At 30.3% G+C, this 260,675-nt stretch overlaps 1 protein-coding gene across 1 annotated transcript; it reads left to right on the forward strand.

Moving 5' to 3' along the window:
- Nucleotides 1-92,434: 92,434 nt before the first annotated feature.
- On the forward strand, nucleotides 92,435-239,740 carry LOC142318097 (pyrokinin-1 receptor-like). The gene is made up of 7 exons (XM_075354626.1): nucleotides 92,435-92,608; nucleotides 144,424-144,530; nucleotides 172,663-172,896; nucleotides 203,755-203,971; nucleotides 207,925-208,228; nucleotides 229,433-229,647; nucleotides 239,055-239,740. The coding sequence occupies exons 2-7, from the start codon at nucleotides 144,463-144,465 to the stop codon at nucleotides 239,700-239,702; spliced, it is 1,686 nt and encodes a 561-aa protein (XP_075210741.1). The 5' UTR covers nucleotides 92,435-92,608; nucleotides 144,424-144,462; the 3' UTR covers nucleotides 239,703-239,740.
- Nucleotides 239,741-260,675: the final 20,935 nt, after the last annotated feature.

Below are 260,675 nucleotides of genomic sequence, written 5' to 3' on the forward strand. Positions count from 1 at the left end.
TACTCGTGAAAATAATGGAAAAAGTTTATACATACATATGTACTAAAATGCATTCGTTTGCGAGTTAAGGCTAGTGAAAGTTAATTAAGGGACAAACTTAATTCTTATGGATTTTAATCATAAAAGTCGAATAAAAAGGTCCTAAAAAACTGTTGTCTACAGTAGCTTTTGTGAAATCTGTAGTGAAAAACAATAAATTGGGATGAAAACCCCTGTGTTTTATGTTTGAAATACAATTACTTTGTTAAATGGTAAATAAACACAAAACTTTAAAATAATTTTTGTAATAATTTTTTTTTGTAATTTTTCAAAAATGAGCCCGCCATTTGCTACAAATTTCTTAGCATATTTCTTTCGCCATTTTTAGTTCTTCAGGGCTTCCTTAAGTTGCTCAGCTGGATCCGTAATGCGGACAACTAATTTCTCGAGAGAATGTATTTTTGTTTTGTGTGAAATATTTTACATTCATCCCAGACACAAAAATCTAATAGTCTTAGATCAGGCGATCTTGTGGCCAGGAATATGGATGGAAAGGTTATGAAAGTCCCACGAGAACTCCGATGCACTCAGTATTTTAATATAATATTTGATTAAAATTTTAACAAATACAGTCATCGTGTTTTAATTTTAGTTGTTTTTAATTTGTTAGCAGGGTTTTACCAAATTTTTCGATAAATGAGTTTCAACTAAATTTTATAATGAAAATGTTGAAGTAATTAGGAATTTTATTAGAAATCTGATTATTTTGTGAAATAATTTTCTACTACAAAATGGTATTAAGCTTAACACACGGTATTTATGACGCCGTCGCTTCGGTAGCTCTGTATTGAGATTTAAGTAACTAATAGTGTGTCAAATAATCTAGAATTAATTTTTAATAAACGACATTTAAATTGTTCTTTCATAGAACAATTTATAGTTATTTATTTCATTTTATAGTTAACTTATAAACGAACAAAACTATTTCTTGATGACAAGTAGGAGTTTGTATTACAATAATAATAACTTCCGGATTTTTTTTTTCATCAGCGAAGTGATGAAAAAAATAAAAAATAAAAGTGATGAACAAATAAAAATATGCAATGACAAACATTTTTAGAATTAGATGTATAACAGTAATAACTTACTAAAAATATTTGGCTTATCCAAAGTCGTCCTCTACTACTCTAACAGAGTAAAATGTAAGGAGTAAAATGCAACTTCAAGCTTTCTTTCATTGAAATCATTTTTTAACTTGGATCCAATCCAAATTCTTCCGTATTTTATTTCTTAAACATCCTCTTCCTTCTGCGCCATCACTTACTTTTACCTTTTTCTTGTTCTTCCTCTTGTCTTGGTCTTTCCTCTTAGAAAAGGCTTCCCTTACTCTATAGAGATACTTTTCACTCTCCAATTCTACGATTTGACTGTGTTTCTAGATTCCTTTATAAGCATTCTTATTAAATCATTCTAAATAGATTTAGACATAATATTTTATTATATATTAATACATTTTTCAAAGTTTGGTAACAATTGACAACGTATGGTAATTAACATTTTAAGATCGCTAACTGTAATACAACAAATAAGTAGAAATAATATACAGTTTAGATGATTTCTTTCTCAAAGAAAATATGAAACGATAAAAAACAATTAACACAAAAAAAAGAAAGGTTTTCATGTTTTCATTACCTGAATATTTTCAATTCCATTTCTTCCAAAATGTTTATAATAAGAAGTCGATAGCATAAAAATTTTAACGTTAATTATTTTTTTTAATTTAAATATTTCCTACATTAGGAATTGGCAATAATTTAATGTATATATATATATATATATATATATGATTATATCACGATTTTCTCCCATGACTTTCATAACCTATTCTACACATGAAAATAATGGAAAAAGTTCATATAAACTTATATCCTAAATGCATCGTATGCACAGATCTCAGCTACCCCGGGGAAATGAGGTCTTATTCAAATTTTTACGACGTTGATTGAAGGACAAAATTCGCATTTTCTAACGGTATTTACCTGGAAAAACGAATAAAATAGGTCCAAGAACCATAGCTGCAGTAGTTTGAGAAATCTGGGATGAAAATTTATAGATTATTTGACTGTTTATTTTAATGTTCAAAAACTTAATGTGTAAGAAACCCACAAAACCTTTTTTAAACAAGAGTTTTTAATTTTGAACAAAGTGGTGTAAGATAAATTGAATAATTCAAAGAAAATTTAGAAAAATTAAAAATGTTATTTAAAAATAGCCCTAGACCTAAAGTAAATTGTATACATACTAGATTATAATAAATATTAAAAATAAGACCAACTTTCCACATTTCTTAGCATGCATCTGTACTGCTATATTAATTTTTTGTAGTTCTTCAGGGCAATCCTTAAGTTGCTCAGACGCATCCAATATGCGGACAATTAATTTCTCACGAGAGCATATTTTTGTATTGCATATAATATTTTTTATCCATTTTCTGACATAAAAATCTAAAGGTGTTAGATCAGACAATCTTGATGGGCAGGAATGTGGACATCCACAACAGATCCATTTCTCAGGGAAAGATGATTTAAGTGAGTAGATAAGAGAATTGGGGGAGGTGCGTCATCCTGATGGAAATTTACTTGGCGTATCGGCGCTAGAGGAATGTCTTCAAAAACTGCAGCAATTCTTGAAGAAAATGCAACTAGATTTCAGCAGTTAAGCGGCTAAGTAATATGAACTGTCCAAACAGCTGATTGTGAAGAAGGCACTCCGTACATTGACACTAGTAGTAGTAGTGTTGGAAAATTTCCTTCCACTACTCAAGAAGATTCACTTTTGCCCATGTACGTTCATTGCGTATGTTGACGCCATATCAAGTGAAATTTTCCCCATCGATAAACAAAGCATACTAGAGTTTTTGATTTGTAGTCCACCAGCTACACAACTCCAAACGAATCGGATCGTCTCCTGGGTGTAAATGTTCAACTGGCTGTTTATGATAAGAATAAGAGGCACTTTTCTTAAGTGCCCTCTTAACCATCCTAACCAATGCGAAACTCCGATCCGCTTAGAAAGATGTCAAATCCTGACGCCTGGACTGCGCTGCCTTAGCTGCATCGTTAAGAATTTCTGCAATAATAGCGTCGTGTTGGACAGATCGTTTGTAGCTGTTACCAATACTTGGTAGTGAACCAGTTTTTCGAAGATTTCAAAAAGTCACGCTAATTTTTATGGGATCTGCAATCTTTCGATTAGGAAAGCTTTATTTTATTCTACTGCAGCAGCTGCAGCATTAAAATTACATACACCCAAAATGAATACCAAATCAGCGTATTCCTCTGTTGTAAATAAGTATGACATTATTTCAGTGGCAAACTTCACGATAAAACCAAAATTCAGAGAAAACTTCGTTAAAGACAGTACAGTTATGTACACGATATACTTAACGTACATTACAGAATGATTTAAACACAATATACGCATTGCTGGTAATTTTTCAAACAATCTATTGTCTTTATATCATTAATAAAAAAAATAAGTATACCTTAAATAAGTACTTTCTACAAATGTAGTCTGTACTTTTTCTAAATAGAATTGGAATTTTTCTAACTTTTCTTTGTTTCAACTTATCTTACCATTTTCTTCAAAATTAAATTCTCTACACGTTTTTGTAAACGTTTGTTTATCACCTATTTAACTACGTTATTGTATGTCAAACAGAAATAGGGTTTTTTACCACAATTTATTGATTTTCACTCCAGATTTCTCAAAACCTACTGCAGATACGGTTCTGGGATACATTTTAAACAATTTTTCAGGTAAAAAACCGTAAGAAATTTTTATTTCTGTCCTTTAATTAAACTCACAAAAACTTTAGTACGACCTCATTTGACTGGGGTAGCTGAATTCCGAGCGAAAGTTTTCATTAACTTATCTCGCAAACAAAATATTTTAGAATATATGTTTATCTGAACTTTTTCTATTATTTTCGCGCGTAGAATGGATTATGAAAGTCCCGGGAGAACTTCGTGATACACGGACTAATAATGATAATTGATGTACAAATAAAAAAATATAAAATAGCTTCTACATATAAAATCAAATGCTTGAGTGTGTGCGTGCGCGCGTGTGTATTTATAACAACTACAAAGTATTATCTCTGTAAAGATTTTAATATTGGTAGAGTTAAACTCAAAAATTAAATTACTACACCCCACAGTTAAAACTGAAGACTTTTTTCTATGTAACTAGAACCAACAGTAAAATCGCATTATCGTTTTTTTTTTTTTTTTGCAATGTATTCACTTAAATTTATAGTGGAATTAACTTAGTAACTTTAGACTATTAAATAACTTTCTCAACATAATAAAATATTTTTTTTTTTTTTTTTTAGAAAGCCATAAATAACAAAACTTTACGAACAATATGGATATTACTCTAATAGATAAAATTATTCTTTTGCTTCAGTTTAGGATTTTGGCTTTCATGAGTTAATAAATTAATACAAAACTCCTTTTTTTAATGTTAAGTAAAACCAACAGCAATATAAACAATATCACGTAACGATTATCAATATTCCTATTGATCATGTCCTTAACGTTTTCTTTAGAATATTTTTCCAAAAGCTCTTCACATTCTAATCTACAGGCTTTAACATTATTTTTCTAGATACTCTCACATTGACATTATTCGCCTAAACATTTAATAATCGATTTTATGTAACATGAATTTTTGTTTGTTATAATTTAAAAATAAATAATAAACAACGAATTAAAACAGGTTCTTTGATCTTTCCAATAACTTACAGTTACTGCATGCTCAAATTTACCCTTCCGCTTCCGCTTAAGATTAGTATACTCTGTACAATAATTATTTTTTTCATTCAATTTATCAAAATAAATTCTTTAGTAGATTTTTTTTTCAACAAACTTTCAAGACACAGGAAAATAGTTTAAGAAAAATTTCTGATAATAGTGTAAAAAAAAATTGACTAAAAGCAATATGAGTTTTTAATAAATTGTTAATGAGAGAGGAGACTGAATTTTTTCATTATTATTGTTATTCGTCCATCAAATATAAGAACTATTAATAGATTACTCACACACTTAAATAAAATTAAAAATTTCATATATATATATATAAGATATATTTTAAATTGAAAAAAAACCTCATTTTAAAAATATAGTGTTTCAAGAATTGAGTAGAAACTGATAGGCCTTCAGAAATAATAATTTGTCTCAGTTTGGTTAAGAATTAACTAATTTAGGAGGGGATTTTGCTGTAATGTGGTATCGTATATGGTGGTAAAGTCTTATGTGGTCTCTGTTTTACGATTATATTACAGCAGCAAAGGAAATTGAGTCCAAAATTTGGTGCGATTGTAAGCTTTAAGGATTAGAGGAAGTTTGTTAACCAGGTGGAGTAATAATTACTTTTTTCCATAATAATGATGCGTTACATTAGCATGTACATTAATGCAATAAAAGTCATCTAGCAATATTTTTTTCAAAAAAAATACAATTTTATTTTAGACAACTGCTTACAACGTTCAAAATACTTCTGTATAAAAACTAAGAGTATATTTCTAGAATATATATTTAAATTTTCTTTACATCGTATTTCTTTTAATATATCTCTTGTCGATATAATATCACTATTAATTTGAATTCACTTGCAGCAATCATACTAATAAGAATTAAATATAATGTGAATGTGAATGACAGACAATATGCAATAACTCTTCGGATACATTCAACTACTTGTTCTACCCAAAAAAGAACGATGAATACCACGCATATTATAAAAAGTGAGGAATAGATTTTTTGGTATTAATGTAATAGGCCATCTAACGCTGTAATTAGTTCTAAGATAGCGCCACTGAAACGCTATATTGAAATAAGAAAATAAATAAATAAAATTATAAATATAATCTAACCACACTTAACCTACGCCCGCTTCGCTCGCTAACCGTGACTCCCAAGTGAAGGTTAGCGGTGTATAGAGGGTAGGTTAATTTTGGTTAGCTTATTTTGAATTTGATTTATTTATTTTTCTATTTCAATAGAGCAATTCAGTGGGGCCATCTAAGAACTAACTTTTTTTCATCCTTCTGCTCGCTGGGAAGGATCCGAATCCAATCTACTAATACTTAGTCCCAGAGGTTGTCCCTTCGACTCTAACGGGCCTCCCCGCGTATCGGCTGTAAGTCCGGCAAGACAGATCGGTCCGCCGGTTCCAGATTTTTTCTCCTTCTCCCTTTGCCTCAAACTGAGCCCAGCTATGCTGTTCCCAAGAAATATCATTAGGAACCGGTACTACCCTTGTGTTTTTTTCATATTTCTCTTTTGTGGTACTTTAACTTCTGCCGATGTAATGGCTCATTCTTATCTAATCCTCGGTAGGGAGTGCCAGGCTCGGCTGTGCCGTTCCTGGGATCCCTATCTCGAACCAGAGCGATCGTCGCTTTCTATTCCAGATTGCAGGTATCTATATAGTTAGTCGTCGTGTCTTTCACTTCTAATCGACGCTCCTCATATTCTCAGTCAGGTATTCAATAACGGCTCTGCGGACCAGAGTCTATAATCCTCCTCCTTTGTGTTACTTAGTTCCGTAGCGTTAATTAACTTATTCGTTGTTAATTTGTTATTTGTTTTAAACTGTTTATGGTGTTTTATATTTGTAAAATCCTTTATTAGCCTTTATTATCAAGGCTTGTTGATTGGAAACGTGGAGGACTGAAAGATGTTTCGGATAAGTCCCTAAGGATCAGCCGCTCAAGGTCAACATCAGCGACTCCATCTTCGAACGCCCGCCGAAGCTCCTCCAGCTACCAAGTCGTGAGATTTAAACGAAATAACACGGAAACTAGCTGTGTATTGCTAGCTAGCTGTGTTATGAGCTAGTTTCCGTGGAGGAGCTTCGGCGGGCGTTCGAAGATGGAGTCGCTGATGTTGACCTTGAGCGGCTGATCCTTAGGGACTTACCCGAAAACATGTTTTAGTCCTCCACTTTTGTGGAGGGTATTGACGGATTGGATGAGAGTTGAATCCTTCGCAGTTCTTCTTCGTTCGGTGAGTGGAGCGGTTTCATCGGTGGAAACTGGGATTCTCTCTGTCAGGCACAGCCAACTGGAGGAGCTTTGCCTCCGGGTTTGGGTGATAAGTGATGATAGTGATGAGGCCGATCAACTAAGCAAAGAAATCACTGAAATGGTGGAGGGTACTACCAAGGCCCTAGCTGGTAAAAGTGGTAGGAGGGTCCACGTCCTGGTAAGGGACATGGATACCCTCACGTCGCAAGACAAGTTTATTCAAGAGCTTTGCAAAACAATAGGTGAGTCGGTCACTATTGACGTCTTATCAATGCGCCCGGCTTACGGCTTCACACAGATGGTCTAGATGGTGGTGGTACCCATCTTGGTTGACAGTGGCCACTGTTTTTTTATGTGGGGTAAAGCCGGCCATTTACGCAAGGATTGGAAGTAGGAACCTATCTTGGTTCTTACTTGCAATACTTACGCTCCTGCGCCTGAGTTCGGGGATGTGAGATGGGCTTCGTCTGTATCTGGAATTGTGTCTTCATAGGAACGCCATGGTATCTTTGAAGGGATAGCCTCACGTGGAAGGGGTAGAGGGCTTCGGTTTTCTACCTACGATCGGGTGGAAACTTCCTTGAGATGCCATTGTGAGAAAAATAAGACCGGTAGAGGATCCCCTCTGGGAGTTTCCCACAAGAGGCGAGGCTTTAAGTCCGAATTTCCGGTGGAAAGTTCCCTTCTGGGAACTCTTCACTTGAAGCAAGGCAAGAAAAAAGACCGAGTTCCGGGTACCTGGGCCGGGCCTTGCATCCTTTCGAGGTATTTTGAGGCGAGGACATCCCTGGAGCTGAGTTTATGCTTAGTTGAGAATCATGGGGTGGCGGGGAAACAAAAGATGACAAAAAAAAATTTAACTACAGCGGTAGATCGCCTACTACACCGATTTTTTTCTTTTCTTCTTCACTATGTTGTACATGATATTTCACGTTGCCGTGCCAGCTTATGAGATAGGGTCAAATTTAGATTGAGAAGTAACACTTCACAGTGTTATTAGGTCTGTATAGTAATCATGTTATGGTCACTCTTCACCATAGGGATGCCACCTGATAAACAACATATTGCCAACTAATGTATGAACATGGTGATTGAGGATGTGACTCCGGTCACAGAGCTACCTGTTAAACCTGGAATTTTATTATTTCTTTTTTACTTTCAATTAATTTAAAAATAAAACTTCTATTTTTTTACTTTCTATTTTTTTACTTTCTTTTTTTTTCAATGCCCCATTATTATTATTATTATTATTATTAAAAATACTATTACTTAATACAAAATAAAAATGTTTAATTTTACACCGGGTGATTCAAAAAGGACTTCATAATGTTTAAAGCATATAAAAATGTATTGAGGTAACTTACAGATTTGGTTGAGGTCTCATTTCTCCAAAAACCACATCTTTGTCATTGTCACTCTAAATTCACTTTCGGTTGATATGGCTTCCATTTGTAATTCGACATACATCCTACCTCAATTCGATTTCATTTCAAACTGTAGCCAGCAGCAATTAGGGCGTTACCTTTGCAGCTGCGGCGTTAATTCACTGTATTAGCTTAACATGATCAGCAGGCAAAGGTAAAATTAGGCAGGCAAAGGGATTATTAGAGGACCAGACCTCTAATAATCCCGAACTCTAATGAAACCCCTACAAAAAAAATAACCTAGCGGGGTGAATTCTGGGGAGCGAGGTGGGCATGCAATTGCTCCTTTACGACTAATTTACAGACTTGGGAATCGAATATCAAGAATATCTCGAACTTCTATGCAACAGCAGGTGGTACCCCGTCTTGTTTATAGTAATGGCATCCATCTTGGTCATCAACGTCTAACTGAGGAATTAGAAATTTTTGAAGAATGTTCAGAAAAACGATACCAATTAAGGTTGTCTCATGAAAGAAGAGCGGGCCGTATAGTGACACAAGACATTAGCCTTAGGGCTATCAAAAATCTGTTGAAAAGCTTCATGCTTTAATTTAATATTCATCCCATAACCTCTAAAATGTGTAATATACCATACCTCTGAAAAATTTAATTAATAAAATAACGGTAAAGTTTTTACACAATTTGAAATCAGTTTATTTTTTATCTGTGCACAATGACCAATATTACGAATTTGAAATCTCTGAACATTATTTATATATTAAAATTAGTAATCAACCCTCAAAATTTCTGACCCCTAGCTCGGTTCTGCCCACGAAACTGCATTGAACCTTTATATGATAATAGTAGAAATAACGTTGAAAAAATATTGTGTATGTTAGCTTCAAATACTTAGAAAATAAAAGTAGAAAAAGTTTTTAGCAGGATATAGATTGGAAGTAATCAGGATCCAGTGGAGTGCATAGAAGGAGTTGCTGAAACAATTGAAAAATAATGTAATTAAAAATATAACAGCTATTTTTAACTGTTTATAAGAAATATCGCTGAATAGTGGCTTCAGTCAAGATTCATGTCTACTGTAAAGAAACAGCATGTTAAATTCTGTGGTAATTATCTAATCATCTCGCGAGTCATTCACAGAAGTTTATTCTCAAGATAATTCATAATCACAAAGAGAAATGTTGGCAACCGATATCCAAAACCCAATTTTATTTCAGAAATATATTGGGAACTTAGAAGCCTTTGCCTTTTTCTGTATTTGGAATTTTCAGCTCTGTAGTGATTTTTGAATAAATTTCATAAATAACCAAAATACTGTTGAACAATCTGAGGCTATTGGCATTTTTTGTGAAAGTTAGGTGACAAGGATTATCTTTATGGTAAATTTTGGATGTGGGTTCCAATAGTGTCATGATTCGGGTGTATCTGTCACTCATTGTTGAAAATGTACATAAAGGCTGTATTTAGAAAGGTTTTGTCTTACTGCGATCATGAATTTTGGTTGACGGTGAGAGTCCAAATAATCAGGAATACAAGTGACCGGTTATGATGGAAATTTCGTAAATGGCTCGCAGATACTTACAGATGTTAGTGTAACGAATATCTTCCAGTTGAATCCAAATTCATTGTAGAAAAGAGAAACGAGAAGTCAGTTCATACTTTGTTTCTGAAAATTATTCTGGTTCGAAAAGTTGATCGTTGCAGTTACCTTGGCGTGATTGATAAGGCCGTAACAGCATTTATCAAAATCAGTTCGATGCTGCAAAACCAGTGCTTTGATATGACTATAAAATTAAGAGTTGTTAACCATGATATCCTTTATGTTTTACTGAGTAGTGTTTTATCGTGGACTTCCAAGTGTCTTGCAAGAAACTTGTAACCTTTGAGATGTGATTATATAGTTGTATTCTCAGAAACTCTTAGAAGGATTATGTGACGAATGCCGATATTATACTAGGGTGATGGTGTTCCACCAATGCTTCTTTCCACCATTAAAGTGAGTAAGATATGAAATTTTGCACGTAGTCCGCGCAAGGTAAGATTAACTTTCTGAGAAAACCAGAAAGAAGAGGTTATTGTAGCTTAAAAATAACGATCCTTGTATAACACAATAACTTAAGGGCTGCTTCAAAGAAAAAATAAAATTCCGATTTTCTAATGGGTTATCAACATCCAAGAAAGACACTTGAAAAAGCTACATTAGAAGAAAGACAAATTACTTTTTTAAGAAAAAAAATATTTACTCTCAAAACCTTGTCAAGATCCGTAAATCAGATCGAAGTATTATATAAGTAACTTATATAAAATATTTCTTTTAGTTTATTGAAATTACAACATTTATTTCTGTTCTCAGGTATAATAAAACGAAAAAGGCCTGCTTTTGAGCAAATCAGCAAATAATATTAAAAAATGTATTTTTGTTCTTCTTATGCAAGTTCAGTTTGGTAACTGAAAATAGGTTACGCTAACCTATGAGAAAATCTGATGTGGACAGTACTTCCTTCTACGCCTGTAAAATTACATACATATTTTTTTATATGAAAAGTACAAAAAAATTATTCCATTAATAACTTCTGATATTAATTGTTATTATTAAATTAATATTAATATTAATTGATATATTTAATTATTATTGAATTATTATTGATTGTAATTTTTCTTTAGAATGAGAGGTAATAATTATTAATAAATCAACATTTAAATTTTAAAAAAAAGTTAAAAAAGGATATGAAATCTGATTCGAACCGATGTGCCTTCCCCTTATAAGATCAAAATATTTCATTAATTTTAAGTTTTATTTGACTATAACTCTGGAACCAATGAAAGTGAATATCACTAATGATATCGTTGAAAATCTCGACGTGAGAGCTTATTACTGCAGTAAAGAAAAGTCCAAAATTTTTGGTTTTTGGACTTTTTTGGACACTTTTGGTTCAGTCGATTGCAATCAAAACGGGAGGTGCATAACTAGATGTTACAACAGTCTTAAATCCAAAATTTCAACATCCTACGGCTAATCGTTTGAGTTATGCGAGATATACATACGTACGTACACTCATGCCGAAACTAATCAAAATGGATTTAGGAATGGTCAAAATGGATATTTCCGTTCAAATCTGAAAACCGCTATCACAATACTTTCTTCACTTCGTACAAGGAAGTAAAAATTCATGTTTTTATTTATATCATTTTTTTTTACTGCAAATTATGTTTTCAAAACTATTTTGAATGTTGATTTATGACAGTTGAAGATTTAAAATAAAATTGAGTAATAAACTACGTATTTTAAACGACCTACAAGTTATAGATTATCTCTCCAAAAACGAAATTTTTTCATATCAGTACTTAGAAAATATACTTGAAATTTTCAAGTGTAATAAATATGATTAACCCTACAGCGGTGACTAAAGCTGTACGTCACACCGCTCTACGTCGCAGGTTTTGTCTGAAAGACTGAACAAATCTGTTTTTCCTTGTAGTTGTGGGAAGGTAAGTTTCCCCCCACGACGCCTATGGTACCTTCCTATCTCCCATAACTGAAAGTCAGTCGGTAGTTAGTTATAAATTCATCTAGTGCATAACTAGTGTTGCAAACTAGATTCTTAATCGATCTCTCACACCAACGTCATTGACTACGTTTTGTTATTTGAAGAACTTGGTTCCTGTGTAGTATACAACTCGTTTTAGACTGGTTTCTTGGTGTAATATATAATATATATATAATATATATATATATATATATTATATATATAATTCGCTACGAATTTTATTTCATATTCAGAAGAGGCAATTTTTTTAAATTTTTGGGATAAATTTTAACCTTGATAAGGATCACCAAAGAGTGAAACAAATTCTAGAACCCGATGCGTTATCATCAGTGAAGGTGAATATGATGACAAAGAATCTGACAAAGAAAATGTTACTCAAACAGAACAAAGGATAATGGAGATTCCAGTAGCTGAACAAGACTTGGAACCCGACGATTACTCAGGTGGTAATAAGATACTGTAATACGGAGTCATATTTGTTGAAAAAGAAAAAGAAACGCTTTGGCGGAAACATGTCGCTTTACTCAACTGTAGAACCTGATTCTATAATACAGTAAAGATACTGCCGGGAAATAATTTCAATTATTAGTGAAAACATGAATAAGCATATTGATAACACTTCTTCCCAGTATTCTCATGAAACACAAAACATACCGATGAAATTGAAATAGAAGCCATTTTGGGTATTTTGCTCTTCTGCGGAGTTAAAAAAATTAATCGAGTCAACGCTTAAGATATTTTCAAATCAGATGGTAGCACTGTAGAAATATTTCATCTCACAATGTCAGCTCAGCGATTATTGTTTTTACTTCTACATATAAGATTTGATGACAAGGCGACTCGAGCAAAACGAAAACTAGTTGATAAGCTAGCAGCTATTAGAAGTATTTTTGACATATTTCTTGCCAATTGTAAAAATATTATTCTTTGTCTGAATTAGCGACAATAGATGAAATGCTACCAGGATTTCGAGGCCAATGCTCATTTTGGCAGTACATACCATCGAAGCCAAAAGAAACTGTTTATAATGTTTTTTTTTGTGGTATGCAAAAATCTAATATACACTAAATTTAGAAGTGTACGTTGGCGAGCAACCTAAGGGGGCGTACTTTGTAGATATCAGCCAATTGAAAGTAATAGAAAGATTGTGCCAACCAGTTTACGGAACAGAAAGAAATGTTACGCTTGATAAAATTGATTTTCAAGCATTCCACTGGCAAAATTACTTACAAAAACGTGTAACAACAGTGGATACTATAAGAAGCAACAAAAAGGAACTTCCTCCACAGTTCGTGCAAGGTAAAGATTGTCCTGCAGGATCTTGGAAAGTTCGGTGAACCTGTAATGTTGGTCTCCGACACCCACGTTGCTGATTTCGTCAGCATACGTTAATGACAAAGTTGATGACGAATCTGGGAAACCTGATATGATACATACAATGACACAAAGGCCGGTGTGAATGTCGTAGATCACCTATGTGCGAATTCCGACTGTCCCCGAAATACTTGTCGCTGGCTTATTGTAATATTTTATCGGATTGTAAATATAGCTGACATTAATTCACTTGAATATTTTAGGTAAACTGTCCGGAACAAAAGATATTGCAACGCAATTTTATAAAGGCCACGGACAATGCGACTTCGGATAACAGAAATATTCAATATCAAAGAAACAAAAGAAGAAAAGTCGCGACGGAAGGGATACCAGGAAAATGTGTACGCTACGACTCACAAAAGAATAGAAAAACCAAATACTTTTGTGATAAATGCAAATCGTATCTGTCTACAACAAGTAACTGTACTATGTGAAAACTGTTTTGCTAGTCGTAAATAGAAATTGTAATTGTAAATTAGATTGCATTACTAGTAAGTTTATTAAAGTAATTGTTCAGATTTATTTGTTTTCTTTGTTCTCTTGCTTAATGTAAAGATCTCCTGTCATTTTCTTTCTTATTTGTTAATGAACCAGCTGTTCTTAATTATTGTTAGATTTATTAATGGTATGAAGTTTACTTTCCTTTATAATGTGAACTAATTAACATGAAAATTTAAATGTAAATTAAAAAGTAAATGAAGGAAGTGATTATTAATAATTGGTTATCCGGCATTATGTATACAGTTTACACAACCAACGAATTATTTCGCGGCTGGAATTGTTGTACATTATTTTTGATCCAGTAATCGTAATAGAAAAAAATGTAAAAATTATGAAAAGGAAATTTTTAATTGTAAAAAGATGTTTGTAAAAATTTCAAATAAAAATCTTGCATCGTTTATATACAACATCAAAAATACAAAAATGTAAAACAGCATAATATAACAAAATAAATAAATATTTTTATTACAAAAGGTGGCACAATAAAACTTGCATTCTTGAACCGCAAGAGACGTCACCAACGTCACTGAACACGCAACCGCTGGTCACGTCACTGTCGTAGGGTTAAAGAAATTTATTACTTGTTATAGGTAACAAATTGGAGCGATATCCGAGAGTAATGAAATCTTTAATATCACCGATAAAATATATGTTTATTTTAAGATAATTATTTAAGTAAAGAAATAGAGACAGAATAATGACTGATTAACAACGCAGAAACTTTTAAAGTAGTTGAAACCACTAATAAATTTATAAGAGATGATATGGGAAATCAAATTAAAAAGTGTTACAATTGTGTCATCTAATCTTCCAGTTTTACCCATTCTGCAAGTAATTAGATTTTTATTTTATCTGAAGAAATGATTCGTTATATATGTTTCTCTTAACTTTTTACCTGAATTTTTGTGAGTAACAAAACGTGGCTGAAAACTTGTAACAGAAAATATTTGTTTGGGATTAATCTCTACAAACTTTAAACTGCATTTCAAAAGGTCAAGCATTTATTAGTGTTCAATCTATAATTTCCAATAAAAAATGAAATTTTTTGTTGTTTCAAAAACCAAAAATATTAGAGTGATTCATCCGTCGGGTGGATAATAAATAATGTGCGGAATTGCCCAAAATCGTATTATTGTTCATTGAAAACCATTAATAGCTTAATGTTAACTTACGCGGAAGTGTAATCTTACAAATCGTGAAATTTAAATATCGGCATGAATTCTCTTGATTTATGAAGCATACGATTGTAAAGAAGAAATCAAAACATAATAGTTAAAAGAAATTTTATATTACCTTAGATTCACATATTAAAACATAACATAAGACATTAGATTTACATAACACAAGACATTTCAGTATTAGTTGACACATATTAAATTTTCAACAAGCAGTTATAGAGAGAGAGTTTTACATTTGTAGTGTCTTACGCATTACATTGAGGTGAACTAACAAAACATGGTTTTAATATCTTTAAAGAAAACAATACAACAATTCAAAAGATGATTTTCTTTTGTTTTTAAATTAAAGTTCTTCTTATTACTATAAACACATGAAATCATATAGTTAAATCTTGATAAATAATACAAAACTGATTATATTGCTAATACACAGCTACATAAATCCGAACGCCTATCGTTCGAGTAGCGGACTGATGCGAGCACATCCCCCAGCAGAGAGTAGAACTAATTAACCATCAAGACGCAAACCATATGTTCGGCATAAACACACTAAACATTTTTTTTTATCTTTGTAAAATGAAACAAAAATCACTTTCTAAATACAAAGCCTGTAATACTTACAAAAGATTTTTAGGATTTTCTTATTACTATTAAACTTCCTGTTTATGATTTTAGTTGTTAGGTTCCTTGAAGTCAAATATATATTAATTAATTTTATGTTGTGTGTTTTCCCATTTGGTATATTATTGTTGTAGTTGATATCTTTCCAAGTGTGACCTATTATTATGAGTTGAATAAAGGTTTCTTCGGTCGGGTGCTGTATATGTTGTGCATCAGTGTGTTTTTGTTAGTTTACTGAATGATTTTTTATCCTGTTTGTGCTACTATCACTTTACTGAAATATTTTATTATTTTTGGTTAACATAGGACTCACTGTTACTTTTTATAATGTAAACTATATATATATATATATATATACACACGTGGTTGGTGTATATATATATATATATATATACACACGTTGGTGTTTTCTATATCAATCTTCCTGCTGGGAGAATACTATTCATTTTTAATTTGATAAATTCTAGAAGAGATCATTGCTAATAAATATGATTTGATTAAATGTATGTTATTTTTAAATTAAAAAAAAATTATTTATAGAAATTGTGTTCTGATCGCGCCCTTAGATACTCTGCGTGATTTTTACATTTTTTCTCCTATTTTATATAAGTACTAAACCATCTATTACTTTTGTATTAAATTGCTTATTATTAGAAAGAAATTTATGTGATTGATGAATTTAGATCCGTGGTAAATTTCAAGACGAAAAGAGTAAAACGGAAAGCAGATCGGACTCATTCTTCTATAAGTGTTACTACTTCCTTCTTATAATATTGTAGTTACTGTAGTAGAAGTGGTAATGCTGCAAAAGAAAATAAAAAACGATCCACTCATTTTTACAATGCAATGAATTTTAAACATTAGAAATTTAAAATTCCTAAGATTAATAAAAGAATTTCAAATTCTTAATAATTAGAAGTAAATTATATCAAAAACTTTTTTTTTTAATAAAACTTGTCCTTACTATAAATAATAAAAGTATGATTTCAAAAACATCTAAGATAATTTCCTACTTTGGGCCTCATTCAGTTTAGTCACACTCATCCCGTTTTATTTCCTTTTTAAGAATATGAAAAAGGAAGATATGTGAAAGGTATGCTCATAAAAGAAAAATAATTTTTCTGTGATTTTTGATTTTGGATATTGCTCTTGTTTTATTTATTTTATTGTAAATCACCACCACGGAGAAAAATTCCTTTTCGGATTCATGGCAATAGTAATTTAGTGCGCTAACACTAATTTTACACGGCAGACATATATTTTACAAACTTTGCACAGCAGACATATTTAACAATTTAAAATACCGGGTTTTTGTCATTTCCTAATCAGTGTAAATGTAACTTTTTAGCTCTTATTAGCTGCTTTTCTACACAAATCTTCCTATTCACTTATTATTCACTTCCTATTTATCTTATTATTCACTTTCAATTTGATAACTTATTGAATAAATAATTTGCTAATAATTATGATCTGATTTATATGTATATTACTTTTACAGAAAGTTTCTTTTTATTGTAGAAAATTGGAGTACCGATTCCGCTTACAACTCCACAAGCATAGAAGGAGCGTATAGCAAGGAGCAGCATACTACCCGACTTCCAAATATTTATTCTGGTATATCACGAAAGGCGTACGTGAAAATAACGCAAAATAAAATTATTTTTATAACTAACGCAAAATATTTCGAACAATTAAATTTAATTTAATAAAATTTCAAACCAAATATATTTATAAAATGTATTCACATCATTTTTAATGATGTGTTAATTTAGTAATGAAAAAATCCTTGAGTAGTTCTGTGCAAAAAGACGGACTTTTGACTTTCCTATTTTGTTTCCTTTTGAAAACGTATTAAACACTGTAATCTAAAGATTTAAAAAAAAAATTGATCCCTGAAAACATTAGTACGTCAAAAAAAGTACTATGTGATACTGGTGTATTTTTCATAAGCGCTTATGAAATATACAGTCAACATAACCTTACAGTTTTCGATTTTTAAACCGAGCATAACTCAAGACGACTCAACCAATCTTCATCAAATTTTCACGTCCATAACTTCAGTTAAACTACTACAGCATAATCTGAATTTTAGTGAAATTCTTTTAGTGGATTTGGATATTTTTGAGCAACAAACATAGGACTATGTATATAAGGAAACCCGATTTTAAGTAAATGGTCTTTTGTATTCCTCACACCTCAAAACAAAAAGAAAATTAATTTTCATCCCCAATGCCACCAAACGACCAAAAGTAATAGCGTATTTTTCTTCGAAAAGTTATTAAAAAGGTTAATAAATGAAAAAACTAAATATCTTAAAAGTTCATTTTAATATAAAGTTGATTTCTTTAATGAATTAATTTGATTAGATAAATATTCTATTAAAATTTAAATTAAACAAATAAATAAATGACGTACTGGATTTACTAGCATGCTGCAGGTCAGTTAAAAATCGTAAGAGATTTTTATTTTTATTTTTTTAACGCAAAGGAATCCATTTTTTGACTCCTGATAATCGGACCAAGGAACTTCATCTTCAGTACCGTTCGCTATTTCATCAGTACTTTCATCAATCAGGGGAATAATCAGTTGGTCAATTTGAATATTCCTTTGCACATTCTTTTACTCCAGAAGACGTTTTCAATTTCACTTAGTGCTGACAACTACCCGGGCATGTTTTTTATAGGGGAGGTGTTTTAGTGAGTCCTCGCTTAGTGAGTTTTTAGCGGAAAACCTCACACACCCATTACTACTGGCTGCTGGGCGGCTGGTAGGCAGTCGTAGCAGATTTTGTTTTCTCCCGGGGAAGGGAAAAATAAAAACGTGCTGGCAGCATTTTGATCGTACATCATAAACATCTGTATAAGCAACTTTTCTTCAATTGATATTACCTTTTCCACCTTATCTACATTATTTTTCGATCGATCTCACAACTACTACTATTCTCTAAATGAACTCAACCAGATTCAAGTCTGGGTGACAAGGTGACAATCAAAGAACAGAATGATCGTTTCTTGCAAAATGCTCTAAGAAACAGGATTTCCGTGCTCGTATCAACTGAAGTAACGCTGTATTAAACATGGATTTTTTGAAGAAAATATCCCGAGTTTTTTTAAACACTTCTGCGTTTCTACTTAACGGCTCGCCAAAAATAAAAATTTCTTCCACTTTGACTTAACGGTATGGCTCATTGACAACTAATACGAGTAGTATGCTGTTTGATTGAAATTTTTTCAATTAATTGTTTTGTAACCTATCACAGCTGTATTGATTCATATCTTCATAGTCGTCAACCTTTTTTTAGATATAGGGCTTGCAAAGATTACAATAACTCTTTCACCTTTGTAAAATGGTGGATAGACTAACTTACTTCTTCCCTCCACCGGTAATTTTTTGGTGATTGTGAGGATAAAATGTAAATTTCATTGATATAAAACCATAGTAAATAAAATTCATTTAATAAATCATAGTACAGGTCTCTCTTCATCTTATATTTTTTATGGGTTTCGAAACCATCACTTTCAAGTAAGAAATTCTTTCAATGAAAAGATCTCCGTGGTGGAGTGGTAGGTCAGCCTTTCATTCCTGGGTTTCCGGGTTCGAATACCTGCAAGGAATGGGATTTTTCATACGCTTCAAAATTCCACTTTCATTTACGTACGAAGCTTCAAAGCTTCTGTGGTGAATTAACTAATTGATTCATCATCAATCAAAAAATTAAAAAAAAATTAACTTTTCTTTCATGCAACAATTTTTTTATTTTTGACTTTATAACATCACCCATTTAAAAATCGAATCGTTTACTGTATTCCTTATACTTATTTTTCCCCTTGTCTGTTGGACTATTTTATTTCGTAACTTTTTTAAAGTTGAGACTGTTTTCTCAATCAAGTAAATATAATGTACGATTCTCCTAATAGCTAATGAATTAAATTTGTTAAATGTTTTTATGAGTTTCTCTTTCTTGCTTGCAACATTTATTTGGAATATTGAAGTTAGAATAACCTTCTTTATCTAAACATATACCTACAGCCTCTTTGTGTTTATGCTTGCTTCATACTAGCAGCTTTAATAAAAAGAAGCTGAACTTGCTAAAATAGAATGAGAAAAATATCTTCGAATTTCTTTGCCTTGGCTATGGAATTTAATTATTTACTTTACTTTTAATTGCTAGATTCATAGTAGGCAAAAAATGTCCCTGATTTATTCAACGGGAATTCACAAACACTATAACTACATAAAACTATGAAAAATCCTTTTAAAAATATAAGAAGAAAAATATGTAAAGTCCAACAACATAAGTTTAATCCTGAAAACGTTTTTCAGAATATTTTACTTTGAAAAATTATCCAACATTCATTTCTATAACTTAAATTTCGTATTGTAGTGGAAAAACGTTTACAAAAATATAAAGTAATTTTTAGAACTGCTACAAAAATTATGGATGGCTTTAATGGTCTACTGCAGAACAAACAATTAAATGCCTCTTATATCCGATACTTTCAAAATGATAAGAACTACAAAGAAAAATCTTGTTTAATGCTTTACTTATTTACTTATACCATTTCTTCTGATCTTCGATTTTATATTCCTGTGAACAGTAATATATAAAAACTTATACAGTAGATGAAAGTGTCAAAATCTCACCCGATTTAATTGTCTATTCTAAATTATAAAATTTGCTAACCTGTGTCTGAGTAGACCTTAAAAAATAATTCTTTTTTCACCGTTAACGTGTATGTTTTCCATTCATAACCACTCAGTAATATCATTGATTAACAATAGAGACAATGTCAATATGGATGTCGGTTATCGTTGGGTAACCTTTTAAAAGTTTATATATATTTTTATTTTTATAACATCGGTTGTGTTATTTATTTCTGGAGATTTGATATATGAAAGCTCTTTGTGTCCTTATATATTCTTTATTTGTTTTAAGAAATTAATGATTTAAGGGTTTGTTTTTGTATCGTATAAATTTATAACTTTTTATTTTGTTTTATATTTTTGTCCGAATCGCTGTCAATTATCCCACATTGTCGCTCAGTTTTATGTTATATTATTTCTTTTTCATTTCTTATTTTATTTTCAGTTAATTATATACCACTATGATAATCCTATGGTACTTTTCCAACAAAATACATAAAAAAATGAAACCACACGAAATAAATCTTAATTTATTTATCAGATAGTGATGATTTATGGTGATATATTGCGGTGAAGAATTATTTAGTATTTAAGGTTTGTTTGTGACATTATATATACATATTACGTAAAATAACAGAAACGGTTTAATAAATCTCAATAAATCTACTATTTTGCTTTTAATATCAGTTCCTCAGTGCCTTCAGGTGGGATTATTTTTTGAAGATTCTGTTTACATGTTTATGTTAAATATTTCTCGATCAGATATTTTATCATTGCATCTATAATATAGCAAGCTATATTATATTTCCTTCTCAGTTATCCTTTCAACAATAGAAGATGACGAATTTCGTATCTTTAAAAATAATCAACATATATTCTGCATTTTTGTTCAGCGCATATTCAGGAGGCTTCTGGATTGTCACTTATTTACTATTTATTACCACTTTTTTCTGATTAGCCCTCTAACCCAATTATTAACTTCCAAACACTGTACCGTAAATTTTCTACTCATCTAGTAAACTAATCTAACATGCATTTTGGACTAAATAGTTAGTGTATTAGAAAATAATTCAGCAGGTTATTGAAACCGTCAGTGTTTAATCTATATTATGGAATTCAGTTGTGGGCTACAGTTTCAGGTTTCCGTGATTTCATCTCCACGAAAGTGAAATAACTTAAACTAATTTTAATTCCTTTCTTTAATTTAAAAAAAAAAAAAAAAAAAAATACTTATATGAATGAAAACAATAGTCCGATTAATATTTATAATTAATTACTAAGACCAATTAATTTTTTTTTTGTAGCGTATCATATCTGGCAAAAGCTATAAACAATCAGTCATTCAGAGTCGGAAATAGTATTCGTTGGTATTATTATTCGACTTTTTGAACTTTTATTCAACAGAGAAACCATTAATACAAATGATTCACTGCCTTCTTTAATCAAATATTGTTTACATCACATTTAAATGCATCCAACTTGTATAAACACTATGAAGGCGTATCGAAAAAAAATTTACGATTAAGGCACGAAGCTCTGGTACATGATGTAGCTGAGTTACATTCTTGGATCGCCGCCAAACTAGGCTGTATTTTTAACCCATTTCGTCTAAAAACACGGCTGAAAATGCAACATGGAGATGCCGTTATAAAAAATGACTAGGATGTTCATAATATAATCTTCGAATTGAAGAAACGACTTTGCGACGTCAAAGAAATCAGTGAGTTAAGTGACGATCCAAAAGTTCATAATTATTATCATTAACTATTTTACTTCAAAATCTAAATCCATACTGTAGTGCAATTACTTAACCCAAATTATTCGAACTGCTCAGTGCTCATTTTCATTGTGTTTAATATAACCTTTCAAATTATTTCGACAATTTCAGTATTTCATAGACTTATTTACGTACCGTAAATTTATTTATTCTTGTCTACGTAGATTTACTCGCGTATTGTATTTATCTTACCAAAAATACCAATAAAATATGTACGTACTGCAATGATTTTATGATGTTGAATCATGTATTATCCAACAAAATAAATGTTTGTTAGTTGTTTAGTGTCCACCATGTGTTAAATGACATTTATATTCACAATTGTATATTGCACTCGTATTATTGGAAGTAGAACAGTGAACAGCCAATATTACATAATTATCACTCATCACGATATATCATGGAATTAACGAGATACCATGTATCACATATAACTTTTCTCTTTATGAGAAATTTTAAAATAAGTTTAGGTTTCTAAATAACATTTTGAAGAAATTACTCGTGATTAAAAAAATTAAATATATATTTTATAAATCAACTAATTTAAAAATGAAATAAATGGTTAGATTTATATAAGTAATTAATCAATACATTTGACAGTATTAGTTATATAGCTTTAACAGATCGTTTGAGATTCCCTAAAGCAAAGTAAGGTAAGAAACTATCAAAGCATAACTTCTAATTATTAGAAATTCTATAATTTCAATATCATAAAATCTCATCATACATATTACGTAATGATTTGATGTGATTGAAGGTATTATAATTGTTTTTCAATATAGTAGAACCCTAGTTAAAATCCAACTGAAAATATGTTTACTGATAACTGGATTTATTTGCTTTTGTTACTGACGTACAGTGATCGTTGATTTTCAGTTACCAGAATTTTCTAAGACATAATCCTCTAAAACTGAAGAAGTTCAATTCCGGAATTAATTTAAGCTTGAAAAGCATATGCTGTTTTAAAATAATACATTCAAAAAAGTTCAACATTAAGTTTTAAATATCTTTAATACATAACCAAAATATATATTTTAACTTATTTACGTGTATAAGTAGTAGAACGTCTGGATATTTAATACAACTGTGTTTAAATGGTTTTTCAAAAATTAATTACTTAAATAACACAATTTAAATAACAAAATTAACTAACTTGAATAGACAATTAAAAAAACCTAACTTGACTGTAAAGACATAAAAAATTACATTTCATTTATCATTTACGACAATTGTAATAAAATTAGATGTCTACTGACTGGTAAAAAAAAACTTCTTTGAGACGCCAGTGATTACTTTGAAATGAAAAATGTACTTAAGTGGAAATTCTAAAAACCAAAAGCGGTAAACCAGAAAAAATAAAAGGAGGAAGATTCTTTATTTATCATTTTTTTGCTCTCTTAATGATCACAGTGTAGATAAAGAAATAAACTATATTTTCAAGCTATAAAGAACTTTTCTTTTTAGTCGGATACGTAGGTTTAAAACTTTTCAATAAAATAAAGTTTATTTTTTTATGGTTATTTAAAATTAAATAGTAACATTAGTATTCTTCGATTTTTCACAAAATTACGTAATAAATACTGAGTATAATATATTTTATTGTTTCTTTTATTTATTTTATTTACACTTCGAATTTGTTCCTGTGTATTTAGATTTAACGGTTTTCCGTAATTTATTTTTTATGCTGACTGACACTACATTGGGTTTATACGAATTATTCGTAATCCGATAAGTGGACCAGATACTCTGGCATACAGAAATAAATTAATAAAGAAAATCCAATATTTAGACACTCTAAAGTAGTGAAGGTAACGTATTTTGCTTGGTATTCCTTCACAAATTTTTCACTAACTCAATGTAGAGCTTTTTGTTTAAAAATACTCCATTGAATTTAGAGAGATACTACCAGTTTTTTTTAAGCTTAAAATGCATTATTCTTTTTAAAAATTGTTTAAAAATCTGTAATAGAATTTTAATGTAGGTATACAATATTTTTAATGTTTAATTTTACAATATATATTAAAAAATGTTCATTAAAGATTTCAATTGTCAGAAAAGTTTTTCTCAATAAGATATAAGTAATTGAAAATGTTTTTTATACTTAAATTACAAATAGTGTTTTGATGATTTTTGGATGTTCTTTTATTTTCTTTTGCAAGAAATTATATTTAATTGCAGATTCTTTAATCAGATTTGTATCATTATCAGACCAAAATAATAACCTAAACTAAGGTGCTAAGCGTACAATCGGAGTTATCATTTTTTTAATCTATTCTTGCATCCTTCTCAAATTCCTTATTATAATGTGTGGGTACCACCTTCAACTAGAAAAATGCAATAAAAATTTGTATATACATTTACCTCTGGAATATCCTTCTTTGATTTATGTCACCAGTGTTTATCTAATATTATTATGAGACAAGAAAAACTAAAAAAAAAATTATAATCGTTTTAAACAAGTTCACTTTTCTACTTAATTTCTTTGTTAACAGTTGAGTTCCCGTAAAAGCAGTGAGTATGTAATTGTATTTCATTACATACCAAGAAATCTGTTTATTATCACCCTAGATTGTTTACATTACAAGAAAAAAAAAATTGTTTTAGGAAAATAGGCCTTAATTCCAGTAAACAGTTAATACCGTAAGGAAGATGATGAGATAGGTTGGAACTATCTTCCTACAGTGAAGGTCGTCCACACCAGATTACAGATTCTTCAGTATCTTATAATAGATTGACGTTAAATACGATGTGCTATATTTGGTGATACGATTTAATATATATTTATATAAAATATGAAAAATTTTTATTATGTTTCTGCAACCAAAACTGTGTTTTATCTGTTTGGCCAAAATAACTTTTAATAGCTAAACTATTATATACAACTTTGCATTTATTTACTGTTGTTCTGCAAGGAATATACACTACTGATTCTCTTGAATACGTAAAAAATATCTTTGTTAACAAGCCCAAGTATTTATATAAGGTACCTGCGGCCATTTAAATCATTCAATCTCTTAATAATAGGACAAAACTCAGCGTACAGATTTATTTATTGTTTAGTTCTGGTATCTAGATCAACTAGTGAAAGATTTATTTCAATCTACAATCAAATTTAGAAAAATTTAAGATAACTAATCAAACGATTATTAACGTTTCAGCAAACAAGTTTTCAAATTTAGTGGTGCTTAGAAGTGACCCTTCACCTTCTTCTCTGATGAACTGGGATAAACATCATTACCACTGAATCTGTTGAAGTATATACAGATAGATTTTTAATTTTTCAGATATTAAACGTTGTTATAGAACGTATGGAAACCATATAAGTGTTATAAAAGAGAAAGTTATCAAACGAAGTAGATCTTAAAAGTATCACCATTGTGTTAATGATTTTTTTTTAAATATTACTTTTATATTAATTACTTATTTTTGAAATTATAACTTGTTTTTCTTTTGTGAACTGTGTTTATTTCGCTTATGTATTATTTATTTTACTCATAAACATTGTATTTTCTAAAACTTGTTTTTCCTATAAAACGATATATTTTTAATGACAAGTTTTTGATTATTTTATAACGAATATACAGCTTTTCTGTTATTTTAATATTATAATTATTACTTCATTTATCTACTGATAAATTTAAAAAATCAATAGATCTTGATACTTCTTAGACATTAAAACTGAAACAATCACGTTTTAGATTAGTTACTAATTTATTCAGTAAGGTTAAATTCTTTAGATCAAAGAGACGATTCTTATGAAACTCTTTGTCCACTATAATGCTTAATTTGTAGTAATTGTATTTTGACAGAATGGCTTGTCCTTCAGACAACAATAACAGGTAATAAAAAATGCTGTTTTCTTTCCTTATAAAAACTATAAAATTTTCAATAATTTCCATACAAATACTTTCAAAAAACACCAGTGCACAATGAAAATTTCCAACTTCTTCATTTGTAAGTCTTTTTATTACAAAATTTATTTAACCTGTTAATTTATTTATTCATCATTCGTTCATTTCAAAAGAATGTTTACTCAACATTTTTCTTCCATATACTGAAGATGAAAATTAATATTTTTAGCCAATGACATATAAGGCTGTCCTGAATTAAAACCATGAATCTTCTTAGTAAAAAGCAGAGACGCTATCGTTCCAGTACGAAGGTTGACCGAATTGTGATAATCATAAAAAAATAATTTAAGTCTAATAATAATAACTTATGGAAATCATTATAATTAATTTTAAATAGTGAGATACGTTTCCCTTAATTTAAGTTTTTATTATTGGATTTGTTTATTGTTGAAATATCTATTCAACTCGAATGGGTATAAAGGTCTCTTAAAAATTCGTCCTCGCTTACAACTTGTAAATAATTTATTATTTTAATATAGTTATTAAATAGTCACAAAATGAATAATTATATCTGATATAATTTTGAAAATTACTAAAAATTCAAGTCATGCATGTTAGCAATATAAATTGAAAAAAAACCTTAATATAAATTGAAAAAAAAAAATTATATCACAACATAAATTGAGGAATGTTACATGTGTTCACTCTAGCATTAAATTTAATGTAAAAATTTCTATGTTGAAGAGTAGCGTTCCAACTATATCAGTAAACTTTTCATATACTGTATAATATTGGTTGTTAAAAGAGATGTCAACTGTAATGATTATAGACTGCGTGAAGCAACTCAAATATATGCTTATATCTGTGATATACATTATTTATTTTTTCAATTAAATTTAATCTTTCTTATTGTTACCATCATTAATTTAAAAAATAACCAATTTATAACAATTTTATAATGAAATGATATATATATTATTGCTATTATTAACTTTTATTTAAAAAGTTTAGAGTCATAAACAAGTCAAAGCAAAGTTCACGTTAGTGGAGGACCGCAGGACTGTTGCTTTGTTTGGCTATAGACAGAGATGAAGATATAACCCAACAGTACAGTCAGGACTTAGTTCTATCGAACAAAGTGACATGCTTGTCAATCCGTTCTAAAGAAGGAAGTTTGTCCGTTTAAAATAGGTCATTGCATTTTTTGGAAACGATAATTTCTTTCTGATTACGGCAATAACATAGAAATATTAATTTACATTACTATAATCATAAATGAAATAAATTTAACCTGCAATTACAATAATTTAATTAAGTAACTTTTTTCACTAAAACGGTAACATAGTTCGCAGCATTATATTCAAAGCTGATAGTAATAATTTGGACATATTGGCCTACGGAGAAATGCAACAAGTTGGATGTAACTGACGAATAAAAAATAAAATATTTTTTATTAATTTACTAAATAATTAAACGATCAATACCATCTTAATACAATACTTAAACAGTTTCGTTCGCAGCTTCCGTAGAGCTGTCTTCTGTGATAGGCCAACAACCCTCGATTTCTGAGCAGATTTCTGATTCAGTTTCACTTCCATCGGATTTAATTTCCAATTCGTCTTCACTGTCTGATATCTCATCATCGTCCATCCCTATATTTATAATTATGCTTTCAATTGCATCTTCCATTAATGCATCTGTTTTCCACTAAGAATCTATTACCTCCTGAAATTTCGACACAGATTTTTTCCAGTCTTCTACGGCAATTGACGAATGCATCTAATGTAACAAGTCTCAGTTCTATTAATAACATTTGGGATGACTTGCGGTCTTGATTATTTTTTTAAAAATTCAATTGGGTCAAAATCTGAGTGGTAAGGTGGCGATCTAAGCACTGCAATTCCTTTGTTGTTTAGTATTTGTCTGATTCATATTGCGGTTTTGGGCGGTGTAGTTTGACAATTTCTAAAAGTTTTTTTTTGTTAGATCTGGGTCGTAGATAATTTTATTTTTTTGAAGCATATTGAATATATTCTTTCAATGAACTGGATGACGGTGGTTTATTTTTTGTTTACTATGCTAAGGTGCGTTATCTGTGACTCAAATACAATTTGTATGGAAGAAATTTCTTTTTAATATATTTAAAAAAATTGTCATTGTTCATCTCTTTGTGATAACATTTTGTTTTACTTTTGGAATCACACATTAATAAAACACCATCTATGAATTCCATGTCCCCACCCGCATGAGCCACAATTAAACGGTCCACGGCACTATTATTATCAAAAACACTTGTACATCGTCACTTTGCCAGCTTTTTTTCATCGTATAACGTGTGTGCACTCAAGTTTCATCTAAGTATACGACCGGTCTCTTTTGGTCTTTTTGGTCTCTTTGTTCTCAGACACGTAAGAAAAAATGCACGTTTCGCGATTACATCATCTCATTCACTCAAAATCAGTCTATTGTTTTTACACTTCCTGAATTAAAATCCCATAAATTTTGTAATTTTTCTTAGTGTTTCCCTACTAGCGGTAAAATTTAGTTCCTCGCGATAAAGATTGTGTAATTTTCGTGTAGTAGGTATCTCCTACAGAATTCGAAATATTTAAGAACTTCTCTTCTAATAACACACCTGTAGAAATCATCAATTATATATTTATTATGTGGAGTATATTTATTTTTTTCTTTGGCGTTTGGATTGGAGAACCACTAGACTTTGTTTCCAATTTTCTGATGTCAATTATTGTAGAACAGATTAAGTTTAGCATTCTACAAGTACGTTGCACCGGTTTCTTAAGAAGCAGCAATAGTCCATTTTTTCTTTGTCTATTAACTTAATAACGTTAAACACGAGTCGACGGTCTTACTGAAGAACAGCTTTTACGCGTTTATCTGACATCTTAACACAAATACGTTTAAGTAACAACTAATCCAATTTCCATTGCAAGGTACAGAGGATAATTTTACTTTATGAGTAATAACACGTCTAACAATTACGTAATACTTAAGACTATACTCCTATTTTAAACTTTTAACCTATAATTCTACACTCACGCGTCTCTATTCATCATAATTTATTACTTAAACCAAAACAACTGATGAAAGAAATTTTTGCTTTTTTTTAGTACGATATATTTTCATCATGCTTGCGTTTTAAAGTATCTTGACTAAGAAAACAATCGCTCAGCAATCGCAACAATCTAATCTCACGGCAGAAGTTGCAATTTCTTTACTAATACCACTGGAAGAACTGTTTACAGAAGTAGTTCGTAAACTCTCTAAATATTCATCTCGCCTTGTCGACTAGTACAAAAGAGGAATATTGTTAACAGTAAACACACATTTTTTGAAAGCCTGTATAAAAAATTAAAAGAATTCATAGTTAACAAATTATTGTAAAGATAGAATCATTACTGTCTACTCATAGACACTTATTTTAAAATTACACTGTCTAAAATACCAACAAAATAAATATTAACATAATTACAAATAAAGTTAACATGTGATGTTTCCTAACATTTACTGTTTAGAAACGGAAGAATGTCATCAAAAAACCTCTGACTTTCAAACTCATTTTTTTATGAAATGATATCAATAGTGGTAATTTTATTATTGTAGCAATAATAATTTATTATGTGGTTTGTTGGTATGGACAAATATTAATTTTTATTGAGTAATTTAGTAAATAATATCCTTGAGAAGGTTATAAATTATTAATTGTCTTTTCAACGAGTAGGCATAAAACAATGTTTTCATCTGTTGCCAATTCACTGAACCTTTTTTTGAAAGCTCTATTCATAAATGTTTTCAATATTATACTAATTACCACACTAAGCTCTATGCTATTCATTAGGTTTTACAAACATTACTTATATTTTTCTCATTATGTTACTTATTATGTTTTATTCAGAGAGAACTGAATCATCCAACTTAAAAATCTTTAAGAAATATTTTTTTTCTATAGGCTTAAATTATTTTTTCGCCTTAAACAAAAATTATTTTACTAATGATGTAAAAGCAAACTTAATTAGATTTAGAAAATAGTTCCACACGCTTAGTTTGTGTGTGAATTTTTTCTGGTTGATGCCTTTAAATATAATTAACTTTCCAAAAAGAAAGTGACAATACCTCTTAACTCTCAACAACCTACGTAATAGATTCTACTGCGAGAAGGTAGTGTTACTGTATTAATGAATAATTTTGTTCCTTACCTTAGGTAAAACGTTAAAATTAGATTTTATAATTTTCTTTTGCTAATTAAATTTTTAAAAACGTTTCCTCGCTAACAAATCATTAAATCAAGAACTCAAAGCTTGTTAAAATAAGGTAAATTTATTCATGGATATTTTAAATGTAAATTATGCTAATGTTACGTAGTGTAAGATTATTTATTAAAAACAAAATTTGATATACGTATAATGTAATATAATTGAAATCAAAACGCTTACCTGTGTTATAATCACTTTTTCTGTAATGCTCTCTATTTTAATAAAATATATAAAGTGAAAAATAATTCAAAAATACACATCATGCTGTATACATAATGTGTAAATAATATAAGTATTAATATAAGAGTAAATTTATTATATTATTTATTATTATATTTATTATATAATTTATTATATTATATTATTGTATTGAGTGATATCGTCTGAGTGATATCATGCAAGAGTATGTATATATTCTTACATCACACCAAAAAAAATTATTTCCAACCACTTGCTCACTTTGTCCATCAGGAACTAAATAAAATTTGTGTAAAAGATTATAAAAAATTAGGTGTAATTTTTTTCAGAAAATATCGGTTTAATTCCATATTTCTTAGTGAGGCCAACATATAGAGTAATTTCCTGCTACATATGTAATATACAACCAACTTAAAAGACTATAATTTTGTAATTAATGTAATCAATAAATTTGTTTGTAGAGTGATGAACGTTTTTATTACAGCATTATTTTTTCTAAAAATATGAATATTTCAACTAACTGGATTTTTTTTTTTACAATCTACAAAATTCCTACAGTTTATTTCTGCGCACACTTTTACACTTGGCTGAAACTTCTACAAAAAAATTAAATAAATACAATCGCCAGTTCTTATTTATGTAGCATATTGTGGCTTCATCACAAGCAGTCTAAAAAAAATCATTATTGTCAAGAAATATCAGAAGAAACGGAAATGTTTAGATTAGCTAGAAAGTTGTAATAAACAACTACCAGTATCCGGGATTTCTGGTAACTGTCCATTCTCAACGATCGGTTAGTTAGAAGTTGTAGCATTAATGAGTGCTACAACTTCTAACTCTCCTGATTGATCAGTTCACCAATCTTGTCTTTGGGATTTCAGTGCCTCTTTTCTTTTGGTTCCCGATCTGTTCAAAAATATTTTTTGGCTTTAACTGTTCCCTACTATTAATGGAGCGCAATTCTTTACATCGGAAATCAGGCGAGACGATATCACTCAGATTGCAGCAAAGCATTCTCCTAGTGATACGTTAACTGAGATGTAGTTTTTCCTCCACGAAAATCTTCCTACTGGATTGGCTAAGCTCTATCAACAACTGAGGCAATCCTATCGAAGACAAGATATTTGAACAGATTTAAACACGCAGTGAACAGTACAACAGGCCTGTAACTCTACCAAAGAGTAAATAATATTTGATGATCTCCAATAAATAAAATGTCGTTAACTGATGAGCAATCTTTTTGAGTTTTCTTAAGCAGCAACATTTATAGAATATGTTAATCGCTCCGGCAACACAGCTATTTTTTGTTTTGGAAAGTTTGGTTTTCAATTTTTCAGTTCTAAATAACTTCTACAACAGTGTAATTCACTGTGCGTATTTAAGTTCCAAGAATTCAGTAATTATCAAGCTCTCATAGAATTTTAACAGTAATATTAAGTGCTGTTCAACAATTTCATTCCATTCCAAGTTATGGAGCTCCTGAGATGATTATCAAGAGCTTAAAGTTCCCGAACTTTACTGCTATAACCTGAATATAATACGTTAGATACTCACTTGAGATGTAATTCTTAATTAACTAATTAAAACGTGTAAATTCTTTTGTAGTTTGCTAGGTATGAACTGATCCATAAATATTTAATTAGGCTTACTCCTTCAAGTTGGCTTATCCCTTGAAGTTGGTAATACAGAACATTTTTAAAATTTCATTTTGATTTTATGTAAGAGTTTACAAGCGTAATAGTCCTTCGCTGGTTGCGGAGAACGCAACCTACCTTGTAAATAACAGGAATTGAACTTCCTGAGAGGAATCCGATATCAGATTTGCTGTTATCATTAAGATTATATCTTTACTTTCAAAAGAAATACTGTAATCATGTTCTTCCTGTCTCTTGGTTTATAAAAATGCGTTCCTCCTTTCTTCTAGAAAACTATTCTGAAAGTACCTCACGCGAGAAGAATCTTTCAATAATTATTAAAATAATTGTAACTTCAATAAGTCTGACAAAAGTCAAACAAAAATAAAAGGTGCTGGAAAGTTGAAAGTGTCAGGTTTTATCATGAAAAGATTGCAGGTTTATCAAGGTTTATCAAATTAACCAATTAATTAATAAATCGCTATTTCTGTACTTCGAAAGAATGTATAAATTTTAATGTAAAACGTGTTCTGTTTCTGTGAGTGGACTGCTTGTATACGTTTTTCAATCACTTTTTCTTATAATTTAGGATACCTGCAACTATAAAGTGGTGTGAAACCTTGCAGGGGTTCATCTCTTACATATATAGCATGGAATATCTTAAAAGAATTTTAGACCTATTTTATAGTTTTGTTTATTTTTAAGTTTCAATAAATTTGTCACTTTTATATTTATTAACCCTTCAACTTTTGTAGAAGTTGAAGGGCATCCAAGACCTATAAAAGTCAGTCAGAAGTCATGGTCTTATATCCAGTGCAGGTAATCTTTAAAAGAAAATTACACATTTTCCAACTACGCATTCTGTACTTCGCAAACAGACTGGATGTTTACCTTATCACACAAATAGATTAGTAGCCAACTATTTAGTTCCTTTGGAAAAAGGAACCCAGAGGTTATGTATAAATTAGAACATCATAAGTGTAGATAAGTATTTTCCGGTTATTACATCCTATGTTTATATATATATTTCTTGTGTGCGTGTGTATGTCACTAAACTCCTCCTAAACGGCTAGACCGATTTTGATGAAATTTTTTGTGTGCGTTCAAGGTGATTCGAGAATGGTTTAGATTCACAATTTGATCCGATAGAAAATGTTTTTTTCTTTTAATTGATTTATTTATATGTTTTGTTGATCTTGAGATGATTAAGGTTTGCAATTGAATCCGGTAGGCAGCGCTGCGATTGCGTTTTAGAATTTTTTTAATTTTTGGCATATCAGTGAGACCCGGTAGCTGGTGCTGCGATCGGATTCTAGGAATTTTTTTTATTTTGTTGCTTTTTTGAATATCAGTTACTTGTGTCGTAGCTTAGTGTTGTTATTACATTAAAGTTCGTATTTTTAACGGACTACTGTGTTTAGAGAGTAGTTTGATTTAAATCCGATTGTGAAAGGTTACATTTTATGAAGTTCTGTAATGTTTTGTAAGTTTCTTAATGTTCAGTATTAATTGTAATGATTTTGCAACCACAACACCTTTTTGTTTTTAAAAAATTTTTTTCCACCGAAACTGTGATTAGAGAGTGGTATGAATTAAATCCGATAGGTAGTGCTGTTGTTTTGCCATTTGGATTTATTTACATTCTGACTTTTTTAAAGTAAAAGGTTAAATTTTGTGAAGTTCCTAATTTTCAGTTTTTTAAGGTTTTATGAAAATTTCAATTGTGTTCATTTAATCTGTATGTATACTCAAATCTATCAATAGCGAAACATTGTCGAGTCTGCTAGAATAGCGCGCTCATTGAGAATATTATATTATATTATTATTTATTGAAATAACGTTTTAAAGTGTAATTAAAAAATATACATTGTGCAAATTTGTAAGGTGCAGTATTGAGGTTAGTATTTTACATGATTTTTAATGAATTTTAATGATGTATACAAGTGTATTCAATAACAATCAACTTAACCTACAAATTTAAATTGTCAGTTCTCATTTGATTCTGTGCAACTTATGAAGTACTGAACGGCTCTTTGAAAATAAAAATGTAAGTTTGTAAATAAATTATAACATTTATAAAATTAAAATATAAGTTACTTATAATAATTATAGTTTAAAGTATATTTAAAAAATTGAAGTTATAATTTTTGTAGGTGATAAATTTTGTAAAAAATTTTCTAAAAATGTTTTTAATTTACAATTATCTAAAATTTGCAAAAATAGATGTTGAAATAAAGAATGAGAAAATAAATAAAGGATAAGAAAAATGATAAAAATTTGTACTAAAATTTACTACGTTGCTTTTTTTTACAGTGCTTTAAGTTTTTTTTTATTAATGGATTAATTAAGCTATCACATGGTTATGAAAATTCAAAATTATTAAATTAAAAAAAATTCAGGCAGTACTTTTTTTAGAATAAGTGAAAGTTAGCAGTTATGTGGATGAAAATTTATTAATTACACTAATTATTAATTTTATGACGTTTCAATTTTTTAATTCAATTTTCATCAGACATCTCAATATTTAGTGAAAATAAATATTAATTAATCAATAATTCCATTACAATAATACAACAATCACAAACTGATAATAGTCATATTAATGAGATTTCGTCCACATTCCTGCTAATGTTAATAGATTATAAATCTATTCGTATAAATCGCGAAATCCATTAAACTAGACAAAAATGTAGTTTTGCTCTTATATTGCTCACAATGTATCGCGGATCATGACAACGGATTCGTAAAATGGGTCTCAATTTGAATAGAAATCGATTTATTGAATACTTAAAATTAAAATTAATTTTCTCTCCAGCCTCCAACTAATGGTTATTTTATTGAAGTATCATATAAATTATTTGATTAAAAATGATTTGGTCTTTTCCAATTTAGTATCGTTGAATTTTTAAAGTTTTGTCAGTAGATTTAAAAAGTTTTAAAGAATCCGCATATTTACTTTTGTAGCAAAATTTGTAAAGATATAAAGATTTTTTTTTAAATCTTTGTACTTAAGTTTATCTTTTATTTACTTTTGAGTTCAGTTTGTAATGACTTTTCTTTATGTAATTATTTGAAAGATTACGGACTTTAAACACAATATTCTCACGCACAAATGTTGAGATCGTAGCAAATTAAATCATCTGTTTTAACTGTATAGTGTACAGTTAAATAAGAATTATAATTACCTTGATATTTTGTAAATGAAACTTTAATTCAAATGTAGAGTATTACATAAAATCTCTATTTAATCTCATAAAAATGTTAAATCCATAAAATATATTTTATACTATTTTCAACTAACAGTATATATTAATACGATTTCCATGCACTTACGTAGGTAGAAGGACGAAGCAAATAAATATACGACAGAACTCAAAACTCATTAACGATACGAACTCAAAACTCATATTGGTAACGATACGTTGTGCTTAGTAATCGCAGTTGTGGGAAAAATTCCATATTTTTACAAATTTTGCTACAAAAGTAAATTAGAACTTTTGAAATGTGGTGCTACAGAAGAATGTTAAAAATGAGATGGGTGGATAAAGTGACAATTGAAGGGGAGTTAAGGCAAATCGATGAAGAAAGAAACATTTGGAAAAATATAGTTAAAAGAAGGACAGACTTACAGGCCACATATTAAGGTATCCTGGAATAGTCGCTTTGATAATGGATAGACAGGTAGAAAGAAAATATTGTGCAGGCAGGCAACGTTGGGAATATGTAAAACAAATTTTTAGGGATGTAGGATGTAGGATGTAGGTGGTAAACCGAAATGAAACGACTGACACTAGATAGGGAATTTTGGCGAGCTGCATCAAACCAGTCAAATGACTGAGACAAAAAAATATAGTAAATTTCATTGCTACTCAAACTCAAAATTTCAAAAAATCCTTTCTTAGTATGCACTTACACCGTAAGAAGAACATGTCTACAAATTTTCATCAATTTATTTTCAGTAATTTTTCTGGACGTTAATGAATCAATCAGTCAGTTAAGACAAGTTCTTTATATATATATGTTTTATTTAGACTAGCAGACCCATCGCGACTTCACCCACGCTATAAGGTTACTTGGGGTTTCCGATTGCGGTCAGGGGATGTTTATTAGGTCAGGGCTCGCTTCACTCGCCCTTCCCGTCTAGCCAGGAGGCTATGCCCTCTGGGACCCCCTATATTCATTAAACTCGTGCTTGGGAGAATAATAATAATGCCTGGTCGATTTACAAAAAAAAAAAAACAATCAGTGTATTGTAATTTCTTCACAGCAACAATTTAGTCTGTACAGACCTTAACTTTGATGTAAAAATGTGAGTTTCAAAACAGACAGCCTTCATCTTTAAAATGTTAGTACCTGTAGGAAGTACGGGTAAAAATGTATTTTGCCCAGTTCTTATTGTTACCTAGCAAACACTATTATGAAGTGACCGTACTTTGTTGTTTTTTGTTTTTGTTTTTTTTTTATGTTTTTAGTCAAATAACTGGAGGCGGAGTAGTCAGTCGTGTCGCATATTCAATAACAGTGGCTGTGTTGGTTAAGCCACAGCGCCGTACACCATCAGATCCTTTAAAAAATTGAAATTAAAAAAATCGCAAGTCCCAATCTAGTGAATATCTCGTTTGGTATAGTCGGAAATGGGGTAAATTTTCAATTGTGTTCAAATTTGTTTTATCTAGAAATTGGTTTTTAGATATTTACATGAAAATTACACTCGACAAAAATCAGTTTATATCTTCATTTGTTATCGAGTTAGAAAAAAATAGTAAATTCCATTGTTACTCCATTTAATGCTTTAAACATGGGATTTAAAAAAATCCTTTCTTACTGACTTACACCGTAAGAAGAACATGTACACAAATTTTAATCAATTTATGTTCAGTAGTTTTTGCTCAGCGTTGATTAATCTGTCAGTCAGTTAGGACAAGTTTTGTGCCTATAAAGTATAAAGACACAGAAGATATACATTTATTATATTAATTTTATAGTTCGAAGTTTCGTGTGTGTGTGCGTGCGCACGTGATAAGAGATAATGTATTTAATACTAGCATTAAATACATATATTAAACCTTACTTAGGCTAAAATATTTGGTAATAAAAATGTTAATCAGAGATGACAATATTCAATTAAGTGCATAGTAGTCTGTATTACGTAGGTATGACTTAGAAACGACATCCTTGCTTTTTCTGCTGCGCCTTTGCGTAGACGTGACTTACAGTTTTAATATGCAATAAAGTTACCTCACTCACTGTAATATTCTGCACTGCATTGCCGTTTTCCCACGAGAGAAATTATGTGGCGGCTTTGCTAAAATCATAAATTTCACAGCTAAGTAAGAATTATATTATAAAGCCCTCTTTTATAGTTGGATGGATAAATAGGATTTCGTAACTATCACCTCTATATGATCATCGTACTTTGGAACAGTATTTACAATACTAATATTAATCTTATTACAGAAGAACAAAGTTTAATAAAGATATAAAATAATAGAATATTTGACCTACTATATTCAAATAAGCTTTCGAAAAGATTTTATTATATAATGATGGATGTAATTACTTTACTTAAGATAAAATTATGCAAAGTGATTTGAGAGTTGTTATGTAGACGTACATAGAGCACAGAAAAGAAATTAAGGTAAATAAATATTTTCATACGTCATATCCATGCAGTAAAACAGTAGATACTGTTTTATTTGGGAGGATACCTTTGGATTATACTCCTTTACAGTTGTGAATACTAAGAAAAAGAGAAAATTAAACTGGAGGAATTTGAAATGTGGGAATGGAGGTAATTGAAGATTGAGTACTCAAAGTGTAAAATGAGGAAACCATAAGGAAAGTTAATTAGAACAGAAGCTTAATCAGAAAAATTCAAAATAGCATTCAAAATGGCTTGGATATATATCATGAGAGGAGTACGATCCAATAAAATTCATAGAAAGTAAACAAATAAGAAACCGGAAGAGAGCATAGATTATAGATTAACTAAAAGAAAATGGTAGCTATTAAGATGTTAAAGGTTTAGCTTGGAGTGGAGGAGAACGGAGATGGACTTTGCAAACTCCTTTGCAAAGTCTCATGTCTTAATGGCAGATGACCATATTATGATGAATTCATTTCGTGCGTATACTTTTCATCCAGAAGGTTTTGAATTCGAATCTCAGATCAGAATTAGCATTTTTTACATCCTAAAAAGTTTATTTCATTTATCACATCATTCTATATATATATATATATATAGAAAAATAAGTCAAAATTAGATTAAGAAAAATTAGAATACGTAAAAAACAATTTTGAAGAATGGAGTAGGTTCAATTATACAATACATCAAACTTTATAAGTATTGTGTTACAATCAATAAATGTAGATAGATTTGTGTTTCGAAATAAATTTATGTTAGAATTAAATTTTTACACTTGCTTTACTTGTATAGTTTTTACTAAACCAATCTATTAATTTAATTTTCTTCGCGTGCCATTTTAATGTAGAATTTTTTTAGTGACAGAAATAAATTCTGCTTAGAGATTGTTCTTAATTTCTGAATAACAGCTGCAAACATATCTCATGTTCAAAATTTTAATGCGTTTCGTAACCTTTTTTCCATGACTTATTATTTCTCTTCTATTAAATTTATTCACACCAAACTGTAAAATTCCGAATCTTACTTCATTATTTTTTTTCAGTTTGTATTATCTGTTCTGTACAAAATTATTGCATATCCATTCGGTTTCAGCTAATTGATGTATCAATTCTTTGGTCTCTTTACCATAGCCTAAGTTTAATTTCATTCTAACGAGTACAACAGTAATGATTAATTTTCACAGCACCCAATTCTTCAGGACGTACTCGTCTGTAGTCGGTTTAGCAAATATCTCATCAATAAAAACTTCTGCAGAACATGAGTGAGCAATAGTATTAATATCACTTTTATTCTCTTAGAAAGTTACTTTAATTTCAGTTGCAGTGGTAAATCAAGTATTAAATTTGATGTTTCCGGTTAACTTTGATTAAATAGGAAAGAGATCTCAAGTATTAATACGGTGAGTTTGTCGAATACTTACTTTTTTATAAAGTATTATTTGCATTAATTTGGATTTTTTACATATCTTATTCAAGGGTAGTTCTTCCAGCTAAACAAAGTTTTCTATACTATAAAAATGAATTTATTAAATCTTTTTTTATCCTATCAATTTCATTTAAAATAATCAAACGGTTCTACAACCTGTTTTATTTACTACAGGAATTTTGCGAAACTTTCATGTCAATCTATGGTCTTGTACGAGAATTTTTTCTCACACAACGTCATGCATCACATCACATTATATAAATAGTTTGTTATATTAACCAAAACAGAATGTACAGGTTTTGGGTGGTAGGGTAGTAAACAAAGAACAATTTAGATATTTTTTAAAAATTATTAAACAAATTATTTTTCATAACTGCGATATTATTCATACTTAATTCTATTAGTCACAAGATTAGTATTATTTATTAAAATAAATATGGCAGAAATTATATTTTGATGTAAACAGTTAATGAATTTTGATCAGATTTATGGAAATAAAAATTTAAAAGTTCTTTAAATGTAAATCTTATTCACTGAAAAAAAATTAAATAAAGATATTAAACGTTTTTTTTCAAAAATTGTCCAATTTTAAAATATTGATTTTTTGTGATTTGGTGTCAATGTAATTTATTAAAGAATGAAGTTAACGTCATTGCCGACAAGTTTAATAATTTCAGAAAGTATAAGTAAAGATCAACATGAATGAAAATTTTCAACGCTTCACTGCTCTTTTCCATTTTATTTTATTTTTATTTCGAGACAACTTTAGGTTTGCGATTTGTAAATTACGGTAAGAAAACATAATTATGAAACAAGATTTAATTATGTTTTGCAATAAGATAAGCACTATCATACTTATATTGAAAATAATGGGAATACTAGTAGGAAGTTAGTGCTTTAGAATCCTTTTTTCGAACAAAAGTTGAACAAGGTGATTTCATTTCAAAATATTTAAAAACCTTTTTTTCCCTACTTCTTGGTTAAATTTTTAATCTTTGTAAACTATTTAAGGTATTTATTCATTTAAAATCACGGCACTTGAACGACTGAGAGCAATCTGGCTTTGGAACACGTTGATATAATTTGATTAGACCTCTTATTTCTTGGTTATATGACAACTTATTAATCTGTAAAATAAAATTAAGAAAGTAATTATAATTAATATGAAATAAACTAATTCAATAAATTAATAATAACTCATTCGTTTACAAAAACTGACTTTTGAAGCAAACGAAATAAATTTTAGTGCAAAAAAATTTCATAATTAACCCTACATTAAATATACAGTATTCCCGGGAAGTCACCGTACCCATAAAGTTGACGAAAAATTTGAGTTAGGATATGTGTTTAGAACATACGGTATTTTCGTTGGAGTCGGTTGGCAACAATTTTTTACAACGTCATACACTCTGAGTAAAAGACAATTGTGCTAAAATTGCTGACATGAGTAGTTATAGCGTCGAGGAACGGTTACTGATAAGTGTATGGGTTCATGAATGACATTATACGTATCAAACAATGAAGTTAATTAGTGACATGTTTCGGCATAGCTGTAATAAGCCATCACCACGAAAAGCAACAATGTTGGGTTGAGAAAAACGTCTGCTTGAATTACGCAGTGTTAAAGGTAGGTCGCGGTGTGTTTTTAATGCGGTTAGAAACATGTGTTGCTGTTGCAGTTTCCATTGAACAATCCCCAATAAAATCAACTACGCGCGTTTCTGAATGAAAAATTTCCAGAACGATGGGTCGTCCGTGGCACTCCAGCGTCACCAGTTCCGTTATCATGGCCACCACGAAGTACTGATCCAACACACTAGACAATTCATTACTAGGAATTATCAAGGCACGCGTGTCTACGCGTCACTACACCACAAATGAAGAACTGTGTGATGCTATGAGGGTCGCCTTCCGCAACGTAACACCAGAAATGCTTTGTCGCATATCACAGAGAACATAGCGACTTATAGAATTGTGCAAGAAATATGAGGACGAACACACAGACCCGCTGATCCATTAAAATCAATATTATGTATATATCATGTGAGAAAATAATTCATTACTATATTGCATTTTTCATTTATAACTCATTACAAGTTTTTAGTTCTAACTGTAGGGGTTACGACGATTTCTCGGCCACTTTATAGTATTAATTATGTAGAAATTAGAAACTCACTTTGCTAAAAGTATCAATAATGTAACACATGAAGCTAATCAATTGTAAAAACCATTAAAAACATTAAAACTAATTCTGCAGAAAGTTAATCGATTTTTAATATGTACAAAATAAATATCGTTTTTCCTTCCACATCCTGCTATTGTTTTCTCCTTACAATAACTCTTACTTGGCGGCTGGGATCTTTAGTTCAGTCATATAACTCTTCAATATTTTACTTAATTTCTCATCAGATCAACAATTTGTATGTATATACCTTAATAATCAAATTCCTTTTATTAATTTGTTTTTAAAAACGCATCTTACATTTTTAATTTATCACTTTTTTACTTCTTCTGGGACTTCTTGTTGTGATTCATAATATTCCCTAGTTCCATTGGTGAGGGATAAAAACACCAGGTTTAATAAAACATAGAACTATTATTTAATTGACGAGAACCAAAAAGAAAATAATATATATTAGGATTCTATTTATTTGTAAAGAATATTAAGCTACTTTTTGAACATCCTGACTTTTATATGGGGCAAATGAACCGGCATCTGGCTGACTCATTAACGTAAAAAAGACAGGTATGTAATAAGATGAACTTCGGTTCACTCTTTTCAAACCTTGATGTAATATTCTGATTCCGAAAAATCAGTGAAATGAAGTTTTCGTAGCAATTACCAACCACTAATTATCTAAATTATTTTTGTGGAGGGTTTTGCAACAAATAAAAATTACTTTGAATTCTATTATCTGAATACAAAAAAATATTTTGCCTTATTCCTTACTATTACTATTCAGGTAAAATTGTTAAGATAGAATAATTTTAAAATAGTTATCCAGTTATTTTCCACAAAACTTTTCAGCCATTTCAATCAAATGGCTGTTTGATTGAAATGGCTGAAAATACATATTTAATGCAAATCCATGTTAAAGTGCAATATTATTTTTTTAAAAAGCAAAAAGAAAATGTTTTCTGTAAAATGACGACTCTTTATTTTTAATTTAGCAATATAGATTTTTAAATATTTCATTTTTCATGGAATATATATTTTTATTCTTTATTTTTCATCGAAATAGGTAATAGCGTCACTTGGAAAAAAGTAACGAAGTTCATAGATATGTTAGAATTTTATGAAACAATAATTTATAAAATTTCTTTAATTGGAAATTTCCTTTCTGTCATTTTTAAATAAATTATTTATCAAGAAGAATTTCTTATATTTTTAAAGTAAAATGCTAATGCTTTTATTCAAGTCTAGAGAAATGACATATCTTACTTTTATTAGTTTTACCAAAATATTATTTGTAAATAACTTGCTGGCAATTTTTTATTTTTATTTTTAGATGGTAATAAAGCGTTTGAAATGCGCCCATGTTTTATGTATACAATATTGACAGGAGCCAACCTAAACAATAATCGAAGAACTCTGATACCGATACGAGGGAGCAAATTGGCTTTTCACGTAATACGGACTTCTGCCTTGGGGGCAACAAATGATAAGGAACGGTGACACTTCCATCCCGCGGGAATTAGGATATCCTCAATTCCAGGACTCGTTGTTACCGGGATGGAGGGTGAAACTCGCTATACACGATGCCCCTTTCAGTTTCATAAATTACTCCACGTTTAGATAAAAATAGAACGAAATGAATTCCGCTTACAAAGACAGAATACCTAATGGGATACATTAGGTTTGTCATTTGTACCTAAATTAGTGTTAGTATTACATATGTATTAACTTGGCTGCGCCAAATTTTCAATATGTAACTACCCATTGTTAAGTCAGCCTATTCTTAAAAACAATTATTCGTTAATTTAAAAGGCTTTTAATCTTTTAAAACACTTACAGCACTATCAGAAAATTTATAAATCCTTTTTAAATTTTAATTAAAGAACAAAAATTAACTGACCGTTGGTTAGTGGTAGCGTCTCGGCTTTTCATTTGGAGGTCCCGGGTTCGAATCCTGGTCAGGTATTGCATTTTTCATACGTGACAAATTTCAATTTCATATTCCCATGCACAAGCTTTGAGCTTATATTAATTATCCAATAAATAAATAAATAAATGTGAAACCGTTTCTTAGATAACCACTAATAAAAAATAAAAAGCTTATTACAAGTTTCATTTTAAAACTACATTATAAATGACCACTGCTTTTGAAAAGAGAAAACTAAGTTTTTTCTGAACTTAAATATGTTTATAATTTCTTTACTTGATTTCTTCAAAACTTTGTTAATATAACATAAGTAATGTCAAGACTTGTTGCATTATATTTACGTGCAAAAGAATTTATTATGAAAGAAGCTAGCCGTTTTAATAAATCGTAATAAATAAATATAAATGCACTATGTTTAAATGGTTTGTTTTTATTAAAATATAAATTTTATTATCACTTTTAGTTTTAATTCCTTAAGGATAATCAAGTGATGAAAAGGAACAATACGAGAATCAAGAAGGAATTTAAACAAATGATAAAGCTGTTATTAAAAATGAAAAGAATTAGAAAAACGTTCGTAGAAAGCTAAGTCATTCAATGCAAAATAACGGAGGGAGTTGTATTTTGAGAGAAATATGCTCGTAATTTAAACTTTGAAAGAATTTTTCTTTTAGAAATTTAAAAAAAACTTCATTCATTAACAATTTTTCCATTAACTAATCATTAGTGTCAGTATAAAATCAATATTTTAGTTTACCATTATTGTTGTTTTTAATATTCTAATATTAGTAGTAGTAGAAGTATAAATTAATTGAAACCCAAAATATTCTATTCATTATAATGGTGGTTAAAAAATTAATTCCTTCATGGCCTTGTTAAAAAGACGAAAAATAAAAACCACCAAGTGTCTAAGACTAGAGATGCAGCTAATATTGGTAGTTATCCACCACTTATTATCCAAAATCTGAAAGAAATGTTTAAAGCTTATTAAATTTTATGATATGAATAATAAAAGTTTCCACATCGCTGTGGAAATGTGAATTTGTAAATTCTTTTAAAGATTAATTAATGAACAAAAAATTAACTAAAAGAGATTTTTATATCTCACTATTAATTAGATACTTAGCGATGCAGACTATTATAAAGTTAATGAGATATACTACTGCAGACTATCCTATTATTTACTTAAAGTAATATAAATAAATAGTGCATTTAGAGATTTAAATAAATATATCAATTATTAATTAAATAAATAAGATATTTATTGCTTATCTTCCAAATAAATAAATAAATGTTCAAAGGGCTGGTATTAAATAAAGTAAACATTGTTAAAAAGTAACAATTGATATTTAAATTAAATTTATTTTACAGTTTCAAATAAAAAAAAAAAGTCTGTTTCAAAGCATTTGAAATTGTATACTGTTTCTAAGTTGTTTAATAGTGTTACTTACATTTGAATTATTTTACTACAATAACTTTTATAAGTACAGAACTGAATATAAACGAAAAGAGAAACAATAAAATTTTAACAAGTGTTTACTTTTTCTTAGGTAAAAAGTTCTTTTCTTAATTTTGTTTGTTGATATTTCAAAAAACAAAAATTGTTCATCTCTGTTTTTCAACAAATTTTACATAAAAATCATGGATCACACCATCTTACTATTTAAAAAATTAAATTCCATTTAAGATGGCAGATCCAGATGGTGTCGAGAATGGTTAACCAAATTATGATTTAGAATTTTCATCTAAATTTGTATTTTAGTCTAGTTAAGCTCATTTTGTATTATTATTCCCTTTTGCAGACTTTTCTTACTGCGCGTGAGCGTGTGTGGGTGTGTGTGTGGGGGGGGGTGTCGTATCTACGAACTTTATATATATATATATATATATGTTAAAACCGCTTTTAGTTATAACACCGTTCATGATGAATAGTTTAACCAATAGAGGAAGATTAAACCAACAGCTAGGTACATGCATTATGTATGAGTTGTTTACGTCTCATTTGCCAAGTTAAGTGATAAAAGTGCTCCATAATAAAGTAATTTTTCATTAAATTAATGAATGCATTTTCTCATGATTCAAAGGGTTGAGATAAATGATTATGTTAGGGATTTGCATTTCCGTTATTCTGCTTCATTTCAATATATCATCATTTGATTCAAAAACAAATCTATGAAAGTGACACAGAAAATAATGCTTCAGAAAAAAAGTTTGTTTTTGTTCTATTTTAATGGCTACTGTTATTCATACGAGATATCAGTTTTAGTTATTTGGTATACTGGAAGGAAAAGATAATACGTGTTTTTTTTCTTTTAAACTAAATAATAGAAAAATTAGCTCAGGTAGGCCAACAAATAAGTTCATGAGATTAGGAGAATGTTAATATGAAATTTTAAACTACCTACTAAATTACTTTTTATTAATATTATTCAGCATAATTAATGTTATTAAGTCAATTCAAAAAAAATTAATATCAAATAATGCCAAATTATATTTTCATTCTCTAAATTTTTTGTTTCTATACAATTAACAAACTTACTTTGCTTCCTTTTTAAAAAAAAACGTGAAGGATCGTGGATGTTCCTATTAAACGGATCATCTACTAAGACCGAAGACACTGCATGCAAAGGTTTAAATATTTAAATATATAACTGTAAAATAATTTCAAAACTAAAGGTACCCAAAGTCAGACTGGTGAGATTTTGGTTCAGAGTTTGGTGTCTCGAATGGATTTCACATTCAAAAAAATTGAATTATCATATATTAAAATAAGTGTATTATATAATAAACAACAAACAAATGTTTAATAAACTAAATAATAAACAAAAAAAAAGTTTATTTATAAACAAATGTCTCGCTTGTTTCGTTTACCAGCTATCCGCCATTTTGTGATTAAATCTCGATAACAGAATTAATTATTTCAAAAAATTGGTGGGTAGGTATTTAAGCGTACATTTTATTAAGAAAAATAATTAATTGGAAATTTTTCCTTGTAAAATTACAAAATGGCGGACATTTAAATATTTTATTCCTTAATATTTTTGTAAGCGTATGATTTTTTAAATGTTGGTTTATTATTAAAATTTTTATAACATTTTTGTGAAAGAATACAGTTCAATTGTTTAAATACATATTTAAAAGACCAAGAAATAAAAAAAGTGTTTTTCAAGTATTTTTAACTTTATAATTTCAATAAAAATTATTTGAAAAAATGTCATGTCATTTTTCATTTCATTTGTAATTAATTAATTTAATATAGAAATACCAAAATGAAAACAACTTTTTTCATTTCTTTTACAGAAAATAAATATAACAAGATTCCCATTTAATTAATTATCTATATTTTATAACAACAATTAACTATGAACGAAAATAACAAAAAACAACTTAGGAGAATATGAATTAAGAAGTATTTAGAGTTTTTTTTTTTAACTTACTATAACATTTCAATTTTTTCTCCATTCATTTCCAAGCGTCTTCAAAAATATAACCGTTTTCAAAAATATAACCTCCCTCTTTCAAAAATACCAGGAGTTTATCTAAGTGAACACAGACAATTCAAATCCTTTGTTTGAGCTTTTCTACGTTTTTAATGTGGCTTCTGCAAACTAGCCTTCAAACAACCTGACAAAAAGAAACCTAAAGGGTTATTAGTGGCCGTGCTACTCATACACATGAACCTAAAGTACTTCATGAGTAAAATTCGTATTCTTAAATTTTATAATACATTGAATAGTTTAATTTCCACTCGATTACCTGAAAATAGTACTTTTAAAATTAGTTATTCTACAATTGTTCAACTAATGCTTGCCTTGGTTTAGTACCATGGTTTGGATTAATTATTCTAAATATTTAGTTATTCGCTAGTTCATTGAAATAAACGAAATTCCTTATTTAGTTTATAATCCAAATTATTTTTATTATAATCTTTGTACTTATACCTCACATATGTGATATTGTTGTAAATTAATTAGTTATGCATTAGTGTTATGAACATATTGAGTCTCTGACGAGTGGAGTTAAACTGAACAATATAAAACTAGACCCATTGTTATATAAGTAATATAAAATATCAACTGTTAACAAGGCCGGCCGAATATAGACAACTTTATTTAATTTAAAACGAGTACGAAGAACTAGACAGTTACAATTTTATTTATTTTTACAAATAAAATGGAGAAAAGGAAACACGAATCTTAACATAACTGGCCGCCAAAAAATCAGATGATTGTTTTCTTTTTTATAATATTGTAAATGAACTATTACAAACAATAATATGAATAAACATTGATTTGCAATTACAGTAAATAACATACATGGCTACAAATAAAAGAATCATACTATAGTGAATAAATACATAATATAATCCATAATGTTGATCTTAATAGAATAACAAAAAAAAAAAAAAGAAATGATCGTGTAGATTGAATAATTAAACAATAACATAGTTAATTATAAATATTTATAATTAGTTGAAATGGTGTTTGCATTCATTTGTGATATATTGTTAATAGTACTCGTAAAATTGTATAATGAAGTAATTAAAAAACTCATAATAAATATATCTTGTTTAGTATCTCAAATAATAACAATTATCCATATTTTTAAATAAATAATAATATAATTAATAGAATATTGTAACATATAACAGTTTGAAATTACATTCACATTAATCTTAAAAAATAGATTAAATATAAATAATAAATAAATCATATAATGCACATGAATATGTTGCATCCATGAATGTATTACTTTTTTGAACACGGCACTGTTTGGTACAATAACTATTATATATAATTTTAAAAAACAGCTTACCAAATTCCAGTTTAATTTCCTCGAACGCTTTCGGCTATTCTGCCATCTTCAAGAGGAATGTAATTATGATTAAAATTTAACTTTAGACGAATAATAAAATAACGATCAATTGTTTTATATATATATATATATATATATATATATATATATATATATATATATATAATTTAATTATGGTAGTTTTATAATTTTAATCATAATTATATTCCTCTTGAAGATGGCAGAATAGCCGAAAGCGATCGAGGAAATTACACTGGAATTTAGTAAGCTGTTTTTTAAAATTATAAATAATAATTAGTCTCTAAGGTTGTTTTGGAATGTAAGAACAATATACTCGTATAATGAAATTATAATTAAAATTAATATGAGCATGCAATTAGGTTATAGCAAGTAATAAAATATTTATGAACGTATTATAGTCATATTATGAAAATGCAAATCAAATGAAATTACAAGAACAATAGTATACAAATAATTAAATCAATAAAAAATATTATTTAAATCAATCATTAGAGATTGGTAACAAACATAATTTATGAACAGGTCTTCCTAGTTTATCATTAGCAGTATATAAATCAGCAACCTTACTAAGTTGTCAGAACCCGGATATAGGTGTGTGATAATTCCATGTTTCCAACGCACAGGTGAAGAATTTTTGTTTGTGATTAATATAAATCTCCGACACAAAGTTTACGAGAAGGAAACACCATTTATTGCGTTGCTGAAGGTACTGTAGGTAGTCTTTAGACCATCGTCTCCAAATAGATTGCACAAACTTTTGGAGTAGTTGCCAGCGGCCTAAGCGATTAATTTCAAGTTTTTGTAATCGGGTTCAAGCAAAGACGTGAGTGAACATCCAATGAGAAAGTGACCCGGGGATAGAGGTTCTGGATCTCTATGGTCTGTTGAAATAGCGAAGACAAGAAGGACATTGAGACAGGCTTTAATTTATGTTAACACAGTATGTAAATCCTCAACATTAAGGATTGTTTTTCCTATTACGCGACGCATGTGATATTTGACGGTCTTAATTGCGCTCTTCCATAAACCACCAAAATGAGGAGAAAAAGGAGGAACAAATTATCAGGTAATACGTTGTATAGATTGGAATGCTTGAATGTCTGACTCATGTTTTTCTGAATGTAAAAGTTAAATAGATTATAAAGAATATTTTTGGCCCAACGGAAGTTGGAACCGTTATCAGAAAAGACTTGAGTAGGAATACCCCTACGTGATATAAATATTTTAAATGCTGCAATGAAGAACTTTGAATTCAAGTGAATAGCAAAGTTAATAGCTTTGGAAGTGATGCATATAAAAAGTGCGATATAAGATTTAATCAAAGTTTTAGACCTCTGCCCGCCATGATGAATCATAAGTGGACCGTCATAATCTACTGCGTAAATTAATAATTGTCGGGAAGGTATTACTTTGGAAGGTGGTAGCTGACCAAGCAGTTGAACCTGGGCGTTTGCATTAAATCAAAATGTTGATTATACAATATACTAATATTGTATAGCCTATATAAATTATTTTACATAGCACTATTGTGAATAGTGTTTTAAATTAATTTAATTTTCTTGAATTGATTTAATAGGAAGTATTAACTTTTAAATTAAATTTTATTTTAATATTTAATTTTTAATTCCAATTTAGGTTGCAAATTCATATTTTTAATTTGATTTAATTTAAGTCTTTTCTTTCTGGAAGTTTTACATTTTAATAATCTTTTTTAAGTATATTATAATTTAATTTAATTTGTGTTTCTTCCAGTGGAAGGAAATAGAGTAAGACCTCTTCCACCCCGTTCTCCTTCGTCGGATTTGTTCGACGGAGGAGAGAACAGCGGGGTTGGCGCTAGAAAAAGCTTAAGCGTAGGGAAGATCTGCCGCCCATGGAGACAGAGACCGCAAGGGGGCTGCAGCGAGGCTGCGGCTGCCACCGCGCAGGCTGGTGATGGTGGTCCATCACAGCCTGCGAATATCAGGCGGGAGAAAATCCCGCTGATAATGTTGGACTGCCCGAAGGAGTGGCCAACATTATCCAAGAGATACAGTCAAGGATAAGGGGGCGCCTGGCGGCTAAACGCACCGGGCTCTCGATAAGGCTGCAGGTAGGCAGCGAGGAGGACTTCCGGACGGTGCAGAGTTTCCTGTACTCGAAGGGAGTCGCGTTCCACTTCTTTCAACTCCCGAAGGACAGGGAGCTGAAAGTGGTTATACGGGCCATCCCCTATGGGGCCACCCCGGATGAAATAAAAGAGGAATTGACCTCGCTTGGCTTCGAGGGGGCTTCTGTTAAGAAGCTCCTCACAAGGGACGATCGGGAAACCGCCTAGTGGCTCTTAAGAAGACCCCGACATCCAGGTGAATTTATGACCTTGGCAGTCTTTTTTACTGCAGGGTCAAGGTGACGGGTTTTGTGTCACGAGGGGGGCCGCCCCAGTGCCACAGATGCCAAAAGTTTGGGCACTCATCCAATTACTGCCGCAGAGCTCAGCAATGCGTGAAGTGTGGTGGTGACCACGACACAGCTACATGTGTAAAGCCGCATGAGCAACCTGCCTATGCGTAAATTGCAAGGGGCCCCACCCGGTAAATTACAGGGGCTATTATAAGGAACAGGTTAACAGTCTCAAGGGCATTATTAAAAAGCCTGCAACGGTTGACGGCCGCAGCTGGGCGCGTGTTGCCAGTGGGGGCAAACCAAACCCCAAACCGGAGGTGCCGGCACCTGTGGCGAAGGCGGTGGTGAAAAAAGGGGACGTACCCTCCCCAACAGCCGCTAAGCCAAAACCGGCGGCCACCACCAAAAAGGTCGTGAAAAAACAGCCGATAAAAGGCTGCGGCGAAGACTGCTCAAACGGGGAAACCCCAGAGGGCTAGTGCAAATACCGCGGCACCCAAGGCCCCACGCCCTACCAAAAGGGCGTCCACATCAAACGGCGCCTCCAGCGCCATTTCGATTTTGTAAAACAAAATCGGCCGCTATCCCGAAGGAGAGTCCTGGCTCGGACTTCCTGTCACAGATGACTGTGAAGGATATCCTGCCGGATATCCTAGTGGTCTTTCCACGCCTGCTCCAGGCCAAATCTCTAAAGGACTGCATCCATTCCTTAATAGAGTGCCTCATGGCTGTACTGTCTAGGTATAGTTAGGCCCACGCTCAGGCTATTACAGTGGAACGCCAACTCAGTGATAGGCAGGACGGCAGAATTCTGCCGTCTGGCTGAGGATCTACTGGTGGACGTGATACTGTTGTCTGAGACGTGCTTGAACCCTAACAAGCAACTGACCCTTCGGAACTATTTTACATATAGGACGGATAGGCCAGTATGACCCGGACACCATTCCACCGGCGGAACCGCGATTTTAGTCCAAAGACGCCACATGCATACACGGGTCGACCTTCTTACCAACGTGTTGGAACAGACGTGTGTACATGTGGAGCATCTAGGCACGGTGTATCGGCTGGTTTCGGCTTATAACAAGCCGAATCAGACCGGTGCAGATCTGGATGCCGTGCTGGAAAATTGGGATGGGCCCATGATACTCATGGGCGACCTCAATGCCAAACACGTGTATTGGAACAGCAATCGGACAAGCACAAGTGGCAGATTGCTGCATGAAAGGGCGCGAGCCCGCCGATTAGTCGTCGTATGTTCTGGATTAAGCCTGATGTTCTGGATATCGCAGTCATGAATGCAGTAACACTCCCGTTCATGATTGAAACGATAGAAGACCTCAGCTCGGACCACTCCCCTTGTTAGAACTGGACCAAATAGTGGGTGGCCGAGACCCCCCCGCCTGTACCCCGAAGGTCAGTTAACTGGAGAAGGTTCTTCGAAACTCTCCAACGGGACTACAGGCCGGCGCATCCTGAACTCCTGACCACCCCGGAGGGGATCGATGGCACTGTCGAGCGCGTAAATTCGTCAATGACTGAGGCCTTATCAGGCAGCACTACGGTGAAAACCACCAGGTTTATCCGTAACGATCTCCCGCTTCATATCTCTGACGCCATAGGAGAAACGGTGACTGAGGAGGAGATATCGAATTATCTTGTCCCCCGATGATAAACGGGCTTTTTATAATCAAACGGACAGGGTGAAACAACTGCTGTCAAGACACCGAGAGGATTCGTGGAACAAATACCTCTCCTCGGTCTCTGACGACATCTCCTCCTCGGTGTTCAGGCTGAATAGGAGACTACAAGAAGGGAAGAAGCCCCGCCACCCGGTTGTGGGGCAACGAGGCTTCCTGGTGTACTCGGCGGCGGAGAGGGCTGAGGTTTTCACCGACAACTTGGAGGATCAATTTACTCCAAACCCCCCTCCCACCGCGAACGACGAGCACACAACCGAGGTGGAGTCCTTCCTTGTATATTATTTCGCACAAGTGGAGGACACCCTACTGGAAATAAACCAAGTCACTGAAGCGGAAGTCTCCGCAGCAATTAAGTCCACAAGCCCCGACAAGGCTCCGGGTGTCGACGGAGTCAGTGCCCGCGCATTCCGGAAAATACCTCCGGCCGTAATAACAACTATTTCGGTGATATTCACGTCGAATTTGTAGGTTGGATATTTCCTGAATTGGTGGAAAACGGCAAAGGTGGTATGTCTACCCAAACCTGAGAAAAGTTTGTTCTTTCCTCAGAATTACAGGGCAATTTCCTTGTAACCAGTGTTGTCTAAGTTGTTCGAAAGGATTTTCCTGGAGAAACTGAGGCGATACATGGGGGAAGAAGTGCGGCCGGAGCAATTTGGGTTCAGGGAGGGTCACTCGACGACCCTCTGACTGGTAAAGATAATAGACGGTCTTGTCGGAGGCCTGAATAGGAAAGCGGTAACTGCAGCCGTTTTACTGGATGTGGCCAAATCCTTTGACAAAGTTTGGCATAGCGGCTTGCTATATAAACCAGCGCATTCGGTGACTCCTTGCCGCTATGTCAGACTGATATTCATATTTATTAGACCGACGGTCATATTTATTAGACCGACGATTTATCGTGCGTGTGGGGTAGACAATTTCCTCCACCAGACAAATAGCCGCTGGAGTTCCCCAAGGAGCAGTGCTTTCTCCTTTCCTGTACACTCTTCTTTGTTTAAATAATGTGCAATGCTTTGATTTATTTTATCAATTTTTTTCTTTGTTTGTTTTCTTAATTACAATTTTTAGCTCACACTTTGATATTGATTGTTGAAGAGTTATTTCTGAAAATGTTTTTTTGGAATGTAGGCACATTTGTACTTACTTTTTCTTTTTCTAGAAGTTGTCTTAGAAGGAGGTTTTTCCCTTCAGTTCTGTCTTGAGATATCTAACATCACATTTTCGATTTTCAAAGTTTCACATTCAGTATGATCTTCATATATCACTTCGTTATGACCTTTTATTGACCCGTTTATGATCTCATCTAATATTTGTTCTTTTACCTTTACTCTTATCGTAGCTTTCACCTGTGCAATAATTATTCTTGCTTCTTTACCCAGTGTAGTTTCACTAATTTTGAAAGTTAGGTTGTCATTCACATGTTCTGGTAAGATTACAAATGTCTCGCTTATAAAGTTTACATTTTTATTTATATAAAATCACTTATATGATAAGCATTCTCACATATAACACAAACTTCTACCAACACTTTTTGCTTTGGATGGCATATATAATATTATGTACTAAATCAATAATATATTAAAATCATGCTGCCACTCTAATACATTATCTCTAAATAAAGTTATATTAATGGTTTATAGTTGTGTTTAATTAAATGTTGTACTTCAACTAAATTCTTGAGTAAATGATTTTTGACCATTACTTATTAAATTTGCAATTTGGACTCTACCATACATAAGTCTTCCTTGACTTGTATACAATTGGATGATAAAACATCATTATCAAATTCCATTTCAATTTTTGATTGTATGATGTCATATTTACTTTGCAACTCAAGAAGATTCATAATTTTAATTTGTAAGTTGGAAATATCACCTTGTGAAGGATCAAAATTGTGAATAAATGTGCCAATCGTAGTTATAGGGGGCTTTACTAATCCTCTTTGTCTAATTAATTGATCCTTTTCCATAATAATATTAATAACTTAAATTAATGTAAACTATTAATAATGTAAATTAAATTAAATGATATTAAAATAATGATGAAACAATGTAAATTATAAGCAAAATAGATTAAAAATATATTACAATAATAATGTTGCAGATATAATTGTTGCGATCCCTGGTTGTATGAAGTTTATTAGTTATGCAGATTCTTTACATTTCAGATCATATATCCACAGTTGGAGGACCAAAAAACTATGTTCAAGCAGTTTCTGCCTTGGTTTAGTACCTTCCTTTGGATTACTTATTCTAAATATTTAGTTATTCGCTTGTACATTGGAATAAATAAAAGTCCTTAGACCTTTAGTTTACATTCCAAATTATTTTTCCTATATGTAACATTGTTGTAAATCAATTAGTTATGTATTAATGATATGAACATGTTGAGTTTCTGAAGAGTGAAATTAAACTGAACAGTACAGAACTAGACACATTGTTACATTAGTAATATAAGATATCGGCTGTTAACAAGGCCAGCTGAATATAGCCAACTTTATTTAATTTACAATTAGTAAGAAGAACTTGACAGTTATAATTTTATTTATGTTTACAAATAAAAAACATGAATGTTCACAATGTTCTAATTGCTTTAGAATATATGTTGCAAACTTTTTACTCTTAAAAGTTTCAACACGTGTATTTGTGTAGTATATAACTATGTATTCTGATACTCAAAAATTTAATTGGGTTTACCTTACACTGATGTTTGCACAGTTCAACAGGCATGTTTATACTTTTTTTATTTATAATTGTTGCCAGTTAAGGAATAAGAACAGAACTATATAATATTAAGTGTCACTTAATTTTACATCCTTATAATCTGTTGGAGATAGAGAAACAAATTCAGTACTTAGAAGAATTTCAGAGACAGACTGAAAAAACAGAGCAACTGACATAAAATATTCAGTTTTCTTTGTGACATGTTTATTTTGGAAAACACTACACAAGTAGAATGTAATACCATTTTCATATTAAAAATATCTGCATATACTGAAAATTTATGTAAGAATATTTATATTTTAAAATAGAACAACCAAAGACAATGATGATTATCTAAGAATCAAACAGAAAATATAAAATTCAATTAATGAAATTTAACTCACCAGAAAACTAATGAAAATTAAAGCAATCATTCTACAAACAATAGTCTAATGATAAATCTACAGTTAATCAAGAAGACAAATAAAGAGGTGTAAGAGGACCACATCAAATTAACTAAAATGAAGTAAATTTATGTAAAATAAAATCAGAAATTAGTAAATTTTCGTGAAAATGTAAATAAGTCCATTCAAAGACATAGAGATAAAACAATTAATGATAATTAAATAAATTATATAAAAACATCATATAATGATCAGCCTAGAAAGAAATAAGATAGTAGGTGCAATAAATGATATTTTCAGTCTGTATAATATTCAGGAATCAACAAAAAGCTATGAAAAGGAAGTTGCTGAATGTAATGAATTTTTGATTTTTTAATTGCTGACAGAAAAAGCAACAATTGAACTAAGAAATTATTTTAGACTGAAATGACTGTAATAAGACTAGAAATCACTAAAAATTAAAGTAAACAGTTGTAATGATGTTGATAGAATACAAGTACATTCTTTCTTATATGATATTTGGTGATAAATCACTTCTGAATTTTTTCAATCAGATATCAAAGTATAAAAAAATAACAGTCTGTAGGCTTTTATCTATATTTTCCATAACTTTAAAAATTATGATTTTTTTGATAAATTTATTAATAATTCTGTATTATAATATTATAATAATAATATTATTATTATTAGTAACTTACCTAGTAGACGTGGCCATCCCATCAAGTAAAAACCTCAACATTAAACACAATGAGACGCTGCAGAAATATACAGATTTTGCTTTTGAAGTTAAGGAAATGTGGAATCATAAAGAGGTTTATTAAATCCCAATACTTATTACTTTACATAACAATCTTGAAAAACTGAGGATCCAGTGCAAGAGCCACGTACTAACGCAAAGGAGCATGATAATTGACACCTGCCATGTTGCCTGGAAGGCACTTAGTCAACAATAGCAAGCTTAATCTTGCTGGTATAAATTACTCCAAGTTTAGAGGATGTCACCGGCAAAAAGCTGTGAAAATGTGGAATAATAATAATTGTCAACATTTCACAAAAAAAAAATGTTTTAAATATCAATTTAGGCGTTACGTAAAAAAGTACCTATTATATGTAATTTATTTTTACAAGCAATTTTTCAAATACTTTTTTAATGTATGAATGCCATTTCTCAGACACCTTATTAAAATTTTTCATAGAATTACATTAAACAATAGGTAAGGAATGTTTTTGATCATATAAGGTGTAATTTTTATTAATTTCCATCCCAATATTTTTAAAGCATAGTTTATTCAATTTGCTGTAGAGTGGACTAATTTCCTTTTTCATCGCTTTTATTGCTGCTCTTTTCCAATTTATATGCAATTTATGGTCACTATTTTTGTAAAGTCTGATTGTTCATGATAGCTTTTAAAATAATCAAACAGACTTTAAGAAAGAATTGTAGCTATCAGCTCACTGGGAAAGAAAATTATATATTTTAAAAGTTTTACTAGTAACTAGACAAAATTAATTTTTCTTTGGTCGTAGAATTACAATTGTAATTAATTTTTATTATTATATTAGCCAATCGGTTTCCTTTTAAATGGTGTATTGAACTCTGACCTTTCATTCGATATAACTTTATTACTTTTCTCTGTGTATTAAATTATGAGATTTTTTAATATATATTTCTAGTAACCAAAATTAGATCTTAATCTCTTCTATTTCATTTTATTGTCTTTTTTTTGTCAGAAAAAGGTCCGAATTAAAATTGGTACTCTAAAGAATATTACCTTCATACTGGAGGGGAAATCTTAATTCAATGCTTTTCATTATCGAATAATTCTTAGTATTTTTCTTTTATTGGATATGTTTAATAATTTACTGTAAGCAAATGTTTTAGCAAACTTTTTACCTCTTTTTTATCTGAATAACAAGCAATTGTATTATTAATTAATAAAATTAGTGATTTTAATTTATATTAATTTTAACAATAAAACAAATCTGAATAAATAAAAGTGAATCATTTATTTAAAATAAAACAATAATAAAATCTGATACGATACAATTTATTTTACACGTAATAAGAAGTTTACATGTTCTTGTAATACTTTCACTTTATGGTAACCTTCTCCTGAAACAACATCTTAAACGTAAAGCTAACATTTATCATCTGATCAATAAATGACACAAATGTAATAAATTTACAATGAAATTTAAGTTTGAAAGGTAAATTTTTAAAACTTTTATAATTAAAAAAAAAGTACTGCAGTTTTCTTTTAAATTGATAAAAATAAATTTTCCTTTTGTTTCATTATTTTTTTTTTATTTTTTAATTTTTTGTTATATGGGCATCAACTTCTACAGTCATTTGCCCTCGTCACATCCTTTAAAATAAGATTTGAATCACCATCAGGTTCGTCATATATAAGGGTGTAAAGAGCCCTTACATTTTATTTAAAAACACCAAAATAAACAAGACAGAAGATTTAAACATAAACACTAAAAACACTTATGGGTGTAAAGGGCCCAATACTAAAAAATAAATAAATAAAACACAAACTAAAAATGGAAAGAATATTTTCACAATGCCAAGTTTATTTTTTCTTTAAGCACCTTCGTGGCAACTGGAACCGTCGCTAAGCATTACATCAGTTACCCCAGTATGCAGTTGACTACCCCCTATAAATTGTCCTGTAGGACATCAGGGTCCTTCCCGGGTAATTGGAGCAATTCGACCACCTGTTTAGGACGGCCAAAAAACCCATGGTGTTTAGCCTCGGTGGGGAGGCTGCCTTTCCTGTCCTGACCTATCTGATCAGGACAGGTGTGACCTTGCGCACACCCTTTGCCCTGCGCCTTCTATTCACCCTTGGGGGTCTCCTATGCTGTCATCGGATACGCCCCGACACCCCCACTCTAGTATGTAGGCGATCCCGGGCTCCCTAGGCAAAAGAGCTACTTCTCGGCCTGACTGGCTTCCCACTTATCACGTACTACCTCCGCATAGCGCCTGGGCCGTTTTCTGATCCAGTTTGATCTTTTTGGGCTTAGAGGCCAAAGTCTCATACCCTTCTGCAACAGCAGAGAGGGCTTCTTTAATTCTCGCTAAGCGAGGAGCATCGTCTTCCTCGCACCTGAGCCCACGCTGCCGGGGAGATCTAAGAATTCGATGAGGTAGTCCAGGTCTCGCTGGACTGCCTTAACCAGCGGGGCAGAACTGCCTGGTCTGCCCGTCGCTTTTTTGAACGCCTCCACTACATGATTTGGTTTACTCCGGGTGGTAACCCTGTATCCATATCTGAGTCCTTCTACTCCAACGAGATCGAAGGAACAGGTTCCGGCTACCTTTTCCGTCTGAACTCCTTTACTTCGATGAACTCTGTCATGGCTGGAGATTCCCTAGCTTGTGCTGACATTAACGAGACGCTCGCTATCTTCCTCCTACTTGGAAAGTTTGGTAAGCCCACTGATGTGACGACTGCCCGCAGTGAGCCACGGGCAGTTGGAGACAAGTATTGTCCTGTCACTCTTCGTACCTCTTAGCCGCTTCTGGATCAGTTATAAAACTACGGATTACGGCCCTCGTTCTTAAAAGAACGTGAGTAAGAATAAAGGGAGTATTCCCTTACTCGTAACGGGGACTTACGACTGGAAGTCGTTGCCACCTCTTCGCCGTGGTGAGGCGGGTACACGTTGGTAGAAATTTGAGCCTTTTACATCACAAATAAGGGCAAATAGAAAGTATAATTAAAATGATGCTAAATAGAAGCCGCAGTATGCAGTCAGAAACGCCTCGAACTGTAGGAAGTACACACACTACCGACAGTCAAAACTCCAACAGCAAAACAAATAGGTCCATGGGACCAGAGAATGGCGTTAGTTACAGCATCGACATCGCCTTTAACAATCCTTGTTGTTTCAGGGAGTATCGTACCAGCTGTGAAGCTCGTCCAGTCTTTCTTATCAAACAGCCATCTTTTGGAGAAATGATATGTTTTACTTGTAATGTCAGTTACAATTTGCACCGGGAAATGATCGCTTCCATGCAGATATTCTGAAACTTGGAAAGAGAACCTCGGTGCTATCGATGCACTTATAAGTGCTAAATCTACACAAGACGTCGACCCATCTCTGGCATTGAAAAACGTTCCTGAACCATTATTTAAAATAATAAAGTCGGAAGTCAATAGGAACTTTTCCAATTCTCTGTCACGGGGATCTACGCGGGCCGACCCTCAAAGAGAATTGTGCGCATTAAAGTCACCCACCAATAGTATGGGTGGTGGAAGCTGAGCAATTAATTGTGATATGACATTTTCCTTCCAATCAAAATTCGGCAAGTATATGGTGCAAACAGTTATCTACAGCGGATGCTCCATTCTGATTGCGACCGCTTGCAGATTTGTGTTTATTTCAACCGTTTCGGTGGTAGCTCTAGTCGATGTTAATATGGCTACTCTACCTCTAATACTTATATTTGGCGGCTGATCTCGCCGAAATATATTGCATCTTCTTAATTGAAAATTTTAATTTCGGCAGAAATGTGTTTCTTGCAGCCATATACAAATTGGGTCTACATCATGTACCAAGTGTTGGAGCTCATGGATGTTTGAAAATCATCCATTGATGTTCCATTTGAATTTCTTTTCCTCTTCTTTTGTTCCATTGTTCCTTTAATCATATTGCTATAAAAAATGCTATCCAAATCAAAAAATAACAAGATTATTTAGATATTCTTAGATATTTTTTTTTTTTTTTTTTAGATAATATTGACTAAAATAAATTAAAATTTAAAATAAATTTTTTTTAACAAAATCAAATTAGTGATTGTGCGTTGTCAATGTTATCTTGCAGTCTCAAACGACACTAAAAAACTTGAATCTTATAAAAAAAGGAAGTGCACCCACCCCCCTGCTTACAACGCAGTATTATGAATTTTACCAAATTAGGGTCTGAGTTTGAATTTTTTTATGAGAAAAATGTACAATTTGGATCTTGGTTTGTGTTCGGGGCCCCCTTTTGCTTGGGGCCCAGGGCATTTGTCCTGTTGCCCATAGGGTAACACGCCACTGATAATTATTATTATTGAAAAATCATATGTTAAAAAAGCTAGAATAGCTAAATGAAATAAAATATACATCTTCTTGGTCTGAACTTTACTAACTTAAATAATTTATAACTTGGCGTACTGCAACAGCTGGATTCTGTTTTACAATAAAGTGTTTTCCTTCAATGTTTAACAGTAATTTTTTTTTTTCCAATACCGTAAATAAGACGTCTTTTATTCGCTACCCAGACTTCCAGAAAGGCGTACGTTGAATATTTATTTACTTTTACTTCCACTTATTTACTTTTTTATTTCATGAAAATAGTTTATAAACATACAACGTCTTCAAACATTCAACAAAAATAATTTACGGTAAATTTTACGCATTCATTTCCATCCAAAACGAATTTTTAAAACGATCTCGTTTATTGCTCTTTTCCATCTATTTATAAGAAAAATTGTTGAGATAGTCACTCCATAGAATAAAAATATATATAAAAATGGTTTTAATGTTTGGTGGTTTCAAGAATTGACAGTCATTGCTATCTCTTGAATCCAGTGTTGTTGCCTTGAAATGTCAGACCTCCTTCCAACTCTTTCATTGATTTTTATTTGTACGTAAGCCTCATATATGTCTACACTTTAATCTTACTTGACTTACAGCGGTTTACCTCTAATCTCTCATCAGTTACTAATTTAATTAAACCAAGAAAGTAAGAAACGACTGAAAGTAAGAAAGGATTGTAGCTTAGGTTTTACCTTGATATGATCATTAACCTTTTTTTTTTACGGAAAATAATGTCAGAGATCCGTACCAAGTCAAAAATTAAATACTTGGTAAATTTTTTTTTACTATCGCTGTAAGTTAAAAGTTCAATCAGTAATGCTTAACGTTCTGTATATTATGTAACTTTGGTTACGTAAAATTCGTTAACATGCATCGTACCCGTCTAGCGGATTTACATCGCAATTCCTCATCCTTCATTTTCATGTATTTTATCTTAATTTTTGTTTTTTTTTCTTTTTCTATTATTTTATATACATTATAAAAACTTCCCTTCGAAAGAACTGCAGATCAAGTCGAGCAATTCTACCTAATTCTAAGTGGTAGCTTCAAGGAATCTTTTCTACATCAGAGAATATTTATTATAATTATTTATATTTTATTAAAATTGTTTTTCATCAGATCTATTTTTATTTATTACAATTTCAATTTGTTTAAACTGAAATTGCAAAAATGCAAAAAAATTAAATAAAATATGTTTATTGTTAAAATAATACTATTATTATATATATGTCTATATTTAATACATTATAAAAAAATAAGCATTAATATATAAAAAATTCTTGGAAAAATATGATAAACCTATGAGCTAACAAATACCCATTATTTTAACATTGACTACAATTACTTTTAAACTTACACCATGAAATTATTAAATTATTTAATTAACGCGGTAATAGGTAATATGATATTGTTCTTAAAATATCTTATGTACCGTAAATATATATATATATATATGGATGTTTATGTAAACCTTATAAATATTATTTTTGCGAATCTTAACAATTAATTTATTTATTTTTAAAAATCTGCAAAACCCTATATAACAGTAACTTATCTGTAATCATCGTGACCTAATGTTCTTCATCGATTTATGAAGAGATTACTGAAAACTCAGTTGTCAGAAATAAGTATATCGGGATAAATAAGAAAAGTTTTTATCAGGAAAAGATCTAATCTGTATTATATAAATCTGGGTCTAATTTACAGAGTATGATTTAAAGAGGTTTTAAAGTCTAATCAAAGTTATTTTTTTAAATAAAAATATTGTAGAAATGTGGTTCAAAAATATTTTTATTTATATTGTTGTTTATTTAATAAACTTAATATTACCTATTTCCTATTGAAACTAGTAAAACTAATAGGTAAGAATCACGATTAAGATGTGAATTATTTTCCAGTATTATTAAATAAAACAGGTCTTTCTTTGATTAATATTTTTAAGTATCTATTACAAATATCTCAAATTTAAATCGCAGTTAAATTGTTAAAAAACCTTAATCGGTGTTATTTTAAGCACAGAGTTTCTTAGTGTCAGTTGTGGCATTTACTTATTATCACAATATTTTTCATCTCACAACTCACGTATTTAATATTTCTTATCTCGGTATATTCCTTCGGACCATATCAAAAGTTCATTAGCAGATGAATTTTACATGAACATAATTAATTAAAAGATATACACACTATGAACTTATTGTTCACAAATGAGGAAAGAGTATCCGAATAAGTACGGCACGGGTTCACGAATAATCCCGCTAACTGAACACATTAAGCACTGATAGATTCCAGCATAATTTCATCACGGACCCAGCATCGGGTTGTCTTACACTTATAGAATTCAAAAGAAGTGATCGAGGTTAATGGAAATAAATGGATGATGGGAACAGACAACTTACCACTGAAAGAACTGCCGAGCGAGTCGAGCAATTCTACCGACGTTTATTATTATTATTATTTATATTTTACTAATTTTATTTTTCATCAGATCTACGTATTTTAATTCCTTCCGCAATCTGTCGGGAATCTGAAACTTTTACTTTGAAACGAGCAGAAAATTACCGAAAAAAAAAATTGTAGTAAATTTTTTTTGAGATTTATTAAGAACTGTTATTTATTCAGAACTGTGAGGTGTATGATAATAACCAAATAAAAACCGTTCAACTTGATTCTCTCTCTTCCGGAGAGTAATCTCTGGAATAGAGATTATCAACCAATATAAACAAGATTAAGAAATAAAATAAAAAGTGCTATTTACTTGTTATAAAAACTATTAAGTATAAAAAGTAATAGTTTAGAAATGAATTTTTAAATAATATACATTATTAAATAAGATCACATACGCAAATAGAAACTAATAAATGCTTTATAATCAAGCTTTGCTGTAGATTTAACTTGAAAATTTGTCCAAGACCGATTTTCAAGTTGAGAAGTCGGGTAATATTCTGATTTATAAATTTATTCATTTTTTCGATATATATTTACATTTATATAAAAAATGCTGTTGTAAATCTGAAAGGATGAATTTATTGTTGCTCCTGTTATTAGAGGAAAACAGTGAATAATTTTTGCCATAATTGATAATAGGTAGTGAAAGTCTGCAACTACTTAACAAGTAACGTGTGAAATTACGTCAGTTGATGATTTTACTAGAATTACTCCTGTTGATCCCCCTACTGTGAATAAAAATATGAATCCTATTGATCAAATTATTTGTGGTGACTGTTTTTTGTTACTCTTGAACTGACCAATGATTGTATTGTTGAAACTACGAAATAGGTAATAATAGACAGAAACCATGATTAAGATGTGAATTATTTTCTAGTATTATTAAATAAAACAGGTCTTTTTTATTTGTATTTTTAATACATATACTTTTTTGGTCTTGTTTTTTATTTACCCAAAATAGAATAATGTGTATCATTGAGGGATTTTTAATTTTACACGTTAGTGCATAATATTTTGTTTCTTTAATTTGTTTTTTTTATTTCCCTTTTTTCCGCATTTTATTCAAAGGATTTTATTTTTTTTGTTTTGGTTTAACTTTTGTTTGTAGATTTAATTTTATCAATTTATTTTTTTGATTTTTTTGTTTAATTTTTTCTTTGAAGTTTTTTTTGTTTGATAGTCTCAGTAATTAAAAAATTAGGAGACTGAATTACGGAAATGAATTATAGGTAAATTTTTAAATTCATTAAAAAGAAACTTATAATTAATTCGTTGTAGGCAGAAATTTTGTCTACTTGTATCAATTAATGTGGTAAACCAATCGGCATAAACAAGAAAAATGGTTGAGATGAAAGGGAAAATAAATAGTTACTTCTTTCTTATGTGATACAACACCTTTAATAAGGGTCTTCCAAAAAAGTATATCCATTAGCTTTTCTTAATTATAAATGTACTTCAATTTAACTACCGTAAAATGAATTCAGCCGGTCGAAGTAAATTAAAGATATTCTAATGATTTACTTTCTGAAAACTAATTTAATTATTCCTAAACTTCGACCACAGAAGTTAAATTAGCCATTCTCTAACTTTCCCGTCTTAACACTATTTACCGCATTAAAATTCATAAAATGGTGCCCAACTATAATAATATAGTATTTTAATTGTCCGCAAAAAATTTCTAATAACTTAACGTTTTTAAATTTTTGTTGAAAAAGTTAGTAAAAATAAATAAATTTTACCGTGATATTTTAACATCAATAAACATAAGGCTACGGTTTCTTTCTCAAGAAGAATAATATGTAACATTAAGTGTAGTTACGAAAACACGTGAAGTTCGTACTTTGGGCGACTTCCGGAGGGACCAATTTTCTCAACCGCTACAGCAACAAAAGTTTAGCGAAAGTCCTCTGAATTCTCATAAATGAGATAACGAAGTAATTCATCACTCTACCTTTGTTAAAACTTTATCAGACTATACCAATAAAGCTACAAATAATACTCAAACAAGTATTTTTGCCAGTCCTTTTAACATCCATTGAAAAATGTTCTTAGACATAATTTTTAGAGGAAGGTATATTTATATGCATTAATTTGTCAACATAATTCATTTAACGTTTTTATAACGGTAGGAAAATGTATTACTAATAATTTATAACTTGTTTGTGCGCTGTATTCAATAATGTTTTTGAAACAAAATAAACAGACTTTTAACTCAACATAAATACTGAATGTCAGTACTGTTTTTTTTGTTAAGTCAATAACACCTTACTCTTTAGCTTTACTTATTTATGTACGCATAAACATGGATTATATACAACCACATTAGTAAGATGTTCACATTATAAACGATTTTTTTAACTAAATATATTTATCAAAAATGATATAGAAACATAAAACCATCTATAAAACTACGTCCGGTTATAGAAAATGACTTTCTATGAGAAATAGTTAGTACAAAAATGTTGCCATTAGAAGCGATAGTTTTTCTTTGGAATATCGTGTAATGCATTTTAAAAGCAGTTAACAGCAATAATAAGAGAGATACGCTTAGACAAACACATAAGAGACAAACACTGAGAAATCTAAACCGCTACATTTACCAACAGGCTGATTGGTAGTTCTCCCCAATCATCACATAAAAATAAAATTTATACAAAGTTTTCCGTTCTGATCTGTCTCCTTCTTTAAAGAACAGACACAAAGCATTTATTGTCAACAATACAAAATTATAGAAAAAAAGAAGACTTTCTGTAATTTGCTCGCTTTCAATTTTTTTAAGTTGTTACACATAACGTTTAACAACAAAATTTTAAAATAAACTTAACAAAATCTAATGTGCTTTAATAAATTGATACGTCCAATTAATCAAGGTTTAAATTTTATACTTCTAATCATTTTATTTTAACTTAAAATAGGAAAAATTGACTTTAAAATGTTATTTTGTACTATTAAACATCACAATTTATTTTTAAATAGTGATGTAAAATTTTCAATATAACAAGCCACATTTACAGTCTTAATGCAGGTTTACGAGAACAGTTAAAACGCTAAAATAAAACAGAAGGTATGTTACTGTTAATGACGGAAACGTTAAATTTAGAACTTGGTACTTGACCCACATTCGTTACTTCCAATGTGGGGTTAATGAAAAAGATTACACCCATCCATAAATAAGAGTTTTTTGTCAAGCTTCATTTTATCTCATTACTTTTTCCTTCAGGATCCAAATATTTCAAATTATAAAATTACTATTCTGTTTTTTCATTATATTTATCATTGCCTTATATGTTCATCGACTATTAAGGTCATTAGCTCTCATCACATTGTTTAAAAATAGAATTTAATCACCAGCAGAATTTTCAGATGTAAGGGTGTATGTATAGGGCCTAATAATTCAATAATATGCAAAAATATCGTAATATGAAACATTTCAACAAAACACACACATTTCACACTTACAGGGTGTAAAATCTCGTAACGTTTACATAAAATACAAAAATGAAACTAAAATATTAAAGACAGTAAAATAAAATACGCAAAAATGTTGAAAAATTCCATGCCAATTGGAGAACTTTATGTTCGGGTGTAAAGTGCCTTCAAACAGAGGATTTTCAGCCAAACAAAACGCACGAGTTTATAAACTCGTTATTAATTTGCTGGCATACAGGAAAGCAACTATTTTCCCTTCTCTGCTATTTTCTAAATTAGAAGCAGTTTTATTTCTTAGTCCGTACCTCTTTCTAAACATCTCATGTATTTTACAATCTGGAAGAGTGTACAATTTATGAATATAGATGCTTAACACTAAGCGGTTTATCACATACACTTCACATTCGTCTTTCTTAGCCGGTTAAAAAATATGAGTTTGTTATTCGTGTGTGACCGATTCTGAGTCTGCTTACCGCCACCGGTTCTTGGCGAGTCAGTTTCGCTCTTCCATTTATATGGAATAATTTAAATTGCATTCAGTTTTGTGCTTAGCCTCTCTGTCCATTACTCCATGTATTTTTGATAGTATTAGATGATATTTGAGATCTGCTACACGAATTTTGGCCTCATAAATTGTTGCAATTTTGGCAGCTTCGTCTGCGCTTTCATTTCCTGAGTTACCAGAATGACATGAATCCATAAAAACACATTGCCGTCCCAATCGGTTTAATACAAACAGAATGGACAGGGTGTTTAATATAAGGATATCCTCAATGTTCTTATTCCGGATAGCAGTTAGTACGCTTAAAGAATCGGAACATACAAGCTCTCTCTCTTCGCAGAAATTTTCTGTATAGCGAAGAACTTTCTGTATAGCAATGAGTTATGTCGTGTGAACACTGGCCATATCTGAAATTTAACACGAATGAGCATCACCATTGATATATATATATATAGACCATCGAATACTGTGTTCAATTTTAGAGCCGTAACTGTAGTTTTATACATTCTTCATAGCAACTGATGATCGACAAAATTTCCTGTTGGATAATCACCGCTGTTTTCTCTTTTTTTCTTTCAATAAGAGATATCTAATCTTGTGCTTATGATTTGATCTTGTAGTTTTAGTTGGTAAAAGTTTTGTAGGTGTTCTCTCGTAAAAACTGATAATGTGTTCCGTAAAACAATCTGTGTTCTGTCACTAATTCACGATACCGTATTCTGGCTGGTCTGAAATAGATAGAGCGGAGTTTATTTTAATGCAGCTAAAGGATTATTTTTAATTTATATGGGTAGAAAAAGCCTACATATTTGCTGCATATCTTAATAGTAAAATATCCTTCTGTAATGTAATGGCATTAGGCCGGCTTCAGATGTTTAAACTAGTCACCGTGCTTGTACGGAAAGCACCTGCGACATATTTGATTCCGTTGTTATATAATATCTAAAATTCTTAGATGAGACTTTCTAGGAGATAAATATGTAATACACCCGTTATGAAGCTTTCATTGAACAATTTTTTACATAATCACAGTAATGTCTATTTTTCCCGAGTCCCAATTGATGTTTGATAAACATTTAATAATGTTTAGGGCTTTCTTGCACGTAACATTCAAATCCTGTGTGTGTAGTTCCCAAGTTAGGGATTTATCTAATAATAGATCTAAAAAGCTTACATTATCTTTGTACTGAAGAGGATGGTCATCGATGGTCAAAACAGGACTACGATGAGGAGTTCTCTTCCTCAAGAAATGTAGGCAGAACGTTTTCTCTGTAGAAAATTTGAATCTGTTATTCTTTCAACTTGAGTGCGTTTAGCAGTCGCTGCAGTTTACAATTCACCACAACTTTATTGTTACTGACAAATTGTAAAATCATCGATATAAACGCTTTTGCTGATTTCTACAGTAATGGCTAATATCAGTTTATGTATGGCGTTCGTAAACAAGATACCGTTCATCGGCGAGCCTTTTGGTACACCATTTTCCAATTTTTTTTTCGAATGATTACTCATTAAAATATTCGTGCTTAATAAGTATGATCATTTATGTACTCATGTAGCTGAAACATTATTACAGACGCCAGGTCATATCAAAAACTTTCTGTAGATCAAAGAAGACTTCGATACAGCGTTTCCTAGCAATAAGACTGTTGAATATAATATATTCTAACTTGGTCACTTAGTCAAGAGTTGAATTGTTATGTCAAAATCCAGTTTGAAGCAAAGATAGAAAAACATCTCTTTTTAAAACCCATACGAGTCAAATTTATAATTTTTCAAAGATTTTTCCAATAGGACACTTCAAGGAAATATGACGGTAACTGTTATGACCGGTTTTTTGGGGGGAATTTGAACAATATAAGCTTTCTTCTGCTGCTACACATACATTCTATCCCGACATATCTGATTACAAAATTCTAGCAATCCAAGTTTTGCACCGGTGTTTAGCTGTTTGATTATGACGTAATGTGTTTCGTCCGGACCAGATACTGAATTGTCGGTTTCCTCCAACGCTTTCACATGTCCATCTGTTTTGAATGATACATTGTATGAAAATATTATTTTGGTTTCAAAATTTAAATGATCCTCAAGTTTTTATTTTTTTTAATTTTTAAAACATTGTCAAAATTAATCGTTGGACTGGCTCCTTCAGATTTATTGGCTACTGATTCAGCAATTTGGTTTGACCAACCCACTAGTTTATCACCAGATTTAAGACAAGTTATGGGAGTTTTATGCCCGATATTTGACGATTTTGATGACAATTTTCCGATGTAGGGCGTTTCTTCAAAGCGTTGTATACTTTTTTCTTTTTATCGCTTCAATTATTTCATCATTTTACCACATAAGGAGTGGCTTCTTGACTTTCCCGGATATTCTGGGAATATATCTTTATGCCGAGTCAAATGTAACATAGGTAACAGCGTTGACATCGTTTTCGATAACTCCAGTTGTTTTGGGGAGTTTGGTATCAGTAGTAAGCTTATCAAATCTGCCTTATCAACAACCATCTTTTTGGGATGGAATGTATTTGAAATATCATTTCAGATTTGAACCGGAAAATGGCCACTTCCCTTTAGCTCTTCTAATATTTTAGAGTGTACTTTGGTCCTAGCGATGCACTTATAAATGTTAAATCTCTGAAATTAAAACAGGTTCATTAACCATTGATTAAAATAACAAAGTAAGAATTTAAAAGAAACTTTTCCAACTCTCTTTCCAGGAGTCAATTTTATCCGACTACTATATATGATTGTGTGCATTAAAATTACTCATTGGGTAATGAGTATGGGTGGTAACTTGGGTAATTAAATGCGTTATATGATCCTTCTTGCAATCAAAATTCGGCAATTATATGCTCCAGATAGTAAGCTGCAGCGATGCCTTATTTTTATTGCGAACTCTTGCAGATTTTTATTTATTTCAACTGCTTCAGTAGTAGCTTTAGTCAACGATAAGATGGATACTCCAATTCTAATATTTATATGCGACGGTTTATCTCGACGTTAAATATTAATCTTCTTAAAATGAAATTTTCATCTTGGTGAATATGTGTTTCATTTAGAGTACACAAATAGGGTCCATATCATATACCAAACGTTGGAGTTCAAGGATGATGGAGTTTAAACAACCATTGATGTTTCATTGCAAAAACGACTCGTTTATATTAGAAGGTTAATGCCTTTTAGCCTTTTTTCCATCCTCTAAACTGCTTCGTGTTCTGAATGAATGTCACCGTCAGTGTAGCTCCCATCCTCTGCGTCGGAGAATAAAGGAAGCGGGGGACGAAGACGGACATTGCTCGGCGTCGGGTTTAGATGCCGATTCAGAGATGGGAACAGGATGTGGAATGGATTCGCCCACGACAGGGTTGCACCAGCCTCCATCTCGGAAAGGGAGGAAACAAGACCTACTTGTGTGGTTTCTATGGTTCAGGTTTTGAGACTACCTGAGAAGAACATGGCATCAAACCCTCCATAAGGGAGTTCCGAAGCCGTCTTAACTAGTTCGTCTGTCAGACTATGAAACTGTATCTTAACCATAAGGTTGTCTTCTGTTTTTGTTTTCCTCTGTGTGGTTTTCTTTTATTCAAAACTGGTGGTTGTATCTTGAACGGTGCAGTAGCTTCTTTTTGAGAGAAAGAGAAATTTAATTTTATTGTTAATTATTCTCTTTATTACAGTTACAAAAGTTGGAGCAAAGCTACTGAGGACCTGATCTGCCTCAACACTTGGCGTAAGAACAGTGGCCGTGGTGGCCGCTGCCTGAGCATATGTCGTTGTTGCTCTTGGATTGCGGGTCTTTAACATTTGTTTGCCTTCGAAATAGCTACCTGTAAGGTTTTCATTTCTTGAAGAGTTACTTCGTCTTTGTAAACAGGACATGAGTTTTCTTTATTATATGAATGCTGTTCTTCACAGTTACCGCAGATGGGAGGATCTTATCATGTACCCATGAATTTTTTCACCACACAAACACATATACACATATATATACTTGAAGTCTCTCGCATCGAACAGTGGTGTGGCCAAATCGCTGGAACTTGAATCACTATATGAACTGCGGCAAGAAAGATTGCACATTCAGACGGTGTATACCAGCGTGCACTTTCTCCAGCAGGGAAGGTCTATTAAAGGTGACGACATGAGAGGCAGAAAGTAGAATTTCGCCATTCCTTCTCATGGGCAACCTTTGTCACCTTATTACTCTAAGCGTGGACAATTTCTTGCTGTGCATAATTTAATAAACAACGACAAACCACAACAAACTTTGAGGTATTAATAGCGGTGTGCAGATTGAAGCGTACAGCACATTCACCTATTTTTTTTAATACAAGAATCTCCTGCGGCTGGAAGTCGTTGGTTGTCGCAACGAAAACCCGGTTGAAAGTTTTTCCGTATTTCCTTTACTGGGACTCCAGCTCAATTAGTTATTCCACGAACGATAAATAAAGGGTTTACCCCGCGAAATTACCACCTTCCTTCGTGATGGCAAGGTATTGAGGTGTGGGTGAACTGTTTTTGGAAACAGTTCTATGCAAACTTTTCACCTCATATCGAATTCTTCCTGACTCGGCACTCTTCTTCCCTTTCGCTTACAGCGACACGGCTGGTTCTAAACGACTGTGTTTACGTGAATCCTCTTCTGCGATAGATTGTTCAACTTGTATGAGATTTTGATTCTTTCTTCAGCAAGACTAGCCACCAGTACACAGCACCACCACAGAGTTACCAACCCTGGAGTCCAGTCCGGTACGGTATGTAACCTGGAAGAGAGGTGTCCAATTTCTGCGTAGACTCCAGTGCCCTACTCACTGAAGCTATGTATACTTGGGCATCGTATTACAAGATACTCATCGCGGATGGCATGTGATGTGAAAAACAGAATGGTCTCTGTTACTTCTGCAATCACATCGAACCAGGCTGCCACATTCCCAATTCAAAAGATAGTGTAAGTTCTTACCCAACATCGTTTTCAATTACCGATGAACTGCAGGTGGCTTAAAAGTCCAGTCCTTATAGTGTCTTGTAAATGAAAATCAAGTCAAATGATAAACCAATGGTTAAACCCTGGCTCATGAGAAACCACGGCGAGGTGGAATATTATTTGACCCAGTTCCTCACAGGGCACGGATGTTTTAACAACTATTTGCACAAGGTTGGGAGAAGAGAAGATCCTGGGTGCATGTACTGTGGGGAACTGGATGACGCCGAGCACACCATTTTTGACTGTAACAGATGGGCCGAGCTAAGGTTTAATGCGGCGCTTACAGAATTGGAATCAACCAATATAGTAGAATTTATGTTAGCTAGCGAAGAGAATTGGGGAAGAGTTGCTGACTTTATAAAAAGGGTTATCTGCAAAAAGAATGAAGATTAGCGACGGATGGGCTATTAGTTGCAGTTAGGTTTGGGTGGATAGCCCCAGCGGGGAGGGTCGACATGCCGAGGTGTGTCGGTCCCGATGAGCCACGTGACCGCCACTTGTTCTCGGCGAGACAGCTTCACGTCGCTCTTCCATTTATACGGAGAAGGTTTAACTGAGTTTAGGTTGGTATTTAATCTTCTCCAACCATTACTCCATCTGTTTCTTAATGTATTAGTTAGACAATTTTTAACATTTCCCACCCGTACAGGAATTTCATCCAAGTTATCACAGACTGTCGCCTTTCTGGCAACTTCGTCTCCGCTTTCATTTTCTGCAATATCAGCATGCTCTGGAGTCCATACAAATACGCATCGCTGTCCTCGTTGATTTAAAACGTACAAAGTGGAGAGGATGTTTGCAATTAGAATGTCTTTAATGTTCTTGTTCCGAATTGTAAGTGCACTTAGAGGGTCGGAACATATTAGCACTCTCTCATCGCAGTACTGTTCCGAGTAGCGAAGAGCTTGCTGTATGGACTAATAAATACTGCTGTATAAACACTGGCCATATCTGGCAGTTTCCAAAAATGGGCATCTCCATTTACATATATAGAACATTCAACAACATGTTCGGTTTTAGAACCGTCAGAATAAATTTTAATATATTCTTCGTAACTACTGACGGTTGATAAAAATTCCTGTTGGATGATTACTGCTGATTTATTTTTTATTTCTTTCCGGAGAGATCCAGTCTTGTGTTTACCGCTGGTAAAAGCCATCGCGGTATTTCTCTTGTAAAAATTGCTAATATGTCTTGTAAAGGAATTTCACATTTTCTTGTCAATTCGTGATACGTTTTTCCGACTGGTCTGTAATAGGTAGTACGACGTTCATATAATGCAGCCGAAAGATTATTGTTAAAAACTTTGTTATTTATATGGATAGGGAATTGTAGGGAAGGTTTGTTATTTATTTGGTGCATATCTTAGCAATAGGATCTCTCTTTTATAATGCAGTGTCATTATTCCGTTTTCCGACATTTAACTAGTCGCCGGAGTTGTACGGCATGCGCCTGTGGCATATCTTATTCCGCTGTTATGTATTACGTCTAAATTTCTTAAATGCGGTTTTGTAGCGGATGGATATAAATACATCCGTAGTCAAGTTTCGATTGAACCAATGCATTTTACCCTTATCAGAACCAAGAAGGGTGACCTGTATTATCCTGTAATTTAGGTAGCGGCCTCTCAGGCTGGTATAGAAAGACTCGGTCGAAAGAAAGGTGTTAAACAGTTCCTGGTCGAGTCCTGGTAGAAAGGGGGGTGGTCAAGTCGGTAGTCGCTGATGGTGATTGGATAATACCATCAGTAGGAGTCTGATACTTTGTGCTTAATCACATTCTACCTCCCTCCGCAAAAAAAAAGAAAAAAAATTATTCTTATTGCAATGTAACACTACCTTTATATTATGTATTTTATTCAATATTTAAATAAAAAAGTTAAGTGTAGATTCCAAAACATTATCTGAAAGTGTGTATAATTGTCATACTATTTATGATGGATTTTGGTTGGTGTTTTTTTATGGAAAATATTCTTATATCTTTACTTAAGGTAGTGACAAATTTTCTGTTAGAGAAACTAGTATCAGGATAAAAATTATTAGGTAATGATAACATAAATATCATAAACTACACCTGCTATCAACAAATAAGTTTGTTGAATAACAATTTAATTAATTACATTACAAAATAATGTTACAATATACCTTTTATTTACATAAATCTCTTAAATGTAGTGCAAACTGTATACTGTATTATCATTAAAACAAACAGGCATCTTTTAATATGTCTATTTATTAGCTGTCTTTACTGAAGTAAGCCACTTAAACCAGGTGTAAGCGATTAACATGAGCAATAAATCATTTCTAAAAGTAGGAGAATTAAAAGTATAGGAGAATTAATAGTAACAAATATCATATGCTGGTTATATTACTGAATGGATGAAATGAGAAAATTTCTAGTTGCTTTCTTCATTGAAACGATATGCTGCTGTAATTCATGTTAAGCCTTACAAATTTCATGTACCATTAATTCCTGCAAGTAATACTTTACCCTAAGTTTTTATAGTAAACATAACTACTATAAGAGAAAACAAATAGCCTCAGCTGATTAACATCCTTCACAGTATAAAGAAATACTGGAACAGGTAGATAATATGCATAAATATTGTTACATCATGCATGTAATATTATGCATGAAATAATAAATTTTCTGTTTTTAAAATAAAAACAGAAATTACGGGTTATACATATGGCATTAACACATCTGTTTAACCCCTAATACTATATTCCTTATAACCTTATATTCTGTATAACCCCTATACTACATTCTCCATTGTTTTCTAAACTGAAAACCCCCCAACTTGATCTTGTAAAATTTATGATAAAATAAGTTTAAGTATATTTACATGGTGTACATACCAGCATTTTGCATGGTTGCCTATTGGTTAATGACTCCATAAGTTTCTGTGTAAATGTAATATAATTAAGAAAGATTTTTTTTAGCTATTTCTTCTTGTTTGAATTATATAATTTAAGTACATATATTTTATTAGATAACTAATCAAAATTAATTATTTAATAGAAAACATAAGTTTTTAATAACTTTAATTTTTCTTTCAAAAAGGATTATATGCATTTAAAAAGAAAATGAATTTAAAAATTCATTGCCCTAGATTGAAAACAGATAAAGTACAGGAAATTTTTAAGTTTAAGTATAAATTTCTTTTTAAATTATTATTATGTAAGTGGTGATTATAGAAAAACTAAAATTGAATATATAATTTATATACTTGTTATTTGATAGCAATGTATAAACTTTATTATTTTTAAATGCAAATAAATAACAAAATAATGCTTGTGAAATAAATTCAAAATAATTAAATAATATAGAGAAATAGATTAGTAGGACAAAAAGATTAGCCTCTAGAAATTACCTGCCTTATACATGCAGAGTTATGAACATAAATTTGCTTGTACTACTTTCTGCCGATTGTGTCATTTAGGCATTCAAAATGATCTTGTACTCTTATTGCCTTACTCAATTTTTATGAAATTATACACACAGCTTAGGCTCCTGTTAGGTAAGTGTAGATATTCATTATTTAATTAATGAATATTATCTTTAAGTAACTATAAGTTAATATTTGTTTAATATATAGCAGACATACATATATAGGACAAACAAATATTTGAATTCTTCTTAAATACAGGTGTGTCTATAAAGGAACTTTGCTGAGATTTTTTATATTTTACATCAGTGTCAGTTTGATTTTATTTATGTTATAATGCATGCGACTTGTTCAAATTTTATTTTAGACTACTTATTTTCTCTATGCAATTTGGTATTCTCTCATTTAATTTACTTTTATTGTCTGTAATTTTTAACCTCATTTAAGGTTAAACTTCTTCTGTGCTACAATTTTTGTAAAAAGCAAAATAAGAAATCATCTTATTTTAGCCTTCTTATACTTCAATCACTGTTTTCTTATATTTAAACTACATTCAATTCAAAATTAGTAAAATTCTTCAAATTTCTAAGTAATTTTTTTTCTATTGTTATGTATTTTAGTATAAGAATATATATATATATTCTAATAATATATTTTTTGTTTTTTCCTTCTAAACTCCCTCAGACAGAATGATATTTCTGATTCTAAGTAAGTTGATATTATTTTACTAATTATTTGTGTAAATAATTTATATATAACAGTAAGCATAGCAATCAGTAGTTATTCAGGTGAATTTTTATACAAACTACTTTTTTCCATTTTTCCTCTTTCCATGATCATGATTTTCAGGATATGTTCCTCCTATTCTCTCATACTTATTTCAATTGATTCTTTACTCGCAACTGTTTTAGTTGTTCCCATACCTTGTTTGTTTACCCATTTCTACTTCCTTTATAAAAATTATAGTTTTCAGGTTTCAACGAAAATATCCATTTTGACAATCCCTGAATCCATTTTGACTAGTTTTGGTGTGACATCTGTACAGTACTTATGTACATATCTAGCACAACTCAAAAATGATTAGCCGTAGGATGCTGAAATTTTGGGTTAGAACTGTGGTAACATCAAGTTGTTCACCTCCCATTTTGATTACAATCGGCTGAACCAAAAAAAAACCCAAAATTCCAAAAATTTGTATTTTGGACTTTTTCTTACCTGAAGTAATAGTATATCCTTGAGAGCTTTTCAATGATATGCATAAATGAGACTTATTTTCATTGGTTCCAGAGTTACAGCCAAATAAAATTTTAATTAATGAAATATTTGGATCTTACAAGGGAAGGTACATCAGTACAAATCAAACTCATCTCCTGTTTTTTTTTTTAATTTAAATATATTGATTTATTAATCATCTCAAAAACATGATTGTAAAAAAATTTTACAATAATAAAATTTTTTGTAAATAAATTTTTACAATTATTAGGATTCAATAATAAGAATAAAAAAAAGGATATGAAAAATATCAGAAGTTATTAGTGAAATAAAATTTTATGTACTTTTAATAATGTGAATATGTAATTTAATAGCCATTATTACATATGTGTATTTGTAATAGATTTGGTGAAACATCTGATTATTTAATATTAATTGAAAATCATAATTTACAATCGTATTACTTTTGGATTTTCTAGTTTAATTTTTGTTAAATTAATTATTCTGGAATTATTTATTTATTTATTTATTATTATTTATTATTATTTATTATATTATTATTATTATTATATTATTATATTATTATTTATTATTTATTTTATTATTATTTATTTATTATTTATTTTATTTTTATTATTATTCATTTATTATTTAATTATTCTGGAATTTCTGTTTAATTTATCTACATTAAAGTAAACTACAGAGTGACTGAAAAGTAGACCCTCACAAGAACAATATACACTGAGAAATACATTTTTGATCTTTAATAAATTGCAAAACATTTGTATCTTTTAGTTCATTGCTCCTCTGATAGTGTTGAATAATTTTCTCCGTAAGTCAGAATTGATCATCATTTTGTTTATTTTTTACATTCGCATTTTGTTGCCAATCATTTAATTGTTGTTTGGTTCGATATAATTCTTCTGATCTTAATTTGTGTACACGTTCTCTAGTTTTCAAATTTTCTCTCTCTTTATATTTATCATCCTCTCTTAATCTTTCTATTCTTTCCTTGGTCTTAACATTTTCTTCTCTTTATATTTATCATCTTTCTTAATTTTCTTATTCTTCCTTGTTCATAACATTTTCTTCCTCTTCATATTCATCTTCATGTTGTTTTTTGATCTATATTTCTTCATGGTATTTTTCTTTTTCCTGTGTGATTATTTCTATTTCATTTTTGATTACTCACCAAATAATTCAATAATATAAACTGAATAATTTACACCATAAGGTAAAAATTAACATTTGTAACCAGTATACAGGAATTCACTAAACAGAATAGTTTTATTATTACTAACTTTTATTTATACAAAACACCAAAAATATGAAACATTTACTAATCAGCAACTCACGAAGATACAAATAATACTGATCTAGTAATATGAGTAATGAAGGGAATTTTACTCTATCCTAATATTTCATGTAAGATTGTTGAATTAATAATTGTATAAATATTTGGTGTTAATAAAAACTAATATTTCAGTAATTGTGTAACTGTCCACTTTATTAAAGAACTGGAGGATCGTATCTCATTTTCAAATTAATTAAGTTTAAATGAAGTGCAACAATAAATATGTATAAGTAATTTAATATGCATACATTTTTGCCCTGAGGTAGGTAATCCCCACGTCCGGAACATAACATCTACGTTCCAAGTCCAGGGCGGCAACAGCTGTACTTAAGTACATTACATATAGCTGGCTAACGGGGTTCCGAGTGTTGTTTCTCGGATATGCTTTTTTCGGCCGATTTTCATCTATAGGCCGAATTACAGGACTGGACTTTGCGGCCACCTGCAGATACGAAATTCTTAATGATTATGGAAATGGATTAATACCGCCTTTAGAGCTGTCGATGTGGCGGCCACGGTCAAAGTTATTTGCAGGTGTAACGGAGACCTCTCGTCGTCCACATGCCCCCCGCGATGGCAAGCATGTAGTTAAGGTGCCCATGTTCGGAGCATGGGAGCCCTGAAAGCTTTGGTGTGTAAGGGCCTGGAGTCAGTCCAGAGACTGCGCATCCGCTCTCTGCCAGGACATATGCCGGTTCCACCCGGAGTACCGGAACGGACCTCCAGGGTTGGTAGCCCTGGAGTGGGGGTGTACCACGGCGGCTAGCCTTACTACAGAAGGGATGAACTGTTCATGCAAACTGAACAACCAAACGTGGCAGAGGGTTCACGCAAACACCCTCGTTTAGAACCGGCCGTTTCGCCTGAGGCAAAACGGAGAAAGAGCGCGGAATCTCGTAAAATTGAAGTTGAGGCTGGGAAAAGCTTGCAAAAAGCTTTCTTCAAAAGCAACGTTCCAAAGCCAAAATACTTAGTAGTTACAAAAGAAGACGGTAATTTCTCGAAGGTGAGTCCATTCCTCATCGCTCGAGAAATAACAAAATGTGCTGGAGGCCCTGTTAAGGAAATTAGGAAAACTTTCACAGGACTTCATGTAGAGACTGTAAATGATATACAGTCACAGAAGATCCTAGGTCTTAAAAAAATTGGAGAACTAACTGTACGTGTTGATCCCCATGGCACGCTCAACACCTCAAGGGGTGTTGTGGTCTGTCGGGATCTTCTTAACTGTACGGAGCAGGAAATTGTAGAAGAATTAGCGCCGCAAGGAGTATTAGAATGTCGGAGGTTGAACATGAGAAGGAATGGTGAAGTCCTACCTTCAGCATCCCATGTTCTTACATTTAACCGGCCTACTTTGCCGGAGAAGATAAGAGCGGGCATACATCGGTTGGATGTGCGGGCATTTGTCCCACAACCAATGCGATGCTTTAAATGCCAACGCTTTGGACACACCGCTGTTAGGTGTGAGAGGCCGCAAATATGCGTGTGCGGTGATGAAGTTCATGAAGGAGAGCCGTGTAAGGAGCCTCCTACCTGTATAAACTGCAGAGGACAGCATTCCTGTAGATCCATGAACTGTCCTGTTTACAAAGACGAAGTGGCTGTGCAGGAAGTAAAAACCCTGCTAAAAGTCAGCTACTTTGAAGCAAAAAAGATCGTAAACGCCCGCAGACCTAGAGAAACAACAACCTATGCTCAGGCTGCGGCTGCTGTTCCTGCTCCTGCTCCAGTTGCTGTTGATGAGAGTGCAATCATCAACAAACTCGCACCTACCTTGGCTGGCTTAATTGAGAGGATAATTGAAAACAAAATGAAGCCTCTCAGCACTAAAGAACCTGTTAAGCCAAGAATAATTGTACAGCCTCCTGAAGACATATCTCCAAAGCAGAAAGTCGCTCCAATACAGAAGAAAACAGACACTGAACCTGAAATTCAAGTCCGTCTTAGTGAGATTTTAGTCGATGAAAAGAAAGTGACAGCTACAGAGTCTGTTATGGAGGCTCCCAAGCCTCCTGTAACTGAAGTGGCCTCTAAGCCTCAGAGGCCACAAAAAATTTTACAAGGGGGGACGAGTGTCCCCCCCTCCACAGGCGGTGACCGGTGCGACCCCCGTGTCTGGGGGCGGCCAAGTTGCCGCCCCACAATCAGCGCCTGTAACCGGTGCGGATCCATGTCCGTCGTCGTCGGCGGCTTCAGTGGTCTCCGATACGGAGACCGGAAGCCTTACAGGCGATGACCTTCTCCGCGAACACGATGCTGTTCGTAGGATGGAGAAGAAGAGAAAAAAAGGATGGCCGAAAGGAAAACCTAGGTCATAATTTAAGTTAAAATTAGCGAGTCGATAGTACAGTGGAACATCAATGGATGTTTTTCATTGTACCAAGCTCCAACGCTTGGTACATGATGTAGACCCGATCTGTATATGTCTGCAAGAAACGCATTTCCGCCGAAATGAAAATTTTTAATTAAAACGATTCAATATATTTCGGCGAGATCAACCGCCAAATATAAGAGTTAGAGGTGGAGTAGCTATATTAACATCGACTAGAGCTACCACCGAAGCGGTTGTTCTAAACACAAACCTACAAGCGGTCGCCGTTAGAATGAAGCGTCCGCTCCAGGTCACTGTCTGCAGCATATACTTGCCGTATTTTGATTGGAATAAGGATGACATAGCAAGACTAATTTCCGAGCTTTCCCCACCTTTTTTACTGGTGGGTGACTTTAATGCTCATAATTCTCTTTGGGGATCAGATCGAGTAGATCCCCGTGGAAGAGAACTGATGTATTCAGAACTTATTATTTTAAACGATGGATCAGGAACCTTTTTCAATGCCAGAGATGGATCGACGTCCTGTATAGATCTTGCACTTATAAGCGGATCGATAGCACCGAGGTACAGCTTCCATGTCATAGACGATCTGCATGGAAGCGATCATTTCCCGGTGCAAATTGTAACTGATGTTACAAGAACAATATGTCCCATCCCTAAAAGATGGTTATTTGAAAAGGCAGACTGGACGAGCTTCACAGATAAAACGATACTCCCGGAAACAACTGGAGTTATCGGAGACGATGTCGACGCCATAACAAATGCAATAATTGAGTCGGCATCGAGATATATTCCCAAATCATCTGGGAAACTTACGAAAAAACCCGTTCCATGGTGGAACGATGAAATAAGTGAAGGTATAAAAAGAAAGAAATGGGCGTATAACGCCTTTAAGAAGCGTCCTAGCATAGAAAATCTTGTTGCCTTTAAGAAATACAGGGCGTATGCAAAACGTCTTATGATAGACTCGAAAAAACGATCCTGGCAGCAATACGTGTCATCCATCGATAAAACTACTACTGCATCAGATGTTTGGAGGAAAGTGAAGGCGATTTGTGGGCGTAATGGTTTTGCTCCCATAACTAGCCTTCAAGATGAAGATGAAATAAAAGACACTCCATATGAAATTGCAGAGCTGTTATCCAATCACTTCGAAAAGGCCAGCAAAACGGCCAACTACGAGGAAGGTTTTCGAACCAAAAAAGAAGAACTCGAAGGTCTACTAAATTTTAGAACTGAGTATAATTACTCATATAATGTACCATTTAAAATGAAAGAATTCGCGAAAGCGTTGAAAAAAGCAGGTAACACAGCTGCCGGATGAAATCCGTTATAATATGATCAGGCAGCTGAATACCACTGCAAAACGCAGATTATTAGAACTCTATAATAAAATATGGCGGGATGGAACGTACCCGCAGCAGTGGAAAAAAGCTCATGTTGTTCCAGTACCAAAGAAAAATAAAAATTTAACAGACCCCATTAGCTATCGTCCTATTTCTTTGACGTGTGCTATGGGAAAAAATACTGGAAAAAATGATTAATAATCGACTCTTCTGGGTTTTGGAAAAAGAAAACCTGATATCACCGTATCAAGCAGGTTTTCGGCAATACCATTCTACCACTGATCAAATGATCAGCTTAGAGGACATTATATATAACAGCTTTATTAAAAGGAAACATTGTGTCGGAGTCTTCTTTGATCTTCAGAAGGCTTTCGATATGATCTGGCGTCATGGTATAATGCTCCAGATACATGAATGGGGCATTCGTGGCAACCTGCCAGTCTTACTAAGCCACTATAAGAATGAGCGTACCTTCCAAGTACGCGTCAACAATGAATATTCATGTGAAAGAATCTTGGAAAATGGCATACCGCTGGGTTCGCCGTTGAGCGGTACCTTTACCATTGCCATTAATAAATTGATACTAGCCATTCCAGTAGAAATCAGCAAAAGCGTCTATGTTGATGATCTGGCAATTGTGTATGCCAGCAACAAGACTGCTATGGTGAGGTACAAATTGCAACGAGCGATCAATGCACTAAATGAAGTTACAAAGAATAACGGATTCCAATTCTCACCAGAGAAAACGTGCTGTGTACACTTTTGTAGGAAGAGAATTCTTCATCAAAGTCCTGCGTTGACAATTGACGATAATCCAATACAATATAAAGATAGCGTAAGATATTTAGTACTAGTATTGGATAAATCCCTTACATGGGGATTACATATACAGGACTTGAGTGATAGATGCAAAAGAGCCCTAAACATTATAAAATGTTTATCGAATTTAAATTGGGGCTCAGTCAAAGAGACATTATTGAGATTGTATAAAGCATTGGTTCAATCTAAACTAGACTACGGATGTATCGTATATTCATCCGCTAGAATGTCGCACTTAAGAAAGTTAGACGTAGTTCATAATAGTGGAATAAGATATGCAACAGGCGCTTTCCGCACAAGTCCGGCGGCTAGCCTGATGTATGAAGCCGGAATAATGCCACTACATTATAGAAGAGAGATCCTTTTGTTAAGGTATGCAGCAAATGTATGGGCTTTCCCTGCTCATATAAATAATAAATTGTTTACGAATCATCCTATGGCTGCAGTATATGAACATCGTGCTACCTATTCCAGACCAACCGGAATTAGGTACCACGAATTAAGAAGAAAATATGAAATTGCTATACCAGAGACACTAGCAATTTCTACTAGAGAAATACTGCCATGGCTCTTGCCAGCGGTAAATGCAAGTTTGGATCTCTCTCAAGGAGAAATAAAAAAGAAACCAGCAGTGATCATCCAGCAGGAATTTTTAGCAACCGTTAGTAGTTACGAAGAACATATTAGAATTTATACTGATGGTTCTAAAACCGAACATGGTGTTGGATGCTCAATATATGTAAATGAAGAAGCCCACTTTTGGAGACTGCCAGATGTGGCCAGTGTCTACACGGCAGAACTCACTGCAATTCAGCAAGTTCTTCGCTACACTGAACACTATTGCGAAGAGAGAGTGCTAATATGTTCCGATTCATTAAGTGCACTCGTCGCAATTCGGAACAAGAACATTAAGGATGTCCTAATTGCAAGCATTCTGTCCATTTTATACGTACTAAAACAACGAGGACAGCGATGCGTATTTGTATGGACTCCAGGGCATGCTGGTATTACAGGTAATGAAATCGCAGACGAAGCTGCCAGAAAGGCAACAGTCTTCGATGACTTGGATGCATTTCCTGTAAGAGTGGCACATGTTATAAACCGTCTAACAAACATAGTAAGAAACAAGTGGAACGCTGAATGGAGGAGTTTAAATACAAAATTAAACTCAGTTAAAACTTCTCCTTACAAATGGAAAAGCGACTTTAAGTTGACTCCCCGTGAACAAGTAGCGGTGACCAGACTTAGATTAACAAATTTATATTTGTTAACCGGCGAAGTGAGACCAATGTGCGGTGTTTGTAATAAAACACTGACAATCAAGCATCTAATAGAAGAGTGTACCATATATGAGGACCTCAGAAAGAGGTTCCGTCTTACAAATAATATTAGTGCTGATCTGGATAATGGAAATGAAGAAAATATAGTTGCATTTTTACACGCCAGTGGACTTCTTAAAAGTCTATAAAATAGAAGTTTAAAGCTGTGGTAAAAGATACTCTAAGCGTTAGTTTTATATATACATATAAGGGAGTATCGAAGCGTGGCACGTATAGTGACGGGAGGTAGCCCTCTTGCCTAGGCCATTTTGGCTCACCTGCATTCAAGAGCAGTGAGTCGGGGTGTGTCCGATGATGGCATGGGGCACCCTCAAGGGTGGATTGAGGGCGCGAGGCTATGGGTGTACGCCGTGCATGCCTATGGCCTGATATAAGAAGGATTCAACTGCCACGGCACCCTGGCACGACTGATATACTGCTCAACGGCGGTTCTGGTCTCCCCGAGGGTACTTAAACAAACTATAAATGAAACTTCGTAGAAGAAAGAAAGAACGATATGGTATTGATAAGTTTAATTTTAATTTTAATTTCATGGTCTTTTGAGAACCTATCTCAAATTTTAATATTGGGGCCCTTTACATCCCGTAAGTGTTTGTGATTGTCCTTGTCTTTCATGTTTTAATGTTTATTGTGAAGTTTGTGTTTTTAAATAAAATGTAAGTGCCCTTTACACCCTTACATATGACGATCCTGATGGAGATAATAATTTCTTTTAAAGAATGTGACGAGGGCTAATGACCTTAGCAGTCGATGCCCGTAAAAATTCAGTTAAAAAAAAAAAAAAAAATATATGCATACAAGGAAGTCATGTGGTTTCAACATCATTTTTATTCTCCTGATTTACCATTCTACATTTACAAGTTCATCTATCAGTTCTTCAGATTGTAATTTTCTTCTAAGATTTGATAATTCCAAGATTTTGTTCTCTTTCTACATCTATATCTGTATTTCCTTTATTATTTTTCAGTGAGTTTTTCTTTAGTTATTAAACTTGTTCCCTTTATTTGCAGCTTAAATATTACAAACTGTACTTTATATTCTTCATCATGAGCTTTCTTACAGGCTGTTTACTTTCCTGGTTTTTCTCTTTATTAATCTCAAACGGTTTTCAGACTATTATTTCTATTTGAAAGTGTATTTCATTGTTTGTATTTTTTTGCTTCGTCAATTATATCTTCATTAGACTTTCTATGTTCATTTATATTATATTTGGAGATGATTTAGCACTTTTATTTGTATTTTATACTCAATATTATCTGCTTGTTTACTGCTTCAGCCTTCTTCAGTCATATTATCTTTCAACCGATCATCATTTACTTATAAACGTTCACCTTTTATCACTGCAAAATTTCCTGTTTCTCTCAATTCCTTCATTTTCAGAAACAGCGCTTTTTTATTAAATTATTTCTCCTGTGTAATAATTTCCCCTTATATATATAGTGTATTTCTCTACATTTTTTGTCATTTAACTTTCTACTGTTTTAATTTGCTTAGTGTATTCCTAACTTGTTAAGATTGACTCTGTCATTTCCATTCTTCTTTCCAGTTCTTTAAAATTGAAGTTCTTCATCTACATTAATATTGTGTTTGATTGTACTGTTCATTAAGTCAGTAGTAATCTTTCTTCTCAAATCTCCTCTTTCTCTAATCCAATGATAATTTTTTTTTCTTCTCTTGCCTATTTATTTTATTATCATATTTCTTCACTACTATGTTTTATTTATTGCCTTCAGTTCTATACAAAATGCATCATTTAATTCACTTGACATTTATTTAATTCATTGACAAAAGAATGTTCTTTAATACTTCTAAATTTTGTTATACCTTTTCCTTTTTTATAGCAAATATTTACATACATCTAATACTTAGTAGATTCTACTTAGTAGATTTTCTGGTGTAGCTATTTTGTATTTTAGATAATATTTTGCAATGCTTTTTTTTAAGTATTTTAAAATACTTTTTTTAACGCATTTTGCAAAACGTTTATATTTTATATTTTAGCAAAAATCAAATTATTTAATTTCCCTCAAAAAAGAATATCATTACACATTACCTTTATTCTCAATTTAATTTGACTTGTTTATCGGTAAAAATTAATGAGAAGCTGTATGAGAGTGCTTATATGAAAGAAACTGAAAGCCATCAAGAGTATAATATTTACTTCACAGATTAAAATATATTTTACACCAAACATTTTGAGAACAGTTTATAATATAACTTTCTTCCATTGTTATATCCTCTTTGGAATACTGAATTGGATACTACTAAAGTAAACATGGATTTTGTTAGAAATATACATTTACCTGTTTACCTGACCTGTTTTTTAAAAAAAAAAAAGATTAAAAATTTTTACAATATACTCCCATTCCTTATCAAGATAAAACTGATATACAATTTCAATGATTTCAAAGAGAAGGAGGAAAAAGAAACCAACAGCTGGTCAGAATAGAGAAGGTAAAAACAAAACAAAAGAATGAAGAATTATTGTAAAACCAAAAAAAAAACGCCCACAAGAAAGAGAAATGATTGCAAAATGTCTATAGGCCAAACACACAAAAAAAAAAAATTAAATTAAAAAAAATATATATTCCTGTTTTATTTATCAAGCATAATAAAAGTGAAAAGTATTTTACTTAGTTCTCTATTTGTATCTGACTTGCATGATTATAATATAAATTACAAAAGCTATATTGGTAACATATAAACATATTATTTCAACTCAAAATTGTTTTCCATTTAGAAGTAAAAGATCATATAACAATTTACCTTCTTACCTATTGGATAAAGAAATTAATAAATAGTTGGTAATTAAAACTATTTGTAAATAATACGATTTGGAACTTTAGTTTTTAATACTCACTACGTTTTATGTTGAGGAAATTTTTATCGCTACACACCCTCAATTGGTCTAATGATTTCTGTTAACTGACAGCCCAATCAATTTTATCAAGAAATAAAAATGTTTCATTCCAAAACAATTACACATTTTATAATAGTAGAAAATATCTTCCAAGTTAACTAAATTATATTTTTCCATTTTAAAACTGTTACTGCACATGATTTCAAAATGATACAACTCTTCCATTTTAGCTCAGATTAATAAAGATTATTTTCCTGGAGAGGAGTTAGAATGATGCTCATAATATAATAGATGTAATATAATAGATTTATAGCTAGATATTTTTTCCCAGGATTACAGAAAAAGGAAGATTAATATAGCATTGAGTCTAGATGAATTATAAGTAGAATCATGTACATATGAATTATGTATCATAAACTCCATACTGAAAACCTACAAACAAATTCTAATATTGAGATGCTCATTTCTTATTTATGCAGAGGAAGCTTTTTTAGTATTTGCTTTGTATCATACAATTCCTATTCAGATACTTTTTAATTATTGTGAAATTCATCTTGTATTATAACTTTTTTTTTTTAAATATTAGATTGAGTTTAAGATGTTAATATCACACCTCTAAATTTACAGCTTTTTTGTAGACTTTTGAGACAAAAAAAATCAGTTACTGTATTAGAGTTTAAATTATTATGCCCACACTATGTTTATGAACTACAAAGTAAGGTATAAAATGTTTTACTTAAATTATAGTGGACATTAAATTTGTTATAATAGACACCTAAATTAAACTCCTTATAAAATATGTTATACAAGCACCGCTTCCAAGAAACAACATACAATTAATTAAATAGATGATACCTTTCTAGTTTAAAATGAACCATTAGATTAATAGTTATAAACTTCAGCCCAAAGCTTAAAATTTACATAAAAACTTATGTATAACTCATTAATTAAACTAATAGTAATAAAAATAATAGTATATAATGTTAAAAGATAATGTGAAAAAAATGCAAATGTAACTTGTTATTTCAATATATGAATGTAAATTCCATTTATACGAATACAGTGCATTTATTAATACTGAGAGACTGCTACTCTGCTAAGGAATGTAATATATGTAGCTCGTAAAGACAGAATATTAATTTTTTTTAAATAAGCTCATGCTTGTTAATTTAGGTGAAAGGAAAATTAAATTGAAACTTTTTTCTAAGTATATCCTATTTTATTAAATTTACTTTAAATTATTATCATCATTATTATTATTTCTGTATATGTAGTTTCAGTAATAATAGAATCACAGAAACAATGAATATAATGCAGTAAACTTAACAATGCATTTACATTATTTAGATATAAATTCATCAATATAATTTACATTTTAAAAAGTAATACAGAAATTTCCCTTAGGTGACTTTGATGATAATTAGTAACAGTTAGTCAAAACTTAATATTAATATTTTTATTAATATTAATATAAATATTTTGTTTAATATTTTAAACAAAATTAAATTATTAATATTTACTTATTAAATACTTTACTTTACTTTATTAAATACTTTATTACTTATTAATATTTTTGTTTGTTTTTTTTACTCTGAATACTAACAGTTTCTGTTTTAGAGAGAAGTAATTAGTCACCCTACCACTTACTTGTGACTACAATAAACCTAAATAGTGTTCCTAGATTTTTTATAAGTTTACAACATCCTGTGGGTCATAAACTTATACACACAAATTTATTATATAATTTTGGAAAAAAAACGTAATTTTATACATTTTTAATAAGATTTAAAAACTAATTATGGGTACATATAAAATAAAGAAGAGTATTTGTTAATAGTTCCATATTTTAAATCACTCTCTTTCATTTAAACAAACCCCTTATTGAAAAGGTATAAAAAATCAAACATTAACATGTTGATTCAGAATAATATCTGATTTACTAAAAGAAACAATAGTTAAAATTTATTTTTGAAGATAAACTTCCCTGTACAAGTAATCAAATATAATCTTCTACTGAATTTTGTACTTAACTTTCTGTTTCATAGAAATATAAAAATTGTAGAATAATTTACTTTACAAAAATGATTTGTCACTTTTCCTAGTGAAGTAAATTTTAAAACAGCTACTGAGAATGAAAATGCAAATGATGGGTATGTATAGTTGTTTCACTACTTTAACTAGATTATTTGCATGATTATGTTTTTGCTCTTAAAATAAAAAGAAAATGTTTTGACTTCCTTGTACTTTATCTTAAGTACAGGAAGTATGGTGATCACAAAAAATTTCAGTTTTCAGATTTCAATGGAAATACCCATTTTTACCATCCCTGAATTCATTTTGACTAGTTTTAGCGTGATATCTGTACGTATGTACATATCTCGCATAACTCAAAAACAATAAGCCGTAGGATGTTGAAAATTTGTATTTAGGAGTGTTGTAACATCTAGTTGTGCATCTTCCCATTTGATTAGAATCAACTGGACCAAAAGTATTCAAAAAAGCCAAAATCCAAAAGATCTGGGTTTTGGACTTTTTCTTAACTGCATTAATAAGCCTTTATTGAGAGCCTATATATCCTAAGTAGTACTTATTTTCATTGGTACCAGAGTTATAGTCAAATAAAATTTTAATTAATAAAATATTTTAATCTTACAAGGGGAAGGCACATCAATTCGAATCCGACTTCAACTCCTTTTTTTAAATTTATTTTTTTTTAAATTAAATATATTGTATTATTAATAATTATTAACCTGTCATTGTAAAAAAAAATTACAGTAAATAATAATTCAATAATAACAATAAAAATAAATTATGAAAAAATATAAGAAGTTATTAATGAAATAAAATTTAATGTATTTTTCATTTAATAAAAATATGTATATGTAATTTAATAGGCATACAAGAAACTCATGTGGTTTCCACATCAGATTTTTGCTTATATGGTAAAAATTAAATGAAATACTAGATTTTGCAGTGTTACATAAAAGAAATGAAGGAAGTAACGCATTGTTTAATCAGCAAGAAAGATTTATGAGACTAATAGCAATGTTGGATTTCACACAAATAAATGTTTATGGTATGTTTTATGCTGGTTGTAAGCATGTAAAATTTCAAACAGCATCTCCTACGATTCATAATTGAAGAGCAATAAATTAATATTTTGTGGTAATAACTGCATTTTACATTTATTATTAAAAATAAATATTATTTTTTTTTTTTTTGTATATGAAAGAATTGTCCTCTTTTTAAAAGTAGATTCATTCAGTTATTTATCAGAAGTAGAAGACATAATGTATGTAAATCTTAGAATTGTAAACATCATTGGAAGTTTTTTTCAAAACATTTATGAGGTTTCTAAGTATATTTGTTTATGTATTGAATAAAAATTAAATTAATAAAAGCATAATGTGTGATTTTGACACAGAATAGTTCAGTAATTTCAGAAATTAATATTTTAATAATCATAATATTTTTAAAAATTTTCAACATAATAAACAGCTGAAAATTGTATTTGATGTTCTACCACATTAATAACCAAATATTAATTAAATAATCATTTATCATTCCCTACTATGAACCTCAATTTGTTGGTTTTAGCTTACTCAAAATAAAAAGTTATAGATATTTTTACCATTGATTAATTTCTAATGCCTTGCTTTGGCTGTCAAACAGGGCTGTACAAAAATCAAAACTACTAACTGTGTACTATTTATTACTTCCATATGGAAATTTCATCTTATATCAAACGATGTACAAATTTTCTCTGATAATGCACACAACCTAAAGATTAAGAACTGTTTTATTTTTAATAAATATAACGATTTACATTTACTAAAAATATAAATTGTTATAATTGATTATTTGATTTATTCTTTTGGACTTTTATCATTTAAAATTTTATTTTGAGTGTTCATCAGTTTTATAACACTACAGAGATTTTCTAGGACAAAATTTATAGAGGTAATGAAAAATATATGGCTAGTTTTAATTAATCAAATGAAAATCAACACAATACAATTAATATTTCCTACCTTCACCGTCTTCTAAAAACAGCTATATTAAATCAAATTTGTAGCTCCAGTGATTTCATTTGGCATTGTAGGAGTATATTTTATTTCTTCATCTACTTTACGATATTTAGTTTCGCTCATGACTAGGTATTTAGATGGAGAGAGTATTTAAGGATTTCCATTCTGACTAGATCATTGAAGAGTGGATGAAAAGTATTTCGATTATTTCTGTTTATATTAATGGATATTTAATAATCAGATGTAAGAAGTTCACATTGAGGAAACACTTAGTTCAGTCGATCTCATTTACTTCATAATGTACCCAATTATTTTAATCGTCCATCTTGTGTTTCAAAACATAGAAGCACTTTACCTCCCCAAAAAACGAACTCTGATGCGATGCAATTACAGCATTTAATTTTTTTAAGTAAGGTGGTGAGATTAGGTATGAATTTGCGATCGATATCAGACCCAAAATAATATGTTTGAGCAATGAAATAAACTTACTTTGAGCCGGTTGTTTTTATGTCATTTTTAATATCGTTAAAATTGAATATATGTGCATAGTCATGTTATTCATCTTCATATGAAACCCGTGATTTTTTTATATTCATAAATCAATCGATTTTTCTTTTTTTTTCACGTTATCATGGCTCAGAAAAAACATATATCAAAACAAAAACTAAAACTAGATTAAAGCGCCCGGATACGATATTTATATAGTAAACATATACATATTTAAAATAAAATTAAAAATTAAACAACAGTAATATAAAAACACAGCGTAGATGGAATTGTCCATGACGTATGCTAAAAGCGAAATAAAACCAGTTAATACGACTTTTAAAAAAAACAAAAAACTTAAAAGAACAAACTAACATCCGGCATATGCCAAATGGTATACACAGACGATATGGAACGTATGAACAATCAACACGTGTGTAATTTTTATAAGTTTATTACAAATTTACTGCTTGGTATTTATAGAAATACCAAGCAGTGAATTTGCCAACTTAGTCATCAACCACTGCAAAAGGTTAGATCTAACGCCTTTGAAGAGTTGTATGACACCTTAACACCTTCCAATTGCGACAACATATTAGGCTACTTGTACATCAGTTGAAAGTAGCATGTTGTAGATTACATTAAGAAATTTTTCCGTCGCTTTATTCTAGAATATTTACCATTAGAATTGGTTGTTTTTCTCTTTTCTTTTGTCTGGGTTTTTTTTTTTTTTTAACGGGTGTTGCTTTCCGTCTCTAATTTAAATTATGTACTTTTTTACGGATAAACATGATTAACTTTGTACATTAGTCAGAAGATGATTCCTTCAAAATTTTTTAATTTTCCTATATAATTTCTATCTTGAAAGCAACAGTTATTAAACATTTTCCATTTTTTATCGATTTAGTTTTTATCCTGTTGCCGTAATTCGAAAATGTATGGGAATAAAAATGATAATTTTTGTTAAAACAATACGTCTATTTTATTCAGATAGTAACTTTCTACGCGTGTGTGTAAAAATATTTCAACAAAGGTGTGTTCGTCCCTTTTATCAATAATCAGTTCGTTAAAAATTATTTTAACTTGAAACGAACTTACCGTAAATTTGTATATATTTTTAAGCTCCCAGCTGGACAAAATTAATCAAATCTCTTTTCGATATATTGATCCCCCTGAGATAAATTAAATGGACTCGGATGAAACGATAGATCTCCACCAAAAAAGCAATAAAGATATATATTTCACCAGCTAAAGTTTTATCTGGTACTTTTTTTAACGTTAATTGCTTGTAAATAATGTGGCGTAATGGCTCTGCTATGCAATAATATAAGTTTTATTATTCTTGTGTACGTGAAAGTAAAAGGTTGAATTGGTAAACAGTACGCAGTTTATCCATAAATAAATATTTAAATGGGGTATTCCCAACAGCTGGCTCATGTTATTAGAATACATCAGGACACGTAAATACGTACGTTTTATTCGATTAGTTTAATGCAGCTATAATATGACTGTTCATTCTTTTTTCTTGCTCTGGCAATAATGCAGAATATAAAGGAAATAATACTGAAATATTGTTATTTCAATGGAATTTAAATATTATCTTTACCGAAATCATTGAAATCTTATATTTATTCATTGTCATCGCTCTTTATTGTCAGTGATCTAGGTAAGAGTAAAAATTAAAATGCAGTATTTAAATTCTTAACTGATTTTCTGAATCAACTGAACAAAGTAAGTACCATTTCAATTAGTGTTTTTGCTAATTTAGTTAATGAAGAACAAAAACTATTTTTTTTTTCAACAATTCAACTAACCACTTGCTTATTAGGAAAGGTGACTACTTTTTGAGAAAAGAAAAATATTGAAATTTTAAATTATACCACCTCTTAAATAAAAGACACATCTTGAGATTTTTCATCACATACTTCATATGTTTAAAAAAAATATTTCGGAGAACATTGAATTGACAGTTTTTATGTCAACATAACATATGTAAATCTTCGATCCATTTTAATAATTTTTTCCTTATATCCTGTTCAGCATGTGACTATTTATCATCTTTGTCCTCATTATCTGGTTATCTTAACAAAATTAAACGTAATTTTAATAATAATTTTGGTATTTTATATTTATATAGTAAATATATTTTGAATAATTAAGATGAATATAATTAAAACAGTAAAATTCTGATAAGCACAAAAATATTTGACAGTTATTTGTTACATAACAATTTCAATCTTCCGTTGAAGAAGTATTATGATAATAAAACTGACAATAAATATGGACATCGTTTCTGGAAGTTGTCAAGAGGCAATTTATCAACAAAATTGTAACTTTTTAATTTTACATCAATTCTTTTCACTACAAAACATTTTCATTTTTAATAATTCTTTCTATTTTTTTTTTCCGAAATAGTATGTAAATTATTTTTTTAATTGTAACTATTTTTAATTATTTCAACGAATTACAGTTATAATAATAATAATAATAATAATTTAATTCTATTATAAGAGAAAATATTTTTTAACATTAAATAAAGAAAAAAATTATAGCTCTTATTTTTTCATTTAATTTATGATTTTTATATTTCTTTTGCAAAAAATTATACGAAATAAAATAACGAATAGTCGGTCTTCATTTGCAGAACTGCACAAGAATGTTTATTTTTCAAGTCCATCGTGTTTCAAAAATTAAAAAATACAAACACTAAAACAATAATATAATATTTGTCATTTTAACTAAATCTTTTGATAATATTACAAAATTGTGCTTACTTTCTTGTGTATAATGAAAATATTTAATGAAACTTGTCATAGTAAAATATTAATTTTATATATGCGGTGTTACAATATTCTTTATTCAATCGTGTAGCAAAATTTACATCCTAAAAAAACAACAAACGATTAGTTGAAAATTCCATTGTAAGAATGTATATGATTGAAATATTTCTGTTTTTAATATTAGTCGTATAAATCACGTAATACTGTGCAGTTGAAATACATGGTCATTTTTAGCTTAATCTGTTTTGTATGTTTAGAACTGACAAATCCTATACCTAAATAAGCTATCTATTCTATATGCGTAGTTTAAATTGTTTTTATCCTCCTATTTACAGCAAATTTAGCAATTTCAGTGAAGTAGATTGTTTATAAATTTAAATTTCTCTATAATTGTTTTTCAAAATAATTATTACATACTGAGTGGTGTTTAAATTTTTTAAATTCAAGAATAATATCCATTTTAAAAAATCAAAATGTTGTTTTAAAAACAAAATTATAAAGTAATTTTAACTAAAATAATAATATTAAACGCTAATACAAACTTTGTCGGTAGAATCTACGGATTATATGTTAATTTTTTTATGATAATGTTGGTTTTAAAATAAATTCATATTTTTATAACTGTAGTTTTCTTAAACATATTACCAAGTAAACGTTTATATTAATTTTTTTTTTTTGTAAATATATTACTTAATATCATTAAATACCTTTTATTTATTTATTCTTTCAATAGGAAGTTATTCTCTTTTCTCTCGATTTCAATGTAATCATTATCTACTCAAGCATTATTTTATCTTTCGTCAAGTCTTAAATCACCTTCCACTTTTGACTATTTTCAGATTCCAACTTCATTTACTTATATTTATTCTATTTATCCTCGTCATTCTTTCTCTAATTCATCTTTAACAGTCTTCAATAAATAATCGGAAAAAGATTCTGTGCAAGGCATAACTGGTAGTAACTTGTTCTTCTCAATAAATTCAACCAACAATCTGTTTCTATTGTTCTTCATAGTAAAATCTAGGGTATTTTTGCCCTATATTTTGTCTATAACCCTCCAATCATAGCCTATGACTATTCTTAATAAGGCATTCCAGTCATAATACCTGATGATTTTCTTCAGAGAATTTTGTTCGAATTTTTTGTTTTATTTGTTGTATAAGCAAATACATATTTCTTCTCTCAGATAATAGATTCGAGCTTCACAGCAATTGTAGTACTCATTATTCTGTATTCTTTCAATCGGCCATCACAAAGCTCCCAAACTATTTCCGGTTTACTTAATTTTTGCAGAAATTACTTATTTTATAGGTAACATTTATTACTTTCATTATATTTAACCCGCCGGATTAATCCAGTGGTAATGCTCGTCATCGCAAATCAGCTGGTTTCGAAGTCGAGAGTTTTCGGGTACCAATCCCCACATAGGCAAATAAATAGATTTACTTGCCTTTATTCGGATTTGAATACTTCACCCGTGGATGCTGTTGTTTTTTGGTGGTTGGGTCTTAATTAACCACTCGGCTCAAGCATGGTCGGCCTGAGTCTATTCATGACATCGCCTACTCACACGTCACAAACAACGGACAGTGCTGCCGACGGGCTCCGAATCCAGAAGGTTGCAAGAATATCCGGAGACTTCTGTTATTCATATGAGAATAATAATGTACGGTCTTGTGCAGATTAATGAAAACAAGAGTATATTTTCAAAAATAATCAACTTTATTGATAATTATAGTATAAAGAATGTACAATGCTTATTATAGTATTTTTCAGTACTTAATGAATTAAGTATGAATAATTTTCAGTACTCGCTTTTGAATAATCATTTAAATTTTTTTAGCTATTGAATCTATAGGATTTTACATATTTCGTTAATATCTTGATAGTGAAACCACACCGTACATGATTTGTGATGTGATCTATCACAGTAGAAATCATCTTCTCTTTGGTAGTGCAGTCCATTTTTCTCAGTATTTTCTTCAAAATTGCTAACAAACTCTTAATTGGGTTCAGGTCTGATGAATTTCCAGGCTAAGTCCCTTTTCGAGACATGAAAAGCTTAACATTCTTTGATGAGGGGACGAATCTTGTTGAAAAACAGCGTTTTCGACTCCAGGTAAATCTGAAAGTTTTTGAAGTTCTGGTAGATCCCTATTTTTTAATAATGGAATGTAATTTTTACTGTTCATCATCCCAGAGATGGGTACTAAAGTTTTAGGTTCAAAGCAGCTGAAGCATCCCCAAAACATCTTCTTAGAAAGGATGCTTTACAAGTTGTTTGATGTGTTTTGGCTCATCATCGCTTCTACTCACACGTTACCCGCTTAACTATAAGATGACTTTTTCCAAGTCCCAGGACTCCAGTTTTTGAATTTTTTGGCCCAAAGAAGCCTTTTCTTCTTCATGGTATCCGTAAGAAGTTTTTTCTTATAGGGCTTTGTGCTTTGCAACCACTTTCTAGAAGTCTTCTGCGTACAGTAGAATCGTGAATCTTCATGCCAGCTAATTGTAAGTTTTTTTGTAATTTATAACTTTTTTGTGAGGATTAATTTTACTTATTCTACGTAAAATATCATCATACTTTAAGGTGGTTTTACGTTTTCTTCCATAGTGCTCTTTTCGTTAAGGTGAAATTGTACTCATCTCACGACTTTATCTAACTATCTTATTAACTACATCTAGACTAACCTTACCCTTACTCTGCTGCTATCTGCCTTTGAGTCGTATGAGTATATTCATTGAGTGTTATTATTGTTCTTTTCTTAGGAGTTAAATCCACATTACTACTTTTTTAAATCTATTAACGAAATCACAAGATCACTTACATTAGATGAAATCAAAATAAATTAGATAAACAGTACAGATAACCTCTTAAAACAGGATATTTTCAGGCATTACTTGAAATGGAGGGAAACATCTGGAATCAGTGATAAAACATAACTAACTAAAATTTTCCTCTTCACATTAATTTGCACAAGACTGTAGCATCTTGGTGTAAATTCATGAGTCGTATAAAATATTGTTTTAAAAAGAATGAAAAATATTGAAATGATAATGTTCTAAACTGTTCTGACCTAACTTGATGTACTCTTCATTGAGAATATAATTTTTCATTTTTATTTTAAATAAAGCTTATAAAGTTAAGAATTAAATACAAGTAAATTCGTATAAATTATTCCAAATAAAATTGTTATTACTATTATTAGTAGTAATTGTAGTAGTGTTAGTAATAGTGTAAAGGAATAGTACTAGTAGTAAGTTATAGTAGTTGTAGTAGTAGCAGTAGTAGTAACATAGTACAATAGTAGTAGTATTCAGCTTATACGCAAGTGTGGAGGTTTTTAACTGGAAAGAAATGTTAAGTTAAAATTTCTTTTTAGTTTTAAAATTTTAATGTAAAACCTGTCCATGAATAAGAGTAATTTATTGCAGGAAATTGATAAATTACTTGACTCAAGATTACTTCACGCACGTTTTTGTATTGAGCGCATATTGCTTCGTAGCAAAAATGAATTGTTTAGTAATATCCTCAGAAAAAAAAACTCACTGAACATTATTATAGACACAAGTTTATAACATAATAAAAATTTCTTTTGGTAAGAACGCACGGTGGCGCAGTTAGTTGCTGACTGTAGGCAGCTTGGCTAATAGCTATTGTAATTGTTTTTTAATTATTCCAATTCTGATTCAAAAAATTCTTGTTACGCTCAACTGAACGCAACTAATACATCCATTTAGCAAATGCTAAAATTTTAAGTCTTAGGAACTTATAATTACTTATATTAATAACAATTATACGAGTATTATTAATTAGAGCCTTAAATTAATTTTGCAAAAGTTGCAAAGTAATTTTACGGCTTAGTAAAATATTGTTGTAACTATATCTCTATCAAGATATTAAGGTGAATAATTTTGATTTTATATTTTATTTATGGTTTCTTATAAAGAAATTATTAAAAATTCTAGCAGATAAGGAAATTTAAAAGACTATAAATTAAACGTTATTCATTTCATTTATGTTTCAAAATTCCTGTAAATTTTTCTTTTTCCTTATCTTTTATATACAATTTCATCTAGAACTTTGCCTTCTAAAATAGTTTATCAGCATTTTTTTGTTTTGTTTTGATTGTTACTTACACGTTAGTTTCGATAGTTCCGACAATACTTTTTTAATTACGAAATCCTACCTACATATATAAGGAAAATCAAGGGGTAAGGCAACTTCACACTTACCTACCCAAAGCGTAAGTTGAGTATCATTTTATAATCAATCGGTAGTTCCATGCTAGTTCGGGTAGATCTGACAATTATTTTGTAAATTTTTCAAGTTACTCCTTAGCTTTAAGAAAATTAGAGTTTTAGGTAGTGGATAGGCTAACTTCACCTAGGCTATGTATAAACTTAGGTTTCATTCATATGATTTAAATTTTACTATTAATGAGGTATATTAATTTTCATTTAAATTAGGACTTTTAAAAATTAAAGATCCTCGGCTTCGGTCGGATTCACACTCGGCTCCTGACGATTTAGCGGCTCCGTACAATTCACACAGCTCCTTACAGATGCACTCGGCTCCTGTCGGCATCACTCAGCTCTTTACGTTTCACTCGGCTCCTGAAGATTCAGCGGCACCGTACACAGTATACAAGCAAGCTCTTTACTTCATAGACAGTCCTATTCAAGTCATATATTTCAATCTTCTACTCGTCTACTACAAGTCTTAAAGACTCAACAAGTCTCATTACATTTATTAATACAATAAATTTACATAAATTTAATAATGTTATACATATAAATATATTTACCATTACAATAAAAATTATTGTAATCACAAGATCATAAACACTTAATTTATTTAAAGAATCAACCTATTTTCTGACATACAATTTTATTGGTCCTCCGAATGCGGACATATGTTTAATCTACCAGAACGGATGTAAATCTACATTTTGAAGAAACATCATTCAAGAATCTTTATATTCAGTAATCTACTGAATAAAGGGACTCACAGTGTCTAATTCTACATCATTTACGTAACATCTCAATTTATTTTACATTTAATTTACATTGTATCATCATTATTGTAATGTAATTTAATTTTTTCATGTTTAATTTAGATTATCAGTAATTTACAATAATTTAAATTACTATTATGGGAAAGGAACAAATAATTAAACAAAGAGGGTCAATAAAGGCCTCTATAATTAAAATTGTACGTTTACTAAAGAATTTTATTCTTCACAAGGTGATAGTCACGCCTAGCAAATTAAATTAAGAAATCTTTTTGATTTACAAGGCAAGTATGACATTATTCAATCAAAACTTGAACTAGATTTTTACGATGATGTTTTATCATTAGATCATGAACAAATCGAGGAAAACTTGTGTACTATAGAATGAAAATTGCAACATTTAATAAATAATAGTAAAAAAAATCATGTGATCAAGAAATTAGTTCAGCTGCCACAATTAAACAAACTCAATTTCAGCCTATTTAAAGCCAATACTTATATTTAAAGGTAAATGTGTTAGAGTGGCAGCACTATTTTAATATATTTACTGATTTTGTTCACAAAAGAGATCACTAATATTAAAAAATTACACTATCTACATTCTTTTTTAAAGAATGAAGGTCTAGCTATTATTAAACATCTTCCAATAACAAATGAAAATTATCTTGTTGCTCTAGAATTATTATTTGCCCATTAATTAAACAAGGTGCGGTTTGACAAATGTTAATTGCTCTTCACCATGCTAAATGAATTTTAAGATCAGATGCTGTAAAAAGAGAATCTGTAGATATTTTGTTAATGAAATATCCTCAAATGTAAACTCGTTTAAAGAGATGCAACTTTCTGTTAATACATATGAATTTATCCTTTTCCAATTTCTAATATCTAAATGGGATCATAACACCTCAAGGTTATGGAAGCAAAGGTTGTCAAATGAGACGTTTCCCACCTTTACATGCTTCATTGAATTTCTTAATTCTAGACGACAATTTTTAGAAAATATTAATACATCCACCTGAAACACGCAAGTGAATACAAATAACAAAACCAAGGAACAATGTTATAAAAATACAACTAGATCTTTAACCAAACATTTTAATTTAAATCCTAATAAACAATACAAAAGACATAACGTTAGTTATTTTACAAAATCCACTTTTTATTAATGTTCATTTTGTAATTCAAATCATTAATTACACCAATCTAAGGAATTTTTAACTTTGTCCATAGATAATCATAAAACCATTTTGTAAATATTTTTTTTATTTGTATTCTTTATATATTGACTAGAAATTTGGTAATGACATTTAAAATTAATTGCTGAGATTTTTCTCACTCTAATTTTAAGGTCTACATATAACATAATAATTATATGTGTGTCTAATAATCATTGCTAAATTATTGTCTATTATTGCTAATTACAACAAAATAATAAATGTTAAAAGTCCAAAAAGGAGCTAACATATGTGTAGACTTGGATCATTGCTTAAGAGAATTAAAGTCTATCCCAAATAGAAAAAGTGTAATACCAAAAGAATTTAAAAGATTTTAAATATTTGAAAATAAAATAAAAAAATTAAAAAGACACTAGTAAAAAATTAAAACTTTAAATTTACCTATACGGTCAGAAATATCTTAAAGAATCAAGAAGCAGTAAAAAAATAACTCTTTTAACTACAAAAAAGAAACATTGATGATAGAACAAAAGTTGCGAAGAAGATCTTCTCAAAAGTTAGGACTTTGGAAAATTGGAAATATACCAAAACTCCAGATGACTTTCAGAACTTTAAAAGAAGAAAAACAGTCAAAGTCTTATGCAAGAAAGAAGGGACTTCGAAGAACTACTGGAAAAAATAGAAAAATCTTCTAAAAGAGCAACACAGGAGACTTCAACCAAACAAAAAGTTGAAGTTAACAGGCTACCTAGCTGGAAATTAAGTTTTAAAAATGAAAACGGAAAATTAATCCATAATAAAAATCAGAACTCTAAACGTTTGGTAGAATACTTTGATAAAATATTAAATTGTGATCTCCCACAAAAATAAAATATAAAATAAAATCATCTGAAAGAGTTTTACTAGATTCCCACCTCTAAAAACAAATGAAGTGAACGAAATTATTAGAGTACTAAGGCATCTGAAGAAGATTCCATAAATTTTGAAATATGCACCAGAAGAAATTATCCGAAATTTTGAAAAAATAATTTTTTTTTAAATATGAGTAAACGAAAAAATTCCAGGTGAATGTAGATCACCTTTGATTCATCTTCTCCACAAAAGAAGGTGGCAAAGCAGATGCAAAAAAATATCGCGGAATATCATTGTTACATGTTTCAAACAAAATGCTGTCTAAAGCACTACGGATTTGTTTCACACATCGCTGTGTGAAACAAATTCTTTCTGTTAAACTTGTAGAAAACACAAACAGCTAAACACTATGTAACTGTTGACTTTTAAAAAACACGTTTCTGTAGATTGAAGACCCTTTTTGAAATACGAAAATAATCCGGCTTGAATAAAAACCTGGTAATACAATCAGAGAACCAATAAAACACAACTTCTAAATTAAAATTTTTAGGTAAATTTCTTATCATTTCCCCCAAAACAGGAATAAGCCAGTGTGATAAACTTTCACCAATAGCTTGGAATTGTTTTTTGGAGAATGTTATTTGCTAATAGAGAAACAAATGTGAAGAGCAAAAGACTGTTATTCTAAAAGCTAACAAAGGAAGACCTAACATTATTTACTATCTCACATTAGCAGATGATTTGATTATCTTGTCGAACGATTCAAAAATGACAACAGAAAAAATAAAGAACTTACGACAGAGACAGCAGAAAACAGGCTTACAAATATTTTTTTTTTTTAAAAACATACGATGTATGACAAATATCAAGTACGCCCGACAACCATTTTAAATAAGATATGGAAAATTAGCCCAACTAAAATAGTCTAAAAAAACATATATATAAAATATATATGAACAATCGTATCATATATCTTAGAAAAAAAAATAGTCCTAAGAAATCGGACGAACAAAATTGAATTCGGTTAAAGTGTAACACTAAACCTGTACAGCAAAAAAATCTATCTGTATAATTGCAAAATAAAAGGCATTTGAATAAGATGATTCTTCCAGAAGGATTGCATGAAGCGATATAGAACGTTTAACAATGATCGTCAAGAGCCTTTATTTACATTCTAAAGAAAGAAAAGAGAATTTTAAGAAAAACATTTGATCCTATCAGGGACGACGTACTTATATATATATATATATATATATATATATATATATATATATAAATTCCATTCCCACAAAATAGCAGAAATTTAAAGGAAAACAAAAAACAATGCATAAGAGGAAGCCATTTATTGGCTTTCTACGGATCACATTTTAAGGATGAATGATAATGCAATTCACAAAGATCCTTTTTTAATCTAATAATGTAATAAATAAGTGTATTAACAGAAAAATTCTGAAGAAAGGCCATAATAAAGTTAAAATATACTGACATAAAAGGAAAAGAGAGACGCTAAGAAAAGTGTTGTATTACAGTACCGAAAAGAAAAAAAATACAATAAACATTTTGAAAAAAAATAAAACTTAATTCTTAATTCTTAATAGGAAACCGCTTCACCAATCTCCATGGCGGACTGATAGCATCTCGGTCTTTCATCCGGAGGTTCCGGGATCAAGACCCGGTAAGACATGGCATTTTTCATACGTTACAAAATTCCATAACCCACTCACAAACTTCACGCTTATGTGGCGATATCATCAAAACAAAAAATAAAAATTAATAACTTTCTAAACCATGTTATTTATTTACTGAAATAATCAACATAATTTTACAATTCACTATAAAATTATAATACATACACAGAATTTAAAGGACAATTGCAGTTATTGCTACTAGTATATATATGTATATCAATAATTATTTTTAGTGTAATAATAAATTAAAATAAGATAGTCTACACAGACGCTAACGTACCACATACTGTTCAAACAACGTGAAACAATCTGACGAAGCTGTTTGATGCTTTTATAAGTGAGTAGGAATAAAATCCTTTCTCCATCAACTGTTATATTTGGCACTGATGTTATAGATGGTGTAACATACTAGCTATAGGAGTTAAAAACAAAATAATTATTTTCAAATATTTTATTTCAAATTATCTGAAATAATTATACGCAATAATACGTAGAATCAATCGTTAAAAATTATTATTAATTAACTAGAAAAAAAATAATAAAATAAAATAATTGCAAAAGCTATCTTTCATTAATAAATAGTTGTTAGAAATAGGAAATAAATGAAAAGGAATTGTATTAAAGTCAGTTGAAGCTAGGCGATAGAGTTACTTCCTGTACCAAAATTCTTACTCTTTATGCTGTTGTCAATCAACGACATATGTAAAAACCACTTCAACAGAAACTTCAGAATACCGCTTTCTCTCCGTAAACGACGAAATACTGGCAAAATTATTTGTTGGCAAGGATCAGAATATCACAAAATAAAACTATCAAAAACTGCTTTCACCCTAGAAACGAAACTACGAGTACATATAATTGCTAATGTTTATTATAATACTTATTTAACTGTAGATATTAACTTCAGTATTTAAATGTGTGTTTGTGTGTGTGTGTGTGTGTGTGTGTGTGTGTGTGCGTGTTCTCAACTTTTCAAGAACATTAAATCCAAGTAAGAAATACCACACACATACGTGTGTTCATTATCACGTCAATACATATTTATGAATTATAATTAAAATAAAACTTTTTTTATTAAAATATTTATTGCCTAGACGATTTTAGTGAATTCACGAAGACAAAATCATTATATAATACGTACACCTTAATTGACTGTATGGCAATTAAAAAATAAAAACGTAGTTATAGGTCACATAAAGATTATGATATACAGTCTTCATGAGAATAAAGAATGTATCGCTTTAGGACAAAAATGTCCATCATTTCGAAGAGCTTGATTGTTGACATGAAATCGTATATTTGCCTTCAAATCTAAAGCAGTGGGAAACCATACCTTTTCTTATATTTTCTTATAAGCTTGAAGTTCTGTATTCTCTAATAAGCTTATTCTATTAGAAATGGAAATTTTACAATCATAAATGAACTATGTTCATCAGAGATCATCTACAGCAGTTGGGTTATGGATCCTACAAACACATTAAGTATAAAAAATAGCATTTCGTATAAGAAGATTATTAAAGAGTTGCAAAAATTATTAACTTAGGAAACAACACATAAACTGATGTTTCTTATATTCCTCATACTACTTAGTTTATTTTATAAGTAGATCTAAAATACTCTGATAGTAATTAAATTATCGAAAAATGCAGTTATTTTTATTAATCAAATTTATGCTGGTTGTAAATTTGGCGAAAATGAAGCAAAATTATTTATGATATTAAAAAGAAGTTTTTTTTATAAACTTTAAATTAATTGTATTTTGGTAACTATATAAGATTTATTTCTTACATAGTAGTATCAATATTTATTTATCAAAAAGTTTTATTACTTTACGATAGTTTAGAAAATAAAACAAGCCATTCAAAATTTTATTACGTAAATTTTATAACAATTCATTTTTACAAATTTCTTTTACTGTAATTAAAGTCAAGTACTATCGTATAAATAATTATACAGAATTTTATATTCCAGTTACAAAATAAAATTTCCCGAGTAATTCAATGAAATTTTTAAATTATAATAATTGACTTGTAAGAATACTTAATACTGCTAAATCTCTGGTTTAATTTTATAAAAATAAAGTAAACTGGAAAAACGAAAACTCTCAAAGAACGTTCATAAAAACAAACTTTATTTAAAATTTGTTACTAGATCGCCACTTTAATAGTCTAATAATCATCAGTAGATGCTAAAGAATTTGTAAATAAAAATGGATAAATAAAAAATAAATTATATATATATATATATATGCGTACTGAAAGTAACTATACATCTGTCATGCACTACAATAAAACATAACATCGAAATACCTTATAGTAGTTGTTCCCCTGAATATCCACACATACTGAATGCGTTTCTTTTTATTCTCAAAGACTCCCACAAGTTGTTCATGAGGAATATTCTTGGTGAAATCAGGAATAGAAGTCTAAAGTTCCGGGATAAATAGAATGTTTATCGAGGATTATTGTGGAGGTTTCCTCTATAAACATAACACTAATAAAAAACTTTTGTAAAAATGTTTTTTGCTAAACTTCACCCCCACGCCACAAAATGGTTTTCGGTGTTGACCTAGAAATCGCCTTATATCTCCAGAACTACTAGATCAATTTTGACCAAACTTGGTCAGTTTACTTCTACATATAAGGAATTAATACCTAATTTTAAAAATCGTCTCCAGATTTTGCATAATTAGGTTTTTTTTGATAATTTTGTGAATATTTATAAACAACTTTTGTAAAAAAAGGTTTTTTTGATAGATTTCACCCACATCCCTAAAAATGGTTTTAATTTTGAAGAGTTGTAGAAGGCAGGAAAAGAGGTGATTTTCGTTGCAACTTTTTTTTTTACTAGTTTTTGAACAATTATAAAAAAAACACCTTTGTGTTCTTTTTGCTGAAGGATTCCTTTTTGAAGGATTGCGATCCTTCAAAAAAATAGTAATAATTTTCAAACGTTATAGAAGGCAGTGGATGTCTTTCTATGCAGTTTTTCTATTAGCATCTCGTTGGATCCACGAAATTGTTCCCCATCAAAGTGGGGTCTTAATCCAGCCACCCTCACTTACACACCCCACATCCCACTTAGCGGCCGGATTACTGCTATAGTCATCTGCTATGTTGTGACGTCACAGGTGAATGGTAGAATTAAATAAATAAACAGCATTTAAAGTGCAAAAATTTATTTAAAGTGGCCGCTAGTACCGCCATACCCGCGCGAATGAAATATGGTATGCGCACGCGCTTCTGTTAATATCACTGAATTAAATATAAAAAATTAAATTATACTTGGATGATCTAAATAGCCACCACAGGCATTGGAAATATAAGGATTGTGATGCAAACGGGGAAGCTCTGGTGAGATGGGCTGAGGATGAGAATCTTAGTCTTGTCTTTGATTCTAAAGAACGATTTACTTTAAAATCAGCGGCTTGGAAGCGGGAGTATAACCCGGATCTATTTCTAACCTCAACTGACAGCAAAGATCGTCCCGAAAAGTTCTCTGCAACTTTTCCCACAGCCAGCGGTATCCAGTTATTGTAGAGGCAGGTAGCCAAATTTCACCGTGACCTCTGTACCCCGCGCTTGATGGAACTTCAAAAAGGCTAATGGGAAAAATTTGTCTAGGGATCTGAATAAATGCCTAGGTTAGATACCACCAATCACCAAAAACTATAGCAGATTTATTGGAGCAGTAACAAGTACCGCTAAGAAGTGCATCCCTAGAGGGTTTCGCAGATAGTATATCCCAGGGTGGTCCCAAAACAGCGAAGCTATCTACCTAAGCTTCCTTGAGAGGGCGACCAAGAGATGACAGACGAGCTTCTCCATAGCCTCGATGCTGCAAGACAACAGAAATGGTCAGAAACAGTGGGAAGCCTGAACATTCAGACCTCGAGTCATCATGCCTGGACTCTGCTAAGAAAATTAGGAGGCGGAGCTCCTATTCAGAGACAAAAAGCAAATGTCTCTTCAAACACCGTAGCGTGCTACGTAGTGGCAACGTCCATAGAACCAAGCGACAGGACGCACACAATTGAGATAAAACGTGAACTAAGAAACTTGAGGAGAAAGGCGAGATAGACTGAGTACGCTCACCCTTTTACACTTGAAGATATTGAGTCGTCGCTCAAAGATGTCGCTCCAGAAAAACCACCAGGATTCGATGACATCAATCTAGAATTCCTGTTGAACTGCGGAAAATACGCAAAACTTTGGCTGGCCAGATTCTTCACTGACATAATGCAGATCGGTAGCGTATCCAGAGAGTTCAAACAATCGAAGATAGTAGCCATCTTACCTAAGAGCTACAGGCTTATAGCATTGCTATCAGTGACATATAAATTACTAGAAAGGCTTATCTACAACAGAATCTGTCACACAATATTTGATGTTATACCGATTGAACAAGCAGGATTTACCCAAAACGAAGTTGCACCGACCAAGTTCTCTCGCTTATAACGTACAATGAAGCGGGGTTCCAAAGAAATCTTAAAACCCCTACTGCATTCATTAATTTATCAGCCGCTTACGACAGCTGGAAAGAAGGCATGATATGTAAGGTCCTCCGTGTAATCCCATGCATATTAACAGCTCGCTTCCTTAATAACATGTTGAACGACAGAATGTTCCAAGTTATCATGGGATCCGATATAAACTCATCAAGGAAACTAAAGAATGGCCTGCCATAAGGGCCGGTACTTGCGCCTCTCCTTTTCAGCCTCTATGTTGCAGACATGCCAGAGACAACATCTAAAACGTATGGCTACGCCGATGACTGGGTGCTAACAACAAAATGTTTATCATTTTGTTGTCAAGTGTCGGAGGAGCTCCTGATGGCCGACCTGGAGAAACTGGGAAGGTACTTCCGAAGGTGGCGCCTCAAACCAAATGCTAGTAAAACATAAGTGTCGTGCTTCCATCTATGTAACAAGTTCGCTAATAGGGAGTTTAAAATTCTATTCGAGAATACATGTCTTTCACAATAAGACACCAAAATACTTAGGCCTGACACTTAATAGAACGCTTTCATTTAAGGAGCACCTAATGAAAACTGCAGAGAAATTGAAAGGGAAAAACAACATTATACATAAGCTCTCTGGAACAACGTGGGGAGCATCGGCTTCCATTTTGCGCACATCATCTCTGAATCTTGTCTTTTCGGCTGCAGAATATTGTGCACCAATATTAGTGTGGCTTAACAGCACTTATGTTCACAGAATTGATGCTCAACTTAATAACAGTATAAGAATGATAGCCGGGGTTATCGTGACGGTAGGAATATTTCAAAGATTTTATTTGGTGATGGTCAAGTAATTATTGCTGATGGTAGGTCTAATGGCAGACATGTGGCATAAAAAAATGGTGATAAACATAAAAGTTGGAGATAGGAATCAGTTTAAAAAAAAAAAATGTATATATAGTTGGGGGAGATGACGAGAATATTATTTTTATTGAATGTTACAAGTTACACAAGTTACCAAAGAATTTAAGTATGTGAGTGTCACTCTTACTTCAAAACCATCTGATGGTAGAGAATATTGAATAAGATCGGACATGAAAGCCATCCTTTTAACGTAGTAAACATATTTCTTGGTCAGGTTCAGAATCTTTACAATCTGTACTGAAAGTAATACGTTGTACGGATTTGAAAATTAAAAGCAATTGGAAAAAAAGATCAAATCGATACATATTGGCTTCTGGAAACATTGTTGTACCTTCATATTCTTGGTAGGGTTAAAAATGACGAAAGTACAAGATGAGGCTGGAGAAGCCACTGATGGAGAAGTGGAGGAGAACAGCTGACACGGTATGCCCTTTTACGGCAAATGCTTGATTCAAGAATCCGCCAGTTATTTTGTTCATGGATTTCAGCTAAGTGACGAAAACGTGGAAGACCCATAAGACTCCGAAGAATCGTAGAAGACTAAATTCGAAGGGATGTCTTTTTGGACTCTATGATACATCGAAACTTGATGGGAGGACGTATTCGATTGAAATAGACGAGCTTTTAGAGTCCGATGTAAAGTGAAGGTTGTAAATAAATCCAATAAATTATAAATAAAAATAATTCAGCTAGATCATTAAAGAAATAAGGCACTGAACATAGGCTTTAATGTAAAACATCATAACGATTGTTTTCAAAATTTATTACTTTTTTTTTATTATCATACTTTCCCAAGCATTCTTCTTTTTTTTTTTAATTTCTAGTTTAGCTATTTTTTCTGAATTTGGACGAATGAGATTTGGGTAAATTTGTTTGATCAGATGTTCTTCGTGTTCACAATAAACGAGAGAAAATTTATTTTTAATGTTGATATAATTAACATCTTAAAAATATTTTATTTTATTCAAATATTCTATGTTTTTTAAAATAAAACCCTATCGATAAGTTACGTTTATTCTATATTACTAATCGTTCTGATTTATAAAACGAAGCTAAAAATAATTAGTACATAGTTTCTTTATTTATTTGTTTTATGCAAATGAGACAAACAAACACAACAAGACTACCAAACAACAACTACAAAACCAATAAAAATAAAAACCATAAAAAATTATAATTGTAATTAAAATGAGGATAGGATCGAATTGTCCAGAATGAAATATTTGGGCGGTATCAGAAAAAGAAAATATTAGAAAATTAGACTGGAATTAAATGCACTCATGAGAAGGAGAAAGCTGAAAAGAAATTAGATGGAAAATATACGTCTGCTTAATACGAATAGACGTGCAAGAAGGAAAAAAGAGTTAGATGATAAATGATTTTGAAGTCCATAAACCAAAAGGTCTAGGAGAGACTACGAGGAAAGTGATAAAGTAGAGTAAAATATACTTTGTTCATAACACGTGAGACAGAATTACTTTTATTTATTACAACAAATGTGGAACAAATTAGAAAAAATCACCGAAAAGAGAAAAATAGCAGACTACATTAATTTTTGTAAGTTAAATTATTGTTCCAAATGCCCAAAATTTAAAATTGCAAAAAAATATTGCACCTCTTATTCTAATAAGAAAGTGCGCCCTAGGTGAGATTAATAACTCCATTTCTTAAAACTCAATGGAACCGGAAAGTATAAACGTCCCAGAAAATATATCTAAAAAAATTGAGATATTTGAATTTCGAATAACATTCCAACAGCGTGAGGCAAACTTTTAATAAACCAATTCCAGTAAACTACAGAAATTGAACAACTTATCTCGATTGATAATACAATATTATTGAAATTTTTGGTTAATAACCTAAGCAGTCAATTAGACTGCTTCTATTTTTATTAGATAAAAATAAGGAACATAAGAAATTTTTAGAAGAATGTTGAGACAAGCTAAGGTAATCAGATTACTACGTGAATATATTCAATTTAAAAACCTATTCAACAAAAACGAAAAAAAACACTAAAACTTAGTTTCGATGAAACAAAAATAAATAATTTTACATTAGATGTCAATAATCACGTTATGTGTAATAATTATACCAATAATAATTAGAATGAAAAAAGCCATTGCATTATATATTATTATACGTATATATAATTATTATATATCCGACTACTTCTAATAAAAGAAATTCTGAGTATTAATTTTTAATTTAATATTTTCAGTAAATTTCTAGAAATTTTTAATACACATATAAATTAAATAGGGGAATAGATGAAAGGCATCTGTAAGGAACAAAAAAAAACAATCCAACTCTACGTGAGTTCTTTTTCGCATTTAGAAGCTATCAAATCCCACAATGGGAACATGGTTTTCATCAGACACAAGACAATTTTTACACTCAGATACATTTGTAGAATTTGTTTTGTTCACTATTTTTCCTAGCTCACTTTATTTGGAAAAAGTTTTCTTAAGATCGTTTGTGTAACACTGTTATTGCGTCTTTTCCTATTTTTTGTATTTGAGAAAAAAGAAATAGTACGATTACAAAATAATATGATATATTTCTTTTATTTAAACACAAAGGAAAAACAGACTCTAAAGAAATATTGAGTACGGATATGTATTATTCTTTGACGATACATACGTTTTCTAAAAAGGATGGTAAATATTTTTTTTTCATATAGAGGAAAATCAACCAATATTAAGAACAATTCAAAGAGATTTGAATAATAATAACAAGGAATAAAGATATCACAAAGTTGTAAATCATAAATAAAAATAAAAATAAAATTACAATAAAAATGTTTTTTTTACTTTTCGAAACAGCAAAATATTTCTGATAAATATTAAAATGTTATTTATGTTGTTATTGTTATTGCAGATTTCTTACAGTATATCGATTAGTAATAGTACATAAACTGTAAGTAAAATTTGTAAAATTTATTTAAAAACATTACTGGTTATACAATAAGTTATATTATTATTGGAGAAAGATGAAATTAGAATACTACTCTGCGATATGTGCGAAAAGACTCTAAAGTGTAAATATTTTTATGAAATAATTCTAAGTAAGGTTGAACAGGGTGGCGTACGAAATGGTCCAACATTTGGTTTTGTTAAAGAATATTTATTTGAATCGCAATACAGAAAAGTAAAATACAACGCGCTTACTATGTACCTGAAATTTATGTTCTGTTTCTCACGTGTTCAATATGACTTCCCAATACGCAGCAACTTCAATACGAACTCCTACGTGGTTAAAAACTCGACGACATCCTCGGTTATCTCGTTGTTCGTCTTAATGATCAGCTCTCGGAGTTCTATCGTTGTTAGAGGACGGTTAGGGAAAATGTTTTCCTTTAGAAATCCCCAAAGAAATTAATCACACGCATTCAAATTCGGGAGCCAGTTCTGTCCACGCGCAAAAGGATTAGGAAATCAGTTTGAAATGACATTTGCGTTAAAATTTTCACGCAGAAAATTTTAAACAACATTAGCTGCGAGCAGTCTGTCTCCATCCTATATGAACCACTCGTTTTCTAATCGAACCCCTTTTGAAAGAAGCTGAGGGGCAAAATTATTACGCAGCATATTTAAATAACGGTCACTATTCACTTTCCAAAAAAGAATGACCCAATAGACTTGACTTGACTTGACTTGAGATAGAGGCTCGTACCGTAATTCTTGGAGCGTGATGCACTTTTTTATGAAGCATGCGTGGATTTTCGGAAGCCCAAAAACGCTCATTTTGTTTATTAACAACCTCGTCTAGGTGAAAATATGCCTCATTTGAAAACCAAACATTGTTCAACAATATGTCTTAATACACAGCCCGTCATCGATTCATTCTTTGATGTTTGTTGTCAACCGTTAATTTAGACAAAACTGTTATTTACTACGGATACAAATGCAAATCAGTTTTTAAAATTCGCTGCACAGATGGCCTAGAAATCCCAAGTCGTGCTGATAATTTTCTTGTTGATTTGCCCGAGCTTCTCAGCAACGTTGCTCTGACAGCTTCGACATTCTGTGGAGAACGAATATCGGCAGGCCGTTCGCGCTTACTCTCAAATACTGAACCATCATTATTACATTTTTCGTAAAGTCTACGTATTGTTTTAAATGAGGGTGACAACCGAATTGGAAAAGGGGAACGAAACCGTCTTTCTATAAGCACCACACTTTTCCTTTCACATAAAAACAACATAGTCTTTATGCGCTGTTCAACAGTCGGTCTTCCTTTGTCAGCCACCTTAGAACAGTACACAAACAGCGCACTCCGAAAAAGAAGAAATTAGTATTCATGCTCTGCTGTCACTTCTGCCAACATAAAAATTATTAATGATTATTAACCTAAACAATTATTGCCAAAACAAATGTCGGGTCATTTCGTGCGCCACCTTGGTATTTTAGGAAATCTTTCTACTACATTGTAGTTTATTCGATTTAAAGATTGTTAAGCTGGGTAGGCTGGAAAAAAAGTTAAATTTGAAAATGATTTGTGGTGAATCTTAAGATTTTTACAAAACCGCTGCTGTTATTTCAGGTATATATTTACACATCCTCTCTCCAGATGCTAGTAAACGAAGTTATTTGAGACTTTTTTTTCATCTAATCGTAATCGTTTTTGACTAAAATTCATGAGAAATCATAATGTATCTCAAAGAGATACATTTGATCCTAGAATGTTTAAATATGACAATAATATTGTTTGCATTATACGCTTCAACCTTCTACGTTGTAGGCAATCTGGCGTTGACCACCAATCACGCTCAAATACTGACACTGTGTTTTACTCAACTCTACTTTAACTTAGTAAAGAAGAAAATGTTGGTATGCTATTCATTTTTGTGTTATATAGCAACCGGGGTAGAAATCCAGGTAATTAATTGAATTTTTTTCAAGAAGGTAACTTTTATAGCGAAATGTATATCAAAGGCAATCTCTCTATAACGATCATCGCGTTCCAAAATGCTACTTTGTAACTTATAGAGTACTCATACTGAGCTCTGAGTACTCATAATGTGACAAAGGCTCATCAAATAAAACACAATAATAGAAGTAACCAACTTCAACTGAAAAAAAATATACCACATTGTTTAATATACGTCACCGGTTAAATAAGATTTTTAAGAAGAACGTATTTTCTTGAAGAAAATATGCGGCCGTAAATTAATTTTTATAATATTAAAGAATCATTATCTATTCAGCATCTGAAGTAAGAAATGTTTTTCTGGGGATGAAATTTCGGATGTGAAGAAAGTGCAAAAAGGAGGTGCTTATAATATAATCTAAGGTACCCAAGCTTAAATGGAAGCCTAAGAAAATTTTTCTTAATTATAGCGTATAGTGAATACCTTCGTTGGAATTCAGTAACAAAAAAATAATCTACGAGATGGAAATTTAATTTTTGAGTAGACACAATATTTTATATATTGGTATGGATTATGATATGGTTTTAAGCGTTGAAAGGGTAAAGCCAATTAGTTATTGTGCAGTCACCGAACAAGACAGAAAATCCTCTTACAGGGCCACATGCAGCCACTTTCCACCACATCAGGCAAACAATGCTCCGATGTCATAGGCAACACCATTCTTAGAATTACTGGTTTTTACATTTAACAATTTTAATACTTACTATAGCATTAACTGTAAAGAGTTTGTATTTACTCCTTTCTCAATTGTTATAATTTATTATTTTCGGCTGTTTTCCATGCGTTTTTTTCTGGCAAAATAATCAATTTTCAAAGAAATTTACAAACTGATTATTTTTTTATACATATTATCGAAACAAAATACAGGTCATGCCAAGTAATAATTTGTTTTATTCTAGAAATTAGACGAGAATAAGACCAAGCAGCATATTTTAATTATATTTGATACAGAAGTGTATTTAAAGTTTCCAGTTGTATTATCTAGAAAATGAAAAGGAAAACAACAGAAATTTTCAAATAGTAGTAAAAAAATAAATAAAATCTAAAATCACATTCTGATTTTCTACGCTATATATTTTTTAATTATATCTTTAATAAAAAATCTGATGTGGACAACACATGACTTCCTTGTACGACTATTAAATTACATATACACATTAATTTAAAATGAAAAGTACACAAAATTTTGTTTCATTAATAACATCTGATATTTTTTCATATATTTTGTATTTTATTGTTATTATTGAATTACTATTTATTGTAAAAGCTTTTTTACAATCAGAAATTAATAATTATTAATAAATCAATGCACAATGCATTTCAAAACTTCTTACTTAAAAATATGGCTGATTAGTCCAGTCAAACAGACTAATATAACTGAGGTTCATAATTTCCATAAAGCTAGTAACAATTAAAAAATTAAAGCAAGTGTGAAAATCAAGGAACAATTAAGACAAGTAGAATCTTTTTCCTTACTTTCATTGGCATAAAAAACCGATGTTAATAAACTAATATTAAATTATTTACTTTTTAAAAATATAATTGTTTAGTAAGATTACTTTGTAATCTAGAATAATTTTTTTTATTCTTAAACTAAAAATATTATTTATTTTTTTTTTTTTGTATTTTTGCCTCTGTAATATATAAGTTTATATTTAATTAATATTTCAGGGAATTAAAAAAAATTATTACGCATGGCCCTTCGAAAAAATATTATATTACTCTGTATAAAATAACTTTATCCCAAGAAAAGCAATATTTAATTGAGAATAAATCTCTTAATTGAAAAAAGATTATCCGAATATATTAAGAGCAAAGCAAAGAATAAATAACAATAAAAAAATGTTCAATTTTTCAGACATTCTGCTATATTTTCTTTGATTACTTAAAATAAAGCTTAAATGAAATACACGACTGATATAACGGACTGATCCCGATTTAACCTTTCCTTTTCTTCCGTTCTATTTTTTTTTCTGCTGAGATTAATTTTGTGAAGTATAAGATACATAAAAAAAGTATAATATTTGTAAATTTTATTTTAAAAATAAATTCAACAGATATTTTTTTACAAAACTAATCTAGTTTACAATAACGATTTAATAACATTTTTTCATTATTTTTATTTCATGAAAATAATGTTTAATCACGTATACGAGTAATCATTATTTTTTGAAAATTGGTGAAGCATTTCTTTTATTTTTGGCTGATTATGACGTTGATCATATTAACACTACTTTCACTATTTTAAAATGTCACTATTTAAAAGCAAAGTGCAGCAAGGTCGATGTTGCTAAAGTTAAAAGTGATTAATGATTTTTTTTCATAAGAAAAATTAAAGATTTTTTTCTGAAATTATTAGACAACGAAACAAATATTTTGACAATTCTAGTACTTCATTTGAAAATAAAAGATTATTAATTGTATATTTAAATTCTAAATGATTGTACAGCAAATAACAATTTTTTCTACAATTTTATTCTGCCTTTTTAATTTATAAAGAAATGAATAATTCGATTTTTACTTCCTTGTACGAAGTAAAGGAAGAATTGTGATCGCGAAAAATTGCGTTTTCAGATTTTAACAAAAATATCCATTTTGAATATCCCTGAATTCATTTTGACTCGTTTTGACGTGATAAATGTACGTACGTATGTATCTCGCATAATTCAAAAACGATTAGCTGTAGGATGACGAAATTTTGGATTTAGAACTTTTGTATCATCCAGTTGTGTACCTTCCCTTGTAATTGCAATCGACTGAACCAAAAGTGTCAAAAAAAGCCCAAACTGCAAAAAAGTTTGGATTTTGGACTTTTTCTTAAATGCAGTAGTAAGCTCTCATTGAGAGATTTTCAACGATATAAAATAAGTGGTACTTATTTTCATTGGTTCCGGAGTTACAGCCATATAAAATTTAATTAATTAAATATTTGGATCATGTGGACGGCTCGAATCAGACTTCATCACCTTTTTTTAACTTTTTTTTTTAATTTAAATATGCTGATTTATCAATAATTATTAACCTTTCATTGTAAAGAGATTTTTGCAGTGAATAATAACAACAACAAAAAAATATGAAAAAATATCAGAAGTTATTAATGAAATAAAATTTTATGTATATCTAATTTTAAAAAAATGTGTAAATGTAATTTAATAGGCGTACAAGGAAGTCATGTCTTGTCCACATCAAATTCTTTCTCCAGAGAGTTCTCTATGATCCTCATACTATCTTAAATCTTCTTATGTGGGAATATAAAGAACAAATTTAATTGTGAGTGAAAAATTTTTCACTAGTGTGGGATTCAAACTCAAAACCTTCTGGGTAAAGGACAAAACATTACTACTTCATCACCGAGATCAGTATATTTTATTATAAAAAAAAATTGAAATTGAAACGCTAGTAATTTAAAACAAAAGTGTTGCAGTGTGTAAGTTAATTTAATGTTATTATGCATCTCTAAATTACATATTAACTACAGAGTACATTTTAAACGGATAATAACAATAATATAATTGTGTTAAAATAACAACGAAAATCAAATTAATAAATTATTATTAATAAATAAAGCAATCTTGTTGGTAAACCATATATTTTTATCACTTGCATTAATACTATTTTAAAATTAAGGTAATTATTAAAAACAATAAAATTATTCCATTTTTTGCATTTGTCATAAAATATGACTTTTAGGTTTTTATAAAGAAATATCAATATTACTTGTTTTAAACTGTTATAAAACAAAATGTATTAGGTAAATAAAGAAGTCTTATGAAACAACAGAAGTATAAAGTACTTTCAATCAATTAATTAAATTTAACGCGTAACTTTCTCGCCACTGTTTATAATGTTGTTCACAATATGTTAACATAATGCGGTTTAACACGTCATCAGATACTCGAACAACTTCCAATCAGATTTAGCGTTCAACAGCTCAGTTTAAAACTCTTCAAACACCTTTTATTGGTTTATATACATTAATATACTAAAGTATGTTACAGAAAGTTATTTTATAGCGAAAAGTGTAAACGTATAATGTAGTAGAATTTCGGGTAATCGAATCGGACTTCAACCAGAAATGTGTTATTAAATGAAATTCATGTTACTCAGAAATTCAATATAATTATCCGACACAGAACAATTATTTTCACTTTACTCGTGAAATGTTTAATTTGGAAATAATTTATTTTTAGTTTTAAATAACTAATTAAAGCAAACGTATTTTTCATTAATACGTAATAAATATTTTTTTATACTAGTTTCAATTTTTTTTATAAAAACACAGAGTTTTCAGTAATCTCAAAATTTATTTAATTCATTAAAATGCTGGTTTATATAGTCTTAAAACGTAATAATATCAGAATGAATTTAAAAAGTACTTCTGAAAATCTACTTCCAAAAAGTCTATCGTGTGGTAAAATAAATAAATAACACATTATCGCGAGCATTATTAAATAATAGTAATAATAATATTCTCTTGCTCATGAAACTAAAGTTTTTCCGTTGTTATATCAACTCGGTATATACACACACACATGATGAAGTGGATTACAAAGAAGCTGATTTAAACTCATTCAACAAAACTTCTTTTAAAGAATCGTAAATATTGTTTCCGAAAAAATAAATTTCCTTTCTATTTTTACTTAATACTAATACCCACTACAGATTGTATGTTTAAAAATAGTTTTTTTCAAAAATTAGGATGTTAAAGATTAAAAACAAGGTCGATTATGAAAAATCCCCAATTAAAAAAAACAAAACCAAAAATTACTTAAAAAATCAAAATTAAGTATGATAGATATTAAACTCGATACCATTATCAAAAAGTAATTATTACTGGAATTTTACCTTTTTGTATTTTTTTTCATAGTTTTACAAATATTACATAACATCTTCTTTTAAGGTAATATTTTTTTTTTTTTTACATTACATAGTTTGTATACACTGTTAATCGTAGGATATAGTATCAACTATATCATAAATTTAAATCATAAAATTTAAAATACATTAAATGGCTAAATTGTTTTTATCTTCTCACATTTTTCGTTGTATTCCTAGATTTATGTAGGAGGAGTTAGACTGTATATTTTTACATCTAGATGACCTTCAACTTAGTAGAAGAGAAACAAGTATGAAAATTTGAAGCTTATAAGAATTGATAACCCGACTTGGTATTTGAAAATAGAAAATTCTGAATGAAATGTGGATTATCATCGCACAGTCTTTCATCGCACCCTTGAAAAAATTTATATCACGTAGGAGTATCCCTACTCAAGTGTTTTCTGATAACGGTTCCAAGTTCTGTTGCACCAAAAATATCCATTATAATTTATTTCAACTTTTAAATTCAGAAAAAAAAAAATCAACATTCAAGCATTTCCATCTACACAAAATGTAATCTGGTCATTCATTCCTCCCTCTTCTCCACATTTTGGTGGTTTATGGAAGAGATCAATCAAGAGCGTCAAATATCACATGCGTCGCGCAATAGGACAAACAATCCTTAATTTTAAGGAATTATATACGGTTTTAACTCAAATTGAAGCCTGTTCTATTTTCGTTATTTTTACAAACCACAGAGATCCAGAACCTGTATCATCAAAACACTTTCTCATTGGATGTCCACTCACTTCTTTGCCTGAACCCATTTACCAAAAAACTGAAATTACGCTTAAGCTGCTGGCAACTAATCCAAAAGTTTTGCAATCTATTTAGAAACGATGGTCTAAGGATTATTTACATTTTCTTAAGCGACGCAAAAAATGGCGTTTTCCTTCCCGTAACCTTCGTGTCGGAGGCGTAGTATTAATCACCAATGAAAATTCTTCACCGTGCTTTGGAAACATGGAACTGTCACCCAGATTTATACGGGTTCTGACGATCTAGTAAGGTTTGTTGATTTACATACGGTTATTGGTCAATTAAACAGATATATTGCAAAAATAATGCCTGTTACCAATTTCTAATCATAGATTTAATTATTTTTACACTTTATTAATATTTTTATTATTATTATAATTTAATTTGATTTGTTATCTCATACTTTGATTGTTATTATGCTCATAAATATTGTGTCACTATTTATTCTAATAAACTTATTCTAAGCGAATAGCTTTGGTAGTGAGACATATAAAGTGCGCGATAAAAATTTAATCAAAGTTTTAGACCTCTGCCCGCCATGATGAATCATAATTGAACCGCCGTAGTCTACTGGGGGCGGTCTCAAACTTTGTTTAAATCTTACATCGCGTTCTTTATATGTCTCACTGCTAAAGCTATTCCCTGAGAATTAGTTTCTAATTTGACTTCACAGTCGTCAGTAGCAGTCTTTTAAAGATATATCTTGTAAGGATTTGAAAATAGAACATTTCGAATGAAAAGCGGATAATCATGCGAAAAGTAAAAATACATCTTTCAAAAATATTTGTTTATTTAATTTTTATAACGGTTTCAATTTTTTCTTTTGTCTTTTTATAATATCAGATATTATATATTTCTACTAAGATTTTCTGGTGTTTGAATTTAATTTATTTTTGATCGCTTCTCTCCATATTAATTGAGCGTATGGGTACACACATGCACTAATTATTTTGATACTGCTAATATATGTTTGGTGGAATGTTTATTGAATGGATATTTTATTAAAAAATTATTGGTTTAAACTGGATGACATGATAAAGTATCAGAGTAAAAAGTTCCATGTAATTTATTACTACTATTATTATCACGAAAGTCTGAACAAAGCATTCTATATGTAAGCTAAATGAAATTTGTTATTAAATTTTAATCAAACGCTAGCATGATATCTTTTTAATTGAGCAGATTTATATGGTTGTGAAATTTTACAATTTTATTCAAATATGTGGTAAAAATCCTTTGATCACTCTTACTTGAAATTCTAAGAACTGTATAAGTAGATTAAAATGATACTGATTTATTAATTTCAAAGATCGATAACCGTTGTATTTATTTTAAATACTAAGAGAGTAGTAATCTATTCTAAGCCTAACAACTTAAAAAGTAATTTAATGAGTTTTTCATATAGAAGCATATAGAAGATGTCTAAAGAGAAATTCATTAGTTACATTTTTGTATTTCCATAAGATTTATTAATGTTGTCTGAAATGTTCACAAATACTTTAGTACAAGTATGATCTAGCTCTTATAGTTTATATATTAGCAGCAGTACGGATAAAAGTATCTAATTTTTTCTCTCATCAACTTATATAAAATAACTCTTCATTCTAAAAACATTTTACAATGTAGCAGCATTTCAAGAGGTTTTTTGATCAGAAAAATCGTATAACATCAAACAAAATTGCATATTATAATGCAGTGGATGAAAATATATCTCCCTTTCTGCCTCTTTGCCTAACCCGCCTCATCACGCGAGCCTACCGTTAACAATTTGTAACGGAATTTTGTACTCTGTTGAATTTAACTCAATTCAACTCTCTGATGTTAATTTGATTCAAGTTTCTTGGTAATGTTTGAAATTTTTGCTGCTATTTTCACAGTAGGGTTTCGTAAATTTACTCGCAGAAAAATGGTATTAATGCTACAGAACGAAACGTTTTCGCTTACGTATCTTAAATTACCCTGCCGTAATCGGTTGTTTTTACTCAAACCATGGTCACTAAAGCCAGCCAATTCTGCCGCGGCCCCTCTTTCTCCTTAACAAACACTTGGCCCAACTAGATTAAAAATTGATAGGCAGTGATATATCCTCTATCCAACGGCACATAAATAGTTGTGACAAACTTTACAGTTTTACTTTACTTTTGGATATCGTTAGTCTGGACACTGTACAGTAATTGCGAATATTTTGGAGAAATAGCATGTATCAGTTTTTCCCCATTATATCTGACGTAAAATGATTCACTTACCTACTGATATGCAGAACGTAGAACATAATTTTTTAATTTTATTCAGTTACCTTTTCTTCCTATGTATCAGAATCAAAGAAAAATATTTTTAAATGTTTATACATAATTATCTCCATATAATTAAATTTATTTGTTTAGGTTAATGAAAACAGCAAAACTCTCTTTTAGTTGTCTGAAACCATAATGGATTAATTATATTTCACTAAAAAGTAAACAGAAAGTGTACGTTAAATTATATTATGAAATTATATATGATGAAATTTTCATCAGTACTTATCAGTAAATGGAGTTTCCAAAAATTATTACACAGAAATAATATGAAACCATACTAAATTTTGTACTTTAAACAAACTTTATGGGTAGTTAGACCTCATTTTTCTTTTTTTTTCAGTTCAGCGCTAGCACGTAACCCAACTACTTTTACAAGGTATTACAAAAAACGGTTTTTGCAAACCTACTTTACACCTTTATTTGCATTAATACCTTTATTTGCAAAGGTTTATTTACAAAGTCATTAATTATTACTATAATAGTGATTAAGCCCGGATAAAAATCTGTAAATAAATAATAGCAAGCCTATATCTGTTTTTTATTTAACGGGTGTTGACTGTACTGAATAAATATATATTTTATAGAGTGGAAAAAATCTCATTCCATCTCAATTGTGTTCCTACTACTATCATAATCATCATAATTATGACTAGTTGTTGATTAATTTTAATGGGTTTGTGTTAATTTAATCATAATGCTTGTAATATTTCATCATAGATTCTAATTATTGTTATTTTTAACGTATAGTATTATTGAAATTGTGTTCTGGGTTTTGTATATTCTGAATTGTGTTTTTTTAATTGTAAAAGTGCAAACTGTGTAATCATTGCAAAATAAAGTTATCATATATGTTTTCCTGTATTTTTGTGTGATATATGAAGCCTTTCTCTAGCTGTTCTATGACACAAACAAAATAAATTAAATAAAATGAAAAAATTAAATAGATTAATTTTTCTTTTGAGGTTTTAGGGACATCGACTACTTTGGTCTTTAGCCCCTTTCCACTTGAAAAAAGGATAAAATAATACTTAAGTTATTTCTCACGTCCAATGAAATAATTAATTCTTGATTTTACACTCAAAAACTAAAAAACACTCACCAATAATCTTGAACCTTAGACATATCACATTTGCTTACCTCCTGGACTTTCCTTTCGGCAATCCTTTCTTACAACCTCTTTCCATTCTCCTTACAGCCTCTACTTCTGATGATAAAGTGTCTGAGATCTCGGACATGGCATCTTCCTCCCCTTCAGATACCAGAGTTGTTCTGCGACTGTCATCAGGTGATGACAACCGGAGCGGTTAGCATAGTTGTTATTGAATCAGCATTTGATCCGATTTCCAGTGATATATTTTCGGCGGCTCTCTCCTTTGCCTTATTTATTTCTCACTTCGAAGTGAGAAAGAGTGATGTTTTTGGCTTTTTCAGATGTCTCCTTATCCTAATGCACAACACCGAGTGGTGATTTTATCATCGCGGGTTTTTCTGCTACTTTCCGTCGAGAAGATTCGATCATGTTGTCAACGGTGTCCGTGTGGGGATGAGCCTTCACGGGTTTAATTGATTCCTTTCGCTGACTTGGTTCATTCTTGGTGATCTTCTCTCTCTTAGATGCAAGACTGGGTGCAAACGTAGTAACCAACTGCTCCACGTTAACTTTAAGTGACGGAGCGGCAGCAGCTGCTTCTTTTTAAGTTATTGTGGTTCGAGGTGTTCTACTGCTAACAATTTTCCTCGCTTCAGGATAACTTACCTTTTGCAGCGTTTTAACTTCCTGAACGGCCGTTTCCAGTTTGTACACCGGGCAGTTTCTTGATCTGCAGTTGTGATGTCCTTTGCAGTTAATGCAAACTGGAGGATCTTTACACAGATCGTCTTCATGTGTTTCCATTCCACACACGCTGATGACTTGTGTTTTACAGCTGATTGCAGTGAATCCGAAACGGGGGGCCAAAGCGTTGGCACTTAAAACATAGCATAGTTTGCGAAATAAATGCGCGTACATCTAGCTGATGTATGCCAGCGCGTATTTTCTCAAGAAGATTGGACCTACTAAAGGTCAACACATGCGAGGCTGAAGGAAGAACCTCATCCTTTCTCTTCATGGTTAACCTTCCGCATTGAATCACTCCTTAACTTAAAATTTCCTCTACTTTTTCTTCCGTGCAATTAAGTAAGTCACGGCAATCAACGATTTGTTTCGATGAGTTAAGCGTATTATGTGGTTGAACAGACACGAGGAACTCACCGACCTTCTTTAGAGCTTCAATCTTTACGCTTTGATTGTCATTTACGGTTTAAATATATAAACCATTAAAAGTCTTTCAATAATTTTTTACCACCAGCACAATTCGTAATCTCTCCAGCGATTAAGATTGGACTGATTTTCTGGAAGTTTCCATTCTCCCTCGTAATAACCAAATGTCTCTGTTTTGGTGCATTGTTGCCAAACAACGCTTTCCTCAAATCTTATCTGATCCTTTCACTGTCTTTTCTAATACTGTAAGACTCCTTACTGCAGTTCCTCTTCGCTTCTGACGAACCAGCTGTTGCTAAACAAGAGAGTTTACATGCACCCTCTGCCACGTTGAGTTGTACAAGTTGTTACAATAAATTTGATCCCTTCTGTAGCAAGACTAGCTGCCGAGGTACACCCCCCACTCCAGGGCTACTAGCCTTGAAGGTCTGATCTGGTGCTCCGGTGGAACCGGCATATGTCCTCACAGAGAGCAGATGCGCAACCTCTGTTCTTACTCCAGGCAGGGGACTGGAGTCAATAGCCGGTGAGTAGGGACTCAACGAAGCTTTCAGGGCTTCCGTGCACCGATATACATAGGCACCTTCACACATCCTTGCTATCGCAGGGCACATGTGAATTACGGAAGGGTCTCTGTTACATCTGCAATAAAATTGACCCTGGCCGCCACATCGCCAGCTCTAAATCTGATATAAGTCCATTTCCGAATCATTTTCAATGTACATGATCAGCAGGTGGCTAAGAAATTATTATTATATTAATAATTATATTGAGAAATTATTATTATTATCTTATGAAATTATTCAAATAAAATATGTATAATAATACTTTATACATCCCGATTTCGTGAAAGAGTGTCTGCCTTCATACAGAAATCTAGGTTCGAGTCCTTGTCAGGAATAGCATTTTTCACTCATTAAATTATTCATTATCAGCTATCGACACCTGTTATAGAGCGTCAAATTTTTTTAATGTAAATAATATAATTGCACTACATTACAAAATTGATTCGTGCAGTTAACCTTCAACTGGTGAGGTAACGTCAAAATGTCGGCGCGCATCTGGACGCTACGTGATTACCCCACCCTTGATCACATAATGAAACGTGCTTTGCAGCAGCTGGTTATTTTTTAGTTATAGTTAAATTGCCGTGCACTGAGGATTTTTATATTGTCTGATTTTTCTCAATCGAGTGTCCGACGTCAAACTGACGTGTGCTCATCATTTATGTAAGTAAAGGTTCCTTTCGTAAAATGATAAAATAACGCGGAGTTTTGCTTAAATATTAATTTCTTTGCATCTAGTTGTTTCAGTTTTATTAGCTAATCGTGTTAATTTTTTCTAGGGTAAAAATGAACGTGAATGATCAAAATTTCGGAGAAGCAATTCTTCGTGAACTGGATGGGTGGGAAAGCGAGGATTCGGATATTGATGAACCAATTACAGGTCGAAATAGGGAACAAGGTGCATACAGTAATCAAGAATGGGCTTGAGATGGAAATCGGGAGGTGGTTGCTGTAGGAAATCAGGAGCATGCTGTTGATCTGAATGACGGTATAGTCAACAAACATGAAACAGATTCTGGGGTCGAAGTTTCAGAAGGTGGTGAAAATGTAGGGAATGATGAACATGGGGAACCAGATGAGAACGTTTATCTTGGTAAATCCGATTTTAGATGGTCTAAAGTAGAACCGAGAAGAAATGACCGAGTTGCGGCACATAATATATTACGAATTGGTAGCAGGCGTAATATTCGAAATGAAAGTGATATTAGAGTATGGAATAAATTATTTTCCTATTTAAAAGCTTTTTACTGTTTTAAAAAGTGATTTACAGTATTAAAGGGATTTTAGAAACCTTTATTCACTTAACAATAACTAAAATTAAAAATTTACTTAAAAATGAAGTAAAACGTAAGAAAAAATTAAGGGGTGTCAAAATGACGTTACCTCACTGTGTGTGTTGGTGAAGCGTCACCTCACAAACTGAAGGTTAATTAACTATTGTAATCTTTATTAATAAATAATGTTTCACTGAAATAAATAAATTTCTAGAAATAAATTTTGTCTACTTTAAAAGTATTGTTGAATTTTAACTTTTTAAACCGAATACACAAGCTACTAATTAAGCGCTACAATTGAAATCAATATTTTTTAGTACTTTGGCTTTTTATAATTAAAAATGAACTATTTTTTTATAATTATATTTGAAATAAAATTTTATTGTATACATACAGAATAATCTTCTTTCTAATATATGTCTTCATACAAGCTAATTTATCAAAACTTGGATGGTACTGTATTTAACATTCATACATCAAATTCGACGAGAACGTTTTTTTCTTTGCTCAAATATGCCACTTCATTTCTATAAGTGCTAATTGCCTGTAATTGATAAATTTTGAATTTACTTCTTCAAAAAGGGTCCGAACATTAATTAAATTTTTATTATTTTCTGATGTTACGAAACTACATGATTTTAACTTTTAAATAGATTTAAACAACTATTTTCAATATAATATTCCGAAAACACGTACACAAACACTTATTTAATGTAAACTACTCCGCTTTTACTATTTGCCATTTTAGAAAGATAGGGAGAGAAAGTTAAACATAGCAATTTTAAATGTCTATTAATCTTTTTTTAACAAAATATAATTAAAAATAATTAAATAGAAACCCTGTAAACCCGTATTTTTATACTTTTATTTAAAGATAGATTCAGTATTGTTATGATTACTAGAAATAATATTTTTTAATGAAATGATTAAAAACAAATATTTTGTTACTATTTTAACATGTCTGTCATGTTTATTACTTTTAACAATATTTTAACGTATTATACTCATGAGAAAGCTTTGATTTACCAACATGTAAATCCTTGAATGCTAAAGACTATCTGTGGCGAAGCCAAAGATCATTAGTAACCTCTATCACTAAGGAAGAGCTCAGAAATCCTCCTTGAAGGAGAGGTTCAAACTTCCCAGATATATGAGTCTCTCTACATATCTTGAGCCTTTAGCAGCAATCCAACTATTATGGTAGATGATCCAAATATTATGGTAGAAGTTGGTAAAATATTACAGCTCATAAAATAACATGTTTCATGGCTTCAATCACTCACGATCTTCATGAAGGGAGAGTGGAGTAGAAAGCTATTACGCCTGGAGCCGCCGGAATATTCTTGTTTTTCCTTCAGATGGTTAAAAGGGGCTTAAATAACCTAGTTTTTGAATATTACAGTTTCTCTGACTGGCATCTATAATGTCATTGGATTCAGGTGTCGTTATCAGCGTAGTGAGAGTGGTCAGAGGTAAACGTAATTAGCACTTCATTTCATTTCGGTTCAATCCTGTGCTGAATTAGTATCAAACTTTGATTATATCCTCAGTCTTTGCAATGGTTGTCGGAGTACCAAGAGGTAGAGAACAATGTAGAAATTGGTACGTTTGCAATTAAATATTATTAAATTTCCTCTAGATCCAGAGTTGGTTTGTAATATTAACTATACTGCTTCCATAACTGCAGACTTTAAATTGAATTTCAATAAAACTTTAGAATTTGGCTAGACATAAATTCACAATCCTAATAGGCACCTCTATGACTTCCTTACTCGATCAGCAGGAAATATTTTTTGAGAAAGATTTCATTTTTCCATCTAGATGTGGCTACCAAAAAGGAAACTTTTTTCTATGATTTTTCCTTTGGTTTGATAACTTCCTTCTGGTTATTGTTCATTAAACTGAGGCTGCACTTCATCCTGGACTGTAATATCTCTCGAGTAAAGAAATTATTACTTGTTTTAAACTTATATTTTTAGAAGTCTGAAGAGTATATTGTAGTTGGAGAAGCTTGGGATTATCCACGCCTGTTTCAAATATCTGAATGTGATGGATAGACACATTAGTTTGTAGGCTAGTTTAACCTCTCTGTGATGGTATTACTACCATCATCTGCTTTACGAAGTCTTTACCAATAGAAGCGATAACTATATCTAGATTATTAGGACGGAAATATACTTTCAAATAGTTAATTCAAGATAATTTTTCAAATTTGTAAAATTTTCATCGTTTGGAATTTTCTACAAAAAAATCGCATTCAATTTTAAAGAGAGCAATTTTAAATAATAAATAATTATTTTCGTTCTACCTACACTGATCTTTTAGTAAACAATATCGTGTCAGTTAGACATTAACCGTAATATTAACAGACATAATCACAAGCTTGTGTCCATTTTGATAATACAAATTACCAAATACCAATTGTATTTATCATTCTAAATTAGCATAGTAGGTTACAAATTTGTTCATCAGTTGAATTTCAAATTTCTTGGATCTGAATATAATATTCATTTCTTTCAGAAAATGTTAAATACATACATATTGAAAAATAATTATTACTTCTTAAATTCATTTTTTGAGAAATTAACAACAGATTTAAAGTTAAATAATATTTTTTTTAAAAACACTTATTTGGCCACTTAATAGAAGAAAAAGTTAAAAATGTTTTTTTTTTTTTTAAATCGCAATTGAATTAAAATTACAATTTTTTTTCAACATTTTAAAAATCAAGCAGGTTGGATCTGCCATACAAAGGTATTAATTTCTATAGAACACAATAAATTACAAAAAAGTTTTTCAAAAAATATTCTATAAATCGAATTTACTTGTTGAATTTTTTAAAATTCAAGAAGTTCAGGACGGGATATTTAGGAAATCGACTTTATCAAAGAAACTTTTCTACAGTTGATCAGCAAATAATCTTTAAAATACTTTTATAAAAAGGAAAAACAAAAACGTCTAGGATATTGTTCACAAAAAGGAAATCAGATTAAGAAATATACTTATTTTATTCACTATTCTCTACCCCATTAAAAATTGTAATAATAATGATAAAATTGTAATGAGTATGCTGTCTGTACAAAGTATCTTATTCACAAACTTTGTATTAACAAAAAATAAAAATAAAATGTACGTACACAGATATATATATAATAAAATTCATTCTTTTTAGACTTTACTGGTTGGATAAACTAATACTATGTAAGTTTCTAATTAAATATTTATTATTAATTGTTCATTGCAATCACAATAATTAACCAGTATCGTCTTCAGTACTTTCCTAAAATAACTGTAATCGGTCTTTGTTTTATGACATGTTAGCAACCTTAACCGTAATTCCATTCTGTGGTTTCCTTATGAGCACTGAATTAACATCAGACATGATTAATAAAAAAATACGATTATCCATTTAAATCATATTTTTGAACAGTTGTACATCTGTATACAAAATTATTTTGTTTACCATCTCAACTAACCTTGAAGCAAATATTCTGAAAAATCATTTTCTTTTATTAGTAATTGAACAAGTTTTTTGGTTAATTGTTACCTATTCTAATAGATTTATTCAATCTTATTCAAAAATTAAAATTGAAGTTAGTACTAATTTATGGATTTTAGCTTTTAAAAAAATATCCTCTGAAACATCACTGAAAAAAAGGCTTTAAACTCATAAAATAGCTTTCATAAAAATGTTTTTTGCTAAAAAAAAGTTTTTAAGCTGTATCTTTTCAATTTTTCTACTTTGTGATTTCGTTTATTTTTTCTCTTAATACCATTTATCAGAGTTTAAAGAATTCCCTATCCATACCAGAAAGACAGGAGGTTATACAACCCATGCTTAGAAACAGAGATAATATAAATGTTTCTATACTTCAACTGATTCAACCAAGCGTCCTTCACTATTTTTCTTTAGGATCTTACTATATTATAAATGTTTTGTATTTTTGAAACAGGGAGATAGCATAATTGCTAGTAAAATATATATTTATATATACACATTTATATTCTATTTTTTAAATTTATCTGCCTAAACATTTCATTTATTTCTAAAGAAAACTTTATAGAATGGAGATGGTTTCTACTTTGAAAAGGAGGTAGAAAAAGACTAAAAAAAATTACCTTGTTCAAATAGTTTAAATACGGTCTTAATTCTACTAACTTTAATTTTTAAATCAAAAGACATAGCAGTATTGAACATAATTACAACTGTTCAAACTTTAATAACGTTTACTGGTTTATATTTATAAAAAAATGATTATTCTTTTAAGGGTAATGATTTTCAAATTTATCAAAAATTTAAAGAAAAGAAGAAGAATTTAAAAAAAGTTTAGAAAGTATAACTCTATGGAAATGCTAGGAAAATGTCATAAATTACGGTTATATTTTATAATCTTAAATTAATTTCATTAGAATTTCATCAACAATATTTGTTTTTGAGAGGCTATTTATATACCAAGACGAATGAAGAAAAAATCTGAATTCAAGAAAATTTAATGCGAAATAATGTTTTAAGTTTAAAAAAATAAAGTTTTCCTGTACGGTTTTACGAAATTGTTACTAGAATAGAATAAAAATGTATGGTTTCTGTAAAATAATAAATTTTTAGTTATTCAGTAAATTATTTTTAAAGTGGAATAGAAAGAGAACAACGTTTTGTATTAAAAGAATAAAAGTGTCTACCACAATCTGCTTCACTGCTTAAGAGCAGATGTTTAATTTCAGTTTCATAGAACTCAAGTTGAAATAACTTTTAATTCAAGAATTTCACAAAGATGTTGTTTCCGAACTGAATTATCTCATCATCGCTAAATAATTACAAATTAATAATTTAGTAAATTCAGTAAGCATTAATTAATAATATTCTGGTAGTTTGGTACGATTATTGTAATATTATCTAAGTGTAAAATTGTTTTAATGAGGTTTTAAGAATTACCGAACTTCATTAAGTCAGTTAAGCTTTTAGCAGAATAATATAAAGAACTAAAGTAATTTTAAGTTCTTATAAATTAATTCCCAGCATTATTCAACATAAAAATATAATACAACAATTTAAATCGGTGCAGCATATAGAAGTACATTTAATTTTAAGTATTTTCAAATTTGCTTCAAAAAGACGCTTAAGATGAAGGAGTATCTACAAATAAATCAAAATGAAGAAAATAATATCTTTTAAACAATCTGACAATCTGACTAAAAAAAATGGTAAAATGTACTTTTAAGTAAAATATGTCATATTACTTATTTGATTTATATTTTTAACAAATAAAATTAGAACGGCCATATTTATTTTACTGAAAATACAGATAAGAGTATTTTTAAATATTTTATTTTATTGTCTTAAAAAAAAATCTCAATAATAAATAGTATTTTAACTCAAGTTCGATTCATATTTACTGAAGTTATAATCCAGCTTAGAAATTTCGTAAACCAAGCAAAATTTCATCTTAATTATCAATTAGCAGATTTAAAAATATCTAGTTTAGTTAAATTTTATTTTCAAAAAATAAGATTGTATACTAAACGCAAGTGTTATAAAAACATTTCGATATAATAATACCATGAAAATTGATGACATTCCTGTCAAAATTGTGTAAATTTTTGTGCTTTAATTGTTTTGATATTATAATTTTCGAAAAATAATAACATTTATTATTATATGAGCAATTGAAAATATTATAAAAATAACAAAAATATTATAATTCACACAATAGTCAGTGTTCAGATAATACTTATACTCACTACTAATATTCATTATTTTTGAGTAATAATTTATTAAAATGAATGAGCTTCTATTGAGAAGATAATTGCCTGAAGAAATGATTTCCACAAATGGCACATTTTCTCACTCACACTCTTACCTGTCTTTTTCTTAAATGGTTTTACAGTAAGGAAGTATAGAGCTGATTCTTACGAAGTTCCAAAAAGTTAAAGGCATGTAATCAATCTCTTCAATTTTCTACTACCATTCTATATTCTGTTCCCTCTTACCAAAGTATTTTTGAATGGAATCATCTGAGCTCAACATATGGCTCAAATAATAGAGTAAAATATTAAATTATCTTACCAAGTTTTTATGTAAAAAAAAGCTGGCGAAATATTGCATGATTTTCCTGGCTACGCCGGTCACTTCATACGACAGTTTTTTTTTTTTTACTGATTATGACTATTATTAAAATAAGATTTAACCATTAAAATTCTCAAATAATTTCGAATAAAAAAAGTTTTTGATTTTACCGGTTTTCTTATTTTCTTGAAAAATTTAGGAAAAACTTATTCCTAAAAAAGAAAACTCTTAGAAAAAAAAATAATTTAAAAGAAAATTATTTAAATATATTGAAAAAATAAAATATAACTTTTATACAAGTAAAGAAAAAATCGCTTCTCATTTTGGGTTTGGGATACAGTACAGGTGCCAAAGCTATTTTAATTTCAATAGGCCTTAAGTGATGAAGAAAAATACAAAAAAAGTTTTTACAATAAAAATTAAAAGATTTGTAGTCAAAAAACAAAAAAAGCAGAATAATTATATTTAGAAGTAGAGAATAAATTTTAAGAAAAGGTTTTCAAACTAACAGATTTGGTTATGTAAAACTACCCTAAATACCCGCTTCAATAAAGGCTAAAATAAGAAAAAGGAAATTTTCCAAAAACCTTTCTGCATTTTAAGTCGGGGGCTATAATTTAAAAAAAATTGTAAACACCTAGTTACTCTAAGTATGAAGTGTAAACTTTCAAAGAACTTTTGAAATATATTCAAACCGAAGGGAGATAGATGAAAAGAACAAAAAAAACAAACATATATTTCAGTTTTAAGATGTAGACGTTGATTTTTTGAAAGAAAAAAAATTTAGGTTATTTGTATATGCATTGTAGGTTTTCTATCCATTTTCATCAATAAAGTTTTCTCTAAAGTGCCACTGATGAAAAGCGAAATTGGTTTTATTCGCGATATCCCCAAAACAAATTTTGAACAAATTAATAACTTAGTTCCGTGCTCCATGTAAAAAAATATTTAAGCCAAATTTGAAAAAAAAAAAGTTTTCCTCAATCCAGATATATAGCAGTGTGACACACATACATACGTTTTTTTGTTTTTTTTTGGTCAAGGTGGACCAGTTAGACCCTAACTGTAACCTGCAAGAAACCCGATACCCTATTTTTGATATTATCATCATACTTTCCCTTTAATATAGCTATTCTAAATATATTCATCGAGAAAGTAAAATTACTTTTATTATTATAAAAAGGGTTTTAACCCCTCATTTATTAGTAACATTACTAATTTTTCATAATATTCATCTTAGAATTCAATCTTATTTTAAATTTTGATAAAATTCTCCATTAAATTTTAAGTTCTCTTTTCCCAGCTTAATTTAAATGAAACACATCGATTTCAAAATATCTGTTTAAATTTATTATTGGCATAACACACAATAAATGTGTCAAAAGTCACATTAGAAGATAACTAGTCATTTTAAAAATATGTATGAGTGATACAATAACTTGCTTAGTTCTACGTAGCTCGACACAAGGTGAAGTCATTAAAAAAAATAGCATAGCCAATTCCAGCATAAAATTCATATCTTTTCAAGTTTACTAAAAAGAATGAGGAATGAATTGGTTTCTCGTTGCTTCTTCACTGAGCCACGTATTATGTTGTATATGATCTTGACAAGCACCTGAAATGAAGGTGATATGCAGTAAATCAGAACAAGTAATATCAGAACATCAATGGATGTTTGTCGAATATGAGTGAGTTGAGATTATTGATTACAGAATTAAAACCTTTATGCGTTTGCTTTCAAGAGATCATTTAAGGAATACAGATACTTTGAGATGAAAGGATGCAAACAAAGGCTTGATCAAGCGCCTAATCAGAGATCAAGAACTTCCAGAGGTAGATCAAGAAGTTTCAGACAAGTTGCCATTACTTCAGTAACTCTTTGTGCCTTCGAAGAAGTTCATTTATGTACTGATTTACAAGCGGTAGCTATAATCATACACCTCCTAGTGAACACAAACTCATGTATTGTGTACCTGCCTAACTTTAACTGGAGAAAGAAAGAGTTGCATAATTTAATAGGACAATGCCTACTCCTGTCACCTATTTTTACTTTTTTTTTTACTTCCAGGACCACCATTAGGTATTGCTTCATTAGATGAGATGAATGACAATCGTTGTAGCATGTAAAAATGCCATGCCTGACTGAGATTCAAACCCGGGACCTCTGGATGAATACCCAAGACGCGCAACTCGCGCCACGGAGGCCGGTACTCCGTGTACTCCGTGTTACCTTAGCGGGATATTCAAAACTCATAACCCCCTTTGGGAGTCTGAGCGTTTTGACCACGGAGGTAGATCACTTGAAGGCTTCCTAACAAATTCAGATCTAGTATTACTAAGTACTGGCACAGGAACATTATTTAATGTCATGGATGGTTCTTCATCCTTCATTTATTAACTTTTTGTCAACGCCTCTATAACGCATAAAAAATTTTGGAAAGTTGAAGATTTAGTAGGAAGTGATTACTTTCCAATTGTGGTGTCATTAAATACACCCGTAAAATTGTATCCAGTAAAAGCAAACAGTAGTCAGCTTTGCCAGTAGTGGCAAAGCTGACTGGTTTAGCTTCACTAACTTATTTCAGTGGGCTAGCTTCACTAGACGGTCGTTGCTGCAACGATCGCCTAGTGAATAAAAGGTTTATATACACTGGACCACCTGTTCCTTGGTGGTCCACTGCTATACGTGAAGCTATCAAGAAAAAGAAAATGATTTTCTTTAGGAAAAACCCAAAGCAAGAAAATTAATTACATTAAAATGATGAAGGATTACTGTAAAAAGAATAATCTTAACGAAAAAAGAACCGCCTGGCAATGATATGTTTTCCTGATAACGACACAAACTACTTCAGTAGAGATATGGAACAACATAAAAGTAGTATCCTCTGGTGGATCATCCTACTATCAAGTTACCTGTATTAATGACGGAGAAAAGCTTCTTCACTCCTCTTTGGACAAAGCTGAGAAGTTTGTGAGTCACTATGTAGTTGTCGGTACAGCAAAAAATTATGTCGATGTTTTTAAAAAGCACAAAGCTGCAACTGAAAATGATATATCGTTTTATATCAGAATTATTTATATTATAAAAAAGATTTTACAGAAGAAGAGTTCAATTACCTCTTACCGGGAGAAAACACGGCCGCTGGTCTGGCAACATCCCATACAAAATGATTAGAACGTTAGATGCTACTACAAAGAATAAAATGCTACAGGTCAAATATACATGAAAAAGAAGAATGGATTTTACCCCATCAGAGGGGTATAAAAAGTTTCATTCTACCACGGACCAGATAGTTAATATTGAAAATGCAATGTTAAACTGTTTCCTACCTAATAAACACTGCGTTGCCTTCTCTGATTTAGAAAAACCTTTTAATATGACTTGCGGATACGGCATCGTAAAACAGTTACAATATTTGGGAATAAGCGAAAGTCTTCCTAATATCATTAAAGATTATCTGGAGAAGGACGTTTGTGTTAGAATTGTAAACCAATATTCATCACTCAGGAAGTTAGAAAATGGTGTACCTCAACGATCGCTTAAAGGAACACTTTTCACAGTAAGCTTATTACCGCTATACCATCTGAAATTGGAAGAAGTTTATTTGTAGATGACCCTGATTTTCTACGTCAGCAGTCAAACTTCAGTGGTTAAATACAAGTTTCAGACGTCTATTAACAAGCTCGTCGAAGTAGCAAATGTGAATGGATTTCAGTTCTCAATTGAGAAAATATGTACGTTCATTTCAGTAGAAAAAGATCGACATACCGAAGTCTAGTTTCAACGAAGACAGTAGATAATATTATTATTGAATAAAAAGAAACAGTTTTTTTTTAAGCTCCCACTTTGGACAGATACCATTCGTGGAGGGCGCACGTAACGGAACTAGTAACGAAAAGTCAGAAAACCCTAAATGTTATCAAGCGTCTACAAAACTTGAACTGGGGCTTTGATAAAGAAGTATTTTTGAGACTTTACAAAAGACTGGTCCAATCTAGAATAAATTACGAATAAAAAGCGTATGGCTGTGCCAAAAATCTCTTCTAAAGAAACTAATATGTGTATCAAGCTTGCTACAGAAGTCTTCCACACCTACCCGATTGATGGTATTTTGTCTAAAGCAGGAGTTTTGCTACTGAATTGCAGAAGGTCAATTGTATTAGTAGGATATGTAGCTCATGTTTTGGCTTATAAACTTCATTTTCTTTTATAAACGTAATTTGGCTGAACACTATTGAAAAAGATCCACCTTTTCCAGATCTGCTGGGATAAGAAGACTAGAGATCAACGGGAATCATAGTATTGATTTACCAGAAGTCCTGTCACTTTCCAAAAGAGAATCTCTACTCTTTCGGCCCTTCACCGTGGCTAATGTCAACGGTCGAGAGCCGCATCGACTTAAAAAAGATGATAGTACAGGGAGTACCGGACGTTTATATTCAAAATACTTTTTGAAGATTAATATTTAAATACGGTATAACAAATACACTCATATATTCACCGATAGATTTGATAGCTTCCAATTTTACCAATCTCGATTGGTGAAATTTAAAATTGGGACTATCTAAAATAACCAGTGTGTATACAGTAGATTTATAAGCTATTCAGCAAGCTCCTGCTTTGTTTCACGTTGTCAGCGAAGAAAGAGTGCTTTTATGCTCTGATTTCTTGTGTAATCACTGCATTAAGAAATAGGTTCACAAGTGATGAAATGTTCAAGATGTCTAAACAAGAAATAAGAATCTAAAAAAGAATAGGAAAATGCATCGGCATAGACACCTGGCCACGCCGGTATTCCCGGAAATCAAGTAGCTAAGAGAGCAGCTAAACAAGCGGCAAACAGCGATTAGTCGATATTACTTTAGTTAGATGAAATGACTTTAAACCCGCTTTTGATAGTTTTGACGATATTTCTTCAGGAATGGATTGTATGTTTCGAAGCAGCAAGGACTCTATACACTCTTGTGTATAGACTTATGAGATATAAGAGATATATTCAATATCATTGAATATTTTGCTTTTATCTATAAAATATTCATCCCGATACAAGTTGAATGAAAAAGATAAAAACGGTAAGCCGTAAGTCAACGAGATATCGTAGATTTATTTCTTGAAATAAAAATTCAACGATACGGTCGGTTTTCCATATGGAAAGATTAAAATATAGATTTTCTCAGAAACAGATGTCGTGATGTAGCTGGTGGTTCTTTGTATATATTTTTTGTCTTTCTTGTAAGGAATAATTTTATTCGATAAACTATTGTCATGGGTTCATTTTTTATATTAAAAGAAAATTCTGAATATTATGATAATTTTTTTTGGAATGTAGATCAGCAAATCTGAGTTCAAAATTTCAGTGTACTGCTTATAAACGGACTCATTGACAGCTGAAATATGTGCTTGTGACTTTATTAAATTTTATCTACTGCATTCATGCCATGTGAAATACTTTTTTCAAATCAGAAACCAGCCTCTAATTTATTGATTTTTTCCAATCTGTCCTAGTCTTGCTTGAGCTAGTGATATTTGTACGGAACCTGAATTACAAGAAGTCCGCCTCAAAGTTATCTCTGAAAGTAATGTTAACTACATAATTAGTCAAAATATGGAGAAGTGTGAAGTTTTCTCTTGTATGCTAAATATCACCTGCATGCTAGTGAGCTTTCCAAGTGAACGGAGTAATAACTTTGAGCCACAGAAGAAAGTTATAGAAAGAAGATCACTTCCTTCCTCATGAACATTGATCAACAATGTCATTTTTAGAAGCAGCTTGTAAGTCATTACAGAGAACTAATGCTACAATTACAGAGAGCGATATTAAATAATTGTATTTAATAATTGTTGGAAAAGATAAGAAAAATTTTCTCCCTAATCATATCTTCAGTTTTTCCTTCCTACAATATTATCTCTTGTAGTAATTATATTATTATTCATATAAATCAATCATTGTTTTTTACTAATATGCGCAAAACTACTTTAACCATTTATTTCCTAATAGTAATAAATGATTCTCAAAATTGAATTCCTTGTTAAAAAAAGAAAATGAGAGGGATTTTGTCTCGCTCGTGTAATAAAATTAAGAGCCATTCCTGTAAAAATGTTTCTGTTCAAATATATTTTGACCTTGAAATCAATACGTGGATGGACTCTCGACAATTATATTCAGATATCTAGATACAAAATAATATGAATTTACTTTTCTAGAGTTAGAATTTATACAGATACAAAATTTAGAATAACGTATAGGACTATTTTCCATGTAATATCGAACTTATCCTTACTTTATATTTCTTTTTAAATGTGGAAATAATACTTGGAAAGAAATATATCCCGAAACGTATATGTGTATACGAATTTTTAAATGTGCTTGGTAAGGCAGAAAGATTGAACTTTAAAAATAAAATACATAAAGTTTCTTCAAATTAATTCTCTTAGACTCGAATTCTTGATTTTTAGAGCGTTGTTTTACGTTTTTTTGCTAAGTTACCTGTCAATGAAAATAATATAAAAAAATAATATATTTGCTGAAATAAGATTATAATTTAGTACTTAAAACTAAGAAAAGTATTTTACAACGAAAAGAAAAAAACTGAACGTATGATAAATGTAATGCAAATGTCACACAACTTTTTTCGTTTCACAAAAAGTACTTTTTTATTTCAGGTTTATACGTTGAAATTTTTTCCTTTTACTTCGAGATCAATAGAACTTTCTCTCTGAAGAACAAAAACCTCAATAAATATTCAAACTCAAATTACCGAACCGACTTCTTTTGTTTGAATTTTCTTAACAATTTTTTTTCCTTCTATCATTGCCATTATTTTGGCTTCTCTCTCCGAAATAACATTGTGATTTTATTCATGTAGTTACTATCAAAATATTTGAAATGAGGGAATAATAAAATGAAAATTTATTTAATTCATTTCATATTTATGATAAAATAAAAGTTGTAGACATATGTTCATTTTTAATTTAAATAATTATTAAGCAAACTCATTATTTAATTCATTTTTAACTTTACTTACTTTGTAAATCGATTACTTACTGACATAAAATCGTCATATTCAATGATTCTGTATTATAAAATAAGAAAAAAATTTATATAAAAGCAATTATCAAAAAATAAAACTTAATATTTTGTAATGGATTAAAATCAGGGGATAGTTTATTATAATAATAAATAACACAAACTATTAGTGGTCAGAATTAGGACTAGTAATTGAACGTAACGTATAATAATGTACTAGTAAAATTAAATTTGTATCCGCCATCCTTAAACAAAAATATTATGTATAAGTATAAAAAAATATTTATTCTATAAAACGTTTTACTTAATCATGAGTGTTTGCAAGGATGTAATAATTATTTCCGGGGATTTTATCGTGAAAAATATTTACAGATTTTTGAAAATAACTAAATTGTTAATCAGTTTTATTCTTGTAAAAAAATATTTCTTCCAAGAAAATTATCTTATTTAATTTTTTGAGGGAGTGTTCTATTACACATCTCCAACATTTTCAAAAAATCATAAATACCCATAGATTAATTCAAGTTAAATGTTACATAGAATACCAATTGGTACAGTAAAAACAAATTTTAAATAAAGACATAACTAGAGTACTAAATTTTTGAAGACTTGTGTAGTTTTATTTATTTATCATTATGCTAGAGAATACTAGATAACTGGTTGTACCACAAAGTTTCGTGACGGAAAAAAGGAGGTAGAATGGAGGTTTTTAGATATCTCAAAAACTATTATTACCACAAACTATTATCAGATCATTTATAATTACAAAAACATCTCTGCAATTTGTTTTTGTTATATATTTTATGATAACAAATAACTGATTTAAGATATTTTTTTATTTTATTAAAATTTTTATCCAACTTCGATTTTACATACATTTTCTTATATACCTCTCTACTTATTTAACTACTTGCCAATTGTTCCTCTATGTATCTTGGAGCAATTAATACTATCTCACTTCTATAATCTTTAATTTCTGCGTTAAATAATCTTGAACCTAAGTATCCCAAGATTTCCTATGTTCTTTCCGATACGTTCTATTCCGCTCCTGCTTGATCATTGATAATTATAATCTTTTAGTACAATTCTTTTGTATTAGTCTTTTACGATTAACTTTGCACTTAAATCAAATAATAAACTGGAACAGAAATTTTAGCAAAATTATTTTCCTAAAGTTTTCGTTTTCTCTTTTTACTGAACCTTTAAATTGAACAATTTAGGGAGAAAAATTTTCAAAAGTCAATCGTTTTTTAACCGACTTCAAAAAAGGAGGTAATTTATTCGTATATTTTTTTATATTTTCTCGCGCATAACATTTTTCCTATTAATCCGTTTGAAACAAATCTTGTTGCAATCGACGCAGCTGGTTTTTGCGGTAGTGCTATGGATTAATTACGTTCAAATTAAATGTCATATTGAATACCAATTAGTAGAGCAAAATATAATTTGAAATCAAGAAATAAGTAAAGGATTAAACTTTTTATAAGACGTGTATAGTTTTATTTCTTTTCCATGATGCTAGAGAATACTAGTTAGGGACAAGGAGAATTGTTATATTCTATATGTATGGGGCACGTTAGATGATGTTATTTGGTCTTCTGTAGGAAAGGTAATGTGAGTTTCTGCACAAGATATGTAGCACCGTTAACAAAACCATCAAAAATCTATATATCTCGTCCTAAATATCTCAAACACAATAAATATTATATATAATATACAGCACCGATAGGGAGAGTGGGACTCTTACAATTCTATACACGTGCATCACAATACATGGTTTTTGCCGACTCTCGCAAGGTCGGACGACTAAATTTCTTCATAATACTCGTAAAACTGTTGGTTCTCATTAGTTATCAGCGTATCGACGCCTTGAGCGAAGTGTAGTGCATTATACAATCCTGTGCAAAGTTTCTCAATATTTCCGCCTCAGCAAGTGCTTTTTTATCTTGTGGGCTATTCAATATTATGCGTGGATCTTAATCACTCAAAGTTAAAACAACTAAGCTTCTGACTCAGTTTAGAGCAACATGTACTTGTCCTTTTGTAAATGCCTTTTTCTCTAAATCTACTGCAACTTTATTTAATGCTGCACTTTCCAATTTGTGCACTGATACAACCCAACGTAAAATTAAAGGTAGTATGCATCTTTCTATAACTCCATATATCCTTTAGGAGCTAGAAACGTTGTACTTACAAGTTTAATAGGTATACGAACAACTTCACTTTTCATTTTTGTACCTATTGTTTCGTCATCGAATTATATTTTACAGCTCTTGGTAACTAATGTCTTTCTAGTTGATCCTTTCATATGGTAGGCCATTTGAATTTCTTTAAAATTCCCGTAGCGCCGTTAACTTAACCATCAGAAATTGATATATTACGCCTTACCATATCTCTTGAACCCTCTGCCAATTAAAAAGTAAAAAAACCCTCTGTACCCTCTGAACCCTCTATACTCTCTCTGAAACCCTGTACCCTCTCTTGAACCCTCTGTAAATTATGTAAAAGGCTATCGCAGTTACGTCTACCGGATTAACATTCCCGGTGGGAGTTTTCCTGTATGTTGCAGCTTCTCGTGATTCATCAATAGCATTAATAATATAAACTTTTTTGTATTTGATACTGTGTCAGTGATACTACAATTACATTCATCAACTAATTTGATAGTTGGGAATATACTTACAGCATTTCCACCAGCAAATTCGCCTGTTACAGGTACCCTCCTTCTTTCGAAAAGCATTTCCAGTTGACCAGTTATAACCTCCCAAAAACGAGGGTTATTTAATAAATCAATAAACACCATGACATTTCTTTACCATGTTTATTGTTAGCTCAAAAGATGGAAACAGATGCCATAAATTTATTTATACTTCGCAATAATGAGGGTGAACAAAACACCAAATATCTTTGACTGGAGGCAGCCACATTATATCACAAAAGGAGCCCATTAACTCCGCTTAATAACTTATCGTTATTAGTGGGATACAGAAAATTATGAAATATTTATTAAAACAGTGAAACCGACATCAAAATGCGCTAAAAAATAAGAAATAATTTCGTCTAAATACATAATTTCTTAGACACCACTTTTTTGAATCGGCGCCAAAATACATATCGCAAACATAAAAACAATCGGTACTGGTTTTTATGAAGTATTCGTGTATAGTATTATAGAACAAATATATAATATCTTTAGAAATCAATTTTGTAGAAGCAGAGGCTGATTTAAAGAAGTGTCTAAGGAATTAATTAAGTGCTTGGACGAAATTATTTCTTATTTTTTAGCGCATTTTCTTGTCGGTTCCATTTTTTTTAAAAATAACATTAGTAAACAAAAAAAAACTTTTTCATGTATCTGGAATCGATTTTAACTAATTTAGGATACTCAATTAAAATATTTTATCAGAATTTATGTAATACTTCACGTTGTTTAGATACGTACAATTTATTTACAAATAAATGTATAATCACTGTGAAATCAATATTTAAGAAAAAATATTATTTATATATATTCATTTAAAATGTGTTTAAATCAACTAAATATGTATTTATTGAAACACAGCGAAATTGAAATATAATAATACAATTTAAAAAAATAACTAAAAATTCTAAATCACTGGAAATGTCTTTAAAATAACAGATTTTAAATGTTTAAATCATTGAAATTGTCTTACCTTTAATTTTTTAAATATGTTGATAAACTTTTTCGCTTGTACAATGTTTGGTCAGTTTCTCTAAAAAAAACCAACAATTGTCATCCACTATTTCACTATCCCATTTTCCTTGGTACCGATGTTCCATGGTCAGAATATCCTGATGGAAACCCTTTCCTTACTCATCTCTGACAGAGCCCAAATTTTAGGGAAAAAAGTCTAGGTGAGCGTGTAGGAAATGAATTTTTAATGAAATTCTACATGCTAAAGGTTTGTAGTTTTCTAACAGCTTATTAACCAAAAAAACATGGTTTTCATCTCTTTTTTTGCCTAAAATACCACTAACAACGGCTTTGAATGATGTCCATGCAGTGGAAATTTGCTGCATGGTAATCACATTTGCTAAATTTATCGTCAAAAGTTGAGTCCATAAGCAGTTTCTTGATTTGTCGACCGATAAATATACTCTCTTAAGCTTACCATCACTCAATTTAAGAAAACTTGTTTTTAAATTATTAAATCCTGATCTATCTTTATCTAGCGTCTTTACAAAATTTTTCTTGAGTACGATTATGTGAAGTGGCGGCATTATAATTTGATCACCCTCAATTAATGATAAATCCTTTACACTTTCTTCACACCCACAAAGTTCTGCCCGTAATGGCTAGTTCTTTACTTGATAATAATGTATTGTGTCACAACTATCCTAAGACAAAGAAAACAACAATATTTCGTAAACCCAACATGTATACCAAGAAATAACGCAACAAATTTCAGATCACTGCAAACTTGCCACATATGCTCTTTGGATTTTATTACTTGCACATGGAAGTAATAAAATCCATGGCTAATCCATGGTAATAAACTATGGCTTCAATATTTATTTAATATTGAAGCCATAGTTTCATACGTTTCTTTCATGTCTACTGCATGAGGCAACGGAGTGGATGGCTGTTTGTTACCATTATGCAATAAAACTGCTTTCAAGCTAACTTTAGAAAAATCAGTAAAAGACGCTGTTCTTCAGGAATATGCTGAATTCCAAGGTCTTTCATCAGATCATTGACATCAGTGCAATCGTACCATGAATTTTTCATAGTAAATTAAGTTGAAACAGTTTTATTTCGTGTTCTAAACGTAATAAGTTTTAGTTTCTTCGCTAACAGATTCCACTGCTGCAGTCTAGATCCCAGAAGTTTCAGCTTGCTGCTTTGATAACTATAAATCTCGAACTAAATAATTAATTTCATGTTGTTGAATTAAATGAAGAGATTTCTCATCAGATGCTAGGAAGAAATTCTTCAATATACTTTACATCAACTACTTAATTTTCAGATTGTTCTTCTAGCAATGTCGGATTTCATGGTGGTACAGGTATATTTAACTCCTCTATGTGTGGTACCGGCTTTAGAGCTGAGGATAGATCTGCATACTTTATGAAATTTTTATTTTTGAATGAAAAGGAAATAAATTTGTCAATACAAAAGTATCAGTCGGTGAAGTGGTCTTTAGGTTCACGCCAAACCATCGATACAACAAATGGCATGGCTCGTCGTTTCCGCTTTAACCACTCACTAGTACGATACGCAGAAGTTACGCATAAGTACGATACGCAGATAACATTAGGCGCCCAGATTTTATCTTGATCCCTTAGTGTACAGTCAAAATAAAACTTACAAGCTGTTTTTATCAATTCAGAAATAGTTATTTTCTTTGAGATTTAGGCGTAAATTTACAACAGACAAAACACAAATTTTCTGATAATTTGAACATCCACGAAGCCAGGCATTTTGCAGAAGCCACTTTTTAGCAACTAAAAACGAGAAAAACCATTTTTGTATTATAAAGAACTGATGAAAATATACCATAACAGTAATAATTCTGTGAAACAACACACAGTATAGACTAGTGAAGCTAGAGTAAGTTTAAGCTCCGTAGTAGACAACAACAGTTGTCGTCTGTATGATATCTTCATACAGACATGTTTTTACGTATCTACTTCTCATAACGCAGTATATATATTTATTTATTTTATCTTTATTAAGCATGTATGCATATTGTTTAAAAGTTAAAATCCAGAAAGTATTCCTAATTACAACCGGCAGTTGATCAAAATTGAATTAAAAAAAAATAATTTTACAAATTTACGATTTACGTAAAACCTTTAAGTGTCAACAGAATTTCAATAGCATATTTGAAATCAGCATTGAAATTACAGTGAGAAAAGTTGTGTAACATGTTAGATACAAATTTTATGTTGACTAGTGTAGTTATTTAATGTATTTTTTATAGAAAACTGATCGTAATGAATTTATTTTAAAGGTACACATATACAATTCCATCAAAAACCTTAAAAATCCCTAATTATTACATCCTTGTTAATTTTCACGTTATTTTATTAATTATTTTTCGTAGTTACAATTATGAAATTAGGTACTAAAAAAATTAGCTTAATAACAAAAAGACTAAATATTCTGTTGTTGAGTGAAATGTTTATTAACAAAAACTGTATCATAAGTATATTTTTTCTCCGTAATAACTTTCCTAGAAGAGATTTATTACGAATATGTATCCATTTATAAGTGCAATTAAAATTAAAAGATTTTAAATGTTCATGTTTCTTTAAGATTTCTAGAATTAAAAAAGTAATGAGTTAATCAAATTAATTATAAAAATTAACAGTAACAATTTTATTATTGGCTTCAAACTTATTTTCTTGAGCTTTCGAGTTTCTTCTTTTAATTTTAGTTTATCTAAAACTAAATTATCAAAATAATTTTTGATGCTGATTTCAAATATCAATTTGATTTGTTTCAAAAAATATATATAAATAACGAAAATCAAGTTTTATATCTATTTAATTTATTACTGTACTAGGAAAGATCTTTTGTTCTACTTGATTTAATATTAATTATACTACATAATTAACTATTTTTTGTTGTCAGGTGGAAAAAGTCATCACTTGTTGATGACTGTTTTTCGACATGATTGACGACATCCCAGATGAGAACACAACTACTGCGCCAACTTCTAACTCCTCTTTAACTAGCAGGTAATTCGTATAGGATTTTTTTTATTCATACTTGTAATAACCCTTATTGTCAACAGTATTTAAAAATACGTATTAGATATTTAAATAGTTAAAATTGGTACCTAATGTTATTCATTACCTATACAAAAGGATCACTATGAACAAATTTGTGATACATTTAAAAAAGATTTCTTTTAGAATACACTTCATCTTTCTATTTAATATTATGCTAACTCAAAAAAACATTGATTTTAATATAGTGTCTTTATTCATTTAGAAAAAATATAAATTTTATATTATAAAAATATATTGTCTACAGATAAAAAATTATATGAAAATAGGGAAATTTTACTATGAAGAAAAAAACAAAAAAAAACTGACAACACAGTTGTTTCTGATACACGGCTTACACCTATATACACACACACAATTTAATTTTATGTACTTAATTCTATTTAAATACAATATTTTTTTCATTTATTTAATTCAATGGTTCTAAATAAAGTGCTCAAGCATACTGTATTTAATTCGCGTTGGAATGGCGGTACTAGCGGCGACGGCCGACACTAACTAAATTAATGTTTCTTTTCTTTTTTTGTTTGACCTCCGACACCACCGTTAGATAGTGCTTCAGAGGATGAGATGAATGATTTGTAGCGTATGTGAAAATGCTGTGCCCGACCGGAATTCAAACCCGGGATCTCCGGATAAAAGGCCGAGACGCTACCACTCGTGCCACTTAGGCCGGCTAAACTAATGTAATTTCACAACATACATAGAACATATTTCACTTGTACGGTCGGCAGACTGGTGTAGCCGTGAGGCTTAACGCATCAGGTACCGAATCAATAGGGCGATCGAGTTCGAGATCCAACCAGACCGAGTTATCTTTTTACACTTTAAATATTATTAATTTATTTAATTCTACCCGTCACATGTGGCGTCACAACATTGTAGACGACCACAACAGCTGCACGTCAGTGCTACCAACCTTTGAAATATTAAATAAATTAATTAAATTAAATAAATAATATTAAAGTGTAAAAAATAATTTGGTTCGCAACTCTGTGGAATTTCATATTCCCGGTCCAAGACGACGAGAGGAAAGAGCTATTTCCCACAGGGAAAAATGTAAATTCCAAGATGGCTGACTACGAAAGTAGCTCTCCTTGTGGTGTCAGGGGCTAGTATTGATGCAGTATGCTCACTTAGCCACTAGTTCAGAGAATAGTTTGAGGTGAGGGTAATTATGCAAAACCTTTTTTTTGCGAATATTTCTGTTTTTTAATTGTTAACAAATGTTCCTAAAAAAATATGATCTTATTTTGGTGAAATCTCGTGATACTGAAGGTAACATTTTTCTACATCCTCACCTCCTTCACCTTTTAAGTTGAAAATTTAATGGAATCAATGCCCGATATATAGAAGTAATCTGACTAAGTTTGGTAAAAATCGGTTCAGTATTTCTGGAAATATAAGGTGAACTTAGAGGCCAAGACCGAAGAACACACACACACACACACACACATGTATACACGAACATTAACAACCGGAAAATTTCCATCCGGTTTTTTGGGTTCCTTAGGTGTCAGTACGTCAAGATCCTGTGAATACCATATGCCCAAATTGGACTGATTACAATACTTTCCTTTCTAGAGCTAAAGCTCTATGTAGAGGGAAAGTAAAAAGTTATTTAACTTAATATTCGAAAATGTACATTAATCGAGGTGCATTGCTAGCGCCCCATCTGACAAGTATGACAACTTGACAAAGAACCTCTACCTCTATAATCTTTAAAATAGGCTTTTTTGACACCTTCCATGTTTTCAAATTAATTTTATTAAATAAATAAGAATGATATGTTCATGAATCATTGTGTTTAAGAATTCTGAATAAAAATTGAATTTTATGCACAAATCAGTTTTTCGATCAGCATTCTTGTTTCTTTTTTATTGGAGTGCATTAAAGTCCCACAGTAAGTACTATAAAAATATTCAGACTTCAGAAATTGTTCAACTGAGATCAGCTGATACTGATCGATCAAGAACTTGACCAATTTACATCAAATTAACATGCATATGTAAATTTCAATGAAACTGATGTTTAAATGATGATATCATATTTGGTATCATTTGATATGATATGATATCATAATATATATATATACAAAACACATTTTGTCAAGAATATTTCATAATCTATTTAATATTATGTTGAACACTGTTCATGCATACAACTACGCTTTTTCAAAACAGAAATTTGTCTCCAAGTTTATTTCAAAGATAAGTGATGATATATTTTTTACAAAAAAAAAGATTATTTATCAGCTAGTATGACTTTATTGTTCGCATTAATTTGTGGATTAAACTTTCATTCAATAATTTGCCTGCTGTATAATGTTTCTTTTTTATTTCAATAAAAGATATTTTTATAAATCCTCCGTGAAACCCTCTGGACAATTCCATCTTCAACTCTATACAAAGAATTAAACAAAAAACACATTCTGTGTCAAGCTTAAACTTTCATTCCATCCATTTTCGTACTACATAAAGTTTTTTTTATATTTCAATAAAATATTTTTTTTTCTACATACATACTATGCCTAAACATATGTACGTTGAGCTAATGTGTTTTTGCATACCGTTTATATATTAGGTCTCAACAAAAGAGATGTAATGAACAAAATATATGACAACTTGTTTTTAAATAGTATTCTTAATAGTGTTTCGTATCTTACTGAATTCATCCAATAGAACTCGTTGTAGTATAAAAAATATATTTCATAATAAAATGGGATGCCTATAAAAAAAATTGAATCAACCAACTAACCCACATCGTTACTCGATTTATTTTCAATTGAAAATACATGGGACTTTTACCATGCTTTACTCGATCTCCAAAAAAAATTGAAGTATCTAAAAAATATAACTCATATCCAACAATCAGTTAAAAATCCAAAGAAAAAATGTATTGGGGTTGTTTCACATGTAGATTTCTTTGTTCATTAATTCCACTAAATGGTATGTTGAAAAGTGATGGATACTTGAAGAGTCTGAAGGAAAGAATTGGTTGGTGCGCAACATCAAAACAAATTCCCACAAGGCAATGGAGTATCCCAAAATATTTAGCGCCCCTCCATACTGCCCAAAAGTAGAAAAGTTTCTCAAAGAACGAAACATTAAAGCATCCTGGGGCCAGACATCTTTCCAAACTTAAACCCAATTCAAAATCTTTGGGCAGTAGTCAAAAACTAACTCTCATAACTGAACTGAATCACAAAATTTGGCCTCATTAAAGGAATAATATCAGTATCGTTTCATTATGAAGAAATAAAAATAATAAGTACAACGCTTGTTCAATCCATCCCAAATTGTGTACATGAACTGATTAAGAACAAAGTATCAGATATTAATTACTAGATATTCTCAAATTATATAATTATGATTTTTTCTAAATAAATTTAATTTTTATTAAATAACATCTTTCTTCAGATTAATTTGCATTCTTCTGAAGAATATCATGTAAGATCTCATGACTGTCTAAAGCTATTATGCTGGATAATACTGTGATTAATCAGCTGCTTAATCAAATAAATAAATTAACAAAAAAAATATTCAGATTAACTCAAACTTGCCTTTTCTATAATCAATTGTAGTCAAAACCTAAATCTGAAGAAAAATTAAAAAAATTCACTCTTTATAGAATAAAATAGTTCAGTGATAAGTTTTCTTTTACAAAAAAAATCTGGAGACCCATAGCACACGTTTGCAAATTATTTCATTTCAAATTTTGTTAAATTTTTGTTCATATGAATAATATTGTATCGGTTTATTTTCATTTATATGTGCTGTCATATTTATAATTAAAAGCTTAAAATTTATTGTATTCATTTATTTGCACTGCATATTATATAGCTGAAGTACACACTCAAAAATATATCATTATACATCAAATATAGTTATAGATACATAAACAATAACGGCTTTCTAATAAGACTAGCAATCTTCAATAACTCGTTTAGTAAATACAAGATAAAATAAATTAAAAATCTTCTAATTAATCTCCAATGAAACAAAAACTTATCATACTTATCAGCTATCATAAAAATAATCGAAATCATTCATTCAGTAAAAAAGCTCTCAGTTTTAGAATATTAATAATAAACCGTTTTAGTTTTTAATAACTTATTAATAAATATTAAATAAGATATTAAAAATAACTTTAATTCTGTCCTTACTCTTTAATGAAAATAAAATATTTAATAATGTTTCTTTCATTATATTTACTTCAGTATTTATCTCTAAGATGGTGAAAGCATATCTAGTAAATAGAACATGTTCAATTGATTCATCAAACATAACCTTCAAAAAGCAAATGTAATTTTTGTAACTCTCAAAAATTTATTGCTTTTATTGAGCTGAAGTGACCATAATTTGATTAACCACCGTTAATACAGATTATAAAACAGTTGTACTTCTTTACTAATGTTAATGATTGGTGAGTAGACATGTAAAACTTATTACATACAGCTGTAAAAATATATCACTATCCTAGCTATATCAATATTAATCAGAAGAGCATGCTTTTTTAAAAATAAATTTCTTTTTTTCAAATTAATTATTTCTTTTGAGTCTAATATGTTCCAAACCAGACTAGTCTTACAACCCTACTCTGTTACAATATGTCTTACATACGTGAGAAATTATGCAATTTTATTTAATTAACCCTTCACCACGATCTAAAGCAACTAGCAGTAGCAATGTTATGAGTACGATCAAAACATACTCTTGGAAGTCTTTAAGGCGACATTTTTAATAATTTTATCCATCAATTTATACCCAATTGATTATATAATATTATAATTTGACATAACTTGTTTTGATCTAATATTATTATCCAGTAGTTCTTTGCCAATAAAATATTGATTTATTAAATTTTAATTGCGTAAGCTCCAACACATTCGATTATTTTTAGATCCATAGTTCATGTCAGAATGTGAATATTGATCTAATTATCTAATTACATTATTAAACAGTCTAATTTTCAATTGGAGTGAGTCTGCCTTAGCTCTATATAGAGTACTTCTAATTACCGCAACGCTAAATATGCCTTTTACTTACCATATCTTTACATGTAGCATAGAACAGAACGTACACTGAAAATTAAAGCTTCGTTGCTCAAAGAAGACAGTCGCTGTGCGGAGCATTATATTACTCTTTTCTCGTATCATTTGGCTCATTCAGAAACGAGTATTTTGCAATACAGTCGGTTTAACTATTTTCATAAACAGCTAAAATTTTTCCCACAATTAAAATTTGTTATCATTTTGTTTATTTTCAGATAATAACTTCTTTAAAAATATTTAACATACTTATAAATATATTCCTTACAGTATGCAGTACAAAAATGAGCAGTTTATTCTTGTATTAATTAATAATTATTACACTCTCTACATCAAATGAATCATAAAATGACTGACCACTTTATATGAATAAAGGTTATCAAAATATTTCGTTTGAATTATATTTATATGAACTTGTTGTAATGAGTATTTATGATATTTGATTTATTACAATTTTTTGGTTTATGTGGATGGATGGTACGTGGAAAGTGGGTGAATGGTGGGTCGTACGTGGGCGTATGTTGGACGGATAATGAGCCGTGGGTAGATGAATGGTGTTCGGTTAGCGGGCGGAGAGTAGGCGAATAGTAAGCGGATTTTGTGTGAAGGGTGGTTGGAAGCCCTGAACAAATTTAAGATGATATTTATTGTAAGCGGTGTTAATGGTGAGAATAAAACGCTTCGTAGTCAATCCCGTGAAATAATTGTACATAAATGATTGTGAAATAATTGTAATAAATGTACACAATTTTATGAAGAAATAAGCTATAAAGTTAGAAAAAAATAGAAAATGACCAACTATACGCATTCAAAAATTTTAAAACAAAACCGCTGCAGCTGCAGGTTGTGGGATTTCAATACCACAAGTTCAAAAACTCCGAAAAGAAATGCAGGATCTTCTTAAATCTAAATCAGTCGTGATTATTCAATAAACCAAAAAGTATAAACAACATTCAAAACCAGTTAGTGGATAAGACAGTTTTGATCAATGCATTGTAAGACGAACAGTTAACGGGTTTCACGCAAAACATAATGAACTCCTTATATTTAATAATTTACGCAAAGAACTTCAAAAGTGTATACAGTTTAAAGGTTCTTGAACTGCACTAGCAGCTATCCTGAAGGAGGTAGGCTTTGTGGTATAAAATTTATAATAATAGGAAACTTTTGATTGATAAAGAAGACATCTGTTGCAAGAGAATAGAATATTTAAGAAAAATGACCGATTTCAGATGAAAGAATTCTTCGATTGTTTATTTGAACAAATCGAATATTTTAATGCCCTATTCGACTACAGAATTGTGATCGGATGACGGTGGTGCAGAAGTAAATGTGCTGATTAGTAAACGTGATCGGTTAATCATAATCCAGGCGGAAGGAGAAATAGGATTTATTTTGAACTCGATGTTAATTTACAAAACGAGTTCAAAAGCAGAGACTATCACGCAGCGTCAGCAACATCTTCATGAAGTGGGCATCTGAAAAACTAATACCTGATCTTCCACACCAATCAGTGGTTGTTATCGATAGTGGGTCATACCACAAATCACGTCTAGAGAAGCATCCAAATTCAAATGATAGGAAAAGTGGCATGATTAATTGGTTAGAAAAAAACAATATTCCGTTCAATAAAGCAATGTTAAAACCACAATTGTATGAGGTAATTAAATCACATAGAAATTCAACAATACGGTACCATTTTGATGAACTATTAAAAAACACGGATATCAGATGATGCGACTTCCACTTTACCACCCCGATTTTGAATGCGATCGAGACGGTATGTTTGGTTCTGAAAAGATTTGCTGGTAGTAATAAACCACATATATATTTTTTATCATATAATAAAAAATTAGCAGAGGAAAAAATGTATGAATTGAATAAAGATGACCCAAAAACATATTACGAATGCGGATGTAAAAGAAGCTGAAACTTAAGAAGATAGAACCGCTAATCTACGAAATTAATGATAGATTTATCATACATCTACACAGTGCTAGTGAGTCTAATGAGTAGTAGTGTTCTAATGAAGACACAGAAGATGGTGAATTTTTACGGGAAATGGACGTATAATGCAAATTTCAAGTAAGTGTTAATAGGAATAATAACAGTACAATCAACAATAAAAATAATCGTGCATAAAAAATAATTTAAACATTTAAATAATAAAAAATTCTAAACATTGTATAAAAAAGAATTGCACAATAATAATCGTTCATCTAATTTAGTGCAATCACTACTAAATGATATAATTATGAATTAAAACTAACAAAACATGAAAACGGAAAAAAATTAAACGAACATAAATAAAAGTAGATTATTATTTCTGTTCTATTAGATGAGTGTACATGTGTAGATGTAGGTGTTCCCAAAATGGAATCTTCCATACGTAACTAAATGTATTCTCATTCAAAAACACACGGGATTTTGACCATACTTGACTGGACAAATTCAAAGGACCAGTCAAGTACAAGTATAGTCAAAGTCCCTTGTGTTTTCGACTGAAAATAAATCGAGTAACGATTTGTGTTACTTGATCGATTGTATTTTTCTATAGGGATCCAATTTTAATACGAGATACGTTGTTTTTATCCTACAACGAATTCTACAGGATGAATTCAGTAAGGTCCACACTGTAATTTAATAGTGTACGAAACGCTATTACAATACTATTTAAAAGTAGGTTGTGATACATTTTGTTCATCATCTCTCTTTCGTTGAGATCTAGTAGTATATATATATATATATATAAAGTTTGAAAAAATATTTCCTCTATATAAATATGTTTAGGTTATTAGTTAGAAAAAAAAATAACAATTAACATTTATTTTTAATAATTATTATTTTTCAATCATTTTGAATGGAATTAAAAGAATCAAAAATAACATGTTAAGCAATAATTTTTTCAGTTATTTCTAAGATATCTTTTTTGATAGTTTAAAAATCATGATATTTTGAATATCAATCTGATCAAGACCCCTCAGTGTATCTTACATTTGGATCTGAAGTACATCTATACCGGTCACTCCGATAATTCGAATATGTTTTAGACCGGCTCATTTTAACTTTATTGCTTATAAATCATTTTCCATTATTATACAGTGTTTTGATAACACAAGCACTATCCTGCATGTTGGCCTTACTCAGATGCTTATATAGAAACCAATCGTACCTAATTGTTTCATGGTACAAGTTCTTTATGTTCATAAAAATATTTGAATACTTCTCATTATAAGACGTGTATTCAAGACTTATATTTACATTCGTTGGTGTCATGAATGTTTTAGTATTAAGACATATACTTCCAAATGCCACCCAAGTCCGGGAAGAGCAAAACTGTTCCTGAACTCTGTACCTATTCCGAATGTGTAGCTTATTGAAGTTTACAGTGTTTCCTTCTAGAGTAAATTGACCTTTCGCAACACTTATCCCGTCCTTCACAGATATATTTTCGGTGTGTGTTTGTGGGTGGAGGAGGAAAGATGCCTTACCCTGTTCAGCTGTTTTGGAATGGCAGCCTGTGGTGTGATATTGAAACACTGTTTCCTATCAGATGGCTTCAGAATTGGCCAAATGGCTTAAATGCTCATCAACTAAACCTGAATCTTCATCAAACACAAATAATAACATAAATTTATTCAAATTATCTAACTGATTTGAAAAAATTTAAATGATATTCACTGAAAGATGAATGATTCATTTTGAAAGATGACCTGCATTTTTCACTTATCATTTACCAAGATATATTATTTTACTTGTTTTCCGATATTTTTCTTTCTTAGTGTTTATTACACAAGTATTTTTCCGTCGACGATTTAAGCCAAATTTTTGTAAAAAAGGTCTTCACCCATGCCTTATTGGTGCGACCATATTTAAACAAATAGTCGCATCTATACCCAGTATTGACTACGAAGAACAAATTAGTGAATTCAAATTTGCTGTTGGTATGAACTTAAATGACATGTTTAGCCAGTCAAAACTTCATCTAATAAATACCTTGCAGATGGTTTTTACTCATATCTATTTTATATTTTAGACAATAATTTAATTTTTATTTACTGTGATTTATTTTTGTTTTCAAAACAAAATATTTAGTCTATCTTTAAAAGGACCTAATTTTACTTTAAAAATAAATTTTAACTATCGTTATATGAATAAGAAACACACCAATTAGCTCATTATTATTTTTTTTAAGTAAAAATAATAATTATACTCTTGTACTTCAAACTCCTATCTCAATCTATTTGGCAATTTACAACCATATTTATATGATTTAATTATTTCTGTATTTATTATTGTTTTTTTCTATAAATACGTAAAATAAAATTTAAAAAAATGTTTAAAAAAACATAAACGAAGTACCTTCTAGTGTTGCTAATCGGGTAACTCTAAAAACCGGGAAAAATATTTTTACTTATACGAAGGACGGGAACCGGCTGTAACTACTATTTTTAAGATGGAGGCCGACTATTTTGTACTCGTATTTTTATCACTCAAAGTTTCGGGTCCTGTACTGTTTCTCTGAAGAAATTAGAATAGCATGTTTTTATAAACTGAACAGGCTTTAATCTTTATTTGTCATTATTTATCCTCACAATTATGAGTTTAATGAAATCAGTGGGTTCAGGAAGTAAGCCCTCTGACTATACGGGAAGAACGAGCGAAGTCAGCCATCACCGTCTAATCGTCTCCTGACCTCGACGGGAATCGCAAGTAACCATACAGCGCGTGCGAAGCCGCTGCGGAGATAAGAATATATATATATATATATATATATATATATATATATATATATAAAGGGTTTTTTAAGAACTTTAAATATCACATAATAAAATTTCTACTTTTGCATTTGTGTGAGAAAAAGTATACAAAATAACCAAACAGTAATTCCAGTGATAAAATAAAGCTGGAAGGAAGCCAATGTTTTTATCAGTTAGTTGCTTTTCTAAAGTATTAACGCGTGAGTTCAAAGCCCGTTGGCTTAAGGATTGAAATGCCCTAAGGATATAAGACTTCAAAATAAGCTATATTTTCGTTTAAAAAAGACAATATATGGTATATCCTATATTTGTTCTTGAACTTTTACAAACCTAATTCACTTCTAAGTTTAACTTACTTACTCCGACGATTTAAATTCACAATAAAACTTTGAAAACCGTATCATATTACTGACATTGTAAAATTTAACTTAAAGTTATTAATTTTTTGAGATGTTTTAGTAAATAAAAATATTAATAAAAATGAACTCCAACTAAAAAATAATAAATAAAATTATTTATTGTTTACAAAAACTAAAATTAGTATGTTTTAACAGGTTACGTGTTATGATTTTATTAAATTAAGACACAATTACGTCTTCATAAAAGTTTTAATAGTTTTTAAAAATCCTGATTTTAAAATAGGAATTAGATTTAATTTATGAAAATTCACATAAACCGATAATTTCACTCCAACTGTTACTGCTAAATAAATTTAAAATTCGAAAGTAATTTCGTATTATTATTTTCAGATAAATATGAATAATATCATGAGATAATGAACTAAATTCAAAAGGTATCCGTATATTGCTGAGAATGTCTTACTTTTAAATTGTTTTACATTTTATTCAAAAATGAAACGATTTTGGTTACTTTAATTTTCTTTTCGACCCATTATTTCAGTTAACACTCTTTTCCATATTAGTTTATTACAACATATGATTCTGTTTCTTCTGATTTTACGGCCTATTTCAACCGTACATTTACACAATTGAGAATTTATCATTGTCTAGAATGTCTTCTCTAGCAATATTAACTAATTCGCCACCTTTCTTAATAAAAAATAGTTTATTTTTGTATTTGTTCGGTCTGTATATGTTTTATCTACAAAAATAAATCCGATTATCGGTTTTAAATCTTACTTGTAATTTACATAAAAAGGCATCTATCTATATTAGCAAAACTTCTTAAGGAATGAAATAAAATGTTTAATTAACATTCATTGGAGTTTTGGTTTTTTTTAAATTCAAATGGGAAAGGAGCCTTCCATTCTTCTTTTAGGAAAATTATTATTATTTTTATTATTATTATTTGTTATCTTGCTGGAAATATATTTTAATAAAATGTTTCAAAAAGAATGTATCTAAGTAAAACTAAAAAATTTGACTGGACATCAAATGACTTCCTTGTACGCCAATTAATTACAAACACATTTTTTGCTACATTTTATTTAAACTTATTTCATTTGAAAGTGAAATGCGATTCTCCAAGTCTTTAATAAAGTGGACAGTTACGCAATTGCATTGTGGTGGTCATCACATGATTCACATTTTTTGTGGTGTCCGTATCACCATTTTATATTAGTTTATATAATTTTACGTCGCTCAAGTAGTGGTGTGTGGTGTAAGTGGGAACGTGTCGGATGCGTAAGGATAGCCATATCGGTTTGAATTCGACTTCATTAATATACATAATTTTTATTGACTTTTTTATTTAAATATATTGATTTATTAATAATAATTAACCTCTGTAAAAATGTTTGAATTAAATTTAAAGTACGTAAAATTATTTCACTAATAACTTCTGATTTTTTTTATAATTGAATTATTATTTATTGCAGAACGTTTTTACCAATCACGAGTAAATAATTATTAATAAATTAATATATTTACATTAAAAAAAAAGATTTAAAGAAATATATTAGTATATGAAGTCGGATTCGATTAGATGTACCACTTCCTCTTGTAAGGACATAAATTTCAATAATTTGAATTTTATTCGGCTATAACCCTAGAAACAATGAAAATAAGTACCACTTATGAAATATCGTTGAAGAGCTCTCAATGAGGGCTTATTACTACAGTTAAGAAAATGTCCAAAATCCAAATGTTTTGGATTTTGGGCTTTTTTGGACACTTTTAGTCCAGTCGATTGCAATCAAAAGGGGAAGTGCACAACTAGATGTTACAACAGTCCTAAATCCGAAATTTCAACATTCTACGGTAAATCGTTTTTGAGTTATGCGAGATACATACGTGTTCGTACGTACCAACGTCACGCCGAAACTAGTCAAAATGGATTCAGAGATGATCAAAATGGATATTTCCGTTGAAATCTGAAAAATGAAATTTTTCGCGATTAAAATACTTCCTTCACTTCGTACCAGGAAGTAAGAAAGGAAAATTTCCGACTAAACGTTTTGTGGGAGTTGAGAATTCCATCCCACATAAGGGATAAGAACTCACTACCAGTCGTGAAAAGGGGGTAAATAGTTTATTATATAAATAAAATAAAAATGGCGCTTGTACAAATAATATGTATAAAAAAATTTGGTTAAAGTCTACTGGACAAAACAACACAAAAAAAAAATATATATATATATATATATATATCATCAGAAATGAGATGGTTACTAATCTGCGTTGAAGGAAATTCATTCATACCTTTCATATTTTCTTTTTTTAATTCATATTTAGGATTATTCTTTATTCTTCAATGTATTGACAGGTCAGGTCTATTCCCGAATTACAGGGTTGATGACATGGAGGACCATGTCCTCCATGTCTGTCCAAAGTCGTACCAAAGTAGTTAGAGAACTTGAGAAACTCCTTTCTGGATCTTCGCGTTATTAGAAGCTCCGTGGGATTGGTCGGTAGTGGCTGGTTTCATCCGTTTCCTTGCATTACGTAGATTGGCTGAAGGTTTTTAAACGGAGTAGGATCCCGGGTGGATAGGGTTTCGGCCGAGACATTTCATTGATCAGGGGTAGGTGTTTTGGCAACGAGCCTCGGTTAATTCAAAAGCAGTGATTGTTGAAGTCGAGTGGTGGAGCCGAGGGCATGGTAGTCCATGTAGCCGTGAGGTATGGCACTGACTTGCTGAGGATGGTCTTCAGGTATGATGTTTATAGTGGCTGATGGGATGGAGGTCTGAATTTAGTTGTTACGTATAACACATTTTGAACTACGAGTTTAGCGTTGTAGTGACTCGTTACTTATTCGATGGTTTAGGCATCTGCAGTTAAAAGAGTTGGTATTAAAATTGGATAGATGTGGGGTTCACGCTTCCACGGACTCGGTTGGCTAGTTCAGACGTGGATATTGTAGGAAAAGAAAAGTGAAGATGTCCGCAAGAAGCCTAAAGCGAAGGTGTTGGCTGAGATAATAATTTTTACTGATGTAAATGTCTGCCGAGGTATTTGCATCGGTGGCATCCCGACCGAGGCCTGGCTGATGACTGTGAGATGTAGTCAGTTACTGGGTCTAAAGGCAATCTCCGTTAAATCTCCTGAGAGCTCGAAACTGAGGGGGTGGTGTGGCAAGCGGAATCACCACGGTGTCTTTCCCTACATGGTTAGGATGCAATAGGAAATCCAAAGCGGATAATTATATTCGGCGCTATCCATTAGAATAATATTAATAAACGCAAAAAATAGAATTAGTATTTTTTACAGCTTGTACTAGATTATTTACAGTATGGCAGTAACTGTTATTACAGATGCGGATATTAGAATATTGATGTGATTAATTGCATTCACAGAATTTTATGTAAATAAATTTACCACATTCTGTATAGTAAGTACATTTTATTCAATTTAATGTTAATGAACTTCTGAATGATAAAAATATCAATCATGCTTAAATTTAAAATGCTTTTTCATACATTTTATTTATTTAAATTAATATAGTTATGTATGATTAAAATTTTTCAAATATTTAATTTTTTTTCACTGTTATTAAAATCTTTCAGTCATTGAAAATAAATGGAACTTACATAAAATTATAATAATAATTACGAATTTATAGTAAAAACATTTACGTTGGCTAACGGGAAAATGGTATTACTCAGGAGCTTTGGCAAGATTAGTCCATTTGTAATAGCTCGAGGCATCATGGAAGTTGCTGGAAGACGGTACCGTTAGCTACTGGCTGATGGTTATTGAACTGTTTGTTTTAACTCTCTACTATCCTGGGCCGGTCCGACTTGTTTGTATTACGCCACCCAGGGGAGTGTCTGTTGTTTACTCTAACAGACCTTCCCACCTACCGGCTATATACCGGCATGGTAGGTCGGTCTGCCGGTTCAGCTCTTTTGAGAGTACTATATTTAGTGCCCTTTTTCTGACACCACGCCATACCATGTACGTCGTGGCGTGGTGTCAGGTCTTTTATATTCACCTATACCTATCTAACCCTTGGAGTCCTCAGCGGTTCATCAAGACCGACACACCTTGGCATGCCGACTCTCCCCAGTGAGGATATCCGCCCTTCTCTAACACTAACTAAAAAACAAGTTTCTCTCGTCTTCGTTCTTTTGTATTATTACTTCTCTTATGAAGTCAAAGATCTTATTCCACTAAGTTTCGTTTGCTATCATTTCTCTTACTATATTGCCGGGACTGTTTCCTGAGATATTCGCGTTAATTCTTTGGTTGGCCTATTTGTTACACACGAAAAAAATATGTTCAGCATCGTCCAGCCCCTCACAGTACATGCACGTTGGTTCTCCACGTCTTCCTACTTTATGTAAATAATTGTTAAAATTTCCATGCCCTGTGAAGAACTGGGTAATGAAGAAGTCCACCTCGCCATGCCTTCTTTCGATCCATGTCTTGATGTCTGGTATGAGTTTCCTGGTCCAGCTTGCCACTTCCGCCTCCGTCCACCTGTTTTGCCAGCTATTAATAGAGTCGCTTCTAACCTCTTGTTCGTCCTTTCCATGCGTTCTTTCGATATGTTGTTGATATAATTAACGATTTATAACCGTCACGGTTACTCATGGCAAAGAAAATTGAAATTTTTGACATTAAGGTCACGCCGCACAGTATGCTAAATACTTCAATACTTCAAATGGTGTTCTGTACAGTGACTTGCTGAACTGCACCGAAGAGGAAATTTTCGAAGAGCTACATGAATAAGGAATTATTGTGTGTCGACTAACACTGGGGAACAATAAAGAAATTATTTTTGGCTCAGAAAGAAAGATAGATGATTCTGATATTTTTTCTCCTGAATTCAAATATGGTATCGGTTTTTTCCCATCAAGCAAGGTTTCTGAGAGACAAACATTTATAATTTAAAACATTTTAATACTTTCTGCATTTTTATATACACAATATTCAAACATTTGACTTGAGAAATAAAAACCTAGAAAGTAAAAAATGAAGATTTTTTGCCGTGTTTCACCTGTGAAGCATCCCTTTTGATGGTCCAACAATAATCGGCGAGCATATTAGGATTCTATTTGCCTTGATATTTTTTTCCACAGCTGAAATCTCCTGACAAAAAACTACAGTACTTTATGTAACCAAATTGCAGACCAAGAATAAGAACAATTACCTTCAAAACCACAAATATTTCATTCATACACTGCATGTTGAAGCTTTTCCAATATAAATTTAAAATTTTCATATGTTTCTTTCATATTAGCAGAATGAGCCACAGGTACTGATGGGGATTTGTTGACATTATGCAGAAGCACAGCTTTTAAACTAACTTTAGAGGAATCAATGACTAAGCGCCATTCTGTTGGGTTATTATTTCATTACAAAGTGTCTCCATAAGAGGAGAAATGTCATTATAAAACACTAAGCCATTTTCTTCAGAAAAATAGTCTTTAAATTCAGAATGACGATTACGATAAGTACATATCTTTGTACTTTTTTGAAGAAGATTCATTCCATCCTTTTAGCCGGGAAGCAAGCATTTCAGATTGTTTTTTTATGTAACATTAAATCTCGTATGAGATCGTTAAGATTTTCTTGAGTCAGTAAATGATGTTCAGATGAACTGCTTTGTTCAAAAGTTGTATCACCAGAATCTGTTTCTTTTTCTTCCTTACTTCGATCATACTCTGAGCTCTCTTCATCTAATGTCACATGTTCTGGAGACGTAATTTTGACGTAATCCCTTTAATGTTTGTTAAATGGATGTATTTCCGTTTATCCCAACTTCATTGCGGTGCTTTGGATATCAAATAATTAGACATACAGTGGCTCGTTGTACAAGAAAATATACCTGTGTTTGTTCGAATCCTACATTCAGATGATTCGTGTAGGGGTCCACCTGTTTGGGTAAAATGTCGTGGCCGTCACCTTGCAAAATCGCGGAAGTGTCGAACATACAAGGAAGAAGTAGCAATTCAAAAGGTAAAGACCATTCAAAAGGTCAGCTACTTCAAAACCAAGAAAATTATTCCACGTAGATCTCCGAAGGTTATGTCTTACGCACAGGCTGCTGTGGCTCCTACAACGTATTTCAAATCGAAAGGTGTGATTTCAGAAATAGCACCTACATTAGCCAGTATTGTTAATGAGAAGTTTAATAAACAACCAACCAGAGAAGACAGCTCAAAACCGGTAAAGAAGAAAACAGATGTGAACAAACAAAAAAGTTCTTCTCCATCCAGGACTTATGTGAAAGAAAGTGGAGCCAAAATAGTTAAAGTACAAATTGTAAAACTCTCCATTCAGGGAATTGAGAAGCAAGAGATAAAGAAATTAGAAACAGAAGATATTGGATATTGGAAAAATGGAACGTCCGAAAGCACGGAAGCCTTTAAATTAGGGGGGTGAGCATTTCAGCCGTCCCACACACTTTAGTGAAGAGTGCATCAATTCTCAACTCTGATGCAATGCTTACTGCACCGTCTACTGAATCATCTGATGCCGGCTCAAAATATCCTCCGTGATTTACTGCGGAGAATCAGAAGATTCCAACTCCGTGGCCTCAGACACCCTGTAATTCGAGGTGGAGGCCGTCAGGAAGATGCAAAAAAGAAGCAGAAATAGATGGCTTAAGGGTAATCCTAGGCGATAGACAATAATAATGTTCTTAATTTTTTATAACTTTATTGACAAAGTTTCATTGAGAATGAATTCTTTAAGAATTGTAGGATAACTCTGTTTTTTTTTACAGATATGACAACATTTCTTTAGAAATGGACTTCTGTTATTAAGTGGCAAGGCCTCATATACCCCTGTCATCTTGTGTGCTTTTAAGGTTTTAATATCCGATGACAAGACTGTTTTTGGATGATTTGTCAGACTAGGTCGCTAGTTTTCGTTGTTAGTGTGGAAATGATTTTTTTTTCTTTTTATTGAGACTAATGATCCGAGCAGTCGATGAAGATACTGATAAAACTAGAGAAAATTCTTTATATTTTATCATAGAATACATAAAACAGTTAAAGTTAAGTTAAGTTTTATATTTTTCTGCTAAGATATTTGAATATTGAGAATATAATATAATATTATGATTGCGGAATGGTTTTATGATGAATAGTCCACGCTATCAAAAAAATATACATCCTTCTCAATAATCTCAAATAAACAAAATACTGATTATACGAACACTGCATTTCTTTTTATTTTGAAGAAATCTAATTTTTGTATTGATTATTATTGTATTCTTTTAAACAATTTTTTTAATAATACAATCCTGTTAATCACTCAAACATAATACAGTTAAACAAATAAATCGCTCTACCAACCGAAAATTACTGACCAGATGTTTTAGAAAAATAATCGATATGAATACAAATTAGTGTTTTATTTATAAAAAGTGTGTGCGCGCGCGTACAAGAAAATATTTTATGTAACAAAAAAAACTAACTTCATAATATATTTATTAATAAGTAGATTTTAAAATGATCAGTAAAGATAGTACGTTTTCTAAAACCGTTTCTATTAAAGAAATAAAATTTAGTACAGCTTATTTTCAGTATTAAGAAAGATAAAATAATAAACAAATTATCATTCCTTTTTACTGTGGATCAATAAATAAGAGAAGATAATAAATATTTCTAAATTCTGACAATTTGGAACATAACTTTGCAAAGAAAAATTTCAGTAGGAAAGGTAAACTGCCTCATTTACGAAAATTTCATTACATTTTAAAAATTATAACATATATGTGAGTTTTTTTATTACAACTTATGACGGCGTAAAAGGTAAATTTAAGTTTATCTACCTAGAAGATATTTTTTAGGATCAAAAAGCGAAATAAAGAAGAAAGTTTAATGCTTGATTTTTCTTCTGACGAGTTTTTTATTACATAATGTTTAGCTATTAACCAGATAGAAAATTTTAAGTGCGTACCGTAACAATTTTCAGCTTTACACGATAAAGTAATGTGCAGCATCTTCTACTTAATTCTGATTTATTCTAATTGTTTTAAAACTTTTCATCTAGAACCAAATAATTGTTGGCAAACATTTCTTCCCCTGTTCACTGTCAGTAAGTAAAACCGTAATTTTAACAACTAGTTCAAATAATATCTATTTTGACTTTATTAATAATTTTTTTTAATCATATTTTATAACTAATAACAAATCATTTTTTTCATTTCCTTCCATTTATACTAGAACAAAATTTTGTACAAAACTACTAAAGAACTAATTCATACAAATGTTTAAATAAGTAGTGTAAGTTAAAATAGAATTGTTTACAAAATAACTAAAAAATATAAATAATACTTAATAATATTATATATATTATTAATATATTAGTTTTAGGTTTAAAATGTTAACAAGAATGCAGAATATAGATTTAAGGAAAACATTGAAATTAATTTAATTCCTTGATTGATAATTTTTGTTTGAAATATTATTTTTCCTTTAATTCATGTAGTAATTTTATGAGTGTAAAATATAAGCTTAGCTTTTCAGTATTGTTAAAGGCAATGTCGAGTAAAATGTCAGTGTTTTTAGCATTCCTACTTAAAATCTTCCTGTTTTATGTTAAATTTTATTAATTATACAATGCTAATCTATTACGAATATCTAATACTAGTGTATTAGTATAAGTATATATCAACGTTCAGTGTAAACTATTTATATATTTTCTTATTTCATTCATGACAATTTTTATTAATGTATGAAATGTGTTACATATCCAAATTCATATTTAGAAAATATTTTAAGCTTGATAAATGTAAATAATATCTAAAAAAAGGTTATTTTCGACGTATCTTGCTGGAAGGAATATTTGTTAGCATTGTTTTAACATGTAACTTATCCGAAAAAAATATTTTTCTACCGTTGAAAGTACTTTTTGCAAATTAATTTCATAAAAGAGGGAATCTTATTTTCACAAAAAAAAATCACTGAATATTCGCTTTCTTCTAAAAAAACTAATTCCTAATAAATAATTAACGAAATCCACATGGTTCCTTTGATGCTGAATCGAGATGAATTTTTTGCAATAATTTTCATCCTTGAAAATAAGATAGTATATTAATTTTATAGAATGGATTCATGTATCTAACTCAATTTAATACAAATACATTCATACAGTTTACCTTTAAAAAAATATATATATATATTAGTAACATGAATACAAAATATTAGTTCTATTTTAGTTTCATGTCTCGGATCCATTTAGTGTCTTAACGTACTAATTCGTTTACTTCATTTTTATAAAGTAAGTATGCAAATACCTATTCAAGGTACTGTAAACAAAAATGAAAATCTCTTTACATTAGTGCCTGCAACTTAATGAACTAAAATTATCTTATTAATTAGATATTCATAGTAGACTAGAAAGATTCATTATTAGAATTCTATAATTAATAAAATTTAACATAACAAAGGAAGTTTTTAAATGAGAATGGTAAAAACATTGATATTTTCTCGACATTGCATTTGCCAGGTACTGAAAAACAAGTTTTATATTTTATTCATAAAACTACTGCAACATTAATTAGAGGAAAAATACTATTTCAAACAAAAATGATACAGATATTAAACTGGTTTCAATGATTTTTTTTAAAATTATTTTATATATATTTCTTTACCTGTTATTTTAAACCCCAAAAAACTATCATACGTTAGTATTCACGGATAACTCATGTAAGTTATTAAACAGTCTGTTCAATTCAATTGATTTTTTTTATTGATTTATCAAGCTGAATCGCTAAATATCTCTCAAATGAACATTATATGAATACACGGTTTACATTACGTACAACCTTATATACACAAAAATGTATTCTCCTAGATGGTGGTTTACATTGATTGAATGTACACATACGTAACAAAAACCACTGTAATCACGAGTATAAAAAAATAAACATAATTTTATATATATTAAAATAAGCAATAAAAATTACCAGTAATTAGAAATTTATTTATTTAAAAACCTTTAAATCCGTTTGTTCAGACAGACAACATACAGCTTTGGGGTACATCAAGACAGCACAAAATACTTCACTGAATTCAGTCAAAGACACTCGCTTTTATCACAATCACACAGGTCCATATCCGATCATCATCCGGAAGAAGACCCTGGAAGAAGTGAAAGATGGATGAGGGGTGTTAGCGTTAGGGCAGGGAGGACAGCCCAGTTCAGGAGCGGTGGGATGCTCCGGCGTTCCACCTACAATGATTTAAGGGGGACTCCCGGGATCCTTAGGTGGGGAAAATAAAGACAGAGACCTGGTCTGGGGTCCCGGTAGGGACCCCGGATTAGAGGCAGGCGCTTATTAAAAGACCAACACCCAGCCCCTGCGGGGTGCTGTCAGGAAAGGTATAGCCGGGTCTGGTATGATCTCCCAGGGGAGTAGAGGCAACTGGCACCCTGAAGGCCGTGTTATACGAGTTCGTGGATCTGGCCTTGAGGGGAAGGGAGTTAAAAAAAAGGTGCATATCCAAAACCTTCATACATAGAGATAGAACACTCCCACTGATCAATAAAATATTAAATACTCCGCCACCATACAAGATAAAAAAGGAGAAAATTAGAATAAAAAATAAAAGTATAAACCTTCTTAAAACAACAATGAAACGCTAGAATATACACATCATAAGTATTTATTTTAATACTCATTACAGGATAGTTCATTGATATATAAAATTATAAGGATAACGATAGACCTATCTTCTCAATAATTACACTGTATGTACTTACTGTAGAAAATTCTGTTATAAAGGAGAGGATGAAAGTATCAAACGATCAAAAAAGTAATCATTTTTAAAATATTTGTAGAATCATTTCTGAGCATTATCACCATTTTTTTTCCATTTCAATCATCCCAGATATACTCAAACTTATTTGTTTAAAACAAAAAAAAGTAATTTGATTATAATTATTTATTTATCCTTAGATCAAAATATGTTTGCTGTTCATATAATCTCTCTTACTTACTTCAGCAAAAATCGTTTACTCTTCCCACTGACTGATGAATTACCCTTACAAAACATGCACATACCTCCATTAGACTGTTCATTTAGTTAATGTAATATCAGAGTTATAATCTGGTTCATTTATTTACCTGTACGCTCACTAGTTTTTGAAGAGTGATTCATAATACGTAAAACATACATACTTTAAATTCTAGATTGCCCAGTAATAATTCTTGAATTTAATTAATATGTATTTCAATAGTTGTCCATCTACATTGATAAATAATAATATCGTATCGTAAAATAATAATAATAGTAGTGTAAAATAAGTATTACAGTAGTTTCTGTATAATTATAAATACAGCAATTATATTAGGTATGAGTAGTTATAATTTCATCTTTAATTGATATTCAAAATATTACTCATTAATTAATCATAATATCAGTCTGGTATTGTTTGAATAGTTTATGTCTCATTCATGGAAAAAACTGGGAGATTCATGATTGAATCATAATCCACACTTTAATTAATAGAGGCTGATCCTTAATCTTCAATCTCGATGAACATTAGCTATAAGAAATGAAGGATTAAACAATGTTCTAGGAAAAAATATGTCTTACTTTATTGTTTTAGATTATAGAATAAAGATTATACCTAAAAATTACGCTTCACATTATCAAGGATTTAGTGTCAGATCTGTTTTATTTGTATCTACTATGAACCATTTCTATAAATTGATGTCTAAAATTAATGTTTCTAGTATTCTTACGACAAGAAATTAATCTCTAAAAATTTAGTGGTATATGAAACTATGTTATTATAATTACTTTTCCTTTTCATTTAATTTTTAGATTTACTTTTATTTATCGTACTTCATTAAATGAATTTACTAATTTAATGAAGTATAAAATTTAGTACAGATTTCAGATATTAAATCTCTACTAAACCGGGAAGAAGGTACAAAACGTCTGTTGCGATTTCTCTCCTACGGTGGAACGAAGAATATAATTTAGTGGTTTTTGTCTGATTTATGTATTTTAGTTTGTGTTTGTTGTTTCTTGTCTTTGTTTATTGTTTTTTTCCTGTTTCTTTATTGTTTATTTTTTTTTATTTATGATCATGTAGCGTTATTTTAGTCGCTAATGACTGTAATAGTTGATGCGACTGTAAATAAAAGCAATGAAAATAAATTCAATAATACGACATTTTATAATAAAATTGTTTCGTTCTGACAACAAATTAATAAAGTATTAAACAATCAAAACATCTGAAATCTTTTTGTATTAATTAGTGAAAAGTCTCTTCTGTGTAACGAAAATGGCAAGCCGTTAAAATACAATACAAGTTAATTCTTAGAGAGTACATCGTTAGGAACGTAAAATGAAAGAAACATTTTATTTTGTTTTTTCTGAAAATGTTATCTGCTTAAATCTTTTTCATTCTAAACTGATCCACAATGGAACGATTTCAGGACTCATATAAGATAAAGTAAAGTTAAGAAGCTCAATCTTTACTAAGTTTTGGAACTTTTAGTGTTAAAATAAAGCTGCTGTTATTTTTATACTAAAAAATATCAAAAGGTTTTTGACTATTTTTTTGTTTATCTTTCATAACGTTACTTTTCTATAAAAAGCTCAACTCTAATATAAATGCTATTTTATTTTCTCTCTTATTAAATTCATTTTATTCCAAGAAATTATTTTCAAATACCTAAAAAAAGTAATAAACATACAAACAACGCTATTCATCTTCAAAGTTGATTATATAATTTCACTTAAAAAAAAAGATTATTCATTGCATTATCTTTATTATGCAATAAAATATTAGTTCATAAAATATTCCTTTATGACAGTACACGGTTTTTTTTTATAAAGTATTACCGGAAAATTTATATTTCCGGTAATTACGATACTTAATCTAAAAGATTAAGTATCGTATCTCTATTGATAAGTATTTTATCATCAAATTAATTGCTATTTATTTTATTTTGATAATAAACTACAATTTTAATGTAGAATAAGCTTTCTATGCTTTTTTATAAAATTCATTAATAACTGAATAAATAAAAAATTTACATATTAATTTTTAATATTTTATTTATACAATATAACAACTACATTATATACAAATGAAATAGTCTCAGAGTTCAAAGGTAAATTTTATTGTTTTACATTTTACTGAACTTAAAAGCAGATAAGATTAAATATAATAATGCATAAAATAATGTAAATAAAAAGAGGAATAAGTAAAATATCACAAGAAAAAATATTACAATAATATTGAAATAGATTTAAGTTGTTTTCACCTAGCAAAGCGATAAACAAGCGAAAATGTAACCCACTTTATTTTGCACGTATCCCACAGTTGACAATATTGGACGAAGTCGCGGTTACTAATCACATTAAAAACATCAAAAATAAAGTTATCAAAGTTGAAGTGCCATGTCCTAAGAGTATTTTTCTTATCTCACAATCACCTTATTTTTTTAATACGGTGTTAAGGGAAGAATATTCCTTCAACATATGCATTTACATAATTATTGTTTTATATTTATTGTTTTATACTTTATGATAATAAAGTTTGAAGCTTTACTTTACAAGAAATATACCCTACGTTGGTCTTTTTTGTAGCAACCAGGTAATAAAGAGAATGGTTTATCAATAGGCAAATCTGCGATACTAAACTGTTCGATTATTTTATTTTTTTTAATGGTTTTCACGTTCTCGGTGTGACTTACTGATATGGAGTTAGCGAAATCACGAAAAATATACCAGAAAGAAGATAAGGGAAAGTAGTGAACGGTAACCCATACAAGATATAAAATAAAATAAATAACACAACATTCAAAGAAACATTTCAAAAATTTTATTTAAATTTCTTTAACAAAAGTTTAGTAATAGTAATTATGAAACTGAGCATTGATAATGTTAGCTTACAATTCTTGAAAAAGGTCAACAAGAAAGTAAAGTTATTAAACGTTACAAAATAAAATCATAATATCAAGATTAAAACTTTTCAATTAAAAATATGAGATCTATGATAATTAAGATAACTTAAACGGTATATGAAGTAAGTTCTACGGAAATGGTTCTTGTAAGAAAAGTTAGTACCAAAACACATGCGAAACAACTGGATGAATAATAAAGATTAAAATTAGACTGACATAAAATTAATTAAAATTTACTGGTCCCATTGTATTATTGCACTGTTTAGAGGCCTTTATTTCGAGTCAGTAGATAAAACTATGAAATGAAATTATGTTTCTCATAGCGGTTAAGGACTGTAGGAAGATATTAAGAATCTTTAATTCTCGAAGCGAATGGCAAGTGATAGTTATACAGTGCAGGTCACAAGGTGAAATGAAAAAGGCATATGAAAGAAATGAACGACCAAATACTAGAGAACATACATAGTGCGTGCGCGCGCGTTTGTTTGTTTGTTTGTTTGTTTGTTTGTTTGTTTGTTTGTTTGTTTATGCGCACACCCCAGTGTTTTGTAGTTGTTTCGTGTCAAATTGTCTTGAAAAAAAAATAATTTCAGAAAATGTTTTACCAGAGAAAATAAAAGTAAAGTCTATATTTAATAGAGGTTCGGAAACTCTGTTTTTTAGTTATTTATACGTTGTGAAAAATTTCTTCTGGATTTATGCTCAAAGAGGAAATGAAGCCACAGTGGAATTCTTTGAACATAAATTAAGGAATAATTTGATTGGGTCATGTGGATTTTGACCTGTAAATGTAAATAAAATAGATCTCAGAAGTATATCTAATAATTTTTTTTTATAAAATTACTGTAAAAAAGCAAAAAATCGGTGTATCAAAACACAATTTTTTTTAAATTTGACGCACAATTTTTTCTGGTAATTCGTTAAATTACCAGGAAATAAGAAATATATTGCAATAAAATTTGTAAAAATTTAATTATGAAGTGCAATCTATATTAGTACATATATCTTGACCGTGACTGGAAACGCAAGTAAACACATAACCCAGGCGAAACTGCGATGAAGATGCTTGTATAAATATTAGAAGCTAGTATAATATATATATTAAATAAATATGACATTAGATATTAGATGTATGATATTAGTTAGATAATAGATATATATTATATTAGATATGGCGGGGATGCTATATTTTTTTATTAGATTTATTATTATGAAGTGGTGTAGATGCAGTTTCAAAATTATTTACTTAAATCTGTGAATTTTCATAATACGCATGTGGGTAATTTTGGTTTCATAAAACCCTTCTAAGTTATCGAAACAAAGCAATAACAGAATATAATATTCCCGCGCAAAGTATAAGGCAATCTAATGCTAAATTGCTTAGAAAGGAACCTTCAAGAAGTTAAAAGTTATTAGTACAAGGTAGAATACAAACCAACCCCGTTAAAGGGATTCAGTTAAACCATAGTCTTATAATCTTTTGGGGTTATAACACGTAAATAAAAAGTAATGAATGTGATGATGATATAATAATGAAATAATAATTTGACAATTTCTTTTTAATATAAATACAATTTTTTAATGAATATTATTTTATTTAATGAATAATTTGAACCCATTAATTAGGTATACGTGACAACTTATTTGTATTATTTTGTCAAATTTTTTTCTATGACAGTCTACAGTGAAAATGATCTAAAGCGGTAAAGTTTTTAACTATCAAGTGAATTAAATATATTAAATAAAACGTTATAAAAAATTAAATCACAAACTTTTAGTCTCTTTCGACATCATTTACCTTATGCACACACTGACATAAGGTGATATTACTTACATTTTTTTTCAATTACGAAGAAATGTATTTAAAATCTGATTGGAAAAGTGTTGGTTTTAGGTTGTATGAACAATAAAGTATTTTTTTATTATAATTACTTATCTGTTCCGATTTGGACTGTGTCTATTTATTTAGTTGTGTGGTTTTGTTATTTGTATTTCAATATTTACGGGTATGATAATGTTTTGTTATTTTTTGTGTACACATTGAAATTCAAAGACGTAAATATTAGTAGCTTTCACTCATATTAGATTATGAGATGCAGATCACATGAGAAACAAAAACTCAAACTATTACGTTTATATAAAGATATGTGTTTTTTTAACTAAAAAAAAAAAAAAAAAGAAAAAATACAGCAGTAAAATTAACATATGCAACGATAAAAACACCAATCGCTAAAAGTGACCGAAAAACGGCTGAAAGTATTTCGATGTGGCTTTCTAATATTAATATTTTAAAAAATTACTTCAGTTAGTCTAAAACGTTTTGATAAAAAAAAATATACGTGACATAAAGATCTACTTTTTGCTTGTTTATGTCTTGTTTCTTTTCTGTTTAGATATTATTTTGTGGTCTGCTGTTCTTGATTTCTTCTGTTACTGTTGTTTTCCTAATATTGATTTTTATTCTCTATATTTTCGTGTCTTCTAATTATGAAATCATCAGGTGGATATTCTATGCATCTCATATAAACACCATGTTTTCAGTGAATCTTTTGGTTTGCCGGGCATTTCGCTCACCACCACCCCATTTGGCCACTCTAGAGCATAAGACCGATTGCCCATGCCACAAACGGCTACTGTGCCTCAATACGGTTTAGCGACTAACATCTAAATTAGCTCCTAGAGCTTACCTAACGGCGTGAGTGGAATTAACGTGGTGACCTACACCACTCGCGTCCTTATTTAGCCGACAGTGGCACTCCTGCAACACATTACGAAGCTGTGTAGCCTAAACACCACAGTAACGTAGGTTAACTGACAGTCACTGACCGTTGTCAGCCCCGACGACGTGAACGTCGGCACGCTGTACTTGTTGAATGAAATCGCTACCGGTAGCACTATACACAAGTTGTACAGCACGAGAAGCGATTCAGTGAGCCTTTTTCTCCCGCTATCACCCCGTTCGGTCGCTCTAAAGCATAAGACCTAATGTCTGTTCAACAAACGGCTACTGAACCTCGAAAGAGTTTAGCAACCAGTGTCCTAAATAGCTCCTAGAGCTTATCTAACAGCTTGAGCGGACTAAGCGCGGTACCATACATCACCGGCTTATTTGTCATATATTTACTAAAATGGGTGGGCTCCCCTGTCAACTACTAAAAAGATATATTACATATATAAATTAAAATTTACTTCGACTAGACAGCAATTCGCTGCCACACCTAAGTCACTGAATGCCGGCAAGTACCTGTCCACCATATTAAACCGCTTGGAGCCTTAATTGGCTGGTGGTCAGCCATATATATCTCTAGGTTAGCTTCACTCAGCAATGCGATAGTAGTCTTTTCCCTTAGATAAACTACTGATGTCGGTTGAACATAGCAACCGCATCAAGGAACTCCTACACGGTCCGACAATGCGGCTTTCACCACATTGAGTCGCCGCTTGTGAGTGGCCAAATTTCCCCTTGACTTCTGAATTCCAGAGTGGCCCGGTCTCTGGAACCCCCCCCCCCCCCAAGAGCCGGGCAGTCGCGGTACAGCAAAATATATTGGTTTAAATTAACATGGTTGGTGAGCACACGATCATTCAGAGAACTTAATACAATTTATGCCAAACTCTTCTCCTCTTCTAGTTCATATTTGAGGTATCTTCAACATATTAAATAATATTAGGGGTAAGCAGTACCTAATTAACGCTCCTTCTTCTAGGTTAAACTACCAATTTGTGCTTTTCTAAGCATACCATATATTATATCAATAATAAAATGATTTATCAATTTTGATGGTGTGAAATACACAACACAAGTTCATAACTGACTGATATTTCCCCCCTAAAAATCATTACGTCACTCTAGAAGTAAATTAAGTCAAGAATAACATAAGTATGCTTACTATTATTAAAGAACTTAAAAATATAACTGGAAAGGAAACAATTTTTATTAAATTTTTAACCATTTTAAATTATCTAGAATTTCTTCCTTTTTACAGGTACACACTATGGGGTCCAAAACGTGATCCACTCTACATTGTTGTTCCCATGACAGTGATGTACGGTATTATCCTGATATGTGGAGTAATTGGCAATGTCAGCACCTGCATTGTGATAGCTCGAAATAAACATATGCACACAGCTACAAATTATTATCTCTTCAGCCTTGCTGTGTCAGATCTACTTCTGCTACTGTCTGGTCTACCACCTGAGATGTATCACATTTGGTCTATGTCAGTAATAAAGGGTATAATATTATTATATTAATAATATGATGTTTTTTCTTTTCAAAAATTGTGTATACGAAATTAGCACCAAACAATTATAGTCACATTAAAGATTACTCAAGTAATTTATGCAAAATAAACAACCAAAGTTTTATAACTAAGAAACTGACATTATTTTCATGAAAACAGTCAACTTTATTTATAATTACAAATACAGTTATTATTTTATTATGATGTTTAGCCTACAGATTAATTTACTTGATCCATAATAATTTTTTTTTTTTTTGGGTGTGAGAATCAATCCTAAAAGTTCAAAAGATTTGTAAGTATTTTATAATGCTCCAGCAAAATAAAAGTTGGATTAGTTTTTTTTAGATAACATAACTACACCGAGAAACGATACCAGGACTCTATTGATCATTTTAATATTTAAAAACATTTTCTTCGGATTTTTTCCTCCAACTTAAAAGTTAAGGTTACCAATAATTAATATTTTGAGATCCCATTTGTAATCTCTTTAGAGTACTTTTTAGTTCTTTCTCTAATGATTTTTCAAAATAATATTGATGTTTTTCCTTTCCCAGTTATAGCGATTCATGCCGTTATAGCATCTATAACGGGAAAGTATGTAGAAGTGTTAAAAAAAAAAATGTAAATAACTTGGTATTTTTTTAAGTTTTGTCCCTTAAGAAGACATTTAACAACAAGAAAAAAATACATGTAAATAAATTGCAAATAATCTGCAAAAATATTTTTTTATTCAATGCTTCCAAGTCCAAAAATTTTGTTTTCAGACGGACGTTTGTGCTATGTACTATGTACGTTGGCCTTTATTTGGTCTTACATCTCTCAGAGCTGTTAATTGATTTTCTTTAAACTAGGTAGTACCTTCGGGGAAAAGAATGTATTAATTTTTTTCAAAAATTTTAAAAAGGAGTGGGGGTGTTTTGATCGAAATAGAATTTCAAATTTTTACTGGGGCACTTTAGCAAACAATTTTTCTTATAAAAGTTGCAATGTTTTTTATCGAGATCACAAATTACCAAAAAAATTTATTTACTGCTCATTCCTCCCACCTTAAAAAATGACATGTATTTTTGTCTTTTTAACTACATCTTTCTTTAGATAAACAAAATAAGAAGTTAATGGGAGTTTTTGCATCTACATATTCTATATCAATAGGTCTTTAAACTGCTACAAAAATGCTTAACTCTTTTTTAATTTTAATCCATTTAGGAAGTTACCCACTACATTTAAAATGTAAAACTCTTATTTCTTTATTCTCCTTACTCTTTAGTATATCTTTAAAAAAATATTTTCATCTACTTCTTGAAAAATGACAACTTTGTTTATTTAGAATTATAGCTAAAAAAACCTTTTTTTCAATCTTCAAGAACACAAAACCATAGTCCCATCGATTAACTTTAATTAAGCAAACGAGTATAGGCACATCGTGGATACGATGTTCTTTGGTGGTTCGATTTTAATTAACCACACGTCTCAGGAATGGTCGGTTTCAGTTTGTTCAAGACCTAAAGTTTGAAAAGTCGCTTATGACTTTTATTTGTAATTCGACTATAGATAAAAGTATTAATTTTTTTTTCATAAAAATATGAAAAAAGAATTCATAATTTTGGTTATTTTTTTTTTTCAATGAAAAGGGATTATTTTATCGTAAAGGTACAAATAGAACTTAAAAAGATTGGATTTTTTTTTCAAAAATGAATTACATAACTTGACCGGCGTAGAAGGAAAAGTAATGCAATTTATTACCGGCATTTTACTTTTAGACATTTTATGTTTACTTTTCTTAGCTAAAATGAATTTTTATTACAAATGGATCTTACTCTGTTCTATTTTTTTTTTTTTATTCACAATAACTTCTGTTGTTTTTCATTTTTTACCTAAAACAAGATATAATAATCATATAAAATAATAATCGATAAATATTACTATTATTACACTATCACAGTAGTTAATAAAATTTATTGTACTATGATCAATGATATAAGAATAATTAAAATATGATTTAGGTATTTTTCAATAAAATTGTAATAATATCTAAACTCTATTATTTTACTGGCAAGTTGCAATTTTTTTAGTTATAATATGGTAATTGAAATATTTCACATTGTAAAAAAATTATCATAGTAATTTCAATAATATCTGTTTAAAAATTTTATTAATAAGACTATAGTACTCCATAGTACTCTTATTTACGCTACAGAATCAGCTTTCTAATATTTATTCTTTTAGTTATATTGGAATAAAATGGGATTTTCAGTGAGCCTTCATTTATTAATTCCAGTATAAATTTTTAAATAACGAATCTTTTTTCAAAGAGACTGAAGCATTCAGTGAAGGAAAATTACTTTTCAATTTTGTTGGGACATTTTATTCAAGGAATTATATATGAAATAAAAAGTTTCTTTTTTTATTAAAAAAATTACATAACCAATACTAAAAATAGGTATTTAAGCACAGAAATTATTTTATTACTATTATTTCTATTGTTATTACAGAAAATACCGATATATAATTCAAATAAAATACACGTATTTAAGGCCATTTGTCTTATAAATTCTGAATATCCATATTCAGCCATAATTATTCATAAGAGAGAAATACTACTTCTACGGACCTTAGCCTTAATTAGCATTTTGTAACTTTTATTAGAAGGCTGATATTGGCTTCGGCTCACAAACATTAGGAAGATCACGATGTTAATCTGGAATTACAACTATCTGTAATATATTTTATCATCAATAAAATCATAACCTAGTTCTTTATTTTGACCACATAAGAAGATAGGTTCCTTCTATAACCATTAAATAATGACATTATAACCACGCCGTTACAATAAATTTTGTACGAGTATATTAAATGAAATCTAGCATCTAATATGACATTAATTATTACGTAAACAGTAGTAAAATGTTTGCCATTTTTTCTTCTAGAAGTATCCGACTTGGGTAAATGACAAACTTCTTCTATTACTGTAATCATATAAGTTACAGACTAATTTAATAGCAATTCTTATTTTTATTATAACTGCTTTATTATCTTTCCATAACAGTAAATATAATGTAACATTAAGCCTGTAGTTTACTGTTACATAATAGTTTATAATAATACAATAAATAATTCTCCATAGAGTGTGTTTAAGTTTTCCTATTTGGTACTTGATATTTGGTTTTCAGAGATAAGTTTTTAACAAAATAAAGCAACCCTAAATTCAAATTACTTCACTCATTTCATTAAATAAGTAACCAATTAGAAGAACCAGAATATTAATGTCTATAAAACAGTTTGATTTACGGTTTGTATGTTGTATTGGGTTTACAATACTGTTTAGACGAAAGTTGCATCTTCATTTGCTTGCCTTCTAAATTTGGTTGGATTTCATATATCGTGTGAAGAGTACCAATCACAGATAATTTTGAAATTCCAGTTAAGTCAAATTATGCGGTAAGTGTGATTTTGGTAACACATTGAAGGCATTAAGTAGTTTTACAGATCGTAGGTGAAAGTTAGTCATCATAAGCAGATGATCCTTGTCGTTCGCATTTGGAGAAATAAGATTAATAAAGATTTTCCATTTCTTCAAGCAGTACTTCAGTTCCCACTTTGTTCATTATTTAAGTTAATGATACGTCACATCCTGATAGATTATCTGCATTAAGTTACATTTTAATAAAAATAAAGAGAAGTACTAAAAAAATTGTAGATATTCTAGTATTAATGTAACCGAAATTGTTATATTTTGTTTAATTTTTTAATCTGTTGTGATAGTTTAAATTTGTTATGCTGTTATCTGAATTCTTAGCTACTTTACGCGGTTTTATTTTGTAGTATAGGACTTACTCATAACTCAAGGAAATCCCCAATAGTTATTTTATTCTGAGTTCCATTAGTAGCCGAACTAAACTTCAAAGATGCACAGCAAATGAAGAATTATTTAGAAAAAAATTATAGGTTGGTATCGTACTAAGCTCTCACTCTAACGTGAGAATTTTTTAACACTGATGTTTGTTAAATGTAGAAAATCATATCACATAAAATAATTACTTATATATATATATATATATATATATATATATATATATATTATATATATATATATATATGTATGTATGTACGTGTGTGTGTGTGTGTGCCATGTTTTTATAAATTTAAATTTTTTCATAATAATCTATCTTGTTAATCTACTATCATTCTTTGGTAATTATGAATGTATGTATGAAATTTTATTATTTTCTAATGGGTAGTTTAGTAGAACTCAAGGTTAAACTAAAAGAATTATCTATTTTTTAATCGAATTTTTCCATAAATTAACTTAACTATTAGTTTTACGTTAAAACTTTACCGAAATAAAAAGATGTTCAATTCTATTTTCTTTAAGATTAGCCCATTTGAAGATAATTTTCAGATAACGGGAATAAAAAACAAGTTAGTTTTAAAATGGTAATGTTGGCCTACTTTTGTGTCCCTCCACGAAGTTTCTTCATTAGATAAAATGTATACAAATTTCGTTTTCTATTTTTGTTGAAGAACTATTTATTTCAAGGAAAATTATTTTTCATTCCCTATTTTTCTTCTTTTTTTTCTCTTATTGAGTTTCTTTATATTCTCTTATGTATTTTTCTCTTTTTTGTTGCTGCTTTCCTAATAACGTTTGTGTTTCCAATTTTTTTTGTATTCTTTTTTGTGTTTGGAACTATAACTATGTTATTTAAGTTAAACCTAATACAGATTTTTAAAGTGTAACGGTCTTTAAGCATTATGTTTAGAGAATACTCCTACCATTTTTTCGTTTGCTTCAAATTGTACACAATAATTCTCTTTCTTTCATAGAACCATTGTGAGAGAAAGAGGAATAACACTATCTATCATCAACTGCCTAGAAATTTACCTAATATCGAAATTAGGAGAAGAGAACAGAATAACTAAAGGTGATAGAGGCATTCATAACACAAATAATAAAAAGTAATATAATTTTACTATATTAAAATAACACTTCATAATTTGTATAAATTTCTGACAGATTATCTTATAGAAAGTAATACATTTTCAACAGTTGGTTTTAACTTTTAACGACTATAAGTTTTACCTGAAACGAACAGCCAGCATTTTTCTTTTAAATACTAGTACATATAAGTAAAAGGGATCTAATCCGGCTTAGAATCAAAAGATTCAGAGTTTATTTCAACCTTCCATAACCTTTTCAATAGGGATGACTTTCTTATTTAGTCAGAAGTTAATTATGAAGCCATAGAAGAAAAACAAAGTAATACAGTCGGAATCTCCTGTGATTTAAATTTTTCCGTTTTAAAAACACGGAATAAAACAAAATATAGATTATTTTATAGGTATTATATAATGATTTTAATTTTCTTAAAATACTTTTCATAGTTTTGTCTCTGTCATCCTGCTGTTTGATTAACTTTGCATTAATCCAAAATGAAAACTCAAACTTACATTCGGATGATAGCATTGAATCTAACAAAAAATGAATTAACTATTCTATAAAAACTTAATAGACAATGATGATTGATCTTCTAATGATTGCAGTCTTCTTTTTATATCATTATTTTTACTCTTGGATTATATCTTGCATTATATCTTTATTTTAACTCTTGGATCAGTTTCATTTCAAGTTTACCTCCATTCACGAAACACTTTGCATGGTTCAATACTTGTTTCCACCAATCCTAGTTCGAATCACCGCATATTTTCTGTAGTGGGAGGGCATCAATTATTGAAGAGCCTTCCTATGCACTTTCATCGAGACCAAGAGGATGATCTGCCGTAACTCAGCATATTAATTAAAAGCAGACTCATTACTTTCACTGTAAATCACGCGTGTAGAAATGTGTCTTTCTTGATGAGAATATTTTGACTGTGCGCCCCTACAGATAGATTTGTTTAATATCTTTGTAGAGTACACATAAGATCTTAATTTTATTATTTATATGCTGGTCCTACTCGAGCAAGGAATTCTATGATCAGGTCAGATTGATTTACCGTGATTGTAATGGACACAAATTCCTTATATTACTAGTGCAATAAAGTTTCTTAGTGGTTGAGCAATTTGTCCACTGATTTCTAAATTCTGAAACCTTTGAATAATAAAAAATCTCTGATAATATAATTTATCCTCCAACTTTTTTTTACATCGGAAAAGGGAAAATTTGCCTCAACCAAACGCCCAGTAGCCCGTATATGCGAGGTGTGTGGGGTTCACCGCATGCCCGGTGGGACCCATTATAAACACACTCCCTCCCAACGACAGGGTGACGGAATAACTTAGCAAAGTTTTCATCGCCATCGCGCGTGTCAACGGGCATACCTGTGTAGCCTTCGTGCCACAGCTTTAGGCGTCCCTGAGGGTACTCTGCAGTGACAATCCGGTTAAACCCCCGCTGATCACCCACGAGAGCTGGTTCACCACCAATACTTACCAGCAATACACTACCCTCTAATGCTCTTCCTCGTTCGTCTTGGTGAAAAAACTTCCCGAAACCGTCTACAACACCTGCTTCATTCGACATCATAATCAAGCATCCTTTCCATCACTTCCTCTGAGGAGATTTGTCCACTAACTGGCCGCATCGCCGCCCACCTCGGGCACTCCAATAAAGTGTGTTCAGCGTCATCCGGGAGACCACAATATCGACACTTCAGGGTCCTGGAGTACAGAAACTTATTGAATGGTCAATGGTCCGATAACCAGTGGACCGTCCAAACGTCCGTCTCCCCATTCTTCTTATCACACCATGTTCTAATACATGAGATTAACTGATACGTCCAGCGACAAGTCGATGCATCGTTCCACATAGTCTGCCAACGAACTAACAGTGCAGTTCTAGCTACCGCTCTACTACTCCCTGACATCAATCTCGCCTTTCCTCCGCAAGTAATTTCAGTGGAGGCATCCCGGCTATCACCAGCATTGCCTCAAGCGAAACAGTGCAAAAAGCGTGCGCCAATCGGATCGCTAGCCGTCTGTATGTCCTCTCCATCATCATTCGGTTTTTCGTGACCCCAAGCGTCTCTGACCATACCATGGCTGCATACAACATCGCTGAAATGACTGACAGCAATAACCCGCCGCTTGGATACTTTGGGCTCTAGACGTTTGCCATCAGCCGAGGTCACCCGTTCGGCCTTCCTGACTAATTCCTCCACATGGGTCCAGAAACCTCTCCCAGAGTTCAGCTAAATACCAAGGTACTTTCAGTCCCCTGTCCTTCATCCACTGGATGATATTTTGTAATGTTTCATTCGCATAAGTCCGAACCACTTGGAGATTTCTTCCCACCACCACCACCGCAAGGTCATCAGCATAAGCCGTTAACTCAACCGCCGGAGACAATTTAACCCCTAAAAGGTTGAAGTAGGCCACATTTCATAACAGGAGACCCAAGATTGACCTCTCGGGCACTCCTTTTTCCATAGCAACGACGATATCTTTTTCTTCCTCTGTAGTTGATCTTTATCTCCTTACCGGTCAGGTATTCCTCGATTATCCTGACCAGGTAGGGAGGAATCTTTTTGTCGGTCAGACTATCTAAAATACCATTCCACTTAATACTGTTGAATACATTTCTAGTGTCGACTAAGATCACTAAAGGTATCTTCCGAGTGTGTCTCGTTCCCTTTGAAGCGTTATTGACAATTTCCATATCACTCTTAATTGCGTTAATGTTAGGTTGTCCCTTCCTGACGCCATATTGTCTCCATAACAGCCCACCCCGCTGCCAACTCCATATCCAGTCTCCTGGCAAGGAGGATCTCAAGCAACTTCTCCAACGTATTAATTAGGAAAATTTTACTGAAGCCGCTCCCCTTTCGGAACCAGAACCAGTCTGGCCGCCTTCTACGTCATTGGCACACTCACCCTACACATAGCCTGATTAAATGGTTCCAATAGTGGCATGAACTCCTCCACAATCAGTTTCAGGGTTTCAGTCGTGACCCCATCAGGGCCCGGACTTTTATACTGCCTGAGCTTAATGACGGTATATTCTAACTCTACCGCCGTAAACCGAGGAATCTCCACAGTAACTATCTCCTGGCGCCTCCAATTGCCATTCTGGGGAAACAATACTCGAATGATTTTCCCCAATTGAGCCCGGGCAGTTTAGTAGGGCCCTCCCAAATCTGGCCATGACTATACGATACACATCCCCAAAGGGGTCCTCGTTCAACTTAGCGCATATTTCATGCCACCTCTCCCTCTTGGATCTACAAATGGCCCTTCTGAGATACTTTCTTGCCTGTCTCAATATAACTGCCGCCCTTTCATTTTCTATTGGATCAACCCTCTTCATTCCTCTTATTAATCTCCTCCGGAGCCCAATACATTTCCTGATTAATTCCTCTATTTCGGGCCTCCACCAATAGTTATCCCTATGCCTTGACCTGTTCCGACTATCTTCAAGAATCTCTCTACAGACTTTTGCTGTAGTCTGATGTACCTCAACTAATTTAGTCTTATCCGAATCCTCGATCGTTCTCAAGAATACCTACACAAGGACAGGTATTTGAAAGCTTCTCATGATTCAGGACCCTTCCTGATTCATTTTGTCCCTTCCGGATCGTATCTGTTCTACGTATCCACGTCGAGGACGCCCAGCAACCACTTCAATGCAGCTGTGGTCGCTGAGAGTCTCACTCTCTAAAAGTTGCCATTGAGTCAGACCAACATGCGACTCCCTAACAAATTTCAGGTCCAAAATAGACCCCAAACCTCTCCGGTGGAACGTATGTGCTCCAAATCCATTAGTGCACACCATTCTCAGGGAGGCCATCGATTCATCAAGTTACCTTCCTCTTTCGTTAGCAACGCCAGAACCTCATTCGTGGCTGTTAGCATTAAAGTCATCTCCTACTATTATCTGGTCCCTCCTACTTCTAACCTCAGAGGCCAGCCTTTCCAAAAACTAGGACTCCTCCTCGAACGGTATTTCGGAGAAACTTAACAGCTGAAGAGGTACCATCCAGCCATCGCAACCCAAGCAAATCCTCTGCCGCCACCACCACTTCTACTGGGCTCAGAGACCGTCAGCAAGTCTCCAGCAACTTCCCTTGCCATAACCCATAACAGATCATGGGCTTACCCAGACCTGTTGGTATTTAATTACAATATTTTTATTGTTGGCATAGCGGACTTCCATATTTATCGCTCTCCGTGCTACACTTTTTGCAAGTCACTGCTACCTCATTTCCCTCATTACATCCTCCATAGTCGTGAGGCCATCAAGAACTTTAATACAGATTCTCTACCTTCGCACATTTTACTTCAGGACAACCTTAACGCCATTTACCCCCTACTACACCTTCTTCATAATTTTCAAAGGACCCTCATCCTTATCCTTAACACGGATATAAAGGGCCTCCCACTGTCCCCTCCGGACCGAAAGAATTTCCGGATCTCACTCCTGCACGCCTTCTTTAACCTCGATAAGGAGATTTGCGAAAGTTTTCTTTCCTTGCTCCGACGCCTTAACTACCAAGGTAGATAAGGCCTTCTCCATCCGAGCCACGCTAGTAGACCTTGAAGCTGTAAAAATCCTAAAGATCTGCGTTTTTACTGGAAGATATTTCTCAATCATATTTTATGATCGAGCTTACTGACGAATAGTTCTTCGATACCAGTTGAGCTGTATCCTTCTTCTTCGGTGGAGTAGATAGTTGACGCTTTGTGTTCATTGGGAAAGATTTTTGTTTCATCGACAACTCACATTGTCGATGAAACAACTTCCAGTGGGTGGGATGATATAAGTAGCCACCATCGTTTCCGAATCCCTTAGTTGTTCTTCACATAACAATTATTCTTGTTTGCCAATTAAAAAATTACAAAATACTACCTGGGATTATGAAGAAGATATCTTTGGCTATTTTGGCTTTGAATATCAGATATTTTTTGATATCTTTACCTTTGGATATTAGAACACAGAATCGTCAACAACTTGCTCTACTAGTCCATCCAGATCTCTAATATCTGACGACATTGTTCTTTAAAGAAATCTCTTCAGGAAAAATTAAAGTTTTTACTTTCAAATGCATTTTGAAGACATAGTTTCAAATCAAATCAAATTCTGGTAATAACGAAGCTGTAGTTTTAGTAGTCAATATGAAATTATTTTTATTTGTAATATGAGGAAATTGTTTTCACATCACAAGTTTATCTTCTATTAATTCCGTAGACCTAATAACAGATGAATCTTTAATCTTGAGACCAAATGCAAAACAAATATTCAGAAAACTTTAAAAAGATTTATTTTGTTACAATAACTTCATTTAAATGCCTGAAAGATAAATAACTGACTGCAATGTGTAATGTTTATGAGTGTAGACCTACTTTGTTTTACTCTCTGAGTAAAAAGAAAAATTTCTATTACCCAATAAATTTTCTAAAAATTATGAATGATTTGAAGTTAAGAGATGAATGAAAGAACAGTTTTAAAGACTGAAGAACATCATTCATTTATTTATCTCAAGCGGTACATTTGTAAAAAAAAGACCTGGGAAAATTAAAAGCCATTCCTAAGATTCATTACTTTAATAAAAACAAAAATCATACATAAAACTGTGTGTGTGTGTGTGTGTGTGTGTGTGTGTGTGTGTGTGTGTGTGTGTGTGTGTGTGTGTGTGTGTGTGTGTGTGTGTGTGTGTGTGTGCGTGCGTGTGTGCAATTATTCTCGTATATTATTAATATTTATTTGTGTTCCTTCATATTTCTCCTGTAATTTATTTTCAGATCATTATGACATTTATTCTGGTACCGTAATTTGTTTACGAATATAAGTTACGATTCTTTACATGATGTGTAATATAAGTTAAGTAATTTAAACAATTTATTTTAATTTTTTTATAATTAAAATATATTTATTTTATAATTTTCATTTGTAAAAATATAAAAACATATTCAGTTGTTTGACAAATTATTCGACAAGTCACCCACCAAAGACCTTTTCTTATAACATTTCTGCGTAATAAATACATATATATTAGGTAAGTAACTTTGTTAACTTAGTAATTAATTTACAAAATTTGATCGTTTTAATTTAATCAGTAATTAAATGTTTAACTTTATTAACATTACTTGGCGAAAATTAAACTAATTGTAGGAAATATAACTATATTGTTTTGAAATATCACCAACTTTATTATGTTAGGGAAAGCCATAATAACAGTCATTAGTAGCTATTTTAACATTTGTACATAATCTACAATTAAATTAATTAAATAAAATATCATATTTTTCCAATACCAGGAAAATCGTAGATATAAAAGAGTTCAAACTGAGAAGGACTAGAAAATTAATTACTATGTAGTTTAAAAAATTCATGTTTTACGCGAAGGTAAATTCAGTCTACGTTAAAAATTATGCCAAATCACGGACTTCTCTTTTGTTTTTATTCACATTTTAAGTGTTTAATTTTGATAATAAAATGAATGCGTAGAATTAATGATTGCTAATAAAATAAAAGTCTTTTTACATTTTTCAGCTCTAATGTGACATCGCTAATTATAAGTAAACGTGGGCTGACGACTAACGCAGAGTACTAATTCAACTTGTTCCATCATTAAACTATTATCAAAATTATTTAAGGAGATAATTAAAATTTTAAATGAAATCAGTAATTTATTTATTCTGGATACGTTACCTTGATTACGACAAATTTCCTTACTACATAAGTAACTATTTTATTTTTTCATTGTTATATTTTTTTTTTATGTTTTATGAAAATTTCTGGTAAACAAAATCTAATCTTAATGAAAATGTAACTTATTCTTTTCACTTCGGCAAAAATTTCACAACTAAACAATGATATGGATAATGAAAAGTGTGAATCCCAAAGTCGGTTCAGTTACACCAATTTAAAAGCAGTGTGCAAACTGATTCCAACTTCTAAATTAATAATTGATCCTTAGTAAAGCAAACGGTTTTCTGCATTAAAATTATAAGCTGAGTTATAATTTATTATCAATTGTGAATCTGTCCGAAAACAAATTTCACTTGATTTTTTTTTTTTTAATTTTAATCAACTGTAAACCACGTTACAGAAATAAGAATCTTTAGGAGAAGCACTAAAACGATCTCACATATTAGTTATGTGTTACATATTTCCCCTACGCTACAGTTGGGATGAAGTATTACGTCATAATTACCATTTAAATATGGAATACAAAAACAGTTTGGTTTTCAAATTAAAATCACTGTAAAAGTTACATATTGATTTCCAGGTAAAAACGATATCTTGAGTTTTAAAAATCAAAAAAGAAGTTTAAAATTAAATTTTGCGAAGAACGGTCACTTCACCTAATCTTATCTGTGGGACAAAATGAATCTGGATATGTGCGTTCGTGTGCATTTTATGTATGGTGTATGATTTCTTTTGGGCATGTTAATTTATGAGAAAGTTTTAGTTTAATTAAAATATATATATACGAGTATATACATAAAATATTTCACAATAAGAGTTCTATCATGATTTTAATATAGGGAAGAATAATTGTAAGGAGTTTTGTTATTAATGCTTAAATAATAAACACAGAGATTTTTTAAAATGGAATTAATGTAACCGTTTCAAATTTTACTAAACTACCTCAACTGGTTAATATTTAATACTATTATTATTTTTAATACTGAACTAAAGATTCTATTTTTTGAAATCTATGAAACTTTTACATTAGTAACCTTAAATATAAAACAATTGATTCAGTTTGTAAAAAACATTAATTTTACCAAAGCTGTAAAAAAGTAACATCATTACAAAAATTTTAATTAAATTTTAAAATGAAAAATCAACGAGAATCGCATTATATAGGTAGAGTTTGTGCACCCTCTTGAAAACACAAACTGCTATGCTAGTAGTTCTGTAAACAGTAGAGAGCTCTCAATTTTCATAGAAATTTAGAAATTGAAATCTTTACCAAAATTTAATTGTTAAGGTGAAAATTAAAATGAAAATAAAAAACAATACTGTGGATCGTAATTGATTATCTAAGGTTAAGATATTTCCCAGAATAACTTGCTCTACTTGCATTTTCACTAAAGTACTACTTCCAGATATATTGATTATCAGTGACTGAGATCTTAGAAGATACAATTACATTCCCATGATATTTTTAATCTTATATTTATTATTTTTTTTTAAGATGTCTGAGGTAAAAATTAAAAAGTAAGTTTATGGAAAATTAAATACGATTAAATATTTAATAGTGAATTGAGAAAGAAGGAACCTTATACAGAAGTATGAAAACGTTATAAGAGATAAATCTGAAGTTTAAAGATGAAGTAAAAGCAATTAATGGTATCTAATAGAATCAAGAGTATTCTGCAAGGAGGTAGTGGTGCGAATTTCTAGTTCATACAAGTTTGACGCGATTAAGATGACGTCACAAGTAATTCCAGTTCATGAAAGCAAGAAGTGGTCGGTGAGTTACTGTTAGACTACAAGAGAAAGACATAATGTACTAAATTTCATTCGTAAATTGTAAGGGTAGTTTTATTTGTGAACACAAAGGTATTGGCAGTAAAAAAACTTTATACTTTTCTTATCTGTTGTAGTATTGTTGTTAATACAAGAATAGTGATTAAAAGTGTTAAAACTAGCGGACATCCTAATGTCTTTTGTCAGTGGGACTGAATTGTGGTTTTCAACTTTAACTACCAGTAAATATCCTGACGATTACTTTAAATTCTGTTTTTTTTTTGTGTAATCACTGTTTATTATAAGTATTGTAGTCACGATTACTATGATATTATTATTATTATTGTTTTCTGTTATTATTATTATTATTATTATTATTCTGATTATTATCTTGAGGTGGTTATTGCTGCCGTTTTTTTATTCTTATTGCCATTGTTATTGTTGATTTGTCTTATTTTATTTATGTTCTCAAATTAATAAATTGTAATTATATAAACATGTTCAATTGTCAATCTCTCAATATCCTGATCGAGCCGCAAACACGCGACCATATCTATATATATATAAATTATTTTTCATTAATAACATAACTATTTCGAAAAGATAATGTTAATAGCCAGGTTATAATAGTTTATTATTAACGATTTAATTTTCTTTTATTTTTGAACTTAATTTTCTTAAAAGTATCTTAAAAGAGTATTAAGTCAGCTATTGATAGATTGACTGAAGAGAAATTATATGTATCTGAAGAAGAACAATGGAATAAATTGTGCTAGTATAAAAAATATATTGAAACAAAAATTAAAAAGAGCACAATTATGTCACGTACCTAAATTCATTAATTTCTTATTTCAGTGAATCCTTATTGTGGTATGATCAAATTCTAGTACATTTTCTGAAAATGACGACGTAACAATCTTAGTGTAAATGAAATTGAAAGATATAATATCAATGAGTAAATGCATAAAGTAATCGATATTATAAAATCGATTCATGGTTGACTGGTGATAGCAATCAACCGGCTTCTATATTGGTTGATTATATATGCATACACTAATGTAATCCATACCATATTTTAATTGTGGTGGATTTCAGTAAGCTATTAAGATATATCAAATATTCTGAACTTTTCTCAGTTAGTATTTATTCTTCATTTTGAAGAAACAGTTATTTATCTTTTAATTTTCATACGTAAACGTTGCGAGTAGCTTAATAATGCGTTGTAAAAGTTAAGGAGAACATACTTAAACGCATAATAACATTTAGTTATTTTCTTTGCGTTATGTGATACTAAATGAAAAATTCAAACTAATAGACACTACTAGAGGAGATATTTTGAATTAAAGTGTGCCCAAAATAGCTAATCGTTTATTTTCGAAATAAGCCAAACAGGTGTCTGATTTATTTCATAAGGGGTTTTTCTTCTGCTCATAAGTAATTTTTATCCTTTCTTCAGAACGAGTCCTTCACCCTTTCACCTGGATCATTGAAAACTGAAAAAGAACTTAGTAACTAAATACGCTACGAATAATAAATAATCTAATTGCAAAATTTTCAAAGAAATCACTCTTTTTTTTTCATTATTTTTAGTGTTTCTACGAATTTTCTATTTTAGGTATCAAAAGTTACATCTGAAAATAAACCATGTTTTTTTGTTCTGAGAAAGAAAGATGTGAGATTTTTTCATTTTCTAAAATGGTTTTTATTTCGTTATTTACCAAACTATAACGAATGAGGATTAAATCATTTAACGAATTAATAGCACAGATAATTTCCGGTGACATATTAATCATACAACTCTCCATTCACAGCAGTTAAAGATTCGATAGGTTATCAGCGATATTTTGATCCACATAAACTAAATCTTTTCCAAATTTTAATAATATTTTTCTTCAGAATACGAAATAACCATAAAAAAAGTTGATATTAAAGAATTTAAAATAAAATAAGGGAAACACACTAATGTGATGCGTTAAACACTTAATAAAAATTATTAAAATTGTATCCCAATCAAATGCTCTGCCAGTCACTCCTATTTATTTACTTCACGATACACATTCCAAATTCATGTATTTATTAATGTAGATTATGCTGCCTTTTTCTAAATTATTGAGAGTAACTTCTATAATACTGGAAAATCTGCGATAAAACCCAGCATATTCAAATTCCAAAAAGCGTTAAGAGATTACTTCTTGCACTGACGATCAACAGGAGAAGAGAGATCATGAATTAAATTGCCATTTTTGAAAAAGTTTCCAAACCATGTAAACTTCACTTTTTAGATTTTAAAAAATCCTTAGTTTAGAAGCATGATATTTAACAAAATATAAGAGTAACTTAAGAAAATGGATAAGATAAATCATTAATTCATTAGACAGTAATAACAAAAAATTATTTTTAAAAAATGGGTAAATATATATATTTTTAAATAATAAAAATAATTTTTTTTAAAACTTTTCCTTTATATTTTTTGTTTTATTATTACTACACATACTATTATTATTATATTGTATTGTTATTCATCACAAAAAAATATAAAATTAATTTTTAATATAAAAATTGCTGGAGTACAGATGTACGAAATGATTGTGTAATCCCTATTATTATAACGGAACTTAATTAAAAAATAACAAAATACTCAGAATCTAGTCCTTTTATGTCAGAAATATAGTAGTAAAATATTACATTACATTATGTTTATTGTTTATTTTTTCCAATCAGTTTTCCAGGTCAGGGTGTGTGTGTATAAATACAATTACCGCTACCGGCTTACCAGAGCTGACGTACCTGCAATGTAACCAAAATTTTGTTTGTGCCTTTAAATTCGGTTTTACATATTCGTTAATAGAATTTAAAATATTATTTATACAGTTCTATGATAAAAAAAATTTTAAAAACCGATTTCATTTTTAATACTTTCCCCTTTAATATAATTATTCTAGCCGTACTCGCCGGGAAGTAAAATAGATTTTCATAATAAAAAAATAAAACGTTATTACTGGAAAGTTCGTTAGATGCATAAGAGTAATCTAAAGAAAAATAGTAAAAAAAAATAAAAGTGTTTGACATCTAATAATTCGCTATATCACCCGTAGTTGTTAGGAATTAACCCAAACCAGAACTGAAAATCAAAATAGAAATCAGAATCATTTAACAGTTTTAAAAATAAATATTTTTTTTATAAAAATTGTAATCAATTTTGTTGGAATGAAAATTAATTTAAGGAAAACGGGATGTATTGTGGTACTCTACTCTTTCGGAGGCGGTGCAAAATTTAACAAGTACTTCTTTTTATCCCCCTCCCCAGGGCCGGAACCACAGCTAAGTATAACTCGGCCCAGGGGAGTGTCCTTTGATTCCCCCTTCAATTATGTGAATCAGTAAGGATGTAGTAATCAAGCCGGAAATCCCTGCACGAATTTTACTCGTATGTTCCTCCCATTCAGGGCACTGAAACAAGGTGTGGTCGATAGTGTCGTGCTCCGTGCAGAATATACAGTTGGGGGTGTCACGCCTCCCAATGCGGTTTAGATACCTTCCAAAGTTCCCATGGCCTGTGAACATTTGTTTAGTGTAGTAGTCGAGGTCACCAAACTTTCTTAAATATCACAGTCGCAGGTCTGGTATCAGGATCCTCGTTCAGGCTGCCGTCTCCCCAGCTAGCCACCTATCTTGCCAGACATTATAGGTTACATCTCGTACCAAGTCAGCCGATATTCCAGCACGCCTGTCCGTCCTTAACCAGTAGATAAATGGTGGAACACCAGATACCATGCAAACAGCATCATATGATGTAGTCTTATATGCTGCGATGATTCTTAGTAGGAATCATCTTGCCCCATAACTTGCCAAGTCGCAGTTAGGGGAAACATAAGCTCCAACGGATCACCTTCCAGCTCGATGCAGAGGAAGCCATCACCCTTTTCCAAAAGTTGCCAGCCTGATCGTCCACTGATATCCCGTAATACAACGTCAGCCTTTTTGTCCGTAATCCAATTGCAGCCGGCCACGACTGATCTGTTCGGATCAGTCGTTACGAGAAAATCAGCTTGTTTCTTCTTAGCCAACTCTCCCACAAGATCATGGGAGAGCGAGCATTTGTTAGCATTGGAGAGTACTCTTTACATGACGATTGGTGTCGTTCATTCCTGCATTCCCTGCCCCCAGTTTGATGTCCCAAGCTACGACAGTCAAGGCATCTTCGAGGTTCCGTGCAGCACACAGCCTTGTGCCACCGCCTCTAAAGTTGAAACAGAGCAAGGGTATATCTTGGCCACGACAGTCTTTACTCCTGAAGCCAATACCCCAAAGCGGTAGTATTTATTCTGCTCGGTTATTAATTCTACTCTACTCGAGCCCCAGCCAATTTTTACTCAAGATTTATCTCGAGTGAAGGGTGCAGGAGCACCCTTTGATTTTGGCTTTCGCGACGGGCCACCAGACTTCTAGGACACAAAATCCATATTCTGGTCAGACATATGAGCAAAATATTATAACTATATTAAGACAACACACAATGAGTAAAATAATAATTTTTTTTTTTTTTTTTTTGTCTTCAGTCATTTGACTGGTTTGATGCAGCTCTCCAAGATTCCCTATCTAGTGCTAGTCGTTTCATTTCAGTTTACCCTCTACATCCTACATCCCCAACAATTTGTTTTACATACTCCAAACGTGGCCTGCCTACACAATTTTTCCCTTCTACCTGTCCTTCCAATATTAAAGCGACTATTCCAGGATGCCTTAGTATGTGGCCTATAAGTCTGTCTCTTCTTTTAACTATATTCTTCCAAATGCTTCTTTCTTCATCTATTTGCCGCAATACCTCTTCATTTGTCACTTTATCCACCCATCTGATTTTTAACATTCTCCTATAGCACCACATTTCAAAAGCTTCTAATCTTTTCTTCTCAGATACTCCGATTGTCCAAGTTTCACTTCCATATAAAGCGACACTCCAAACATACACTTTCAAAAATCTTTTCCTGACATTTAAATTAATTTTTGATGTAAACAAATTATATTTCTTACTGAAGGCTCGTTTAGCTTGTGCTATTCGGCATTTTATATCGCTCCTACTTCGTCCATCTTTAGTAATTCTACTTCCCAAATAACAAAATTCTTCTACCTCCATAATCTTTTCTCCTCCTATTTTCATATTCAGTGGTCCATCTTTGTTATTTCTACTACATTTCATTACTTTTGTTTTGTTCTTGTTTATTTTCATGCGATAGTTCTTGCGTAGGACTTCATCTATGCCGTTCATTGTTTCTTCTAATACTTGTCCCTATACTTTTCCTGAAACCAAATTGGTCTTCTCCTAACACTTCTTCCACTCTCCTCTCAATTCTTCTGTATAAAATTCTAGTTAAGATTTTTGATGCATGACTAGTTAAACTAATTGTTCTGTATTCTTCACATTTATCTGCCCCTGCTTTCTTTGGTATCATAACTATAACACTTTTTTTGAAGTCTGACGGAAATTCCCCTTTTTCATAAATATTACACACCAGTTTGTATAATCTATCAATCGCTTCCTCACCTGCACTGCGCAGTAATTCTACAGGTATTCCGTCTATTCCAGGAGCCTTTCTGCCATTTAAATCTTTTAATGCTCTCTTAAATTCAGATCTCAGTATTGTTTCTCCCATTTCATCCTCCTCAACTTCTTCTTCTTCCTCTATAACACCATTTTCTAATTCATTTCCTCCGTATAACTCTTCAATATATTCCACCCATCTATCGACTTTACCTTTCGTATTATATATTGGTATACCATCTTTGTTTAACACATTATTAGATTTTAATTTATGTACCCCAAAATTTTCCTTAACTTTCCTGTATGCTCCGTCAATTTTACCAATGTTCATTTCTCTTTCCACTTCTGAACACTTTTCTTTAATCCACTCTTCTTTCGCCAGTTTGCATTTCCTATTTATAGCATTTCTTAATTGCCGATAGTTCTTTTTACTTTCTTCATCATTAGCATTCTTATATTTTCTACGTTCATCCATCAGCTGCAATATATCGTCTGAAACCCAAGGTTTTCTACCAGTTCTCTTTATTCCGCCTAAGTTTGCTTCTGCTGATTTAAGAATTTCCTTTTTAACATTCTCCCATTCTTCTTCTACATTTTCTACCATATCTTTTTTACTCAGACCTCTTGCGATGTCCTCCTCAAAAATCTTCTTTACCTCCTCTTCCTCAAGCTTCTCTAAATTCCACCGATTCATCTGACAACTTTTCTTCAGGTTTTTAAACCCCAATCTACATTTCATTATCACCAAATTATGGTCGCTATCAATGTCTGCTCCAGGGTAAGTTTTGCAGTCAACGAGTTGATTTCTAAATCTTTGCTTAACCATGATATAATCTATCTGATACCTTCCAGTATCGCCTGGCTTTTTCCAAGTGTATATTCTTCTATTATGATTTTTAAATTGGGTGTTGGCAATTACTAAATTATACTTCGTGCAAAACTCTATAAGTCGGTCCCCTCTTTCATTCCTTTTGCCCAGCCCGTATTCACCCACTATATTTCCTTCCTTGCCTTTTCCAATGCTTGCATTCCAATCTCCAACTATTATTAAATTTTCATCTCCTTTTACGTGTTTAATTGCTTCATCAATCTCTTCGTATACACACTCTACCTCATCATCATCATGGGCGCTTGTAGGCATATAAACGTTAACAATCGTTGTCGGTTTAGGTTTTGATTTTATCCTTATTACAATGATTCTATCGCTATGCGTTTTGAAATACTCCACTCTCCTCCCTATCTTCTTGTTCATCACGAAACCTACTCCTGCCTGCCCATTATTTGACGCTGAGTTAATTACTCTAAAATCACCTGACCAAAAGTCGCCTTCCTCTTCCCACCGAACCTCACTAATTCCTACTATATCCACATTCACCCTATCCATTTCCCTTTTTAAATTTTCTAGCCTACCAACCTTTTTTAAGCTTCTAACATTCCACGCTCCGACTCGTAGAATGTTATTTTTTAATTTTCTGGTGACCCCTTCCTTAGTAGTCCCCACCCGGAGATCCGAACGGGGGACTATTTTACCTCCGGAATATTTTACCAAGGAAGGCGCCTCCATTGTTGCTATGTGAAAATGCAGAGAGCCACATTTTCTTGGAAAAAAAGCAGCTGTAGTTTTCCATTGCTTTCAGCTGCGCAGTACTCAGAGGACTGAGTGATGTTGATACGGCCGTTTAAGTCATTGTGACTCACGCCCCTAACAACTACTGAAAGAGCTGCTGCCCTCTTTCAGGAATCATTCCTTAGTCTGGCTCTCAACAGATACCTCTCCGATATGGTTGCACCTTCGGTCCAGCTACTCTGTATCCCTGAGCACTCAAGCCCCCTCACCAACGGCAAGGTCTCATGATTCATAGAGGAGGAAAATAATAATACAAAGTCAAAAAGTAAACAAAAAAAAAAAAAAAAAAAAGATAAATAAATATTCGTAGCTGGAGGGAAAATTTCGGAAAATTTTCTCTCGGCGGAAGGAGATGATATAAAACATTAATAAATTAAATTAGAATTTTTTTATATGTCTAGTTCTATTCCAAAACTCGTGTGCTAGGACTCCTAGGATCGAATGTAAACTGAAAATCTACAGCTGGAAACAATTATTAATTGCTTCTTAGCAACCGTAGAGGCTAATATTCGAAATAATTATTTTAAGTCGTATAATCAGTTAAAAACCGGACTGAAAAGACAAAAGTCAACACAAAACTAATCAATAAATCAAAAATATCTAAAATCGCAGACAATCCCGCAAAAACAGGGACCCAAAAATGCAAAATGGGAAATGACCAGCGCAACACCAAACTTCAAAATGAAAACACAGGAACACAATAAATATGAAACATAACAGCGAAAAAACACAAAACAACACAAAAAACAATAATTCAGCCGAACACGGCAAATCGAGATAAACTTTTCAAGAATTGAAAAATGCACGTCCGGTTTCCACAGAACTTGAAGACCAATTAGAGATGTAATACGAATAGATTAAGTACGTGGGAACACTTATTTCTGAGGATGAACAGTGTGAATTTGAAATCAAAGCTAAAGTCACCCAACTACGTTGAAATTGAGTTTCACTTACATCGCTAATTCTATCTTTTGGAAGTTAAATAAATATAAACAATTAAATCGAAAATTTTATTTATTTTATAATAAATAAATATTAAAGTTTTGAAGTAATAATATTTTTTTTAAAAAATGAATTAACAAAGCTTCTTGGACATTTAAGCTTGTTACTTTATCCGTTCAGAACAAATACCTTTTAATAGTATCATTTGAATGGTATTAGAAGCTAATTAAATATAGATTCTCTTAGCGAAGCCCAGAAGAATATTCGCCTTACACAAACTTCTCTAATTATTTTGGTAATAATAGGCGTTTTAAAAGAAAATTACATCTCTAATAAACGTCAAAATATCTAAATATTCTGAAAATCTATGCTATATAGAAATATTTGTTTTAAGTTCACATATAAACTTTTCATGTAATATTTGAAAGGAATAAGAATCATTATTATAAGTGATATTTTTTATAGATAATATTGTAATTAATATTATAATAGACTTAGTTAAAAATATTTAACTTTTGAATTCAATATGATATTTAGTACTAACTAACGATATGTTTTATATAAGTACGTCTACGTTGTAATTCTCAAAATAATAGCGATAAAAAATATAAAATTATGTTCTTTTCCCCCCAGCGTATTCAGGAGAGTGCCCTCTTATATAAGACACATTAAGCGAGTAGGAGTGCATTAAAGAAACGACTACTGGATTCAATATCATTAATAACTTATTCTTCACATATAATTTAGTTTCACCCAACACCCAATTTAAAGTTCAACAATTAAGAATATCAAAATATTTAGTAATCTACCATCTATCAATAGACAAACTAATTTAATACTCTTAAATTCCATTTCTGTTCTATTCTGCATCTTAATGAGTATATAATTTAATTATAAAGTAAAACGTAACCACTGTCCTACATGATAGTTGGTACAATGGAATAATGGACAAGTACGGTCATGCAATGGAAAGTACATATGAGTCCATTAAATTCTACTATTTTATTATTGTTTGCTGTACACACAATATTTTTTTTTTTGTTTTAACAAATATATGCTGGTATAGAGATACCAACATACATCCTGTGTCATATACCGGCATGTATCCTGTGCATATATCCTGTGTGTAGGAGGACACAGGTAACCCTCAGGAGTACCTAATTCCTAGCTTTGTGTTCTAACTTTTAGCTTGAATAAGTCAAGTAATCTTAAGAGTAGTAGCGACCAAAAGTATTAAAATATAAATACTGTATCTTTTATGAATAAACTGCAACTTCAGATTTCAAATTTTGTGAAATAGTATTAAGCTTGTAAATTGTTTTACGAGAAGTAAGAATCATTCCTTTGACTTCCTTTGACTAAAATTAGCAAAAATGGTTGAATTTACAAAATCGTTCTAAGTTTTTACGCTACTTAGATGATGTAATATATTCATATTTGTTTACTGTCCATTCATTTTATTTTAGTTCCAGTTCTGTTTCTTCTCTGTTTTCTCTTAATATATATATATATATATATATATGTGTGTGTGTGTGTGTGTGTGTGTGTGTGTGTGTATGTGTGTGTGTGTGTGTATGTTTCTGTATTTTGATTTCTCTTTTTTCTCTAAATTAACTAAATGTAAAATTCTTAAGCCAGAAATCAGTCAATTTAGAAAGACAATGAGTAACCTTATTAAAAATAGTCAAAACGTTTCTACTATAAATATTTTTCTAACTTTTTAATTTTTAAGTTTTCCTATTTCATATTTCAAATATCCTACAAAATTCTTTCCTGAAGTCAGTGAGACTTTCATTCCTAAAATAAGTAAATTATATTATCACATCTCCTTTATTCTTTCTACGAACGACAGAATTACAAACTTCAGTTTCAACAAGCAATCTGACCTCAAAATGTATCACATTAACAAGTTTGTAACGTTTTTTTATTATTATTTTTCTTGTTTCTGTGAATTCATTTTTACATATTAATGCTCATTTATTTTAACCACTCCATTCTGGTTTATATCTCTAGTTATATCTTCTATATTCCTTTAAAAACTTTTTTTACTTTTTCTTTATGAAAGAGCAAGCATCCACAGTTATGATAATAATTCTGGTGGAAATCAGTAGCGTATGGAAAAGATGCCATGCCTGACTGGGATTCGAACTCGGGACTTACGCACGAATTGCCGAGATGCTACATACACAGCCACGGAGGTTGGCTGTTTTTTTTTTATTAATAAACATATTTATTTGGCCAAGTGATCATTTCATATGAAAACCGTTATCAAACATTAAAATCGTTACCTTTTTATTACTACCTACCTATTTTTCGTTTCAATTCCTATTTGACTTCCTCTAAATGTAAATAAAACAGTAACAGAGGTATGTCACTGACGTCAGTTTATTTTTCTTGACTTAATTCTATTATGATTGCCTGATTATTTTTATAATTGGCAAAGATTTATACATGATAAACTTTAAATCATCCATACATAACTCTAGCTCTTAAACTATGTAGTAGTTTTGTAACCTTTGATTTTAATTCTTTTTTCAAAACTTTCTCAATTTTTTCATTTTATGTCATCAAAAATATGGTACAATAAAAATTCATATAAATAACTATTTTAGTAGATTAAATAAAAATGCAAAAAGCGAATAAAACTTTTGAATGAAAATTTTACATAACTTTTGTATTAAATTTATGTCGTAAATATATTTTTTTTATTTCAGCATATGAAATATTAGTTTTCTTCTTCTTTTTCGTTTCACCCGACTTGGGGGTAAGTTGGATCAATCACTTTTTTGTGTTCTTGCCTTTATCTTATACCAGTATTGTCTCATTATTTCCTATCTTTCTTTCCTTTCTTCTTCGGAGAATTGGATCTGATGTTTGGTTTTGGCTTGAAACCTCGTTTTCTTGTCCTTGGTGTTTCTTTTGGCGGTTTTGTGCAGAATCTTGCTTTGTGTGATGTGGAGTGCCATTTCATATTTTTCTCTTTGGTTGAATCAATCTGATTTGTGTTTTTTTTTTTGAAGAAGAAGAAATCGTTAAAGATTTGTTTGGTTAGTCTGTATGCGGTCAATTTTAGTTTTATGAGAATAATTATTTTTTTCTTGTTGAATTAATTTATCACATAAGCTTTGGAAGCTCTTTCGAGAATATAGAAAGGGATTTTTTAGCATATGTAAAATGCCTTACCTGACCGGGGGATTCGAACCCGGGATCTCCGGATGAAAGGCCGACACGCTACCCGTCACGTGCCACGGAGGCCAGCTAATCTTGGAGTTAGTTTCCCTGGCCTAAATGGTTTAATAGTAATTAATAGATTACTTTGTATAATTAGTAAAAATAATCTTATAAAATAATTACTTCAAAAAACAAAATTTCAGTTTAAATACATTAGTCAAAACATTATGTAATTTAAAAATAGATTACTAAAGTGAAAAAATAAAAACACCTTTTTTCAATTACCGTCTATAGAAGAGTTAGCATCTAGCTACTAATTAAGAAGGTATTCAATCACAACGAAATCTAAGTCCAAATCAAATTAAAAGTTTAATCGCTATTAACTAAACTGCTAAGTTCATAAAAACAGTAAAAACTAATCGTCGAGTTCAACTTACTGAATTTTCTTAGAATCAGGTTTGAATTAGTAAGATATAGAAAAGCAATACAATCTGTATTAAAAAAGTAATATTTTTTTACTGCCTTTATTTTTCTTTATTTAAATTAAAAAAATTAGTTTAGAGAGTAATCTACTACTCAAAAAACTGCCAAAAAAATATTTTTGATGACAAGGAAGAACATTGTTCTTTCCGTAAAAGAACTAAGAGGAATAGTATTTTATATTATTAACACTATATTTACAGTATTCTCTAAAGGGATACGTAAGTAGTAAGTGTGTAATGATTATGATGGAATTTTTATTGTGTAATTAAGTTACTGCATATTATTTCAAGAATTTATTCGTATAAACCAAGACAAACTACTGATCGTTAAGTAAAGAATTTTAATCTCGTGTACTACATCTTTGTATTCACCTATGTAGTTGAAACAATGATTAAAATTCATTGTTTCACAAAAAAAATATACAGTAATTTCTTGCTTTCAGAGTCCTTAACTTTATTATCGTTAAGACGCATTTAAAGCACCTGACGTTCAATTGACTCCTGTCGGAAATGATTACTTTAAAAGTAATGAAGTTTAGTAAACATACAACCCCCGTAATAAACAAATTATTTAGATAAATGTCATCTACATTCCAGTGAACATCACTTGTACTTAAAATACTGATGTTGAACAATATATTCGAGTTAGTATACAATGCAACGTAAAACCTCTTCACTCCTTAGTTTTCTTACTATGCCTGGCACGGCGAACTTGTTTTGTTGCTTTTGAAAATACTAATGGTATTTTCCGAATTGTATTTTGTAACTCGTGTCAAATATTTACAAAATTATAATTGTAGCATCTACTAAGAAACAAAGGGACGCAAGGAAAAATGTTTATTTGGAGGAAGATTGATCTACAGAGCATAGGAAGAAATCGGGACATCGATTAAAACAGTTGATATTACAACTCAGTACTATTCTCTTAAAGTAAGCTGCTTAAAAGCCCTTGTCAAGGGGTAGACTGATTTTTTTTTTTTTATTTAAATTCCGATAGAAAATAGTTTAATTTCAAAAGAATTTAATAAGATTCCTAACAAAATATGTAGATGATAGCTGAATAAATAGTAAGTTGCTTTCACAGGTATAAAATCTAAGTATGCACTAAATTATTTATTACATCAATATCCACTAAATTAAATGCACTTGAAATAAGCGAAGCTATCTTCTTCTGTATTACATACGGCCGCTCTAGTTTACTTTACTAATTTATTCCGTTTAACTACAAGCTAAGTGAAAATTAAATATTTCTTTTAAAAAGGATCCCAGTACCGAATACCTACTCAGAATATGAGTACAGCACTGGAATGTCGCAAGCGTGATGAAGTAGATTCCTTGGTGCTCCAAGCTCCTTACACTATTAACCGTGATACCACTACCTCATTTACAAAATAACTTAATTGTTACTCCAAAAGTAATCTATAGTACTATTTATTTATCTGATGAAGTATTTTCTTTTTATTATAATCACTCCAACTGTTCGATCCAATATAATTTTTTATATATCATAAAATCGTTCTTAAAAATTTACTGTTAATTCAACTCATCAAATCCTTTCCACATAAAATGTAGCACGAGTGGGATGCAGGTAGAATGAAAATTTGAAAAGAATCCAATCAGTTCTAATGGAATACTCTTTACGATTCCAAATACGTGATTCTATTTTATTTTATAAGGCTGCACCATTCAACAAAATTCTAGAATACAATTAACACAAAAAAATTAATGCGATTTTTCATTGGTTTTTATTTGAAAAGCATTTTATTAAAGTCACGTATTGAAAACTCACATTTTTAAAATTAAATAAAATTAATGTAACACTTATGTTCTTTAGTAATAGTACTTTTCATGAAAAATAATTATTACAGAATATTTTATTTATATATTTATAAATTCGTACACACTTTTGTCTTAGTCCACCTACGGGCAAGCTTCCATCTAAGGGTATGCAGACTTCTATAACTATCATGTTGTAATACTAAACTTCTCTCTGAATATAATTTTTTTCTGAATTAAATTTCACTCATTCAAAATGCTCCTTATAAACCTGAACAGGTAGCAGTTATACTTAACAATTAAAATACTAGAAACTAGATTTTTTCGATTTTTGTTTCTGTCTAGAAAATTTCACCGTAATATGAAATGTACAAATGAAATTCCATATCCTAATTTTATTTTAAATACACATCCATATTTAAGCTAATATTTTTGTATTTTATAAAAGAAAAGAAGATAATATGCAGGTACAGCTTTCGCTAACAAGTTTATAACAAAAAATATCATCCAAGTAATATTCTTAAGATTATTTACAATTTAAATCACACAACTTTGATTCTTTAATGTCATAATTTTAAACTCTTTCCATCTCAACCAAAATGAACAACAGTTTTATCACCTTCGCATATCTTCTATTATTGCTTAAAACAAAATTCCCCAGTACTATTAACTTCGATGATGTCTAACATAAACCTTAAAAACAGCATATCCTACATTAAAAAATTTCAACATTTTTAATTTCGGTGATATTTTGAGACCCTGATGTGTGTGTGTGTGTGTGTGTGCGCGCGCGCGCGTATTTGTGTGTTCATCAATTTATTAGAAAAAGATTTTTGCCTAAAAGCAGAAGTCGGATGTTAGTAATCAGGTGTGGTTGTGCCACTATTGTTTTTCGCGCCGACAGGAAAAAATTATGGTACGATTTTTAAGTCTATATTTTTATTATATATATATGTATGGAAATACATACATATTTTATGAAATTAAAAAAGACTAAGCGAGTTCTGATGTAAAATGAAATATTTTTCTCTTTTATAAATAAATGTACATCATATTTTATAATTATTGTAATTCTAAGCTGCTAGAATTAAAAATAGCTTACACAGAACAATTTCTAATTTTTTTTTTTTTTTTTTACGTTGTTAACCTTAGAAAAACAAAAATGTATACAATTATAATATTTCTGATTACCATCTGTAGCAAATAAAACATACCAATAATATTAGCAAAGGTAAAAGAAAATTTTTATTTTAACTTCAATTATTTAATCGTTATAGTTTTTTAACAACAGTTTTTTTTTAATTTTACAAATATCTGAATTTCTTTACAAACTTCATTTTAAAAATCACCTTCAATTGATTGATTTAATTACTCTCAATCTTACAGGATTTTTTTTTTTAAATTCAGTATGTGATTAATGATGTACACATATATAATATCTATAAAATAAATACAAGACTGGAAAACTTACACTGATTTGGTTTAATCTTCTGCTTCTGACACTCACACATTGACATTCTGACATTATGTTTCACGCGCGTGACATTATACACACGCGTGCGGTCGCACGCGTGTGTTTAAACTCCTGTCTGTTAGTATTGAAAATTTTGTTTCTCTCTTGTTGAAAAATCTAATTATTGGTTAGAAGATTATAAAGGTAAATTGGGGTTATTTTTTTATTCTTTTAACATTTATATTAAGGAGACTGACACAATTCATATAATATATATATATATATATATATATATATATATATATATATATATATATATTAATAAAATATACATTTATATATATTAATATTATTTTTATTTTATTATATATATTTTTTTTTTTTTTGAGGCAGTGAAGCAAGTCGCAAAGGAATATAGCATATCTTCTCAAAATAAATACATGAAAATATGATATAATTTAGGTTTTGAGTGAAAGATAAGTCCTGGTTTAGTTCAGATGCTAAGCAATTAAAATTATCTGTCAAAAAGATTACATATTACTTTAAAAACGAAGGTATTCCAATCCAGTTTTCATGAATGTATATTGATTCAAAATTAATACAAGATTGAATAACTTAATACATATTAATAACAAGAAAGAACGTTAATATCTTAATAAATACAGATTAAATATCTGAAGAAACAATATTTTCAGAAGATAATAAAGGAAATTTTCTACAGAAATAGGAGGATTTTTGGCTGTCGGTTAAATCTCTAATTAGTCCTATCAGCCAGTTAATGATATTAATATTAAGCACTAGAAAAGTTACTTTAAAAATACAGGTGCCTGTGAAACTGCTAGGAATTATAATTTTTTTACGGTGACTTACCTCTTCCTGAATTTACCCTGAAGTAGAGTATAGCAAGTGATAAACTTAAGAAGATACCAAACCCAGGAATTTTACCGAACGAGATATTTAAAAGCCCACCAGCCAAGTGATTATTGTTGAACCTATTAATTAAAATTCTCTACAACGAGTGCTTGACAACATCTTGAACTATAACTGAAATCAAATTTATATATAAAAAAAAAATTATCCAAAGGAACCGAGTAATTACAGATTGTTTGAGTTTTAAATTTGATTGCCGTATTATTTACTTATATATTGAATAACATACTGAATCGTTGGGTGAACGAAATAAAATTGTTACCCGAAGAGTAGCAACCGGATAATACTATTTTTCCTTGTGGACTAGATGCAAGGTGTTCACCTGATATTAGATTCTATGTTTAATTTTCTGGCTGGCATACTGAAAATAAGATCATTTATCTAAAACTAACAAAAAAGATAATGAATGATAAGTAAAAATGGAATAAATAATAATATTAATAATAGGTTTTAAAGAATAATACTTTTCAAATAAGTCTATTTTAGTTTTATATTTTCATTTTGTTAGATTTAATTTATGTAGGAAAATTCTGATATTTTATTTTTATTAACTGTAAATTTATTCGGCGATTCAATATTTATAAAAATGTTGCATTAATTAATGAAAGTTGACCTATAAAGTATTTACTTTCTTTACTGATGGGCATTGTAATTTTAATTTTAATTGATAATGTTTGATTTTGTTTTTGAAGTAAATAATTTTAACTAATTTGCTGTTTCATCTGTTTTTATTAATTAGAGCAATATTACAGTTTATATAAAGATTATTAATTATTAAAAATCTAATTTCTAGATCTAAAGTACTGTTTTTTTGTTTCAGTAACATTATTCCGATTTTCTCTTGTTATGTTACAAATTATACGGATTGTATGTTTTTAATTAATTAATTAGCTAAAAGAAGATTTTTTTTGTGTTTTTTTAATATATTATGAAGAATTATAAATACAACTAATAATAATTACACACAAATGAGTTTACACTTTAATCGCTTGTAATTTTTTACAATAATTAAAATTCTATAGAATGTTATAAAACGTGACTTGGTTTTAATGAAGATTAAACTTTCCATTTGAGGTAAAATCTGATACTTGTATCTAAAGTAACAAGATAACTGGTTTGGTAGTTTATTTATAACAAACCTCACTGTAGCATATCCGATTGATAATACAATAAATTCTATACTCCAAGACTTAATTTAATATAATCACTCAATAACATTTTTACATGAAAAGTTTAGTTTAAAATTATATTTTTTAACGGATAAATTACAGAAAAATAAAAGAGATAAATTACAGAAAATGAACAGAAATAAAAGAGTAAAGCAATATAAAAGTGCTGAAGAGAAATATAAAAGTAGTTATTTTACACGTATGCAACAGCTTATTAAAAAATAAATTTAAAGAAATAAAATGAAAAAAAACAATGTAACTATTTATGTAATGTCAGTATTAAGTTAATTTTTAAAATGTTGGAACTTATTTTGAGTAGTCTGTTATCAGGTATCCCTACATTTTCGGGGAGACAGTATGCGTCCTAACCGGCCTTGCATCAGAAACATCAGCTAATGCCACAGTATTAACAATAACTGCGTTCACCGTTGAAAGATATGTAGCGATATGCCATCCGTTCTTATCACACACAGTATCGAAATTATCAAGAGCGATAAAATTTGTAATAATTATCTGGATATTAGCACTCTGCTTAGCTATTCCTCAGGTATTAAATTTAATTATATCATAAATTATAATATTCTGCATGCATTTTACCTTATATTAAAATTGATTGTATAAATAAGAAGATATTAAATTAATAACCGACAAATACTTGTAAGACAGTGTGTAGGTCTCATTTAGTTATCAGTACAGTTTTTAAAATCATCATATAACAGATTATGTACATAATGTGGTTACTTAAGCAAAATTATTTAATTTCTATTGAGGTGGTGAAATGAATAAATCCAGAAAAATCGTATGCGCTACAAATAAATAAATAAATACAAAAATTAGCAATTTATCAAAATATTAAACTTGTCAGTTTAATTTTAAAGAACAAATCCATTATAAATGGAACCGATATGTGCCTAAACACTTTCTCTATTCTATTGGATAAAATGATTACATACACTTGTTTAATAATTTTAAAGTGATTAGCAGTCATATTTTTCTAAACATTACCTTATATTTCACCAAATTGAATATTAAAAGTTCTTGTTGTAACTTACATCTGAGTATTAATCGGTGAGCAGCTACGTTCTTTTTCTATAGCAGTACTTTACTAGAGTCGTAGTTAATCAGATTTAATTAAATTAAACTACTGGTAGTAGTTAATTGACAGTACCGATAAAATCATCAAACCTAGACGTTTTAACCTTTACTTAAGTAAAATTTTATCCCAATTCAAAGACAAAGTATATTGCAGTGAAACCACAGAATAATACCTTAACATCACTCTTAACAGTAGGATATTTTTATAGAATCAAAGTTATTAAGAACACATACTCATAAGAAAACTATCTTAAGATCACCGCATTCATAAGTCCTTGAAGGATACATATTGTGATCGTGCTAGAATCTGTTTTTGCATTTAACAGTCATTAATCGTTGTCAATTCACTTCGTTACTGTTTCTGATTAAAACTGAAGATGAAATGAAATCCTGGTTGATTATTACTAAAATAACTGAGTTATACTAATACATAAATGTACGAGAATATTATTTATTCTCATAATAAAAACCACCCAAACATAAATTCATTATAACACACACACACACACACACACACACACACACACACACACACACACACACACACACACACACACACACACACACACACACACACACACACACACACACACATACACACACACACACACACACACACACCCTAGCGGTAAATTCTAAATACATTTCTCTACCGACCCTTTTTCAGCCAGTGCACTCGAAGTTGTAGTAATGAATGATATATTTTATTGAGTAATAGAAGCGGCAAATTACCATAAGATAAATTTTTTCCTTCTTGTCATCGTATCGAAAATTCGATTACTGTTTCTACATGAAAGTAAATGGTTCACTTCAATTCATTACAATACTAGTTACTAAAAAAGGTATAGGAAGCATAGTCCTGTAAATAAAATTGGCCACCAAACTTTTACAGTACACAAAAATGTGTATAACCATTTACAATGAAAATGAAAAATAAACTTACGTAACTGTAAGATTTAGATACAGGAATGGGTAACTTTAAATATATCCTATAAAAATAAAAAAGAAACCGATAATTAGATAAGACTACTAACTAAATTATTGTAGTTACTAATATAAATTTATTATTACTATACTTATTCTGTTTAATGCAGTAATCAGTTAAAGAAATAAGCGGTAAAATATTTTTAAAACTTTAAATGACCCAATTTGTTTTACTTAAATCGTACAACAGGAACCAGCCGAGCAACAAATTTTGCTTACCGGGCTTATGATGCTGATATTAAAGCACTATATTTTCCACTAGTCAGAATAGTCCGTTTTACCTAATAAATAACGGTTATCAGACATTTAACATAGTTATTCCAACACATTTTTAACTATTATTAATGTACTCGTACTTCCTGCTGTTTTCATTAATATGTCAATATTATCATATCTCGTGATTTTATAGTTACTCATGATTAAAACCGCTAAATATCTTTCTCATTGAGTAAATCAGTAGAATTGAATCTTATCTTATTTATTTTTACTTCCTTCTTATGAAGGAAGAAATAACACTTTCACCCCAAAGGATAGTTTTCGTTTTCATCCGGATTTGCATTAACAACAATTTTTTTCGTGATAAATAAATAATTTGCAAAACATAAGAAGAGAAAGGTATGTATAAATATTCTAATACTGATATTTTAGCAATTTATATCATTTCCATCATAACAGAATTTATTTACAAAAAGTAAAATATACTTGGAAATCATTTGTAGATCAATGTGAATATTTTTCTATGATCCTCAACTTTAAATCTTTATAACCGGAAAATAATATTAAAAAACCCAATTTGACAAAGTTTACTAGCACATTTTTTGTGAATTTTATTATATAATAAGTCATTTGTGTAGTAGCTATTTTGAATTCGAATCGTTCTACAGAGTTAACGGTACAAGAAAATTTAATCTTCTTTTTTTCATTTTTATAAAAAATATCTTTACAAAAATAAATTACAGTCGAACTCACAAATTCACAAAGAGTTGGGTATTTATGAAAATCGCTTGATAAGAATTTAAACGGTAATACATTTTGTTTAGTACGAATTTTATATTATTTTACTTTCTTTTAAAGAGGTATAACTTACTAAACACCTAATTTTAATAAACTTCTTTTTTTCAAATAATTGTGGACGTTTAAATAGGCTGTACATTTTTTTCTATTTAATTTTGAAATAAACTTTGACTAGAATTGTATCATAGTGCTTATGCAGTATTGTTATTTTTATTAAAATAACGAATTACAGTAATAAGATATAACTAAGGTGTACAGTATCACTTAACTAAATGATAACCAGATATAAAGTAGTAAATCTTTGGACATTTAACTCTAAGGAAGATTAACTGAAAGATTTCAATCTAAAAATGTATATTTTTTAGTTTTGGAAATTCTAGTAAAGAATATTAAACTGAACTGCCATAGGTTACTGAATTGATGCATTTTGTTATATTATGTTAATAAATAGAGCATAAATTAGTGTATGTATAGGTTCAATTTGTTGCTGTTTTAAAAATCAAGCCTTATTGCGAGTAGCAATACAACGGAAGATTACGAGGCTGAACATTATTTTCCGATCTTCTTCAAAATTCAGCCAGCTGACTCAACGAAAATAACTAAATTTTAAGAAAACATCAATATATAACTTTTCCATAATTTACAATAAAGTATTTATTACTGAAAATTCAAATGATGAAGTTTTATATGTTTACTGACGTGAAGACGGTCAGATAGGCGACAGTAAAAGTTAATAGCAACTATTCTACAGTCGTCCTGGTCATCAGTGTTTCATTATTTTTAAGTTTTTAAATAGTTTTATTGAATAATGTAAATGACGATTTTATCAGACATAAACAGTAGCGTTTATTGTATCGATTACCTCCGTTTGATCCAGGGTGGAACCCAATATGCCAGCCGAAAAATCTGTATTTTTTCAGGAAAAAACTGGATTACTAAAATTTACGAAAATAAAGGTCAATGGGAACAAAAACGTATTGCAAATGGAAAATAAAAGATCTGTTTGCATACAACATGAATACAAATTAAAAAAAAAAAGATTGTGATAATATTAAAAATTATAATATTGATAGAGATTTATTATTAATTACAATCTTTAACGTATTTATTTTACGTTTATAAATTAGGTAGCAGTAAGAAATGAAAATCTAGAAACAATAAATAGGTATATAATTGGTATTTAATCTATCTAATGACCTTAATTAATATATAAAACATGATTTTATGAAAACAATAAGTTATTTTTAATAACAAGTTATTAAAAACTTAATAACTTAAAAATTTAAGTTAAGTTTTTTAATAAGTTATTTTTTAGTTATTTTAATAACTATAATAAAATAAAATAGCATTAAAAATAGCAGTATTGCCTATTTTTATTAAACATAATTGTAACACTTTCTTTTTCAGGCATTACAGGTAGGTATTGTATATGAAAAAAAGAATGGAACAATAGTAAGTGAGGAGTACAAAGTTTGCGGAGTAGAGCCAGGCTTTAGTTCCTATTCTTTTGGACTTTCTGGTGTTTTATTCTTCCTAACACCAATGTTGTTAATAACAGTTTTATATATTCTTATCGGAATTAGACTACAAAGATCTAGCCAAGTAGCGCGCCGTGGCTTACCAGAATCTCAAAGTTCTAGGTATTTGGTTAGAGGTTCACAAAGAGGATACGCACAAACAAGATCGACTCGTCGAGTCGTCAAGATGTTAGGTAAATAATGCTTTATTGTTCTTATTAATTTTATCATTTATTAAGTTATGTAAAAGAACAGTATATAACTTGTACACTTATCGTCTATGGGGCTACTGAAAACTTACCAATAATTTCAATAACTGTTACAAAAAGAATAAGAATAGAGAAATACACTGAGGTAAAAAGAATATTTGCTAATTGAACAATTGGCTAATTGTTCCTTTCCCAAAATCATAAATTTTCATGCTGCTTTTCTGTCATTTAATAATCAATCGCATTAGTTTTAGACAACAAAATTTTATGTATAATATAAAAATAAATGCATGTTTGATTACGTAAGTTCTAATCTACTATAAAAAAAGCAGGAGTAAATATAGTTCTAAGTACACAAAAAAAATTTTCAGGAGCTTTAGTGATCGGTATTTAAAGTAAATGTTACCAGAAAAACACTCACATGATAACTAATAATAAAAAAATAAGTGTTGCACAAAATAAATTTGTACTTAAAAACGTAATAATCCACCTCATTTTTTTCAAAAGCGTCTATTAAAATGTGAAGGTATATTGGTAAATAACATGAGAAAACATGATTTAAGTTAAAAAAAATGGTTGGTGACTTATCTACTTACAGGTTACATAGAAATTAAATCACAAGCACTTTTTTAAAAAGATGATAACAATAAAAAAAACGTAACTAATTATCCGCTGTATATTTTGAGTGTAATACTTCTTCTATATATAATCAGATCTGAAAGGTCTTTACCCTGTTTGAAATATTTTCAAATTTTCTGAAAAACGGTTAAATTTTTGCACTAAATATATATATTTTTTTAAATTAATTGGATATCTTGTGCCTAGCTCAACATATGTAGATTGAATATAAAATATTTTTGTCATGAATGTTTAACTTAATTGATATTTAAGTGAAAAATGTTTTTTTCTATTGTGTAATTTGCAATTTGTTCAGCTAGTGTACAATAAGCAACCCCTCCACCCCGGCCCAATGAGATAAACATGATATTTCGCGTGTTCGCGGTTCGACCAGGATATTGTGAAACTAACAAATACAAATGTTTGTATAAATAAAATTTATTAGTTTAATTATATAAATAATAAAATAAATCAATAATAATGACAGTAATAATAAATGAAAATTATAAACAACTAACAATAATAATATTAATACAACCACAACAACAATAATAATGAATAGATCACATACAAGATAGTATTTCAAATAAGGACAGGATCTATTTTTTTTGTCTTCACTCATTTGATTGGTTTGATGCAGCTCTCCAAGATTCCCTATCTATTGCTAGGCGTTTCATTTCAGTATACCTCCTACATCCTACATCTCTAACAATTTATTTTACATATTCCAAATGTTACCTGCCTGCACAATTTTTTCCTTCTACCTGTCCCTCCAGTATTAAAGCGATTTTTCTGGGATGCCTTAATACATGGCCTAATCTTAAACTATATTTGGCCTTAATACGTGGTCTCTTCTTTTAACTATATTTTACCAAATGCTTCTTTCTTCATTGATCTGCCACAACACCCCTTCATTTGTCACTTTACCCACCTATCTGAGTTTTAACATTCTCCTATAGCACCATATTTCAAAAGCTTCTAATCTTTTCTTCTCAGGTACTCTGACCGTCCAAGTTTCACGTCCATATAAAGGTATGCTACAAACATATACCTTCAAAAATCTTTTCCTGATGTTTAAATTAATTTTTGATATAAAGAAATTGTATTTCTGACTGAAGGCTTGTTTTGCCTGTGCTATTCAGCATTTTATATTGCTCCTGCTTCATCCATCTTTAGTAATTCTACTTTAGTAGATTCTCTATAATCTTTCCTCTTCCTATTTTTATATTCAGCAGTCCATCTTTGTTATTTCTACAACATTTCATTACTTTCCTTTTGTTCTTGTTTATTTTCATGCGGTTTTTCTTACATAGGACTACATCCATGCCATTCATTGTTTCTTCTAAATCTTTTTTACTCTCAGCTAGAATTACTATATCATCAGCTAATCATAGCATCTTTATCATTCACCTTGCACTGTTACTCCGGATCTAAATTGTTCTTTAACATCATTAACTGCTAGTTCTATGTAAAGATTAAAAAGTAACGGAGATAGGGAACATCCTTGTCGAACTTACTTTCTTATTACTGCTTCTATCTTATGTTCTTCAATTATTACTGTTGCTGTTTGGTTCCTGTAAATGTTAGCAATCATTCTTTTATCGCTGTATTTGAACCCTAATTTTTTTAAAATGATAAATATTTTATTCCAGTCTACGTTATCGAAGGCCTTTTCTAGGTATATAAACGCCAAGTATGTTGGTTTGTTTTTCTTTAATCTTCCTTCTACTGTTAATCTGAGCCCTAAAATTGCTTCCTTTGTTCCTATAATTTTCCTGAAACCAAATTGGTCTTCTCCTAACACTTCTTCCAATCTCCTCTCAATTCTTCTGCACAGAATAGTAGTTAAGATTTTTTATGCATGGCTAGTTAAGCTAATTGTTCTGTATTCTTCACATTTATCTGTCCTGCTTTCTTTGGTATCATGACTATAACACTCTTTTTGAAGTCTGACAGAACTTCCCCTTTTTCCTAAATATTACACACCAGTTTATATAATTTACCAATCACTTCCTCACCTGCACTGTGTAGTAATTCTACAGTAGGTATTCCGTCTATTCCAGGAGCCTTTCTACCATTAGGATCTTTTTAAATGCAGTTAAATCATAAAAACCAAAATACAGTTCATTTGCAATGATAAGCTATCCACTAGACCTGCCTGTTGAGCTGGTTTACATGACATTTCATTTACTTATCATACAATATCATCCTCACCTCATTGGGGTTTCTTATTGTTCATTAATTGAACAGACTGCAACATACATATTAGGGGAAAAAAAAATGAAAGATTGAAAATAAAATTCATTTCTGGCAAAACATTGTCTTCCAACATAATTTTGAAGTATTGTACAGTTTAAGATAGAACCAAAGCCAAGACAGATAAATTAATAAGTTTCATTCATAACAATTAAGCTTTTAATATCTGATGGCCTAACTTGAGAAACAAATGTCAATGGAAAGCCTGTTAATTCAGTCAAAATAAAAGAATTTTTTTTTTTATTGATCACAAATATATAGTATTCTTTTTTAACAATGATAAATGAAAAAACGGCCACATCACAAGTTTAAAAAAAAATGTTTTTCTTGCTCAGCAAATTTAGGAGATTAGTTTAACAAAAAAATTTACTCAAAAAATAAATTGAGAATAATTAACCAAATGAGAAGGAAAATAATGCAAGTAAAGAAAAATAAAGGAAACACTTCCTCAGATGCTTTCTTCAATTACTCTCTCTCTCTCTGTCTCTTTCTATATATATATATATATATATATATGTGTGTGTGTGTGTGTGTGTGTGTGTGCATGCGTGCATTTTAATATTACTTGGTATTATTTATTTAGTAGTTACTATTAGCTTAATGTTAATGTTTTTAATATATACCTGTTGAGAGTTATAATAAAATTTCATGGATATACAATAGTCAACTAGAAAAAAGAAATATGAAAACCAAACATAAAGTAATCATAGCAAATCATAACAAAAATGAAGTAGGAGTAGACCAAGAAAGTATTTAGGTATTTAAAAGTACTGGTGATGCAATACTAATACATAAATTAGATAAAAAAATACTAAAAACCTGTTTCTCTTATTATTCTACAATTCTACTATGCATTATTAAAATAATCCAATAACAGACTAACGTGTAATTACTGCAATAAAAGTGTCTGCTTCTTTTGAATGTTTTAATATTGAATAAAGTAAATCACAGCATTTTCTACTTATACTTCTGTTATTTATGTGTATTAGGTTATTGATCATCCCATTTACAAAATTTCAATTCAGTTTAATAAATGTCTTGTTATTGGCAGCGGTGTTTTTTTAGTAATAGTTGCACTTTGCTACGAACTACACAATGCTTGTAAAAGAAATGTATCACCTTATGAGGTGTATGTTTTCACCAGAGAGGTATAAACACATAATATCTCACAAACTTTCATTTTTATTAATGTATGCACATATAGATCCATATTTCAACATTATTATTTTTTATACATAGCATGTTATGTCACATACAACATTGTTATAGCAATCAAAACCACTATGTAATCAAGCTAACTTGCTATGGTGACAATTTATTTGTTTTTAAAATGACTTAATATTTGGTGAGATTTAAAGTACCTATGTACATATTTGAGTATAATAAATATATTTGTTCATAAATATATTATATATGTAATAAATATATATATTTACTCCAACTTACTTATATGCATATAGATCCTAAAATGTTCACTTCAAAAAATGTGTTGCATGAAATAGAACATTATATGTTCTTGTACACACATGAATTAAAATAATCCTGTTTATTATTCTGTACCAATAAATGTAAAACAAAGGCAAAAAAGTTAGCATAATAATAAAAAAAAAAAAAGTTAGTTATAAAAGTTATAAAGTTATATAAAAGTTAGTTATAATAAACTACACTCATATAATGTAAAGAATTGAGTAAAAAATAATTATTATTTGTTAATGTAATATTATTGTTGTTAAATATTATTCTTATAGTTTTTAAATTATGGTTCTTCCAGTGGCTGGTTTTATTAAATAATATAAAAAATATAAATTGTTCATAAATAAAATAATTGGACTGAGTGATTTTATTCTAGCAAAACTACTTGTGAAATCATATGACTCATATATTTGAATATATTAAATATATGAGTAACATGACATATAATAAATTCAAGTCATATTTATATACATTAACTTCAAACATCATATGAATATTTTCACACCATTTTTTTGTGTTTTAAAGTCTATTGTTTAACTTTGGGTTATTACATAACTTTTTTCAAAGTATATCCATCCTAAAAAAATAAAATAAAATTAAAACTGAAATAAACAAAAAATAATTTTAAAAAAATGACTTGTCTAGTAGCAGATGAAAATGATTTTTAGATCAAATTGTGAATTCTTATTATTATAAGAGTTCAGAAGCTGACTGAATTGGTTAACTATATTTAGAATCCATTTGTTCATTTATATTTTTTAACTTTGAATTTGTAAATATATGTGTATATTTATTTTATTAGGTAAACCAAAGTACAGAATAAATAAAGTAGGATGATTTATATTATTCCACTATAAATACAAGAGCACTTTCATTATTTACTTACATCATCAGCTACATTACATATTCATATATTCATCTCAAATTACATTACAAACTTCATAAAATATAACTTATCATTCACTTATTCATTTTATTTAAAATTTCAAACCTTGAATCTTTTTATTTTAAGAATGTAACCTTTTATTCAATTAAATTAAAAATTGAAAAAAAAATTTTAATTAACATTGAAAATTAAATTGTAAAAATTTTTACATATGTTAAAATATGATTTCAAGGCATAAAATCACACTAAAATAAGTTAAAGTTCAGTTAAATTGACAACACCCATAATTGCTTTACTTAAAAAACATTTGATTTGAATTTTTGATTTTTAATTTTAATTTATTTATTTATTTATTCATTCTACTTTATTTATTCTGTACTTTGGTTGATCTAATAAAATAAAATAAAATGAATATATTGTATACAGTACAGAGGAGTATGATTCTTAAGAGTATATATATATATATATACATTTATGTTAGATACACTTACAAATTTTTAATTTAGCTTCTGACTTGTGATCATAGCTTAAGCAATAAATTAAATTTTATCTAATGTGTTTATTTTAATCTTACTTCTTTGAAGATGAATGATAATCTTTAAAAACATTAACATAGGAGAAAAAGCCTTACAATCAACAACATAAATTATACATAAGAACAAATATTCACATATGATTTATTTTGTGCTTACATATATTAATATTGAACATTAAAATTATATATTATAATGTAATTTTATTGAAAGCATGTTTTCACCAGAGAGGTATAAACTCATACCTCACAAACTTTCATTGTTATTAATGCATGTATTTAAATGAATACAATATCTAGACCAATTTTACAACTGGTCTATATCGTAAAAAAAGTATTTTAAGGCTGGATTAATTCCATAGGGAATTCTAACCTATGTGTTTAATTAAATTTATAACATTATGAGTTGTTTAAAATTATTCCATATAATTATGTTATAAATATAATAGTCATAATATACCATATAATCAAAACAATCACCATACTTGGTGATGATTTTGTCTATGTGATATTCTGTTTTATTTTGACTTTTCAGCCCATCTCTTTAAAGAGAGCTAATTGCTGACATCTATGTGCATACAACCTCAATTAAATTCTTAAGTTGTTATTTGTACATGCATGTGTGAACATAAACACATAATGTTTATAATTAATAACTTAATAATTTAACCAAAAATAAATTAAAAATTTAACCAACAATTTTTCAAAACACCCCACTGTGTTTCTGAATAGATTATAAAAAAGAAACAAAACATATAAATAATCAAACTAATTTACTTTATATAGCCACTAGACATTAAACAATTTACAAGGGAATGATATCATTCTGAAAAGAACTAGAAAGAAATCAGTACTCAAAATAAAGGTAATCATAAGAAATACCATTAAGTTTAATACCCAGAATAAAAAATACATTTGTACTGGCTGAGCTAAGGTAGGTTTTCCCACTTATAAAAAGAAAATAATTAATAAAAAAAAGTTAAATAAAAATTTCTATGTTTAATACACACCAGAGGAAGTGTTCAAAAATTTTCCTTTAGCCTTATGCATTTATGGCACCACTAAATCTCACATTTTTTTCAATAACGTTTTGTCAAAACTTATATAATCCACTGAATTTTTAATCAACTTTAAGCAATAGCATCTTTTGGAGTTGAACAAAATAGCAAACCTGAGATATTTTTCAGAACAAAAAATCAGAAGACATCAGATCATATGAAATTGGTGACTATTCAATTATTTTTTGGCTCCTACACATTTAGGAAAGATTTGAAGCAGGGACAATCAACATTAAACTCAGGGTTGTTTAATAGCATGGGAATAACAACACGTCATATTATCAGAATAGAAACCTTGTTGATTGACATTTGAGGGTTTTTTATTAATATCTTCAAAACAAGTTGTTTGTTTTTTAAAGTTCTACTGATTCAAGTCTTTCTGATCATAGAGTATGTTGTTAGAATTTTTAAATTTTATATTTTACATACGTGAATTTTGATTGGTCAACAGTAGAAAATTACAAAATCTTGTATAGAATTCTTCACCAATGGCAGCTGAACCCTAAATATTATTTTATCTACACTGTGTCATAAAAATGTGGATTTTTTTTTATTCTCAGGAAAGATCACTGAAATATAGAAATACTGGAATGTGCACTGCTATGTCCAACGTAAGCGGAAAACGAACGTGAGACAGATAGATTTAGAGGTGTAGTTGTCATTGTCGCACAGTGCAGCGCATGAGCATTGTACCTAATGTACCGTCCCTTCAGAAAGTGATTCCATAAAACTTAATTGTATTGTTCACGATTTTAATAATTTTTATTTTTACAGTGAATGAAACATTTACTATCATAGCAACATAATTATGTTTATGTAAATACAGCACTTACTCATTGACTCTGTTTGTTTGTTTATGTTATAAAATAATCGTATTAAAAATATCCGTCAATAATTTTTATAAAATTTACTCTTAAATCACTATTTATTGGTTGCTTATTTAGAAGTTAATATTAAGTGATAAAATCTCATAATTCTATTTAATTAATAGAAAAATTTCAATGCTTATGAATATTAAATAAATGTTGAGTTAATCATTGCATCATATAAATGTTTTTATAAAAACTTTCTACAATAACTTGGATTGTGAAAGATAACTTGTGATTTGTGATGAGAGAGATCGTCACAAACTTTTTGAACGGACTGTAGACAAAGAGAGGTATACCTCTAAATCAGCTATCTTTGTTGGCACAGATTTCTAATGCTAGTGCCCATTTAAGTATTTCTATATTTCAGTGGAAAAGATATAAGAAGGAAGAAGAATAGTAATCTTGTCAGCTAATTAAATCATCAGTAAAATTAAATTTTGCTCCTGTTACTTATATATAATTATGGAAATACTGCCTAAATTTATGAAACTCTTAACATGATAAATATTAATACGTTTTTTATTCTGTAAATGACTTATTACAGTATCAAAGAATAGATTAAGATTCATTTTTAAGACATCTTAAACCAAAAGTTTAAAAATATTTTAATCAGTAGAAAAAACATTTGACTATTATTTATTTAATAAATAACTTTTATAATTAACAATCTATTATTTATAACTTCTGCTTATTCAGTATTACTAGCTCACTTTTTAAACAATCGAGTACAATTATAGACTGGCAAGTAAAAAAGCTACACAAGTGTAAAGTGAGCACAAACAAAATCAAAAAGGAGACTAATTTAAAAGATAAATTTTGTAAAAGAGCTATGAATATACTCAAGTAATTTTAATTTTATATTTTCAAATTTATATTTACTCTTTTACTTAATTAAAAATAACTTGACATTATTATTCTACACTAACAGAAGAACAGTTCACTTTTATCAGTGACAGAAATATAAGTTATGCTTTAAGTTCTGTAATTTTAATATGTTGAATTACATCTACAAAGGTAATAAATGTGAATAAAAGCAAAAAAATTAAGTGGGAAAAAATGAATAAACAAATATATATATACACTAGCAGCTCAGAGCTCACTTCACTTGCCTTTCCCATCTAGCTATGGGACTGCTGTGTTTGTTATCCCTTATGATTGTGAGATTTACACTGATAAATAACAATTTAAGCATTCAGACTTTACAAATACCTGAAACATAAACTAAATTACAAAAGATGGAAATGAATCATTTAAGAACAGGTGCATTGTATATTTTCTATGCTTTATCTAAAAGAACCAGCTGTATTTGCTGGCAATCAATTTTCTAGTCTACATTGATCTCTCGGTTGTCTCCTCCAGCTAACTATATTTAAGGAAAGTAATACTAATCACTTGATAGTTATTTCTTAAGTGAATTCCAATGCAGTGATTTTCATTGATGGGTATAAGCAGCATGATTCTAATGAATGAGTTTTTATGATTTGTCAGATTAGATTTATGAATGAATCATTTAAGAAATCAGTAAGGTTGAACAGAAAATGCTTTTGTTTGGAGACTAATTTGGAGGCAAAACTAGATAAGCAATGGATATGCTCACAAGCCCCACAATAGCAGACTTATTTTAAACAGGATAGACTCAAAGCCAAAACAATGACATCATTACATTTTTATAATCAATTATTTACATCAATCAATAATTTATTTTATTTTATAATTTCATTTTTATTCATCAATCAATACACCAAAAGTGAAGAGAGACAAAAACAAAATAAATTATTTAACAATAACCAGAAACAAGAATGTCGCAGGAGAAGGTAGATAGAGCGAGTGAGAGAGGGTATAATTTGTGACTATGGATTAAGTTAAAGGTGTAAGAGAAATTAAGCCTATAGATTTTGCACAAAATATAAACAGAAATAGGAGACGCCCTTCTTAAAAGTGATTACAATTTGATAATTTTTAAGAAAAATTTCATTTCAGGAAACCAAAGAAAAACTAGATATGTCATCTGTTTAAAAAATAAGAAATGTTGTACTATAAAAAATAAAAATAATAATGTGAAGTTAAAACATGAATAAATAATAGAAACAACTCTAGAAGTTATTTCAAAAATAATTTTATTGGAAACAAATAGATCTTTTAGAAAGGAACATAAATTTTTATTATAATCCGAACACAAAAATGCATTATGTAGACGTATTAATATAAGATAAATTAAAAATATAAAAATAAAATTTAGATAAAAAATAGATGTATTTAACTGATCTTTAATTATTAACTAATTATTTAACCACACTTAATTCAAGAAGATTATTGAGAATTCGCCGGTAAGAGTCCGCAGAACTGGACGGTACGACGAAGTCAACGACTATGTTTAGTGTTCTAAACATAGAGAAAACCTAAATGAGAAAAGAAAATGGGGGAAAAATAAAAAAATAAGCATGATAACATTACATTTCAGACCTATTAGATTTGTAATAAAGAATATTTTCAAAAAATACCTCGAATTTTGTTAGCCATCGTTTTTTTCTTCCATTTGATGAACCACGGGACAGGAATATGTCAGTTTTCTCAAAAAAGTGGCTGGCTTCAGAAATCGTGCCGCTAGGTACTTTACTACTAGTACTTGATAGGACTAGATAGCGTGCAAAACCTTGATAATATACTTGAAATAATAAAATTAAATATATATTTATATTACAGCTTGTTTTAATAGTAAATTCTCTTATGTAAATGAAAGTACTGAAGATGGAACAATTTTATTGATTCCCATCACTTCATAAAAAAAAATAAAAATAAAAATATTAGTTTACAAGAGATTATAGCTGCTAATAAAACAAAAAAATATATAAAACTCGAACAGTAGGTAAGTGTTACAAATGAGGCAATAAAGATTTGTTACATAAAACAGAAAAAATTGGTAACAGAAATTGGTAAAATCTTTAATCTACATTTAAAACTATTTGAACTAATTGATGGAGAAATAAAAAAAAACGTTAATTTTATAATAATATAAAAAGTATGTCCACGGATACGATAAAAATCGAGGGTTACACTTATAAAGTAATAAGTGCAATATTACATCACGGATCTTCGATTCGTGAAGGTAATATTATTAACTTTTATTAAAAAAGGAAAAATAAAGTCATGAAGTGAATAATATGACTATCAGCAAAAAAGATTGGCCGAGAAGTTCAAAAAATGTATATTTATTTGTTTTAGAAAGGCAATAAATTTTAATAATAAATCCATAAGATAACAGTCAGTAATTCATAAAAAATAATAGTCTAACAAAACGCAGTGATATCCAAAAAAAATTGTAATGTAATTATAAACCGTGCAGTAAGTCTTGCAGATATCTTCTTCGCCGGCCTCCGTGGTGTGAGTGGGGTAGCGTCTCGGCCTTTCATCCAGAGGTCCCGGGTTCGAATCCTGATCAGGCATGGCATTTTCACACACGCTACAAATCATTCATCTCATCCTCTGAAGTAGTACCTAACGGTGGACCCGGAGGTTAAACAAAAAACAAAACATAATTTCTTCGCGTCTCCCCAAATCAGCTAATTTGTGATAGTTCCAGCGTTCATTTCCTAGTAAAGGCAGTTACTTTTATAAGGATTTAAATAATAGATCGTGGATACCGGTATTCTTTAGTGGTTGAGTTTCAAATAACCACACATCTCAGGAATGGTCGACCTGAGACTGTACAAGATTACACTTCACTTACACTCGTACATATCATCTTCATTCATCCTCTGAATTAATACCTGCCGGTGATCCCAGAGGCTAAACAGGAAAAAATATAAAAATATATAATTTCTTGCTCAAAAATAAAAATTTCTGTAATATAAATGAAATTGCCTTAACAAAATGATACTGATACCATAAAAGGTAAGACTTTACATTTCCGTTATCAAAATGTATTATTAACTTAGCATTTTATTTTTAAAAATGCCTGTTAAATATACGTGGACAATAGATACACAATAATAGATAATAAACAATGTTTAAGCGTTCCATATAATAAGTAAAAAATAGAAAAATTTGTTACAAACTCTTACTGGCCCGATTTCGTTGTTTAATAAGTGAAATTTAGTAAATGTTTGGGGTTAACCTTACCTTTTTTGATATCAGTATCATTTTGTTAAAAACAGTTTTATTTATATTATAGAACTTTTTTTGTTTTTTGAGCGTAATACTACTGTATTAATTATTTAAATACAAACCCGTGAAATAAGTTTTATGTAGATACATTAAATATTAAAAATTATAATATAATTAATAATTCAGAAGCTCCCATTTGAAATCATTTTGAACACTTAAGTACACGTGGAACGGAATGTAGATAAAGAGAGTTTTTTGTGTTTATTTTTTTAATTAGTACTATTTTAAAATTCATCAATAGAAAATTACATTGTTACCTTAAAAGAAAGTCTTTTAATTGTTCTTTAAATAAACTGGTGTTTAGATCTTTCAAATGACAACGGTAGTATAATAATTTTAGGCCCTTTCTTGAAAGCCGAATTATTGTGTTGGGTTTTACGAAATCAGTTCCGTTGTCTGGTTTGATAAAGGTGAATATTCTTATTTTTTAAGAATAAGTGACCATTCTTTTTAGCAAAAACTGGACATTTATAAATATAAAGGCAAGAATAAGGTAACATATTTAATTTTCTAAGTATACGTCTACTCGATTTATACATGAGTGCCAGATAATGATCTGATAACCAATTGTATTTTAAAACCTCGGTTAGACTTTATGGGGAACTACAAAATATGACATTATATTTTACATGTTAATAAAATTTATAACCATTCATGTTTATAGACATAATACATATTTTATAATAATTACAAGCTTAGGTTATAGTTTTATTAAGACGCTTCAGACGAACAGAATACGCCTTGATTTTGTTACAAACGAAATCAATTTGATCATCCAAGGACAACTAGTCATCTAACAAAAGACCTTGAAATTTAGCTTTGAGGCTAACAGATATACTTAATAGGAATTATATCCAGTCGACCAGTATTGTTACGTCTAACTGAGAAGCACAATATAACGGTTTTATTTATATATAAATTTAGGCGGTTACAACCCATCCAATGAATAATTCTATATTCTTCTATAGAACAGTTTTCTATTGCTTTTAAATCATTTTCTTTAGATATAGATACACTTCTCTGAGGTACTCCGCGTTCTACATCTTGTGAGGATCAAAATTTTAAATGAGTGTTGTTATCAAAAGATGAAATTTCAACTACTTGTATACGTAAGGTACAGGGTTCGGCAGATAAACCTGAAGATTTTTGAGGGATAATAATTAAACTGTATTTCGTACTATAAAAATATTTCCTCCTCTATGAATCATGAGACCTTGCCGTTGGTGAGGGGGCTTGAGTGGTCAGGGATACAGAGTAGCTGGACCGAAGGTGCAATCATATCGGAGAACCATATCTGTTGAGAGCCAGACTAAGGAATGATTCCTGAAAGAGGGCAGCAGCTATTTCAGTAGTTGTTAGGGGCGTGAGTCACAATGACTTAAACGGCCATATCAACATCACTCAGTCCTCTGAGTACTGCGCAGCTGAAAGCAATGGAAAACTACAGCTGTTTTTTTCCAAGAAAATGTGGCTCTCTGCATTTTCACATAGCAATAATGGAGGCGCCTTCCTTGGTAAAATATACCGGAGGTGAAATAGTCCCCCGTTCGGATCTCCAGGTGGGGACTACTAAGGAAGGGGTCACCAGAAAATTAAAAAATAACATTCTACGAGTCGAAGAGTGGAATGTTAGAAGCTTAAAAAAGGTTGGTAGGGTAGAAAATTTAAAAAGGGAAATGGATAGGGTAAATATGGATATAGTAGGAATTAGTGAGGTTCGGTGGGAAGAGGAAGGCGACATTTGGTCAGGTGATTTTAGAGTAATTAACTCAGCGTCAAATAATGGGCAGGCAGGAGTAGGTTTCGTGATGAACAAGAAGATAGGGAGGAGAGTGGAGTATTTCAAGACGCATAGCGATAGAATCATTGTAATAAGGATAAAATCAAAACTTAAACCGACAACAATTGTTAACGTCTATATGCCTACAAGCGCCCATGATGATGATGAGATAGAGTGTGTATACGAAGAGATTGATGAAGCAATTAAACACGTAAAAGGAGATGAAAATTTAATAATAGTTGGAAATTGGAATGCAAGCATTGGAAAAGTCAAGGAAGGAAATATAGTGGGTGAATACGGGCTGGGCAAAAGGAATGAAAGAGGGGACCGAGTTATAGAGTTTTGCACGAAGTATAATTTAGTAATTGCCAACACCCAATTTAAAAATCATAATAGAAGAATATACACTTGGAATAAGTCAGGCGATACTGCAAGGTATCAGATAGATTATGTCATAGTAAAGCAAAGATTTAGAAATCAACTCGTTGACTGCAAAACTTACCCTGGAGCAGACATTGATAGCGACCATAACTTGGTGATAATGAAAGTAGATTGGGGTTTAAAAACCTGAAGAAAAGGTGTCAGATGAATCGGTGAAATTTAGAGAAGCTTGAGGAAGAGGAGGTAAAGAAGAGTTTTGAGGAGGACATCGCAAGAGGTCTGAGTAAAAAAGATAAGGTAGAAAATGTAGAAGAAGAATGGGAGAATGTTAAAAAGGAAATTCTTAAATCAGCAGAAGCAAACTTAGGCGGAATAAAGAGAACTAGTAGAAAACCTTGGGTTTCAGACGATATATTGCAGCTGATGGATGAACGTAGAAAATATAAGAATGCTAGTGATGAAGAAAGTAAAAGGAACTATCGGCAATTAAGAAATGCTATAAACAGGAAGTGCAAACTGGCGAAAGAGGAGTGGATTAAAGAAAAGTGTTCAGAAGTGGAAAGAGAAATGAACATTGGTAAAATAGACGGATCATACAGGAAAGTTAAGGAGAATTTTGGGGTACATAAATTAAAATCAAATAATGTATTAAACAAAGATGGTACACCAATATATAATACGAAAGGTAAAGTCGATAGATGGGTGGAATATATTGAAGAGTTATATGGAGGAAATGAATTAGAAAATGGTGTTATAGAAGAAGAAGAGGAAGTTCAGGAGGATGAAATGGGAGAAACAATACTGAGATCTGAATTTAAGAGAGCATTAAAAGATTTAAATGGCAGAAAGGCTCCTGGAATAGACGGAATACCTGTAGAATTACTGCGCAGTGCAGGTGAGGAAGCGATTGATAGATTATACAAACTGGTGTGTAATATTTATGAAAAAGGGGAATTTCCGTCAGACTTCAAAAAAAGTGTTATAGTAATGATACCAAAGAAAGCAGGGGCAGATAAATGTGAAGAATACAGAACAATTAGTTTAACTAGTCATGCATCAAAAATCTTAACTAGAATTCTATACAGAAGAATTTAGAGGAGAGTGGAGGAAGTGTTAGGAGAAGACCAATTTGGTTTCAGGAAAAGTATAGGGACAAGGGAAGCAATTTTAGGCCTCAGATTAATAGTAGAAGGAAGATTAAAGAAAAACAAACCAACGTACTTGGCGTTTATAGACCTAGAAAAGGCATTCGATAACGTAGACTGGAATAAAATGTTCAGCATTTTAAAAAAATTAGGGTTCAAATACAGAGATAGAAGAACAATTGCTAACATGTACAGGAAGCAAACAGCAACAGTAACAATTGCAGAACATAAGAAAGAAGCCGTAATAAGAAAGGGAGTCCGACAAGGATGTTCCCTATCTCCGTTACTTTTTAATCTTTACATGGAACTAGCAGTTAATGATGTTAAAGAACAATTTAGATTCGGAGTAACAGTACAAGGTGAAAAGATAAAGATGCTACGATTTGCTGATGATATAGTAATTCTAGCTGAGAGTAAAACGGATTTAAAAGAAACAATTAACGGCATAGATGAAGTCCTACGCAAGAACTATCGCATGAAAATAAACAAGAACAAAATAAAAGTAATGAAATGTAGTAGAAATAACAAAGATGGACCAATGAATGTGAAAATAGGAGGAGAAAAGATTATGGAGGTAGAAGAATTTAGTTATTTGGGAAGTAGAATTACTAAAGATGGACGAAGCAGGAGCGATATAAAATGCCGAATAGCACAAGCGAAACTAGCCTTCAGTAAGAAATATAATTTGTTTACATCAAAAATTAATTTAAACGTCAGGAAAAGATTTTTGAAAGTGTATGTTTGGAGTGTCGCTTTATATGGAAGTGAAACTTGGACAATCGGAGTATCTGAGAAGAAAAGATTAGAAGCTTTTGAAATGTAGTGCTATAGGAGAATGTTAAAAATCAGATGGGTGTATAAAGTGACAAATGAAGAGGTATTGCGGCAAATAGATGAAGAAAGAAGCATTTGAAATTCCATCTTATACGGATGGAATTTCAGGTCGGCATGAAGAATTCGTCGTACACTTCGATCAGAAATGACTAGCGCAGCAGCATGTCTCGCTGCTGAACGTCGTGGAGACCGCGTAACAGCTAACCTTAGAGCGTTAATGTTTTCAGGCGTTCCCACAGTCCGTTTTCGTCCTGTTGATTTCATTTTTAAAGCATTTTGTTCCTAAAATTCTTCACCCACAAAAATATCGTATTCCAATTAGGAACAGACGCATGTCGATTTAAATTGAAATGTCTGCGAAATAAACGCTGTGTTACAATAACCGAGTCATTATTTTTAAAGTAGGCTTCAATCACAAACGCTCGTTGTTCACCCGACCACGACATACTGGCTACTGAAATAGCATGAATAGACCTGTCGATGTACAACAATCCCGCCTTCTCATTGATAGTGGTACCAACGCAACAATTACTACAAAATCGTCAGATTTATATGCCGGACCCTATATGACTTTAACTAGTTGTACGCAGATCCTCTTATAACAATGAAGCTGAACATTTGTTCAGCTTTTTCATCATAAAAAATGTGGAACTAAATCGAATTCTTTACAGAAGTAACAAAAAATGTTAAATGGATTCTTTTTGTTATCTACGGAATTTAATTATTTTCCAAAACTGGGAAATGATGGCTGCATCGGAAGATAAGTTTGTTTTTAAAACCTTGCTGAAAGTTAGTACGGTATGCTCCTCAAGAAAAGTTAAAAGTTGATTTTCCATAATTTGTTCAAATACTTTAGGAAATAGAGACAATCATCGGCCTATAATTTCGTAAATTAAGTGCCGAATCTTTCTTAAGGAAGAGAGTAACATCGGTCGTCACTTTGTTTACGAGTTTCAACTAACGATTATTTCGCCCTGATTTCTGTTAAAATGGTAAATTGAGGCTATACGGAAATTTTATTATATAAGAGAAAAATTGTAAGTAAAATTGATGTATTTACTTGTTTCTTGATCGGAAAGTTTGGAAAATAGATCTCAGAATTTGATCTTCAATAGCCTCGAAGAAAAATGTTATACAGAACACAAAATTTGAGATGAAAAGAATAAGTTTATTAAATTTACTTAATTAAATTACCAAAAAATAAATAAAATTTTGCAACAAAATTTTTATGAGATTTAATTCTGAAAAACTGATGAAAGTGAAGATAAGTGAAAACAAATAGAAGTTGAGAAATTCAACTTTTATTTAAATAAAAACAGACAAAATAACGCTAAAAAAAAAGTAACTTGATAAATAAAAATCTTTTTAATATTAAAAAGAAAAATTGTAAAAAAAACTAACCATCGGATTCAAAATAAAAAATTAACTTTTAAAAAGATAACAGGGACAAATCATCTTTCAAACTCAAATGCCAAACGATCTTTCTAAATTAAAAAAAAAAAAAACTTTTTATTATTGGTTCGAAAGCGGGAGAAGGAAGAATTTTTGACAGTTAGATTTCCAAAACTGGAAGTGGAATTAGGAATTCACATTTATTAAAACTTCTTTTTATATTTTCCTAATCATAGTTCTGTCACTTGTAAGACTGATGCGGAGAGTTTATTCCTTTATCCGTTAAAACTGGAGAAGCTTTTTGAAGTTCTAGTGCAACACATTTATACAATTTTCAAGATTGTCAAGTGCAGTAAATTTACAGTACTTTCGGAATCTTGAATTAACTTAATGATAACTTTAACAAAAATTACGATTTAATTTGTTTTTAAAATTTTTAAATTTGAACAGTAACTAATGATAGTCTCTGATAATGATATCCTCTGAGAAATTATACCTGTAGTATCCTTAATAACTAAAACTAAAATTTTAGCAAAGTATAATGGTACAGAAAAGTGAAATTAATATAAATCTCTCTCTCTCTCTCTCTCTCTCTCTCTCAAGTTACACATCAAAGATTTCCAAAATAGGGCATTTCGTGTTCTTTTTGTTAATTTTTTTAAATCGTGTTCAGCCCACTGTTATTTCAGTATTCGAATAAGAAATTGCATTTAGAAAAGAAATTCATGAAATACGAAATAAAAGCTGTCGGAAGAAGGAGAAAAAATAAAGTAGTGATAACAAATTGGGTAAATATTTTGTTGATCTTTAAAGAAGTTAAAACTTATTTTAATTTTTCTCTAACAGGACATTAATTTCAATTATTAAAAAAAAATTCCGAATACTTTTCACCAATAAAAAACTAATTAAGTAGAACTAGCATTTAAAGTCATGGTTTATTCATGGTGCTCATTAGAGAACGAAGATTTGTTGCAGCCCTACTAATCAACCAGCATTGTCATTTTCTACTTAAAGTCTTTGCTGAGTACAACCACCGTATAAGAGGCTACAGCCAATGTAATTATAAAACAGGAGTACCATTAAATAAAAACCCCTTCGAAGTGGTTATTCAAGAAATGGAATTTTTGCAACCCTCTGCACTTTAGTTATAAATTGATTTCTAAATATTTCTTTGCTTTGGATTTGGACAATTAATATAAATTACACCGATTAAAAATTAAGAAAAAAAAAAGTTTTTTTTTGTTTTTATTGACTTCAATTAAATCAATTTTTCAGAATTAAATTCTTTACAGATTTTTTAAAAGTTTTATACATTTATTTATTAAACTAATTATTAACAAAATTAATTTACACCAAACTTAAAAATTTATTCTTTTTGACTCCAATCTTTTGAGGGAATCACACAATTATTTCGGCAGTTACTGTAAATTAAGTTCTGGGAATCAATTCTTCTCAATATTGATCCAACGCACTGTAATATTTATAGGATCAACAAGAGGTAACTATTAAAAATTAAAAAACACGACTGCCAAAAAAAATATTGCTCGTTAATAAAGGATATTTACTAATATAGGATAATTAAAGAGCTTACGGATGGCAATCAGTTTAGCTGTTGAACTGTTACGGTGGAACAAACACATATACATACACCCTAAACATATTTCGCTCCTTTTTGGGCAGTCGTGTAAAAACACTAGTAAGATGACTTCACACGTATGAAATACGAGGTTTCCGAAAAGTTCAGAATGAAGCGTTGAGATGCGGGTTATTCAAAGACTCATTCATCTGATAAATTTTTTCAAATTTCTTAAATTTATATTCATACATATAGCTTATGACACTCCTGGTAACGTAAGGATTCCAACGCGATTTATATATAAATCGGTTCAGCCGTTGAGCTGCTACGGTGGGACAAACAAACATACATACAACCTAAATACATTACTCCTTTTTGGACAGTCGTAAAATAAACTATATTAATCTGAAATATGATAACAGAAAGATAACCTATAGCACATAAAAAATAAAAACAATGTGAATCTTTTATTCTGTACAGTAATATAACGTCGTTAGCTGAGAATACGACCAGTTTAGTAACATAACGACTAATAATGTGAGGATATATATAATCCATTAAATGTCGTGTTTGTGATATAAAATTATCCCTTTGAGGTAAATATATTTATTTTAATAAGCTAGGAAGTTCCCGTTTATTACTAAAATTCAATTAACTATATCGTAATTTGTACGTGAAACGATGGTGAGAATCAATAACGCAAAATTTTCAATCATTGATTTACATCGGTAATCCATTTTAGGAAGATTTCATAAGAAAGCTATCTATAACATATCTTCGCGTTTCAAATCTCCCAGACCCCAAAAACCACCGTCAGCTAAAAATTTATATATATATATATATATATATATATATATATATATATATGTGTGTGTGTGTGTGTGTGTGTGTGTGTGTGTGTGTGTGTGTGTGTGTGTGTGTGTGTGTGTGTGTGTGCGTGTATGTCACTTTCTTATGGACACGATAACTGCCGTAATTTTTCGCCAATCACTTTCAAATATTTTCTTAAAAATAACTCGTCCCAAAATCTCGGTTGAGTTCGTTAACGGCCACATGGAGGTGAAATGGGAGGGCTTTTTCGAAAAAAAATATTACTATAATTTTATTAAGTAAAACATCAAATTCGTTAAAAGTTCCTACTACTCTTTGGATAAGAGCCTAAAACTTATCTAAGTAGAGTTTTTTTGATAACACCAACCGTTGGTCGAAGGGGGTTTGGAAGACAAAAATATCATACGTCCATTAATCGGCACAATATCGAATCGGTTTAAAGTGATAGTTGATTCTTTAAACATAACCTAAAATCTTTGTTTGAAATAATTTTTGATATGACCAGGCCTTACGGCAAGGGATGACCAAAATTTTTCTGGAATTGTAAGAAAATGGGGTTTGTCGTATGCTAATTATGTGACACTTTGTTCAAATGCAACTGTTGTATCGAGTAAATTTGAAGTTTTTCTTAACTTTAAGGTGAAAATCTTTTTTATTCTCTTCTTAGCACCGGTGAAATCTACCTCCGCCTTCCAGCGTGCCAAAAGGGAGTTTTTAACTTGTATTTCTGGGCTTATTTATTAATTTATTTTTTTAATTTGTAAAATAGATTATCTTGTTTTTTAAGTTTTAAGTTAAAAAACAAGCCTTGTTTTTCAATCTGTTGGAATCTTTCTTTTGCAGTTGTTTTCCTTATTTTGAATATTTTTTTCATTTATCCTTAATATCTGATCTAAATATGTATTTAATGTATACATGTTTGAATTACAAATGTAAATATATAATTTTATTTATTTATTTTTATTGGATTAAATCTACTTATAGTCACCCAACATGTCTATGTTTCACTTACTAATTTACTTTATCACCGTTAATGATACACTTACTTTCCAATCAATGTTTAATTTTTTATTGATTAACAATGTAGTATCACAAACGTAATGTTATTTTATGCTATGAATTGTATAACAAAACAGTAATATCGAATTAACTTTAGGATAAAATATAAATTAAAAAATAAACGGAAATTTACATTTAGCAAAAATAGGTTTATTAAAATTAATGAATTCATCTACATTGATTAATCAATGGTATGGAAAACGAAACTCCGAGTAGTAACAAATGTAACTTGCAAATAATTACACAAATCATGAACATTTATGCAACATTTTGCTAAAAGAATTTGTTAAACTAAACAAAAAATAGTAAAGTGCCTTTTTTGTTTATTATTTCAGTTGCTGTTGTTGTAGCGTTTTTTATTTGCTGGGCCCCATTTCAAGCTCAACGACTTTTTGCTGTATATGGATACGAAGGTGAAAAGACATCTCCTGGAAAAATAAAATTTTATAAGACTGTCACATACGCATCTGGTCTTCTTTATTACCTTTCAACAACGGTTAATCCTATCCTTTACAACATAATGTCGCTTAAATTTCGCCAGGCTTTTAAGGTATAGTATTTTTACAATATTTTACTTTTAAAATTTTTAAATTTTTTTTAAATATTCAGGAACATAGTTGAACTATTTTAGTATTGCGAGGTCATTCAAAAAAAAAAAAAAAATTAATTTAAATTTAAATTTTTAATTAAAATTTAATCTATTAAAAAGAAAAGTTATTTCATAATAAAGAAAATTACTGTATTATAATAAGATTTTAAACTGCTATTAAATGTATGAAAAAATATATTCAATCTACACCTACAAATAATTGTGTTAAAATTAAAGAAAAAGAATTTTTATTAGCCAAAAGGTAAACATTTTGGAAACTCATCAAGCTTGAAATGATAAAGAAATAAGTTTAAGAAACTTGTATAGTTTACATTATTTCCACTAACTAGAACTAAAAATTTGTCTGTTATCATTAAAAAATTCACGTCTCTAATTTAACAATTTTATACTCACCTTTTATTATTTGTTTTTTCTTTTTTAGTTTTCATTGCTGCCAGTATGTAAGTCATAGTATTGGGTTCATAGAATACACTGTTATTAGATTTAACAAGTTGTTAAATGACTGGTGTTGACTGGTGGGGGAAGCTCTCTTCATCCATTAACCCCGTTCACAGCGTACATTCTCATTTAATTTAATAAATGATCAGCAGTTTAATAAAACAATTATATATGCTTTCATCCATGTAAAATCATCTACCAGTTTACATTCCTACACATCACATTTAATTAAATGAATGATCAACAAATTAATGTAGTAATTTGTAAGCATACTTTTCACTAAAATCATCATTAATAATAAAAATACGAGTAATAATTATAATAATAAATCGCTTTTATTGAATGACTAGCTCCGCAGCTTCGGCGTATATAGTAATATGCGTTTCCCGTAGCGGTCAGTCTTTTTATTTTTTGTCAAGTAATCGGAGGCAGGTACAGCTAGTCACACATACAGTAACGGTGGCAGAGGCTGTGTTGGTTGAGCAACAGCGTCGTATACCTTCGCATCCCTTAAAAAAATCGGAATTAAAAAACCCAAAAATGGTTTTTAAATATTTATCTCAAGAGTATTTGCAAACCCATATCTACTGAATATCTCGTTTACAGTTGGGATTGGGAAAATTTACAATCATTATTCAAATTTTTTTAGCTTTCTTCATCCCCTTTCAAAATCCAATTTACAAAATCTAGAAATTGGTTTATTGGTATTAAAATTACACTCATCAAAAATCAGCTTGATTTCTTTATTTATGACCGAGAAATTAAAAAAATAACAGGGTTTCAAAAAAAAATTTTAAATTACTTTTAACCTTTAAACTCTGAATCTCAAAAAATCTAGAAATTGGTATATCGATATTCAAATTCATTCAGTTAAAACCCAGATCACACAATGATAGACACTCATAGTTCACATTTCATTAATTTATTTCATAAAAGTTTGTGCTTCAACCGGGAAATCTCCACTACTATGTACGTATTTCTTTTTTAGAAATTTTTCGAGATGAATTATATCTAAAAATCTTCTCAGTTATGTCAAGAAACATGGGTAAAAATTTGGTTGCGATTGATCGTAGTTATTTTGTTTATTTAAGAGGAAGAAAAACCCTCTTCCTCTTTATATTATACGAGTATACGTATAGGTATTGTAGTGTTTTCGCGGTTCAACAATGATATTGTGACAGAATAACAAACAAAAATTTCTTACAAGTACATTCATTACCTTAAAGACATAAAAAAAAATAAAATAAAATAATAATAATAGCAATACGTATATATAACATAAATACAGTAATTACAATAAAAAGACAAGATTTATTTAATGACAGTTAGATTATAAAAATCAGAATACAGTCCAATTTACTAAAAACGTTAAAATGACTAAAAGAAACTAATATTGCATTAACAAGATAACAATAGAACAGTCTAAAGTTCATACAATTCACTTTCTGCCAGTATTATTTCTTTTACTGTTACAATAGAAATACCTTACATTTTATGAATGAGTAGAATACTCACTCTCACTGCTTTTTACCAGTAACTCACAGAACAACTTCCTGCTTTCACCCGTTGTCTACAATGAAATACTCGTGATGTACTCTTCACTTGTTACCACACTGTTTCTGGTATCGCCGGTGCAAAACTACTCTGTTATTGCTTGTTATCACGGCTGTGCCGAACATGGCCTTGGAGAACTACCGACTACGTTCTCTGGTCCATACCAGTATTATATCCCCTGGGGTGCAGAAGCAGTACCCGCCTCATTCATTTAATTGTTCCGTCCAGACCCATAAATTTTCTATAAATTCTTATTCCAGTCCAGTAACCTTTCTGGTCGACAACAGCTTTTGGGCCATTGTCTGTAGTACAAAAAACAAAATATTAAACAGACCTGTTACTCTGAGAAAATAATTCCTTTTAGTTCCTTCTGGATTCTTCTTCTCATAGTTTTTTCATTCTTCTTAAATGGAAGGAATTCGTCACCCTGGTCTGTTATACTGGTCCTATTACAATACAATACAAAAAAGTACAAAAAAAATTCAGCTGACCAAGTACCCATAGACAATGTCTGTCTGGAGAGGTTGAATTTGTATGAAGTATTATAAGCTAACAATCAAATTATAACATAAAATTACGCTTCAAAACTGTTTCAAATACAGATAAACATGAAAGTCGTAAAATTATTTTAAAAAAAAGAGAAGAAGCAGTCGTACTACAATTTGTGCAGAATAATCCAATGAAAATTTATAAATGAATTGAATGATTATTAATAAATATGAAACAATCGTAAATTAAGATGTAGATTTAAGGAAAACATTATAAACGTTTTAGGTTTCAAATTAATTACAAAAAAAAGATATACAAATTTTAACGACATACAAATACTATATGAAAATAACGTAAGAGACATTATGGCAAACAAAATAAATTTTAAGGTAATGACTACATAACATAATTCTATGGGAAAACAATTTTAAACTTCTGAATAAATCAGTAAAATAAAAAAAAACTATTTCTACCCACTCCATATTCTCTTTATTTATTTACAACCAATCATGAAAAATTAATACATCGCAAAATTAACGTGAGTTTCCTTAATTGAGAATATGTTGACATATTTCTGGGATGTTACAGATCGTCTTCTTTGTGTCCGCTACTTTACAATACTTTATTTTTAATTTTTATATTATTTTTTCCAAAATAAATATGACAAACTAGTTTATTGTGTATTTTGTGATAAACTAGTTAACTAGTTTATTGTGTATTTTTTATTTCTCTAACTTTTATTTAATTTTTAAAACATTATTTGTATTTTAATATTAGGAGCATCCACACGCTACAAAAACTCAATCATTCATGTAAATTCAGTAGTCTAGCATGGCTCAGATTGCAAGTTGGTAGTAAATTTTTATGGTTGTGTCTCATTTTGATCTTGCAGTTTTCATTTACTTTTAGCATTCGGATGAATATGACCTTTTGGATGATCATATCAAAATCGATTTCTATTCATCAGCATTCATATTTGAGTTACTTACCATGTAATCTAAATATTTTGTAGTTTAATTAAAATATACGTACTTTAATTAAATTCATAATTAAACAAAGGTTTCATTTTCAATCACTATCTAATAAACAAACAAAAAATAATACGAATCTATTCTGTTAGATTTTTCTAGGATTCTTTTCTATAATTATTAATTTTTATCGGTTAAGTGCATTAAGATGAATTTTATCTTTACACCTAAAATTCATCTTTACTTTATACCTAAATGAACAAATGTTGTAAGTAACGTTCATTTAACTTGTAGGTCAACATTTTTATTTAAATATATCAATATATATATATTTTTTTATTATGTCTTTATACATAAATATTAATATATAAATAAATTTATAATATATTATATAAATATATATTTATACAATATAAATCACTGCAGAGTATGAACACCACGGCACACTCAATTTCTAAATTTCTAACATCTTAAAATTACACAGAAAGATCCATAACAATGGAAAACTTACCCCTCTTTTTTTCTAATTAGCCTTCGAAACCATCGTAAAGTATTACTTCAGAGGTTGATATGTGTGACTACTTACTAGGATTTGAACTTTAGAACTCTTGACTTCGAAATTAGCTGATTTGCGATGATGAGTTCACCACTAGATCAAATCGTTAGGTTATGGAAAACTTACCCAATTTTACTCTTTATAACCCAAACATTGAACTTCTCATACGTTACCATATCGACTGAGAATTTTATTTAAAGAACTTTTCTTGATCCTTAACCCATTTTAAGACCGACTATCTCTATCAACTACCCTGTAATTTAAAGAATAACAGTTAATGCAGTAATATCAATTTAATTTTGCCTTCAGTAGATCCCTTCTTTTTCATTAAAGCTACAACATTTTGGGAAAATCACTTTATCAATTTTTGTTGCTTTACTGTTTATATACCATTCCCATCATTTCAACTATCAAGCTTCATTTTAAGTCATCTTAAATTAACTAAAAATATATTAATATTTTAGAAAATTATACTGTATATTTTTTTTGTCCAATAGGCATTTAACAATAATTTATTCATTTTAAATTATTTGGAAATTCATAAAAAATGGGAATTTGTTAAAAATAACCCTGCATGATTTTTTTGGTTTTACCTTGATTTTCATTCAATTGGCAATCAGAATGCAATGAAATTATGTATTATATATTTTTCAAAGGATATAGTAGCTTTTTGAAATTATTGGAAACATTTACTGCATCACATAATTCATTTTGTAATTTTGAGGTTAGTTTTACTCCCTTTACTATAGATCTCCTTGTTCTCAGCTGTCTACTGAATAATTTCTATTCTTCTTCTTTAAAAAGAAAGTTGAAATAAATTTAAAAACAAAAGTTTATTTCAACTTTTTGAGGCCAATTGCAAGATATTCCAGTAAAAACCATAAGAGTATTATGAAAAAACAAAACAAAACTGTAATTACAAGAGGAATTTAGAAACTTAAAGCATATAAAAATGTACCACTATCATTTGAATTTCACTGAATGATCTGTAAGTACATTAAGCACCAAAGGTTTTGTTTATTGAATGACTGTGAAAAATAAAAATGGATTTTGCAGCTTAGGAGAACTGATATACTTTACTTTGACCAATGACAAATGTTGTTCATGTAATAAATATACCAAAAGATTGTAAAGATTGTTCATTTCAGTTTTAGTAACCAGTAATTATTAGTTAACTATATTATTTGTTTATTATCTTGGTTTATTTAATAAATAATTGTTCTTAATTTTTCCTTTCTGGCAGCATTCAAGATGTTGATTTTATTTAGTATTGATAACATAGTTAGAATACTACTATCCTAGTGAAGTTATCTTTGAGATTTGTTTTGCAGATATTTTAGTTTTATATAAACTACAAAATGTAATTATTTATTTTCCAGTCAAGGAAGGAATATATAGTTATTGTTTCCTTAAGGGAATATAATTTAGGAGCAAACTTCTTTAAGTGGATTTGTTCTTTGAATAAATTTATAAAAATCAATTTAATGGCTAATCAATTTAAATCATGTTTGCTCTTTAAAAAAGACAAAATGTTGATGACAAAGGAAAGAATATTAATAGCAACTTGATAAGAAAGGACAATAAAGAAACTTCACAAATGATTTAGCTACTACTGATAGTAACTGAAAACAACTGAAGAGCAATAAATAATCGCACTGCCTAGAAGCATAAATTATTCAAATTTGAAAGAAAATCTTCATCAGCGTTGATATGAAGATAGACAGTTAAAAAACACTTTCACAATAAAATGTGATTCCTCTGACTATTTTAAATTCAAAATATTAAATACTTTTAATGTACAAAAAAATTTTAGAGGTCAGAGAAATAAGATTACATATGTAAATAAGATTAAAGTCAACTTAAGCTGGCTTAGAAAAGCAACCTTATTTTTCTTTTCATTCTATCAGCAAATCATTAAAAAGAAAGTCTACAGATATAATCTTTCTTTGTATATTGTACTCTTTATACTATATTGTTTGTTAATTAAAAAATAGTAATAATAATAAACTCATATAATAAATAATTAATAGATTTAAAAAAAATTAAAAAATTAGTTTTTAAAATTCTCAGTTTAGAAATAATTTCCACATGTCAAATCTTTAATGTGCTTAGTTAAAAAAAAAATCAGAATGGAAATATTGCGAATTTATTCAGAATTCTGAATTAAAAGAGGTTTAAATATAAATTATATTTCAATTATTTTATTTATTCTCCCAGCAAGAAGTATCTTAGAAAAAAATCTGTCAGTGTATAAATATATAAATTCATATATTTTATATACGCAACATAGTATACATATTAACTAAGTATAATAACTTTTGAACAGTTAAACAGAGAAAAATATAGTTTAACAAATCCTCCTACCACGAAACCATATATTTTTTGGGTATGAAACCATCATACCCAAAGCACCCAAGCAGGGGAAATCAACTAAAAATTTTAAAGAAAAGATTAGGATTGGGACATATAATTTTAAAGCACACTGAAAATAAAAATTTTGATATAAAGAACTTCAGGCTACAATAACCAAAATGGAGGCTATTTAGTTTTTCACAGCTATTTTCTAGTGGTGTATAACTGTTCATAACTGCTCAACAGCAATAAACCAAAAAAAAAGAAATTTAGCATACACTTCTTCCTCAAAATAAATTATTTTTTGTTTTGGGGTGTAGGGTAAGCCACTTTGAAACAAGCTTCAATAAGGTTGCCATAGACCAATGATTTTTCCATCAATTTTTTTTTCAGTGCCCTTTAAAGTCATATGTTACAGCCACACACATTCCATTTCAAATTTTTGAGTTACTCTCTTAGGACCCCTGGGTGTTTGTAGTGAGATGATCTACTCCCAAAACCTAGATTTAGAGGTAGAAGCAATTTTGCTAAACTTCATCTATACATTTAAATGAATAAAAGTTATTTAATAAAATTAAATAGCGCCATACATTTTTTAACTCTGTATATATACACGCACACATGCCCATGTACATACATACAAACACACTCTCGTACATACACACCAGTAAGATAATATCCATTTATTTGTTTATTCCATTTATAAATTCTTCATTTATTGGGAATTATTGAATACACTGTTAACTAATTCTTACTTACACATACATAATATTTTATCAAACTAATAAAACTTGGATAGAGGAACAAGTATTATATATAAATAATCGAACTACTTAATCTGTGTAAGCTGTAAGTATTATCACTATGTAAGAGCTAAAACATTTGGAAATTATAGATGCTTGTTTGAATCTCTCTTATTATGTTGCATAATGTATATTATCAGCTAGTATGTTATTAATTATTATCTAATAGTTATCTACAGGTATAATGGAACATCATCAAATGACCTTAAATTAACAAGTCATCCTGGTGTACACCAAACACAAACTACATATTTTTCATGTACACTATGTCACATTGAAGAGCTTCCTTACTTTCTTTTTCCTATTTAGCCTCCGGTAATTATCTTTCAGATAATACTTCAGGGGTTGAATGAGGATGATATGTATGAGTGTACATGAAGTGTAATCTTGTACAGTCTCAGTTTGACCATTCCTGAGATGTGTGGTTAATTGACGCCCAACTATCAAAGAACACCGGCATCCACGATCTGAAGAGCTTCCTGGCAATACACTATTATTAATATGATTGCTTACATTAATAAATATCAACCTTTCATTACATCAGCCTCTTCCACTGACGTTTAAATAGCACACATAACAGAATAGATAACAGAGACTGAATGAAAGTTCACACTTCATTAGTGCCTTCATCAGCTCATTTATTGCCAAGAATTATAGGATTCCTATGGAGCATCAGCAGAAATTGACATGTGCTTTCATGATGTCAATGATCTTCTTCTTTTTTCTTCTGAGTAGTATGATATACTTTATTTTTTCTGGTCCACGATAACTTTTTAATTTTTGCACATTTTTTAAAAATTAATCTCTTACCCTATATATCCTTAACATATGATTTACACTATATATTGTAATCTATATCTTCCCTCCCATCTTTTACTTTACATACTTTCTTCCTTTACTTATTAACTAAACCTGGATAATTATTAATGTGATGATCTACCAACCTAGAACTTTTGGTAAGAATTTTTCTATTACTTTCTCTTTTCTCCAGTTCACCTAAAAAACTATTTTTAATTCTTCTATACCACATTAAAAGGTCATTCCTAGCTTTTCTGAGTTTCACACTCTTCATGTTCAGTACTATGTTGTCATATTGTGCTAAACTGTAAACAAATATATTTAAAAATATTTTTTTAATTCTTAAATATATATCTGATATACTATACTATGCATTATGAAGAAAATTTTTTCTTTGAAAAATTAAGTTTAATGAATCACTTGGCAGAAATTTTTTATAGGAAAAAACTTGTTTTTTTTTCTGCAATAATCTTAAAAATCTCAATTTATTTCAAGAAAATATATAAGAATTATGGTAAATTACTTATAAAAAATGTCATACTCTTCGTTGTTTTGTTCATATGTTATTTGTCTATTAATGTAACTCCAGTATTCATAATAAGATATGAAAATTTAGTGTAAGTATTTTTTAGGAATACAGCTTTATCTATCTGTAAAAAAATATATTTTTAAATGTTTTTGTTGGTTACTGTTAATGAAGGTATCAGTAAAAAAAAAACCAGTTCTCCTAGTAATGGAAGGAAATTATTTTCCATTAAAATACATTATTTAGCAACACAATTAAAGTACCATATATGTATATACAATATATGCAAATATATATATATCATATACTGAATTATTCCAATTTCTATTAATAGCGGAATGGAAAAATAGTTATAAAGGAAAGAAGAATTTCTGTTAAATTTGCAAAAAAATGTGTCAGTGTGTTAGAGAATGTGCCAGCTGTACAAGCAGGTATAGAGTATGTATGGTAAGCTAATGAACAAAACTGTACTCTTATCTGACAGAAAATTTTCATCTCCTAAGATTAAAAACAAAATAAAAACATTCCATCTTTTTTTAGTATGTAAAAAATGCAGTTTGTATTAAGCAGAATATCTTCAGTAAAAATTACATTTATTGGTCATATTAATCAGGTAAATCTTCCAGCAAAAACAGGTTTCTTTATCATTAGTCCTTTATTACAAAGTATTATAAATGTTTAACTAACATATATTTTAGTAAATTAATAAATTTTAAAACTGGTTGTAAAAATAATTATATATGTATACATTGTAATAGAACAGTTTAATAATCAATGATAGATATTATTAAAATTTACTAAATATAATTAATGTACTTTGAAATTAAAAATCTGAGTTTTAAAACAAATATTATCTTTTGCAGAGTACGCTAACCAAATGTTTCAAAAGGAAAAATGATTTACAAAGTTGTGGTGGAGATGCAGTCTGCAGCAGTGGAGGTTGCGGTGGAGGAAGTGGAGGTACAGGGGGAACAGGTCGATTGCAGTATGCTGTGCTTTCAAGAAGATCTTCTCGTAATAATAACAGTCTTAGCAGTGGTAATAGTGTGACAGAAGATCTAACTCGTAGACCTCTTGTTGTTTCATTTCGTCGTCGTAGTCAACGTACATCATCGACGTCACTCGACTACGCTTCTAGTCCAGAAAGAAGAATAAATTATACGCCAAATCTTGGTCTTGTTGATCTTGTAGAAACAAGTGTTACTTCCAAAGAATCAGTCACACCCCATGAAGAACCAAGAATCAATAACACCTGGACACCGCCTTCGAAATCTTTGAATAATAAAATACCCAGGATAGAAGACATAGAAATATTTCAGGAATCTCATTTAAAGATTCAAAAATCAGTCAAAAAAAAGCAGGGACACAATTCTAATCCCCAATCATCATCTACAGATTACATCACAGAAAAAGAAAAATGTATAAGTACATCAGTCGATAAAGAAAAAAATGAAACAAATATTGTGAGAAAATCATCAACTCTACCTTGTATGTTGGTTGATTCAATGTGAATTTTATAGAAATTTATTATTCTCAAAAAAAATGTGATAATGCTCAATCTACTGTGTTGCTTCTGTGATAAGATTATATTTTGTGTATCAATTATTTATATTAATGTACTAATTCTAACTAAAGTAATTGTATAAAAAACTGATTACAATGTCAGCTGGTACTTTATTTAAATAATGTAACCACAATTTAAAAACACAGCACTGTGAAATACTGTTCAAAGTTATATTACTATTATGACGATTAATTATTTAATCTTAATTATATAGAACACAAATTCATCAATACAAATTAAAATTATTATGTTATGATGAAATCCACCCATGAGAAGATTGAATTTTATAAATTTATTTATTTTGAATGTCATTCATAATTCCATTTTTTATGAAAATATATTGTGATATTTTGAAATATATAACAATGAATAACTGTGCAATCAGCGATAAAAAATATATCGCTAAAAACTAAAACAAAAATTATATATCTCATTTTATGTAGTGTTTTCTCATATGTAATGAGAAGTCAACGAAAGATTTTTATACAAGAAAGAATAAGAAAATACAAAAATTTGAAAAAAAATCCCGTTTGGGAGTCGAGTGAATCTCCGCCAAAAAACAAAAGTGAAAAAAATAGACAAGAAAACGACAGACGAGTGTTATTCACAGTAATAGTCTAGTTTCTTATGAAAGGTCATGAATTTTCGTTCACTAAAAAAATAAATCTTTTCGTCTATGTTTAGTCAGATGGCCAGGCTACACACCTTTACTCTCTTCTCATCAAGAAAAATTATTCAAACCTTCATTTTTGCGTGTTTATTGGGTCAGGTGACTCAAGTTGTCAGGGTTCTAAAAATAATAGGATGTATTAAAAGCTTATTTTGAAAAATATTTTAATAATCTATACATCTAAATATAATAGAATATGAATTAAAAAATTATTTATTTATAATCAATATTAAATTTATTATACTAATGACACATTTAGTTGAGACTAGTTTAAATGAAGATGACTTGAAGTATTATTCTTTTTACAAAAAAATTGCATTTCACAGTCAACCGTGGAAAATGAAAATAAAATGTTTTCATTTGACATCGCATATTATTTAACATTTCCACGTGTACTTATCTTTACCATTAACAAGTATTACGTCATTCTTTTTTACCTATGCATTTAAAAACAGTTGACAGATTTCGACAGTTAATTGCAATTATGACTGATTATAATGTTCTGATTCATACAGAAATCTTTCCTTTACATTTAAACCTTCTTAATCGATATTTTTATACTTTATTATTGTATTACAGCTACATAAAGGATGTAGCTGATCTTATACAAACTTTATCCTTTTTTTATACTTAATCAGCTGTTATAGGCATGGGATTATCGACAAATTTTTTTAATAGACTATTAGCCGGCGACTAATTTCTATAACCCACTATTTTGATTATAGTATATGTAAAATCTAAAGGCGGGTCTACCCTACAAGTTGTCTCTACTTGCCTCTTCTACCCCCCACTCCTATAATCCGGCATGCGAAACACGTGCTACCAGTTGCAAAAAGCTATTAAAAATGCATACGAGAATTTCGTAATGCATACGAGCTATTTAAAAACAATTTTCGTAAATAACTACGCCCCATCAAAGAAAATCGTAACATTATTCGCTATAATAAATAAACAACTAATTTACATACTTTTGTATTACGTCATAGTTACTGTTTATTTAAAGAAAAACTTTAGTATAAAATACTTGAAAAAAACATATACTTTCAAGGAATAGATAAATAGATTACTTAATATACATCTTGTACAAAATATTAGGCGTAAATAATTCTTTTTGTAATAACAAATTACCAGAACACATTTCATTACTATAATAGTGAGGTCATAATTAGATACAGAGCAAGTCATTGCAAATTAATTGGTGTGACTTTTGGAATACAATATTTTGCTGCTGGTGTGAAGAGAAGTCACTGAGTGATGTAAAGAGCAGTGGAGGCGATGCCACAGCACACTACGGACCCGCCTACAGATATTACGTACACTATATTATTAGTCGGACTGGTTGTTCATGTTGAGTGGAAACGCAACCAGAGTAAATAATACCGTTAGTAAAAGAGTTAATTCTTCGTCTAATATTAGTCGTTAGTCAGGAACAGTAAATAATAATAAATAAGGCGCACCCATACGCAACTGAGATGACGCCGGCTTGGTTCATCATCGTAAAATTATTTACAAATAAATCATTTCCTCCCATTATTAATATTCCATCACAGTTCCTTTTTATCCGCGTAAATAAAAAGCCGTGTCTTCTTATTTAGTGCGACGTATCTTATACCGCCCCGTGTGTTTAATCATAATTTCTGCTCTTTATATTTTGCTGGACGGTAATAATTTTCTGTAATTATTTAAAAAACTGAACACATTCTTACTTTATAATTATCTTTTGGTGTAGTTTATTAGGTCCGGTATATATGTATAATAATTGTTTTTCGTAATTATAAGTTTGTCGGTCTGTCCCGTTATAGTTGTTTACGGGTTTCTGTTCGTCCCGTTACAGTTTTTCTTTTTAAGATGAATAACTGAAATCAAGTATTTTGAATTTTTTTTGAAAGCATTTCTCTGTTAAATGTAATGTATGTAAAAAAGAACTCAAAAGATCCAATAATACATTAAATCTAAGAGAACACTTAAAACGAAAATACTTAGGAGTAAAGAGACTCCTAGTAAAGAGTAAAGAGATTCCAAGAAACTGGAATTGCACTATATGCCCATGCTGATATGAAGTCATTGAAGGTTTCGATGCCACAGAAGAGCCGAACTCTTTAGAAAAACGTTCAAAGAATTAGCGAGGATAATCAATCCATGGCATCCACGTTAACTTCTGTCTGTATCTCTTCCGTTATCTATGTCAAATTTAATACCTTCTAAAAATTTAACCCAGTCGTTTCTGCGGTACAAATCTGAAGATTTGTCTGTAAAAAAAAATTAATAAAATTGATAATTTAGTGGTATAAATAATTATCAAAGATTTACAGCCCCTGTGTGTTGTAGAAGATGAAGGGTTTAAAAGATTGTTACAAGAACTAGAGCTGCGCTGTACCTTGCCGAGCGGGAAAACTAATGAATTTTATTATGCCAAACATTTATAAAAATACAAAATCAATGTTTAAAAACATATTAGTTAAAATTTCTTATTTCTCTATAACAACAGACGTGGACATCGAGAAATTCGGTTACTTTTCTAACCGTAATTAGTTATTTTTTTGAACTAGAACGGGGTGAGTTAATGTTTTTCGTTTTATGTACAAAACCAATACATGAAAATCATACGGTCAGTATTTCGCTGAAAAATTAAAAGAGGTTTTCCACGAATCGAGTATTAGTAATATAATTGTGGCGGTGATTTTGGACGGTGGCGCTAATGTGAAATATTAAGTAAAGAATTTAGGTCTCCCTAACATTCTGTGTGTAGTTCACATTCTTACTCTAGTAATAAATGATGCGATTTCATATTGTGATAAGCTACGAGATTTAATTAAAACGTGTAAAAATATTGTATCGCATTTTAAGCATAGTGTAGTTTCAACTGATAAATTAAGAGAAGTTGTCACAAATGGGGGAAAACGAATTAAAATTAAAAGCTGACGTTGTTACAAGGTATAATTCGGCGTTTGTGATGTTTGAAAGGTTAATAGAACTGAAGGAACCCCTGTCAACTGAACTTATAGAATTGGCGAAAAGTCCACAATCTACAAAAAATGTTCAATTTAATATTTTAATTAAATATGTAAATTTATTTAAACCATTAGAACTTCTGACAATAGTCATATCTTCCAAAAATTATCCCATCTTATCAAAAATTAATTCCCTTGTACGAGGAATTGTGCATACAGTAGTATAGCAGTACAGCAGTACTGTCTTCTTCCGTAGGCAAAAATTTAAAAACAGTTTAGTTTATGGGATTAGCAACCGCTTGGGAAACGTGAAAAAAATAAAATAATTGCATCCACAACGTTTCTAGATCCACAGTTCAAAGTAGCTGCTTTTGGGAATGAAAGCAACTTAAAAGTGCGATAGATTCGTTAACAAATGAATTGTCTTTGTTATTAAAACCAGACGAAGAACAGCAGCAGTCAACAGCTGAAAAACTGGAGGGGAAAAAGCTAATAAATAGCAAAATACATCTGATTTATGGAATATTTAAGACAACAAAGTAAGAAATTTCAAAAAGTGTAAATAGTAGCTCTTTAATTACTCTGAGGCAATATTTTGAGCAATCATATGAGGACAGGCACGCCAGTTGTACATTTTGGATGAAACAAAGCGATGTTCCCACAGTTGCTAACATCAGCTACAAAATATTTACACAATCCTGGGGATCACTGTACCATCCGAAAGAAGTTTCTTCAAAACAGGCCAAATTCTTTCGGAATGAAAAAGCAGGCTGAAACCATAAAATTCTGACATGCTAATTTTCTCGAATAAAAATGTATAGAAATAGACAACTGCATAAACACCTGTTCTCATGGTAATCTACCTAGTAGCTACATTTTATATTTACTTTTTATATTTTTAATGTTATTTCTCGTATATTTTTATTAGCAATATGCGTACTAGTCTTTCATATTACTATTTCTCTGATTTAAGTAAGGCGCCGTATTTTTTCAGTTAAATGTAAAAGATGAGGTGTGAAATAGAAAATTTAAATACAGTGTAATAATTGATTTTTTAATTTAGTAGTGCCTCATTAACAGACTATTATTTATTATTAAATGTTTTGTTTAATAAAAGTGTGTTTATCGTCATTAGTGGAATATTTCAGCAACGATAAAATGCCAAACTAAGCAAGTAAATTAACAGGTGAGTAATAAATGTACGTTAATTTAACTGTAAATATATAACATTTTTATAAAAACTGAGAATTAGTTGAGAACTGCAGTTTTATTTAAATCATAGCCTGCGTTTAGAATATTTTCGAAATACAAATACGTACCGCAAAATTTAAGTACCGGTACATGTATGTAAAGCACACTGTATAATTAGGTATAATGATGTGATCTTACGATGGCATGGCATGTTGAAAGGTAATTTTTTTTAATAAGCGTACTTGCTTACATAATATTGTTCATAGCTGGTGTATTTAAATTAAACGTGTAGAGACGGAGAAGAGACTGTAAGATGACCATGAGGATGGTGGGCTAACGTTTGGTACGGAATGAAACTGAAAAATATATTTCTACTTTCTATAGCGGTTAATGTTTTCGACTAACGACTAATTTATAATTCAATGCAAAAGCAATTCGATCTAATTGTTTGTGATTTTAACTAATATTGTCAGTTAACTAATATTGTTAGTCCTAGGCAACGACCAATTTTAAAAATCAATCGACTAATATTTGTGTGTCTTTAAATTAGTCAACTAATTTTAATAATTGATTAATTTTAGTCAAACTAATCCTATGACTAAGATATTGTATTTCGTTGAAACCGGTCGCGTCGTAAAATTTACATACTCATAATTTCACGACTTTCGCATACCACACAGCAATTTTATCGCGTATACTCTTCTTTAAAAATTATTTGATCCATTTATGCCGTATACTTAGTTTCGTCTTTAATTTATTTTTACCCGAAATGAGTTCAGCCAGCAGAACTTCCCATTAAAAAGGGAATACAATTAAGAGTGGGGAAATGTTAATTACAGCTAATGTTTATGATTATTTCTTAAAAACAAATCCTGAGAACAGTATTAATTTTATAGTTGAGAAAGCGTGTGAGGCAAATAAATCTTGTCGGGCTACTGTGTTTAAAATTTTAAATGAGCGAAAAACGAACAGGGTAACCAAACAAGGGAAAAATCTTTTATGAAACTAGCCGTAAAGTAAAATACAATGACTTTGTAATAAGTGCCATAAGAAAGGAATTTCACAATTATTTTAAGATAAATCAACCTCCAACCACTTCACAGGTTCTAGCAGTAGTAAATAATGACAGTAATCTCCCTAACTTCAATTTAAGAACTTTCTATCGATTAGTGAAAGATTTTGGATTTGTTTTCGGAAAACGAAACTTAACATCGGTGGTGATTGAACGCGATAACATAATTTGCTGGCGGCATTCGTATTTAAGAAGCATTAAAAATATAGGGAAAAGGGAAGAAAAATAATAAATTTGGATCAAGCTTTGGTGCATGTAAGTCATACTTGCAATAAAATATGGCAGGATATCACGATTAAAACAGCGAAAGATACTTTTTTAGTTGGATTATCTACTGCACTGAAAATTGTTTTCAAAGGATCTAGATTTGTTGTAGCCCATGTCGGAGGAGAGGAAGAATTTCTTGAAGGTGGCGATTTAGTTTTCCTGGCTAAAAGGTCAAGTATTGACTATTATAACAAAATGCAGAGCACACATTTAAAAAAATGGATGATAGATAACATTATGGAAGTACATTCCGAAGGAAGCGTTCTCGTTATGGATAACTCCCCACATCACTCAAGGAAGAAAGAAAAGATTCCCGCTACTGCTTCAAAGAAGGATTGCATTAAGAAGTGGTTTGCATCAAAAAGAATCGGTTATCCAGAAGACGTCCTGAAAATAGAACTTCTGATTGAAGTAAACAAAGTTAAACAGAAATTTCAAACTCTTGAAATCTTGAAACTCTTGTCATTGACGAATGGCCAAGGAGAAAAAATTATCGTTCTTCGTTTATGTCACTGCGAACTTAAAATCCTACTGAGCTCGTATGGAGTCAGATTAAAAGGTTAAAATAGATGATGTAAATGCACTAATAAATGGAATTTTCTCCAGTAAGTATTTCGCAATGGAAAAATTACTGCGACCACGTGAAAAAAGTAGAAAATGAAATGCGGCTAGCAGACATCCTACAAGGTAATACAGAACCTTTAATAATTCACCTGAACGACGAAGAGTCTGAAAGTCATGACAATGGTTACACAAATAGTGAGTGCCCAAGCATTATGCCATTACAATAAAAATGTTGTAGAAAGTAAATATTTAGGATAATCAGTCCAAGATTTTTATTGTAAGTTTATTCCGTAAATGTACAAAAGCGCATGTGACATTTTTATCCTAATACAATATAAATGCGCAAAAAATGAAAAAATATTTCAGTATCTTGTATTAATACAGCCATACGGAAAGTGGCTGTAGCTTTAATTAATTCATTTTCCGGGAAATTTAATTAATTAAATCTAAATGAAAAAAGAATCAAGTAAGTCTGCAATCAGTGAATCCCTATGCCGCATTAGTCTAAGTTTATACAAATTACTTGGCAATATTTCAGATGTTTTATCACGTAACTGAAATTTGTTAATCGTTTGAAAATTGCCGTTTATTATCTGTTATAAAAAACTTGTTGAAATTTTATCGATAATTTAGGCGGTAGTGTGATGAACTAAATAGAATGTTTTTTATTGTGAAGAGTAGTTATAAATTCCCGTAAGGCATGATGCTTGCTACTCCGTAGTTTCAACTAAAAGTGTCATTGAGTATAAATATAATTAAATTATAATTAATGAATAATTATTAGAAAAAATAATAATACAGGTCATTTTATTTTTTGCGGGTTATTATGGTGATTGGTAAACAGAGTATAATTACAGCTGAACGACGATCGGCTGGTTTATGATAAGCTAAATACCAGTTAAAAGGAAATAATACACATATGATATTTATTATAAGTTAATAATAATATCAACAATTATAATAATAATTATAACGAATATTAAAAATAATTAAATAAGAGTTTTTGCCGTAAAAATAGACAACTAGAATCTAAGAGTAAATAGTCCATTTGTTTTCTTATTTATTTTGTCTTCATAAACATCATGACGAAAGTGATGAAAGATATTATATCAAGATAACTGATGTCACAACCACCAAAAAACAATTCCATTTTAAAAGTGTAATTGAATTTCCTTATGACAAAAATATTATGACATTTAAAAATGATGAATAATACAAACCCCCGGAAAACACTTACATTGTGAAGGTATCCCTTCACAATGTTTCATAAAACAATTGTCCCAAATCTGAAAAAACTGATATTTTTAAAATTACAAAGGTTCACTAGACACGGGACTGTTTTAAAATATATGATTTAGAAAAAACACGAAAAAAGAAACAAGCTTCTCACTCGTTAACAGCAACATCTATTTAGAATAATATTATTCTCCAATTGAAACTACAGAGGCGAACAATCCCTTGTAATTTTAGAAATATCAATTTTTTCGGATTCGGGACAAAAAATTGTTTTTGAGGGATACCTTCACAATGTAAGTGTATTGGAGGGGTTTGTATTATTCACCATTTATTTGATTTCATAATGATTTTGTCATAAGAAGATTCACTAATACTTTTACAATGAAATTGAATTTGGTGGTTACGATAAACTTATCTGAATTATGTTTAAGTAGAATTATTTTTTTATTTAATATACAGTATTATTAGTTAAAGAACAGTAATCACCCTTATCAGCTATTTTAGCTAACATACCTATTGTACATATAAATCATATATTTTTAAATATCATTGTTACTCAAAATAAAAACAATTATAAAAATTAAAAAACACGATTACCAAAAAATAAAAAATCTGATGTTTGATCCCCTTGTAAGATCCAAAAATCTCATTAATTAAAATTTTATTTGGTTTTAATTCTAGAACCAATGAAAATAAGTACCATTTACATATCGTTGAAAAGCTCTCAATGAGGGGTTATTACTGCAGTTAAGAAAAGGTCCAAAATCCTATTTTTTTGGATTTTGGGTTTTTTTGGATATTTTTGGACAAATCGATTGCAATCAAAATGGAAGATGCACAACTAGATTTTACAACAGTCCTAAATCAAAAATGTCAACATCCTACGACTAATCGTTTTTGAGTTTTGCGAGATACATACATACGCATATATGTACGTACAGACGTCACGCTGAAACTAGTCAAAATGGATTCGGAGATGGTCAAAATGGATATTTCCGTTGAAATCTGAAAACCGAGATTTTTCGAGATCACAATAATTCTTTACTTCGTACAAGGAAGTAAAAATAAATAAATAAATTGAACTAAATAAACGACAATTAATAGAACTAATTAAAAGAAAACAAGATATGGAAATGAAGGACTAAACATCGTTATGCAGTATTTAATTAAATACAATAATAGGTGACCAATCCACTTTCAGATAGTTTTAATTTGTTTAAATATATTTTTCATGTTGTAGAAATAGCCGGCAATTAAGATTATTTAGTGATTAAGTTCTCACTAGGTCTTAGATCTATAAGAAAATATTAAATGTAGGCGGGGGAACTCTTTAATATAGAATAATTACTTTTCAGAGCCCCCGACGGCATTTAAATATTTACGTTAAGGACAAAATTTTCATATTGATGTAAGACCTAGTGAGAACTTAATCATTAGACAACCTTAAATCCCTGCTATTTTTACAACATGAAAAATATATTTAAACAAATCAAAATTATCTAAAAGTTGATTAGTCGCCCATTATTTTATTTAATTAAATACTGCATAACGATGTTTAGTCCTTTATTTCCATACTATTTTATTTGTTTAGTTCGATTATTGTCGTTTTTTTTTTTTTAGTTCAATTATTTTGTTTTTTGGCAGTCGTGTTTTTTAATTTTCATATTTGTTTTTATTATTTAATATTGTTTAGTGATCTTCGAAGAAAATTCACGATTCGAAAACTTATGGATATAACGTATTTAACGTACTGAGCCAAATGAGAAACTGTAAACATTTCAATTTATTTATTTAATTGGCGTATTCCAATCTTAACTTACAGATTTCTCAATCGATTGAGTTCCTCGAGAGACCTTTTATCGTTTGGATCATACAGCAATTTTCTGGGATCCAAACAACTAATGGCTAAACTTCAATTTTCTCATGCGTCTCAGTGCTACGTAGGTCTGGCCCTTGGCAAAAATGTGAGTGCTTAGATCTATAACAGCTCATCTATGGTTCAGGCCGCGCGGCGAAAATGATTATTGCATCCTACCATGCAAGGGGCAGTTTACTGTACATTCTACTAATATCGTCCCACATCATGTGTCGTAGCTTGCGATGATGATCTTTATAACATCTTTTAAATAATTATAACTTTTTCTGTCTGTAAAGTATATTATGAGTTGTAAAGTATATTACAATGTAATTATAATGTAAATAACTTTTACAAAAGAAGATGAAATATAAAAAATCCGTGGAAAAATACATAAATTATTGTAACATATTAAATTACGGCGAATTTGTTATTTAATTATTGCAATGTTTTAATTATTCAAATAATCTAATTTAGATATCTGAATAGGATAAATATTTCATTAACATTTGAATTAAGTTAAACTTACCGATTTATGTTCTATATACAAACTATGAATCCATTTCCTCAACTCCAGATAGTATCTCCGATGGAACCTCATCTTCAGTATCACTCGCTGTTTCATCCGTAGAAGTTTCACCATTTAGCTTGATGATCAGTTTGTCAACTTCAATATCTACGCCACATTCCTTACGTCAGTAGTCGTTTTCAATTTCAATAACATTCTCCCAACATTTTAACCACATACTAGTATCAATAAAAGAAACTTTTTGTTCAACGAGGACAATAATATCTGCTGCTTTAAATTTTAAGTTTCGATCTCCCATCCATTATTTTATTTTTCCCCAAAATTAATTCTAATGGATTTAAATCCGGGTAATACGGGGGCAGTTTAAGAACTGTAACTCTCTTTTAATCATTTGTTTATCGTAGGAAATATTCCGTCCTTTAGCCACTACTGCATTTCTACTTTAAAAGCACCCATAATTGAAATAAAATTTCTAATTTGTAACATTGGTATGACGCGTTATCGAGAACTACTACAGAATTTGGTTTCAATTTTCCCAGAAATTTTTCGGAAATTCATGTGGTTATTATCGTGGTAGTCGCCTGCTTTTGAGATAGCGGTGTATGTCAATAAGGCGTTTGGAACAAACCCGTCTTTTTCTCCTGCATGAATTATGATGACTCTTTTGTCTTTGGAAATTGGTGAATGAACTCCCTCACTGTTGCCGTCTTCCCACGATTTAGCGGATGAGTACGAAGTTAAAAGGTAACTTTCATCTAAATATATGATCGATCTATTTTCTTACCGAATTTTCTTAATGGCTTTCAAATAAAAAATTCTCTTCATAACAATAACATGTTTTTCTGCCCACAATTTTCGGTTATTTGTTGTTTACATCCACTTAAATCCTAAATTCTGTAATACAGCCCTTAAACTTCTTTCTCCTCCTTGCCAACCGAGATCATTTTGAAGTCTATTTTTTAATTTGTTGACAATAGGTACTGTTTTATCGATCAAGTAAAAATTCTGAACGACTCCTCTGACAGCTGAGGAGTCGTAATTGCCAATCATAGTAACAGGTTTTTGTCTCTTGCAATTTTTATCCGACTTACAGAAACTTGCACACTATTTTCATTTGAAAACGTGCCTTCAACTTCCCTTTTTGTATCGCACTAACGAATATACCAGCAGCTTTACTACAACGAAGCTGAACTTGTTGCAAGGGAATAAGAAAACTGTCGTTTGATTTCTTAGATTTGTTGAGCTTAGCTTCTTCTTCCATAAATTTTAACACGTTATATAAAATTTCTTTGCTCTGTCCGAGCAATTTTTTATTTTTTCTTTACTGTTAATTACAGGATTCAATGTTAACGAAAAAATGTCACTAAAATAAATTATATTGTTACACGTGAATACACTAACACTGTCAGGCCGTATAACAAAAAGAAACTACAATCCGTTTTCAAAACCCATTCATAATATACTTTACAAACAGGTAAAAGTTATAATTCTTAAAAAGATGTCACTTATAAATTTAAATAAAAAGCGCACAAATAAATTTATTGAACTTGCCTTCTTACAGTTCAAAAGATTGTGATCCTACTGTCACGTAAAAGGATAATAAATACTTATTTATTTTATACGTTATAGTTGTTTATAAATCCAAGGGCCTACACATCTACTGTAATATGTGCTGGAAAACATGAATCATATTTTAAACATAACTTTAAATGAAAATGTAAATACAGTTATCAAACGATAATGTCAATGTAAATATGATTTCTTAATATTATTTTTGTAATAACAATGTTCGTGGAATGCATGCATAGCAGCGCTTCAACCTCCCGCACACTCAACTCATCATCAGAGTGTAAACGTCAACTTACAGCAAGGATCCTATAGTCCCTTTTAGTTTATGCACAGTCACAGCCCAGCACAATATTAGTAGCAGGATACGCCGTTCACTTTCCCCTATCACATAAAAGCATCATATTCGACAATAGCAGGATCGATCCTCAATCCGATTTCGACAGCATTACCTCTGATCTCATCAAACTGTACTAATACTGTTTGTGGGAGTTCGCCGGGCACAAGCTGATCTCGGCCACTCGATTTTTTTGAGTATATCAGTTAATTTTTCTTCTAGTTTGGTTCCATCGTGATTTTGTGTGGCACTAGCATATACCCAATTTAAAATTTGAAAATCGGAAGATTGTATGCAAAGATATAGCATTTCCGAATAACTGTGATCTGTTAGATCGATAGTGTATCTGATGCGTGCAAAAGTTAGCCTTTAACTTACTAACAAATACTCAGTTTGAATTTTGAAAATCGGATGATTGCTTCCAGAAATATTTTAATAGCATCCCATTGCACCTCCCAAAACAGCGCCCAAAAGGCTCTCCGTTTGTTACCAGTTGATGGTGATGATTGGTCTAGCCTCGCACTTCGTGCTCGCATCATTTCATCTCTAGCCGCACACGCAGTCCCCAGAAAAGCCCATTATTATTAAAAAGAATTTTTTTATTAAACACACATTTTTAAAATTTATTTAATATTATTTTATTTTATTTAAGAATAAATTAATTCTATTATTTTTGTAATACTATTCATTCGATTGATTTGAATCATTCAGTTCAAACCCAGTTAACACAGTGATAGAGGCTCACAATTCACAGTTCCTTACTTCAATTTATTACATTTTGTTCTTCAACTGGCAAATTTTCACTACTATGTATTATATATACAGCCATTGACAATCCCAGTAATGAAAGGATTCCAACGTGGGGTCATATATCAAAATCGGTTTGGCGGTTGAGCTGCTACAGTGGAATAAACCTAAAATATATTTCACTCCTTTTTGAGCAGTTGTGTAATAAAATATCAATATGGACACACAACACTGATATCTTAACTATCAAAAAAAATAGAGCATTAATTATTTAAAATCAATTTAATTTATTTGATAATAAAATAAAATGTACTGTGAAACTTCAACTAAATTATAACTTAAATTACTTGCTTATAACTTTGTTTAAATTTAAAAAAATAATGTTCTAATAGTTGTATTGTTTTTTGAAAAACTCAATAACTCTTTTTTTTAAAAAAAAGCTAAATCTTCTCATCCATTACTAAAATAAATTACAGCTTTCAATTTAATGATGTACACAGCTGTATAACATGTTAACACTATTAACTATTGTTAAATAAAAAAATGAATACAATAAAAAGTAGGTTGAAAGTGACTATAATAAAGGTTTAATAAAAAAATTATTTTATAAATTAAATTATAAAATTAAAATAAAGAACAGAAATTTAGGTAATACTATAATATTTGGGGAGCCACAAAGCCACAAGAGCATTAAGAGATTTTATGCACTGTCAGCCTGTTGGAATACGTATATCATATCTGACTACACTACTGGTAGCAAAACAGTAGCATCTCTAGCTTTTATACGTAAGATTGTGGGTTCAAATCCCAATCAGATTTGACATTCCTTCTTACCCTACAAAATCCATTTCTGATCATTAAAAGAAATAGGAAAGGATAACTGAAATAATTTTGCATAGGACTGATAATAGAAAAAAGTGAATAAAAAAGTAACAAATTGTACATATATGTTTTTATAATAGAGAAGAGTACATTAAAAATTTACCGAACGGTCATTATTTTTCCAATTTTTTGGTACTAAGACAAATTTGTGGAATAGATATAAGCTACGTCTCTTGTGCTAGCTCAACCAACTTTTTAAAAGAATCAATCATTTTAATGTACAGAAATTATAAAGATACCATTTAAAATTATATTATTAAAATAAAATTATAATATAAAGTACATAATACTGACTAATCACTCATTCGATGCCATGGTTGAAAAACAATAGAATTGTTAAAATAATGAAATAGACTATTTGAATTTTACCAAACATGTACAATAAATTATAAGTGCCAATATTGGCACTTATAATATACCAATATTATAATTGGTATAATATACCAATATTGTCTAAACAAATTTATAAAAATTTTGGATATTCTGTGAACTCTTTCTATAACAGTACTGTAGGGACTGAGTTGAAATATTGTTAGAGAGGGGGATATTGTTATAGAAAAAGATACAGTACTTACCTTTCCTCAGTTTTTCAACAATATCATGTTAATAGGCCTATCTTAAGTTTGAAACTCTTTAATTCAATAAATCCACAACGTTTAATAAACTGCACCTATATATAGGTGCATACAGGTACATAGGTGTAATTATAGGCTACAATTGTTAGGGATGTAGGATGTAGATGGTATACTGAAATGAAACGACTAGCACTAGATAGGGAATCTTGGAGAGCTGCATCAAACCAGTCAAATGACTGAAGACAAAAAAAATATATATAATTAATATAATTTTTTATTTCCACTTCAACATTACGTTTATGAAAGTATATATATCAAAACCAAAATTTATTGATTCACTGTACATATACAAAAGAACTAAATTAGAAGGTAAAATTAGACTCAAAAAATATTTACATAATTTTCTTTTACTTATCGTTTGTAAACAGCTTTTTTTTTAGAGTAATTTTGTCATTCAATTTACACTAGATACACTCATCAAATTGTAACAATGAGAATATTTTCATATTATTTATGAACTGTAAATGAATAAATTTAATTTTGCCGGATTTATTACAAAAAACACAAACTTAGGAATATTCTATAAGGAATATTATATAATTATTATATTGAAAAATAAAAAAGCAATATTAATATTGAAATATTAATATTCAATATTGAAATACATAAGCCAATGTATATAACATATTGGCTTTATGAAATAAAGCCAATTTTTTATTTTTTTTTTTATTTCTTGAACATATCAAAGCATAGGTAAAATAAAGTGCATTTGACAAATTAAAGTATTCTAGAACATTTTATTTGTTTAAAATGTTTTTCATATCATGTTTGCAACTGAAATTACATAACTAATGAATATAGAAATAATTTTCTCTTAAATTCATTGAACAGTAATGCCAGATCATTCATGAAATTGAAGAAACCATAAATTGTTAGATTTAAAATCATTATTGTTTTGAATATCGATGAACTGACTGGCTTACTGACATAAAACAGGACCACTAACAGAGAAATATTTGCAGTTACTTACATTTTCTTTATTTATATTAATAGAAAAATACATCCTCTAAAAAAAAAATTAATATGGATGTTAGTTTATTCATTAGAATCAGAATTTCTGTCAAGAATCTGTACTGTTCAATAATAGTAATTCTTTTCCTTTCCAGAGATATAGAGTTATTAAACTGAGATGATTTATATTTTGTTTTTTAGCACCTCCTACCTTTTCATTAGTTAGTTTCTTGAATGATGTTCAATATGTTTTGTGTTATTTGTTTATTCAGTCATAAATTGATTTTATAGTACATTTGAACAACAATGAAATAAAAATAAATCTGTACTGTTAGAATAATGATTTAAATGCAAGTAGTACTAAAATTAAAAAAACAGTAATGTAATGTAGTATATTGTAAATCTATTGCAAACAATAAGTTATGACTTGAAACTAAGACTTGTAAAATATCAAAATCATAGGTCGGTTAAGAACATCATATACTAGTATTTATTTATTGCTGGTTGAACATACAAGAACGTTATGGGAAGCTTAATACAATGTGCAAGCTGAGTACAATAATCTTCAGAATAGTCAATTAGCAGGCTGAAATTAAAGAGATGTGCTAGACCTGGAGTAACTGATAAACATATATGAGTTTATTAGATAGTTTTAAAATATTTGGGGTTCAGGAAGTATTACTCAATGTGAAGCATTTTTTTATCAGACTTTTTTTCTGTTAATTGTACATATTTTAAAAGCAAAATATTGATGATATGTTTTTTAGAAAGTGGCATTAAAAGTTTTAATTTATTGGTAATCAATTATTTCCACAAAATGTATAAATAGAAACTTTTTTTTTTAAATGGTCTGAAATAAATCTTAGTGGACTACTATTGTGATCTATATCCAATCACATTCTCAGATTTTTGTGTATATTTGATGTTTGACATAAGGATATGAAATGTAAAGATACCCTTGGAGTTTGGAGTAAGGATAGCGGAGTCACTTGCATTCTCCCCACTTACTCAAGAATATCTGTTTCATTTTGTTATCCTGGACTACCTTGTAGTATTGATAATAATCTGAATAGTGAAATTGATTTTGATTAAATTATAAACTATTAATTGTTAAGGCTGATGTTTAAAATTAAGAACCGTTTTATTAAGTGACTAATTATTCTATTTAAAAAACTTTTATCATTACTTTGCTTCATCATTAACATTTCAGTGTTAAAATTAAATTAAAATTAAGACTTAAAAAATGTTTATTGAAAAAATATTATAAAAACCAGAAATTGGTAATTTAATTTAACAAGCAGGCTATTGATAGTATTTTCATAATTAATACTGAATAAAACCACTTACTTTCTCCCAGTAGTGTTGGGTCAAAACACAATTAATTTCAAACGTCTCTGAAAATACTTGAAGAATAATTAAAAAACAAGAAAGGAAAAAAGAAAAAATATTAAAAGATATAGCAGTTGCAATTAAAAAACTGTTGGGGTGCTAATCAATACAAAGTTGTATATACTTGTTTCAGAAAAAAAATAAAGTGCAAACATTGACATGTTACATGATGTTAAGAAGAAAAATAAAATTTTTAAGGCTGAGATATTTAAGTTAATAACTGATAATAACTATATTAAGGATGAATTGAGAAATTTAGAAAATTGAGATAGAAGAAATAATACAATTTTTAATGGTTTGCAATTGGATAAGGGAACAGATGTAAAAAAGTGGTTATACATTTTTTTAAAGTAATTTCTGAAGACTAGAAAATGTATTTTTTGAAAGTAGAGTTCATACATTTAGTAAGAGGAATATGGAGGTCTGACAGTAGTTCACATTTCAAAACATAAATAACATTGGCTTTCTTTTAGGAAATAGTAAAAGAACAAACACAGTTTTTGTTTGAAGCATAACATTTCGTTTGTGGAACATGAAAGACAACGACCAGGTTCTTTGTTTTGAAAAAAGAAATAGTGAAATTAGATGATACAGTGATTTTGGATGTTATTCATGTTAAATTTAGGACATGAGTGGTTTATGAAAGTTTCAGGTTCAATAAGGTAATTTAATGATGGAAAATTAGGATGGATAAAAATACTAATTGTAATTATCAGACAAGATATGGCAGGGGGTACTTTAAGCTCTGGTAAATAAAATTATCCAGACAAATTTCACATTAATAAGCTTGATCTCAAATGTTCTGCAAAAATAAAAAACAGGGAAAGTATAATAATGAAAAGAAAGATGTTTTTTAAAATTTCAGGTTTGGGTTAGGTTATTAATTATAGAATTAGGCTAGGATAGGTTAAAATTTTAGGTTTTAATGTAGCAGGCCAAAAACGGCAGTTATCTATTTTTAGTTTGTAAATGATTATGATATTTTACGTCTCTCATAAACTTTCATAGGTAAAGAATCGGGGGAATAGTTTTTGAAAGTGTCTCAAAGCGTTTACTGTAAGTTGGTGACCAGCCAGTAGAGAATTGATAAGGGGAACAGCTAAGAGGGAATCATTTTTAGCTTAATAAACTAACTTAAAAATTTAAGTCAGTGGAGCTAAGTAACCAGGGATGTTTCATGTTAATGAAGGAGAAAGAATTTATTTTGGTGCATCTATTCAATTATCATGGATGGGGGAGCAAGGAGGAATGGAATCTTGATTTTCATAAACTTTTCCAGTTTACGAATCAATATAGAAAAAGTAGACACATGTTGCTCACAAGAAATTGCAGTGGGTTGTTAGGTTATAGTAGACCTCAGAGTAAATATGCAAAAATAACAAGTTTACTGAGCAGAACTCAAATATTACTATTCTTAATTGTAAGGGAAGGTGGTTATTGGAGTTTTTTGAAGATAATAATTTTTTTAATTTCAACTGAATGAGATGTGGTGAATTTACCTATATACAAGACCAAGGTCATATGTAGTGGAAATTCCTTATGTTTCAGAGGACATTTTAGGATCAATTACTTATTTCACAGTGGGAGTAAAATCATGTTTACATCATTCTCATTAGATGTATTAATATTATATAAATATAATAAGATGGTAAATACCAGTCTACAACCAGTATTGTCAAAAGCTTGTTCTTTTGCAAAATATAAGGAAAGTATTTATTGAATTAATATAGAAAGTACTTTACAAAGATGTGTTGCCAAACAAAGTGAAAGCCATAGTAACTTGATTGGCGCAAATAGTGTATGAGGTTTTATGGTATAAACATTACCATTACTTAGAGGAGCTGAGGACAAAGCAGGAAACAAAAAATTATTCGATGTTGATTGTAGAAAACTAAGCATTAGGGAGTTTAAATTATTAGATTTATTTAGATTAAAGAATAGTACTATGATAAAGGAGGAATATTTAAGTGTAAAAATAAAATAGTGGTTGTTATGTAAAAATAAAAAATTGAGTATTGAGGAGAATTTAGGGTTATTTTTTGTTTGGATCTGGGAATTTGTTAACAGTAATAGACAACTACTTAAACAAAATTATTAAATGAAGAGTGAAAAGAAAATATGATATTTTATGCTCCACCATATCGAGCAGATAATAAATCAGAGACCACATTTATCATTAAGCTGTTTTGAAGAAAGCAAAGAATATTAAGCTTCTGAGTCCAGACCATATCCCTTATGAAATCTATAACAGACTACTACGAAATATTTAAATTTAATTGGTCTCTTTTTAAATGAAATGTTACACGCAGGACTGGTGCCAAAATCGTTTAGTCATAGTCTTTTCTTTATGCATTCTATTAAGCCATAATCTTTCCTTTCTATAAAAAGAGCAACTTAATGAAATAAAGTTATTTGCTGTACTTTTAAACAGACTGACAGATTTGGATACTGAAAAAAATCTTAGTTGAATGTCACACTGGATTCAGAAAGGGATATACAACAAACAATAACATTTCTAAGTATTAATTTAAAATTAAAACTTAGGGAGGTATGAAATAACATTGTTTCTTCATTGACTTATGAGTGGCATTCTATAGGATTATTATTTTATAAATTATGCAATGTAGGGTTGTCAGGAAAGTTTTGGAAGTACTAGAAATTGTTTATGAAGCAATGTATTCCTGTAATTAGTCACTAAGCGATTAACTTCAGAGTTTCCAACATGTGAGACAGAAATGTTTGTTGTTGCCATTGTTGCTTTTGCTCTACCTGAACAATTTCCCAGTTGCAAATGTGCAAATCTGTGTATAGGGTAAGGTTTTGTGTGATGGTTGTTAAACGCTCTTTTACATGGATGTTGTCATACTGCTGGCTTCAGACCCTCAGTCATTGAGGAAGATGGTTAATGATTTAAAACAATATTATCTTGGAGGGGGGGGAGATAAGTTAAATTGGATAAACTTAAAATCATGTTATTTTTCTGAAATCATGAGGAGGAAGCATAGCAAGACTTGAAAGGTGAGATAACCATTGAAATAGTACACAGTTACGAGCATTCAGGGATAAAATTGACCATAACTCTTTTGTTTTGGCAACACATAATGAAAAATTTTCTCCATCTAAATTTTCATTAAATAAGATTTTGGAGGGGTTTTTATAACAATAATTGTACTGCTGTGTACAGATTGGGAGTTTTTATGGCTAAATGAAGTTTGATTGTTGTTCATGGAGCTCAGTTTTGGGTATTATGTGGACTTACAAGAAATGGAAGGGTTTCAAAGGTTTGCTATTAAGATCTTGGGCTTCAAGATACATTAATAAGCAAACTCGGCATAGTATGTATATGTTTTATTTAGAAACATGGTAAATTTTGTTTATGTAGAAACTAGAAATAGGAATTGAATAGTTGCAGTACTTCCTTTTAGAGTTTAATTTTAATATCATTTTATGATTTTCATGTTATCAGGATAACGGTTAGTGTGAAAATTCTATGAGTTGATAGTAGTAAAAAAAATGGCTGTTTTTTGTTGGCTAAATTTGGCAAGAAAATATTACTGTGATTTAGGGGATTCACTCAAAACCCACCAGCTTGGTCTAGTGGTGAACATGTCTTCCCAAATCAGCTGATTTGGAAGTCAAGAGTTCCAGCGTTCATGTCCTAGTAAAGTCAGTTATTTTTACACAGATTTGAATACTAGATTGTGGATACCGATGTTCTGTGCTGGTTGGGTTTCAGTTAGCCACATTTCTCAGGAATGGTTGAACTGAGACTGTACAAGACTACACTTCATTTACACTCACACATCATCCTCATTCATCCTCTGAAGTATTTTCTGAAAGGTAATTACCAGAGGCTAAACAGGAAAAAGAAAGAAAAGGGATTCACTCAAGAGTAGAGAGGAACAAGAAAATTTATTGTAAATTTTACTACATATTATCTCGAAAAATATACTTGTATTGGATCAAACAGAATTTAATATTGTATAAATATTTAAATTAGGAGTTGTGGAACAATAGGCACATAAGAGAAGAAAACTGTGGATGATTTATAGAAGATAATTTTTGGGATAAGACAAGT

This window comes from Lycorma delicatula, chromosome 1 (assembly GCF_047948215.1).
Source record: "Lycorma delicatula isolate Av1 chromosome 1, ASM4794821v1, whole genome shotgun sequence".
Lineage (NCBI taxonomy): Eukaryota > Metazoa > Arthropoda > Insecta > Hemiptera > Fulgoridae > Lycorma > Lycorma delicatula.

Bases quoted from the DNA above. Each gene is read 5' to 3' on its own strand.
- LOC142318097 (XM_075354626.1), top strand. From the start codon at position 144,463: ATGATTGACGACATCCCAGATGAGAACACAACTACTGCGCCAACTTCT. The intron at 144,531-172,662 runs GTAATTCGTATA...TCCTTTTTACAG, and splicing joins AACTCCTCTTTAACTAGCAG to GTACACACTATGGGGTCCAA. The intron at 203,972-207,924 runs GTATTAAATTTA...TTTCTTTTTCAG, and splicing joins TCTGCTTAGCTATTCCTCAG to GCATTACAGGTAGGTATTGT.